At 42.8% G+C, this 280445-nt stretch overlaps 15 protein-coding genes and 3 long non-coding RNA genes across 43 annotated transcripts; 13 read left to right on the top strand and 5 right to left on the bottom strand.

The window, feature by feature from the left end:
- Positions 1 to 4527: 4527 nt before the first annotated feature.
- Positions 4528 to 10420, top strand: INHBC (inhibin subunit beta C). Its single transcript, XM_074220795.1, has 2 exons — positions 4528 to 5073; positions 7860 to 10420. Exons 1-2 carry the CDS (start codon positions 4737 to 4739, stop codon positions 8603 to 8605), a joined length of 1083 nt encoding a protein of 360 aa, XP_074076896.1. The 5' UTR covers positions 4528 to 4736; the 3' UTR covers positions 8606 to 10420.
- A 3015-nt stretch (positions 10421 to 13435) lies between these two features.
- Positions 13436 to 15174, top strand: INHBE (inhibin subunit beta E). Its single transcript, XM_074220793.1, has 2 exons — positions 13436 to 13926; positions 14202 to 15174. The coding sequence occupies exons 1-2, from the start codon at positions 13629 to 13631 to the stop codon at positions 14954 to 14956; spliced, it is 1053 nt and encodes a 350-aa protein (XP_074076894.1). The 5' UTR covers positions 13436 to 13628; the 3' UTR covers positions 14957 to 15174.
- A 6492-nt stretch (positions 15175 to 21666) lies between these two features.
- Positions 21667 to 29947, top strand: GLI1 (GLI family zinc finger 1). The gene is made up of 11 exons (XM_074220792.1): positions 21667 to 21804; positions 22280 to 22372; positions 22694 to 22889; positions 23145 to 23289; positions 23643 to 23732; positions 24091 to 24228; positions 24618 to 24767; positions 25193 to 25357; positions 26508 to 26738; positions 27630 to 27912; positions 28132 to 29947. The coding sequence occupies exons 1-11, from the start codon at positions 21711 to 21713 to the stop codon at positions 29808 to 29810; spliced, it is 3264 nt and encodes a 1087-aa protein (XP_074076893.1). The 5' UTR covers positions 21667 to 21710; the 3' UTR covers positions 29811 to 29947.
- Positions 29948 to 31139: 1192 nt separating this feature from the next.
- Positions 31140 to 46114, bottom strand: ARHGAP9 (Rho GTPase activating protein 9). 4 transcript variants are annotated; one of them, XM_074226306.1, is made up of 18 exons: positions 46001 to 46113; positions 44842 to 45566; positions 44240 to 44457; positions 43334 to 43555; positions 42779 to 42871; positions 42366 to 42437; positions 41778 to 41839; positions 41413 to 41500; positions 41016 to 41111; positions 40746 to 40844; positions 40139 to 40277; positions 39845 to 39946; positions 39558 to 39656; positions 38350 to 38427; positions 38134 to 38187; positions 37748 to 37882; positions 37258 to 37363; positions 31140 to 36838 (listed from the first exon to the last, which is right to left on the bottom strand). In XM_074226306.1, exons 2-18 carry the CDS (start codon positions 45155 to 45157, stop codon positions 36661 to 36663), a joined length of 2157 nt encoding a protein of 718 aa, XP_074082407.1. In that variant the 5' UTR covers positions 45158 to 45566; positions 46001 to 46113; the 3' UTR covers positions 31140 to 36660. The 4 variants fall into 4 exon arrangements, with proteins under 4 accessions (XP_074082407.1, XP_074082408.1, XP_074082409.1 ...); XM_074226307.1 differs by lacking the exon at positions 38350 to 38427 and having other exon boundaries at positions 46001 to 46114; XM_074226308.1 differs by lacking the exon at positions 42779 to 42871 and having other exon boundaries at positions 46001 to 46114.
- On the top strand, positions 43934 to 46691 carry LOC141515053 (uncharacterized). Its single transcript, XR_012476210.1, has 3 exons — positions 43934 to 44162; positions 44260 to 44434; positions 45518 to 46691. It is a non-coding gene; the product is annotated as an uncharacterized LOC141515053 (long non-coding RNA).
- Positions 46692 to 85029: 38338 nt separating this feature from the next.
- Positions 85030 to 96898, top strand: MARS1 (methionyl-tRNA synthetase 1). Of its 2 annotated transcripts, XM_074226302.1 has the most exons (22): positions 85030 to 85225; positions 86198 to 86288; positions 86468 to 86546; positions 86629 to 86763; positions 86850 to 86925; positions 87162 to 87334; positions 87529 to 87641; positions 87961 to 88077; positions 88438 to 88641; positions 89262 to 89463; positions 89755 to 89829; positions 89917 to 90087; positions 90342 to 90437; positions 90635 to 90752; positions 92894 to 93107; positions 94955 to 95086; positions 95192 to 95296; positions 95384 to 95570; positions 96125 to 96196; positions 96363 to 96386; positions 96498 to 96581; positions 96666 to 96898. In XM_074226302.1, exons 1-22 carry the CDS (start codon positions 85117 to 85119, stop codon positions 96810 to 96812), a joined length of 2724 nt encoding a protein of 907 aa, XP_074082403.1. In that variant the 5' UTR covers positions 85030 to 85116; the 3' UTR covers positions 96813 to 96898. The 2 variants fall into 2 exon arrangements, with proteins under 2 accessions (XP_074082403.1, XP_074082402.1); XM_074226301.1 differs by lacking the exon at positions 96363 to 96386 and having other exon boundaries at positions 85045 to 85225.
- Positions 96840 to 99349, bottom strand: DDIT3 (DNA damage inducible transcript 3). Of its 3 annotated transcripts, none has more exons than XM_074226303.1 (4): positions 99242 to 99349; positions 98102 to 98149; positions 97599 to 97756; positions 96840 to 97403 (listed from the first exon to the last, which is right to left on the bottom strand). In XM_074226303.1, the coding sequence occupies exons 3-4, from the start codon at positions 97734 to 97736 to the stop codon at positions 97026 to 97028; spliced, it is 516 nt and encodes a 171-aa protein (XP_074082404.1). In that variant the 5' UTR covers positions 97737 to 97756; positions 98102 to 98149; positions 99242 to 99349; the 3' UTR covers positions 96840 to 97025. The 3 variants fall into 3 exon arrangements, with proteins under 3 accessions (XP_074082404.1, XP_074082406.1, XP_074082405.1); XM_074226305.1 differs by lacking the exon at positions 99242 to 99349 and adding an exon at positions 98928 to 99228; XM_074226304.1 differs by lacking the exon at positions 99242 to 99349 and having other exon boundaries at positions 98102 to 98915.
- Positions 99350 to 101573: 2224 nt separating this feature from the next.
- On the top strand, positions 101574 to 108031 carry MBD6 (methyl-CpG binding domain protein 6). Its single transcript, XM_074226299.1, has 13 exons — positions 101574 to 101820; positions 102326 to 102388; positions 102505 to 102641; positions 102717 to 102819; positions 102916 to 103078; positions 103329 to 104411; positions 104622 to 105271; positions 105483 to 105636; positions 105819 to 105988; positions 106138 to 106548; positions 106640 to 106692; positions 106911 to 106971; positions 107089 to 108031. The coding sequence occupies exons 3-13, from the start codon at positions 102529 to 102531 to the stop codon at positions 107161 to 107163; spliced, it is 3036 nt and encodes a 1011-aa protein (XP_074082400.1). The 5' UTR covers positions 101574 to 101820; positions 102326 to 102388; positions 102505 to 102528; the 3' UTR covers positions 107164 to 108031.
- A 167-nt stretch (positions 108032 to 108198) lies between these two features.
- Positions 108199 to 122738, bottom strand: DCTN2 (dynactin subunit 2). The gene is made up of 14 exons (XM_074226300.1): positions 122558 to 122738; positions 120678 to 120746; positions 112072 to 112168; positions 111797 to 111858; positions 111484 to 111582; positions 111071 to 111231; positions 110790 to 110940; positions 110425 to 110490; positions 109947 to 109985; positions 109699 to 109776; positions 109537 to 109608; positions 109235 to 109337; positions 109050 to 109141; positions 108199 to 108629 (listed from the first exon to the last, which is right to left on the bottom strand). Exons 1-14 carry the CDS (start codon positions 122591 to 122593, stop codon positions 108543 to 108545), a joined length of 1212 nt encoding a protein of 403 aa, XP_074082401.1. The 5' UTR covers positions 122594 to 122738; the 3' UTR covers positions 108199 to 108542.
- Positions 110517 to 119801, top strand: LOC141515048 (uncharacterized). 2 transcript variants are annotated; one of them, XR_012476209.1, is made up of 4 exons: positions 110517 to 110986; positions 113498 to 113640; positions 118846 to 118977; positions 119497 to 119801. It is a non-coding gene; the product is annotated as an uncharacterized LOC141515048 (long non-coding RNA). The 2 variants fall into 2 exon arrangements; XR_012476208.1 differs by having other exon boundaries at positions 113498 to 118977.
- Positions 122739 to 128003: 5265 nt separating the features above from the next.
- Positions 128004 to 161997, top strand: KIF5A (kinesin family member 5A). 4 transcript variants are annotated; one of them, XM_074226296.1, is made up of 29 exons: positions 128004 to 128388; positions 134098 to 134185; positions 134293 to 134366; positions 134997 to 135101; positions 137190 to 137238; positions 137678 to 137733; positions 138035 to 138122; positions 138397 to 138521; positions 138693 to 138797; positions 138936 to 139084; positions 139214 to 139362; positions 140117 to 140292; positions 140561 to 140629; positions 149489 to 149695; positions 149998 to 150144; positions 150786 to 150974; positions 151483 to 151600; positions 152073 to 152137; positions 152258 to 152367; positions 152714 to 152815; positions 153023 to 153083; positions 153334 to 153405; positions 153557 to 153661; positions 155663 to 155879; positions 156291 to 156444; positions 156743 to 156825; positions 157407 to 157434; positions 158251 to 158366; positions 161079 to 161997. In XM_074226296.1, exons 1-28 carry the CDS (start codon positions 128260 to 128262, stop codon positions 158327 to 158329), a joined length of 3099 nt encoding a protein of 1032 aa, XP_074082397.1. In that variant the 5' UTR covers positions 128004 to 128259; the 3' UTR covers positions 158330 to 158366; positions 161079 to 161997. The 4 variants fall into 4 exon arrangements, with proteins under 4 accessions (XP_074082397.1, XP_074082396.1, XP_074082398.1 ...); XM_074226295.1 differs by having other exon boundaries at positions 159664 to 161997; XM_074226297.1 differs by having other exon boundaries at positions 152073 to 152131; positions 158251 to 161997.
- A 255-nt stretch (positions 161998 to 162252) lies between these two features.
- Positions 162253 to 171090, top strand: PIP4K2C (phosphatidylinositol-5-phosphate 4-kinase type 2 gamma). The gene is made up of 10 exons (XM_074226298.1): positions 162253 to 162469; positions 164296 to 164393; positions 164941 to 165037; positions 165267 to 165410; positions 166647 to 166793; positions 166990 to 167028; positions 167868 to 167981; positions 168352 to 168619; positions 168987 to 169090; positions 169313 to 171090. The coding sequence occupies exons 1-10, from the start codon at positions 162320 to 162322 to the stop codon at positions 169391 to 169393; spliced, it is 1242 nt and encodes a 413-aa protein (XP_074082399.1). The 5' UTR covers positions 162253 to 162319; the 3' UTR covers positions 169394 to 171090.
- Positions 171091 to 173924: 2834 nt separating this feature from the next.
- DTX3 (deltex E3 ubiquitin ligase 3) lies at positions 173925 to 179682 on the top strand. Of its 3 annotated transcripts, XM_074226293.1 has the most exons (6): positions 173925 to 174178; positions 174971 to 175026; positions 175469 to 175542; positions 176308 to 177056; positions 177994 to 178211; positions 178693 to 179679. In XM_074226293.1, the coding sequence occupies exons 3-6, from the start codon at positions 175530 to 175532 to the stop codon at positions 178766 to 178768; spliced, it is 1056 nt and encodes a 351-aa protein (XP_074082394.1). In that variant the 5' UTR covers positions 173925 to 174178; positions 174971 to 175026; positions 175469 to 175529; the 3' UTR covers positions 178769 to 179679. The 3 variants fall into 3 exon arrangements, with proteins under 3 accessions (XP_074082394.1, XP_074082393.1, XP_074082392.1); XM_074226292.1 differs by having other exon boundaries at positions 175469 to 177056; positions 177994 to 179682; XM_074226291.1 differs by lacking the exon at positions 173925 to 174178 and having other exon boundaries at positions 174462 to 175026; positions 177994 to 179682.
- Positions 179683 to 179780: 98 nt separating this feature from the next.
- Positions 179781 to 189569, top strand: ARHGEF25 (Rho guanine nucleotide exchange factor 25). Of its 5 annotated transcripts, XM_074226281.1 has the most exons (16): positions 181292 to 181920; positions 182954 to 183168; positions 183316 to 183411; positions 183497 to 183588; positions 183800 to 183866; positions 184112 to 184215; positions 184412 to 184481; positions 184592 to 184681; positions 184759 to 184851; positions 185052 to 185102; positions 185528 to 185605; positions 185856 to 186056; positions 186277 to 186457; positions 186798 to 187006; positions 187585 to 187672; positions 187779 to 189566. In XM_074226281.1, the coding sequence occupies exons 1-16, from the start codon at positions 181824 to 181826 to the stop codon at positions 187832 to 187834; spliced, it is 1788 nt and encodes a 595-aa protein (XP_074082382.1). In that variant the 5' UTR covers positions 181292 to 181823; the 3' UTR covers positions 187835 to 189566. The 5 variants fall into 5 exon arrangements, with proteins under 5 accessions (XP_074082384.1, XP_074082386.1, XP_074082385.1 ...); XM_074226283.1 differs by lacking the exons at positions 181292 to 181920; positions 182954 to 183168 and adding an exon at positions 179781 to 179989 and having other exon boundaries at positions 187779 to 189561; XM_074226282.1 differs by lacking the exon at positions 187585 to 187672 and having other exon boundaries at positions 181302 to 181920; positions 187779 to 189562.
- Positions 181848 to 185935, bottom strand: LOC141515042 (uncharacterized). The gene is made up of 3 exons (XR_012476207.1): positions 185486 to 185935; positions 185281 to 185334; positions 181848 to 182257 (listed from the first exon to the last, which is right to left on the bottom strand). It is a non-coding gene; the product is annotated as an uncharacterized LOC141515042 (long non-coding RNA).
- Positions 189570 to 189843: 274 nt separating the features above from the next.
- Positions 189844 to 200201, top strand: LOC141515037 (solute carrier family 26 member 10-like). Its single transcript, XM_074226280.1, has 18 exons — positions 189844 to 190578; positions 191689 to 191799; positions 192443 to 192600; positions 192983 to 193147; positions 193366 to 193518; positions 193669 to 193751; positions 193987 to 194134; positions 194216 to 194329; positions 194603 to 194680; positions 194759 to 194854; positions 195394 to 195500; positions 198091 to 198160; positions 198255 to 198371; positions 198501 to 198534; positions 198613 to 198695; positions 199142 to 199196; positions 199316 to 199428; positions 199859 to 200201. Exons 1-18 carry the CDS (start codon positions 190233 to 190235, stop codon positions 199895 to 199897), a joined length of 2070 nt encoding a protein of 689 aa, XP_074082381.1. The 5' UTR covers positions 189844 to 190232; the 3' UTR covers positions 199898 to 200201.
- Positions 200202 to 203982: 3781 nt separating this feature from the next.
- Positions 203983 to 215320, bottom strand: B4GALNT1 (beta-1,4-N-acetyl-galactosaminyltransferase 1). 5 transcript variants are annotated; one of them, XM_074226286.1, is made up of 13 exons: positions 215180 to 215320; positions 214797 to 214901; positions 214274 to 214388; positions 213659 to 213877; positions 212192 to 212362; positions 211951 to 212057; positions 211337 to 211374; positions 210997 to 211177; positions 210636 to 210734; positions 210344 to 210534; positions 210040 to 210180; positions 208632 to 208872; positions 203983 to 206354 (listed from the first exon to the last, which is right to left on the bottom strand). In XM_074226286.1, exons 4-13 carry the CDS (start codon positions 213874 to 213876, stop codon positions 206137 to 206139), a joined length of 1605 nt encoding a protein of 534 aa, XP_074082387.1. In that variant the 5' UTR covers position 213877; positions 214274 to 214388; positions 214797 to 214901; positions 215180 to 215320; the 3' UTR covers positions 203983 to 206136. The 5 variants fall into 5 exon arrangements, with proteins under 5 accessions (XP_074082387.1, XP_074082391.1, XP_074082388.1 ...); XM_074226290.1 differs by having other exon boundaries at positions 210636 to 210719; XM_074226287.1 differs by having other exon boundaries at positions 214274 to 214376.
- A 52575-nt stretch (positions 215321 to 267895) lies between these two features.
- On the top strand, positions 267896 to 277975 carry OS9 (OS9 endoplasmic reticulum lectin). Of its 6 annotated transcripts, none has more exons than XM_074226279.1 (16): positions 267904 to 268103; positions 268358 to 268534; positions 268938 to 269001; positions 269128 to 269204; positions 269434 to 269532; positions 269776 to 269986; positions 270108 to 270212; positions 270409 to 270509; positions 270706 to 270757; positions 272573 to 272661; positions 273031 to 273279; positions 273739 to 273928; positions 274454 to 274618; positions 274921 to 275036; positions 275169 to 275211; positions 275313 to 277975. In XM_074226279.1, exons 1-16 carry the CDS (start codon positions 267939 to 267941, stop codon positions 275342 to 275344), a joined length of 1935 nt encoding a protein of 644 aa, XP_074082380.1. In that variant the 5' UTR covers positions 267904 to 267938; the 3' UTR covers positions 275345 to 277975. The 6 variants fall into 6 exon arrangements, with proteins under 6 accessions (XP_074082379.1, XP_074082378.1, XP_074082376.1 ...); XM_074226276.1 differs by having other exon boundaries at positions 275169 to 275223; XM_074226278.1 differs by having other exon boundaries at positions 267896 to 268103; positions 270111 to 270173; positions 275169 to 277975.
- Positions 277976 to 280445: the final 2470 nt, after the last annotated feature.

The raw sequence follows: 280445 nt of genomic DNA, 5'->3' as shown, positions 1-280445 counted from the left end.
TAAGTAATTAGGAATTCTGAGTAGGAAAAAAAATTCAATTCAGAGAGAGAGAGAGAGAGAGAGAGAGAGAGAGAGAGAGAGAGAGAGAGAGAGTGTAAGAGAGTAGAATAAATCTCATTCCTGGGAGTCCTGTAACCCAAGCAGAACAATGTCTTAATTAGGAATTACTTGAAGAATGGGTCAAACAGTAAAACAATAGGGTTTAAGGAAGGGGGAATGGAGAAGTCTATGTGGTGAGAAAAGCAAAGATGAAAATAGATAAGGAGACATTTTAAAATAAGATTTTAAGAAATTTTAACTGTAAATTAATGGTATGAAGATAGCTGTCTTTTAACCTGTTACCATTATTTCCTAATTAACTTCCCTTTTTTCACTTTTCCTGTCTCCAATTCATCTTCCACTCAAATATTTAAAATATCCAAATGGATGAGGGACCCTAGCGATTTGGCCATTATAAAACATCCATGTTTACCCATCTTGCATAACCACTTCTCACAGATAACCACAGAGGTACACCCAACATTCTGGAAGCTTTATTCACTTTCTCCTAACATTGAGAGGATATTAAGCTTAGACTGCTTCCCCCTCACCCTTAACATATGACTAACCCAAATTCTTTTATTTCTCTAATAACAACTTGTATATCCTTTACTTCTTTGATGCCTTTTACTTCAATTCTCCAAATTTTTTCATTGATTATATGTAAAAGACAACTCATACCCTTTATGACTTCCATTGCCTTCTGTGTGATATTAATTTTTATACTTCAAGCCATACAACAGATTTGGTAGGATATTAGTATTTAAAAGTTGTTTCAGGTGGCTAGGCGGTGCAGTGAATAGAGCACCAGCCTTGGAATCAGGAGTACCTGGGTTCAAATCCAGTTTCAGACACTTAATCATTACCTAGCCATGTGGCCTTGGGCAAGCCACTTAACCCCACTGCCTTGAAAAAATCTAAAAAAAAAAGTTGCTTCTAGAAGTTTGGAATCTTTTAAGAGTTTTATTTTCCAAAGGTAACCCAGCCTGCTCTTTTCTTCCCTATTTAATTTTGGGTCCAATTTAATCAACTATTTGTTCTATCTATGCTAGAAATAAATACTAATAGACAGGCACTATAGATTGTCTATCCAACTTTTTGCCATAATCTGAGCAAAAAACATTACTCATCCACTTGGTCTTTGTGGTATGGATTGCCAGACCAGTGAGTACAAAACTCTTAAAGAAATCTCTTCAGTGATCTGAATCCTGAGGCAAATAGTACAATTTCATCTTCAAATAATAGTGATTATGTTAATTATAGTTATAATTAAGATAGCTAAAGTTTATTCAGCACTTATATTGTGCTAAGCACTTCACAATTGTCTTATTTGATATTCACAACAACTTCCAGGAAGCAGGTGCTATTTGTTATTCCTATTTTACAGATGAGGAAAGTTAGAATATAGAGGATTTTAACTATCCATCAAAAGCCCTCTTCAACATGGATTCTGCACTTCATCTTCTCAATCACAATACCAAATACTATACACATATATCTCCTGATTTTATATCTAGCTCTTGTTTATCCCAGCACACCACTGAACAAGATTATCTCTGTTGTTATACCTTTCAAAAGGCCTTTCCTTACATTGGTATAAGGATAGAAACCATCTTGTTAAAAGAGAGCCTTTAGGTCAGTGTTTCTCCATTGTATTCCAGAACAAAAGGATATTTTCATAATTAACAAATAATAAGCACAGTGGGATTATGTATTCTGCACATTTTTCAGTTACTTGTCTGAAAATAAAGATGAAATATCTTCATGAGGATGCCATTGGTACCTGTATGAATGATTCCTATAAACTGACCAAATAATCTTCCTAAGTCATAGATGTGACCCAATTATTCCTCCACTTAGGAAACTGTTGTTGATGATGTTTAGTGTCCAACTCTTTATGGTTTGCAGTTTTCTTCTCTAACTCATTTTACAGATGAGGAAATTGAGGCAAATAGGGTCAAGTCACTTGTCCACTGTCATGAAGCTATTAAGTTTCTGAGGACATATTTGAGTCCAGGCCTGGCCCTCTATCCACCATACCACAAATCAAGATAAAGATTTATTAATCACCTACTACACACCATTTTTTAGTTGTTTCATTGTATCTGACTCTGTGACCCCAGTTGGGGTTATCTCATCAAAGATCCTGGAGAGGTTTGCCATTTCCTTCTCCAGCTCATTTTACAAATGAGGAAACTGAGGCAAACAGGGTGAAGTGAGTAACCCAATGTCATACAGCTAGTGTCTGAGGCCAAATTTGAACCGACAAAGATGAGTTTTCCTGCTTCCCAGCCCCAAGCTCAATCCACTGTGCCACCAAGCGGCTTGTTAGCTCCCTATTACTTTTAGGATGAAATAGAAATTCCTCAGTTTGTCCATGTAAAGTTTTTACATAAAATGACTCTATCTTTCCTTATTTATTTTACTCCCTTTAACAATAAACTCATTAATCATTCAAAAAGTATTTATGAAGTGCCTACTATGGGCCAGGCACTAGAGATAGAAAGACAAAGATTAAATACTTCCCAGCCACAAGGATTTAGCAGGGTTGGCTTCCACCTGAAGGAACAGGTAAGAATGAGCAGGGATGGGGCAGCTAGGTGGCGCAGTGCCAGCCCTGGAGTCAGTACTTGAGTTCAAATCCAATCTGGCCTCAGACACTTAATAATTACCTAGTTGTATGGCCTTGGGCAAGCTACTTAACCCTATTTGCCTTGCAAAAACATAAAAAAAAAAAAAAAAAAAAAAGAATGAGCAGGGCACATCCTCCCTTGGACAGCTAGGTAGCACAGTGAATAGAGCAATGGACCTGGAATCAAACAGACCAGATTTCACATCCAGCTTCAGATACTTAACCAGCTCTGAATCACTGGGTAAATAACTGCTGTTTGCCTCAGTTTCCTCATCTGTAAAAAGGGGATAATACCAGCTCCTACCTCCCAGAGTTGTTGTAAGTAGCAAATAACTTAGCAGAGACCCTGGAATATAGTTATATGATATATAAAAGCTAGCAATTATTATTCAATAAGTTCTCCAGGCAACTTTCAGATTCATATGTGGCTCCATGGTAAAGAGCTTGATACATTGGAATGATGCAGCAAATCTTGATTGGGCTCCCCAATCTTCCCCTGATCCTCCCTCTACACTATTCCCTCTTGGTAACTAAAAGGATAGAACTCAAAAAGATTTCTCAGAAAGGATTGGCTGCTAAGCCAGTAAAAACTACAATTCAAGAAGGAACTTTGTACTTTGGTGTCTCCTGTCTCACTTTCCCTGCTCCATGAAGTATCTTGTTATACCTAGACAGGGTTAGTACACAGATTGACCCAGGTGAGCTTGAGACTGGATCTTAAAAGTCCTAGTTTCCTTTCCAGTTTTGTGTTTCTTTCATGAGCAAAAGCAACAGAATATCCATCCTGAGATGAACATTTCCAGCAATAAAGGCAGTCTTCTGAATCTGAGTAAAGAAAGTCAGTGGATTCACTAATGGCTGCACACTGGGAGGTATCCCTGCAATAAGAGATACTTTGCTATAAGAAATGAAGAGCAGTTGTTTTATTTTTTTCTTTCTCATGTTTTTTTCCCTCTTTAGTTCTAATTCTTCTTCCACAGCAACATGTTAAACATGAATAACATGTATAACCTACATCAGATTATTCACTGTCATGGGGAAAGGCAAAGGAAGGAGGGACATAGAAAAATATGGAACTCAAAAGTTTACAAAAAAGTTAAATGTTGAAAATTATCTTTGCATGTAATCAGAAAAAATAAAATAACATTAAAAAAAGAAAGAAATGATGAGTAGGTTGCTTTCAAAAAAAAACTGGGAAGACTTATATGATCTTATTCAAAATGCAGTGAGCAGATCCAAAAGAAGAGTGTATACAATAACAGAAATATTGAATGATGATCAACTGTGAATAACTTAGATAGTCTCAACAATACAATGATCCAAGATATGCTATCCACCTCCAGAGAAGTAATTGGTGGAGTCTTAAATGTAAATTGAAGCATATTTTTAAACTTTTAAAGTTTTTTATGTTTATTCATTGTTGGTCTATTTTTTTATTTTATAACCACTAATATGGAAATGTTTTGCATGTCTGTACACTATCATCTATATGAAATATAAAACTGCCTGGAGGAAGATGATTTGGAATTCAAAATAAAAAAATGTTAAAAAATTTGTACATGTAATTGAGAAAAAATTTTAATGCTTGTTAAACTGAATTAAATTGTGCAAAATAGAATTTCTCATTTGAGGGTCAGTCCTTAAAATATCTATCACTAGAGGACTTGGACCCATCCTCCCTTTCTCAATTCTTTGAGTACTTTGTGATAGAGGAGAATTTCACCTCTAACCTTTGCTCCCAGAGCAGGCAGCTAACATAAATGGAAATTGTCTGTCTTCCAAAATTGCCTGATGGAACTTTCATTCTTCCCAAACAAACCAACCCCCCTATCTCTAGTTCCTGCTTTGTACTTTAGTTACTTATCAGTTGGCAACTTCTGACAGGTCCTAGTGTTGGTCTTCTCAAGCCAGATGTGTGGCCACCATCTCCCCTGCAGCAAAGAATCATGACAGCTGGATGCATACCCTTTGGTGTGGACCCTAGCATCTAAAATTTAAGTCTTACAGTGGCTGAAGCCCTGAGCCCCAGATTTAAGGTGTTTCTTCTGGAAGATCCTAGCAGACAATGGCTTCTCCTCTGTTTCTGGGGCTCCTACTCCTGATTCCAACTGCAGGAGGCACAGAATGGGATGGTAATCAATGTCCAGCATGTGGAATATCCACTTCAGATCCTGAGGAGCAACGGGATCTGCTGCTCAGTCTGGCAAAGCAAAGTATCCTGGATAAACTGCACTTGACTCAGCGACCCACACTGATCCAGCCTGTGTCTAGAGCCACCCTGAGGACTGCACTCCGGCGTCTCCAAGGGCCCCGAGGAAGAATTCTGTCTGGTAGCAGTTTAGGGGGTTTGGGGATTGGTATTGAGGAACAAGAGTATGAGATCATCAGTTTTGCTGAGACAGGTAGGTGTGGGAACTGAGATATACAATCTCTTTTTATGTTAAAGACACATTTATTAAGAGTTCACTAAATCCCATATACAATCTCTTCTAAAAAGTAGTCTGCTCACCTCCTTCCCCAACCTTTTCCCTTTTCCTATGGGGAACTTTATGTAACACAACCTACCTGCCATTCCCAAATTTAGTTAAAAAAAAATGTAGAGGTCAATACCCAGAACTCTTTCTATTTTATCGGCTCCCTTCTAATTCTTCCCTCGCCATGTCCTATTCCCTGGGGCCCTAGACAGTCTTTAAGCTAGTTCCTAGGAAGACTTAAGCAAGCCAAGAGCCACGGATGTTAAATTGGTATATGCTAGGACCTTCTGAGGAGAAACAAAGAAACCAAAAGAGGATAAGATGAATAAGGTCATGCCCATACCTTAGTGATTTTTAGAAACCCATCCAGGAGCCAGGACACAGAGACCCCAATAATATCCTTTCTAGCTGCCTGCTGTTGAAGGAAAATATTGTGATTCCAGAGCAATTCTTAGGCTTGAGAATTGGAACCAACACCAAATTAATAAAAATAACTAGATTTGGAGTTAAAAGATCTAGGTGGAAATCCTAATTCTTTTTTTAAAATTTATTTGTCTATTTTGAATTTTCAATTTTTCCCCCTAATCTCGATTCCCTCCCCTCCCACCCCACCACAGAAGGCAGTCTGTTAGTCTTTACCTTGTGGAAATCCTAATTCTGATAGTATCTATCTAGGAAAAAGTATCTATCTTGGAAAAAGTCACAACTTTTCTGGATCTCAAATTCTAGGTCTTTAAAATTAGGAAATTGACTCTATTCTCTTTAAAGTGTTTTTATAGTTCTAAATTCTCTGAATTCCTATGAACTAGATCTGATCATTGGTGGATGGGTTCCCCTACTCTGTAGCCTAATGAATCTCAGTGATCCATTATTGGCTAAAAGGGTAGGTTTTAGGAGATTTTGGAATATAAGAATTGGGGGGAACTACTAGATTTAAAAGGAAGCATCCTTCCCTTTTCAGAAGCATGGTGTAGAGTGCTGAAACAGAAGAAAAAAAATACTAAGCAAGAAAAAGGGAGTAGGAGCCAGGGAAAAGAATTTTAGTCAAACCAAAGGACAGTCAATTGTCACATCCTTTCTAGAAGTGTTGGTGGCACTGATATGATTATCATTCCTAGAACAAGAGTATAATCACCACCAGGTGGCAAGGCAGGTTGAGTTGTCAATCAACATTGAGCCAAGAGAATTGTTTAGCAGCAGGGGAAACTCCTCCCCATCCCTCTGTATGGACAGGGTTTACAGGAAAACTCACTCCCCTTCTGGACCATGGTTTTCCTTTCAAACCCATTGTATCTTCTAGGGGAAGAAAAATTGCTGCCCATCTATCTGTTTCTCCCCTATCTTATCTCTGAGACTATACTAGCTTGAATTTGCCAGTGTTATCCTCCTGGTGAAGAAGGATAGCCTCCTTTCTTTCATTTCTGTCATTCATTAAAATATCCAAAGAAACCAAATAAATAAATCTCTATTAATCTTTGTTGCACTCAACTTTCAGTCATTTCTCACTAGCAAAGTCCAAATTGAGTTTACAGAATTCTCACTAATTTAGACAACTGTTAGAGGTCTACACGACCACTGGTTTTATGAGAAGAACATTTAAAAAAATCTAAATTGAAAGTAACAGACAAGGAACAAACTAGTTCGTCCTTGCCCAGATAACTTAAAAGGTAACTAGCAAAAATGAGCAGCTCTCTCCAGAAGTAGGAGGGCTTACCCACTCCCAGGACAGGATCAATCCTGTCCCTACTATCTGATCTGCACAACTTTTTTCCTCCTAACCAAGGGTCCCCTTCATTCTGGTCCAATTCTCCACAAGGTCTTTATGACTTATCTTTTAGCAACTGCTCCCCATCTGCTGGCATCTATAAGGGGAACTGACTTCCTACTTCCTATTCCTATTCCTTTCAGCTCCTTTTCAAAGTCAGGGTCAGAGGTAGAATATGAGAGCCTCGATCCAGCAGGTCAGTTCCTTTTACTGTGGCTATAGAAGCAAGAGTTGGAGGGGAGGTAAAGGGGAGATGGCAAGATACCCTTGGTAACCCAGATTTCCTAGTAGATAATTGGACAGGATCAGCTAGATATAGTAAGTGAAATAAAATTTCACTCATCCATCATTCTGAATAGTATAGACCAAAACTGAGTGACATTTTCCCAGAGTGGGAGACCATAATGAGAGAACCTTAGTGATGGCATTTAACACAGGAGTGATATCTATCCAACAAGGTGTTAGACAAAAGGTCGGGTCCTTACAACAAGATTTCTGTGTGAAATGATTGGTTGGACTGGATGAATTTGAAATGTTTTGCTTCTCCCCCCCCCAAAAAAAAGAATTGGGCACTAAAGAGTTTCCCCATCTTCCACAGAGAAGAAAATAAAAGTCTGATCCTATAGCAGAAAGACTTGGGTTAGACCTCAAAGGGAAATATCTTATGATTAGGGAGCTTGGAGGACAAAAAGGATTCATAGCATAAATGGAAGGGGAGATAGATCAAAACTACTGAAGAAAAGTCTGGGAAGAAATACTCTATTTTGAAATAGTTGACATTTATAGAAAACTTTAGTGTTTGTAAAGTACTTTACTATTATCTCATTTAGTCCTCATCTGGAATAAATGAAGGAGGGAAACATACAAAAAGCATGGTCAGAAAGGAAGGACTGATTCTTTAATGAGTCAGAATGACAGCCAGGATGACTGTTGTTCTTTATGTCTATAGGTCACTCAATTGCCAACAGGACAGTGCTGGATTTCCGACTCTCTCCTGATCAAACCAGTGCTAGCTTGGAGGTCCTCCAAGCCAGGCTGGGTTTCTTCTTGCAGATTCCTCCCAATGGCACATGGAATATGTATGTGAGGGTCCTAGTGCCTGGGCTGCAGGACACCAAACTCAATTTGACCACCCAGCATCAGTTGGAAGTGGATTCCAGTGGTTGGTACCAGTTCCTCCTTGGACCTGAGGCCCAGGCTGCTTACAGTAAGGGGCACCTAACCCTAGAATTGGAACCCAAAGGCTGGGGAGCCCAGAGCCCAGTTGTCTTAGACAAGGATGCCCACCAACCCTTTATAATAGCTCGGGTGAGACTAAGAGAAAAACATCGAATCCATCGTCGAGGCATTGAGTGCCAAGGTGAGTCTCAGATGTGTTGTCGACAAGAGTTCTTTGTAGATTTCCGGGAGATTGGCTGGCATGACTGGATTATTCAGCCTGAAGGTTATGCTATGAACTTCTGTACAGGGCAGTGCCCATTACATGTGGCAGGTATGCCAGGAATTGCTGCCTCTTTCCACACTGCTGTGCTCAACTTGCTCAAGGCGAACGGGGCCCCAGGAACAACTGGAGGAGGCTCCTGCTGTGTGCCCACTGCCCGTCGCCCTTTGTCCCTTCTCTACTATGACCGTGACAGCAACATTGTCAAGACTGACATCCCAGACATGGTAGTAGAGGCCTGTGGTTGCAGTTAAAATGTCTAAAGGGGCAGGAGATAAAGGGGATACTTACATAGAGATTCCCTTCCCATCTCAGGCAGGTTGCTTGAAAATTCCTGCCCCAATCGAAGATGGGCATGCATCCTTCCCAACACAATTCTGGAAATCCTTCTACTCTCATCCTGGGTACTCTTGTGAGGCAGCTGGTAGCATGGAACACTGGACTTGGAATCAGGAAGATCAAGCTCAAATCTGCCTCAAATACTTATCTATATGGCACTCTGCTTCATCTATGTGGGTTTCCTCAACTATAAAATGAGTATATTAATAGCACCTCCCTCATAGAATTATTGTGAAGATCAAATGAGATAAGATTTGTAAAAAAGTGTTTAACATAGTACCTGATATATAGTAGGTACTAGAAAAATGATTATTCTCTTCTTTTCCTTTTCATATTCTCCCACAGTCTTCCCATTACTGTCTTCAGAAGATAGCTTAGAATACAGACTAAACTTTTCCTACAAATTTCTATTCTCCTCTAACCTCATGCTAACCCATCTTCAACTTGCAGACACCATCTATGCTCAAAATTTGCATTTAAGGGACTCTCTTCCCTCATGTACCCAGCCAAAAAGACCCCCTAATCTCTATGCATTTGTCTCCTTTATCAGATGGTTAGTCTGTTCTTCAGCCTACCTGGAAAAAAAGGAACTCCTGCACCCCACCTCAGGGACTCCCTTTTCACCCCCCCATCTCAGATAGAGATTGTTCTTCATAATTCACCAGTTGCAACTCAATAGAGAATCCCTACACACAAATGAGCTGATTCAATCCCTTCCCTCCTTTCTGAGAGTAGTAAGAGAGGTTCAGATGAGTCTAGCTAGGGTCTTGAAAAATATATCTTCTTGGAAACACACATACATCTATCTGATAGAAATATTGATCTGTCTATCTACTATATCCCGTTGGGATATCTAGATAGCTTCTATCTCCCCAAAATTCCTCCCAGTAGAGGTTCATCTCTTTTTCCTTGACCTTATATCCTTAGCCTCCTTCCTTTCCCTTTCCCTTTCCCTTTCTCTTCTCCCTGTGTTTCTACCAAGTTTTTGACATGCCTACTATCTAACTTATCGGTCCCTCTCCTGCCTCATATAAATCTTCTCTCCAGGGTTAAAGCTACTTGTGCTTTGTACTTTGTACAGGTACTTTCCTTTATTTTCTACTTACTCCCCAACAAATCTTGGGTCCTTCTTCCTACTCTATTCAAACATCACTGAATTTGTTGCTGGATATCAGTAAAAAAATAGAAACAATTAAAGCTTTGAGATTCTTTTACATGATGCTTCACTCTTCATTCTGAATTTATATCCCTAAAATGAACTGTCTTTCTGTGATCTGGAACACCATTGAGCTGGGAGGAGTAAAGGTAAGAGACATGTGAGACCTTCTAAATAGACAGGCCATAATAGAAATATCAAATAGACAAGTACCTGCTGCTTCCTCTTCTCTTTATGATTTTACTCTAACATATGGAAGTTTGCAGGCTAATCAATTGCTTGATCAATGGATGGATGATGACCAATAGTGTGTTTAACTACTGATGCTCAAAAAGTGGGCTGCAGATCCCTAGGGATCACTCACCTATTGAAAGTGGACTATTTCAGTAGATGACTTAATATAATAGATAAGCAAACATACCTCCTTGTGAAGATAGAATAATTTGCCTCTACACATATATATTGCTACTTTTCAAATGCATATAGCTGCTATTGTGATTAATAAAATGGACATTCATGTAAATACGTTGCTAAATCACAGTAGGTTTTTATCATGCATAGAATCACAATTACCATCAGATTGGAGTAGAGGATCTGAAAAATGTTTTGCTATTAAAAAGAAGTCCTCACACTCAAGAGAGGTTGGGAATCACTGACCTATAGCATAGGCCTGGGAAGAAGCAAATAGTTTGAGTCTTCTGCTCCTCTCTTATCTATAATCTTGGAGACCTGATAGGAGGCAGGAGCAAGGTGAGTAGAGCTGAGTGAGAAGAAAAAGAAAAGGAGACCTGAAATGAAGCACAAGTCAAGACATCACCCCATGATGTCAGTGGTTCTTTTGGAAATGAAGGACAAAAAGCAAGGTGGATCCTTTTATCTGGTGACAATCCTCTCTGGACCCTTGCCCTCCTTCCCCCACTGACTCCTCCCCCTGGCTGCATAGCTCTGTACTAAGAGGTCGATATAGTCTGGTGCCCAAGGTCGAGTTTGCGCAAAATTGGATGTTGCCATTTGGGAAATGAATTGTCTGTATTTGCTTGACCAATAATCATTTCCTGGGCAAGTGGGGGTGTAGGGGGGAATTGGAGGGATCCCCAGAAGAAATAGAAAGGGGCCCCTCTAGGGTGTGGTATGTTTGGGGAAATGAAAACTCATGCTGGAACATCCAGATAATCTAGTGTCTTTTCCTATCTGAAAGTCCCCCTTGTGTTTTAATTTTTCTCCTTCCTGTTATAGAATCTGCCCTTTCCCTTTTTGGCTGGGTTCTTCCCTGGGATGTGAAGCATGGGTTCTTCTCTGTACAGTTCTTCAGTTTTCTAACCCCAGGCCCCATACCTGCCTCCCCACTGCCCAACAACCTTCTTTTCTAGTAGCTAGATTATAGCTCCTCCAGCTCCTTCTCCCCTTCTCCTCAGTCTAACCCATCCCTCAGTTGGTGAAGGGGCAGGCAGCAAGGCAGATGGCTAGGGTATTTATAAACCGGGAGCTCTTCTTGGGAAAAGTGACTAAGATGCTGGGAAAGTATTTTTAACTGAGCTCTGACGTAAGTGTCAATGGGGAGGTAGGACCAGACCAGGCACAGGAGAGATGGGGCGGGCAGAGCTGGCAACTGGGGGCATTTGCTGGGGGTGGGGAGGGGATATGGGTCAGAGGCTACCCCCAGCTGCTACTCATTACTCTCTCTGGCCCCTCTCCCAGTTTGGGGAACCAATATATGCCTTTGGGCACCAACAAAGACAGATGTCACAGCCCTGTAGCAACATTGTGGCAAATGCAGGTCCCTGATTCTTTTATCACTTCCAGGGAGCATTATGGGGGAGGGGTTAGGAAGGAAGAGATTAGTCTCACCTTCTTTCCGAATTCGGGAGACCGAGCATTTGGGTGAAGGAGCCCAGTCCTGGCTAACAAAGGAGGACCAAAAAAGTCTTCCTCAAAGCAATTCCCATTCTGTCTTCTTCCCCCACAGAAGTCACTTCCTTGGGGGAAACTGGTCATCTCTGGACCAGATGTTGTCCAGTGGCCTTGTACTGCCACATGGTGGTGGTCAGGAGTATTGTGGCTTGGCTATGTGTGTGAGGAGCGTGGAGTAGGGTTATTGGTTGGAGGCAGCAATGCCCATATGGTATCCCAGGGCCGAGTCTAATCAGGAGAGGGTTAAGGTGGGACATGGAGACCAACAAAAATCCTTTATACACTGCCAAAAAGTCCCAGTTAACTTAACAGTTCTTTCTATTCTCTACCACCATACCATCATTTATTGGGGAACAAAGGTATAGAGAGCTGAATTCATCAGGATGATATTCAAATCTTTCTTCTAGACTAATTAGTTCTTACTGCAATCCTTGCTCAACCACTTAACTTTCCTTAGCTTTGGTTCAATTTGTAAAATGGGTAACAATAAAACGTACTTTACAGGATTATGAGATTCAAATCAGATAATACACGTTGCACTTTACATATCTTAAAGCATTCAATAGTCTATAGCTAGTATTTTAGGTTGCAAAGTTGGGGTTCTCTGGTTCAGAAATGCCTCTATTCTAGAGGCCCAAGTTGTGGGGAGGGTTATAGTAGAGTGGGGGAGACTGGGGCCAAATGCTCCCACTAAACCCATCCTGTCCAAAACCAGGAGAAAAGTGATTGGAGGAGCTGGGCCTGGGAATCAGTTATTATCGCATTCTCCCAGTCTCCCTGCCTCAAACCACGACCTAAAAACAGAGAGGTATTAGCAAAGAGGGCTGCTTTTAGTACACTGACACATCTAGGCTCTTCCCATCACCTTAAAAGAGATTAGATCAAGTTGCAGCACCCAATTCAAGGCTGGGCACCAGGCCCTCCTAAGAGATGGACTCTGCCCCTGCTCCATAGTTGCATCACCCTCCTCCCCCCTCCCTCTGGGTTTCCCCATTCATCCCAGTAACACACCTCTACTTCACCATCAGTTCTCTCCCTCCCCCACAACATATTCATGTCCAACTGGACTCTGGGCTGCCAGCACACGTAGGGGACAAGGGGTGACTTGTAGGTACCCCGTGGCATCTGCCACCTGGGTTTGGCCTTGGGAATACTGTTGTTGCTGCACTTTCAGCCACCCTGTTCACTGTTTGGGGGATGGAGTGCTGGATCCCCTTTTTGGTCTGATCCCCTAAAGTCCCCACAGTCTTCTTTCTGAAATCAAACTGCTGGGAAGGAAACTAGGAAAGTTGAAAGCAGGGAAGGTGTTGGGGAGAGCTATATTTCTGGGGACTTTACTTCTTGACCTGGCTCACATGGTGTCCCTTCCCCCTCCTCTGGACCCTGGGATCTGAGTCTGTGAAATCATCCTCTTTCTTGCATCATTCCTGTCCACGTCTCCCCACCACCCCCCACCTCCACATACCCCTTCCCCAAGCCTGTCACCACAGCTACATTGATGAAACATGAGCTCTGGGAGGGGTGGGGGATCTTGCACCCCCCCACACCAGGGACCTGATTGAGAGAATAACTGACCAATCCTGGTGCTCAGGAGGTGGGTTTGCTTATTGACCGCTAGGTGGGGGAGCCCCAGGCTGCCAGCTCAAAAGAGGCCCCGGGGCAGTAAGCTGAGTGAATCCACCAGGCAGACAACTCCGAATACCCCACTTTGCATCGGACAGATTTTTTTTTGTTTTTTTGTTTTTCTTTGTTTCCAGAGTGCAAGAATAGGAGACATCTGACTCTTCCCTTCTGCAGGGAGTAAGCATATCACCTGTACCTGATAGCCTCTCTTCTCTCCCTGCTCTGGACCTAGGATAGCCACAGGGAGAATGGAGTACCCAGATGTCTGGCTCCTACTGGTACTTCTGTGGGCACAAGCAGGGGCTCAGAGAGCAACACCTCGATGCCCATCATGTGGATTACCCACACTAGGACCCCAGGAAGAGAGGGCCCTAGTCCTGGAACTGGCCAAGCAACAGATCTTGGAGGCATTACAGTTGACCAGTCGTCCAAGCATACTCCATCCTCCCCATCCTGCAGTCCTGGCCAGAGCCTTAAGGAGATTGAAGTCTAAGAAGGTGGCTCAGATGAACCAGGTGGAGACCATCAGCTTTGCAGAAGAAACAGGTGGGTGAAAGAGAAGTGCAGAAAGCAGAGCAGGGAAAAGCCCCAAAGAGAGGCAGAGACAGGAGAGAATCAGTCAAAAGAGGGATGTGTTGCAGAAGGAGAAGGTGGGAAAGGCAGGGTTGGGAGCTGATGTTCAGAAGTCCTTATCTCTGGTTAGGATAGAAAGCAAGGAGATCTCCCAGATTTAAAAAGAGGATAGGAGAATAGTGTAACTCTTCCACCAAAAGATCAGGCCTTTCACATTATTCATGAGCCACCACTATTTTTTTCCACAGATTTCTCCTCCACTCCAGCCTGTGGATCTATCCTCAGCTTCCATCTCTCCACTCCCTTGCACCTACCTCCATATCACATCCGTCTTTGGCTGCATCTGCATCCTACCCTAGCTGGTAGCCCCTCCATTCAAATCTTCCAATGGGATTTGGAAAGTGGGGTCCAGGGAAGCCAAACCCTGCTGGCTGAGCATCGAATGACCACTCCAGGATGGAATGCTCTGACTCTGCCTTCTCGTGCATTGGAGGACACTGGCTCTGGGGTTCTGAAATTCAAGTTGGTCTGCAGACCTCACGTAGGCAATACCACAGCTGCCAGACACTTACTTATGGATACAGCTGGACACTATCAGCCATTCCTGGTGATTAGAACCCAAGCCAGAGTACCTGGGGGGGATCGGGCCAAGAGGAGGACCCCAACATGTGAACCTGGGAGTCTTCTATGCTGCAAGCGGGACCACTATGTAGATTTTCAGGAACTGGGCTGGCAAGATTGGATCTTACAGCCTGAGGGGTACCAGCTAAATTATTGTAGTGGACAGTGCCCGCCCCACCTGGCTGGCAGCCCAGGCATTACTGCCTCTTTCCATTCTGCTGTCTTCAACCTTCTCAAAGCCAATAGTCCTTGGCCATCGGGTCCCTCTTGCTGTGTTCCCACAGCCCGCCGGCCACTTTCCCTCCTCTATCTTGACCAAAGTGGCAATGTAGTCAAGACTGATGTACCTGATATGGTAGTGGAAGCCTGTGGTTGCAGCTAGCAAGGGGGTTCAAAGGATTCAGAATGAGATAGTGTGAATAGTGTTGGTCCACAGAAGAAAGGAGTCAACAGGTCAATGGTTGAGGCTGTCTGCTGACATCCCCTCCAGGTGACCTGGTAATCAGACCCCGTGGGCTAATCTTGATGAATTCAAGCTGGGATTTTATTGTCCAGTCAGTTTCAGACTGGTTGGAGAATGGGAAGATGGGTAGGACATTCCTCTAAATAGTTCTTACTACAAGAGAATTCCTACCTTGAACACTCCATAGAAGAGATGGTTAAGGGGTGGGGAGGGAGGGGTCAGAAAAGTTGTTTGGTTGCCTTCTAAGAGAGAGAACTGGGGCAGCTAGGTGGTGCAGTGGATAGAGCACTGGTCTTGGAGTCAGGAGGACCTGAGTTCAATTCTGGCCTCAGACACTTATTAATTACCTAGCTGTGTGGCCTTGGGCAAGCCACTTAACCCCATTGCCTTGCAAAAAAAAACACAAAACAAAACAACAACAACAAAACCTAAAATCTAAGAGAGAGAACTTCCTGGCAAATAGAAGAGAGGGTGGGTAATTAGAGCATAGGAGAATATGGAAGGGGATATATATATATATATACATATGCACACACACACACACACACACACACACACACACACACACACACACACTAAGACACTAAGAAGGGGTTGGTGAGATGCTTTGTGGGAAATGCTGAAAGGGTGATGGACCCAGGGAAGACTACTGGGAGGGACATAGAGTTAGGAGGGAGGAGAAGCTGATGAGTCCCATAAAGAAGCACCCTCTGGTTTTGTCAGGAGTGAGACTCTGCTGGGAAGACAGAGACATATTTATATTTTCCTAATAAAAATGAGAAGAAAACATCACAGGTGTGTGTCTTGATCTAGGGTTTGGGGGGGGAGACTCAAGGACTGGGATGGGGAGGGAGAACATGTCCTAAAGGTAAAAATGCTCTGCAGGTCAAGGTCATGTGGGAAAGAACCACGTGTGGGGTTCCTTTGTACCAGGTGACTATCAGTCTGACCAGGCTGATCTATGTCCCTGACCCTCTGGAAGTGACTGAATATTTGGTCGTTGCCAAATGGGGGAGGGAGATGGAGGATCTTAACCCTGGCTCCTTATCTCCTCTTTTCCCCCCTAGTAAGTTAACATGTATACTGCCCCCAGTAGCTCACTAGCTCTTTTCTTTGTTCTTCTGTTCCTCCCCAAACCAGCAGTTGATCCACAGACCCTTTTCCTTCATTCTCCCCAAAATACTTCAAAGGATGTTCCGAGAAACAAGTAAGGGAGGGAAATTGGGGGCTTGAGGAGGAAGAGGTGAAAGGGAAGTTTGGAAGATCTTTAGAAAGGGGCAGTCTCCATGTTCCTGGTCATGACCTTGTTCCCCAACACCACCCCCGCACCCCTTCCACTTTCCTCCCTTCCCCCATTTCACGTCAGAGACTAAAATAGTTGACCCTTCCCCTGCATCCCGTCACCATGGCAACGAGAGCCAACAGGACATTGAGGGACAAGGGATAAGTCTTCCAATACACAGAATCCTTTACCTGTTTCTGACTGCATTCCCTGCCCTCCCCCCAGTCCGCGTATCCATATAGGTCTCCATCTCTCCCTTTCTGTTGGTATGTTCAAATTCTTGGCTCCCACAATACAGGCGTTTGGGGAGTAGAGAAACCTTTCATTGTCTCTCCCTCCCAAGGTCCCCACCACCACCACCACAATCGTACCATCTGTCTTTAGACAGGTTCAAGCTGAGAGAAGGTGATGTTCTTCAGGGGGGCCAGCAGAGGGAGTAAGGAGCAATGAAAAAGGGAGAGGGAAAAGGTACCTTCTCAGGATGGCTGACACCTCCAAAACCTACGGTCTATAGGAGAAGTCGGGCCGGAGGGTTGAAGGGTCTGAACAGTATTGGCGTTCTAGGGTTAAATATCCCCAAACCAAGATAACCCACTCCCCAAACTGCCAGCTTTTGTCTCTCCCTCGTTTACTGCTGCTTTCAGTCTCCCATCCCCAGGGACCCACAGATTCTCTCTGCTTCTCTTCTTCCTAATTTTTAACACCCCGCCCCCAGTCCTTGCCTTGCTTTTTTGTTACCCCAATTCCCTGGGGTCATTTAGCTCTTGTTTGGCCAGGTAAGGAAGGTATCCACACCAAAGGGCAGAGAACTGGTTTTGCTTAAGATGCCCCTTCTCCCCCCAACCCAAGTTTTCTCCACTTGGGACTTTATTGTCTTTCTTCTAACTCAGTTTCTAGGTTTTTCGGTCACTGACAGAGATCCCGGGATATCCAGGCCGGGATTTTCCGCTAGCCCAGAGCAGCGTGCTCAGTCGGAGAGCTGTAGTTGAGGGTTGGAAGATAGGGTCCCTCCTGAAAGGGGGAGGATTCCAGCGGTCCAGGGGTACAACAAGTCTGACATCCCCCTCTTTCCTTCCTTTAGCCCCCCAAGTCAAGTTCAGCAGAACAGCACGAGGGAGCGGAATGGGAGGGGAAAGGAGGCGTGGGGGGGAGGACAGCGCGCCAACAGCGCTAGGAGAAAAAAGTTTTTGCAAAAAGGAAAAAAAAAAGTTTGCGCGTCTTGCGGGTGGTCCAGGCTCCCGGCCCGGCAGGCGGGGCGGGGGGGCCGGGTTGGGGGGGCGGGGGCGGCACTGAGGCTGCGCCGCTGTGGCCCTGCCCGTCCCCCCTCCTCCCCCCCCCAGCTCCCCACTGCACACCCCCCAGCCCCGGCTCCAGCCCTGGACTGCGCATCCCGCGTCCCGAGCCCCGATGGAGGTGAGAAGGGGGCCAGGTCAGGGACCACCTGGGAGACATGGGGGGGAGGGGGTTGAGGAGGGGGGCACTGGTTTAGAGGGATTCCCCGCCACTCTCACCTCAAACCACCCACGCCGTGCTAGAAATCTCGGGAGCTGGGCAAAGTGTTGGGGGGGAGCAAAGTGTCTGTGTGGAGAGATGAGAAAGTTTGAAGCTCTCCTGTCTGGGTCGGTTTCTGGCCCTTTCTTTTGCAATGCTCACTGTCTCTTTGTCTCTCTTGTCCCTCTGCAATTCTTAGAAATTATTTCCTATCATTCATTGGATAGGGATGGAGGGGTTAGGTGAAAGGTCTCTAGATGGTGGAAAGTAGTCTCAGGTGTCTTGGTATCCTGAAACCCCTGGCAGTGCCCTGCAGGCGTTGGGGATGTGTGAAAAGCGGGGGGTGTTGTCTGAATTTGTACCCCAGTTAGTGGATAAGACGGGAATTTCCCTGCTTGCTTGGGGGGGGGGGGTCATGTCTCCTGATTTGGACAGGTAGGACTTTTGATTTAGGGCCTAGAACTCTGGTGACCTTGTCCCCTCGTTACTCCCCTAAGAACTCCTGGGTTCCAAAGGGTGTGGAGGTGGGGAGGGGTCTCTCCAGGGAGACTTTCCCTCTCTGACCTCGGGACCACCAGGGCGCTGAAGATAAACCGGGGGGACCCCTGTGGAGCTGGGCTTGGACCTATTCCTCATCCCTTCCGTCCAGTTCCCCGCCCAAAGAGCGCCCGGGGACGATAAAGCCCCCTCCTCCTGCCCAGACCACCCTGCCTGCCCTGCAGCCTCTTTCAGGTCCTATGACCCCGAAACAATCTTTCAGCCCGCAGCTGGCTCCTTGGTCGGGATTAGGGGAGGGGGGGGACAGAGGGCCCCGTAGGGGGCTGGAAAGAAGAGGGCCTGGGATTTTGGGGGGCGGGAGGACTGGGGTCTCTACAATGGAATATGGAGCCTAGGGTCCAGCGTCAGGAGTCTCTAGCTGATGGACGGGACCGGGGGGCAATTTTCCCGGTGTGGGTGGGGAGAGGCGGTGGGTGGTTTTCTCCAAGAGGTGGGACTCGGCGCCCCCCACCAAAGCTACCTTAAGGTCCGGCATCCCCGCCAGGATGCCAAGCCCCGCCCCTTACGTCACTTGGGGGTTCCCGGGGGGGTGGGGGTGGAAGGGTTTAACCCTTAGGGCACCAAACGGGGAGACCGGGGAGCTTAGGATTTCCGGCTCCCCCACATTTGATCCCACTCCTCCCTCCTAGAACTCAGGCCTTCCCAGTTCCCTCTCCTTTCTGACTGAGCTTCCCCCAGCACCCCCTCCAGCTGACGCGATTTCCCCCTCGCCATAGGACCCCCGGCTTCTATGTGTAGACACCCCCAGTGCAACTAGGGGCTCTGCCGCCTGATTTCGGGCCGAGGAGCAGTGAGGAGGGTGGAATGCGCCCCGCCCCTCGACGCCCTCCCTTTCCTACTTACTCCCCAACCCCCTCCTAGCTCGCTTGGCTGGGATCTCTGGGAGGGGGGGGCGGGAGGGAGAGGAGCCGTCTGCAGCCAGAGCCGGGCGGCCTCAACTTGGGTGGGCCGAGGAGGGACTGAAGCCCTGGGAAGGCGGGTCCGAGGGAGGGGCGGGGTTTACTCCCCAGGGCTGAGGGAAGGGGGTGGGACATTTAGGAATATCCAGGGAGTGGGGATCCGAAGTTCAGGAACCACCAAGTGGCCCGACCTTTCTTCGCCGAGGCAAACTTTGCTGAAGTTTAAAAAGTTGGGGAACTTTCCCTACCCCCCAAGTGAAGAGGGAACAGGGGAACCCCAAGCATGGGGGGATGGCTTCCAGGTCCCAGACAGAGAGCACCGAAAGAGGAATGACAACAGAATGGATGGGATGCAGTTTTGGCAGGGAGGGTTGCTGTCTGCAGTCTGGAGGGATGGGGTGCCGGGGGAGGGAGGAGCTGTGAGACTGCTTCCTTCAACCGGGTGAGTCACAGAGGGAGGAGTCAGGAAAAGAGCCCCCCTACCCCACCCCAGCCAGCTGCCAGCCAGCTGTGCCCACCACCCACCTCGACTGAATGCCAGGGTCAAGTGGGGGGTCTTTTAAGCAGAACTGGGACTGGTAAGGGAGGGGTCATGAGCCCTAATCGATGGGGGGGCTAGGGTTGAGTTGTGGGGTTCCTGTTCCCCGCCTCGTCTTCCCCCTCCCTCATCCTAAATCCCAGCATCCCAGGATCACCCACCGCGACGCCTCTAGCTCCCCTTCCCACCCTACCACACCCCACCCTCATTCCCCGGGAGTCTGAGAAACGTGGAGTGGATTCCAAACTGAACCGAATCCGGTGTGAATGGAGTAAACCAGGGAAATCGGTTCTCAGAATCTCTCTGTCCCGGAGTCTTTCTCCCTTCCCGCATTCCTCCCTCTCCCCATCCCTGTCTCCTCTCTCCTCCCTTCCTCCCTCTCTTTTCCTCTCTCCTGTCTCTGTCTCTCTGTCTCTCCTTCTCCTCCTTTTCTTTTATCTCTGTATCTCTCTCATCCCTTCTCTTTTCCTCTACCGACTCCAAGATCCAGGGGTGAGGATGGGTGGGAGAGGGGGGTAAAAGGGATCTTCTCCATTTCTCCCAGGCAGACAGCACTCCACCTAAGCAAACTCCTGGGGCTCCGCCCCTTCTTCCTCCGCTCCTGCCTGCGGGCAGTGTCTGACTCCCCTGGGATTGTCTTCTCCGTTCCCCTCCCTCACGCTGCCCCAGAGCCAGGCGGTGGCTGGGGGGTGGGGGGGCGGCAGCTTCACCTCCCACTGTGGTCCCACAAACAGCCAGTCCTCCCGGACTGTTGCGAGGGCTCCCTCTGCTGACCACCCGCGCTAATGCAATCTGCTCAGGAGGGGAGAAGGGGAGAATTTGGGAGAGAGAATCAGAGAAATCTCTAGAGCCCATTATATGAGGGGAAATCATTCCGTTTCATACCCCTCTAGTTACCCTATCGCTGCTAGTGTGTGAGAAAACAGGCAAATATTTGAAGAAGGAATTCCATGACTTTTATGTGAGGTGCTGAGAACAATGTTATTATGTGTATATGAATATATACGTATTTATATATATGTATGGGTATGTTTATATGTATACCCACACAAAATAATACCAATTATATAGCAACATATTTTTTTCATCTTATTTGAACCTCACAACAGCTCTGTGAAGTGGGTACTATTATTATTATTATTATTATTCATATTTTCAAATGAGGAAACTGAGGCTGAGATTTGCCCAAGAGTATAGAGCTAGCAAGTTCATGAGATAGAATTTGCTTTCGAATCTTCCAGACTGAGAATTAGGCCTATATCCACTATATCACCCAGATTCTCCTGACCTAATCACCTTGGAGAAGTGAGTGGGACTGAGAATCAGGATTCTATCCACTACACCACCAGATGCTCCTCACCTAATCACCTTGGCAAAGAGGCTGAGATGTCACAAAGAGTAGGACATGACTGGAACTGGACACAACTAAGGCTTTTTAAGCACTCATGCATGTTTCTCTTCATTCCTGTGTTCCTAGTTGGAGGCAATGTGGGATAGAGGAAAGTGTGCTTGGGGGGGCAACCTAGATTTTAATAATGTCTCTAACACTTACTGTGTGACCATGGGCAAGTCTCCTAACTTTTCTGTATCTCAATTTTCTTAACAGTAAAATAGTTCTAATAATACCAACCATATAGAATCTTTAGTGTCAAATGAAATCATTTGGAAAAATACTGTATAAATATCAGTTGCATCTTTCTTATACATCCTCAGTTTTGATTTTAATTTTTTTTTTTTTTATTGGCATTATTTTTACTGGCAAAGATTCTCTTTTGCAAAGTGGTCACATTGTAGTTTGCCCAGAGCCCTTTATTTACTAGGGACATCTGGTTACTTTTCCTTCTTTCTGTCTTTCAGGTTTCCCTCCCCTCAGCTTTACTTCACCTGATCTTCACCTGAGGCACCATGTTCAACTCCCCTTCTGCCATCGGTAGCTATGGAGAGTCTTGCTGTCTACCATCCTTCCCTAATCAAGGTGTCCAAGGCATGGGCACTGAAGGTCAGTTCAAACCACTTTAGATCAGTAACTAGTTGGAAAACATACCCAATTCAGACCCAGAGCTCAGGGTTGAAACCACTCCCATCCCAGGTCTCTCTTTGCTTATATGTAAGAGTTCTCAGTGGGACAACCTTGGTCTTAGAGTCTACATTTTGGTGGTAGGGACTCTAGCTCTGTATCCTGGGCTCCCCTCTTTGCTTCTTTCAACTTCAGTCTCTTCATCTATAAAATAGGAATGCCTCACAAGGTTGTTGTGATGATGAAATAAGACATTGTGAAAGCTAGCTGAAAACTGCTCATGTTCAAATATATCAATGAATGAATGAAAACATTTACACTTAATAAATATAAAGTCTTATATGGTATCAAAGGGAGGGTTTTTTTTACCCTGGGGGGATAAAGATTTTTGGGGTGTGGTTCTCCCATTATGGGCTAGTTCACCACCTCTATCCTCTCACCTGGTATTCTTCTCCAGGATTGACTGGCCTCTCCTTCTGTCGTCAAACCAACTTCATGTCCAGTTCTCACAGCTATGGGCCAACTCGAGAGATCACCAGTAGTACTGAGGGTGAGGCCCTAGGCATGTTCTTCCTTCAAGGACAAAACTCCCCTACCCCAGCCCCAGGAAAGAGCAAGAGAGCTAAATTCTTGATCTGATGAGGGTGGTGAGAGGGGTCAGAGATGGGGTCAGAAAAATCACAGTTGGGATGCTTGGGTTAAAAATGGATTCAGGAAGTCAAAAGTAAGGGGCTGGAGGGTCAGAGTAGGATCAATGGGTGATTTTTCTAGAGAGTTGGGACCCTTGGGTTGGGGACAGGGGAAGATACCCCAAACCCCACCTCACCCCGCTCTGCTATACCCACCCCCACCTCGATGTCCCCTGCCCCAGCCCCGATCTTTCCCCCAACCCGGAATGCAGTCAAGCTGACCAAGAAGAGGGCACTGTCCATCTCACCACTGTCAGATGCCAGCCTGGACCTGCAGACCGTCATTCGAACTTCACCCAGCTCCCTTGTTGCCTTCATCAACTCAAGCTGTGCCCCCCAAGGGGGGTCCTATGGGCACCTCTCCATCGGCACCATCAGGTGCAGGCAGCTCTGGGGCGAGGGGCCCCTCAAAATATTCACTAAGATTCCCACCAAAAATTGCCAACCCTCCCCTTCCAAGATCCTGATTCTAACCATTCCAAAGGCATTCTACAACTCCCTCGACACTTTTACAAATATCCTTCCAACTTTCCTATCCTTCCCTAAGACTCCCCCAAACCCCTCCAAACAGTCCCTCAGAACTCCCTAGGGATGTCCTGAGATCTTAACCCTAACCCCCTCCCCCTTCCACAGCCCATCTCTGGGATTCCCATCCCCGATGAATCACCAAAAAAGGGCTACTCCATCCTTCATGGCCCCACCCTGTGGCCCTCATGACCCCACCCAGGGCAGGCTGAGGCCACCTCTCCAATCCCGGGGGCCCCTCCAGAACTACCAGGTAAGAGTCTTCATCTCATTCTTTTGTCTCCAACTCACCTTTCTACATCCTACACACCGCCTTCAAAGCAAAATGAGAAGGTGAAAGGGAAGAGGATGTAAAATGGTTTTAGTCCATAAGGGGAGAAGTGAAGTTCTTTAGGAAGTGAATAAGGCACCCTTGGTTGAGTCTATGAATCCTTACTTCACCCTAACCTCTTCTCTCATTACAACTATGAGAGAAGGAGGATGACCTCCACATGGATAACTTCAAGTTGGTTTGGGGGGGAAGAGTTCAACAGGCTCTGGGAAACAGAGAGGAGCCTATTTCCATGGACTGGTCTCATTCTTGTTATTCTTTCCTCAACTGGGAAGCTGAAATCTGAACTAAACATGCTGGTCAGCAAGCGTATCGAGGAGCCATCTGAAGGCAATGTGTCTAGTCCCAACTCCACTGGCACACAGGTAAAAGGAGAAGTGGTAGTGTCATTAGACCCTCATAACCTTTGCCCTTCATCTGGTTAAGTGAGGTTGATGATTTAGTAGAAAGAACCCTGGACTTGGAGTCAGACGACCTGGGTTCTAGTACCCAGCTCTATTCCTGGCTGTGTGACCTGGGACAAATCACATCTCTCTGGGACTCCATTTCTTCGTTTGTCAAATAAAGGCTTTGGACTAGATGATTATGAAGGTGCCTTTCCATGTCAAAGTTCTGTGATTCCTATTGTTCCTCAGTTTAAGGGGGAAAGAATGGAGAGAAGGGCTGGGGAGTCAAGTAAGAGGGTTTAGGAATGCTAAACTTGCTCCTAATCCCTTGCTCCAGGATGCTCTCTTGGGATTGTTGGATGGGAGGGAAGAACTGGAGAAAGAGGAAAAGCCAGAACCTGAATGTGTGTATGAGACTGATTGTCGTTGGAATGGCTGCAACCTTGAATTTGAATCACAAGAGCAGCTGGTGCATGTGAGTAATGGGGAGACAGTGTTCTGGAGCCTATGGAGACTCATGGGAAAGGGAGAGGGGCAAATAGTAGAAGATGTTAGGGAGGAGTTATTTCTGTTTCAGGACAAGGGATTAACAGAGGGATAAGGACAGATAAGAGAAGCAAGACCTAAATATTGATGAGAATAATAAGGGAGTGGAATCTGAGAAGTATATGATTTCCCTCCAGCTCCCAACTTCTCCTACCTCACCCTTCACCACGAGAAGTGGGAGTGGTGCCTCTGAGGGTGGGGGGTGGGGGTTCTAGGAAAGGGAGTTTTAGAGAAGTAAGATCTAAGCTTGGTTCTCTGAAGGAGAGGAAGTTCCTATTCCTCCTATTTCTCCCTTGAAACTCCTGCTTCCATCCTTAGCACATCAACAGTGAGCACATCCATGGTGAGAGAAAGGAGTTTGTCTGTCACTGGGGAGGATGCTCTCGAGAACAGAGGCCATTTAAGGCTCAGTATATGCTGGTGGTTCACATGCGAAGACATACAGGAGAAAAACCCCATAAATGCACGGTGAGATGCTTCTCCTACCCATACCCATTTAGCACACCCCAACTGGGGATTATAGTCTATCCAAGACTTTCAAGTCCCACACATGGAGATAAAGTGAAAGAAGTAGAGGATAAGAGTTCTGACCCCCTTCAACAACCCCAAACCAGTCTAGGAATCCCTAGAGCTTCCCTCTGAAAGACTTGAGTGAGAAGTATTCTCTTCTTGATAACCATGTCTACCCCTAAACCCCTTTTTTATTCCCTAATCCTTGCCATCATATATGTTCAATTTTAGCAACTTTCAATTCTCCCTTTATCTTCTCTTATTTTAAGAAATGTTCCCTGATCCATGCTCCCCTTGCAAGGGCTTTCATATGTGTCCTTAATTTAAAAACCTCTTTAACCTTTCAATCTGACAGTACCCTCTAACTTATTGTGTCTCCTTAGTTTGAGGGCTGCCGGAAGTCCTACTCAAGGCTTGAGAACTTGAAGACCCACCTTCGCTCACACACGGGTGAGAAGCCATATATGTGTGAACATGAAGGCTGCAGTAAGGCCTTCAGCAATGCCAGTGACCGGGCTAAACATCAGAATCGGACCCATTCTAGTGAGGTGAGACCCTGCTAATTCTCAGCCCAGGAAAAGCTCTTCCAACACAAACACACTTAACTTAGAGAATTTTCTAAATTAGGTAACTCACTGGGGCTATGGTATCCTTCATCCCAATCCTCCAATTTAGAAGACCTTTCCCTATGACATACAAACACAGTCACGCCCAACCCAGAGAGACCCTACAATCCTCCTCCTTATCAAAGCAAATATACTTGACAAAATCACTGAAGGTATCAGCTCTTTTCCCCAAGGAAGAGCTAAGCATTCACACAAGACCCTCCCCAAAAGCCCCCCTAATCTGGGGAAATTTCATGTTCTTCCTCACTTTCCTCAACTCCTCCCATGGGTCAGAGATATCCACCTTCATCTTGGCAGCAAAGGTTATTGTGCCATCCCAACCACCATCCCCTGGACATAGTGGGTGGATAACTTTGAGCAGGGATTAAAATGGGACAGGCCCAGAAATCAAGATCTATACTTCTCTTTTTTCCTCCTCTTACCTCTCATATGCCTCTTCTATATTTTGTATCCCCTTACCTCAGGATCCGTATTTCCTTATGGCCCTTATTTATTCTGACCAAACCATGCCACTCTGTGGTTGTTCTGGACAGCTAGGTAGTTCAGTGGATAGAATATTAGGCCTAGAATCAGAAAGACTCATCTTCCAGAGTTCAAACACGGCCTCAGATACTTAATAACTGTGTGACTCTGGTCAAGTCACTAACCCTAGTTTGCCTCAGTTTCTTCATCTGTAAAATGAGCTGGAGAAGAAAGTGGCCAGGAGTCACAAAGAGCTGGTTATGACTGAAACTAGACATGACTGAATAAAAACAAATGACTTTTCTGCCCTCCAAATCCCTGTCTTCCTCTTGTTTGACTGAAAATTCACATCACTCCTATTACTCTCTTACCTCCCCTTTCATTCCTATGAACTTCTGTCTTCTCCCTATGATCTTTCACATTGACCTATTTATTTCTTCTATATTTTCTCATGCCTGTGTGTTTCCCAACTTGATTCCTAATTAGTACTGTATTCTTCCAAGTTTTCTTCATTCCCTTTTATATTTCCCACCTCTTCCCCCACCAATCTTTTCCTCTACCAAATTTTCCCTCCACTCTTGTGACTCTTCTTTATTCTCCAACCCACCAGAAGCCATACGTTTGTAAACTACCTGGCTGTACCAAGCGTTACACGGATCCCAGCTCCCTCCGCAAACACGTCAAGACAGTGCATGGGCCAGATGCACATGTGACCAAGAGGCACCGAGGAGATGGGCCCCCACCCCGGGTGCTGGCCCTTCCAAGTTTAGATCTCAAAAGGGAGAGAGAAGGGGGCCTCAGCCAGGATGAGGGCAAATTGACAGTACCTGATGCTGCCCTGGTGAGCCATATTGTTCCTTTGCTTCTGTAGCCAGAATCCTGTGATAGGAATCATAACTAGCATCCCTTTTCTTCCATTCTACCCAACCACATGAGTATTATGCAAATCATCTCTCCTCATTCTTTTTATATATAATTGCCATTCCATCCATACACAAGCCCTAATATTAAGAAATGAAAATATCCAAGAGAGAGATGAGATTCCCCTTTTCGAAATCCAGACAATCACCATTTTTATTTGTTTAAACCAAGTCATGTGGGACAGCTAGGTGGTATGGTGGATAAAGCTCCTGTCCTGGAGACAGGAAGACCAGAGTTGAAATGAGACCTCAGATACTAGTGGTGTGACCTTGGGCAAATCACTTAATCCTGTTTGTTTCAGTTTCATTGGAAAAATGGGCTGGAGACAGAAATAGTAAACTGCTCTAGTAGCTTTGCTAAGAACACCCCAAATGGGGTTATGAAGAATTGGACACAACTGGACAACATCAGTAGTCACTAGAAAGATTTCTGGATGTTTTCCTTCTCCCCTTCTGATGAATTTTCAGTCTTTTTCTTCTTTCTTGACACCCCCCCCCCCAGATAGGAATGGGTTTTCGAGTTTAGAGATTTTTTTTTCCCCTTCAGATTCTCCCTTTCAGACTCACCTTTACCTCCCATCCCAGCATCTAGGAGTTCTGATTAGAATAAATTTTTCTTCTCTGACATTTTCCCCAGTTCTTCCAGCTATCCCAGTATTCTTTGCATCCCTAGGTCTTCACTCAACACATCCTCAAGATTCCTAGGTGCTGAAGTGGAAACACAGTTTCTTAGATGAGGGGAACCATTCTGTATAGATAAGGGGAGGGAGAGGGAATATACAGTGACGCTCTGCCTTTTATGTTTTCTTCAGAAGTCACAGCCAAGTCCAGGAGCACAGTCATCTTGTAGCAGTGATCATTCCCCATTAGGTAGTGTGACCAACACAGATAGTGGTGTGGATATGGCTGGCACTCTGGGGGGCAGCACTGAAGACCTGTATAGCCTGGATGAAGGCCCAGGGGCCAGTGGGGCTGGTGGGGTTGGAGGTTTGGAACCTGGACCTCCCAACCTATCGACCCTTCGACGACTAGAGAATCTGAGGTTGGATCAACTCCGGTCAGCATCTCGTGGCCTTAAACTGCCCAGCCTGACAGGTACTGGTGAGACTCTTGATGTGAAGGAGGATTTGGATGGGGAGAGTTTCCTTCTGATCCTTGGGGAAGAGATTGTTTGGGGTGGACCAGGTGACTTTTCCCAGAATTCAGGACAAGGTTTCTGGTTAAGATTAGCAAGGGCAGTCTTTGGGGCTAATGGGTAAAGGGAGGTATAGGAGAGCCCTTTATTGTCCCCTTCTTTTTTCTCCTCTACTCTAGGTCCTGCCATGGCTAGTCACCTGGGGCCACTATGCTCTACTGACTATAGAGGCAGTAACTCTGGCAGCATCACCACTGCCTACACTGTCAGCCGTCGAACCTCTCCTTTTCCTCCTGCATCACCTCCAGAGCATCCTGTGCCCCGGCAAGGCTTTCCTTCTGCCCAGCAATACCTACTCCATGCTCGCTATGGCACATCCAGAGTGGGCAGCGCACCACTGTCCTCAGCACCCAGTTTGGAAAGGGTAGAGGGTCCCCCAGGTCCCTCCTGGAGGATTGGTGCTGAATATCCTGGTTATGGTCCTGGTGCAGGGATTACTCGGAGAGCCAGTGACCCAGCTAGATCTGCTGGGCCACCCCCTCCTGCCAGAGTGCAACGGTTCAAGAGCTTGGGCTGTGTTCACACCCTAACCTCTGGGGTTGGAGTGGGACGTAACTTTGAATCCCACCAGTCCTCCTCCGTCTACTCCCCTAGACCTCCTAGCATCACTGAAAATGTTGTCATGGAAACTCTAGGGATCAATGAGGAACCAGAGAATGGGGACACTCTGATGAGCAGTGGCTTAGATCCCTATGTGGACTTCTCCCCCGTTGATCCCCTAGGCTATGAGGGAATGACATCCGAGTCTTATGGGCCCAGAGGTCTGGGCCCCCCTGATGATTATGGTTCTAACTCTTGTCCTCAATCAATGCCCTACTCCAATCCTCCCCCCGGAACATGGGATGAGTTTACTTCCCCGACAAGGCTCTACCCAGCCTCCAAAGCCACAGTAGGTAGTGGAGGGGAGTACAATCAGTGCCCTCAGCTCAGACCTTTTGGACAGGTTCATGTCAAGCCAGAGCAGGAGTGCCTCATGGACACTGTCCCCCCAGGATTGGCATCTTGTCTCAATGTTCATTCTGCTCGAAGTCCCTCACTCCCACATTCCTCATTCCCCCAGCTTCCACTCTCAAACTACACCCAATCAGCTTCCTATCCACAGGCACCCCCTAATAATTCTTCTGAGTCCCAGGCTGGTCCTGATTTTCAGGCTTCCCCCAGCTCCACAGGGCAACTCAAGACTCAGTTTGTTTGTAGCTATGTGCAATCTCAGCAGGCACTTCTGTGGGAAAGTGGAAGGAGAGAAGATGCCTCAGACCAGGACCTTCCTTATTGGAGCCCCAAATTCCTTGGGAGGTCCCAAGTTAGTTCAGAACATGCCAAGAACTCAGCGACCACATATACTTCTGGTTTAACTCCTACTTTGCTCCCTCACAAATCAGGAGCATATTCTACCTTCCCTCCATGCCAGGGGAATTTTGGGGTGACAGGAGAGAGAAGTCCCCAGAAGGCAGTACCAACTCGATTTCTGCCTCCTCTCTCCACTTGCTATGGGTCCCTGAAGGCAGGAAGCAGCAATCCCAGCTGTGGTCACCCAGAGGTAGGAGGATTAGATGGGGGGCCCACCTTATGCCCTCCCCCAGAGGGACAGCTGTGCAACCCTCTGGACTCCCTTGACCTGGATAACACACAACTGGACTTTGTGGCCATTCTGGATGAGACTGAAAGTCTAAACCATCCTGATAGTAGTACCCCCCATTCCCCACCTTCTTCACTCCCTAACATGACTGTGGGTAACATGAGTGTCTTATTGGGGTCCTTGCCTGGAGAGACCCAGTTCCTCAATTCTACTGCCTAAGAGGCCTCAATGTATAAAAGGGACTCTGTTATAGGGTACCTGGAAGCTGCATTCCTTTTCTATTAGAAGATCTCAGCACAGGGAACTTGGCTGAAAGACTGTACAAAGTCTGTATATATATATATACATATATATATATATATTAAGGAGGATTCTCCTTACAATTTTCTGATAATAAAGAAATTGCTTACAAAGGATCTTTGTCCTTCAGTGTTGATGTAGGGCAGAGAAAGGGTAGAGTGAGATAGAGAATTGAATTTAGCAAGCATTTATTATGCACTTGTTATATACCAGATGCTGTGCTAAGTCTTGGGGTTACAAAGAAAAAGAGGAAGACTACTTCCTCTGAAGGAGCTTCCAACCTATAGGGGAGAAACAATGTTTACACAAATAAATATTAAATTTATGCAAGTTTAACACAAGATAACATGGTTTCCAGAAAGGAAGAGCATGATGGGAATAGACTGGGGGGAGAGGTAGAAAGATTTCCTCTAGGAGATATTTGAACTAGGATTGGAAGGAAATCAGGAATTCTGGGAGGCAGTGAGGAAGAAGATGGGGTAGGGGGGTGACAGCATGTGTAAAGAGGCAGACATAAAAGGTAGACTATAGGGGCAGCTAGGTGGCACAGTGGATAGAGCATCAGTCCTGGGGTGAGGAGAACCAGAGTTCAAATCTAGCCTCAGACACTTAATAATTGCATAGCTGTGTGACCTTGGGCAAGTCATTTAACCCCATTGCCTTAAAAAATTAAATTTTTTTTAAAAAAGATGGAATATGGGGAATAGTTAAAAAAAGGATCAATTTGACTGGAATGTGGAAGGAATTAGATCAGTCTAGAAAGATAGATTGGAAGAAGATTGCAAAGGACATCAAATGCCAAATGGAAGAGTTTCATCTTAGAGGTAACAAGGAATCATTGATACCTGAGTGGGAAAGTGACAGAGTGATACCTATGGGAGGCAAAAGATGGAGAGAGGAATGGCATCTTCCTTGTATTTTTTCCCCCTTTCTTGTTTATTTATTTATTTATTTATTTATTTTTTTAACTTGAATTCCAAATTCTCTCTCTTCTCTTCCTCCCCAACTCACTAAAAAGGCAAGCAATATGACATATCAGTTATATACTTGAAATCATGCAAAGCATTTATAATAAGCATATCATAAAAAGCAAGAAAATAGAGAAAAATTATACTTCAATTTGCAGTTAAAGTTTATCAGTTCTTTTTCTGGAAGTGGATAGCATTTATTTTTTATTTTTTTATATATTTTTTTAAATTTTACAGTTTTTCCCCAATCTTGCTTCCCTCCCTCTACCCCCCCCCACAGAAGGCAGTCTGATAGTCTTTAGATTGTTTCCATGCTATACATTGATCAAAATTGAATGTGTTAAGAAAGAAATCATAGAGGATAGCATTTTTCAACTTGAATTCTTTGAAATTCTATCACTGTAATGATTAGGGTATCTGAGTCTTTCACAGTTAATCATTGTTATCATATTGCTATAACTGTATATAATGTTCTCCTGGTTTTGTTCACTTCACTCAGCAACAGTTCATGTAATTCTTTCTAGGTTTTTCTGAGACCATCCCTCTTGTCATTTCTTATAGCACAATAATACTTCTTCACAATCATATATCACAGTTTGTTCAATCATTCCCAAATTGATGGGTATCCCCTCAATTTCCAATTCCTTGAAATCACAAAAAAGAGCTGCTATAAATATTTTTATACACATTAATCCTTTTCCTTTTTCTTTCATCTCTTTGAGGTACAGACCTAATAGTGGTGTTGCTGGGTCAAAAGGTATACACAATTTTATAGTCCTTTGGCCACCATTTCAAATTGTTCTCTGGAATGGTTGGATTAGTTGTCAGCTCTACCAATAGTTCCTTAGTGGGGTAACTAGGTGGAACAGTGAATAGAGCACTGGCCCTGGAGTCAGGAGAACATGAGTTCAAATGTGATCTCAGACACTTAGTAATTACCTAGCTGTGTGGCCTTGGGCAAGTCACTTATCCCCATTGCCTTGCAAAAAAAAGAAGCCCGATAGTTCATTAATAGATCTATTTCCCCTCATCCCCTCTAGCATTTGTTACTTCTGATAAGTGTGAGGTGGTACCTCAGAGTTTTTTTAATTTGCCTTTCTCTAATCAATAGTGACCAAAGATAGTTTTTCATATGACCAAAGATAGTTTTAATTTCTTTTTATGTAAAATACATATTCATATTCTTTGACCATTTATTAATGGGTAATGACTTTTATTTTTTATAAATTTAACCCAGTTACCTATATATCAGAAGAAGCAACTATAAAAAAATTGATACTATTCATTGATTTGTATCTTTTAGTAAAATGTTTCCCTGTTTAACCTCTTTTAATGTAGTGTATTTTTGTTTTTGCTTTGTCTCAGATCATGATTGTTCTTCCTGACTTTTTTACTTCAACTGAAGATTCTGCTCCAGTTCCTTATTTTTAATTCTCTGTCTTTCCAAGTGTGTCTCTTGTAAACAACGTATTGATAGATTCTAATCCAACAAGTTTCTAATCCATTCTGCTATTTCCATTTCATGGGTGAGCTCATTCTATTCACATTCAGTTATAATTATTGTGCATTTTCCTCTATCCTATTTTCTTCCCTTTATCCTCCCCATTTTCTCTTTTTAACCCATTTCTTCAAAAGTCTGTTTTGCTTCTGACCACTGCCTCCTTTAATCCACTCTCCCTTTACCATTCTTCCCTTTCTTTTATTCTCTTTCCCTTCTATTTCTTAGTTGGGTAAGATAGATTTCTCTCTGAGCATGTGTGTGTGTGTGTGTGTGTGTGTGTGTGTATTCTTCCCTCTTTGAACCCATTCCAATGAAAGCGAGGTTCAAACACTGCCCACCACCTTCATTTCCTCCTTTTCTATAAAATCTTTTCCTTGAGTACCTCTTTTTTTGTGAGATAGTTTCCCCATTCCACCTCTTTTTTCACCCTCCTCCACTGCATCCCTTTTTTTACCCTTTCATTTTTTTTTAGATAATCCCAACATAATTGATTCATGCCTGTGCCCTCTGTTTTGTAGACTCCTTCTAATTACCCTAATAATGATAAAGTTCTTAGGAATTACAGGAATCATCTTCACATATAGGAATATAAGCAGTTTAACTTTATTGAATCTCATGATGACTCATGTTTACTTTTTAATGCTTCTCTTAAGCATGTTTACATGTCAAATTTTGTATTCAGTTCTGTTCTTTCACAAGGAATACTTGAAAGTCCTCTATTTTCATGTCCCCCCATAGAATTATACTCAGTTTTGCTGGGTAGTTTATTCTTGGTTGTAATCCTAGCTCTTTTGCCTTCCAGAACACATTCTAAGCCCTGTGCTCCTTTATTGCAGAAGCTGCTAAATCTTGTGTGATACTGACTGTGTCTCCACAACATTTAAATAGTTTCTTTCTGATTGCTTGCAATATTTTTTCCTTGACCTAAGAGTCCTGGAATTTGGCTTTCATATACCTGGAAGTTTTCATTTGGGGGATCTCTTTCAGGAGGAGACTGATGAATTCTTTCAATTTCAATTTTTTTCTCTGGTTCTAGAATATCAGGGCAGTTTTCCCTGATAATTTCTTGAAATGTGATGCCTGAGCTCTTTTTTTTGATCATGGATTTCAGGCAACCCAATAATTCTTAAAATTATTTTTCCTCAATCTATTTTCCAGGTTTTTCCATTGAGATAGTTCACATTTACTTCTATTTTTTTCATAAGTTCACATTTACTTCCATTTTTTTCATTATCTTCTACTTGCCCAATTCTAAGTGGCTTGCCCAAGGCCACACAGTTAGGTAATTATTAAGTGTCTGAGGCTGGATTTGAACTTAGGTACTCCTGAATCCAGGGCTGATGCTCTATCCACTGCGCCACCTAGCTGCCCCCCAATTCTTATTTTTAATGAATTTGTTGTTGTTGTTGTTGTTGAGCATTTGTACTTTTTTCCCCAATTTGGCCAATTCTCCTTTTTCAGGAGTTCTTTCCTTCAATGAATTTTTGTACCTCTTTTACTATTAGGCTAATTTTGTTTTTTAAGGTGTTATTCTCTTTTACTAAGCTGTCAATTGTCTTTGCATAATTTTCTTGCATCACTCTCAATTTTCTCCTATTTTTCCTTCTCCCCTTCTTATCTCTTTAAGTCTTCCAGCCTTGGACTTCTGCTAATTAGCATTTTTCTTTGAAGTTTTGGTTGTTGCTGTTTTCTTATTGTTGTCTTTTTCTGACTTTGTGTCTTAGTCTACTCTGACACTATAGTAGTTTTTTTATGGTCAACTTCTCTTTTTTATTGTTGTATCTCATTTTCCCAGTCTATTTCTTGACCTTGAACTTTATGTTAAAGTTAGACTCTGCTCACCCTGGGGTTGGATACTACGAGCCTAAGCTTCAGACTTTTTTTAAATGATATTTCTCTAGCTATTTTTGGGTTTTGGGGGCGTTTACAAGTTTTTTGGGATTTCAGAGTGGTGTGATCTGGGGAGAGGTGTGTCACTGCTCTGAGCTCTGACCTTTCTCCAGGAAGGGCTTATGCTCCCCTACAGCCCCAAGGACTATCATTCCTCTTGGCCCTGGAACAGTGACCGGGTTCTTTACTCTCCTGTGGTCACAAGTAATAATGTTCCTCTCTGCCTTGGAACTGTAACCAGGGTTCCTTCTCCCTTGTGACCAAACTTTTCTACCCTGGAACTGTGACTCAGAATTGCATAGGGTCAATAGAGATGCCAGTCAGTACTAGTTGCACCCAGGGTCAGAAAAGGGTCCTCTGTCATCACTTTCTGACCCTCTGGACTGAGAGCTGCTGCTGAAACTGTTGTACCAGTCTCCAAGGTCAACTGCTATTTCTGGTGTTATTGTTGAGTATGATCCAGATTGACCCCCACCCCAATGTAACAGACTTCCTGATGAACTCTTAAGTTGTCTTAGGCTGGGAAAATGTCTCTTCCTGAACATTGTTGTTCTGCCATTCTAGGATTTAATTTGAGATATGATTTTAAAGAAGGGGAATATTGGGAAAGTTGAACAGTGTTGCTGCTTCTACTCCACTATCTAGGACCCTGTCCTATTCAACCTTTCAATCCATAATCATGAAAATGAAATAAAGGGGATAAATAAGGAAACCCACAAATCTTCTAGACCAGAGCATATTTTTCTGGAGCATATTCTCATACCCTCTCCCTTACTAAAGGGCATGCCCAACCCAGCAGTTCCTAATTGGTCCCTTAGTTTTCCTGACTGGAATGTTGTTGAAGATGACTGACAGCTAAGTCAGCAGGAATATCCCCTCAGCAGGTGCTAGAAAGGTTTCACTTTGCTTTAGGACTTTGCCAGCTCTATTCTAGACTTTCAGTAAGGAGGGAAAGGGATTCCATTCTGCAGTGGCAATGGAACTACAAAAATATGGCAGCAGGAACACGTGCTTGCTAGCTGAACCTAAGACTAAACTTTAAATTCCTGACTGGATTTACTGCTTTGTCTTTATATCCTTATCACAGGTTTGCTACCCACAACCATAGATCCTGAGATGACTCCTTTCCAACTTTGGTGGCTACCTCACAAATTTGGAAGTTTTTGAGTTGATGATGGCTGCCCAACTCAAAGTGCTTCCATCATCTACACTACTTCTCCAGGAAAAAAAAAAAGGGATGGGGGCAGCTAGGTGGCATAGTGGATAAAGCACCGGCCCTGGAGTCAGGAGTACCTGGGTTCAAATTTGGTCTCAGACACTTCATAATTACCTAGCTGTGTGGCCTTGGGCAAGCCACTTAACCCCATTGCCTTGCAAAAACCTAAAAACAAAAAAAAGATGATGACATAATTCCTTCTGAAACTAGAAATAAAGAATTATGCCTGATTGGACCAGAAGATCTGAACCTTTTTTAGTTGCTTGGACAGTACAAATCCAAGTCCAATGTGAAATATTTGCTCAGCAGCAGTCCCATAAAATATCTTTACCTCTTGGGGATTTTATAATAACTATGATATATTATTATTATTATTTTATTTTTAAGTATTTGTTAATACACAGATGAGTCCTTTGTATTTTAAATGTAACAGCAGCTTTAGTAGCTCCTCAAGTTTAAGGAAATAGCTATCCTATACCTGATACCTATTTTGTAAATTAAGTACTTTTTCTGGAAGAGACTCTTTTATCCACCTTTGGGGAGAGACAGTAAACAGAAGCCACATCTAAACTCAGTTTAATAGATTTCACCAGAGTTCACCAGATTGCCCCCAGATGGGGGCACAATGAGTCAGAGTGATGAGGGAAATCTAATTCCCTTGCTTTGGGGTCAGATTGCTCCCAGGATGAATCTGGGATCTCTGTGAGACCTTCCTTATTGAAAGTGTTCCTGATAACCCTCCCCAAAATATGAAGATAAAATTAGGTGATACAGAATTTAAAGAGTGAGACATCTCAAATGGACTCTCCCAACAAAGAACTTCCACTGCTTAAAAAAAGCACAGGCTCCTCTAATAGGGAAATCCTTGAAATGGAAAGCACCCATTGAAATAATATTCTCTTGGGGCAGCTAGGTGGCGCAATGGATAAAGCACCAGCCCTGGAGTCAGGGGTACCTGGGTTCAAATCCGACCTCAGAAACTTAATAATTACCTAGCTATGTGGCCTTGGGCAGGCCACTTAACCCCATGTGCTTTGCGAAAACCTAAAAAAAAAAAATAACATTCTCTCTAAAATGTGTCTATGGCTAGTCAAATGCTAGGGCTAACAAACAGAGGTCTTATCCCCCCCCCCCCGCCCCCATTTTCAGAATTGAGGTCAGCTCAAAAACCTTGATTAGGGCAGAGTCCAGGATTCATGGGCTAGGGAAGAGACTGGTGAAGTCGTTTAGCAACAGTTGAACCAATTGTCCAGGATAGAAGACATGGGCAGCTGGGTCAGAGGCCTCTTGCTCTGGTCGTAGTAATGTTGGTCCAAACACAATACCCAAGTTATGTGGGGTCATTCGGTTCTTGTCTGCATGTGCTATCACCCTGGGGATCAAAGTCAGAGGGATAGTGTGTATCACTCTCCAATTTCATGAACACAAGCCACTTAGGGGTGGGAGAGCTAAAGGAAGGAAGGAAGGAGGAGGAGGGAAGAAAAAGGGAAGTTGCTACCTTTCCTTATGTCTCTAGCTCTGCCTTCCCTTTGCCCCATTTCCCTCTTGTCCTGCACCTCTAATGACTCTTGCTAATGAGATAAATTCAAAAGCATATAGTAGGTGCTTAATAATTACTAATTCTCTTTCCTGCCAATCAGAACCTAAGTATAGCTCTACTAGCCATGTTTACCCTTTTCCACAAATAAAAATGCTAACTCAAGTCCACCTACACAGATATCCTTACCCTAGGTTAGCTTCTCCCTGGACCTTTCCATTTTGCAAGGACTTTTCCCCTTTCCTCATCATTACCTGCACAGATGTTCCAGGAGGCACCGAAGTGTATCTTGGTTGGGCTTTGGCATTGAGCCTATGAGCTCCTGTACTCGGGATAATCGTTGCTCTGATTCAGGAAGTCCTAGAGAGAGGGCAATAGAAGTAGAGATGGATAATATTAGAGCCTGTTTAGGGTGAGGCAGATTTAGGGAAAGACTTTATAGAGCTTTCTGCTACTGACACGCCTATGCTTACACTAAAGGACATGTGACCTTCTCCTATCCAGGAGATGAGGATTCCTGTTTCTTAATTCCAATTACCCTCATATCAAAAGTCCTTCTATGGGGCAGCTAGGTGGCACAGTGGATAAAGCATCAGCCCTGGAGTCAGGAGTACCTGGATTCAAATCTGGCCTCAGACACTTAATAATGACCTAGCTGTGTGGCCTTGGGCAAGCCACTTAATCCCATTTGCCTTGCAAAAACCTAAAAAAAAAAAAAAGTCCTTCTAAATTCCCATCCCCTACCAAGGGCTTCTCGAAGGGGAGACAACAGTGATGGAAGAACCAAGGGCTGGGGAAGCTCCCGAAGAAAAAGTTTCAAGGCTCCAGTCACAACATGGATGTCATCCCACTCTGCACTGTCCAGATCCAGGTGGCCCTCTGTGGGGAGAAGGATATGGGAATGTAGAGAAAGGCATAGGACAGGTTAGAGAGAGACACAGAAGGGCTGAAGAGTTAGGAATTAGGAGGAAGGCACAAGCATAGGCTATCACTATCCTGGAGCTTAATCCAGGGAGTTGAGAGGTTGGGGACAACCCATCAAGGTTTAGATTGCTTTTGGGGGGAGGAATGAACATGGCACATTCAAAAGATGTGAAAAGTTTGGGGGAATGGAAGTTCTATGCAAGTACCTTGTCCTGGCTGCTCAGGGAACAGGTATCTTCCATCAGAGGTGACTGCTCGTTCTGCCAAACAGGGAGAGAGAGGTCAGTGTCATCATCCAAGTCCCAAACAATCTAGTCAATGTCAGAATATTTCTCCATCCCTCAAACTCTCCAAGTGGGTCCTCCTATCCTTTCCCAATATCCCATATACCAACACTAATACTTAAGTTCCATTGCTCCTACCTCTGTCCACCAGGAACCGAAGTTTCTGAATTGTAGCCAAATTCCCACTGACTCTGTAAATACCATCTACATCCAGACCTACAATTGGGATAAGATGAAGCAAAGGAGTGAACCTGTCTCCAATTCACTCTTCACACAACTGCATCTACTGCTCCAATCACAGGATTCCAGTATGCAAAAACTTTCAGAGATTCCCAATATCTATTCTCAAAAAGTACAAATTTCTGATCCTAGCATCTAAATTCTTCTAAAGTCTGGGTCTTGCTCCTTTTCTAATATTATGTTACTCCCTGCTCCTCGATGTCCCTTTCACATAGCTATGTTCCAGTCAATTTAAAATATTGCCCATTCTATTTTGTTCTGCCTTCTGTCTTGGGTCTGGTTCATAATTAGAATATATCTCAAGGTCTCTCTTAAGAATTTTGGAACTGATTGTATGACATGGGAGACACTGGCATAGGACTGTCTCATTTGTCATGCCCACATTAGAGAAGGTGCTATGCTCTATGAGCAAAACAGAATTGAAATTGTTCAAAAGAATTGAGAGATGTGCAAATTCAGAGAATTCATCTCAAATTATCACATAGATTAATTATGCCCAATTTGTGGTAGAGCATTCCAAGCTCATATGGTCTGATCAGCCACAGTAGAATACACTGTAACTTGACTCTAACATAGTGATATCATTTTGTTCAACCACAAAGAATACATGAATCCATTCCATCACTCTCAGTTGAACTTGCTTTTTTCTTTTAAGGCCCAACTCAAGTGTCACTTTCCAATCAAAAAAGTGTTATTTGATTTTCCCCCTTCACCACCTAGAAAAAAATGATCTATCCCTCTTTAGAATTCTTACCTGGACCTAACAACTGCACTAATCTCACAGGCATTTATGATCTTTTCCCCCTTCAATAACATTGGATGCAAATTGTGAACAGGGTGTGAGTTTAGCCCTAGTCCAATCTCTAACCCAGCAGATGTTTACTACACCTTTGCTAAATGAAGATCTTGAGGTAATTAGAAACGTTTAAAAAGGAATCTAGAAAATGTGTCTAGAAGGTAAACAGAGGCCCTGGAGTAGGTGGAGCAGAAGGCTGGAAAGTGTAGGCAGTCTAGAACAGAGACCGCAGAAAGGATCTGGGAAAGAGTTGGGAATAAAATCTGTGAGTGTGATGGGATGGAGAAAGGAATGGGAGCCTACGACTCACCTCTCTTGTCCACAGTATCTATGCAGAGCCTGAAAAAATTTGGCACAGTACTTCCTTCTCTCTTGCACAGAGACTCCAAGTGGCAGCCAAACACCTGATCTGGGAGGGGCAGGAAAAAAGAAGATTCCCATTAGCCTGGGAAATTTATCCAAACAGAAATTCCCCTCTCCTCTTGTCCACCTCTCCCCCAACTTGAAGTGAGCAGACCCCTCCAAACCACCCAGATCTTGGAGAAGCCTTTACCCACTGAAATTCAGATCTATTTTTCCTTTTGTCCCACTCCATACCTCGGAGCAGTCCTCGCTCCTGTAAACTCTGCAAGGGAGGTCTCTTTGCTATCAATCTTTTCAACTTGTTCCTCACTCGATTTTGCTCTTCGGGGCCTCGACCTGAGGAAGTTAAGTATAAGGTTGGGGTACAAAGCTAGGAGAGGAAGCTGAAAACAGTCCCAGACCCCCTTGAGCATCCTGGGATCCATTCCCTGAGGGTTAATCACAGTGGTTCTGGCCCAACTTATTCCCTGACAATGTGTCCTTGCTCTGCCTCCTGGCTCAGGTTGTCCCCGAAGTTCAGTTTCTTACAAGAGCTCCTATAGCTTGCTCCTCGATGTCCTAGCAGAGATTTTGGTTCTGGCTCTTCATCTTCTTCACCTTGGCTCAGTTCCTCAAGTTCAGTTGGCCCAGACCCAGATAATCGAAGTTCCAGAGGGTTCTCACGCTCCTGGAATCAGACAGAGCTTGTTGAGGGAGGTAGGGGGTGCAATCTACTGCTTTGGGGGAAGGAGTGAAGAGCTAGGGAGAGATTGACTGTTTCCCTATGTTCCATTTTTTTTTTTTTAGGTTTTTGTAAGGCAAATCGGGCTAAGTGGTTTGCCCAAGGCCACACAGCTAAGTAAATTATTAAGTGTCTGAGACCGGATTTGAACCCAGGTACTTCTGACTCCAGGGCCAGTGCTTTATCCACTGCACCACCTAGATGCCCCAAAAGTTCCCATTTCTGATACAGAGATTCCTGACTTTTAAAATCTTTGCATCTTTGCAGTAAACCCTTGAATTCAAAGTTAGTTTCACACACCTTGCTCCAGACTCCCACTCCTCTAATCCTGTTTGTTTTGACCAACCCCCCTGCCCAACTTTATCCTTGGATTTCACTCCCAGACCCTACACCCTGAGCTCTTGGCCCCCTGACCAGGCGGTTGATGATCTCACGAAGTGCCCGATGCCAGGCTCGGAATTCTGTCTCATCATCAGACTGCAGCAGGAATTCATGTCCAGGGACAGTGCGTACCTGAGGGTCAGGCCCAGGGGAAAGGTTGAGTGCTGGGAGAATGAGACTTGGAAGAAGGCAGATATTTGGGAAATATGTGGGGCCTGGTTTCTGGAAGTGGAGAATGTTGAGTAGAGACTGGGGCAATATTGCATGTTGTCTGAGAGGGTAGTAGAATGAACTGTCACTCACATGTAGGACATTCTGGCGACTGGACAGATGTTTACCATGGGCTAGAGCTGCCCCTCTTAAGTCCACACTGCTCTCTGGCCGACTGCTAGCTGGACCCTGTGTGGGGAAATAAAACTGAGACCATTACTATCTCCCTCTCAAAGGCCCTAGCTCACTGGGGTGTCATTCTCCCACCCAAGGGTGTGGGAAAGGTGAAATGGTGGTAAGCTCCTCCCATCTCACTTTATACTTGCTCCCTGACCTCCTCACTATCTTCACCAATCTCACCTCTCAGTTCTCCAATCCAGTGGGCAAATGGGGACAAAAATGTCATCCTCACTTGTCCTCTCCTCCCTTCCTCACTATGCAGACCCTCTACTTTAACACCCCTTTCCCCAGCATACAGAAGAACTCTCACCCATCCAGCAGGAATTGAAGTTGGAGGAACTTTGTAGAACACCAAGCTATTTCCTGCCAACACCACCCAGGATGAACCCCAGTTCTTCCTGTAGGGAGCATATGGAAGATCATCATACCCCAGGGAAATCATTCTCCTTACCAACAACCTACCTCCTAGAGAAGGGTATTATTATGGATTTGGGGAATCCATGACCTTGCATGGGGAAAACATCCTTTCTATTTTCACTAACCTTCAGTTCCTTTTGTTAAACAAGATTGTGAGAAGGGGTCCATAGACTTCACCAGGCTATCAAGGGCTCAATATCCACAAGAGAGTCTCCCATTTCAGTTCCCATCCCCTAAGACCACCTCCACAATGCCCACCTGAGCTTCCGGCCCCCCTCAGCAATCTTTGTCTTGTTGAGCATGCCTGCCTTCTCCACCTCCTATGTGAGGGAATATAGAAAAGTTCTCATTAGACCCCAAAGAGGTGTGTTCCAGGGGCTCAGGAATTATTCCAGGGGAGGTTCCATTTATTTGCTTAAACATTCCTGAAGCTCAGGAACCGTCTCCAAAAGGTTGGGTGGATATTTTGGGAGAAGGGGAGGATTGGTCTGAATTCAACTAAGTAAACATTTATTATGCTTGGAAGGGGTGTGTGTGTGTGTGTGTGTGTGTGTGTGTGTGTGTGTGTGTGTGTTGGGGTGGGGGTTGTGGGAACCAGCAGATAATATGGTCTTCAGCTTATTTTCTTCTAAGAGAAAGGGGAGTAGATGAGTATGACAAGTAGATAGACTGATAAGTATCACTTGAAGTTGTGAGTGAAACCAAATAAAGTTCCCTATGAATATTCGAATATTCAAGGGGGGAGGGAGGAATACTTTCTGATGTGGAAGTGGACTTTCAGAGACATAATTGGACAGGATCCTGGAGACCCTTAGGACACAAGATAGTTAAGGTGGACAGACTCACGTGAGGGTCATCCAAGAGTTGAGGCTGGGCTCTGGGGGCCAGAGAATCTCGGGAGTTGTCCGAAATGGAGGTCTGGGAGGAGGAGAAGGTGAGGCAGAATGAGGACTAGGAGAGGAGATGGGAAGGGTGGACGAGGCAGAAGTCAGGGCTTCCACCTCACCTCCGGAATCCGGCACAAGGGGGAAGGAAAGAGGACCTCTGAGAAGCAGGGGATGGGCGGGGAACAAAGGAAACCGCGAAAGAGAAAGGAGAGATCAACTCTGGGGCAACCGAGGTGGGGGTGTTTCTTGGGGGGGGAGGGGGAGGGTGATGGGTGGGGCAGGCTCCCAGAGCAAATGGAGCACTAAGCATCTGCCCTGATAGGTAGATGAGGGAGTCAAAGATAGCTCACTGGAATGCTGAGTCTCTGATACCTGACTGTAGGGTCTAACACCTTTCTTCTCCTCAGCCTGCTGGGCTTGGGCATCTCTCCCCAGGTGCGGGGTTTCTTCCATGGAGTCAGGAGTCTGTTCGTGTGGAGTGAAGGGGAACAACCGAAACTAAATGTCTTTGCAAAGTAGACTTCCCAATCTCTCCACTTTAAAGAATGCTCTAGAAACTTTTAAAACTTTTGATAACTTTTTTGCTATATGATTCATAATATACTTTGATTCCCTTGGAAGTTTATGTATTTTACCTTATGCATTCGGAAACATGATTTTGAAAGGGGGTCCAGAGGTTTTTCTCCAGACTGCTGAAGGGGACAATGACACAATAAATCTTAAGAAGCCCGCAGATCTAAGAGGTCTTCCCCCAGACCCTCAGGTCTCCAGCGGGCAATTGGGAAGGATGAGGGAATCCCTCGGGGAGAAAGTTTTCTCTCTAGAAGGGGGAGGGGCAGAGAAGAGTGAGGTACCAGGAAAGAGAGAAGGGGTAGCAATACCCCCCAAAGAGGAAGGCCTTTCGTTTTCACAGATGGAAGATCTCACCTTTTCCCGAGCTCTTCGGGGAGGCTTCCAGGATGCCTGTCCAGTCAGTGAGTGGACATAGAAACAGCGGCCAGAGTCGAAGTCCAGATGCTGTTCCCAGCAGTCCAGTCGCTGTAGTGGGGGCCGAGTGGGGCCTGGGGGTGGGGTCTGGGAGCTTCGGCGCAGGTCCACCAGGTTACAATACAGAGGGGTCTCGGACATGGGGGACCAGAGTCCCGATTGCTGGGAAGGTGGGGGCAAACTATAATAGGATGCTAATCCAAACTCCTCCCTAATTTTGTTTCCTCTTCTCCAGGGCCCCACAACCCCTTTCCTCCTTGCCAAGGCCACTCAGATCGTTTCCCAACTTCAATTCCCAACTCCCTATATTCTTACCACCAGCTCCTGGTTGCGGTTCCCCAGGTGCTGGTAGAATTGTCCCCAGTCGTTTCTAACTCCCCTGTTCCCCCCTTAACTTTACTCCTACTGGCTTCCTGTTGCCAACTTCCCCCCAACACACAACTCTAACCCCAAGGCTGAAGGAAAGGGGAACATGCTGCCTGCTTGGGGGTGGGGTGGGGTGGGGAGGAGCTTCGGGCCCCACCTACACACACTGCCTCCTCTCACAGAAAAGTAACTTAAACAGAGCCCCCTAACTTCGGGATCTAAAGAGAGGACACTTTTCCATTCTTAAGAAAGACGTAAGGAGCGAGGAGTGACTGAGACTGTAATGGGAGGCGAGAGGTGTAGACCTCAGAGAAGAAGGGTTTTCCAATGGCCTGAGGCTTTGGGGTGGGTGGACACTGCAAGGGAGTCGGGCTTTTTGTTCTTTTCCATGTGCCCAGAAAAGGTAAGGAACTGTTCGTGGCAAGGACTCAAGAGTTCAGTGGAATGATACTTTGGAGGGTGGGAAAGGGAATTTCTCACTGTGTTGGTATTGGTCCTAGATCTCAGGTCTTCTTGAGAGTGCAACTGGCCAGTCAGTCCATCTGAGAGGGATGGTGGTGGGTTCGGATTCAGCCCAGCTGCGCTAAGACTTCTTCGTATTCTTGGTGGAAGTGGAGGCTGACATGATGGACTGGGAGGTTTACCCTGGGATGACTGAGGCACCGATTCTCCCAGGTTAGAGTGAAACCGATTTGGTTCTAGTGACAGAGAATGGGGGGGAAGGAAAATAGATATGTAACCTCCCAAATTTCAGGTGACCTCATTTTGGAGGAAGGATTCAATTAACTTGAGATGGGCAATGCAAAGACAGAAGACAGAAGAGGTAACATAACGGAACTGAAATGAGGCAAGATGGGACTTAAAATGCTAGAGGCCTAGGAAGAGAGATTGGAGGGAAAAGTTGGAACTGTTTATCAGAGATATTGGGGAAAGGTATTGCTGAAAAACCCATGAAAAGTCAGTTGATGTAAGAATTAATCCTTGATGATTAGGGGCAGGGATAAGAAACCAGGGAATTGGGCATGGGTGGGTACTTATTGAGGGGTAGTTGGGCTGGGTGAGAAGAAAAGGGTTTCACTTACTAGGGGCACAGAGGGGTTGGCTAATAGCAGTGGCAGAAGCCCTCCGAGGTTGTGTAGATTCCTCAGCCACATATGCAGCAGGGACAAAAAGGGGTTGGGTGTTTCGAGGTGTTCCCAGAGGCCTCACCAACCACCAGTCTGGGTTGGTCTTTCGAAGTAGGAGGAATCGATCTCCTTCAGTCAGAGACACTTGCTGGCCATCTGCTCTCACGTAGGTGAAGCTATATAAGATGTAGAGGTGGGCTCCCCGAGATGGGCCCTGGGTGTCCTCCTCCAAGGTATCCCTGGTCCCTGGCCACCATTTGCTAGAGAACATGGCAATTAAAAACCCCTGATCATCTGTGGAGGGGAGGAGGCATCAGATATCTCCAGTGAGGTAGAGCCCAAATGCAGTAAGACAGAAGATCATGGAATCAGTCGAAGAGTTATTATGTTCTCTAATAGTGGAGTCCAAGTACAGTACATTAATTCTTAGAGGACAAAAGGTTGAGGGGATTTAATGAGAGGTTCCTGGTAGAGACCTAAACCCAAAACCAGGTGGGTGGTGTATATGTCTGAGAAGCATAAGCCTGAGAGGATGTGGTCAGAGGGCTGGGTTAAGGACTGAGTGATCGAGAGGGACAGGAAATCATAGTAGCAACCTGAGCTGCTATTTCTTCCTTTATGTATCTTTCAGGCCCCATTGTATCCAGTATTGAAGAATCATTGATCCTGTTTCCCACAGCCTGGGTTGGAAAGAGAGGGAGAAAAAGTCTGCATAAGGCAGAGGTCAAACACAGGAAGATGTAAAACAGATAACCGGAAGTAAAGAAAATGAATGAGCTAAAGACACACAGACATTGAAGATTTTTTTCAGACTTAAAGCTGTGTTTCCTGTGCTGCTTTTGAATTTCAGAGACAGAGAAAAGGGGAGGGGGGGGGAAGCTAGAGAGATGAAAGAAGGACTTCCAGCTTCTCTCAAAACATTATTTCTTGAGCTGAGAGATCTGTAGTTCTAAACTCTCAGTTCCAAGTAGATTATGAAGGAACCAGTATCTGATTTATGAAAAATAAAAGAAGGCATTCCTCAAAATCCCACAAAGGAGAAGGGTAGGTAACTTTCCCTCTGGCAGGATTCACACAACCCAAATCTAGTCTACTTTTTCTTCCCCCTCCTTACCTGGCCTACTCCTTTTTTCCCCTTTTTTTGTTTCAGCTTCTTTTACGCCGTCTTAGTTTCACAGCCTGGTTGTTTGAGGAGGTGATCAAGTTCCCCACCGGCTATGACATCAAACAATCCACTCCCTTCCCCCAACATGTGACAAGAGGGCTGGGCTAGGTCTCCAGGGTTTGACATCAGCTGGTTGAATCATGATTGACCCTTAGCTATTTCCACTTATAAAATGGGACAAAGTTTTCCCCTCAATCCTGTCTCCTTTGGGAATCTGCTTGGAATTCAAAGGAGAAAGGTTATATTGCATAATATATTTGCATAATATTAATTTAATTCCCAATTCATTCCCTTTTCAAATGCCCCTTATCTTTGTGCCTCTTTTTTCTCCATCTCTCGTTCCTACCTTGTGTTTGGTTAAGCTGTTTCAGCAAAGAAACAGCTTATTATTAAATACAATAAGATCTCTTCCTACACCCCCCATTCTAGTATGAGATTAATGTTCTGTTTATTAATTAAATTATTTTAACCAATTAAAGAAAACTGATTAGTTACCTTCCACCTAATATTACTTCTTACTATACCTAATTTCTCACTGCATTTTTTTTGCAGTGATAAAAGACTAGAATTGAACTTTGGTTGGAATTCTGGCTATGCTTCTCACAAACTGTGATTTGGGGCCTCTTTTATGGGATCATAGAATAGAAAGCTGAGGGTTTAAAGCTCACCCTTCACAAATGAGATGAAGAAGCTGAGACATATTTAAATCTGCTTCAATGGCAGAACAGTCTGAATCCCTATCACCATCTCTTAAGTTCTAGACAAGCTGGCCTACTAATTGTTCAAATTCATACCATTTCAAGTCCATTATGTCTCCTTCAAGGCTCATCCCAAGGGTCAACAAATTACAGATTGAACACTAAAGGAAAAGGGGACAGCAGAAGATGAGAGGGTTAGATAGTGTCATGAAAACAGTGAACATGAAGTAAGATGAGCATACACAAAACCCTGTTATATTTTTGTAATGACAAAGAACTAGTAACTAAAAAGGGTGTGTCCATCATTTGGGGAATGGTTGAACAAATTCAAGGAATAGGAATATAATGGAATACTACTGGGCTGTAAGAAATGACAAAGGGAACAGTTTCAGAGAAATCTGGGAAGATGGATGAATTGATGCATAGTGAAGTGAGCAGAATCAGGAGAATAATTAAATAACTTTGTCATTTGTCCTTCATGCTTAGAAGAGACCAAAATGACATCACAATGTCAGGGTCAATGTATAGCAGGAATGGATAACTTTTTTCTGTCAAGGGCCATTTGGATATTTATAACATCATTCCCAGTCCTTACAAAATAATCAACAAAAATTATCTGTATTTGGTCAAATATTTAATTAATTCACACCTAAAAAGCATCTAGATTTATTGAATTTCATGTCCCACCTGCAGTTGCCATGGCAGCACCAGGTCAAATGATTTTTGTGGGTCTTGGGCTAAACATTCCCAGCCTGGATGATACAGCATGTCTGTCTAACTGTGACTGATCAGACTAATGTGAGCTCAAAAGGGTCTACCACAGGTTGAGAACAAATAGTTCATATGCCCATTTAGAGTGGAGATGTCTCTAAATTTGTGCAATTCATTTTTCTTTTGAACTACTGAAATTCCGCTTTGCTCTTAGAGCACAATGATTTCTTTGATGTGGGCACACCATGCTGGGATGATCCTGTGCCAGTGTTCCATGTCTCACAATTGATTCCAAAATTCTTCAGAGTGACATTGAGAGTGTCTTTGTATCAGTTTTTCAGACCACCATGTAAGTGCCTACCTTGTATGAATTCTCCATAAAATTATCTTTTAAGCAAATGTAGGTTTGGCATTTGAACAACTGGGCAAGTCCATCAGAATCGAGTACATTGCAGTAGTCTTGAAAACTTGGTAATTCAGTTTGAGAAAGGACCTTGTCAAGTGATCTTCAGGATCTTTCTAGGATAATTCAAATGGAAGCAGTTCAATTTCCTAGAGAGTTCAAGTTTCACAAGCATACAACAGTGAGATTCTGGTAGACTGTCCAGGTTTCACAGGCAAACAACAATGTGGCTCTGTAGACCTAAAGTTTACTTTTCTCAATTATGCTCTCCTTTGGAGCCTCCCAAACACTGAGTTAGCTCTGACAATGTCAGTATCAATCTCTTCATCTATGTGTACATCTCTGGAAAGTATACTGCCAATCTAAGCGAACTTATTCATGGCATTCAATATTTCTCCATTTACTGTAACAATGGTTACATGTATGGTAATAATACTTGGAGCTAATTTATACACCTTTTGAGGAAGAGGAGGAATTTGTCAAGAAAATAGAGGCCTTACTGAGAAAAGAAGGCCCAATAGCAAAGGAAGTTGAAGAAAGATGTCAGAAATGGACAACTCAGTTAAAGGAGAACAGAAAAAACAAAAAAAAGGTCATTTACCTGGGAGTGAGACAAGGGTTAGAACATCAAAATAGGAAAGAAAAGTGCTACTTCAGGAAGAAACTAACTATAAGTTTATCCCTGAAAATGATTACCAAAGACCATTATTTTTTTTCTTTTATTAAAGATTTTATTTGCATTTTACAATTTTTCCCCCAATCTTACTTCCCCCCCTCCAAGGAAAGCAATCTGTCAGTCTTTACTTTACCAAAGACAATTCTAAAAGACCTGTGAAGGAAAATGCTATCCATAACCAAAGAAAGAATGACGGCATTTGAATGCAGATTACAACATAGTATTTTCTTTTTTTTTTTCTTTTTAGATTTATTTTGCCAGGCAAATTGGGTTAAGTGGCTTGCCCAAGGCTATACAGCTAGGTAATTGTTAAGTGTCTGAGACCAGATTTGAACCCAAGTACTCCTGACTCCAGGGCTGATGCTTTATCCACTGCCCCACCTAGCCGCCCCTAAGCATACTATTTTCACTTTTTAAAATTTATTTTTGATCTTTTTCCTTCTTGTGATTTTTCCCCTTTTACTGATCTTTTTTTCAAAGTATAACTAATATGAAGTGTAGCATGCTTGTACACGTATAATCTATATTCAATTACTTGCTATTCTGAGTTGCGGTGGGGGAAGTAAGGGTGGGAAAGAGAAAACTTTACAAAGATGAATGTTAAAAACTATCTTTATTTTTTTTTTGATTAAAGATTTTATTTATTTTGAGTTTTATAATTTTCCCCCAATCTCAATTCCCTCCCCCCACATCCTCCACAGAAAGCAATTTGACAGTCTTTACATTGTTTCCATGTTGTACATTGATCCAAATTGAGTGTGATGAGAGAGAAATCATATCCTTAAAGAAGAAACAAAAAGTATAAGAGATAACAAGATCAGACAATAAGATGTCAGGGTTTTTTCCCTAAATTAAAGGGAATGGGGTGGCTAGGTGGTGACAGAACACCAGCCTTGGAATCAGGAGTACCTGGGTTCAAATCCAACCTTAGACACTTAATAATTACCTAGCCATGTGGCCTTGGGCAAGCCACTTAACCCCATTGCCTTAAAAAATCTAAAAAAAAAAAAAACCCAAATAAATTAAAGGGAATAATCTTTGAATTTTGTTCAAACTCCACATTTCTTTATCCGGATACAGATGGTATTCTCTATTGCAGGCAGCCCCAAATTGTCCCTGATTATTGCACTGATGAAATAAGCGTGTCCATCAAGGTTGATCATCGCTCCCATGTTTCTGTTAGGGTGTACAGTGTTTTTCTGGTTCTATTTCATCTCACTCAGCATCAGTTCATGCAAATCCCTCCAGGCTTCCATGAATTCCCATCCCTCTTGGTTTCTAATAGAACAATAGTGTTCCATGACATACATATACTACAGTTTGCTAAGCCATTCCCCAATTGAAGGACATTTACTTGATTTCCAATTCTTTGACACCACAAACAGGGCTGCTATGAATATTTTTGTACAAGTGATGTTTTTACCCTTTTCCATAATCTCTTCAGGGTATAGACCCAGTAGTGGCATTGCTGGATCAAAGGGTATGCACATCTTTGTTGCCCTTTGGGCGTAGTTCCAAGTTACTTTCCAGAAGGGTTGGATGTGTTCACAGCTCCACCGACAATGTAATGGTGTCCCGGATTTCCAAAACCCTTCCAACAATGATCATTATCCTTTCTGGTCATATTGGCCAGTCTGAGAGGTGTGAGATGGCACCTCAGAGAAACTTTAATTTGCATTTCTCTAATAAGTAATGATTTAGAGCAATTTTTCATATGACTATGGATTGCTTTGATCTCTTCATCTGTAAATTGCCTTTCCATATCCTTTGACCATTTGTCAACTGGGGAATGGCTTTTTGTTTTAAAAAAATATGTTGGGGTGGCTAGGTGGCACAGTGGATAGAGCACTGGCCTCAGACACTTAATAATCAACTAGCTGTGTGGCCTTGGGCAAGCCACTTAACCCCCATTGCCTTCCAAAAACTAAAAAAAAATATATATATATATGACTCAGTTTTCTGTATATTTTAGAAATGAGTCCTTTGTCAGAAACATTAGTTGCAAAGATTGTTTCCCAGTTTACTACATTTCTTTTGATCTTGGTTGCAGTGGGAAAACTATCTTTAAATAGAATTGAAAAAATAAATGAAATTTAAGATTTTTATGCTCTAAATCATTAATTATTAGAGAAATGCAAATTAAATCTTCTCTGAGGTACCACCTCACACCTCTCAGATTGGCCAATATGACCAGGAAGGATAATGATCATTGTTGGAAGGGTTGTGGGAAATCTGGGACACCATTACACTGTCGGTGGAGCTGTGAACTCATCCAACCCTTCTGGAAAGCTATTTGGAACTACGCCCAAAGGGCAACAAAGATGTGCATACCCTTTGACCCAGCAATACCATTACTGGGTCTATACCCTGAAGAGATTATGAAAAAGGGTAAAAACATTACTTGTACAAAAACATTCATAGCAGCCCTGTTTGTGGTGGCAAAGAATTGGAAATCAAGTAAATGTCCTTCAATTGGGGAATGGCTTAGCAAACTGTGGTGTATGTATGTCATGGAACACTATTGTTCTAGTAGAAACTAGGAGGGATGGGATTTCAGGGAAGCCTGGAGGGGATTTGCATGAACTGATGCTGAGTGAGATGAGCAGAACCAGAAAAACACTGTACACCCTTAACAGCAACATGGGAGTAACGTTCAACTTTGAGGGACTCCCTCATTCCATCAGTGCAACAACCAGGAACAATTTTCGGCTATCTGCAAAGGAGAGTGCCATCTGTATCCAGATAAGGAGCTGTGGAGTTTGAACAAAGTTCAAGGACTATTCCCTTTAATTTAGAAAAAAACAGATATCTTATTGTCTCATCTTGTTACTCTTAGACTTCTCCTCTCTTCTTTAAGGATAGGATCTCTCTCTCATCACACCCAATTTGGATCAAGGTAAAACATGGAAACAAAGTAAAGACTGACAGATTGCTTTCTGGGGGGGGGGGGGGAGGGAAGTAAGATTGGGGGGAAAATTGTAAAACAAATAATATCTTCAATAAAAATAAATTTAAAAAAATTTAAGATTTTTTAAAAAAAGATTACCAATAAGAAGACCCTTCCAGAGATGGGGTTCTTAACCTTTTTTTCTGTCTTAGATGCCATTGTCAACCTGATAAAGCCTATAAACCCTTCTCAGACAACTGTTTTAAATGCATAAAATAAAATACAAAGGGGGTGGCTAGGTGGCATAGTGTATAAAGCACTGGCCCTGGAGTCAGGAGTACCTGGGTTCAAATCTGGTCTCAGACACTTAATAATTACCTAGCTGTGTGGCTTTGGGCAAGCCACTTAACCCCATTTGCCTTGCAAAAACCTAAAAAAAAAAATTAAATAAATAAAAATAAAATACAAAGGATTGTTGAAGAAACGAATCACATTGAAATAAAGATGTAATTTTTTTTTCTGATCCAAATTCATAGACTGATATTTCAGGCTGTCCATGGACCCTAGGTTAAGAACCCCTATTCTAGTGCATCATTTCCTATATGTCAATCAGTCAGTCAAAAATTATATCAAGTACTTAATATGCCAGGAATATAAAGAAAGAAAAACACAACACACCATGTTACCTTTCTTCAAAGTATCCATTTTCTAGTGGAGAAGACAACATGAAAATATCTATGTACCTATGAGACAGCTATTACATAAATGGAAGGTAATCTCAGAAGAAAGGCACTTACTGGGAGGGGAAGATGGAGGATGAAGAGGAAGAAAGCAAGAAAGGAAAGGTCTACTGCAGAAGTGATATTAAAACTGAGTCCTGAAGAAGGTTAGATAAGCCAGGAGGTGAGCAAGGAGAGCATTCTAGACAGCCACCCAAAAATGGAATGTATCAATAGTAAATAGGTCAGGGCAACTAGATTGTAGAATATTTGGACATTAAATAGCAAGAATCACACTGATAATACAAATTGCTAGATAACAGTTCATAAAGAATCTATGAAAAGATGAAATCATAAAAATTTTTCTATTCGTGAAAATGCAAAAGCAAGAATATTAATGCCATAACAGTTTGAGGCAAGCCCCAGCATATGGCACAAGTGAAGAAGAATTATTTTCTTTTTAAAAATAAGTTTTTATTGATATTTTCTGTTTCTTACATCACCATAATATCCTATGTATCTTTACCTTTTCCCTCCCAGAGAGCCATCCTATATGATACATAGTATTTTTCTTGGGGGGGGAGTCAGCATAACTGATAGGTACTTTGAAAAAGTCTGAAAAATTGCAATTCCCATTTGGGATTAGGGATGTTTTTTCATCTCCCTTCATTTGAATCATGTTTCAGCTTTATCATTTTTGTTTCATTTATTTTTGATTTTTTGATGTGTTGCTGTTCTTTCCATTTATGTTGTTGTAGTTACTACATATACTGCTCTGCTTACTTCACTCCATATGAGTTCATATAGATCTTTCCATACTTCTCTGTATTCATGATGTATATCAGTTCTTACATCATAGTAATTTGTTTAGCTATTCTCTAACTAATGATTTTCTACTTTTGTTTCCAATCCTTTCTTATTCAGTTTTGTCCCATTCAGTTTGTGAACCCATTTGGAATTTTCTTATCAAGGATACTAAGATTTGTTATTTCCTTTTCCAGCACATTTTAAGATGGGGAAACTGAGACAGTTAAATGACTTGACTAGTGTCTCACAGCTAGTTAAGTGTCTGAGTCCAAATTTGAACTCAGGAAAATGAGTCTTCTTGATTCCAGGCCTGGTAACTTATCCTTTGTACCACCTAGCTGATCTTCCATTTCTTGGCTATCACAAAGCACTTCATAGGAACACTTTTTTTTTTAGGTTTTTGCAAGGCAATGGGGTTAAGTGGCTTTGCCCAAGGCCACACACCTAGGTAATTATTAAGTGTCTGAGATCGAATTTGAACTCAGGTCCTCCTGACTCCAGGGCCAGTGCTCTATCCACTGCGCCACCTAGCTGCCCCTGGAACACTTTTGTGATAGCTACAATTCTTTACTAAATTTATAAATATTTTGGAGTATTTAGGGTTTTTTTCCTTGTCTATGTCTTCCTTGATGTATAAACTTAGTAAAGGAATCTAGGGTTCAAAGAATATGGACACTTTAGTCACTTTATTTGCATTATTCCTAATTGCTTTCCAAAATGCAGCATTTCACAACTCCACCTTCATAACTACACCAAAAATAATGTGCCTATTTTTCCACAACCCCTTTCCACACTGATTGTTGCAATTGAGGGGGGGGGTCATTTTTGTCAATTTGCAGGATGTGAGGTAAACCTCAGAATTTGCATTTCTCTTATTATTTGGAACATTTTTTCATGTGGTGTCAGAATTATTTTCTTTTACAAATGTGACCTAGATCAGCACATATGTAATAAATGCACTCAAAAGAGGAATGCCAAATTGGTGTCTAAGAAACCAAATTCCAAAGAATCATCTTCAAAAAGCGATGATGGAGCCAAACATGGAAATTGTCTTCCATCCCCAAAACATTAAGAATGTTCTCATTTTCAGTGGGTTCCATCAATCTGATTCAATAATATCACCACAGGATAAAATAGAGATGTGGGATTCTTTTCCATTAAATTAACGATGACCATAAATATTCCAAGTACATTTGAAAAGAGAATTTTTGTTTTGTTCAGAATAAACTGATATTCAAAGAACCAGTATAAAGAAACAAATGATGTATCAACATGATTTAGATATAAAGGGTGATACCATAAGCAAATCAGGAGAGCCAGGAATAATTTGCCTGTCAGATCTATACAGAAGGGAAGAATTTATGATTATACAAGAGTTAGAGAACACTGTGATATATACAAAATGGATAATTTTGATTTCATTAAGTTAAAAAGGTTTACATGAACAAAACTAATGGAAACAAGATTAGAAGGAAAGCTGAAAGTTGAGAAATAATTTTTTAAACAAATCTTTCTGATAAAGGTCTCATTTCTCAAATATGTAGAGAACTGAGACAAATTTATAAGAATACAAGTCATTTTCCAGTTGACAATAGGCAGTTTTCAGGTGAAGAAATTAAAGCTATAGTTATATGAAAAATACTCTAAATCACTATTGATTAGAGAAATTCAAATTAAAACAACTATGAGGCATTACCTTATACTTATCAGATTGGCTAAAATGATTAAAAAAAGAAAATAACTGTTGGAGAAGTTGAGGGAAAATTGGGACACTAGTGCATTATTGATAGAATTCTGAACTGATCCAACCATTGTGGAGAAAGCAACTAAGAACTATGTTTAAAGAAGAATAAAACTCTGCATACCCTTTGATCTAGCAATATCACTACTAGGACTATCCCAAAGGGGTCATTAAAAAAAAGGGTAAAGGAGGGGCGGCTAGGTGGCACAGTGGATAGAGCACTGGCCCTGGAGTCAGGAGTATCTGAGTTTGAATATGACCTCAGACACTTAATAATTACCTAGCTGTGTGGCCTTGGGCAAGCCACTTAACCCCACTGCCTTGCAAAATAAAAAAAAAAACAACTAATAAAAAGGGGAGGGAAGGCCCTTCGTACAAAAAAAAATATTTATAGCAGCAAAGAATTCGAAATTGAGGGTATGCCCATCAATTGGGGAATGGCTTCACAAATTGTGGCATAAGAATGTAATGAAATTCTATTGGGCTATAAGACATGGTAAAAAAAATTAAAAAAATAAGAAATCATAAACACATGAATGTAATGTAATACTATTGTACTATAAAAATAATAAAATGATGCTGAGTGAAGTGAGTAGAACCAGGAGAATATTGTACACACTAAAAGAAACATTGTGAGATGTTCAACTATGAAAAATTTAGTTCTCAGCAATTCCAAAAGATTCATGATTGAAAAATACTATCTAGGGCAGCTGGGTGGTGTAGTGGATAAAGCACGGGCCTTGGAGTCAGGAGTTCCTGGGTTCAAATCTGGTCTCAGATGCTTAATAATTACCTAGCCGTGTGGCCTTGGGCAAGTCACTTAACCCCATTCGCCTTGCAAAAAAAACCTTAAAAAAAGAAAAATGCTATCCACATCTAGAGAAAGAATTATGGAGACTGAATCCAAATTGAAGCATACACTTCATTTTGTGTTTTTTTCTTTCTTGTGGTTTTTCCCTTCTGTTCTGATTCTTCTTTCGTAACATGACTAAATGTAGAAGTATGTTTAACATGATAGCACATGTATAATATATATCAGATTACTTGCTATCTTGGGGGAGGGAAAAAGGAAGAAGAGGGGTAGAAAAGTTTAGAATTCAAAATCTTATGAAAAACAAATATTGAAAACTTTTACAGGTAATTGGAAAAAATGAACTACTATTAAAAAAACCCCAAGAAATGCTTTTAGACTGGAGGCCTGAATTTGTGATCAAGAATTGAAGCAAGGTGAAGACAGAACTCTGCCTAACTCTTTCCTATGACATCAATATGGTGCTGATACCTAAACCAGGAAGAGTTAAAACAGAAAAAGAAAATTATAGGGTTATCTTCCTGATGAATATAGATGCAAGAATCTTAAATGAAATCTTAGCAAAACAATTATAAGGAGTTATTACTACGATAATATACTATGACCAAGTAGGATTTATCCCAGGAATACAGGGTTGGTTCAATATTAAGAAAACTGTTACTATAATTAATTATATCAATAACAAACCTATCAGAATGCTAAATGCTGAAAAAGCTTTAGACAAAATACAGCACCCATTCCTACTGGAAATGCTAGAGAGTGTAGGAATAAGTGGATTGATCCTTAGATTAATAAGCAGTATCTGTCTGAAACCATCAACAATCATTATATGCAATGGGGATAGGCTAGAGGCATTCCCAATAAAATCAGGGTGAAACAAGGATCCCCATTATCACCACTTCCATTCAATATTTTATTAGAAATGTTAGTTTCAGCAATAAGAGAAGAAAAAGAAATTGAAGCAATTAGATTTGGGAAGGAAGAGGCAAAACACTCACTCTTTGCAGATGACATTATGGTATACTCAAGAGAATCCCAAAAAATCATCTAAAAACTACTAGAAATAATTAATAACTCCAGTAAAATAGCAGGACATAAAATAAACCCTCATAAATCCTCAACACTTCTATATATGACTAGCAAGATACAGCAGAAAGAGTTAGAAAGAGAAATCCCATTGAAAGTAACCACAGGTGGCGGCTAGGTGGCAGTGGATAAAGCACTGGCCCTGGAGTCAGGAGTACCTGGGTTCAAATCTGATCTCAGACACTTAATGATTACCTAGCTGTGTGGCTTTGGGCAAGCCACTTAACCCCATTTGCCTGGCAAAAAAAAAAACCCTAAAAAAACACACAAAAAAACCCAAAGTAACCTCAGACAATATAAAATACCTGGGAGTCTATCTGCCAAGGCAGATTCAAAAACTTTTTTAAAACAATGAACACTTCTCACACAAATAAAATCAGATTTAAATAACTGGGCAAACAGCAACTGCTCATGGATAGGTCCAGCTAATATAATAAAAATGACAATTTTACCAAAACTAAACAAACTGCTTAGTGCCCTACCAATCACAATTCCAAAAAATTACTTTGAGTTAGAAAAAGTTGTAAGTAAATTCATATGGAGAAATAAAAAGTCAAGAATTTCCAGGGATTCAATGAAAAAAGTGTAAAAGAAAGTGGCTTAGCCCTACCTGATCTAAAATTATATTATATACTATAAGCAAACCAGAAGATCAAGGACTAGTTTACCTGTCAGATCTATGGAAATGGAAGCAGTTTATGACTAAGGAAGAGATGGAGGACATCGTTAAAAACAAACTAGATGATTTTGATTACATTAAATTAAAAAGCTTTTGCACAGGGGTGCCTAGGTAGCGCAGTGGATAAAACACTGGCCCTGGAGTCAGGAGTACCTGGGTTCAAATCTGATCTCAGACACTTAATAATTACTTATCTGTGTAGCCTTAGACAAGCCACTTAACCCCATTTGCCTTGCAAAAAAAACTAAAGAAAAAAAAGCTTTTGCACAGACAAAAACAATGTAACCAAGATCAAAAGAAATGTAGTAAACTGGGAAACAATCTTTACAACTGTTTCTGACAAAGGACTCATTTCTAAAATATACAGAGAAATGAGTCAAATTAAAAAAAAGAAACCATTCCCCAATTGACAGATGGTCAAAGGATATGCAAATGCAATTTATAGATGAGATCAAAGTAATCCATAATTATATGAAAAATCGCTCTAAGTCATTACTTATTAGAGAAATGCAAATTAAAGCTTCTCTGAGGTACCACCTCAAGCTTCTCAGACTGGCCAATATGACCAGAAAGGATAATGATCAATGTTGGAAGGGTTGTGGGAAATCTGGGACACTATTACACTGTTGGTGAAGCTGTGAACTCATCCAGCCTAAAGGCAACAAAAATGTGCATACCCTTTGATCCAGCAATACCACCACTGAGCCTATACCTTGAAGAGATGATGAAAAAGGGTAAAAATATCACTTGTATAAAACGATTCATAGCAGCCCTGTTTGTGGTAGCAAAGAATTGGAAATTAAGTAAATGTTCTTCAATTGGGGAATGGCTTAACAAACTGTGGCATATGTATGTCATGGAACACTATTGTTCTATTAGAAAACAGGAGGGATGGGAATTCAGGGAAGCCTGGAGGGATTTGCATGAACTGAAGCTGAGTGAGATGAGTGGAACCAGAAGAACACTGTACATCCAAACAGCAACATGGGGGTGATGATTAACCTTGATGGACTCACTCATTCCATCAGTGCAACAATCAGGGACAATGTTGGGCTATTTCGATGGAGAATACTATCTGTATGCTGAGAAAGAATTGTGGAGTTTAAACAAAGACCTTTAACCTTGGGGGGGGGGGGGAACTGTTGTCTTATTATGTAATTTTGTTATCTCTTATACTATATTTTTCTTCCTTAAGGATATGATTTCTCTCTCATCACGTTCAACTTAGGTCAATGTATACCATGGAAACAATGTAACCACGAACAGACTGCCTTCTGGGGGGTGGGGGGAGGAAAGCAAGAGTAGGAGAAAAATTGTAAAACAAATAAAATTTTTCTTAAAAAAAGAACTAAAGCAAGGATGACAAAGTTTTGCTTAAAGGCTTTGGTGTACCTAGAATATTGAAAAGATCTGAAATAGACATTCAACAAATTTGATAACCAGACAGAAAAGCTTGAATTTGATATAGCTTAACTGAAGTAGGAATTGAGAAAGTGAGGTTGATCAAATGCCTACAATTTATAAGAAAAGAAACAATGTATCAGTTTATTATAAAATTGCTACTGAAAGATGTTCCAAGGAAACTGCTACATTGAAAAAGTCATTCAAATTCAGTTTTCTTCCCGTTTCCTTTGGCACAAAGACAAGTCAAGTTTAGAATAACATCAACCAATTTAGATATATGATAGCATTGTGTTTGGTGCTAGGGATACAAAGACAAAAGTGAAACATTCTCTTTGTTCTGGTAAGTGTGCTGGAACCAGCTCAACCTGGCCCATACGAGCTGTTTGTAAAAGTTTCTATGTGATCAGCTATACTTTGAAAATCACCAAACCTACAAATCAGGGTTTGATTTATCGCTTTGAGTATTGTCTAGACCCAAAAAAGTGATGGAGAAAATGCTATTTACACAGATTAAAGTTGGGTTTGGTTTTTTTTTAGGTTTTTGTAAGGCAAATGGGGTTAAGTGGCTTGCCCAAGGCCACACAGCTAGGTAATTATTAAGTGTCTGAGACACAGAACTTGAACCCAGGTACTCCTGACTCCAGGACAGGTGCTTTATCCACTGCGCCACCTAGCCTTCCCCCACAGATTAAACTTAAAAGTGTATCTGGTATATTCTCTCTTCCTCTCCTCCACCTGTTCTTCAATCTTTACCAATACAAGCTTGTATATATAAGAGTAAGGAGGACATTAAACCTATCTCTCTCTCCTCATGGGGTAACTAGGTGGCTCAATGGCTAGAGTACCAGCCTTTGAGTTAGGAAGACAGGATTTCAAATCTGGTCTCAGACACTTGACTACCTGTATTACACTGAGCAAATCACTTAATCTCAATTGCCTTCAAAAAAAATAATTCAGGGCGGCTAGGTGGTGCAGTGGATAGAGCACCGGCCCTGGAATCAGGAGCACCAGAGTTCAAATCTGGCCTCAGAAACTTAATAATTACCTAGCTGTGTGGCCTTGGGCAAGCCATTTAACCCCATTTGCCTTGCAAAAAAACCTAAAAAAAATAATAATTTGATGACCATATTCCATTATAAGTAAGTCATAGGATTCTTTGTCACAATACTTCACTTTAGGTAAGTGACAAAATAGCTTTATCAGGTAGGAACAGTCTCACTCAGACTACACTGAGAACAAAATGCTTCTAAAAACCACTGGAGGAAGTAGAGTGGTGTTGTTTAAGAAGTATATTTTGATTGGTTGAATAAATGGAGTCATATTTATCTGACTTTCTGGACTGGAGATTCAAACACATAGAAGCTTAAAGTGGAGCTGTGCCAGCAAGACCCAGAGAAGGAATCTAGGGAAGGAGAGGAGAGTAAAGAATTTTGTTTGGACCACAGCTTCTGCCCACCCCAGGCCTACTTTTGCCATAGGAGGGCCCTCTGAACTTCAAATGTCGACTTCACATCTTCCCATCAGACATTGACCCCAAAACAGTAGAGGAGATGGCAACTGTCTGCTTTGCGAGCTGAGAACTGACTGGACATTATGAGAACCAGCCAATTCAAGGTTCAGCAAGCAGCCCAAAAGAAAAGTCACTTTGTAGAAATTAAGACATCCAGTGAAGGGGCTTCCAGAATTTTTCTTATATTGCCCCTAAGCATGAGCCTACTTTCTCCTGGACTTTCTATGTATTGGTGGAAGAACATGGTACACACTTTAGGGGGATATTGGTACCAAGAGTTCTTTTTTTAACTTAAAAACATTTTTTAATGACTAAACATTTCACCCTCTAATTACATATAACATTAGTTGTCAACATTTATCCTTTCTCGAGTTTTTAAATTCCACATCTTTCTACCACCTTCCTTTCCAACCCCCCTCCCCACAGTGGCATATAATCTGATAGGTCCTAGCTGTACAATTGTATAATTTAACATATTTCCATATTAGTCATGTTGTGAAAAAAAAATTAGAACCAAAAAGTAACAATAAAATATGAGAAAGAAAAAAACATAAAAGAAGTTTTAAAAAGTGAATGCTTTGCATTCAGAATTCATAGTTTTTCTTTGGATGTGGATGGCATTTTCCTTAACAAGTTTTTCAGGGGGGCAGAGCCAAGATGGTGACAAGAGAGGATCCTCTCTTAGGCGCTCTCTCATAAAACTTCTAAACTAGGGGCGGCTAGGTGGTATAGTGGATAAAGCACTGGCCTTGGAGTCAGGAGTACCTGGGTTCAAATCTAGTCTCAGACACTTAATAATTACCTAGCTGTGTGGCCTTGGGCAAGCCACTTAACCCCATTTGCCTTGCAAAAACCTAAAACAAAAACAAAAACAAAAAAAACCTTCTAAACTAAGGACTCTAAATAAATTTTTGAGAGAAAGAACCCACAGAGGGACCCAGTGAGGCAGTTCTCCTACTCAAGGTGACCTGGAAAAGAGCAGAAAGGCTCTGTTCCCTGAGCTTGGAGGGGTGGCCTGCCAGAGTGGTGGCCTGCCAGAGCGAAAGAACTTCAGCCTCCCGGAGGTAGTCCCAGGGTGCTGGGAACCATGGCTCACAGCTGCAGGTGAGTTTCCTGACCTATGCCCCTGGGAGCACTGGGCACAAATTGGGGGAACAGAGGGGGACCTCTGCCAGAGCTAGCATGTGAAGCCCAGCCTTCAGGGCACAAGGGGCCAAGGCAGTCCAGATCCAGGAAACAGAAGCAGGCAGAGCAGGTAAGCAGAAGCCCCCAGGGCATGAGCCCATTGAACCTAGGGAGGGGAGTGAAGAGAGAGACTGATGAGCTCTGTCCTCTGTCCCTGGAACATGACTCTTGGGTTCTGACCACATTCAGATCCTGATTGCAGTCTAGGGCCCCCATAGAACAGCAGGGCCCCCTGCAACTCAGCCCTGTGGCAGAGGGAGGTGCTTATGGTTATTCACAGACTAGGAGGGAGGACAGAGCCTCACACACTGAGACCCTTATGGGAGTGTCCCAAAAGCTCAGGAAGCTGAGGGCTTAGGCTGGGAAAATGAGCAAGCAGAGGAACAAGAGGAATACCACTGAGAAATATTTTGCCTGTGAGCCCAAGAAGGATCAAAGCACTCAGTCTGAAGACAAGGAAGCATGAGCTCCTGCATCTAAAGACTCCAAGAAAAACAGAAATTGGGCTCAGGGTATGACAGAGATCAAAAAAGACTGAAAATCAAATGAGGGAGTTAGAAGAAAAACTGGGGAAAGAAATGAGAGAGAGATGCAGGAAAAACATGAAAATGAAGTCAGCAGCTTAGTCAAGGAAATCCAAGAAAATGCTGAAGAAAATAGCATGCTAAAAACCGGCTTAGGTCAAATGGATAAAACAGTTCAAAAAGTTATTGAGGAGAAGAATGCTTTAAAAAGCAGAATTGGCCAGATGGAAAAAGAGATAAGAAAGCTCTCTGAGGAAAACAAATCCTTCAGACAAAGAATAGAATAGAACTCAGGGAGATTGATGAATTTATGAGAAATCAGGACTCAATACTTCAAAACCAAAAGAATGAAAAATAAGAAGAAAATGTGAAACATCTCATTGAAAAAACAACTGCTCCCCCGCCCCTTCCGGAGCTGCCTGCCCCCTGCCCCGGCCCGGAGGTCCGCCTGCGTGTGTGGTTCTGCAGCGCCCCCCCCATCACCACCACACCCCCGTGCCCTGGGGCCCCGCTGCAGCTGCAGATGTCCCTGAGACCAGCCTTGGCAGGATGCCAGCCAGCAGTGCTAGCTAACCATTCCCTGGACCTTGCCTCAATGGAGTTCTCACTGCAATGCATTCATCTCAAAGTAGATTCTGAAAGGCCCAGAAGAATCTGGATTCCCAATAATTTTGAGGGGGAAAATGAAATATAGAATTGTGAATGTGGCAGAAACAAAATCTGTTACATGGGTGGAGGTTTATTCCCATGCCAGAGAATGCTTCCTGATGGTTTCCATGAGATCCAACTTATCATTTGAAGCAAAACTGTATTTATTCCTCTGATTTCTAGTGTTTTTAATAGGAATGTTTGCCTTTTGTCATAGGCTTTTTCAGTATTTTTTGAGATGATTGTTTAATTTCTGTTAATTTTGTTATTGACAGAGTTTTCCTCATATTAAGTCATCCCTCCCTACTGGCCTGAATCCTACCTGGGCCTGCTGTATTATCCTAGCAATTACTTGTAATTTCTTCTCTAAAATGTGGTTCAGAATTTCGCATCATTGGTCCATAATTTATTTACCTCTTTTGGCTCTTGTTTAGCTATCAGTACCATATGGTATTTAAAAAAAAGCATCTGGAAAGAACTCATTCTCCTTTATTTAATAATAGGTTAAACAACTTATTTTTTGTACATTTTAATTTTTTTGCAAGGCAATGGGGTTAAGTGACTAGCCAAAGGCCACACAGCTAGGTACTTGTTATGTGTCTGAGGCCGGATTTGAATTCAGGTACTCTTGACTCCAGGGCCGGTGCTCTATCCACTGAGCCACCTAGCTGCCCCCAACAATTTATTTTTTAAAAATACTTTCCTGGCTACTTTCCATCCACAAATTCCTACTCATTCTGCAATCAATATTCTAGCCCCATAAACAGGATCCTGGGGACCACAATGTCCCTCTTCATTCTTTCTTTTTTTTTTTTTTTTAAGGTTTTTGCAAGGCAATGGGGTTGAGTGGCTTGCCCAAGGCCACACAGCTAGGTAATTATTGTCTGAGGTCTGATTTGAACTCAGGTACTCCTGACTCCAGGGTCAGTGCTCTATCCACTGCACCACCTAGCCCCCCCCCTCTTCTTTTTTAGAAAGTACCACCCATGAGACTTTCCCAAAGAACTGAGCCTAGATGTTTGCTCACTTTAGGGTAAACTGTTGTAACAAGTACTCAAGGACCTCAACACCATTTACTCAGGGATGAGTTATGTCCTTCATAGCGCTCTGCTCCAGACTTGAACAATTAAGACTTAGGGTGAAGGGTTTTCCTTGACCTGCAGTTGCTACAAGACAGAGCTTGGGCACAAGAAGACACATGGGGGGGGGGAAGTTATGTGTATGTGTTTGTGTGTGTGGGAGGGGACTAGGCAGGTTTAAAGAGAGCCTGAGATGGTATGCACAGAATAGAAAAAAAAAGTGCAATGGGATTTTTGTTAGTCTCCTACACTGAGAGACTACCAAGAATATCAACATGGGAGGGCAACAATTGGGATGGAGGTGAAGAGTTAAGCTTGAGATGCCAAATTGCCAGTCAGTCCAAAACACAGTAGAAGAGAGCAGGGCAGTGTTGTTACTGCTGTATTCAATATCAGGCCTATTTTTATACAGAAACAGTCTATAGGTAAGAGATGATGCCAACTCCATAGACTACCCTCCATGTCTATGGAAATGACCACATTGGCTGATGTCGATCTGTAGTTCGGTAAAACATTTGGTATGATTTCTGGTATGATTTTGTATCAGTTATTTTGTATTTTATAATATACTTTAAAATACTTAAAAAATTTTGCAAGATAATATAATAAAAGTGACAATAACATCCAAAAAAAAACAACTGCTATGGAAAACAGATTTAGGAAATGTAATTTAAAAATTATTGGAATACCTGAAAGTCATGATCAGGAAAAGAGCCTTGACATCATTTTCAAAGAATTACCACAGGAAAATTGCCCTGACATCCTAGAAGCAGAGGGCAAAATAGAAATGGAGAGAATCCACAGATCCCCTCAGAAAGAGGTCCCAAAAAAATCAACCCCCAAGAATATTATAGCCAAGTTCCAGAACTCCCAAGTCAAAGAGAAAATATTACAAGCAGCCAGAAGGACATAATTCAAATACCATGGAGCTGCAATCAGGATCTCACAGGACTTAGCAGCAACTACATTAAAAGCTCGTAGGGCTTGGAATATAATATACCAGAAGGCAAAAGAGCTTAGAATGCAACCAGAATCACTACCCAGCAAAACTGAATGTCCTCTTCCAGGGAAAAAAGATGGACTTTCAATGAACCAGGGGAATTTCAAATGTTCCTGTTGGAATGGACAGAACTGAACAGAAGGTTTGATCTTCAGATACAGGACTCAGGTGAAGCATAGAGATTGGAGGAGAAGGGGAAAATATGAGGGACTTAATGATGATGAACTGCATGTATTCCTGTATAGAAAAATGACACTGATAATACTCATACGAACCTTCTCAATTAACAGAGCAGGTAGAAGGAGCTTTTATAGATGAACCACAGGAGAAAGCTGAATTTGAAGATAAAATATGGTGTAAAAATGGAGTCAATAGAAAAAAGGGAAATGTAATGGGAGAAAGAAAAAGGAGAGGGGGAATAGGCCAAGATATTTCATATAATAAGATTTTTCTTTATTACAATGAGCTATTGCAATGATATGGAAGGGGGGAAGGCAAGGGGGAATGAGGGAAACTTTGCTCTCATCAGAAGTGGCAAGGAGAGGAAACAGCATATATACTCAATAGGGTATAGACATCTGGAGTAAGAAGGAGTGGGGGGGACAGGGTGAAGGGGTGGGGATGTGAATGAAGGAGGAGAGGATGGACCATGCCGGGGGAGGGTCAGATATAACGCATTTTCTTTTTTATTTCTTGTAAGGGGCTGGGATTGGATGGCCTGCCCAGGACCATAGGGTCAGGTGGATGCTAGACCTAAGGAGTGGTATGGGGGCTCGGGGCCTCTTGGCCGCAGGGCCAGGGATCTGTCTGCTTCACCACTCAGCTACCCTACAGCAGAGTCAGTGAAAGGAGGGAGTTGCAATCAGCAATGGCAACAGTGGAAAAATATGGAAGTAACTTTTGTGATGGACTTATCATAAAGAATGTGATCCACCCACGACAGAGTTGGTGGCATTGGAACATAGACTGAAGCACATTTTTTATTATTATTATTTGGGGGGGTGTGCAGGACAAATGGGGCTGGGTGACCTGCCTGGGGCTGCATAGCAGGGTGATGGTTGGATGTCTGAGGTTGGATTTGGACCCGGGTGCTCCTGGCTCAAGGGCCAGTGCTCTGTCTGCCACCCAGCTGCCCCTACTATTATTACTATTTTATTTTAGGTCTTTTTTTTCTTTTTTTTTGGTTTTTGCAGGGCAGTGGGTTTGGGCTGGCTTGCATGACACACAGCTGCGTGATTGTTGGGTTATGGGGCCAGATATGGGCTTGGTTGCTCCTGGCTCCAGGGCTGGTGCTCCAACCACTGTGCCACCTGGGCATACCCACAATTATTACTATTATTTTTTTATTTTAATTTTAATTTTTTTATCTCCCCTGTACTTTATCGCTCAAGCGAGTCTATATTTTTTGGGGGAAGGGGGTATTTTGTTTACTCTTAAATAAGAATATTTTATTAATGTATAAAAACATTATTTGTACAAAATAAGAATAAATAAATATTCAATTAAAAAAACCAACCCCCCCAAAACCCAAGTTTTTCAGGGTTGTCCTGGATCAGTGACCTATAGAGAAGAATTTGGGGTTTCATAGTTGATCATCTCACAATGTTGCTGTTAGTGTTTACAATGTTCTACTCCACTCAGCATCAGTTCATGTAAGTCATTCCATGCTTTTTTGTAAAGTCAGGTCACTTATGATTTCTTCTAGAGAAATAATACTCTTTAACATTCATATAGCATAATGTTCAACCATTCCTCAATTGATGGTCATCCTCACAATTTCCAATTCTTTTTTTTTTTTTTAACAAGGCAATGGGATTAAGTGACTTGCTCATGGTCACACAGCTAGATAATTATTAAGTGTCTGAGGCCGGATATGAACTTAGAACCTCCTGACTTCAGGGCCAGTGCTCTATCCACTGTACTACCTAGCTGCTTCAATTTCCAATTCTTTTTTGTACATGTGAATCTTTCCCCCTTTTTGGAATAGAGACCTAGTAGTGTTATTGTTGGATCAAAGGTTATGTACAATTTTATTGCCCTTTGGGCATGGTTCCAAATTGCTCTCCGAAATAGTTGGATAAGTTCAGAATTCCACTAACAGTATATTAGGGTTCCAGTTTTCCCACATCCTCTCCAATATTGATAATTTTCCTTTTTTTGCCATTTTATTCAATTTGATAGGTGTGAAATGGTACCTAAGAGTTGTTTTTTATACATTACTAAAATATTCTTGTTGAGGAGTAAACATAATACCCCTCCTCCAAAAAATACAGACCCTCATGAGTAATAAAGTAAAGAGAAAAAATAAAAATAAAAAATAATTTTAAAAATGTGCTTTAGGGGGCAACTAGGTGGAGCAGTTGATAGAGCACTGGCCCAGAGTCAGGAGTACCTGAGTTCAAATCTGGCCTTAGACAGTTAATAATTACCAACTGTGTGGCCTTGGGCAAGCCACTTAACCCCATTTGCCTTGCAAAAAAAAAAAAACGTGCTTCAGTCTGTGTTCCAATACCATCAACTCTGTTGCAGGTAGATCATGTTCTTTATGATGAGTCCATCACAAAAGCTACTTCCATATTTTTCCACTGTTGCCATTGTTGATTGCAACTCCCTCCATTTGTACTTCCCCACTACCATATACTATATTTTCTCTCTCCTTTCATTCTGTCCCTCCTTTCATGTGCTGTAGGGTAGCTGAGTAGCAAAGCAGACTGATCACTGGCCCTGGGGCCAAGAGGTCCTGAGCCCATATACCACCCTTAAAGCCCAGCAACCACCTGGTCCTGTGGTCCCAGACAGGCCATCCAATCCCAGTCCCTTGCAAGAAGTAAAAAAGAAAATGTGTTATATCTGACCACTCTTTCCCACGATCCACTCTCTCCTCCATCACTCACATCCCTCCCTTCTCCCTGTCCCTCTCCTCTCTTTCTTATTCTAGATGTCTATACCCCATTGAGTATATATATATATATGCTGTTTCCTCTCTGAGCCACCTCATAGCTTATTGCAATTAAAAAAATCTTATTATATGAAATATATTAGCCTATTCCACCTCTCCTTTCTCTTACTCCCATTACATTTCCCTTTCAGTCAATGACTCCATTTTTACAGTATACTATATCTTCAAATTCAGTTCTCTTGTGCTTCATCTATAAAAGCTCCTTCTATCTGCTCTATTAAATGAGAAGTTTCATGTGAGTATTATCGGTATCATTTTTCTATTCAGGAATACATGCAGTTCATCCTCATTAAGTCCCTCACATTTTATCCTTCTCCTCCACCCTCTGTGCTCCACCTGAGTCCTGTATTTGAAGATCAAACTTTCTGTTCAGCTCTGGTTGTTTCAACAGGAATAATTGAAATTCCCCTGGTTCATTGAAAGTCTATCTTTTCCCCTGGAAGAGGAACAAAGGATTCTTGGTTGTATTCCAAGCTCTTTTGCCTTCCAGAATATTTTATTCCAAGCCCTACAAGCCCTTAATGTTGTTGTTTGCTAAGTCCTGTGTGATCCTGACTGCAGCTTCATGGTATTTGAATTGTGTCCTTCTGGCTGCTTGTAATATTTTCTCTTTGACTTGGGAGTTCTGGAACTTGGCTATAATATTCCTGGGGGGGTTGTTTTCTTAGATCTCTTTCTGGGGGAGATTAATGAATTCTCTCAATTTCTATTTTTCCCTCTTTTTCTAGTATATCTGGGCAATTTTACTGTAGGTATTCTTTATAAATGAGATCAAGGCCCTTTTCCTGATCATGACTTTCAGGTATCCCAATAATTTTTTAAAAATTTTTTTAGGTTTTTTGCAAGGCAAATGGGGTTAAGTGGCTTGCCCAAGGCCACACAGCTAGGTAATTATTAAGTGTCTGAGACCAGATTTGAACCCAGGTATTCCTGACTCCAGGGCTGGTGCTTTATCCACTGCACCACCTAGTGGCCCCCATCCCAATAATTTTTAAATTACATTTCCTGAATCTGTTTTCCAGATTAGTTGTTTTTCCAATGAGATGTTTTACATTTTCTTCTAAAACATTTTCTTCTAATTTTTCATTCTTTTGGTGTTGGAAGTATTGTGTCTTGACTTCTCATAAAGTCAACATCTTCCTTTAGCTCCATTCTACATCTGAAGGATTTGTTTTCCTCAGAGAGTTTTCTTATCTCTTTTTTCATCTGGCCAATTCTGTTCTTTTTTTTTTAGGGTTTTTTTTTTTTTGCAAGGCAAATGGGGTTAAGTGGCTTGCCCAAGACCACACAGCTAAGTAATTATTAAGTGTCTGAGACCAGATTTGAACCTAGGTGCTCCTGACTCCAAGGCCAGTGCTTTATCCACTACGCCACCTAGCCGCCCCCAATTCTGTTTTTTAAAGCATTCTTCTCCTCAATAACTTTTTGAACTGCTTTGTCCATTTGACTTATGCTGGTTTTTAACATGTTATTTTCTTCAGCAATTTTTTGGATCTCCTTGACTAAACTTCTTACTTCTTTTTCATGTTTTTCCTGTTATCTCTCATTTCTTTCCCCAGTTTTTCTTCTATTTCCCTTACTTGATTTTCAAAATCTTTTTTTGAGCTCTGTCATAGCCTGAGCCCAATTTCTGTTTTTCTTGGAGTCTTTAGATGCAGAAGTTTGTATTTCCTCATCTTCTGAATGAGTATTTTGATCCTTCTTGGGATCATAGACAATGTATTTCTTAATGGTATTCCTCTTTTTTCTCTGTTTACTCATTTCTCCAGCCTGTGCCTGGTTTTGGAGTGCTTCCTGAGCTTTTCAGTATTATTGGGACACCGCCCCCCCCACAAGGATCTCAGTGTGTGAAGCTCTATCTTTCCTCCTGGTCTGTGAATGACCGCAAGTGCACCCCACTGCATGGGGCTGAGGTAGGGGGACCTGTTCTATTGGGGGGGGGGGCTAGACTATGATCAAGATCTGAATGTGGTCAGAGCCCCAGAGTCCTGTTCTAGGTACAGAGGACAGACCTCAAAAGTCTCTCTCCACACCTCTACCAAAGGTAGGTTGAGCAATCAAGGCTCAGTTGCCTGGGGGCTTCTGCTTATGGGCTCTGCCTGCTTCCATTTCCTGGATCTGGGCTGTCTTGGCCACTGCTACTAGCTGAGTGCCCTGAGGCCTGGGCTTCAATGCTTGCTCTGGACGAGCCCCCCCCACCTGCTGTTCTTCCAAGTTGTGCCCAGTGCTCCCCCCCTACCCCCTCCCAGTAGGTCAGGAAACTGTCCCTGCTGCCATGAGCCTGGCTCCCAGGCACCCTGGGGCTGCCTCTGGGAGGCTGAAGTTTTTTCACTTTGGTGGGCCACCCCTCTAAACCCTTGGAGTGGAGCCTTTCCACTATTTTCCAGGTTATCTTGGTCTGGAGAACTGCTTCACTGGATCTTTCTGTGGGTTCTGTCTCTTGAAAATTTAGTTAGAGTTATAATTTTATGACTTTTTAAATATTATAGAGAGAGAACCTAAGAGAGGCTCCTGTTGCCATCTTGGCTCTGCCACCCCAAAAACAATCCCCTAAGAGTTGTTTTAATTAGTCTCTCATCAATAGTGATTTGGAATATTTTTTCATATTGCTATAGATAGATTTAATTTCTTCACCTCTAAACTGTCTCTTCATCTCCTTTGACTATATATCAGTTGGAGAATGACTTGTATTCTTATAAATTTGACTTAGTTCTTTATGTATTTTAGAAATATATTTTACATAGTTCTTTTATCAGAAACACTAGCTGTTTTTTCCCCATCTTTCTGCATTCCTTCTAATTTTTGTTGCTTTGGTTTTATTTGTGCAAAACCTTTTTAATTTAGCATAGTTAAAATAATTTTCTTTGCAATTTATTATGTTCTTTATCTCTTCTTTGGTTGCAAACTTTTCCCCATTTCATAGACCTGACTATTCCTTGTTCTCTTAATTCGCTTATGGTATCACCCTTTATGTCCAAATCCTGTACCCATTTTGACCTTATCTTGTAGTATAGGGTGTGAGATATGGGTCTTTACCTAGTTTCTCTATACTATTTTCCAGTTGACAGTTCTTGTCAGATATGGAATTCTTTGCCCAGAAGCTTAAGTCTTTGGGTTTATTGAACAGTTTCTTTTGTACCTAATCCATTCCACTGATCCACACCTGTGTTTCTTAACTTTATGACTCATGTTTTATAATATAGTTTTAGATCTGGTACTAAGTGTTCTTACTGCTTGACTTTAGTAAAGAATCCTTCCTAGGGGCAGCTAGGTGGCGTAGCGGACAAAGCACCAGCCCTGGAGTCAGGAGTACTTGGGTTCAAATCCGATCTCAGACACTTAATAATTCCCTAGCTGTTTGGCCTTGGGCAAGCCACTTAACTCCGTTTGCCTTGCAAAAACCTAAAAAAAAAAAATCCTTCCTAAAAGCTAAGTCTGGATGGCTAATTAATATCAACTAGTAAACAACTAATCAAAAGGGTTTTGTGAATTATGGTATTAGAAATATACTCCTGAGGGGCGGCTAGGTGGCGTAGTGGATAAAGCACCGGCCTTGGAGTCAGGAGTACCTGGGTTCAAATCCGGTCTCACACACTTAATAATTACCTAGCTGTGTGGACTTGGGCAAGTCACTTAACCCCATTTGCCTTGCAAAAACCTAAAAAAAATATATATACTCCCTCCTCAGTCACTCAGAGACAGTTAAACGTCAAGTGTCTGAGACCAAATTTGAATTCAGCTCCTCCTGACTTCAAGACTGCTATTCTGTTAGGTGCCTGCCGGCTAAATTATACTTTATTCCTTATTTTTATTTTATTTTAGTATTTCTATTCTATTATTATTCTAGATATTATTTTATTCAGGCGAACACTAAAGATTGGAGAGCCAAAAGGGCAAGTCTTAAATACCCCTCCTTGTCCCTGGTTTTAGCCAATCAAGCAGGTGTTTACTCCTTCAGGCTAGTACTCCCATACAATGTTGCTAATCAACAGTCTCTTATAATCAAGCAGGGGTATACTCCCTCAGGCTAGTACTGCCATACAAAGTGGTAAGAGTCTCTTACAAATTCCCCTTTTTGGGGTTTTTGAGGGGAATTCTCCCCCTCCAAATTATTCAGGACAAGATTCTTCTGGGCTTTCAGAGTCCATTTAGAGATGAATGTATTACAGCGAGGGTGTCATTGAAGCAGGGTCCAGGGAATGATTGACTGGCATAGTTGGTTGGCATCCTGCAGAAGCTGGTCTTGGAGATATACAGCTAAGAGAAGAAAAACTCGAGGGAAAAATTGAGTAAGCAAAAACCAGAGACATTGTAACAGAGGCTATTTAACAAAGGTCCAATAATTAGAAAAAAAACTAGAAGGTCTATAGCCAAGAATTATACTTTATGATCCTGTTTGAAAAAGGTATTTTAAAACTGCCAAAAAGTAATTTACAACAAAATGAACAAAAATTCTAGTAGAAGAATGGATCTCTCCTTTAAAACTATCAAATATGCCAATAGGCATTACCTTGATCCATTGACTCACTAATTATGATGCACCTGGAATGATCATGGCAATGTGCTATTACAGAGCTTCAATTATCCAGGTGAGGGAATCCTACCCTAGTTTGAGACTAGGGTCGTTCTTTCAAAGGTTTGAACATCAAACCCCATAGGGCTAAATGGCTTCATTGGCATATTGTCTTTCTATCATACTTGATGTCAGGCAGATCAACATGTTGTAATATAGCAATGATATAACCAGAGCTTCAGGTGGCTTGAGCACTGAGAACCAAGAATGTACCAGGCTGTAACTTGGTATCAAGAGTTTCAGGGTAAAAAAAATTATAATTCAATTTGTTGCTCACATAGCTAAGGACAGAACCCATTTAGTTATCATTTAGTTATTAACTGATTAAAATAACTAAACATCTCCTTCTGGCTAGGAGGTTGCCCATTATCTCCATACTTCTCACATAACAATTGGCTATAAATATCTATAAATAAACTTTTTTTTTTTTAGGTTTTTGCAAGGCAAATGGGGTTAAGTGGCTTGCCCAAGGCCACACAGCTAGGTAATTATTAAGTGTCTGAGACTGGATTTGAACCCAGGTACTCCTGACTCCAGGGCCGATACCAGCCACTTAACCCCATTGCCTTGCCAAAAAAACCCAAAACAAACAAACCAAGCATTCAAGTCAATGAACATGAGTTATTAAATTTTACAATAATTTCCATTACATTATGCATGAATCCACAGATTCATCCCAGAAGGGGTCACAATATGTGGTATTTCCGTTACCACCCCTTCAAAGCAATTACATATTAATTTCTATGTTTTAACATTTATAGTATTCAAATAGCTTACATGTTCACAAGAGAACCACTGTTAGAATTTCTTTGAAGTTACAACAGAACACATAACTGATAAATACATACATATATATATATTCCCTTCCATAAACATATGATGATAGATGAGATAAATATTATAAACTTCTTCCTTTACCAACAAAAGACCTTGTGATATTGTGACAGTTATAAATATTGATTTAACACCAAAACAAATCAGCTCACAAAATTTAATACAATATTTACTAAACCTTTTCTAAAGTCTCTTTTTCCTTTTTCTTTTTTTTGGCAAGGCAATGGGTTAAGTATCTTGCCCAAGTCCACACAGCTAAGTAATTACTAAGTGTCTGAGGCCAGTTTTGAACTCAGGTACTCCTGACTCCAGGACTGGTACTCTATGTACTATGCTACCTAGCTGCCCCTACTAACGTCTCAATTAACTTCAGTTGAACACATCCCTTAACACTAGGCCAACAAAAACCTAGCTCACAACTGAAATCATTTCAAACTTTGCCACTTATAAAGCTTCAAATGGTATAAGCTGATAGGTTCATATCTCAACTTCATTAATTATTTAATTTTAAATTGGACCTTTTTAAGCAATTAAATTCAAAACCGAAACCAAAAGGAACAATATTAACTCAGGTAACTGTAACTACATCAGATCTTAATTACACACACACACACACACACACACACACACACACACACACACACAGTCAGAAAGACAGAGTTTAGTCACAGACACAACTCTTTTGTATCAGATTTCAAATTAACCAAGGTGAGATTATTACTGGATACCCTGGCCAGTACCAGATCTCAGAATAGAGGAACATTTTCCCACCTCTCCAGGCTAGTAAAGAGATGTAAAATGTCCTATAGATGATGAAATACACATGTACACACACATACATACACACATATATTTATATTTTGACAGGTCAAGAAAAATAACTTGGAATCAATCAGGATTTCTTTTTCTTTTCTTTTCTTTAGAGGTTTTTGCAAGGCAATGGGGTTAAGTGGCTTGCCTAAGGCTACACAACTAGTTAATTATTATTAAGTGTCTGAGGCTACATTTGAACTCAGGCACTCCTGACTCCAGGGTTGGTGAGCTATCCATTGTGTCACCTAGCTGCCCCCCAATCAAGATTTCTTGAGGAACCTCTTAAGATTTTTGAAATAGTCAATCAAAAAAAAAATTGAATGCATTCTTAAGCAACTTCACAAAATTCAAAGTTAACTACTCTATTACAGAGATATTCTTCTTCCTGATGTTGATTCTCTCCTTTAGTGATCCAGGTTTTCCACAAACAAAGCAAGTCCATTTATCTTTATTTCCCATGTGCATATTGGTAAATGCTTGTGTCATCAATTCTGCATGATACACCTGATACCCTACTCTGTCAAATCTTTGAATCATTTCCTCAAATTCCTTCTTAAGTCAATCATTGCCTTCTGACAATCAGCATTTGCATTAGCCCATGCTAATTGTTTTATTGATATGTCTATTCCTGCTACATCTTCAAAAGTCTCATCATTTCTTTGTCGGATAAGTGCAAATGGTTCTCTTTTCATTTTGTATTGGAATATGTCCCCCAAGCATTCTTTACACAGGTAGCAATTCTTTAAATGTTTCTAACCCATAACACATTTGGTCTGCATTGTTGAAAAATTGACCTGTGCCACTTAATTGTTCATACTATGTGGTGGCATTGGGACCTTGTGCATGCCTCAAAGCCATCTGTCTACCCTGTTCTGCAAACTCCATCATCCAAAAGACATTGTCCGGGTGATAAACAAGCCCTATCTGCTTCCAGTCATTAGGTGTTAATATGGAGTATGCAAGAGTATCCAATTGTAACTAGACAAAGGGTGATCTTGCCCCTTATTCCCCTACTGTCTTCTTTAAATCTCTGACTGCCTTTATAGCTACTGGCTCATGTCTCCACCTAAGGTTTCCTGGATTAAAAGGATCTTGGCTCCTCAATAACAGGATATGACTGAAATTCATCTCCTAAATCTACCAAACTCTCACCCTCATTTCTGGCTGTTTTTTTTTTTTATGTAGAAGCCCTTTATTAGCAGGATTGCATCTTCAGAAAATTATGAAGCCATTCACCTGGACCAGGTCTAGCTCCTAACAGAAAGGTTGGGCTTTCCCAAACACACAAATAACCGACAACTTTTAAGAAAGTTGCCAACACTTAATTTACCAACTCCCAACAAGAAGAGAAGAGGATTTATTGTGTGAAATAAGCAGGGGGTCAAACAGGCTACTTCTCTGACTGTGAGTTAGAGAAATGAACAGTCAGCCGTGGGTAATCTGGTTGAGACAGCTCTGGATTATTAGCAGCACTGGAGGCTTCCGCTGAAGGCTTGCAAGTTTTAGATCCCCACAACAACCCTGTGAGGTAGGTGCTCTCTTCTAACTCCTTAGAACACAAAACAAAACATAGAGAGGTTATTGTGAAGGCTTGTTTGAGGCAGGGCTTGAGCTTGGTTCTTCTTGACAGGAATAACTTGTTTCGGTATGATCTCTGCCTCTTAAGCATAACCTCAAACATACAAATGCCACACAGAGATGGAGAGAACAGTAATTTAAACTATATCACAATACACATTTTATCGAATGAATGGATGCAAGAGATGAAGACATTCAAGGGCAAGACAACTCGAATACTTTGCAGGGGGTTTTCTTTGATGTTTGTACTTTGGCAGACAGGTTTCCAAAATGGGAGGGGCAGCAGTAGTAGTTATTTCTTATTGGGGGCAATGAGGCGATTTAAGTGATAGATGGATGGATGGATGGATGGATGGATGGATGGATGGATGGATGGATGGATGAATTTGTGAATGGATGGATGGATGGATGCAATGGTAGGGAGGGGGAGGTGGTCTTGGTGTAGAATGTCTTTCATTTCCCTGGCCATTCTTTATAACCTGAGCTTGGTCCTTCTCCAGTGTCTCCTCTTTGAGTTGTACCTGATCTTATTGCCAGTTCTCATCCGAATCCACTGGGGAATGGGACTATTCTGCTTCTGTTTCTTGGCCAGGAACCTCTTGATTCTGAATGTTTTATGAGAGGACATGATGATGAGATGACAGCCAAGCTTCCACCACGATGGCTGGACGGGCAAAAAAGCTTTTCTGGCCCTTTCAATGGCTTTTTGTAATGCTGAAGGTGGTGCTGCAGGACTAATCCTAGGCCTTTCTTGATAACATTTATTTCTTTTTCCTTGGTATTTTCCGTTTCCTCCATACCTTCTTGCTCCTGCTCCCTTTTAAATATCCTTAATATCTACCCTATGGTAACAATTACCGTTACCTTCACAGAAGCCTTCGGCTCTGGGATGGTACCTGGAAGTTTTTTCCTCACTTGTATGACAGCCCAAAATCTAAGTCCTTTGATACAGTTCTGTTTGGTCCTTCGCCTGGACTCTAATAAGAAGGCCCCAAACATGCTTGTTTCATGCCTTTGTGCCCCACGCTTGAGCGCCATATGTTTGGTGCCTGCTGGCTAAATTATACTTTATTCCTTACTTATTATTTTATGCAGGTGAACACTGAAGAGCCGAGGGACAAAGATGGCAAATTCTCTATTTCACAGAAAACAAGTGCTTAAATACCCCTCCTTGTCCCTGGTTTCCCCCCAACTCTTTAAGTAGCCAATCAAGCAGGTGTTTACTCCCTCAGGCTAGGACTCCCATACAGTGTTGCTAATCAACAGTGTCTTATTTTCAAGTTGGTGTTTATGCCCTCAGGCTAGTACTGCCAAACTACCTTGCAACAGTCTCTAATGCTACTCCACCCACTTCACCATCTACCTCCCACTAACTGTGTGATCTTGGGCAAGTCACTTAGCCCTGATTGCCTCTCATCCAGGGTCATCTCCAGTCATCCTGATTTACATCTGGCTATTGGACCCTGATAACTCCTGTTGAGAAAATGAGGCTGATGATTGAGTGATGCTAACATAGCACCACTTCACTCAAATTCAATTCATGGCATCACCTCCCTGAAGTTATGGTCTTTTTTTGAGAATGGAGGATAAATATCATCATCATCATCTTGCCAGTGAGAAGGTAGGTATGAGGGGAGATCCTGAGCTTACAGGTAGTTAGAGGGCATTAAGTAAGGTTTCTTCTTGGAAGTAGAATTTGAGATGAGCCTTGAAGGAAATTAGGGTTTATGAGAGGGGGGGTGAGGAAAGAGTTAATTTAAACCAAGGGAGACAATCTCCAAAGTCATGGAGATGAAAGAAGGAGTCGTGTATGTTTGGCTGGTCTGTAATATATATGGGAGAGAATAATATGTAAAAAAGTCTAGAAAGCTAGATTGGAGTCAAATTGTGAAAGACTTTAAATGCAGAGGAATTTTACATTTGATCTTTGAAGTAATGTGGAGCGCTGGAATTTATTGCTCAGAAGTGATGTAGTCAGATATACACTTTAGGAAAATCACATTCTTTTTTTAGAGTTTTGCAGTTGAGTTAAATTTTTTATGTTAGCATTATTTTATTTTATTTTTATTCAATTACATGTAATTTTCAACATTTGATATTTTAATTAATTTATTTATTGTGAATTTTACCATTTTCTCCCTAATCTCGCTTCCCCCCCACTCTCTTTACATTGGCATACATTGATCTAAATTGAATGTGATGAGAGAGAAATACTATCCTTAAAGAAAAAAATAAAGTATAAGAGATAGTAAAATTACATATAAGATAATTTTTTTTAAGATAAAGGGCTTTGTTTAAACTCCACAATTCTTTCTCTGGATACAGATGATATTCTCCATCACAGATACCCCCAATTTGTGCCCAATTATCAAACTAATGGAATGAGCAGGTCCATTAAGGTTGATCATCACCTCCATGTTGTTGTTAGGGTGTACAGTGTTCTTCTGGTTCTTCTCATTTTGCTCAGCATCAGTTCATGCAAATCCTTCCAGGCTTCCCTGAATTCATATCCTATCCTCCTATAGAACAATAGCCCAACATTTGATTTTTATAAGATTTTGAGTTCCGTATTTTTTCCTTCCCTCCTTTCCCTTACCTTCCCCTTGACAGTGAATAATCTGATAGAGATTACATATATAGGACTATGTTAAACATTTCCATATTATTTATGCTGTGAAAGAAGAATCAGAAGAAAAGGGGAAAAGAACCATGAGAAAAAACATAAAACAAATTTTAAAAAGTGAAAATTGTTTGCTTTGGTCTGCATTCAGATTCCATAGTTCTATCTCTGGACATGGATAGTATTTCCATCATGAGTCTTTTTTTTTTTTTTTTTTTTTAGGTTTTTGCAAGGCAGATGAGGTTAAGTGGCTTACCCAAGGCCACACAGCTAGGCAATTATTAAGTGTCTGAGGGCAGATTTGAACTCAGGTACTCCTGACTCTGGGGCCAGTGCTCCATCCACTGTGCCACCTAACTGCTCTGTAAGAGACTGGAGGTTAGGAAAGAGACTAGGGCTGGACAATTAGTTCTGGGAGTTATCATCATAGAGATGATCATTGAACTCATGAGACCCATTAAAGAAAGAGAGAGAGGCAGATTGGTAGAGAGAGAGAGGAAGAGAGGCAGAGAGAGACAGAAAGACAGTCAAAAAGGAAGAGAGAAAGAGACACAGAGAGAGATTCACAGGAAAATAGAGGAACAGAGACAGGGACAGAGAATGAGGAATAGAGAGAGGCTTAGAGAGAGAGATAAAGAGACAGAGATAGAAATGGAGACAGAGAGAGCCATGGACAGAGAGCTAGAGTCAGAGCTAGAGAAATAGAGAGACAGACACACAGAAGCAGAGAAAGAGGAAGAGAACATGAGACAGGGAGAGACAGACACAGAACACAGAGAAAGTAAAAGAGAGACAATGACAGCTAAAGGGAGAGAGAGAGAGAGGAGGAGGAGGAGGAAGAGGAGAAGGGGAAGGAGAAGGGAAAGAAAGAAAGAAAGAAAGAAAGAAAGAAAGAAAGAAAGAAAGAAAGAAAAGAAAAGAGACTGCTCAGGATAGATCTTTAGGTCTTTGTAATGTAATATAGTACTAATTTTAAAAAATCGCAACAATTAGAATTATCTAAAGACAGAATACGCTGCTTAGGGTATTAGTGGATTTCTCTTCACTGGAGCTCATAATTTTTATTGATTTTTTTATTGATATTTTTTAAACACATCTAAAACATCTGTTACACTTCTAAATGAATTCAACAAAATACGCATTCCCTGAAAATAAATAAGATATATACATATATATATATATATACATATATAGACACACATATATGTATTCATGATTGTGATTGATAGGTTGTTATGAAACCTTACACAAGTAATTTCCTGTTTGTTAAAAGAAAGGATGATTTGTCTGCTTTGTATGTTAGTACAAACATTGTAATTTTTTTATTTAAGGCAATGAGGTTAAATGACTTGACCAGGATCACATGGATAGGCAATTATTTAGTGTCTGAGGCTGGATTTGAACTCAGGTCCTTGACTCCAGGACCGGTGCTCTGTCCACTGTACCACCTAGCTGGCCCCAAACATTGTAATTTTTTAAAAAAAATTTTCTTTATTTTTCAAATTGTCTTTCTTTTAGTAGTTGGAATGATTGTACATATTATAGTGTATATTCTTCATTGATTACATTACTTCATACAAATCTCCCTGTATTTCTTTGAATTCTTCATATTTCTTGCTTTTTATTATATAATATTATTCTACCATGTTCATATAAGCTTAGTTTTTGCAGTCATTATTCAATTGTTGGGTACATCATTTGTGGGTTTGTTAGTTTTGGTCTTACAAATAGTATTGGTATGAATATTTGTATTTTTTCTTACTATGAAGTAAGAAAGCCTTTTTCTTTCTAAGAAGGTCAATAATCTTTTTAGGACTTAAACCCTTTGGAGTCTAGCATTCTCTTTGGGGATACTCTCCCAGTTTCCACTCAACAATGGTAAGTTAAATTCCTAGATGACAACTGTTTACTCCTTCCTTCAAAATTCTAGGAATAGGAGGCAGCTAGGTGGTGCAGTGGACAGAGCACCGGCCCTGGAGTCAGGAGTACCTGAGTTCAAATCCGGCCTCGGCTTCACTTAACCCCATTGCCTTGCAAAAAATCTAAAAAAAAAAAAATTCTAGGAATAATCCTGAGAGGTCTTGGTTTCCAATTCTATACTTAGAAAGCCTCTGTTCAGGATGTTCCCCAATACCAATTATCTTGAAAACATCAATTGCTTCTTTAAAAAGGAATTTTTTTTAGGTTTTGGCAAGGCAGTGAGGTTAAGTGACTTATCCATGGTCACACCACTAGGTAATTATTAAGTGTCTAAGTTCGAATTTGAACTCAGGTCCTATACTCTATTCACTGAGCCATCTAGCTACCCCTAAAAAGGAATATTTACTGAAAAGGTGTAACAAGGATAATAGCTGCAAAAAATATACCCCCTTACTAAGAGGCCCACTCTCCTCTTAAACAGGTCTTAAATAGGTCTTATATAAACTAAGAACTGCTCCCTAACCTCCCTTTATTCCCTCTCTTCCAATCTATGGCACGGAGTATCATTGTATGCCTTAGCCAAGAAAAGTCTTGAAATGTCTAGCCTACCTCCAGGAAATTTTAACCAATCAATTAATTAATTAGATTTACTTTCAGAAGGAGGAGTAGGAAGTTGGGGATGTAGGTCACTCTGCTCTCTTTAGAAAGAAAGGGTATTAGGTTAGATAACTACTCCCTTAAATATTATTAGTTTGGTGATGTGATCAGGTTCAATTTAGCTTCTGATTGCTGTTTTTCCATTACTGGTGGGGAAGGGAAATCCCAAACTCCACATCCAAGGTTTACCTCTTTCCCACTTTAAAACCAGTTCTGTAGCAAAGAGATCTATTTATCCTAAATGTAGCAAAACAGAAATTGTGGAAAGTATACATAGAAGAATATATATCAGACAGTAGAGAATGAATAACTTTCCTATTTGGATGAAGATAATAACTCAGTTCAACCAACAGAATATCCTAAGTCTCAGCCAAGGGAAATTCCCATAAGTTTCTAGTGTAGCAAATAGAATAGAGATATAATAAAGATTGCATATCATCCTAGAATCTTTTCCTTCAGCAACCTGAAGGGGGTTGGCTTCTTCCATCTTCCCTCTCTAAACTGGAAGCCAGAAGCCACCTGAAGCTTGAAGAATCCTAAAGACTGAAATAGGTTAGAGCTCTCCTGCTCTGCAATTCTATCCCACCTCTTACAAAGAGTAGGAAATATCTCCACCAATGAGGACTGAGGATCACATTTAGAGAAGCTGCAGTGATGGAACACAATTAGTAGCCTTAGGTGTTCTTTTTCCCTTTCTTGCAGTCCTGGGGTGGCTAGGTGACATAGTGGATAGAGCACGGGCCCTGGAATCAGGAGCACCAGAGTTCAAATCTGGCCTCAGACACTTAATTACCTAACCGTGTGGCCTTGGGCAAGCCACTGAACCCCATGGCCTTGCAAAAAAACCTAAAAAAACCCCCCAAAAACCCTTTCTTGCAGTTGCTACTAAGTTTGCTTCAGGGTGATATCAGCTATGAATAAATTGTTCCATTGTTTTGGGCTTCAGGGTGATATCAGCTATGAATAAATTGTTCCATTGCTTTGGAAACAGACTTCCTTTGATTAAGTAGCCAATCCACTGTTGGGTTGGGTCAAGAAGTATCAACCACTTGTGGCATTGGTTTTTGGCCAGGGGAGTTTGGTTGCCTTAGCTACTCAATCTCGTGATGTCATTTGCTGAGGAAACTCCTGATGTCTCCTCTGTCCTTTTGAAGCCCCAGGAAGAAAAAAACACACAAAAAGTGAAAGGGGGGGGGCATATAGATCCTATAATAATCAAATTCTTATAGCCAAAATTTTAGATATGCTGAGTCCTTCTGACTTCAAAACCAAGGAAAGTCTATTTTTTTTTAAATCACTGCACAGTACAAACTCCCAAATTATTTAAAACAGGCTTCCAGAATTCCAGACTTCCACTCCATATATTGGCGTGGGCATAGGCAGATGATGCTTGAGCTGGCTTCAAGGACTGGACCCTCACTATCAATCCCTCACTTTTCAGTCTCCTCCCCAACCCACCTCACAACAGTAGGGATAAGTGAATTAAAACAATGAAAGGTTTTGTCACGTTTCATGGGTGATTACAAATAATTTTCTAAAGTGAATGAATTAATTCACAACTCCACTAAATGAATTAGTATATCTATTTTTCCATATTCCTTCTAATATTGAATTTCTCTACAATTTATCATCTTTGTCATTTTGATAGGAATGAATTAATGTTATTTTAATTTGTCTTTTTATAACTATAGATTTTCAGTACTTTTTTGCATATCTCTTTTTGCAAATTATTTTATCTGATAAGTTTTAATCTTTTAGATTTTTGTCAATTTCCTGTTGATTTTGCATGGCTTTTTAAGATGTTTTGTACAACCTATATCAGATTGTTTGCTGCCATAGGGAGGGATATGTGAAGGGTGTGTGGTGGAAAAATGCAATTCAAAAGTTTGCCAAAAGATGAATGTTGAAGACTATCTTTGAATGTAATTGGAAAATAAATAATTAAAGGGGAAAAGTTTTTTTTTTACAAATGCTTTCCCAGCTTCTTTTTTTCTTTTTTTATATTTGCATCTACCATGTTTTTACAAAGTTTCTTATGACAGTATAACCAATGTAGACTATTTGACTTTTATGATATCCTTTATGTAACAGCTGTTATAGATTCATGCTGTCTCCATGCTTGTGAGAGATATAACAATATTTTCTTTTATCTTTTAGCAGTGAAATATTTTGCACTGAGCTAGTTTATTTATCAGTTTGTAACTTGTATTTTATGGATGGTAGTCTAAAGAAATTTTCTTTTTTAAAAAATTTAAATATTTTATTTATTTGTTCTTCCAACTACATACAACAAGATTTTTTTTGGGGGGGTTGCAAGGCAATGGGGTTAAGTGTCTTACCCAAGGCCACACAGCTAGGTAATTATTAAGTGTCTGAGGCTAGATTTGAACTCAGGTACTCCTGACTCCAGGGCTGGTGCTCTATCCACTGTGCCATCTAGCCTCCCTTCCCTCCTCCCCCCTCCTCCGACAGAAAGCAACCTAATTAGTCTCTACATTTATAACCATACTAAACATAGATTCCTATTAATCATGTTGTGAAAAACAGAATCAAGTCCAGATGGAAGAAAAAACATTAAAGAAAAAAATGACATAATACAAAAGATACCTTTTAAAAACTGAAGATAGTAAGCTTTAGTCTTCCATTTAAAATCCAGTTCCTTTTCAGCATATGGATGGTATTTTCCATCACAAGTCTTTTAGAATTATTTTTGATTATTGCACTGTTGAAATGAACAAATCCATCATAGTGGTCATCAACCTATGTAGTTCTTGGTGTATATAAAGATTTTCTGTTGCAGGATTTACTACTTCTTCAGATACATGTAATTCACTGGTGAATTGTATATAAGAATTTTCATATGTTTTATATATGCTATTATTCCATTTAGTTATTATTATTATTATTATTACTAATATTGTATTGGTTCTTTCCTACTTAAAGCAACCTTATTTAAAGTGTTGCTTTGCATTATATTGTGTACTATATTTGATATTAGCACGGATCTGATATGCATTCCCAGGTGATTTTCAGAGAACCAAAATTTTTTGACTTCAGGGAGCAATATAACATCTGTTTTAAAAGCCTCTCTGGTAGAGGCTATCTTTATCGTTATGAAGCTTGGAAAGTAATAATTTTCAACTGTCATCCTATGAAAATTTTGTTTTGACAGGTTTTGGGGGAGACTAAGAAAAGAGAAATCATGGAGGTGGTTTCAAAGAAACTCAAAAAGAAGGGTGGAAAGAATCCTTGAGAAGACACTTTGTTTGGTATCCTGAGTGAACCTGTGTGCTCAGAAGTCAATTTTTGTTTCATTTATGGTTAAAGGCGATTGTTCTTTTTCACCCCCAAATACAGAATAAATAGCATATATATATATATATATATATTATATAGTATATATATAAAACATAAAATATATAGCATATATATATCTATCTAAAATATATAGTATATATATTTAGTATATACATAGTATATAATATATATACTATAAAAATATAGTATATATCTTTTATATAGTATATATAATATAGTATATATAAGACATAAAATATATTTTACTAAAATATAGTAATTAGATATGTATTATTATTGAATTTATTATTAGAAAAGTATAGACAGCAATATTTTTTTAAAGGAAGTTTGCTTATGGAGATATAAAGCCTTGCTTAAGAGGCTTCTTCAGGTTATTAAGTGAATAAACGCTGGAGTGGTAAATTTTTTAAAAATACTTAATTTGGGGGCAGCTAGGTGAGCAGTGGATAAAGCACCGGCCCTGGAGTCAGGAGCACCTGGGTTCTCAGACACTTAATAATTACCTAGCTGTGTGGCCTTGGGCAAGCCACCTAACCGCATTGCCTAGCAAAAACCTAAAAAAAAAAAAAAATTTGAGTTTTACAATTTTTTCCCCTGATCTTACTTCCCTCTCCCCACCCCCCACAGAAGGCAGTTTGCCAGTCTTTACATTGTTTCCATGGTATACATTGATCCAAATTGAATGTGATGAGAGAGAAATCATATGGCTTAGCAAATTAATAGATGAATCAATGAGAAAAGTTGCAATTTTATTGATGAATGAGAAAAGCTCTACACATAGCCCTGGATTGTCCTAGAATTCTGGGTGATAAAAATGAACAATCTAACAGGTCAGTCTAAACGAATGGGGCTTCTATAAGAACCTTCTTATACAAGCCTTTGGGTGAGGGGGATTAAGTGGCTACAATGGCGCGCCCCGGAAGCGTGCAAAGGTTCTTTCTTGGCTGCTTGAGAGTAGAGGCTCAGAAGTAGGGAAAAACAGGCCAAGCCGGGCGAGAAACGAGCTGCTCTGGCATCAGCCCTGGTCTCTATGGTTTCGGAGAAGCAACTTCCGCTTCCTCTTGAGATGCATTGTGGGTGATAACGTCTCGGTTTTCATTGGCCGACCCGAGGCGCTGGCGGATTGGAGACTACACTTCCCAGCGTCCACCTCGGCGGCGGCGGGCAGCAGTGCCAGAGGCGCGGAAGCCGGTTCCGGTTGCATCAGCGGCTGCGCGGAGGCAGAATGCGGCTTTTCGTGAGCGAGGGTGCCCCGGGAAACCTGCCCGTTCTGGCCGCGGCCGGGCGGGCGGGGGCCAGGGCCGACCTGCTCGTCAGCACCGTGGGCCCCGAAGGTACCGGGGTTGGGGTGTCAGAGCCCGGATCCTTCCCCGCCCCTCTCCCCGGCTCGCCTTGTGCCCCCAGCCGGTGACCTCTCCCTAACCTCCCGTTTCTCCTCCCCCCCCCGGCTTCCAGGACCTTCCTTTAGCTGGGATCCCCCCCCCAGCCTCCCCTCCATCCCCCCCTTCCATCCCTCCCCCTTCCATCCCCCTGCTGGGGAGCCCCTCCGATAGCTCTTCCTCCTGGTCTCTCCCATGGACCATTAAAAAAAGAAGAAAAAAAGTTTTATTAACCTTAAAAAAGCAAGCAAACCCACCCAAAGCCTGTCCCCTTCCCGCTCGCAGGCAGCCAGGTGATGTAGAGTCAGGAAACCTGCATTTGAACCAGGCCTCGACCATTTACTAGCTAGGTGACTCAGGTCAAAGTCAACTTCTCATTAAAATGAAGAATTTGGATCGCATGGGACCCCGAAGTCCCCTTCACCATTAACTAATGATTCCTGGCAGTTATACCTGGTTCTACCCCGTTATTCCTCCTAGTTCATCGTAGTTACCACTCCTTATTTTTCCAAGTGTGCTCATTAATGCCACAAGCATACATTTTTATTCTGTGCAGGTTTCTTTTCCAGATTCAGGGGGGGGAGGCAAAGTGTAGATAAGTCAAATTCCTCCCTTCCTGGAATGGGTAAGGGGTTAAGATGCAAAAGCAGATGACCATAAGAGTATAGGAAAGGCGTTAACTTAGTAAAACAGTGTCATTAGTGTTTGAGGGGATCAGAGAAGATTCTTCTCAGTAGTCCCCATTTCTTCTCTTGGCTACATTTGAAATCCATTCTTGTTTCCTGCCAGTCACCTTTCTCCACACAAATCCTGCCTTAGCTGAGATTGTTCTTTTGTCCTTTTCCTTCCTCTAGACTTCATATGTTTTAAGTGAGTCCTCATAGTGGACCTATTCTTACTCCTGTTTTCCTTTTTCCTTCTTATCAGAGCGTGTGGTCCCATTCTTGACTCGACCTAAACTTCCAGTCCTGCAACTAGATAATGGCTGTTACCTCTTTTCTACTAGTGCAATTTGCAGGTCAGTTTTGGTTGGTGCGGTAGTGGAGAAGGGATAGGAGTGAGAGAGGAGGAGACTGGGTGAAGATCAAGTAAAAAGTCTCCTTCTGTTCTCCTTACACTGGTGTAATCTGTGCATCCATCACTGGCATAGGCAGATGGGATTACCCCTAAATTCGTACCCCATCTCTTTTCTCATAGGTACTTCTTTTTGTTATCTGGTTGGGAACAAGATGATCTCACCAACCAGTGGCTGGAATGGGAAACAACAGAACTACAGGTAGGAACCATGACCTGATAGGTGAGGAGGGCTAGGATCTTTTTGTTCATATGACTCCATGTTCTTCCCCATCTCCCCATAGCCTGTTCTTTCTGTTGCCCTCTACAACTTGGTGGTCCAGGGAAAGAAGGGAGAGGATGTCCTTTCTCCTGTCCGAAGGGCACTGACCCACATTGACCACAGCCTGAGTCGGCGAAGCTGCTCTTTCCTGGCAGGGGTGAGTAGGGGCTGGGTGTGAAGGGAGGAAGGAGTTTTTTATGAACAGCTAAGTTGTCAAACTTGTTCTTTCTTTTCCTGCTAAAGGATTCAGAGTCTTTGGCTGATATTGTTCTGTGGGGTGCACTGTACCCTTTACTCCAGGATCCCACTTACCTTCCTGGTGAGAACTGTACTTATTACTTAACCTTGCAGATCCTGGGATTTGAGTATGGGAGGTAGGATGTTGAATGCCTACCATGGAGTTTTACTGGAGGAACCTTGGGAGTGGGAAAGAGCAGGTGAGGGGGGGAAGGGAAGGAGAAGAAGTGAGGATGTGGCTTGGGAAATAAGCATTCTTTTTGCCCATTCTAAGCTTCTGACTTCTTTTCCCCATTTCTTTCTTACCCTGGTGCTCAGATGAACTTGCTGCCTTGCAGACCTGGTTTCGGACTCTGAGTGTCCAGGAACCATGTCAGCAGGCAGTTGAATCTGTGCTGAAGAAACAGGGGGTCTCGGCTCTCCGGACATATCTGCAAAAACAGCCACAACCCAGTGTTCCCTTAGAGAGGCCTATTAGTAATGAGCCTGAGGTATGAGGGGGAAGGTTGGAGATTTGTGGGGGATGCCCACATTTTATTGGGGAGCCTAAGGAATATGGTGGTAGTTGGAAGATGAATTTTGCTTATGTTACTTACTCAGGGGCTTTGTTGGGAGGAAAGAGGAAGGTTTCCCTTACTCTGGCAATAGCTCTTGGTGGGGCATGGGTGGGCTTTCCTGTCCACAGGAGGATGAGCTGTCTGCTCACATGCTTTCAGAGGAGGAGATTGCCTTGGCTATAGCAGCTTGGGAGCAAGGACTGGAGGCTCTGCCTCCAGTTAAACCACGGCAGAACCCAGTGTGAGTATTTCTTTTGTTCCTTCCACCTTGTAGAGAAACTTTTGGGTAAGATAGTCACTTAACCTCATTGCCTCCAAAAAACCAAAAATAAAACAAAAACTGCATTGAAAGCTTTTGGGACACCTTGCTAAAGGTGGTAGAAAGCATACATAGATAAAAATGTTATAAGTGTTAAGTATTGTAAGTATAAGTATTAAGCAATGTTTAGGTCAAAGTTAACATACTACAATCTGAGTACCTGGGGACTTTGTCTTTTCACTTGACTCCAAATCCCTTTGTCTGGAATCTAAGTGCCTTTTTCTCTCCCATTTCTCATCAGTTTACCTTTGGCTGGAGAAAGGAATGTGCTTATCACCAGCGCCCTTCCCTATGTCAACAACGTTCCTCATCTTGGCAACATCATTGGTTGTGTCCTTAGTGCTGATGTATTTGCCAGGTGGATCAGGGTCCTGGGGACAACTAACAAGGGGAACTGAAAGGGGACTCCTGGGGGAAAAAAAAGAGGGATTGTTGGAAAGAGGGGTGGGCTCTGAGGAAAAGGCATGTGTCCTGGTGGATGGGGTGAGGGAAAGACCTCATGAATGACAGAGGATGGAAGGCAAAACCCACCCACAAAGAACAGGGGCATAGGAAAAAGGATGGAGAACATAAGTTTATGAGGACTTTTTGTGATTGTATTCCTAATGCCTAGAACCATTCCACGTACTCAGTTCTTACTAAATGAGATTGGGGTCCATGGGGGCCAGGATTGCTGTGAGCATAGATTGTCCCTTTTGACCTCCCTGTTGCCGTCAAGGTACTCTCGACTACGCCAGTGGAATACATTATACTTGTGTGGGACGGATGAGTATGGGACAGCAACGGAAACCAAAGCCATGGAGGAAGGTCTAACACCCCAGCAGATCTGCGACAAGTACCACGCCATCCATGCCAGTATCTACCGTTGGTTTAACATTTCCTTTGACTTCTTTGGTCGGACCACCACTCCACTTCAGACCAAGTAGGCTCATATGGAGGGGGACATGGAGAGGGTGGGATGATTGGAAAAATAAAAGGGGTAATTTAATTTGATAGAATTAAGGCTGGGAGTCAGACATATTCTTGGATACTTACCTAAGTTGGGTAGAAGCATATTACTTTCTTTTTTAAAATATATTTATATTTGTTTCATTAAGTATGTAAAAACTTTTTAAAAATTATTTTAAAAAATATTTTGAGTTCCAAATTCCTTCCCTCATCTTCCCTCATTCCTGAGAAGGCAAGCCATACAATATTGATTCTACATATGAAACAATTCCATGTTAACATATGTGCAAAAGAAAACACATTCGGAAAATAAAGTCCAAAAAGTATACCCTGTATTTTCCCATGTACAGTTGTCTATATTAAAGATAGGGGGAGAAGAAAAGACAAAGATAAAAAGCATGATTTACTCTAGTGGGATTTTCCTTCTCTGAAATGCAGAAATTACCCTTTTACTGTCCTTAGAACTCCAGCATATAAATTTTGGGATGTAGTTCTCTTTCTCTTAGATATTTAGAATCATATTAAGAAACAGATATTGTCCCTGATCTCAGCGATCTTCCCTATGTCTCCCTTCTTCCCCTTGTACCCTGCCAGGATCACTCAAGACATTTTTCAGAGGCTGCTGTCTCGGGGCTTCTTACTCAAGGACACTGTAGAGCAGCTTCGGTGTGAGCGATGTGCTCGCTTCCTTGCTGACCGATTTGTGGAGGGTGTGTGCCCTTTCTGTGGCTATGAGGAGGCCCGTGGTGACCAGTGTGACAAATGTGGCAAACTCATCAATGCCATTGAGCTAAAGGTCAGAAAAAGTCAAATACATAAATGGGATTGTTGTTGTTCTTGAGCTCCTAGTCTGCTAACTTGCCTCGTTTTCACTCTCCAACCTCCAACCATGGCTCAGAGCTTCCCCTCTTCCCATCTCCACTTTAGCCTTGTTCTTGTTATGTACCTGATGAACCTTGCTCCCCGCCCCCTCAAGATCCCTTTGCCTTCCCTTTCAAGGGTTGTTTGCTTGGGACCAGCTCCGGTGGATAAAGCCCCTCAATTTTTGTAACTTTATGGTTTTCTCCATATCTTTTTCTCCCTACAGAGGCCTCAGTGTAAGATCTGCCGGGAATCCCCTGTGGTGAAATCTTCCCAGCACTTGTTCCTGGATCTGCCCAAGGTAAATTCTCTCATTTTTCCTGTTACCCCTTTGATCTCTATGTTCTCTGTTTGACTGACACTGCATGCTTCTTCATTCCTACTCCAGTTAGAGAAACGCCTGGAGGAGTGGTTGGGGAGAACTCTAGCTGGCAGTGATTGGACGCCCAATGCTCGATTCATCACACGTTCATGGCTCCGAGACGGACTCAAACCACGCTGTATAACTCGAGACCTTAAGTGGGGTACCCCTGTTCCCCTAGAGGGCTTCCAGGACAAGGTCAAAAGCTTGATAAAGTTTCCTACTCTTCACTCCCCCCTCCAAAAAAAAAAGCAGAAACAAACTGGCTCTGAAGACCTGGGCCCTGGGATTAGCTCTGGCCCAATTCTTTGAGTTTGTTGGAGATTACATTGTTTCAGTACAGGGAGACTGGGAATCTTGACTTGTTTGTCACTTGCTTTTCTTCTCCTGCTCTCTCTCCTCCTTCCACTCCATTCTCATCCTAACAAATGTCCTTTCTTCTGATTCTGCAGGTGTTTTATGTTTGGTTTGATGCCACAATTGGCTATCTATCTATCACAGCCAACTATACTGACCAATGGGAACAATGGTGGAAGAATCCAGAACAGGTAAGCTGTACTTGAGCCTACTGTTTTTGGGGTGGGTGGGTTGAGAAGAAAGAGAGATGTATATTTCTGTGTAGTCTGTGTGTATCTGTGTATGTGTATGAGTAGAGTCTGTGTGTCTGTAGTGGGGGAAGTGTCTTTGCTCTCCTCTTGAATATCTGATCTCATTGAGAATTCTCTCTTTACACAAAACTACTCAGGTGGAGCTCTATCAGTTCATGGCCAAAGACAATGTCCCTTTCCACAGTGTTGTCTTCCCTTGTTCAGCCCTTGGAGCCGAAGACAACTATACCTTGGTCAGCCACCTCATTGCCACAGGTGCCCTGAGTGATGGGGTAGGGGTAGGAGAGTAAGAGGGGGATATTGAAAGAAATTGGGAGGATGAAATCAGTGACCATGGCAACCTAGGTGATGTTTTTGGAGAGGGGGGTTGAAATGGATTAGTAAGATCTATGACAAGGAGAAAAGAAAGAAGAAATTCCAGAGAATTGAAGGAAATGGGCTTGGGGGCAGCAGCAGGTAGGAGAGCAAAGATAACCTTTTCCTAATGGGAAGGTTTGGTCAGCAGAATTGGGGCAGGTTTTGCTTGACTTGCTTATTAGTTTGTTAAAATGTAGTTTAAAGAATTATCCCTTTTCTTTTTTGCTTTATTTTATTTTTTTTAATTTTTGCAAGGCAAATGGGGTTAAGTGGCTTGCCCAAGGCCACACAGCTAGGTAATTATTAAGTGTCTGAGGCCGCATTTGAACTCAGGTACTCCTGACTCCAGGGCCGGTGCTCTATCCACTGCGCCAACCTAGCTGCCCCAATTATCCCGTTTCTTACCATGGCTAGAAGTAGTATATAGAAAAATATATTCATAAAATTTTTTTCTACAAAATTATTTTTTACTTTTAAAACAGTAAATTTTTCCTCCAAACCCCTCATATTTTAAAAATTAATCTGTCTTCTACTATCTTTGCTCACCTCCCCACCCCAAGCAAGTTTTTTTAATATCCAGAACAAATCCCTTAATACATATTTACACGTACATCTGAAAATCTATGATGCTTTTATTAGTTGTAGAGTTTTATTTTTATTCTTTTGTTTGCCTATCATTGTTTTCATCAGTTTCAAAAGTCTTGCAAAGTTGTTTTTCCCTTTAATATTGTTACAATTGTATAAATTGTTCTCCTAGTTTATAAGCTCACTTTGCTCAAATAACTTAGATTTCATTCTTTGAAAACTACCTTTGATCATTTATCTTTTGGGTTTCTTAGTTTTAAAAATTTGAATGAGTTCCATATATTGTTATGCGTATTGTGTCTTGAAACTGAGACCTATAATTAGAAAAAATTCTTGTAGAGATTTTTTCCCGTGGTTACCATTTTCATTCTAGTTTTTATATAGATTTGTTTGTGCAAAACTTTCAAAATTTTATATAGTTAATCAAAATCGTACATTTTATTTTCTGTGACTGATCCTCTATTCCATTTGTTTGCCATGAACTTTTTTTTGGTTTTTTCAAGGCAATGGAGTTGTGACTTGCCCAAGGTCACACAGCTAGGTAATTATTAAGTGTCTGAGGTTCGGGTTTGAACTAAAGTCCTCCTGACTCCAAGGCTGGTGCTCTATCCATTGCACTACCTAGCTGCCCCCTTGTCACCAACTCTTACCCATTCATAGACTTCTTCCTTGCTCTTCCAGCTTGGTTATGATGAGACTAAGTCATGTATTATTCTTTTGGAAAATTTCTTGGTATATGGTGTGAAGTATATCATATTGTTTTTTAGTTTTCCTAGAAGTTTTTGTCAGAGTAAGTTCTTCCCCCGCTCCATAACAGGGGTCTCGGGTTTATCAAACTCTATGCTACTGTCTCTTATCTTCTCTATGTTTTGTACATAATCTGTTCTAGTGATCAGCCTCTTTTTGTGTTTAAACCAATACTACTTGGTAGTACAGTTTGAGATCTGCTACTGAAGAGCTACCTTCCTTCCCACTTCTTTTTCCTCATTATTACCCTTGAGATTGTTGGCCTTTCTCTCCTCCATTTGAATTTTGTTATTTTTTTAGCTTTATAGACTGTTCTTTTAGGAGTTTTTTGCAGCCCTGAATAAAGTAAGTTAATATAGGTCATATTGTCATTTTTGTTATATTGGCTCAACCAACCCATGAGCAATTCATGTTTCTCCAACTTTTTAGGTCTGACTTTATCTGCAAAGAGTGTTTTGTAGTTAGATTCTAATAGTCCCTGGGTGAATCTCGGAAGACAAGATTTGTATATAATGTACGTGTGTTATGTCTAATCAGTTAGATTTTCCCTGGTATGGGAGAGGGGGGAACTGAAATCTAGTATATTGGGGAAAGGGGTGGAATTTTGCTAATATGGGAATATCATGACTGGTGGATATAAGGGATTGCTGAGAACGTGTGGGAAAGAGAAGAAAGAGACTCATCCTGATCTTTCCCTTCCTATCTAGAATACCTGAATTATGAGGATGGGAAGTTCTCTAAGAGCCGAGGTGTGGGGGTTTTTGGGGACATGGCCCAAAACACAGGAATCCCTTCTGACATCTGGCGCTTCTACCTGCTGTATGTTCGACCTGAAAGCCAGGATAGTTCATTCTCCTGGACTGACCTGATGATCAAGAATAATTCTGAATTGCTTAACAACCTGGGCAACTTTATCAATAGGTGAGACTTAATGGTGGGAAAATATAGTCTGGGGGGTGGGGGTGGTTGAGGGCAGAACTTTGTTCTATGGCCTTCTTGTTTTCTGGAACTGGTGGGAAGAGAGGTATGGTGGGAGAAATTTGGCTTCCTTCTTTTGGGAAGGGTTGGAGTCCAAAGAACACTTAAGGAGGCCATGAGATGTAGTAGAAAGAAAGGAATATGTAGGTTGGGAATATAGTTAGAAAATTGTATGTGGTTAGAAGATGGGGATGTGCTGGGAGGGAGGAGCCAGAGTGGAGAGAATCATCAACCACAAGCTCTTCCACCTTTCAATGAAGGATGTCTAAATTAAAAGTTGGAAAATAGACTTCTGTAAAATAAGTCCTCTTTTAACTATAAAGGAAATCAGCTATATTGAAATAGTTATCAAAATATTTTTTGAAAACAAGTTTGCAGACCCTTGGTTAAGAAATTCTGAGTTAGTTGATCTAGCTCAAATAGCTTTAAATCCTAAAATCTTCTGACCATTTAGAAAGAAGGGGTAGGGGGACAAGGGATTGCTTGTTTTGATTGTCATGTCTTTATGCAAAAAGTTGTTCATTTTAGTAAAACTTTAAAAGAATCGGTTTTCAGGAGTTTTTTTTCTCTAAGTGAAAATATGTTGTTTAATAGGTGAACTTTTTCATAGTGTTCTTAAAATATCAGAAGTGTAAATCATAAATTTTCAGCTTAAATGTCCTTGTTTTCTAGTCTGTTGAATGGGGCAGTCATATTTGCCATTTACCTACTTGAGATAATATTGTTATTCGTTAAGCAAAAAAGTCCTTTATCTTCTCAATTTTCCTAGTCCAATTTGTCTGTATCTCTCCTTTCTCCCCCTCCCTTTTGTAAATGTATTAGTGTATGTGCCATATCTTGCTTCCACTCACCCCAGCTCCCTCTAAAATGTAACATCCCTGAGAACAGGGACTATCGTTTTTTATCTTTGTATCCTTAGTACAAGTATATTTAGTATTAGCTATGTAATAAATGTTGCATTCAAAATAAAAAAAAAGTGAAACTGAATATCTTTACAAATAATTTTCCTCCACAGGGAAAAGATATATATATATATATATATATATATATATATATTAGAGATAACTTTCTTGGAGTAAGTTTTATGAAGGGGGCTGTGAATAGGAGGAGGGTGTGTCTAAAATTTTAATTACTTTGTAGCCATTTTGGTACCTTGTGATCACTCCTTAGTCTTATGTTATACTCCTCCCTCTCCCTTGCCCAGGTCATAGGAATGTTTTCCATGGATGAGAATCCTCTTACTACTTGGGTATAAACTGGAAAACTAGCAGTCTTGGATAGGAAACTGGTTTATTCCCTATTCCTTTTTTCTGCAATTTCTTCAATGTCCGATAAGAATATATCTTAAGTCGATAATTCCAAACTTAGTTGTGTCTATAAAAATTAGCACATAATCTACTATTTTCAATTAAGTGATGAAATTTTGTAAAGATAAGTGGAAATGATCACTGCATGTAATTTGAATGCCCATTATGTGGAGCAGAGGCTTACACTGGGGGAGATAGTTGGAAAAGCAAAGCCTCTACCTTGGGAGCTGAATCTCCCATAGGAGGGATGGGAGAAAAATAGAAGAAACATAGTAGGCCCCTTAGCTAGAATACTTGTTGGTCTAGATAACCTCTGAGATTCCATGACGCAGAACTTGAAGTTTCAATGACATGAATGCTGGGGCAATGTGGGGAAAAGGAAATGATCTTGGGGATCTCGGGGCTTTTGTTGGCCGAACTTGGGTAGGTAGGTCTGGACTTAACTTGCTTCCACTACCTTCTCCCCCCCCCCCCCCCCCCCAGAGCTGGCATGTTTGTATGCAAGTTTTTTGGGGGCTGTGTGCCTAAGATGACACTGACTCCAGATGACCAACGCCTGCTTGCTCATGTTACCTTGGAGTTACGGCAGTACCACCAGCTACTGGAGAAGGTCCGGTGAGTACTCTGATGTCACCATTGTCTGGAATGGGGAAGGCCTCTTCCTTATTCCTCCAAGGTCTAACCTTTGGTTATTCTTGTGTTCTACCTGTGCCCACACAGCATTAGAGATGCCCTTCGCTGTATCCTTACCATCTCACGGCATGGCAACCAGTATATTCAAGTGAATGAACCCTGGAAACGGATCAAGGGCAATGATGCCGATAAGTAAGGAGCTATGGGTGGATCTTCATGTTTAGAAGAGACTTTCAATGCCTATAGACCCCTGACTGACGTCTTCTCCATCCTCTACAGACTCCGGGCTAGCACAGTGACAGGGGTGGCAGTGAATATGGCTGCCCTGCTCTCCATCATGATGCAGCCATACATGCCAACAGTCAGTACAACTATCCAGACCCAGCTGCAGCTCCCATCTGCAGCTTGTGCTGCCTTACCTACTGACTTTCCGTGCTTCCTGCCTGATGGGCATCAGATTGGTATAGTAGGTTGTCTTCCGATTCTACAAACCATTTCAGAAATTCTATGTTCTCTTGGAAGCTTTTACTAAGAAGAGCTAACATTGCCCTTTCTTTCCACCCATACTCTTATCTTAGGCATGGAGTTCCAAGGTTTCTGATTTTCATTCTCAATTTTGCATTTAAGGTTGTTGTGTTTCATTCAGCAATCTACCTTTCACTTGTGTCATCCTTAAAATGTAACAAAAAGAATGCTGTTTATTAGATTCATCCAAACCTGATTTGGTCTGGCTCTAGTCCTATGATATTTGTTTATTTGAAAGAGCATGGGAGTAGTTCTTTATATTATTAGTGTTGTCAGCACTATCTCTTTGCTTTTCTGAGGCCTATTTATACTTTGACCTCTACAGTCTCTTAGGTCAGAGTTCTATATATTATCTTTTCTAAAAGGTATTGGTCTTTTTTTCCCTATTTGAGGTTTATTTCTTTTAAAATTCATTCAGAATTTCCTTTCAAGGATGGCCGGAATCTAAAGCTGTTGATCCTTTTAGGCAGCTGTGTTTCACCTCTTTCCTCACAGGTTAGTCCCTTGTTCCAGAAGCTAGAAAATGACCAAATTGAAAGCCTGAGAAAGCGCTTTGGAGGGGGCCAGGTAAGGAAAGAGGAAGGGCAGCTGTGCTTACTTTCCTTTCTGGTAGTTGAGTAGCCCTTGTCATTCCTTTCTACCATTCAGTCTCTAAGTAGTCATCCCACTCTTACCTCTGTTCCTTTCTTTCCTATTAGTACCTCACCTGTAGTTTCTCTTTTTCCTGTCTTAGCTAGAAGATTCTTTGGAGTTGAAGGTAATCACTGTCCCTATTGAGCTGTTAAAGGAATTATTACAAGCATGTTTTTGTTTGGGGAGGGACAAGTTCTGTACATTGGGTAAAAATGATCCTTTTATTTCTTCTGAGGCCAAAGTTTCCAATGGAGAAATCCCTATCAAACTAGGAGATACTGAGAAGATCAAGCACCTAACAGACGCAGTGACAAAGCAGGTGAGTTTGGGGAGAAGGGTGGGGGGGCTGGTCTTGGGTTGTACCCAGTTCTCATACTCCCCCTCCCCCTTGGTAAACTCTCAGGGCAACATTGTTCGAGAACTGAAGGCCCAGAAGGCAGACAAAGCTCAGGTGGCTGCAGAGGTGGCTAAATTGCTGGAACTAAAGCAGCAACTGGCATTGGCTGAAGGGAAACCTCTGGATCCTTCAAAGGGCAAGAAGAAGAAATGAAAAGGAAAGCCAGAGACAGCACTTGAGTGGGATTGAATAGAAATCATTTTAATGCAGTGAGTCAGATACAATAAATATAAAACCTATATACATGGTGTGGGACCTTCCCTTTGGAGTGATTGTGGTTGCTGATTGGCACCTGGGAGAGCTGCTGCTGTCCTAGGAAGAGGACAGACTAGAGAGAAGAGGTCAAGGCCTCTAAGTCCCAGCTGCTCATGACCTGGGCAAGCTGACCATGCGGTCAATTAGGGCCTGTCGGGTCACATCCACCTCCTTAGTCAGTCGTTCAATCTCTTGCTTCAGTCGCTCATTTTCGGCAGCCAGATGGGCCACCTTTCGTTCGTTCTCCTGTTCCTTTTCTTTCACGCTTTGCTTCCGACCTCGAGCTGGAGACTGTTCACTCTGCCTTCGTTTTCTTTTTCTTCCATGGTCCCCCTGCTCCTCCTCCTCTTCTTCCTGGGCCAGTGAGCTCTGACTGGACTCAGGAGAGCAAGGGCTTTGGCCTTTGCTTGCGATTCCCCCTGGTCCAGGCTCCTCGGCTAGCCAGACCAGGGAGGCTGGGTCAAGAGTAGTAAAAGTTTTCAGTTCTTCCTAGGAGGAAACAAAAGATGGGGTGACAACTTTTTAGACAGCAGAAAGAACCCTCATCTTAGGTTGCAGCACCTAGTTGCTGTGTGACCTTTTTTCTCATTTGCAGAATGGTGACAATAGGTATACTCCCTACATTGGTTTTTGTAAAATCCCTACATTGGTTTTAGCAAGAAAAAGTGCTTATGCAAATTTTACCTGTTCTGTTTCAGGGGGGTGGACATAGACGCCTCCATTCTCTTCAGAGGATAGCACCTCTTGCAGGTCCTCGTACCAGGCCTCTAGCTCCCAGCTAGACAGTGGCCCAAGGGAGAAGGGCAGTGGTTCGGCTGCCATCTCTGGTTAGAGATCAGACTCTGGGGAAAGAGTTGGCAATGATGATGCTTCACAAAGCAAGCTGGAAAATTCTCATTCCTGATAATACATTATTGACATTTGTAAAGTATCTTATGGACAACTTTACTTGCCATTACTTGTCATACTCTTGAAAGCTGGGTCCCAAGTTATAATCATGAGGAGAAGTTTCTCAGCTGCTCCCCCCAATAAATGCCAGCAAAAGGTCATCAAAAAGAATAGCAAATTGGGACTGAGGTAGGGAAAATGAACCTATATTAAACCGTTATAAGATGCTGTGGCATCTTTTAGGATCACCATAGGTATTCCCAAAGATTAGGGCAGGGGGAAGGCCTGGTCAAATTTACCTGCTCTCAGGTATGGTGATGTATGAAGATAGACTTTCTTCTGGAACACTGTAGGAGGTAGAAAAAGAGATTAAGTATTCACTGCAGATTGTTCCTATACTTTCCTTCCTTCTCAGTCTGGGAGTTGTCAGAGAGCTATGCTGGCCAGTTGGGAGTCTATCCATTCTCCAAGGTGTGTGTGGGTATTGGTCAACGATGAACCCAATTCCTTTTATTTTTAGTTCATCATCCTGACTACATAATGGAAAAAGTCCCAGGCAAGCCACAGCCTTCATAACATGCAGATGAGGCCATAGTTAATTGCTGGAGAAAGGACTGGACTTGCACTTTCCTGACTCTGTGCCCCTTTGCCAGGGCAGGGACAGCCGCAGCCCAGAGGTGGCAGGCGGCAGAGGCAGCAGCTTCCTGGCTCCCAGGAGGCTGGAGATGCAATACCGCCCCCGGTATTTCTCTGCCGGGCTGTCAAGCCCCCATGGGGCTCTGCCTTGCCTTCCTGTATACAGGACCTAGCTTTCATCAGCTGCGAGGCCCAGGCCAGAGGGCTCCAGAGTCAGGAAGGGGGCCGGCCTGATGCAATGGTTACATAGAGCTGCTTGGAGAGGGCACCGAGATGGGGGTGCAAGCCAAATCCGAGCTGCTGGAGGTGCAGGAAAGTGCTATCTCGTTCAGGTGCCCCAGCCCCGAGCACTTGGGGCTGCATTAACAGCTCCTGGGTGACGGCAGGAGGAAACCGGCTTCCTGACCTCAGGCCCTTGCTGAAGGACACGGGAAGTCGGGGCCCAGGAACACAAGGCCCGGGGGAAGGGGTGAGCCGACCGAGTCCTACCTTCTCCAGGCTTGGCCCCCCGCCGAGGGGAGGCTCCGACACTTCTCCCTGGCACCGGCGCCGGCCTCCTCCCCTGCCCGTCCTCCCGAGCCATCACCCTGGTACCCGAAGGCAGCAGCGCCCCACACCCTCCAGGGACGCGGCCCCCTCCTATACTGGACAAGGGGAGCCCACGCCTCTGGGGAGGGGGAGGGATGATGCGCTCCGCGGGGCCCCCAACTGGATCTGAGGCTTTAAGGCTCGAAAGGCCCCGGGAGGGAAGCTGACGCTTCGGGGCGCGGGGCCCCTACTCGGGGGCGGGGGCGGACACTCGCCTCTCTCCTCGGGTCCCGGCGCTGGTTCTGGCTTGGCCGTTGCCACCGGCTCATCTTCATCATCATCTACTGTGTCTGCAGCTCGAGCGTCTGACCCCGGCGCGGCCGCGGGGCCTGCCTTTTAAAGCGGCCCAGCCCTCCTCCGGGGGCGGGGCCGAGGCGGCGCCCAATGGGCGAGGGGCACGCCAGCTTCGGCCCCGCCCCGCCCCCTGGCCTCCGCCATTCAGGAACGCCGGCCCCCCGCCCCGCTCCGTGAAGGGGTAGAAGTCGCGCTGTACCCGGAAGTGGCTTCGGGTCACGAGGCTCTGGGGAGCTGGGTGAGTCATGGCAGTGCGCGCGCCCGCGTGCCTGCGCGCCCGCGCGCGAGAGCGGGGAGGAGGAGGAGGGGGAGGGAGCGGGAGGGAGCGGAGGCAGAGGGAGGAGGGGCGGGGAGGGAGTAGCGAGGAAAGGAGGGCGGAGATGATGCAATGTTTGGCAAGCGGGGCCTCCGCGCACGCGCACGAGCAGTGCAGGGCGGTGAGGCGCAGGGGCCCGGGCGGCCTGCGGAGCCGCGGGCTCCCAACTGCCTGCAGCCGCCAAGCGCCCCACCCTGGGCCCCGCCACGGCCCCGGCCTGGCAGGGCCGCGCCAGCCTCCGCCGCCTCCTCCAGCCCGGGCCACTTCGGGCAGACAGAGGCCTGGCCGTGCCTCGGCCCCAAATCCAACTCTTCTCTCGGCCAACTTGGCTCATGTGTAGAAAGGGTTATGGTGGGGCTGGGAGGACTTGGTGGTGTCAAAAGTGCCAGCCCCTATCCCCGGGGCTGCCTGGGTGTTCCATCTCCAGCCCCCGAGGGCCACCCGCCCCCCCAACCATAGCAAAAGGTCATCCTTGGGGCCGTTCCTCCAAGAAGGGTGCAGCACCGCAACATTTCTGTCTCTCACCCGGAGGCTCGGGATCGCCTGTCCTTACGGACTCCCCCCATCGAGGCGATTATAAACAAACGAACACAATGTATGTATAGAGGCTTCGTTGAAACCAAAGTTTATTGTTTTATTTTAGAAACCTTCTTTCATGTTTTGCTGTGCACATGACAGCGGGGTTTTAATTTTGCAAATAAAAAATATTAGAAAAAATGAAGCAAATTCCGCAGATTATTAAACGTGCTTATTCTGAAGGCTCTGGAAGTAGTAAGGCACGCCACTAACTGGGGCACCTAGAATAAAGGCTAATTGAAAGGAATTTTTGAGATGCTTTACTTCAACACCAAATGCCCGCTGGGGAGGGGAGGGAGATGAGACCTGGTCCCTTTGCTCCCGGTGCTGGGGATCCCAACAGATACAAAGATGATACGAGATACAATGTAGCGATACAGTGTTGCGCGCAAGAAAGGACACATCAACGCTGAAGCTCGTCCTTCACCAGGAAGAGGGTTCAAACGGGCAAAGCTTTCCAGCAGCTCGGACTTCAGAGGGTGGGCTGGGAGGGCAGCAAGTGCATGGGAGAGGGAACCCTCTGTGGTCCGGGTTCTGCGGAGGGAGGGAGCGGTAATGAAGTCTAAGAGGACTTCATTACCGTGATTGATGCCCCTTGGAGGGAGAAGGGCGCCAGATTGCGGGGTGCCTTTCATGCCAGGATCTTTGGGGAGGAAGGATGTTTGATAAAAAAAAACAAGCCGCCGGTTGTATGCACGAGGGACAGCAGTTTGGTCCGGCGGCCACTGGCGAGTTTTCTCATCTGCAGAACGGGGAAAGAGGCTGCGGGCAGCGGAGGGACAGGGCACATCTGGCTCGCGCCCTCCTTGGAGCAGAGGCCGCGCGTCCCCGGGGTGACGGGGCCGAAGTGGTCACGAGGGTCAGTGACAGGTGTGCGGGGGGGGGGGTGCTCCGGGCCGGCCCAGGAGGCGGCCTGGGGTGACATGCCCCGGGGGCCGGCCGCCCGCGGTGGGGGGAGGGCTGGCGGACTAAGTGCCGCCCCACCCCCGCCTCCCGGGGATCCCGGAGGCCGCGGGACGAGCCTCCTCCGAGGAGAAAGGAGTCAAAATGGGATTCGCACTCAGGTCCCGGCCTCTTCGGGGAGGCGCCGGGGTTTCCTGCCCGCTGGCCCTTCCCGGCCGGCCCGGGCCCGGGTTCGCAGAGATCACTGGCGGACCGGGGCTTAGCTCAGATCCCTGCGGGGAGGAGGAGGAGGAGGGACGGGGTTTGTTCCCCCGGGGATAGATGGGGGGAGGGGTGCGCAGGCGTTGTGTCCGCATGCGCACTTGAGTCCCTCCCGTTGGTTCGTCGCGGTCCGCGGGGTGGGGGGGGCCTGACCCCGCCCCTCTCCCCGTCCGGGCGGCGGCGGCGGCGGCGGCGGTGGCGGCGGCGGCGGCGGCGGCGGAGCGGCGACCCGCGCGGGGCCTTCTGGGAACGGAATCCCCAGGGCTGCCCCTGGCCCCTATGGCGCATGCGCGGGAGGCCGCTCGGTGATCCGCGGCAGCGGCGGTGCTTCCTGCTAGGACTGGCCGGAGGCTCGGGCTCCACCGACCCCCTACCCCCACCCCCTCACACGCAGCACCGGGCCGCGACTGCGCAGGGCGGGGCCGGCCGGCACGATGGGCCGCGGTGAGTGCGGGGGCCCGGCCCCCCGCCCCTCCCCCGCCCCCTCCCTCCTCGGCGGCTTCCTCCCCCTCCCCTCCCCCTCCCTGTGTCCGCTCCCTCCCTCCCTCCCCGCGCCCCTTTCTCCCCTCGGCCCGCTCTGGGCCCCGGGCCCCGCCGCCTGCTCTCACCTGCTCCCTCCCTCCTCCCCTCCTCCCCTCCCCCCGCCGCCCACCTCTGGGTCGCTCCCCTGCCGCCCGCGCCGCCTCCTTCCTCCTCCTCCTCCTCCTCCTCCCCCCCGACGCGGCGCTCGCCCCGCCGCCCTCCCCCAGTTCCTTCCTCCTCGCCGCCCTCGCGTCCCCAGGCCCAGGCGGGCTGACAGGGCGGCCCGGCCGGCCGGCGGGGTGGCGCGGGAGGCTGGCGGGGCCCCGGGGCCGTCCCCGCGGGCCCGGGGCGGGGGCGGCCCCCGAGGCCCGGCCCGGGCGGGCGGCGCTGTCAGCCCGCGCTGACGGCGCGCTCCCCCGCCTTGCAGGTGTGGGCTAAGCCGGAGGCCGCGGCTCGGACTGGACGCCACCATGTTCGCCGAGATGCTCAGGTAGCCCGCGCCGCGGGGACCCCCGCCCTCCCCCGCGCCGGGGGCTCCGCCCGGGGCGGCATGCGCCTCCCGGCCCGGCCCTGCCCCGGCGCCCACCCGAGTGTCTGTGTTGCCAGGCGGAGGGGAGCTGAGCGCGCACAATGAATGGGGGCAATGAGAGCCGCGAAGCAGACAGAGCTGGGGGCCCCGGGGCCTCCCCTGTCCCCGTCGGCTGGCAGCGCCGCGTGCGGGAGGGCGCCGTCCTCTACGTCAGGTAGGCGCCCCGCCCCCGCCCCCGCCGCCCCGCCGGCCCGCCGGCCCGCGCCGCTAACCCGCCCTCCCCCCGCAGCCCCAGCGGCACGGAGCTGGCCTCCCTGGAGCAGACCCGGAGCTACCTCCTCAGCGACGGGACCTGCAAGTGCGGCCTGGAGTGCCCGCTCAACGTCCCGAAGGTCAGCGGCGGCGGGGGGCGCGGGGCGGGGGGGGGGGGCGCTGCAGCCCGGCCCGGGCCCCGCTGCAGCCCGGCCTCCGCTCCGCTCCGCCCGCAGGTGTTCAACTTTGACCCCTCGGCCCCGGTGACCCCGGGCGGGGCGGGGGTGGGGCCGGCCGCCGAGGAGGACATGACCAAGCTGTGCAACCACCGGCGGAAAGCTGTCGCCATGGCAACGCTCTACAGAAGCATGGAGACCACCTGTTCGCACCCCTCCCCCGGTGAGAGCGGGCAGGGGTGCCGGGGCACCTGGGCGTGGGGGGGGGGGCCGCGCCGGGAGGGCGGGCGCTTCCCGGGCCGGGGTCGGGGGTGGGGGCAGACCCGCAAGGAGCTGGGGTGCTGCGGCCGGGGCCGGGGCCGGGGCGGGGGCCAGGCCGGCTGGGAGCCCCGCTGGAGGAGGAGCTGAGGAATGAGAAGTTCTGGGCCGCAGAGGATCCTGCCTTTGACCCTCTTATTTCTGATCTGTTGCAGGAGGGGGAGCAAGCCCCCAACTGTTCCACACTGTGTCCCCAGGTCCCCCGACTGCCCATCCCCCTGGCCGAGCCCCTCCCGTGGCCCCACTTAACGGGGGACCCTGTACTCTACCCCCAGAGCCACCCTCTGCATCTCCTCAGCCCTTTCCCCCTTTGTCAGGCCCCGGGGGTGTCTTTCCACCCCCGAGGCCCCCCGACCCAGGTACCCCAGGGGGCAGCAGCAGCCCTTGTTTCCTCCCGAGGGGCAATGCCCCCTCCCCGGCCCCACCCCCACCCCCTGCCGTCAGTCTCAATGCCTCCCCCTATATCTGGGGGACCACCCACCGACCCAGCTTGGTCCCTCCAGACCTGGGTTCCCCTCCCGCGCCCCTTATTTCTTCTTCGCCGCCCACGGGGAGCGGCGAGCACCCTCTGGATCCCCCTTTCCACTGCAGTGATGCCTTAACGCCCTCTCCCCTGCCTCCAAGCAATAATCTCCCTGGCTCTTGTGGACCCCCCACTCAGCCACCAGTGTCTTCAGCCTCTATGCACCTGCCCTTGCCCCTGGTCCTGGGGCCTCTGGGAGGGGGTCCCATGGTAGAGGGGACTGGGGCACCCCCGTTCCTTGCCAGCAGCCTACTCTCTGCAGCAGCCAAGGCACAGCGCCCCTCACTGCCTCCCCCCAGCACTTTACAGGGCCGAAGGCTCCGAGCCCAGGCGCCTCCTCCTCCTCCTCCTCCTCCTCCCCCCCCTCCCCCCCGCCAGCCCTCACCCCGGTCCCAACGCCGCCCCCGAAGGCCTCCGACTGTTCTCCGATTGCTAGAAGGGGGTGGGCCTTTGATACCCCGGCGGAGCCGCCCTCGAGCCCCTGCGCCCCCTTCTTTTCCTCACTCTGAACCATCTAACCCCATCCTCCCCTCTGTGCTGTCCCTGCTGGGGCTCTCTCCCCCTCCCCACTCCGATGGAAGCTTTAACCTTTCGGGGTCCGATGTGCCCCTTCCCCCACCCCTTCCCCTCTCCTCAGGGAGTCCCCCCCAACCCATGCACCCCATCCAGCCCTCCTTACCTGGGACTAGCAGTGGCAGCCTCAGCAGCATGCCAGGTACATGGATGTTATGAAGCAGCTCTCCCTCTCCCCATGAGTGACTGGGTTGGGGTAGATCACTCACCCCAAGGTGTTGGGTTGAAGGTTAGAGGGGGAACTCCTTCCTCGTTATTGGGTTGAAAGTGGACAGAGAGTGTTTTCCCTGGGTAATAGGGTGGGGTTTTCCATTCCTTTTTCTGACTCTCATCTTTTTTTTTCCCCCCCCAGGTGCCCCTGCCCCTCCAGCCGCCACCAAAGCCCCCCCGGTCCCCAGCCCTGTCCTTCGAAGCACCCCTGAAGGGATGGGTCCAACCTGCCCTCTTCCCTCCCTTGGTGGGGGGGAGGCCTTCCCCTTTCCCAGTCCAGAGCAGGGCTTGGCATTGGGTGGGGCAGGCTTTCCAGGACTGCTTGGGGCCCTGCCTCTTCCCTTGAGTTTGGGGCAGCCTCCTCCCCCTCCACTGCTTAGCCACAGCTTGTTGGGTGTGTTGGCTGGGGGTGGGGGACAGCCTCCCCCTGAGCCCTTCCTGCCTCCTCCTGGGGGTCCAGGCCCCCCCCTGACCCCAGGTGATCCTGAGGGACCATCACTTCTGGTGGCTTCCCTGCTTCCACCACCCTCCTCAGAACTACTCCCACCTGCTCCAACCCCTCCCAGCAATCTCCTTGCCTCACTTCTACCCCTACTGGCTTTGGGTCCCCCGTCAGGGGATGGGGAAGGACCCGGGGAGGTGGCTGGGGGTCCAAGTGGGGAGTCATTTCCAGGTTTGGGAGACCTGCCCCCCCTGCTGTTTCCCCCCCTCTCAGCCCCGCCTGCCCTCATAGCTTTAAATTCTGCGCTGCTGGCTGCCAGCCTGGACTCCCCCGCAGGGAACCCCTCCCAGGTGAGGATGGAGACAGAGAAGTAGTAGGTGCTAGGAGGGAAGGAAGTTCCAGGGAGGAAAGAGGTGTCCCATCTTTCTAGATTCTTCCTGAGGGGATGGTAGAGGCTTGAATCATTGGCTGGGGGGTAGAGTTGGGGGGGGGCAGTGCTGCTGCTGCTGCTGGAGTATGTGGGATCTTGACCATTCATGGCCTATGTCTCTTTGGTCTCAGCCCTGTGTTCTGAGCAACCCCCAACCTGGACCACCTACCTCCAGCGTCACCACGGCAACTACTGACCCCGGGGCCTCCTCTCTGGGCAAGGCCCCTTCCACCTCAGGGAGAACCCCCCCACTCCTCAGCCCTCTGCTGAGTGCCAGCCTGCTGGGTAAGTGCAACGAGATTGTACACGTGCCGTTGAGTGTAGGGGGCTGCAGAGTGACCACTGGGAGGACCGTCTGGTAAAGCTTAAGAGTTAATGCCTGGGTCTCCTCTGAGTCCTCACTGGGACAGTCTGAGTTTGCCTTGGTTTGCATCAGGGGCCTCCTAACTTCCTTGCTTCCTTTTCAGGTGACTTGTCTTCAATGACCAGTAGCCCTGGGACCCTTCCCAGCCTGCTTACCCCCCCAGGCCCTCTTTTCCCTGGCCAGCTTGGACTCCAGCTCCTCCCTGGGGGAGGTGCCCCCCCACCTCTCTCTGGGGCTTCCAGCCCCCTGACCTGCTTGCTGCAGAGTCTCCAGGTGAGTTTTGGACATTTGCTGCCATTTTCTTCTGTGGAAGAAGCAGGCAAAACACTTGGTTTCCTGGGTTTCCCACAATAGGGTTATGTGAGGAAAGGAATGTCAGTGCTGTGGTTTGGGCTGACTGGACTTTTTCTTTTGCTCTGCAGCTCCCCACTGAGCAACCAGAAGCTCCCAGCTTGCCCCCTGAGAGTCCCAGCCCAACTGTTGAACCGGAGCCTGCCCGGCCCCCCCTCAGTGCCTTAGCCCCACCCCAGGGTTTCCCTGACCCCCCAGCTCCTGAGTTGTTGACTGGGAGGGGGTCAGGAAAGCGGGGACGGCGGGGAGGTGGGGGATCAAGGGGCATCAATGGGGAAACTAGACCAGGCCGGGGCCGAAAGCCTGGTAGCCGGAGAGAGCCTGGTCGACTGGCCCTTAGGTGGGGAGGACGAGGTGGTTTCAATGGACAGATGGAACGGTCCCCCCGAGGTCCCCACTGGCAGCATAATGGGGAATTGGCTGAAGGGGGGACTGAGCCCAAAGACCTACCCACTACCATGCCCCAGCCGGATGAACTCAAGGTGAGTATAGAGGATTTCAAGGTATTTCAGAAAGGATCATGGTTGGATCCTTTATCCTAATACTCCCCCCTCCCCCCCACAATTGTTTCAGGTGCCCCCTGGGGGAGTTAGAAAATCACGCAGGGGCCGAAGGAGAAAGAGCAAGTAAGTGCTTGAACCCCAACAGTGCCCTTGCCTGTTTGTATTTGTGTTTGGAGTTGCATAGGTGTCTGTCTTCAAAATGAATTGATGGTGACTGGAATCCCATAGTCTAATGCGCCGATGGTGCAATAATGCGGTTCCCCTGCCCCATTGTCCCGGTTCACCAGCCTCACCTCTTTTGCTGGGAGAGTGAACTTATCTCCTTATCCTCCTTGTTGCAGCCCCTCCCGAACCAGCAGCAGCTCCCGACAGATTACCCTGGAGCCTAGCCACATGGCCGGGGTAAGGGGGGGGGGGTGTTGGGGGGGAGAAGAAAAAAAATGGGGGCTGGGGGAATTGATGGGAGGAAGAAAGATTGCCTTGTTAGCAGCTGCTAGTGACATTTTTGTACTTGTCCAGGTGGCCGTTCCCTTGCCGCCCCGGCCCCGTCCTGGTCGTCCTGCCAAGAACAAGAGGAGGAAATTGGCCCCATAGCAGCCATACCTGGAGCTGGACCTGATCCCCACTCTGGGGGGAGTTGAGCCTTGGGAGTCCCTGCCAACCATCTGTACCTGTGGACAGAAGTGGGTAGGGGGCTGTGTATCCCCCCCCCCCCTCCAGCCCCCAAGCACAAATGCATTTCCCTCCCCCCATAATCTTGTCCTGAGCCATTCCAGGGGATAGAGAAGCTCACCTCACCCCAAAGCCATGTCACTGATAAGGTCTGGGGGGGTATTTGGCACCTCCCCCCCAGGTACTAAGGGGAGCATACCCTTCTCCAGGTCTTATTTGCTTAAGTTATTTTTGCACAAATGACTCTTTATATTTAATTCGACTTCATTGTCCCTCTTCCCCAAGCCAGCAGGCTCAGTTTACAAACCTGTGAGCCACTGTTGGCTGCTGCCCTCCTTCCCAGCGAAAGGCACAAAGCAATAAGCATCACTCCTTATGCCCCCCAGCCCCCTTCCCTCTGGCTCAGGTGCCTCAAAGCACAGATCCTACCCCTCCCCCACCCCCACGGTTTGAAACACATGGAAGCCTCATTTCAGGGTGTAAGCCAGGTTCCCCGGGGTTAAGGGGGGAAAGAGGCCTCCCTTCCCACACACACACTACAGTGCCCCCTTTCCCCCATCAAAAATGCTCAGAGACGTTGTCATGACGCTGACGCAAGGATTATGCAACGCAGTCCAACCGGAGTGGCCAGCATGCCCAGCCGTCCAGGGGCTGCCTCATGCCTTTTCTTTTGTAAAGACAAGACCCTTCGGGAGTTTTAATTCTGTTTTGTACTTGCCCTGTGGGGCCTCCACCGCTTTTCTATGGGAGACACTCTTAATTTAACAGATAAGAATATTTTGAAACTCTGGCTTTGGGTCCATGCTCATTTCTTTTGTGGGAACAGCTTATATTTAAAATCCTTCCTCCTCGTTTTGTTCTGGGAAAGATAATCCAGATTGGTTTTCCTGGACAAGGGGTAGACATGGCTAACCCTGGGTGAGGTTAGCTTGCCAGGAAACAGCACAAGCTACATACGGCACAACAGCATTTAATGATGAGAAATTTGTACAGTTAGCCATAGAACAGCTGTGTACCCCTACTCCCACCACATCACGGGAAAGCAGTGTTATACATGGGTTAGGAAAATGGCTGGTTTCCATGCCCCCCATCTCCAGGGGCCAACAGGAAATGCTTCCCCCTTGACCACACAGTTTAATGTATCGAAGGGGTATACACTCCACATGCAGGAGGTACTCTCCTTGGAAAGGGGGGGGGGGGCCTGGGATTTTAATAATTGAGGAAAGAGGGAGCACAGCCATACTCAAGCTGATAAGTACAGGATACACAGAACAGGTCAGAGACTGCCCCTCCACTTCTGCTCACTTTCCTAGTTTCTTCATTCGTGTGTTGATGCTCGCAAAGTTTCCCTCCACCGTGACCAGGTTCTCACGCATGGTGGCCTGCACCTAGAAATGGATGACAAGAGGCTCAGTAACTTCAGGCCGTAGCCTGTGAGGAGGGAGTACCTTAAGGAGTTGGAAACATCTGACTGGAAAAGGCCAATTAGAGATGGAATGTAATCCACCATATAATTCTGGAATTGGAAGATCATCTGGTCTAACCTCACTTTACAGGTGAAGAAGTTAACCTGAAGAAATGATAGGACTTGCTCAAAGTCAAGGAGCTAATTAATGGCAGACAGAAAACTAACACCATGGTCTCCTCATGTTATGGAAAATAAAATTGGCTACAATTTGTTCAAACTCTACTAAGCAAAGTTCTGAAGAGCAGAGGGAGAGAGGTACAAAGGGCCTTTCCTTGAAGGATGGACAAGAGTCTCATCTATATGTGAAGGGATGGAGAAGTACAAACTGTAGAAGACAAACCTGAGTCAATAGGGCAGCATTGTCCTTGAGAGAACCGGCGATCATCTGCTGGGTGGTATCCAGATGTGTCAGTAGCTGACCAAACTGCATTGCTACAACAGGAGGGAAAGGCAGGTATTGGGATGTGGTAGAGCAGTATGGGAGGGCAACCACCGCTCACTTCCCAAATCCCACCGGTGCCTCACCTTGCTCATGCAGCTGCTTGATGGTAACAAGTCGCTGTACTAGCTCAGGAAGTGTAGCTGCGATGGGACTCCAGCGCTGAACCATCTCGTACAACTGATGTACCTGGGAAAGGAGAAAGGAAAGGCAAGGGAACCTGAGGGTCAGCCAGTGGCTCCACTCTACCTGGGGATACACTAATCAAATCAGCAGGCCTGGCTCAGCAGATAAGCCTGAGGCTGAAGGCAGCAGCAGAAGGGCTAGGGGGTGTGGTGGTATTTCTAGAGTGGGACACTGCAGGGAATGTGGGACGGGGGGTTCTGACCTTACTTTGGGTGTCTGCATCCTCCACGGCAGTTTTGTGCTTAGCAATCTCATTCACTTTCCCCAGGACACTCTGGAAGCACAAATGGTGAGATAGGCAATGAAGACAAAAAGGATTCTTACCATCATTGCTTAGATCGCTGCCACCTCTCCCGATGTATACCTGTAGTCGTGCTTCTACCTGATCCAAAGCAGCAAGGTCCAGGGTGCTCACCTTTGCCTGCAACAACTCCACCGTTTCCTGGGGAAGCAAGGGGAAGGCCAGAGATTACACATATCATGCTCTGGCCATCAATCACTTATCAGTCAACTTGCAGCCAGAAATTTGACCAGCCCATCCTCAGAGAAAATTCAACTCTTTGACACCTCCTCCAAAATTCTGATACTGCATGTAGCTCCCTTCCTGCTTACCATCAGGCAGGATCCCTGCAGACCCGCAGACAGGGGATTCTGGAGGGAGAGATGAGAAGAAAGAGTGATCCCTCCATTCCTGTCATCCCTACCACCTTCTACTTTGGCATCCCCACCTTGGCTTGACTTGGAGAAGCAGGTTTCTTATCCCCCTAGAGGCAGATGGTGGTACAGTGGATAGAGTACTGGGCTGGGGTTAGGAAGACCTGAACTCAAAGTTAGCCTCAGATGCTTACCAGCTGTGCCAATGAGACAAAATTGACCTGTTTCCTCAACTGGCAGAGAGGTCATTAGTGGTGCCTACCTCCCAGGGTTGTTGGGAGGATTCTTTGTTAAAAGTGTTTCAGTGCACAGGGCACTCTGTTCCCTCCCCTGCTCCCCCCCCCCCCCCCCCCCCCCCCCCACTTCTTGGTTCCCAGAGTAGAGGCTCCTGACCTTCCAGTACTGGTTATGTGAACAGGGCCTGAAAGTGTCTGACCTGAGGGTCCTGGTCACAGCGCACTGTTGCCTCCAGCTCTGACAGCCGTTTCTCAAGTTCTGCAACCTGTAGTGAAAGCAAGGGTAAGAGACTTCCCTAAACGTTCTAAATTAGAAGGGGTAGCTCCCTTTGCCCTGTAAAACAGGAGGAATGGAACATACTTCTCCTCACCATTGACTGAATCTATGATCCAGAGAGAGAGCTTCCCTGCCCCCCCCCCAGATATTGCTGCCCCACCCCAATACAGTTTGTATCCCTGGTCAATCAAATTCTAAATGAGTGGTCATATTGGCTGAGCCAGAAATATAAGGTTAGCCATAGCTTCTCTGACTGTTAAGGAGCAGAACACCAATATTGCCACTCACCTTGGCGGCCTGGGAGAACTTGTCTTGCTCAGGTCGAGAATGAAGTTCATAAGTGACCAGGCTGCTGTCAAGGGGGGGTCCAGCAGAGTCTTTGCTCCCAACCCCAGTCCCTTTGCTGCTCCTTGCAGCCTCCAGTTGCACCAGTAGTCGGCTAGGCCAAGGAAAGAAGATCAACAAGAAGTCACTTCATATGTGGGGTAGGAGCACTTCCTTTCAGTTCCCTGTTCCTTTCCCTAACTGCAGCCTAGCTTTGTAGAGGGTTTTGGGCCCAGGGTACCCACTTGGCCAGGGCTCCGTCAGGGTCAGTGAGGTTGATGGCAGCATCAGGTCCCAGCAGCTTCTCCAAGTGGGAAGCAACAAGCTGCTGCTTCAGGACGGCCAATTGTTTGGCCAACACCACAGGGGTCAGCTTCTCCTCAGCAGCTGACTCTTTTACTGTTGCCTGAAAGGGGAAGAGGTAAGAAAAACCATGGGAAACTCAGAGCTGGGCCATACTGAGCTGAGTGTCAGTCACTGGGAGTAGACTAGAGGATCAGTCATAGACAGAAAATTGGTCAGCATCTATTTACCAAGTCTTGAATATGGTTTCAGACACCTTCTCCCTTCCTCCCAAGATCAAATGGACAAGGACTGGAGGGGAGGGTAGAGAGTGGAAAGGATCTGAGCACTAAGAGGAAGCAGAATTCTGGGTTACCTTTATCTTCTCCACCTCAGTCATTAATTCTTGAACCTCATGCAGCAGTCGCTGGTACTTCTGTTGGGGGGTCTCCTTTAACCCCAGTCCGTCTCCCAGCTGGAGGGCAAGGACAAAAGGGGGTGTCACATCCTTTAGGATAGAAATCTCAGAATCCAATCACAAAGTGTATTCTGCTCAATCACTGATCCACAACATCCCCTACACCAGCTTAATCAACTGTAGGGCCCCTCAGTCCCAATAGCCAGAGGAACATGCAAAATTCTCCCTTTTAATGGCTTCCCAAGATAAAAATTTCCCTTCCATAACAAACCATTTCAAACTCTCCTGATTCATATCCTGTCCTTTTGGTTTTCCCAATACGATCTGAAAAGTCTGCATGGGAAGAGAAGAAAGGAGAAAGGCAAGGGAGGAGATTTAGAGTTAATTGTTTCCACCAGTCTCCTTGGCAAGGTCCTTCCCCAGGGGTAAACCCTCTACAAAAAAGCAGAAGGTTGCTTTTTAGGTCCTCCTCGCACACCCATCTCATTCTTGGTTTTGTCCTTATTAACCCTCCTACCTGATCCCACACACAACTCTGGACCTTACCAAGTCCCTTGGTCCCCACTCTTTTGTCTTTGAACTTGTCATAGGCAGCATTTGGGTTAACAATGATGTGCTCCACACTTGTACTTGTCAGCTCCTCCTGTAAAGATAGGTGTTTTAGACCAAGAAAAATCTTAAGTACAATACCCAAAGTCCTACCCTCACCCAAACCATCAATGAATGCCTCCCTTGTGTTTACTTCATTGGAGGAAAGGGGGGAAAAGTTCTTCGATGTTCCTTCTGACTCAGTCCACAGAGAGGAAATGAATTTCCCTTTCCTGTCCCAGACTGAATAAGATTTATATGGAAACAAGGGATCCAGCACCAAAGCTACAACTTTGGCTCTCTGTAAAAATCAACCCCTTGCTTCAGCTGAGGACACATGACAATAGTATCTCCTCTACTTTCAACAACAAACTCCAGGACCTGGCAGTGTTATCCAAACCATCCCATGTACTCTAGTGCCCCTCCTCCCCATTCCAGATTTGCTGAGACCATTCTCTTTTAGCCAAACCCCAAACCTGCCTGTCATAAAGGGCAAGATGGAAGGGATATAACAAAGCTACTTGGCTACTAATTTTTGGAATAGGCTTTAGAATATTGTATCACCCAACATAACTTGGAGCTAGGCACCCTAAAATTTGTGGAGTCAGAAGCTATTCCCTAACCGGTCAGGCTGAGGTTGAGAAATTTAGATGGGACTGTTTTCTGAAGGGCAACACAAAAGCAGGAACCCATCTATTTAACAAACATTGAGATAGGGATTATATGCCTGTCCTGTAAAAGAGACGTCTCAGGTTTAATCCAGAGAAAAACTACAGCAACTGTCCTGCCTTGCCCACTTCCACCAGCACAGATCATGGACTGAAGCCAGTTTGAGAATAGTCTTACTTACACAGACTCTTCCAGGAAAGGGGACTCTGGTAGGGATAGGATGTGTAACAAGGAAAGGGACTCCATTTGAACCCCAAATATGGAAGCACAGTTAACCCACTGTAATACAAACATCTACATCCTCCATATCTAACCTCAGATTCTAATGCTGTCTCATGGGATGGTGTTCCCTCCCCAGTTACTTAAGAGGTCTGACACCTTAACCTTATAGAACAGACTTCAGTCTATATATTAAGATACTATATATTAGGATACTAGTCTTATTGTAGAAGAGAGTGAAGAGGTTTTTGTTTTGTTTCCCCCTTCTTTATCCCAGTCTAGGGATGGGATATAGAGAAAAGGGCAAAGGTTGGGGGAAAGCAGCCCTACTCTTTAGAGCTCCATCCTTGACCATGTATCCTATCATACCTTAGGGTTAGAAGGGGATCCAGAATATTAGTGGCAGCTTTATAAGGAAAAAAAAAAGTGTATGTGTGGGGGGGTAGTACGTTAGAAGAGAGAAACACTTAACCTTTTGTCTATACCTCTTCTCTAGGGGAAGCCATGGACTGTTAATGATGGGCAGAAAACAGGTCAAGAGCCCAGGATCAGAAGAAAAACAAAGGAGCTTTTGAGATCAAAAGCATCCTTAACCCAGTCCCCTCGAAGGTGCTATGCCCGAAGCACCATATATTCCAGGTATCTGATATCTAACCTGTGACTGGGAAAGGACTCAAATTAAGGGAACAGAAGCCCCTGAAACATCTAGGAGAAAGTTAAGCATGGTGGTAACTATCTTCTCTCTGCCTTTGCCAGGGCAGTGAAGTTAAAACTTAATTAAAAAAAATTAAGTTCGAGGGGTGACAATCCAAGGAGAAATAATTCCCTAGGCAGGGGAGAATTTCCTCAATACCAAACTATCACAAGGCCTCAGACCTCTCTGTGAGAATGAGACAGAAAGTCTCCCTGCAGTCTTTGACTGACCTTCACCTAGGAGCACTGATGATGACACTAGAACCCAAGTGTTAGGTGACTCTGGCATCAGGCGTCTCTATGTGTCACCCTGGAAGGGGAAGAGTGCTGAGACTCTGCTTCATATACCACTAGGTCTATGCTTACATTTGACCCATGTCCAAGAGGCATTTGAGAGGGGCAGAGTGTCTCAGGTCAAGGTCAAGCCAGCTCTGTGGACAGGGAGTGGAAGGGTGAGAAGTTTGATAGAGACAAAAGGGCAGAAGAACACCCATCCCAGGACAGCACACCCGTTAAAAAAGCAGACAAAAGGTCGGGCTTCTTACCAGCTCCTTGCGGTTTCCCCAGAGGTGAGAAAGTCAAAAGAGGTTAAGAGGAAAAGGAGTGGAAAATTGGGGGGGAAAAAAAGACAAAATTGTTATTAGCACATTGTCACATGCACTACACAACACTCTTAAAACAACTGTACCACAGGGCCCCAGGGGAGCTTAGCAAAAGTTGGTATCAGTTAATTTATGGATGAGATCCCCACATATTCAAAAAGGGTGGGAAAGTGTAAGACCCTCCCCTCCCCCAAGGTAACTAGGCTACAGAGAAGCTTAGGTAAAAGGATAATAACTAAAAAGTGAACAACACCAGCAGTTAGAGGTGATCAGTCAGTGACAAGGATAAAGGAAATGATGATGAGGGGAAAAAAAAGAGGAATCCAAGCACTTAGGAACTAAAGGGGGCTTTTCCTCACTTAAAAATGAGGAAACAGTGGCCCAAAAGAGATGGCAGGGGGTGAAGGTGACGCTGTAGTAACTCCAAAGGCCTCTGGTTGAGTGGTTAGTCCCTGGCCTGAGGTTCCCTACTATCCTGGTTACTGAGGCCTGGGGAGACCACAAGGCAATTAAGATGGCAGAATGAGCCCTAGTAAAGGAAGGGAAGAGCAAGTGTTCAGAGTAGGCAGGATGGCTAATGCCAGCTGCTGACAAAGGAGCAGGAAGAACATGTCAAATATTTTTTTCTGTTGCTGTCACAATAGGGTAAAACAGTCCCTTACTTTTAAAGCTTTTCTCATTCCCCTAGCCTTGTGAGCACCTAATTTTGGTTATTGTTAAATAACATTGTTTTCCAAATAATTTTACCATAATGAGCTAAGAGCGGGAGACCAAAGTTTAAAGAACTTCAATATCTAGTTCCCAAACCCATGTAGGGAATCTGATTTTTTAATTTCTGTGTTAACAGGATCTCAATGGGGGTGGGTAGGAGGATGACAAAGACAGTTTTTGTAAACCCAGGCCACCCCAGATAGTTCCTATCCCCAGGCAGTGCTCATTTAGGAAATTCCAGAAGAGGGAAATTCCAAAAGATGCTCTAAAGGGGCAAATACAATTGGAAGGCCTGAGTACCAGCATATACATTAGGGATAGGTATAAAGGGTCTCAATCTTCAAGCAGAGCTGTATCTTGACTCATTCCCATCTTTTCATTCCTCAGCCCATAGTCACTTCCTCTAATGCCTGTTTCTGGCCCAGACAAGGTTCCTCCTTTAGCCTGAACTGGAGTTCTATCTTCTTCTGTTTGGCTGTCTGAGCTGTAGAGGGCAGAGGAGATTTCAATAGTAAAGCCAAGGTGGAAAACCTACGTAAATGCTTGCATACAAACACAGAGACCAAGCATTTCTCTTCCTTGTCCCTGTGAAATAAAGCTAGCTCAGGGAGAGAAGCAAATGGTCATCAGGGAGTAGGCTCCCAAATTCAAATCCAAATCATGGAAAAAACATAAGGCCATATAAAAACTTGCCAGTGGAAATAACCGTATGATGGATTAGTTCTCAAATCATGATCTCCAGGATGTTTCATGAGAGAGAAAGAAATCTTATACATATTCCCATTACCTGGAGTTGTATTGATCACCAAGACACCAAAAACAACATAGTCACCCTGACTGAAAAGTCTCAGATGTCCTAAAAATGGGGGTCAGCCAGGACAGTTGATGTAGCATTTTTCATATGACTGTTCCTTACTCTATTCAGTCTCCTCAACTCACCAAGGGTATTGGCCAGATGACTACACAAATCTTGGGGGGTGGGTGGGGGATGGGATGGATATGAGGCAATGAATCAAGGAAGGAGGCCAAGAGCTTTTACTTTGCTCTGACTTAGGTATAATACCAAAGAAATAGCTAGAGAAACTATAGATGTATGGTAGTTAGAGAAAAGGATAGTGCTGGAGAACAGAACCTAGAATTTAAAATATAAATATATATAAAATTCATATAAATTTATATAAAATTCACATAAAATCAAAGCAAACTATCCATTCTAAAGGAGGGGTACAATAGAATAGTTAATTCTAAATCACTGTTTCTTAGACTATTTTTGGAACAAGTAATATAGGAAGATATGTAAAGAATAAAAAAGATAAGTTTTATTCGACTTTAAAATATGATTCTTCCCCACTTTTATCCTCTAACTGCCAATATTTAACTTCCTGTTTTGCTTATGTTGATATTAAAATTATTTACAATTCTGAGCTCATACCAACTGTTCCTCCATTCAGAAGAGGTAGTACAAAAAAAATGTTCTGGGTCAAAAGTGGGAAACAGAAATTTTTATGGCTATCACACATAAAATTTTAAAATTCTAGTAGCTATTACCCAGAGATGTTCCTTCAATGCAGGAAGAAGCACTGGTCTCTTATTACATAGTCACCTGAAGTGATTTGACCTTGATCCAATATAGTTCAAAACTATTCTTCTATTTCTATTTGATCTTGTTCCAAGCTGGGAAAAGGATGTGTGATATTTTCCCATTTTCTGTCCCTCAAAATCAATGGAATCCTCATGCCCAAATGCCTTTACAGTCTTTAACTCCTTGTCTCACCCTCCACCTGATAATTTGACACTTAAGATGCTCAAAGGGAAAAGGTAGTAGTAATCCAATTAGTTAAATATTCAAACTTGACTAACCATCTTTAAACAGGAGGCCGGCAGGCATCAAAATCACCCAAATCAAGAGTTTATTGGCTTTTGAAATGATTAGTGACAACAAAAGGACAAGGGACAGTTCACTGGCATGCAGGATGGAAAACAAGAAAACATGCAAAGTAGAAGCACTGAATGGTCTTACTTGTGCAAACTAGTGTCCAGGCAGGGTGGTGAGGAGGGAGGGGGAAAGCATTAGGAAAAACTCAGATAAGTTCATGTACATCAACAATTAATAAATACAATTAAGCATAATCTATGATATCCCCAAACCAAAGAGAGGGAAACAACCCGATATTTTTGGGGGGGCTAAACAGTGAATCCTACTTAACCTCCTCAGGGACTGAACAAAACTGCATAAGTAGGAGACTGGTGGCTGCGCCTTAGCCTTCTCAAGGCACCAGAGTTTACAATGGGACAGTGGGTTTTCTCATTACCTGGTGCTGAGATATGTTATGGTTCATGTGCTTAGTTGAGAATGTTTCTCTTGATTCCCTGCTCTGGTAGTTTCAAAAACCATGAACAGAATAATTCAAAGACTGAAGTTGAGTACTGACAAGTCAAACATGGAAGATGGGGTTCAACTTTAGGAATTAACTTCTGTTTGATTTTTTTTTTTGTCAATCTTATAAAAAAAATGAGTTCATCTCCCAATTATCCTGGAATTTGTCCTGGGGAAACTAAACTTGTGTTTAGAGAGCAGTGACGAGTAAATTATGGTATGAAAGGGGTCCTATGGCTAGGTCAGCCAGGCCCTTTTACTTGGCCCAACACTCCAGTTTTGGAATATCATTTCTAGTTGCTTTAAAGCACAGTAAGAAACCTCAGAGTCATAAGCAAATCTTTTTCCTATCAGCCTTCTGAGGATGGCAACATTTCCAAGTATACTATGAAGTAGCATTTATAAAATTCTGGATACATTTTATTTCTTTAAGTTATCATCTCCATCCGTGGCTTAATTTAAGATTACTGGGCCAGACAATGTTTCTCTCACAATAAAGAAATAATAGAGGTTACCATATTGGTATTACAAATGCTAAAGCTACTTTGCTGTTCTTTTAAACAAAAAAGTCTGGAGATCAAATTAGAGAATCTCATCACTGGGGAAATGGGAACTTTGTATGATTTTGTGTGAGAGACTCCACATGACTGAATAATAATAGTGTTGTATGCCTCCTCCCCCAGGCTAGAGCTTCAGGAAAATAGGCATGCTGGGAGAAATGTGGATATCAAAGAAACCAAGATTCTGAAGTTTTAATTCATACACATCTCAAGTTGCAAATTTAAATCTGAATTAAGAACAGCAGTTATTCAGCTTCTTCTCGAATTGTCTCTCTAGGGCCCAAAGGGACAAGCTGTAGCCAGACGTATTAGCTTTTTGTCGGAAAACATCCAAAGCCTTAGGTACTCCTAAACAGCTTAAGTCATAATCATTTCTCTACTTTGAGTACTAGAGAGTCACTAAAAGAAATGTTGAGAGAAAGCAATTAAACTTAGGTCATCATTTCTCCAGTTTCCTAGCAGTTTTACTGGTAGATATTAAACAAAGGATCCAGGGCCATTAAGTACTGTTACTTATCCTATTTGCCATGAGAGATTACTGGAGTCTGGGGGAAAAAAAATCATTCCGTCTTAGAAATAATTAGCTGCTTAGCTTCTAGCTGGGGGAGAATCAACTGACCTAGAATGGCCACCCTTTTTGGTTTTTCTCTCCCAAGTAGTTAACATCCCATTAAGTCTATTCCATGGCTAGCTTCCATAGTTAGTGAGGCTTAGCCAGAGATGTTACATGTACGATGGCTCTGTTCAATAAAGAGAACCTTTCTTGGACACAAGAAATATTTCAAAAGAACAATCCCTATTTTTTCATCCAGCTAGGGTTCCTTTGAAATGAATTTGTTTGGCTTGGTCAACAATAGAGTCCTATTCAATATCTCTCTATGAAAACCTGACATTTCCACAGGTCAAGGTTGAAACTGAGCAGAATTCCTGAATTGTGGTATTAAGGAAATTGCTCAGCACCTCTCATTGTCTAAATTGGAGAGAAAAGACTGATATGGAGAAGGACCTTTAAGAATAGCCCTTACAGCAACAGGTAAGAATAGCTCATGAGCAATAAACGATACCTCAGCCACACTCACACATTATTCTTTGGACAACTGTACCACACCACATCCATTTCCATATGACTGCAGCTTTGGGACATGACATGCGAGCAGCTAGAGAAAGAGATGCCACAAGAGACACACACCACAGAAGGTGGGGTGGGGTGGAAGATAAGGTCCATTTGCAAATCAGGGGCTACTGCTAATATGGAGAGTCAAACAAGGAAAAAAATGAGTACGCCAAGCCACACAATATCAGCCAGCATCCAGCAACCCCCCACAACTGACCAGAAAAATTTCAAACACAGCCAAAAGATTCATACATTTATACATGGCGCCCGCCTCCTCAGATGGTCAGTCATTCTGTCTTTTGTTAAGACATCACCCAAACCCAGGTCATTGTGGGAATACCAGAAATACATAATATATGTGTTAATAAACACAATTAAGAATATTCTATGATATCCCTAAATCAAAAGAAGGGAAACAACCTGCTGTTTCTTTTTCAGGGATATAGAAGAGCCAATCCTACCTGTCCTCCTCAGAGGCTGAAGAAGTTGCATAAGTGGCCAGAAGATAGTTGGCTGTGCCACAACCCTCTCAGGGTACCAGGGTTTGCCTTGGGGCAGTTGTCTTGCCCTGGCAAGACATACTAATCAGACAGCATTCAGTGTCCTCAAGACCTCACAGCTTGCACTATTTATGTTTGTTATGTCTTATATACTTTTGGGAATATCTTATTTCTTCCATTAGTTTGGGTTTTGGGACTGCATTCCTTGAAGGGAAGATTCTATAAATCTCTCTCTCTCTCTCTCTCTCTCTCTGTGTATATATCTATATCTATATCTATATCTATATCTATATCTATATATATATATATCTTCCTTCTAATAATAAACAACCCTCTCTCTTTTCTTTTTTTAAGGTTTTTGCTAGGCAATGGGGTTAAGTGGCTTGCCCAAGGCCACACAGCTAGGGAATTATTTTCTGAGGTTGGATTTGAACTCAGGTACTCCTGACTCCAGGGCTGGTGCTCTATCCACTACACCACCAAGCTGCCCCCAAACAACCCTCTCTTAACAAGGAAGACCTGGATGGATGAAATACTAAGTCTTCTTTTCCTTGCCTGAGACTGTGTTCACAGTCTCCCCCCCCCCCACAATCTTCTCTGAACATCTACCTACATCTAAAAAGTCCCTCAAAGCACCTTTTCTTTGTTAAGAAAGTAAATCAATTCCTCTACAGAATTTCTCTGCATGAACTTTCCCCAATCTTTGTAAAACTCCCTTTCTCTGTCCCATGAAGCTCTGCACCAGTCCTCAGTAATTAGGAATATTGAATAAAAATACTGTCTGAAGAAGACAAATCTTAACCTCGGAGAGTTTATAACATCTCAGATTTCAAGATTGTTTTTAAACAATAACCATGCCCCAGGAGTCTGAGTTTTTCCTAACCTCAGTTATTTTGCTCAGATCTTACCAGCTGAATTCAAGATCAGAGCTTTGTAGGGCATTGTCTTGGCATTTCTCCTTCATGTTCAATGTTGAATTTAAATTCTTTGTATGATCAACAACTCAAAATGTACTAGAAATAAGGTTGGTGTACCAGCTCTTTGTGATGGCTTATTAGAGTATGGGATAAGATGGGGGGGAGGGCACCAGGGGTGGAGTAGGGCAGTATGTGGTCTTACCGAGTCGAATTCTGCTTGGTCGTCTTCAGGGAGGTCGCTGGTCTCATAAACATCTGGCTCATTTCTGGCCTGCAGACAGAAGAAGTGACCAACCCACCTCATGACAAAATACCCACCAACTCCCTACCCAACTAACAGAGAGGACAGGATAATTCTCAGATCACCTGCCCGCTCACCTGTCCCTTTATCCTTCACCTAGCCCAGGGAACCATCACAGGGCTGGTAGTTGAAGCAACTGAAATCTGATGGTAAAAGCTGAATCTAAATTATGACAAAGATATCACATTCATCTGCACTTTTTACTAATCTGAGAAGACAGGGTTGAGAGGGAGAGGGATTATTTTTTAAGTCTTTTTACTTCACTAGTGGGGAAAAAGGTAAATGTAACATAAGTAGGAGATATAAATGTATTTAAATGGGAGGGCAGGTTTTTGAGCTTTAGACTGAGTTCTAAACCTAATCTGAGAATGGTTCTGTTGCTTCAACCTCAAAACCATCAGACAAGCCTAAATCTCTGGCAAAAAGGAAAAGCATGGGGCACAGATCATAGGAGTGTCAAAGGTTGAATAGTCAGTATGTTTCATTTTGGTGAGTTAGAAGAGGACGGGTGTGTGTGTGTGTGTGTTGGTGGTGGAGAGGAAATATGAAAATGTAGGGATAGCCTAGGAGAGGTAGAATGTAATGGAATGAGAGTGGGAAGATAGGGGAGAGGAGGAAACATTCTTGGATGTTAGAAGCAACTAAGTTTTGTCATGTGAGAGAAAGACAAGCTTCTGAGGTATAGGCTGGGAGTGGGTGTGTTGTCAGGTTGGTTTAAGAAAACTACAGTTTTGGGGTGGCTAGGTGGTACAGTGGATAGAATACCGGCCCTGGATTCAGGAGTTCCTGAGTTCGAATCCATTCTCAGACAATAATAACCTAGCTGTGTGGCCTTGGGCAAGCCACTTAACCCCATTTGCCTTGCAAAAACCTAAAAAAAGGAAAACTACAGTTTTATAGAATTAGTGGCAATCTGGAAGAGCACACAACAGAAAAGAAAAACGCAAAAGGAAAGTGAAAGTTTTCATAGAGAAGGTGGAGAACAATTTTTAAGAGAACAATACTGTAAAGACAAACCATCTGGAAAGCTTTAAAAACTGTGATCGATACAATGACCAACCAAGATTCCAGGGGTTAAAGTCTATGCCATTCAAGGGCTAAAAGAGAGGTGTGGACTCAGGAGGAAGAATGGGATATGATTTTTTTGGAGATTACTGTGTAAATGTTTTGTTTGACTATAAATATTTATTTTTTCTGTTCCATTATTCCATTAAAAAGATATCAAGCATCTATTTTCTCTCCCTTCAGGCTCTCCTAGCTCCTCCCGGGAAAAGGAAAAAACCACTTGTAGCAAATACAAACAATGCATATTTGTTATAAGGGTTTTATCTTTTTTTTTTTTCTAAAGGGAAAGAATAAAAAAGAAGAGGTGAAGGGATGGAAGCGGGTGGCTACAATGCAGCGGGGATGGGCGGAGACGGAGGGGAAGAAGTGACAGCAGAAAGGGGGAGGGTGGGGGGCTTAAGGGAGGGATTCCTTCATCTTTCTGGCATCCCGGCAACTTTGGTGGAATCCGGGAATCCATACTCATCCCGTGTCTAAAGGCGCACATAGCGAGGACATCAGCGCTGCAGGGACTCAGTTATGGAGACTGGGGAAAGGATGAAGTTGCGGGGGGCCCGGGGTTAGGAGTGGGGGCCGGGGCGGCGCCGACGGGGTGGGGGTGGGGCGCCGGGGCCCGGCGGGGCCGGGCCGGGGGGGGGGGGGGCGCGGCGAGCTCGAGCCGGCGGCCGAAGCCGCGCCGGGCCGCGGGGCGGGGACCCTCCGGGCCCTCTACTCACAATGCCGGGGAGGTCGGCGTATTTGGGGTCCGCCATGACAGCGGCAGAGGAGGGCAGGGAAGACGGGGCGGGGGGGGTCCGGGGCCTAGGCGGGGCCGGAGCCGAAGCTCGAGCTCTGGCCGAGGAAGAAGCCGGTCGAGGTCCCGGTCCAGGGCTTAGTCGGAGGCGGCGGCAGGGGCGGCCGGGGGGGGGGGGGGGGGGGGGCACGAAGTCTCGCGAAAGGACGGCCGGGAGTCGGCGGAGCCGAGAGAGGGGAAGCCGACCTCGCGAGAACTGAGAGCTCCTAGCCACGCCCCCCGCCCCCGCCCAACCGGGAGAGAGGTGAGGTAATGGGAAAAGAGTGCCGACTAGGATTGTGGGATATGTAGTCGGACGAAGACATTGAAGAAGGGGATCTTGTTAGGGGACCGTGGAGATCATTGAAGCCGGCAGTTCTTTTATTTTTAGGTTTCTTTTTCTTTGAAAGGCACATTATTAAGTGTCTGAGACCGGATTTGAACGCCGGTGCTCTATTCACCGCCCATCCCCGCTGCATTGTAGCCACCCAGCTAGCATCCGGCTTCCATCCCTTCACCTTTCCCTTTCCCTTCACCTCTTCTTTTTTATTCTTTCCTTTTAGGAAAAAAAAAAGATAAAACCCTTATAACAAATATGCATTGTTTGTATTTGCTACAAGTGTTTTTTTTTTCTTTTTCCAGGGAGGGGCTAGTGGCCCCTCCACTTCCTTTTGATTATGATATTTGTCATTCATTTTTTTTTTAGGTTTTTGCAAGGCAAATGGGGGACCCTCAACTTCATTTGTTTTAGGTTTTTGCAAGGCAAATGGGGGACCCTCAACTTCATTTTTTAAAATTTTTTTAGGTTTTTTTAGTTTTGCAAGGCAATGGGGTTAAGTGGCTTGCCCCAAGGCCACACAGCCAGGTAATTATGAAGTGTCTGAGGCTGGATTTGAACTCAGGTACTCCTGACTCCAGGGCCGGTAGCCACCCCGAAGCCAGAAGTTCTTAACCAAAAAGTAGACTTTTTTTTATGTCCTTTGTTGGCAGTCTGTGCCAGTTAAGGGGCATTTATTTAGTTACCGTTTATTCTGTGCCCAGGAGTCACTAGATGGCGCAGTGGATAGAGTACTGGCCTTGGAACTGGAGTTGGAATCCACTCATACATTTACTAGCTGTGTGACCTTGGACAAGTCACTTAACCCCGATTGCCTTGCATCCAGCATCTCCAGTCGTCCTGATTCATATCTGGCCACTGGACCCAGATGGCTCTAGAAGGGAAAGTGAGGCTGGTGACTTAGTACAGCATCCCCCCTCACTCAAATCTAATTCATGTGCTTGTCATGGCATCACCTCCCTGATGGTGTAGTCTTCAGATGTGCCCAGCTAGGTGGTGCAGTGGATAAAGCCCTGAGCCTGGAGTGGTTAAGAACTGAATTCAAATCCAACCTCAGACATTTACTAGAAGTGTAACCCTGGGCAAGTAATTTAACTCAGACTGCCTCAGTTTCCTCATCTGTAAAACAAGCTGTAGAAAGAAATGGCAAACCACTAAAGTATTTCTGCCGAGAAAACCCCAGATGGAATCACAAAGAGTCAAACCAGACTGAACAATAAAAAACATGTGTCAGCAAAAGAAAGACAAAAACAGGCTTTACTTTCCAGTAACTGCTCACAATCAATGTGGGACACACACACATACACACACACATCAGGATAAAGAGAAGATAATTTCTGACATCTATGTAATTCAGAATAATGTTATTAAATGAATAAAAAACCCAACATTATAAAGGAAGTCATTATACTGAAATACAATTTTTTTAATTGCTTCCAATTTTAAACTTCTGAGCTAGCAAACACCTCTAACAAACTCCTGACAGAGAGGTGATAGGCTCATAGTACAGACTGAGCCTTTTTTTTTTAGACATATCCAATGCTGGAATTTGTTTCACTTGACTATATATATATATATATATATATATATATATATATATATATAATCTGTTAAAAGGATTTGGTCTTAGCCCTTCCTGTTACAAGGAGAAAACTAGCCCAGATAGGTTAAGTGAATTACCCAGTGACACATAAAGTGTTTTTTTGTGGTGGCAAAGAACTGGAAACTAAGGGAGTGTGTTTCAAATGGGAAATGGCTAAACAAATTAAGGGATATGAGTATGACCATACTGTTATGCTGAAAGAAATGATGAAAGAGGTTTCCAGAGAAATCTGGGAAAACTTAGATGAACTGATGTAAAGTGAGCAGAATTAGAATACTGTATACAGCAACAATATTCTGAGAACAAACATCTCTGACTTAAGAATTCTAAGCAGTGAAATGAGCAATCATGACTCCAGAGGAATATTTCTTCTGCCTTCAAACAGAAAGATGATAGAATCAGAGTGTAATGCTGGAATTTATTTTGCTTGACTATACAGATATGTTATAAAGGTTTTTGTTTTCATTTTTTTCACTATGTGCATATTTGGGAAGTGGTTGTGGGAGGGAGAAAAAGTGGATTTTCATTATTTAATTTTTAAAAACTATATTTGCACAATGATCAACTGTGCTTTCAGAGTTCTGATGAAGAAATATCTCACTCACCTCCTGTCAGAGAGGTGACTCAATGTTAGAGTGTGAGATACACATTTGTGGACGTGACCAATATGGGAATTTATTTTCCTTAACTATTCATAGTTATTGCAAAGAGTTTTCTCCTCTTCCTAATATGGGGGGAAATGGGAAGGAGGAAAAATGCAAGCTTAATTTAAAAAATAAATTTAAAAAAGTGATAGAGCTGAGATTTGAACTGGTCAGTCTTCTCAATCCATATCCAGCATTCTTTCCACTTTATAGGTATCTAATAATATGATCACACTAACACTATGATCTACAGGAAGCCTCCAATCCATCTTAATTCTATTTCTTCCCTTGGTTTATTGTTTCCTATTTATCCTGTATATGGCTTTCTTTGTATATGATTCTATGTTGTCTTCCCTATTAGATTTTAAGCTCCTTGAAGTCAAAGACTATCTTTGTCTCTTTTTGTCTCTTCAGGCTTAGCACAAAGCTTATCACATAGTAGGTGATTACTAAATGTTTATTGATTGATAGTCAGGTAGCTAATTTGTGCATTATTACTTCCCATTTAACAATGAGTGAGGCTGTATGCTCATCATTTTATCATGCAGAAGCCTTAAGAAAAAGTGCCTCGGTGGCTAGGTGGCATAGTGGATAGACCACCGGCCCTGGAGTCAGGAGTACCTGAGTTTAAATCTGGCCTCAGACACTTAATAATTACCTAGCTGTGTGGCTTTGGGCAAGCCACTTAACCCCTTGCCTTGCAAAAAAGAAAAAAAAAGTGCCTCAACTAGACTATGAATGGAAAAGTATGATATAGTAGAAAGAAAATTGGTCTTGGAGCCAAAAGATATGGGTTTGAGTCTCAGATGCATTTACCGTAAGTCACTTTACTTTTTTCAGTATAAGGAGGACAATAATGCTATTGCTGCCTACCTCACAGAATTGTGATGAATAAAGCAAGTATAATTAAGAGTTGTTTATTAACATTCATCTTCCTATAAGGCTTCCATTTCTTTTTAATCTTTGTCCTTTATCCTTTGCCTAGTGGCATTTGGTGTCTTATAACCCAAGTTGGGTGGGTTGGTATTGACACTCAATCTAAAAAACATTCTTAGTTGTGCCCAACTTGGATAACTCTGGTTTGGCTTCTTACCTTGGTGCACAGGCTCATCATGAACTGAATTCAATCGTTCCTTTCACCCTAGAGAATTTCTAAGTGTCCAGATAGCCTGTTCCAGCTCCTGCAGCCTGACTCTGCTTCCCAACTACCTCTCCTGCCTGCCAAGGCTAATGACGTCTAGAAAAATCAATCTGACTTGCCTCTTTATAGCTCTGCTCAGGGGTTGCAGCAGGAGTCAAACCTGGGGGAGGGGATTTGAGGGATGATGACTGGAGGGTCTCAGAAAGGGAAGGGATAACTGAGCTGGGAAACTCCAGACATTCAATAACATATAAACGACCATTTTCACAGCCAATCATTTCATAAGGCTCTCTCTCTCTCTCCCAAGCTTTCTTGCTTTTCTTCCTGACATTTGCATTCCAGTGCCTCCCCCAGCCCAGAGAGCAGAAATGAGGACACCAAAGAATCAGACCCTATAGTGGACCTTCAAGATGATCCAGTCCAACACTATCATTTTACAAATGGGGAAAGGGAGGCTCAGAAAAAGAGTAATGATTTGCTCAAGGTCACAGGCTCAGAGGCTTAACTAGAAATTTATTCACCTGGGGTAAATTAAACTGAGGGTGGAAGGAGACTGGAAGAGTAGTAATCGCAGAGAATACAGCCCTCATCCTGAGGAATTTAGGATGGTCCACATCCTAGGGTGGTCCGCAAGGACTGGATGGGGCCTCAGGACCGTGTCTACTGTCTAATGGCTCCGGAGGGTCAAGAATCACAAGACCAGATCTGGAGGGTTGACTGTGTTTTCCAGGAGATGGCAGTTGAATTTACAAGAAGATGCCATTTGCACAGCAACTGCGGTTGCTGTGGGGAGGAAGCAAGATCCTCGACCACCATGTTGATGTCCTTGAACAAAACTCCAGTCACTGTAGTTACTGAAGTGGGTTTTACACCCGTCTTTGGCTTCAGTAATTCACTTAAGGAGGAAGAAAGAGATCCTGAACAACCCTTTCCTCAGTCCTTTATTTACACACACACACACACACACACACACACACAAACACGCGTGCAGGAGCTTAGGATGCTTTCTCTCCTCTGAATCCCTCAACAAGATACATGATCTTTGCTCTTCCAGAGAAAGTCTAAGGTAGGGAAGAGGAGAACATGCCGACAGCTCATAGTTTCTCTCCCTGCTCCAATCAGCACCCAAGAGTCGGATGTTGGAATGCACCTGCTAGGGGAAGTGCTGTTCGCTCTCTTTCAAGGACTAGTCTGTTGTTGAAAGGGTCCTCATCACCCTGCCCCAGTCTATACTGGGGAAGAGGGTCATCTGACTGGGAAGGAAGAGAACCTGAATCTTGGTCATCACGCCTTCCTTTCCTGGGATGGGGAGCTGTACCTCCCTGCGCCCCTCCTCCACTCTTAGAGGGTGGAGCGGGGTGGGAGGCGGGGATGTTGTTCTTCTGCAGCCAATTCTTAGCCAACTGTCAAACTGGTTATCTGAGAAGACAAGGGTATCCAGGATTCAGGATTATTCGGGAAATGGGGAGTATTTGGGGGGGGACCTAGGTTCGCTCTGGTGAGGAAGGGTGGGAAGGGATGATTTGTTTATCTAGAAAATTAAAGAAGGGGCGGGGGGGGGCCGGATTCCTTCCCATCAACAGCCCAACCCCTTCCACCTTAAGAGAAGCCCCGCCTCCTGCTCCCTTCCAACCCCCCCCCGCCCCAACTTCAGCAACCCCGCAGACTAGAGCTGCAGCGGGAGGGGCTGAGGCAGAGAGGAAAAAGAGAACCAGAGACGAAGCTGAGGGGCTTTTCTCTAAAAATCTCCAGGCACCAGAAAGAGCTTCCCTAGCTCCTCTCCCTTCATCAGCTTCCTGTTCCTTCTCCAAACAGCATCAGTCCAAGAGATTGAGTCCCTTCTGTTCCTCTCTCGTCTGTCTTTGCTGCGCTCCCCCCAGCCTCTCTCCAAAGCGCCCCCACACCACCGCCGGTCATCAGCATGGCGGAGACCAACAATGAATGCAGCATCAAGGTGCTCTGTCGATTCAGACCCTTGAACCAGTCGGAGATTCTGCGGGGTGACAAATTTATCCCCCTTTTTCAAGGGGACGACAGCGTCATTATTGGGGTGAGTGCCCACCAGATGAGGACATGGGGTGCAGGGGATGTGCATCCCTATAGGATATGTCCCAGATGTCAGGGCTTGTTTTGTTCCCCCACTCATCCAACTACTTCTTTCTCCATCTCCCTTTTCTTTCCATTCCCCTTCTCCCTCCATCATCCCTCCATTCCTCCCCTTCTTTCTCCACCCCCCCCCCCCACTTCCGCAGCCCCTCCCTTACATTTAGTCCTTAGATGGGTGTGGCTTGGGCTAGGATCTGAACTCTTGGTTCTCTGCAGAGGTGCAGCAGGTTCCATTTTTATCCAATACCTCAATCTAATCAATGATTTTGAATTCCCCCCACCCCAAGAGTAGGATAACCCAATTGCTATACACTTATTCTACCATTTTCTCATGCAGAGGTCAAGATTCCATTCCTAATTTCATTCCTACTCCCAGGTTTCACCTGCTGCCTTCCAGGATGTGAGTACAGGATGGAGGCTTTGTAAACCAACCACACCCCAGCTGAGATTCTTGATCTGCTAGGGAGAGGATCCAGGCTCTCTTGTTGTGCTTAGTTTTTCTCCTCACCCCAGGGAGGCCTAGTATATGGCCAGAGGATACCATTCTTTGGCTCTGGGGACTCCTAGACTGGAGGGCTATTTTCAGCTCTAAGCCCTCTTGCCATTGCCTTAACTTGTCCCAGTCATGGTTCTGGAGGTCATTGCTGTAGCTTCTATCAAATCAATCTGGTTTGATAGAAAAAAAAGCCTCCGAGGTAAAAAGAAAAGAAATACTATCTATAGTCCCTTATGCCCAAACTTAGTATGGAAAGGGATTCATTATAGGGCTTATTTTAGGCCCAGGTCCCTTCATCTCCTCCAAAAATAGCCATCATGTTCATTTTCCCTAACTAACCACATCTTTTTTGTAGTAACCAGATGAAACCACTTCAGTTTCATCACAACAGTCCCCACCCAGGGAGGAGGGAATCAAGAGTGCACGTCATTCTCCTGCATCGTGGCCTAGACTTGATTACTAGGCCCAGGCTCTAGTCCAAGCCTCCGGTAGTGTCCTAGACTTCCCAAGCCTTCATAATTCACGTTTGTAACAACTGGGATAATAAGGACTGTGTGACTATGGGATCCAGGAGGCCCTTGAAGTTGGAGCAGACTGTAAAGGTGGTAAAACCTGATAGCTGAAAAGTCCAAAGTGGGGATTTGGGTGGGGGAAATATCAGAGCACAGATATATTTGGTGGAGAGGGATGGATCACTGATGGTCAAGGAGGACTAAAGGCAGGAGGAATGGAGCTTTAGATGAAAGAGAAATGGTAAGAGAGAGAGAGTCTCATTCTTCTTTGCCTCAGTCCTCAAGGACAATCATCTGTCCTCCCCCCAACTAGAGCCCTTACTATTGACTCAAAAAGATGGATGCTTCCTTGCCTATCATTTTAGGTGTTTATTTGGTGCTGGGCTTTTACTTCTTCATTTCCCACTCTTTCCTCCATTTCCTCCAATTTTTATTGAACCCATCCATAAAAAAATCCCTGCTTAGAATCTGGAAATAAAGCAGTACTAGATTTGGAATCTGAGGAACTGAGTTCAAATCCCAAGTCTGCCACTTATCACCTGTATGACTCAAATTTAACAGGCTTCAATTTGCTCTTCTCTAAAATGGAGGGTTGAATCCTGATCTTCAAGAGGGGGATGACTTGGGAACTTCAAATCGGATTCTTCCTAGAACTGTGATTGATCTTTAGGGTCTGCTCAAATTTCAGATTAATTATGGGCCTGAAGGCATAAGGGAAAAGGAGTCTGTGGGAATATGAGTGGTTAATGAGAGTGAGAACATTAGTTAGACTTTATATACTCTAATTACTCTACCCCTGAGTTTAGTTGTTACAGATGAGTTTTTCAGATAATGTTGAACTAAACTTTTCTTGATTTCTTTCATAATATTTTTGTGCTTTACTCAAATTTAATTAAAAGGTAAGAGATGGGTCATGTCTCCCAACTTCCCCCAGTTAAGACAGAAGGTGATATACATCAAAAGTGAGAAAGAAGTCAGAAGAGGACTTTACTGAGACCAATCTATCTTTTCCCTCATTGTTTTGGTTTCAAATTTTTCCATTTCTTTCCTTGTCTGTCTCATTCTACAAGCTTGGTCAGAGGGGCCATTTTGTCTCAGAATCCTGGGAATTCCATTTTCCTATTTTACATCCATGTCTCTTCCCTAAGGTTATTAGACCTGAGAAAAGAGACATTTTGGGGGCTATTAGATATTTTGAAGAAGATTCCCAGTTTTTTTCAGTAGGGAAGAGGGAATCACTATTCCTCTATCCTTATGCTGGAAAAGATTGAATGAATAATGTGGAAATATGTTCAACATAATTGTACATGTATAACCTATATTAGATTGCTCACTGTCTTGGAGAGGGAAAGGGGAGAGAGGAAGAAAATTTTAGAACTAAAATATTATAAATATTATATAAATAAATATTACGAATATTGAAAAATACATAAAAAGAAAATATGGAGAGGAATGACATAAGAGATGGAGCTGTTTTAAGATTTGCTGAAATATAAGGGAAGATTATAGGAGGTATGTTTGTAGAGGAAAAAGAAGGATCATTTCTCTTGGTCCCAATTCCTTGCCATCTTCTCTTTTTTCTCTTTGTAGTCAGCATAACCTAATCACAGTAGACTTTTTGTTTAAAAAACAAAAAGGCAATCCTGTCAGATGACTAAGTTTTGGGTTAGGGGTTAAGGGACAACATTGTAAACTCTTTCTTCCCTCTACCCTCACTCCTATAACTTTTGCCATGGATCTGGGGGAAGAGACATGGACAATATTCACAGCTTGTTTTATTTTAAAATGGTGTCTGGGTTACAGTGTGGTGTGCACTCACTCTCCGTCATTCATTGTTTCTCTGTGTGCAAGAATCTCTCTGACAGCTCTGGTAGAGAAAGACCTGGTGTCTGGGGCGCCAGGCTGTCTAGGATGCCTCTCTCTACCAGGATAGAGGTGGAGCAAACACAGGGAGGAATGATAATTAGTCCCACATTCTAACCTCCCTCCACACATATGTTCCTTTATTCTGACACCTACTAGCTGCTTCTTTCATAGCCCTAAAAACTATCCATTCCCCTTTCTAAGAAGCTGTGGGGTATTTAAGATATAGTTGTATGGGGAAAGGGAAGAACACTTCAGGATAGCTTCACAGTGTTACTAGAGATGGGACTGATAGTAGAAAACAGCTTGAGGGTCATCCCGAATTACTTTAACATCTACAGGATGGTTCCCAGTGCTTCCTTTTCAGATGGTTCCTTGGGGCAACCAGAGGATCAAGACCCAGTGAGAGAAAGGACAAGAAAGTGAGCTCTATAGTCTGTGTCTCTGAAATTACTATGGTGACAATCCCCCAAGAGCATCACCATGGAGACAAGGCTTGGTGTTCTCAGTTCAGACATTACTAGGTATCTTAGGTTAAGGTGCCTGAAAGGGACTATTTTACCTCTAAATCTTTTATAACATTGAGACTCCATGGAGAATGGTGGAAAGGAACTAGGAGAGACAAATGCATTAGGAGGGGAATAAAGAGACTAGGCAAAGAAAAAGATTTAGCTTAAAATAGAGAGGCTATGGACAGAACAGATCTCTAGGCTGGGATTTCCAGGATCTCTAAATGAGAACTCTCCAGTGTTTTTCCACTCTTTATTTCTATAGACTACTGTGGGTGGGAGAGAAATTAGATATTGAAGATTAGAGGCTAAAAAGGAGAAATGTGTGTGCATTTCTGATTTATTTGACTTCACTGAAGTTTTAGCACCTAGTCCCACTTCCCAGTCAGGATGGAAACTCACTGGAAGTGACTGCAGTATCTATGGCAGTAGCGGGCAGGGAGCAAAGGAGGCATCTACATCTCCCTTATGAGGTTGGAAGATAGTATAGGGACTGCATATATTCATTCTTTAAATGAGATTTGGTATCTTGAAGACCATTGTTTAACATTTCTGCCCTCAGTTCTTTGTGGTAATATTTACTGAATATCAAATGATTTGTTGGGAGAAGACTAGAAGCATAATTGATATTTAATTGGTCAGTTTCTATGATGAAGTTACTCTGTCTGCATTCCACCCCAGGGAAAAATTGTGAAGAATTTCAATTCTGCCCATAGCCATCTCATTCCTTAACCATCTTTACTTACAATGTCTCCTTGATCTCTCCCTCTCCAATCAAAATTTCCTCTAAGAAAAAATGTGATAAATTCATTTATATTAAGGCATAAGACTTTTTTTTAAAGCATGTTCTAAAGAACATTTCAATTTTAATCAAAATCAAAGCTTCAAGTTCTAGCAGTGGAATTTTAGGCATTAGTAGAATGGGACAGTAAATATACTTTTTTTTAAAAGTTTTTTTGCAAGGCAATGAGGTTAAGTGGCTTGCCCAAGGCCACACAGCTAGGTAATTATTAAGTGTCTGAGGTTGGATTTGAACTCAGGTACTCCTGACTCCAGGGCCGGTGCTCTATCCACTGTGCCACCTAGCCGCCCTGTAAGTATACTTTTAAGCATTCTTCAAATTCTTAAAATTACATAAGGTAAAATCACAGTAGTAATAATCATATTTTATGTACTGCTTAAAGTTTACAAAATACTATCCACACAGCAATCCTGTGGGATCTACATGTCACAAGTACCATCAACCCCATTTTACAAGTGATGAAACTAAAGCTCCAATTACACAAGTCCCAAGTGTTAGAACGGGAATCTGAACCCAGGTCTCCTTACCCCCAATTAGTGTTTTTTTAACCATCTCACTGTACTTAAGTTAATCTAATGTTTCTATCCATAAATATATTACTACCACAGGTCTAAGAATTTTTTCCTGGAATTATTTTGTATCTTTGTTTCCCCCCTTTACCTCCAATCCAGGTAAAAGAATAGGGGCTCAAAGTTTGGGGGGGAGGGCACAGATGAGACATCTGAATATTTCAGGACTTGGAGAGCTCCCCCAGTTCCAGTGTAGCTATGGCGCCCTCTGGAGAGCTCAGAGCCCTCTGGAATCCTTCTAATGCCAGGGTGTCTGAGTGACCATTTAACATCTTTGCTGAGACTCAGGAAGAGGAATTGTGAGGGCAAGATTGGATTAGAGGTGTGTGTGTGTGTGATCAATCTCTTCTGGCTTCATGAAACATGGATAGAGATTACAGTTGAGAGGAGGCTAGAATCATTGACCAAAGAGCAGATGTGTTTTGGTTTTCTCTATTTCTCAGTCTTTGGCCAGAGAGATGAAGACAATGTTGAAGAAAGATAAAGGTTTGCATTTCAAAGGACTGAGATGGAATTTTAATATTAATGTATTGGTTCTGTTTCCGTCTTTGATGTCTTTTCTTATTTTTCTCTCCCTGGGAGATGGGATACTGACCTAGTCATCAGGTTCAAAGATGTAATTTTTTTCTAACTCTATCTCATTTCTCCCTTTAAATTCTTTTTGTTAATTCTTTATCTCTTTCTCTTATACCACAAATAGACACAGTTCCATTGATTTTCCCCTCCCCCTTCCCCTCACTTTGGTTCTTCTGCATTTTGCCTTCTCAGCAACCCTCTAGGGACTGGACCTTAATTTATGGAGTAATAGGGGAAAAGCTAAGAGTGTTGTCCCATCTTGGTGGCTTGAAAAAAAGGAGGCACTCATCCCTCCTCATATCTGATCCCATCTCTCTCTACTCCAGGGAAAGCCGTATGTGTTTGACCGAGTATTCCCACCAAACACAACACAGGAACAAGTTTATCATGCATGTGCCATGCAAATTGTCAAAGGTAATTGATATATTTTGGGTTGGGGAAGGAATAGTTCCCACCTTTCAGCTCTCTTCTAAACCTTATTCTCTTTCAATACCCCTTACCCTGTCCTTTTCTTTTTTCAGATGTTCTTGCTGGTTACAATGGCACTATTTTTGCTTATGGACAGACATCATCAGGAAAGACACACACTATGGAGGTGAGAATTCTGATATCTTTGAAGGAGCAAATAAAGGGCCTAGAAGTTTTGAGGGGGAAGCCCCTTAAAATAGTTTTCTGTCTTTGTTGAGAGGAATAGAGACCTAGATATATTGCACAATGCCTTGAGAGGTAAATTGAGAATAATCATCTATGAACCTGCTGAAGACTCTTGGAATGGACAATCTTTTATTTCCAGTCTGATTTAATTTCTTCCTCCCCACATCCTCCAGTTTTCTTCTTTTGATCAAGAAAAGCAACAAAGTCTATTCCTATGTCTTGCCATGGTAATTGACTATGTCACTCCATTTTCTTTATGAAAACCTTTTTGTGAAACTCCATATTTCCTTTCTTCATTCCTTCTCTACTAAGATGTTAGTGTCACTCACTAACAGACCCTCAAGACCTGATATGACAAACTTCTAACTACAAAATGAGCCAGCCACTTTATTTACTTTATAAATTTATATTTATTTTTTATATCTCTTATTATTCAATCTGTGTTATCTTTCTCTGTCTTCTGGATTGATACATTTGATGTAAATAATCTGCATATAGGGGATACTTTTATCCCTATATCTCCATTCTTCCCATGGCTCAATCTGACTTGAAGATGCTCCTGTTATTCCAGGGAAAGTTGCACGACCCTCAATTGATGGGAATCATTCCTCGAATTGCCCGTGACATTTTCAATCACATCTACTCCATGGATGAAAACCTTGAGTTCCACATCAAGGTAAGTATGACAGAATAGTTACATATCTTTGGCAAGTGGAAAGGATGGTGAAGTCAGATATATAATGAAAACAGAGGGCAAATCAGATTGCAAGCTTATATTTCTCTCCTCTGGTGAGCCCCAGCTCAGTTTTCCTTCCAACAAGTTGCCTTCTCTTACTACTTCCCCCTCTAATCACATACACTATAATCTCTTTCTCCCAAATCCTCATTATCTGAACAGGAAATTTAGCATAGCCAAGATCAAATCCCAATTGGATGGTTGTCCCTTTTCTATTTAATCATTGCTATTAATCTTTTGTTTGACCTCTAGAGATTCTCAATTATCTTCTATCTACTCACAAAACCCTTATAATTAAAAAAATTATTAGAAATTTTGTGTGGAAATATAAATTTGAATAGACACATAATATAAATTTATTAAATTGTAGACTATAGATTAACAGTTAACATTTAGATTGTTATAGAATATAGATTAACAGTTAATAAAATTAACAACATGGAAATCTCATTCTAAAGTATTCTTATTCTAGTCATAAATATAAACAGATTTCTATAATAACTAGATCAGCTGCCATGCTGCCGTCAAAGATGTCCATAAATATCCTTCTCTCAAGATTCCCTCAACCTAACTTCTGACTGCTTTTCACTTCAGAGTTAGTGCTCCTTCTGATCCTTCACCATTTGCAAAGTTTACCAGATAGATATCAGCTTGATCTACTTAAAAATATTATGTGTGTTACAACTTTCTGCAGCTCCATCTATTTTTCTAGTTTTGGGAAAATGAGTCATAGTTGTCTTCTTCCCACTCCCCCTCCAAGGAAATATTCATGCAAAGTCTTATGTAGATACAGTTTGTAACCCATGCATTCACCTCTGTCCTTACTCCAGACTGTGGCCTTGCACAGACCTAATAAGATCTTACCAGTTGACCTGACTCCATGATGATCACATTCTCTCCCTGACTCATTGCTTCCAACTAGAGTTACTTGAGAAAAATTTAATACAAATGAGATAGCTTGTGCCTATAGTGCAGGTTTACCCACAAATGAGTAAAAGGACATTCAAGTATAAGGAAGCCTATGGATTATAGTGCAATAAAAGGGCATTGAGAATACGGCAACCTTTTCTTCATTCTAAAACATGCATGACAAAAAATTCACAGAAGTACATAAGTGAACACACACACACTCTGCACTTAAAAAGTCAATCAGCTCCCCCTGCTGAATTTGGAGTTGTTTACTAGGGCAACTATTTGATTATCCCTAAGTAGAGTGATCCTCCAATTTCACTTTCTAGATAGAAAAGGGAGGTTTCTTGAGTAGCACCAGTTTTGAGGTTATTTCATTCCCTTCTTGTTCAGAGAATCTTACTGAGTCTCTAGACTCCCTCTAGACATACTTTAGGGGGCACTTAATAAAAACTTCACTTCCCATTGAACTTATGTTGTTTGGGGTAAGAGAATAGTAGAAAGCAGCAAGGTAGACTCCTCATGCCCCCTCCCATCACACACTATATTCTCAGACTCCAAGAAAGAGAAATGAAGCTGCTATTATCCCTTAATTTCATAGACCATAGAAAGAGGGTAATTCCTACAAAGAAAACCCCCGAATCCAAATTGCTGTGCCTCAGTCAGCCAATTATTGGAATTCTGTATCTTCTTATGAAGTCTTTGAAAAGGGGCCTGCCAGATACCTCCAAACAAAATCCTATACCTTGTAATTTCATCAGCTTCATTGGGGAATTTATCAATTTGATGTATTCCCTTGATGCAGCTAAAGTTCATAAGTGTTGGAGTTAGAGCGAATCTTAACAACCATTTTACATCATAATATATAAAGCAATGGCTATATTGTAGGTCACATTTTATCATACCATTTCTATGAGGATAGCTGAGGCAAATATTATTAACCTCTCTATACAAATAAAGAAACTGAGGTTCAGAGAAATTAAGTGACTTGTATATGTCAAAATTGGATTTCAAACCAGTCATTACTAGGAGTTCAGTATTATTTTTTACTACACTGATCCCTCAGGGTCATTTAATCATGAGCCATTCCCTTGTATTCCCATCTTTTTGTCTACCCAGGTATCTTACTTTGAGATTTATCTGGATAAAATTCGTGACCTGCTGGATGGTGAGTATTAGTCAATCTTTGGGAAGTGGTGAGAAGAAATTTTCCTATTGCTATCCCATTTCAGTACAGATTGGGAAGAGATACAAAGTATAACAGCTCTCCCTTGTTCTATAATCTCTAGGCATTTCTAAGAATTAAAAGGCTATAGAAGATAGTGATAAGAACTTATTTTTAAAACAAAGATCTATAGATTTGGGAGAGGAGCTTAAGGAGGTTCCAACTTGGAGAAAAATGACTGAGGATATTCATAATTCTTGTGTCAGAGATCTAGGGGTGGGGCAGAAGAGTAAACCTTCTGGGGCACTTCATGACATCCAGAGAAGTTTCCTTTACTATAAAGAACAAAAAAAAAATACTTCTGTGGGTTGGAGATGGTGGGAAATAGAAGCAGAGCAGGAACCTTGGATAAGAGGTTTCACTTTTGTTCATCCCAATTCAGTGACCAAAACAAACCTATCTGTGCATGAAGATAAGAACCGAGTGCCATTTGTCAAGGTGAGAGTGGGGTTGGAGGAAGAATGGTAATTTGGAGGTCAGTGTCTAAAGATTCAGAATATCAATGTCCCATGTATTAGAAGAACATATTTTAATATGTGTGTATGTGGGGTGGGGGTTGGGATGGGGAAATATATACTGAAAAGATCAAATCTCTAGATAGGTCAGAATTTGAAAAGTTTTACAATGGACTGAATGATATAGAACTTATTCTAGAGAATTGAGAAATTATATAGTCAACCTTCCATCTAGCATTAGAAATATTGTAGCCAATGTATTTATGTCTATATTCACCCTGTAGGGTTGCACTGAGCGTTTTGTGTCTAGTCCAGAAGAAATTTTGGATGTTATTGATGAGGGGAAATCAAACCGCCATGTGGCAGTCACTAGTGAGTAGGAAAATGAAAATGTATGTGTGTATGTGTGTTTTTCTGCTTCTGTCTCTGTGCCTCTCTCTGAAATTAAGAAGTTAAGGGGCAGAAAAGAATGAGGAGCATCTTTGAAGTTCAGGAGAGTCCCTTGTCTATATGGAACCCTGAACCAGAGGGAAGATGATTAAGACCTCCCTCTGAGCAGGCATAGGGGACTGTTTTGTTGGGTGAGAAGTAGCCTAACTCTTCTGATTGTCTATCACTCCACCCTTTTCTCCCTTGCTCCTTTCAGATATGAATGAACATAGTTCCCGAAGCCACAGTATTTTCCTTATCAATATCAAGCAAGAAAATGTGGAAACTGAGCAAAAACTGAGTGGAAAACTCTATCTAGTGGACCTGGCAGGAAGTGAAAAGGTTAGAGGGAGGACTAAGGTTGGGGATGGGGAAGCTCAGAGAGAGAATCTTTCTTGTCAAAGTCTTTTAAAGTCTGTATAAAGGAAAAACCCCCCTCTATTCCTGCCCAACTGTCTCTGGGGAGTAAAAGTTTGAAACTTCTGACACATTCGCCCTCCCTTTCCTGAACAGGTTAGCAAAACAGGGGCAGAGGGAGCTGTGTTGGATGAAGCAAAGAATATCAATAAGTCTTTGTCGGCACTGGGGAATGTGATCTCTGCCCTGGCTGAAGGCACAGTGAGTGTTCCTTTTACCCCTCTCCTGATTTCCCCCACAAGCCTTTCAATCTTTTCATCCCTTCACTCCATAGGTTTTCTGATCCCAATGCCCTTCATACAAGATTTCTTTTTCTCACTCAGTCTCACTTTTCCCCAGAAAAGCTACGTTCCATATCGTGACAGCAAAATGACTAGGATCCTTCAGGATTCTTTGGGTGGCAACTGCCGGACAACCATGTTTATTTGCTGCTCACCATCCAGTTATAATGATGCTGAGACTAAATCTACTCTTATGTTTGGACAGAGGTCTGTGGCAAGCCTATTCTTTCTCCCTCAACAATCCCCTCAGAACTCTCCTAGCTCAGTTCATTCTTCTCATCCAGTCTCTTCAACCTCCAGGTCTTCTAATTTTCTCCTCCTCCTTCCTTCTCCCAGGGCAAAGACTATTAAGAACACTGCTTCAGTGAATCTGGAACTGACTGCTGAGCAATGGAAGAAGAAATATGAGAAAGAGAAAGAGAAGACAAAGGCACAAAAAGAGACAATTGCCAAGCTGGAAGCTGAGCTCAGCCGGTGGCGAAATGGTTAGAGCAGATTAGGACCCTGAGGGAAAGAATCCTTTTAGATGGGGGTGGTGAGAAAGTAACTTTCATTTAGAGGGGAGGAGAGAAGAACCATGGACCCAGAGCAGCCCTCTTTGAGGAGACATGCAAGGCCAAGGAGGCTCTTTTCTTAAAGAGAGCATACTAGGGGTGGCTAGAGCACTGGCCTTGGAGTCAGGAGTTACCTGAGTTCAAATCTGACCTCAGACACTTAATAATTACCTAGCTGTGTGGCCTTGGGCAAGCCACTTAACCCCATTACCTTGAAAAATCTTAAAAAAAAAAAAAAGAAAGAAAGCATACTTAAGGAAAATAGGGTAATCCCTAGTTAACAGTGAAGGATTTGGGGCAGTTAGGTGGTGCAAGTGGGTAAAAGCACTGGTCCTAGAGTCAGGAGGACCTGAGTTCAAATGTAGTCTCAGACACATAATAATTACCTAGCTGTGTGACCTTGGGCAAGTCACTTAACCCCACTGCCTTGTAAAAACTAAAAAATAAAAACGAGAAAAAAAAAAAAAAGAAATAAGGATTTCCTTGTGAGGAAAAAGGGTCTTTCTCTCTAGGGCAAAAAAAAAATTGGTAAATTTTTGACAGTAAAGAAAGATTTTTGTGGCAGAAAGTAAAGGCGTCCAAGGTGGAGTATTTCTCATTGGGAAGGATTCTCTTCTTTTTTATGGAATAGGTACCTCAGACTCACTTGTGCCTCCCAATCTCTTTTCCTATACCGCCTCTTTAGGGGAGAATGTACCTGAGACAGAGCGTCTGGGTGGGGAGGAATCAACCCCTGGAGTGGAGACCTGTGAGGAGACACCTGTGAATGACAACTCATCCATTGTGGTTCGAATTGCACCTGAAGAAAGACAGAAATATGAAGAGGAGATAAGGCGTCTCTATAAACAACTAGATGACAAGGTGACTAGGAAGGGGATTGGAAAGGTAGACATCATGGGAAGAGAAATGACAGATTTAAGAAATGAGGCACAAAGTACAGTTTAAAAAAATGTGACTTCTCTTGTAGGATGGGAAAGATTGCTCCTAATTAATTCACATTTCCCTCAGAAGCTTTCCCTAACCTAATGCTACATTCCACTTTTAATAATTCTAAAACAGATTCCAAACTATTGAGAGAGAAATATTAAAATCTCATTCTCTGCCTGTTTTTCCCCCTTGCCTCTACCAGGATGATGAGATTAATCAGCAGAGTCAACTGATGGAAAAACTTAAGCAACAAATGTTGGACCAGGAAGAGGTAATTATATTTGTAGAATTAAGAATGATGATTAGAACTCAGGATTTCCCAGTAGTTAGGAGAGAGAGAGGATCAGGGGAAGTTGAATGTTTCTTTTCTTCCCAAAGCATGAGAATCCTTATTTGTATTAGGAAGTAAAAAATAGCATTTTATGCAGGTAGAATAACCATGAGAACTTATTAAATTATTGGGGCTTCTCTTATTCACATTGAAAAGTCTAAGAACCTCATCCTTATTGACTTAAAACATCCAAGCTACATTTTTCCATCCATCAAAAATCCTTCTTCCTCTTAGTTTTTTTACTCAGTAGTATTAGAACTAGAACTAGATTGAGAATCATAGAATCTTGAACTGGAAAGGACCCCAATAAGTATATCTTCTAAAATATATCTGAGTAGTTATCTAATTCTCATCAAGGACTTCCAGTGATAGGGAACTTACTACCTCCCTCCCTACCCCACCAACATAGCACATTCTATTTAATTTTATTTATTAATATTTTATGCTATTTTCCAATTAAATGCAATGACAGCTTTTCAACGTTCATCCATTTGCAAATTTATTAGTTCTACATTTTTCTACCACCCTACCTTCCCTCCCCCCCTCTCATGGCAGCGAACAGTCTGGTAAAAGTTATACATGTATTTTCATGTTTAATATATTTACATATTAGTCATTTTGTGAAAGAGAAATTAGAACTAAGGGGAAAGAAAAAAACCACGAGAAAAGAAAAGCAAAATATGTTTTTTAAAAGTGAACTTAGTATACTTTACTCTGTATTCAGACTGTAATTTTTTCCTCTGGATGTGAATGGTATTGTCCATAGCAGATTTCTCAGGATTGTCTGAGCTGCTGAGAGGAGCTATATCCATCATAGTTGATCATCTTATAATGTTGTTGTTAAAGTGTATATTTCTCTTGGTTTTGCTCACTTTATTCAGCACAAATTCTACTCGAGAAAAAATTTACTAATACAAATTTAACAGAAATAAGTGGAACGTCTGAAATTTGGGTGAAAGAATTGCCAGAAGTACAAAATGGAAGAGTCCATTTTGACAGCAGTTTTCATTAAAAAAAAATCTCAAAATTCAATGTTTTAGTGAACTAAATATTAGTCCACAGTGTGATATGACAGTCAAAAAAGAGATCTTGGTGGACAGATAGTAAAGTGAGTAGAGTACTGGCCCTGGAGTCAAGAAGACCTGGAGTCAAATCACCAAAGTCACCATATGGTTTAGTAGTTGTTATTTTCTTGGTCACTTTTTTTTGGGGGGGGGGAATAAGGTTCACAATTTTTCCCTCTCTTTCAGAGGGCTTAGAACAGTCTGTGAATATCACCAAAAGTCTTTGAGACACACCTTGGATTTTTCTATATAGTTTTTTGAAGTCTTGGAAGGTGCTTTCCTGGTAGCCATGGACTGTGCCTACAGGAAGGGGCAGAGAGAAGGTTGTAGGTTGAAGAGCAAGAGTCAGTAGAAGGAAGGCTGCCCATTCTACCTTTGAATAACTGGAGGAGTTAGGAAATTTTTCTTTTATAAAAATGAAATCTGCAATTTTTACCTATTTCTCTTGAGTTCTCTTTCTTGGGGGTCAAAACTCTAATCCCTTTTTTACATAATAATTCTTGAAATACTTGAAAATAATTAAGCCTTATTTTCTCAAGGTTTAACATCTCCCACAATATCTTCAATTGCTCTTCAAATGGCCTGATTTATAGAACATTATAGAACATGGAGTTTGTACTCCAACTTGTCAAAATCTTTTCTAAAAATGAGACCCAGAACTGATTTCAGTACTCCAGATGTACTAACAAGGACAGAATATGTCAGACTGTCATAAGTCTCATTGGGGATTCTATGCAAATATTACTGTATTATAAGATTGAATTTTCATTTTTGACCTAATGTGAACTTTCTGCTAAAACCCTATTGCTTTTTTTTTTTCACATGGGATACTTTTCTATACAATATTCCAACCTGGAATTGTTGGATTGATTTTTTTGAATCCAAATTGTTGTGTGCCAGTCCTGTCTCAGAGTAGCTAAGTGCTTTAGGTTTAGGATTGAGAGTATTATGGACCATCTGACAGTTAACGAAAGATATACTAAGCCATAACATGGAAAGGAGATTCAGCAAGATATTTATGGTGTTGGTTAAGGAAGATACAGCTTCTCTTGCCTATGTACAGAAATGCCTATGGTCAGAAGGGTGTGTGGACTCATTTGCATGGTAATTTAAAAACTATCAAGGTTGACAGCCACCAACTCCTCATGGGTCTTTTTATACTCTTAAATTATCAAAAAGATTCTTTAAGATTTAGCTACTTGCCCAAATGAGTCTCAGGGACAGTTTCCCTGACTTTTAGGGGGACAAAGGGAGAATTATCCTAACTTTTGTGGCAGTGCTTTAGTAGAGATTGCTCCTGCTACATCCCACTCCTTGGTGGCAAAATCTTTCTAGAGAACAGATATCAAACAAAGCTTTCAGGTTACAACACTCCTCAGTATGATCTCAAAAGAAACAAACAAAAAATGTAATTGGAAAATAATTAATAAACAAAAATAAAATAAAGCTTAGATAACATTCCATTTAAAAACTAAGGCAATATACTGCCTGAAGAGATCCTTATATAAAGTTTAGTGACCTCCATTTCTATATGAGTCTGAAACTACTGTTGTATAGAATTCTTTACCATTTAAGTGGTCTTGAGAGCATTACTTTGAGAAGTACAAGTATTGCTAAAGGTAATTAGTCATGGTAAAAGAAAAATCAAAATAGAAATATAGTACAAAAAAGGCAAGTAATGCAATAGTTTCCTAAAGGAACTAGTTCTCTAAAGGAGCATTGTGTCAAAGTTATTAAGGAATATTAAGGGAAATAAATGCTTTTAATTCAGTGATTTAGAGGATCAAGTCCCAGATCTGTCATGTTGCAGGTGATATCTTGGTCTTTTGATGTAAAGCAACAGTTCTGAGCAGGAGCAGTACCAGAAACATGAGTGCCACCAGGCAGATAACTCCAATATATTCACTAATCCTTATCCAATATATATCACTAATCCCAAGGTCATCTATAGTAAGGTAGCTAAGAGTTCATTACATGCTCACATGACTTGCTCTGTCCCACCCACCAGTCCTTCATTGTTCTCTGCCTTATCCACAAGGACATCCTCCTCTCTAGCAGTGCCAGATGGGAGGGCTCTCCCTCTTATTGATCCAGGAATTCAGGATTGTTCAAAGTCCTCCCTAATACAGGTAAACAGAAATTCAATGTAGTAATATAGAGTTTTAATCTCTCTGATGTTGTTAGAAAGCAAGACACTGCAATGTACCACCATTTGGTTTTCTAAGCCTTTTTGGGAAAGGTAAAGTCTGAACTATACTAGGAAATTGAAATCTAATTGAGGAAGATCTGAGCCATTTCCCTCAAGGTGAATAGATTCTGAGAGGCAGAAACCTTTAAGCCAGCGTGAGGAACTAGGGATGGAATAAAGAAGGACTGGCCAGAGAGGGTCAATCAGAACAAAGTCAAAAAGTAATCTTTCCTTATTGGGAAAACCTTTCTGTAAGGTTAAATCTTAGAGACTTCCAAACCAGAGAAACTTCCCTCTTTCTCCCTTCTTCCCATGATATTTCAGCAAAGGACATGGCTTATTTGAAGTAGGACATGTCATCTCAGTGGTATGATGACAAAGCTGATGTTTAGCAGGAACAAACTTCAAGGACTGTGAATGGTTAGCTGGCATTCTGATTTGTATGAGGGGCTCCAATAAGCAGGAAAGCAATGCCTTGTTCTTAGAAGGATTATCTGGTCCCTTGCTCAGGACAACAGTGCTCACAGCCCCCAACTCCTTATTGGTAATGGGTTCACTTTCTAACCTCTGCCTTTCTCATAATGGCATCAAACTTGTTGGTTCAGGTCTATGTCTCTCCAGTGAGTGCTGAAATGCCCCATAAACAATATGTAATTGGCAGCAAGACAAAAATTCCTCCAGCTGTTCTGGTCTCTAAAGGTAGAGTTTTTGATTGTCAAATTCTCTTCTCTCCAGCCTCTAAACCAATAGGACTTACACATGGCCACTGCCTGACAATCAGTACAAATGAAGATCAACTTATCCCCCAAGATTCTTATACATTAGTCTTACAGCTTGAAGCTCAGTTCACTGAGAGGATTTTCTAGAACCCCTTCCTCAGGATATTACCTGTCACTATATTAATGATCTCTGAATGTTCCCTTTGTAGAGAGCAAAGCTGGTAAATTAGGCAGAATGATGTCTTCAAAAATGCGTTCTTCATGGGTAGAGTCATTTGGCTAGCAAAGGAAAAAGGGTATTGGGTGAGACTAGAAGAGCTTCTACCTTTTCACAGCCCTAACATCTTAGATAACTGAGAGAGCAAAATCTTCCATTTAATAATAGAGGCCTTCCCCCATTGCCCTACCCATCGTGTTAGAGAAACTATTTTTCATCACTGACTCTGGACAAAGAATAATTAATGGTAACAACTGGGACTCCAAATAGTAAAAAAATTGCTTTTCAAAAGTGGCACAGTTAGTGGCAACTTTAGAGATCTTATGGTTTCAGAAGCCTAATGGTTGTTTGGTTTAGCCACTCCAAGATATCTGCCAAAGGCTACCATATAATCAGCCTGCTCTTTATGGTCAGAGAACCTATAACATGGGCCACAAAGTGTCATAACGCCATACTTGAAAGAGGCAGATTTGTAGGTGACTTGGTAAATGGAGGCTATTAAGATATCTGGGTGAAGAATGTGGGTTCTCCAAAAACCAGAGTGTAATAAGCCTCTGGGATTTCTTTTTGAATTGTAAGGGGAAAAATGTTAGTTCTGGAATGTGCTTGGAATCATCTAGGTTCTCCCCACACACACCAAAACATGACTGAATGGGTTGGACCCTGGATTTTCTTAGGGTTGATCTTTCACCCTTTGACCCTTATGTGGTCAGCAATCTAACCTAGAACCTTTGTCTCTGTGGTCTCATCTAGTCTAGCCAACATTATGTGATCACTATGATGACAATGCTTCAGAAGTAAGGACTTTTTCAGGTCTCTACATATCATATAGTAATAGTTTGAGGAAAGAGTTCAAGTAGCCTTGGGAAGTAATGGTGAATATCTGCTGGATTCCTCCCCAGGAAAAATCGAATTGCTCCTGACTAGTTTTAGCCTGATCAGTTTATTCCATAAGAATAGAGAAAAAAGACATTTTCAATCTCAGGAATCCTGCCCTACTCATCGGTGGGAGACTAGAAAAGATGGTGGAGTAGGAGGAAGCAGTAAAACCCAGCTCCAACCTCCCCCACTCTCTACCCAAACAATTACTTCAATAAAGATCTAGAAAGAACTCCGGATTGACTCAGGAAATTCAAGGAAAAACCACAGTGAGTCACTTTTCCAGTCCAGGTCACCAGAAGGAGACAAAAGACATCTGTTGGCTCAGAGATAGGGATCTAGCCAGGAAGAAACTGCCCAGAGTTTTTAAATGAAAGGACTGAGTTGGGCCCTGCTGCACGAGAAAGTGGTGATTTAGATGCCACAGGGATGGGTCTGACTCTATGCAGGAATCAGGAACAGGAGCTTAGCTCCTAGTCCTTTCACACTAACTCCAGATATGTCAGAGTTTTATTACAGACTGAGGAAGAGACCTATGACTAAAAGTGGTGGATCAAGGCAAGGAATGGTCCGGGGTTGTATACTAAGCAAAGAACAGGAGTGGAAATGAACAGCTTTGTGGTTCTAACTTCTGAATAAGGTCTTTGATTCATCCCCCAGGCCAGTCTGAGGCCTGCAGCTAAATAAAGGGGTCAGAGAGTTCAAAGCAACAGGGAGCCTGACTTCAGTTCTGTTGCTATGGACCCATAAATCTTCTCCCTGAAAGACTGGGGCCAGTAGCAATCTTCAACTAGGGGCAAGGTTAGTGTTGTGTCACCCAGTCCCAAACTGGAGAAGGACCTAAGATAGTAGTGATCAGACTTAATCCTAGACTGGACCACTCTTGGCTATATTGAAAGTTTATAGTTCCTGGCCTGAGGTGCTGGGATGTTCCTTGAAGAACACAGAATTCAATATTTGGAGAAAGCAACATCAGGACCTAGAGAATAGAAAGTAGGACCAAACAAGGCCAAGCACATAGTCAGGCCATAACAGTTTCAATTTAGGAGGTAAGGCTGGAAGAAAAAAATAAGCAATATCACAATAAATAGCTATTATAGAGAGAGATGCTGAAGAGACAAACCTAGAAGAGAATGATACCAAAAGATGAACAAGCAAAACATCAAAGCAAACAAGTTAGTTTGACTACCTGACCAGGGAAGGAATTGGCATGACAACTTACTCAACTCACTGTAGTTGTAGAGTGAAAGCTGCCAGGTGCTACTTGTCTTTTTTTTTTTAATCAACCATCCAGGATAATTAAAAGGGAACTGGTGAAGTAAAATACTTGGGTTTCCTTCAGCTTCATCACAAGGAAGGAAATAGCTCTCACCCCTTCTGGGACCTGGAATTATTTGGTGTTAACTCCACAGCATGGTTTAGGCATCTCCAAGGATTTCCATTTAACTCTATCTACTATGCCTGGCATAGAGGTTTGTAAGAGAAGATTTTGTCTAGTGGTCTTAGGGTGTGGCAGGCTTTGGCAGTTGGCATAGCTCTAGCTTATCAAACACATTTTTTTCTTATATTTTTCAAGGCAATGGGGTTAAGTGGCTTGCCCAAGGCCACACCCCTAGGTAATTATTGAGTGTCTGAGGCCAGAATTGCTCAGGTACTCCTGACTCTAAGGCCAGTGCTCTATCCACTGTGCCACCTAGCTACCCCCAAACACATTTCTTTTAGGAATTTCATTCCCTCCTTTGCAGTTCCCCAAAGGATTGGTGTTAGGAATTCATCTTTATGGGGCCAAGTAAGCACAACATCCTAGGTATCTAAAAAGGGGATAAAGGATGATTTGCATCTAGAGCCTCTAACATGCAAAAATAAATCTTTTAGAAGCTTTCCAAGTGGATGGAATTCTGCTGCTGAAAGTATTTCCAAATTGCCTAGATTAAATTGTGACTATTATGAATCATCAGGTTTTGTTATTATTATTGTGTTTTTTTTTTTTTTTTAGGTTTTTGCAAGGCAAATGGGGTTAAATAGCTTGCCCAAGGCCACACAGCTAGGTAATTATTAAGTGTCTGAGGCCAGATTTGAACTCAGGTACTCCTGACTCCAGGGCCAGTGCTTTATCCACTGGGCCACCTAGCTGCCACATGTTATTATTGTTTTAAAACCTTTCAAGTTCTTTTGTGGGAAAGCCCACTCGACCCTCTGCCCCTTCTGTGAAGATCATTTGAAGAGAACAGAAGGGAAATGGTATTAGGATAAAGCTTTCCAACCACTTGGGATGGTTCCAATTCTTATGATTCAGCTCTTGTTCTCTTGTTATAGCCTTGTTCTTAAAAGGATTTAATACACCTCTTGGTCCTTATTCCCTTCAGCATTGCTCCTTTTACTTGTGCTAATATTAACTTAAGTCCACGATGCTTCTTAAAAATCAAGAGCTTTTTCTATAGTTGCTGAATGTACTGGAATAGTTTCATTTTCCCTATGCTGCAATCTGACTGACTGTTAATTCCTTGTTAGGGAATGATCTTCCAGGTGCTATCTTTATTTTCCATAACAACAACCTTTAGCATCCACTGGGCTTATCTTTCCAGGTCAATGGGAGCTCCCACTTTGTCCTATGAGGAGGATTTGCCCATGACATTCATAGGGTACTATGTTGCTGTATTGGGTCATCTTTTTTCTTCTCCATATCTTTCCCTTTCTCCACAACATCATTCTGATATAATCCTATTAACTATCACCAATTATTGTGGAGCAGACCTAACTCTGACCAGCCTGGTGGTTCAGGATTGTAGAGTGTTTTACCTAACCAAACACGGAAAGGATACATAGAAAAGATTCCATACTGCTTTAGGTAGACCAAGCTCCCTTTGTCTCCATAAGGAAACATCTCTAGTCAGAAAGGTGTTTTTGTCTGACAAAATAGAAGAACATCCATAAAGTCTATAGGACATTTATAGGATGACTGTTTTAGGCTGAAAGTGACCAAGAAGGTTCATGTCCTAGTACCCTGTGGACTAATCCATCATCAGGGATTGCTCTTCTTGCCTTTTAGAGAAAACTCATTCAGACAATGAGGCAAGGCCTTAGGGGAAACTTGCCTCAACTACATGGAAGGCCCTTAATAGTTCTTTATATTTATCCCATATAATTTTGTTGTTTTTGCTTTTTTTAACAAGGCAATGAGGTTAAGTGACTTGCCCAAGGTCATACAGCTAAGTGTCCGAGGCTGGATTTGAACTCAGGTCCTCCTGAATCCAGGGCTGGTGCTCTATCCACTGCGCCATCTAGCCACTCCTATCCCATATAAGTTTATCTCATGAAATCTGTCAAAACTTTTTTGATTCCTAGGTCTGTCATCCATTGAGTTTACAATTTCTTCTGGCCTTGTCATCTTTAAATCCTGGTAACTTCTCCATATTTATCTAAGATATTGATCAATGCATTGAACAAAAATATCCCAAGGCCTGGGATATTGCATTAGAGATTTCCCTTCTGATTGATTCATTAATCTTGTCTAAGTTTGTTCATACAAACAAATCTACCTAATATACTTTCTGTCATTTAGACCACATCTTTCCATCCACAGCTCTGCTTTCTCAAACACATTACTGAAATCTATGTATATTCCATCTCAGTTTAATAACCCTAAGATTTAGACCTCCACCTCTCCAAGCCAGGAAGTCATGGAAATGGTAATAGAGATGACCACTAACACTTGAATTCCCATTATCTTAGCTGTTGGTGTCCACAAGAGGTGACAATGAGAAGGTTCAGCAGGAGCTGAGTCATCTGCAATCAGAGAATGATGCAGCCAAGGATGAAGTGAAAGAAGTGTTGCAGGCATTAGAGGAATTGGCAGTCAATTATGATCAAAAATCACAGGAAGTTGAGGAAAAGAGTCAGCAGAACCAGCTGCTGATGGATGAACTGTCACAAAAGGTGGTAAGTGACCGTAAAGTCATGAGTTCTGCCCACCCTTAAACTAAAGCCTTTTTCCCTTTCCTTCAAAGGGATCATTGTACATTATTTAATTTCATGCTTTCATATGTGGACTCTAGCACTGCTTCAATTACATGACTTTAACCTTTCCTATAGCTCCCTTCCTTTATCTCTTTCTAATGCTATTCAGATCACAGGATCTACCTCCATAAAAATCTCACTATATAGGGAAGGAGATATCCCTTGGGGAGGAAGCATAAGGGGATATTGGCAATAACTATGAGGATGGTGGTGACTATTTTTAGGCTACCATGCTGTCCCTGGAGTCTGAGTTGCAGAGACTACAAGAAGTCAGTGGTCACCAGAGAAAGAGAATTGCTGAAGTCTTGAATGGATTAATGAAGGACCTGAGTGAATTCAGTGTCATTGTGGGCAATGGAGAGATCAAGCTGGTAAGTAGGAAGCTGGTAAGATCTCTCCTTTTCTAAGTCTCTGCTTAAAGGTGTGAAAGAAATGGGGGAAATGGAATTCATCTATTAGTTCCTTTGATTTGAATACATTTGGTACTGGACACTGGAGAATGTAATTCCTACCTTTAAGGGATGCTAGTCTAAAAGAAACAAATAGCTCATACATCTAGGAAACAAAAATTGTTTAAAAATTAGACAAATGTAAGGCTAATTTTATAGCAACTAAATAATTGCTTGATGAAAGAATAAAGAATAAAGAAGTATTTGGGGTAGGATAAAAAGAGGTAAGCTTTGAGTCAGGTTTTAAAAGGTAGTAGCAGAAATAGAGGAAAACAGCACATTCACAGATGGAAGTAGGTTAGACCATGTTTGTGAGAAATATTAACTCCATAGAAAAATTATGTCTTATTGAAAGATTAACAAGGTAAATAGAAGGAAGGGGAGGTTGGCAGAAGATCCTTGAGGGCTGAGTTCAGTACTTTTGATTTCACAATCTAGGAAAAACAGAATTGCTGTCATCTGAGAAAATGGCAGACACTAAAACAGAAGGGAGGAAGAAATGACTTTAAGGAGAAAGCCACAGGTAAAGACAGAATATGGTCTTTTTTCCTTCCTTGATCTAGCCAGTGGAAATAAGTGGAGCAATTGAGGAGGAATTCACAGTGGCTCGACTCTACATCAGTAAAATCAAGTCAGAAGTTAAGTCTGTGGTTAAGCGGTGCCGGCAATTGGAAAATCTACAGGTTGAATGTCATCGAAAAATGGAGGTGACTGGACGAGAACTCTCTTCCTGTCAACTACTCATCTCCCAGGTGAAGGATCAAGGATTTGAGGTCTTTTGGGGTTTTGCAAGGCAATGGGGTTAAGTGGCTTGCCCAAAGCCACACAGCTAGGTAATTATTAAGTGTCTGAGGCCAGAATTGAACTCAGGTACTCCTGACTCCAGGGCCAGTGCTCTATTCACTGTGCCACCTAGGCACCCCATTTGAGGTCTTTTGTATGGAATAGAAATCTTCCCCTGCTACCAATGTGGCTATTAGAAAAATGTACTATTTTCTACCTCTAGTCAAAATCTTCTGGTAACCTGAGGTCAGAGAAATAGTAGCAGAGGGAAGTGATAGGGATTCAGGGTGATAAACCAAAAGTTCATATAGAGTATGGATGTCTAGTCTGATAGCTTCTTAAAAAAGATAGTGTCTCTGGAGTACCATTTTCACATGAAAAGGACTGAGGCCTTGGTTGGGAAAAATTTTGGAACTCTTAGAGCATGTCCTTTTATCCATATTTTGTTTTCAATTCACCATCTCTCCCCTTCACCAGCATGAAGCTAAAATTCGATCCCTGACTGAGTACATGCAGAGTGTAGAACTGAAGAAGAGGCATCTTGAAGAGTCCTATGATTCCTTGAGTGATGAGCTTGCTAAGTTACAGGCTCAGGGTGAGACCATCTTCTTGTCTTCCTCACTTCATACTTCATCTTGGGTGAATTTGTGTGTGTGTGTGTGTGTGTGTGTGTGTGTGTGTGTGAACTTCCAGAGAAGAAACCTCTTCCTCAAGCAGATCTACTACTATTCTGATCTGCCACTTAATGTCTTAGAATTGCCTGGTGTGAAGAGGGATAATTCTCAAGAAGTTCTGAAACAAACAGCCCTTAGTCTTTTAAGTTCTGATCAGAAACTATAGATGCTAATTGTCATGCTAATCCAGTATAAATAAATCTTATATTTATTTATCAACCTAAGACCTTCCCCAGCCCCCGTTGTATTGTTTGACACTCCTAGGCTGGTGAAACCTATTTTGGGGCCCATTGAATTGGTACCCCAACCTTGACAGCAGCTCTTATCAAAAAGAAATGTTATTTCCCTGAAAGAGGCATGTTCTGTGTTAATTACTTCTTTACTCCTCCTCAGAAACTGTGAATGAAGTAGCTTTGAAGGACAAGGAACCAGACACACAGGACGCTGATGAGGTGAAGGTGAGGGAGAGGGGAGGGGGGGAAAAGTTGGAGAAGCTGCCAGGTTTCGGCAGAGTGAAGGCTGGGGTGAAGTGTAGGGGATATTCTCTCTTTTTAAATGGAGGGGATTACTGGTTTCAGAAGGCACTGGAACTTCAGATGGAGAACCATCGGGAGGCCCATCACCGGCAGCTGGCCCGGCTTCGGGATGAGATCAACGAGAAGCAGAAAATCATTGATGAGCTTAAGGAGTAAGGGAGTCTAACTCACTAGCTGATCCTTTATAAACCCTCTGGTCATCTTGTCTTCCTTAATCAAATCCAAAGATTCTGAAGCCCTGGAATAAATCCTTTCATTATTCTCTCATTCATTCAACAAACATTTGAATTTGAGGACTATGCCAGGTTCTATGGAAGAAACAGAATATATCTGAACCAATTTTCAATTTGTACCTGGGGATATTGACCCTAATTAGGCTTTAATAGCTAAAGTTAGATGGATCAGTTCTGAACTGCTTCTTCTGGAAGCATGGCAAAGGATAAAAGATAAAAATCTTTTTTTCTTCCTTTATCCTTGATGCATCTTTCATCTTTACAGTCTAAATCAGAAACTGCAGCTAGAGTTAGAAAAACTGCAGGCTGACTATGAAAAGCTCAAGAATGAGGAGCATGAGAAAAGCATTAAACTACAGGAGCTGACGTGAGTATGCATGCAAATCTCTAGATGCATGAACACAGGAACTGGCATCTTTGTCTTTGTTTATGAATGTGTCCATACCCAAGACATACTTGCCCACAAATGGCTGGATAATTTGGTGGGGAGAAAGGAAGAGGGAAAACGGGGCAGTGTCATAAACAAATTGTAACTATGTTTTCCAAATATCTCATGATGTTTATCTGGCTGAAGATTTCTCTATGAGCGACAGGAGCAGTCCAAGCAGGACCTCAAGGGGCTGGAGGAGACTGTTGTGAGTAATTTTGTATAGGGCTTTGGTAAATCAATATTTGATTAGTAATCTTTATTTAAACACCTGCACTTCTCAAAGGGAGAAACCTCTGGCCTTTGCTCTCAGAATTTTCATGTCCCTTTTACAAACCCTAGTGTTAAATGGATGTCTCTCATCAGAAGACATCAATTAAAGATCAGTGTGTCACTTTGGACCTTAAAAATGATGCATCCTGTTTTCTAGCTCTCTTAGACTTTTTTCTCCTTTTTAGGCCCGGGAACTCCAGACCCTCCACAACCTTCGCAAGCTGTTCGTTCAAGACGTCACGACTCGAGTCAAGAAAGTAAGTGCCATTTTCAGTGTTTTCCTATCCCTGATCTCTCTCTCCTCTCCCTTGTTCTACTCAAGACTCCATGATGTCAAGCTGGGCTGACTAAATCTGGACAAACTTTTGATAAGGTTTTGTCCTGATATTATGTTCCTTTCTACCCAAGAGTGCAGAAATGGAACCCGAGGACAGTGGGGGGATTCATTCCCAGAAACAGAAGATTTCCTTTCTTGAGAACAACTTGGAACAGCTTACAAAAGTTCACAAACAGGTAAGATTGGAGGAAAGAGGATGATAGGGTTTTCTGAGGGGGTTTTTTTTTGGCCTCTCACCCCTTACCTGAGTGCTATTGGGTCAAAGAGAAATCTAGTTTGAATGCTTTTTCTCCTGTGTCCTTAGAAAATATCATCTTTATAATTGACCTTATTTTTCCTTTCTTCCTTCCAAGATTACTGTTTACCTTTCTAAACACTCTAATCCCAGTCCTATTAAGTATAGAATTCCCCAGCTCCATCAAAGGGAGAGGAGTTGGGGTGACCTGGAACAAAGAGAAATGGGTTGGAACTATAAAGAAGAATTTCAGTTGCAGAATTTTCAATTCAATTAGGAAGAACATCTTAACAGATGGAAGATAAAACTACAAAACAGAGGAAGTTATGTATCCTCCTGGGGTTGGTCTAGAGAGAGGGAGTCAGGGGAAAGATCAACATGACCACTGGATTGCTCAGGGAGTCTGAGATTGAGGGCTAGTCCAAGATCTTGTATATTAAGTTGCTACCTTTCTGTCCCCCCTCCTTTCTGCTGCGGCTTCTTAGCTGGAAGACTGGGTGTCCAAGGTATTGAGGGGGGGGAGAAAAAGGGGATGGTCCGGAGGAATCAGGACAGGAAATGTTTGGTATATTCAAAAGAGGGCTACTCTCCTCTTACTTCTAAGATATTTCAGCTTTCCTGGCAAGTTGACCAATGGGCATTTTTTACTCCAAGCAGTGTCCTTTGACTTCCCCCTCTCCAGTGGGGTGAAGGCAGATTTCATTCCCCACTCCAGGCCAGGAGGCTATTGTTATAGATTAGTGTTCTTCTACAGAGTTAACCTATTCATTTTGCTTTCTCTTTCCAAGAGACTCAACATTTCCTGGAAGAGGATGTTCTCTTCCCTTGCAGTTGTCATTGTATTCCTCCCTCCTCCCTCTCTTGCCTAGGTCAACAGAAGGGTGTGTCCCAATCAAAAAATAAAATCTACCTGGAATGGGTAGATTGATGTCTAACAAACAAGATATTCCCTACAGGAAGAGAATAGGAAAGAACTGGCAACGTTTCTCCAGGCAGGGCTACAGTGTTACAAAATATACCCAAACTGGCAAATGAGTGAGACAATGTTGCTTGTAGTCCAAGGCGTATAGAAATCTTTCCCGTTTCAATTACCTTTCTCCACCCCACTTCCCTTGCAATTCTGCTGTTTTAATTCCCCTAGAGCCCCACTAATCCTGTACCTTTGCCTCCTTGTACATTTTTTGAAGTTTTTTAAATAGAATATAGTAAAAAAAAATTAGGGCTGTCTTTTTAGTCTGAGGGGGGATGGTTTGGTTTTGTCTGTTCCACTGTCCCCTAGTCTTATCAACAAGGGGACCCTCTAATATGGGAGCAAGGACCCTCTAATATGGGGACAAGGTGCACAAGGCTCTAAGAATTCAAACATTTTCTTTCCTCCCTATGGGGTTCTATTTGTGTGAGTGTGTGTGTACGGAATGGGGTGGGGTGCTTGTGGCTTCTGCTCTGCATTGCATTTCACCTTGTATCTGACTCTTCTTGCCATCTTACAACTCACCTCCTCCCCTAATCATCCACCTCTCCAACAGTTGCTGTGTTTTGCTATCTTATCCTCGGCATGCCCACACTTATCTCTGTTTGTGGGTATTTTGCCTGTTGTCCTCAACCCTGAAGCACTGGTTTCCCATTCCTTACTGTAGCTGTGGGACTGGAGAGACAGGAGCCTGACGGAAAGGGCTGGGACAATGTAACTAATGGGATGCCAGGCAGTGAGTTGTGGCTATTTCATGACAGAACCACCTTTTATTCTTAACCTCCGGTTGACAGCAGTGTTTGAGGAAGGGACTAAGGCTTAGGTTGGTTGAAATCATGCAGCATTATTTCTTCTCCATTTCCTGACTCCCTTTTTTCTATCTTTCCATTGACTTCTCTGTCTCTGGTGTTTCTCTGTCTCTCTTCTGGTTTCTTTTTGCCTCTTTTCCCCTCTCCTCTGCCCACACCTCAGTTGGTTCGTGACAATGCAGATTTGCGCTGTGAGCTTCCTAAGCTGGAGAAACGACTTAGGGCTACGGCTGAGAGAGTTAAGGCCCTGGAGGGCGCACTGAAGGAAGCAAAGGAAGGTGCCATGAAAGATAAGCGCAGATACCAGCAAGAGGTGGACAGAATCAAGGAAGCTGTTCGATACAAGAATGCCGGCAAGAGAAATCACTCTGCTCAGATTGGTGAGTGGGTGGATAGGAAGGAGAAGGCAGAGTTAAGGAGTGGGCTAAGGCTGATAGGAAGACCTCTGCATCCTTGGGAGCCAGGATAAGCAGGGCTCACAACAGCCTTCCTGAATAGCTCTAGCTCTTCAGAAACTAAGATGTTTCCTGCTGCTGGGTGGTATCCTGAGGGCCTCCTGTATCCCTTTCCTTGTGAGACCAGATAAATCCCCAGGATGTCAGGTTGCTAGTCACTTTTCACAGTGGAAGGATGTTACTGTTTTTTCCCTCAATGGAACATACAGAAAGAAAAAAAATGGACTTCTTCAAAGGCCATTTAGACCAAATAGAATAACTTCAAGAGATTAAAAAGTAAGGGTTAAGAGGCAGCATGCTTAGTATTTGGGTCCTCCATCTTTTATTTAACCACAGCCAAACCAGTCCGGCCTGGCCACTACCCAGTGTCTTCACCCACCAATCCCTATGGCACCAGGAGCCCTGAATGCATCAGCTACACAAACAATCTCTTCCAGAACTACCAGAATTTGTACCTGCAGGCTGCACCAAGTGCCACCTCAGATATGTAGTGAGTAACCACAGTGGGGCTGGGGTCACTATCCATCTTTCAGGAGGCCTTGGACCCTATAAGACAATGATCAGGCAGAATACTCAAGACTCATTTTATTTTGCATAACTTGTTCTCTCCCCCCTCCCCCCAACTATCACAATAACAAATTGGATTAGAAATAAGTACCCCCCCAAATGTTAATTGTTTCTTAATTTCTGTTTTGAGAAGCCTCCACCACTTTTATATTAGGTCATGATTTTATTTTTGGAGATGGGGAAGATAATGGTCTTAAAGCTTGGATACCCTTTCTATCCAGCTTTGGTAACTCCTTTGCCAGCGGTGGAACCTCCTCTTCCAGTGGGAATCTGGCTTCCTACCAGAAGCTTAACATGGATAATGGTAAGAGAGCATATTTGTTGTTCAAAATACCTAAGAATCAAAGATTCCATGTAGGAGGGGAGGTAGTTTGGAAGACTCAATAAGAACAAATATTCTTGGAGTCCTTATCTCTCCAATACTATCTCAAATTTCTTGTCACCTCTCCTCTTGTCTTTCCTTACTATTCATCCTAATCCCTTCTTTTCTTATGGAGAAAACAGAACAGCTTAAAGCTTCTTCTTCCTCAGATACTGCCCCCACCACACACACACACACACACACACACACACACACACACAACCAAAAAAAAATACACACACACACACACTCTCTTTGGAAACTAAGACATTTCCTGCTGCTGGGTGGTATCTTGAGGGCCCCCTGTATCCCTAGTGCTATTTCAACAATGTAGTGAGTAACTACAATTACTCTATTCCCAAGGAAATTTGGTGGAGCTCAGTTATAATTGGAAGGTAGCTACATCTTAAGGTCCCCAAGGGTTTCTTAAGGGTTGGGGAGAAAAGAAATCTTAGGAAATTGTTACTTCCTTGGTTGTTTATTCCCCTTTAATCTTCTCTACTCACAATGACTGTTTTCTCCAGGAAATGCCACAGACATCAATGACAACAGGTAAAGATGTTTCCCTATCTTGGTGGGTGAATGGGATAAATCAGGGGTGTGCTGAAGCTAACTTCAAACCAAGTCAGTTCTCAAATTTTTCATTTGAGCATTTATATCTCTGAAAATTGGAAAATGCTACAACTCAGTGATTGATTTATTGTTTGACTAGATTTAAGAAAGAAATGAAGAAAATTTTAATTTTTCCTGAGACCTAGTTATTAAACACTCACCAGCATACTCCTGAGGGAAGTCCTTAAATTTCCCTAATTCTCTCATGAAGGTTCCCTGGATTATGCTATGTAAAAGGTGGAAGGTGCATATTGGGTGGGGCCAACTAAGATCATTCTTTTAAGTATTCTGACTAATAAAGTTATCCCAAGTCTATGCCTACATTAATTGCAGAACCATTCTCTTGACACATCTACAAATCCAGAGAGGATTCTTCCAGTATTTAAGCCAGAATTGAACCTATCTCAACAATGTTGTCGATGGTGAAATTTATGTTCTCATTTAACCATCTATTGTGAAATGCAACTTTGGGCAAGTCTTTTATATGGAGTCAGAGACCTGGATTTGAATCATGGTTCTCCTAATTACTACCCATATAATGTAAATTCCCAGTTTCCTCATCTGTAAAAGGAGGAGCAACTGGAATAATTTTCAAAGTTCCTTCCAATTCTAAATCTATGATCCTAAGAATAGTCCTTGTCTTTTTTTTTTACTTCAACACAAATGTACAGTAAAAGAAAAATGGGAATGTTAAAAAAAATGTTTATAATTGCAAAGTAGTGGGGGTTGGTATTATATAGCTATTCTCTTCTTTAGGAGTGACCTGCCTTGTGGCTGTGAAGCCGATGAACAGGCTAAACTTTTCCCCCTTCATCAAGAGACAGCAGCCAGCTAATCCTTCCCCATGAACTGATGAATACCTGCACTTTGAGGTAATTTTAGGTGTCTAACAGAGGCTTTGCTTCCCTATACTTCTTCAATACTTCTCTTAAAGTTCCAAATAGTTTACTATTCATAGATAGATTTCTTCCTTCCTTGCTCACGTTACACATATGCTATCTTGCCTCGATTCATTCCCTTAACTTATATATGTTCTTGACTGCTCTAGCCAAAGTGCCACTAGGGGTCACTGGTACATGGCCAAAGAATGAATCTGGGAAGCTGGGAAGAGAGGATGGATACACACATACACATACATACATGCACACACACACACACACACACACACACACACCCACCCCACACGTATATATGTGTATATATATATGTATACATATATGTACACACATATATATGAATGAACAGAATTAAGAGTTCAAAGATTGGAAAAGACTTTAAGAGATCATATAATTCCTACACCTAAATTATTTTAGATAGACTTTATGTATCCTGAACTAAAAAAATCTTCAGGAAAAGTTTTCCCCAATACCTTGCTTCCCAATCTCCTCATTTTTCCCCCCTACCATTGACCAGCTGGAAATTCCCTATTTGATCTAGCTTTCCCTTCAGAAAGGCTGAAGCTCTTTTTTTTCACTTTCTGATGGGTGGTGATGGTGTTGGTGGAAGGGATGGGGACAAGAAACACTATTTCACCTTTTATAGAGCCTGCCTGTTCAGAGCTTTCTGATTCATGGCCATGTCTTTATATGTTTTCTACATTACTCTCCTAGGTCTCTGGGCCTAGGTTCTTTTCTTTTCACCTAGATTTTCTACAAGGTCTCCCTCAGATTTAGAATTTGACAAAAACCTTTTCTCAGGCTCATTACTTTAGATTCTAGGAGACCATTAACAGAGAAGACATTAGAAGTATCACTTAAATTCAATAAACATTTTACATGCCTAATACATGTAAGGCACTGTGCTATGTGCTGGATAAAGATCAAAGTAAATTAATCCATTAGCTGAAGGAAATTTATATCCTTGCTTCAGCAATCCAGGTCAAGTATCCCCAGAAAGTGCTCAACCAGAAATTTACCCAGGATGGACAAGCCCAATCTTATATAAAATATCAGAATGACAAAAGGAAAACCATGTACTAAAAAGGTGTTGGGGGGATTTAGGGGTGAAGAAAAGTAGGGAGCAATAAGAGAAAAAGAGACTCAAGATTGATGCATTATGCCAAAAAACTGTGAAATTAGTGTACCTATCCCTTTTTTGATTCAAAAAACTCAAGTGCTTTTTTATAGCTGGGGGCTGCAGAGTGATCTGGCTTTCTTTTTCCTTCCCCAGTTTCTAAGAGGGATTGAGGCCTCTCCTCTCAGCATGCTGCAAACCTGTGGTCTCTGATACTAACCCTTTCCCCAATCCTCGTTGTTCATCTGTATCATGTTTGATGTCTTTCTCTTGTTCTCTGTATATCTCTGTGTACTGTATATCAAAACTGCTGCTATGTCTTTTTTTTCCACTGTCTTACTCTTGAAGGTATCTAATGATATATCTAGCTACTTTTGATGCATAGTGTACCCCACTTACTTGGGGTAAAAAGGAAGGTGAAGGTTTCTTCTCTCTCATATATTTGTCTTTCACAATGAGTGGTATTAATCACTGAGTTGGGATAGCTGGTAAAGGGGTCAAATGGTAAAGAAGGAAAAAGGGAAATTAGAGACCCATGGCCTTTCTTTAAAAACAAGAACAAAGCCTTAAGTTAAAGAATGTTTTGGCTTTATAACAAGTTACAGAAACCCACTTTTTTTTTTCCCATGGATTTATTGAGTATGGATGGCTAGAATTTCTACCCAGAGGATTCCAGATAATTACCCCAAGGTCTGTCTGTCTTTCCCTCTTATTGTTCTCTGGGCTCTAAAAACATGGGTGACTGAAATAATTATCTCCTCTTTTATTTTTGCCCTTTATACATGTCACTCCATGGTTTCTGCCCAGAATTCCCAGAATACTCCTACTATAGTGATGGAGAAGCAGGGAACTTGATCCCTTCAACCTCTCTTCACAGAGCTTGGCAAATAACTGCTTGTCTCTCTTTTTTTTAAACCACAGTGGATAGAGAATAGGCAAATGGTACTTGGCACATTGTCTTCTTGAATTTCTCCCATCCTAATGGAGTATATGGGCAGGGGAATTTTTTTTAATATTTCATTTATTTATTTTTCCAATGAAATGAAAAGCAGGCAGGGAAATTTCTTACATCTATTTGTAACACCAACCTCAAGGTGTGGAGGAGGTGAGCTTGAATTCCTTTCTCTTTGTTCCATATTATGCTGCCTTAAGCTCTCACCTCTCTGCTCCAACCCCTTTCTTGGTTTGGGGTTTTCTAGTTGTCAGAAGAATGACTTGTTTCTAGATTTATTCCTTCCAAGCTTGGGGCAACAATCTCTCCAAATTTCTATTTTCTGTTTCTTCAATAAGAATCCTTTTCAAAGAGTGCACTTTAAGGAAGAAGGGAGAGAAAGTTAAGGAAGTAGAGCTTGAAGACTTAATATCTAAGAGCTCCAATTATACCTTTCCTTAGCCCAAATAGCAACTGCCACTGGCTAGAAGAAAGGGTCAGAAATTTGGCCTGGTTTTGGTGTAACTCTTCTTCTGACCAACTTCTGCCAATGTGCAAGTGGTTTTGTAGATAAGTGCAAAACTGGAGGGCTTGGCCACTGACTAGAAAGAAAACCAGATCTCCCTTTTTTTCTCTTAAGGATCAACAGAATATTTAGATTAAGCTTGTAATACATGGCTGTTCTACAGCCTAAAGTCCCTTCTTCCAATTCTTGAGGAAGGCTTGGGGAGGAATCCAAGGAAGAAAACAGGTATGTTTGCCCTATAGATAGAATAAAGAAACCACTTAAGATTTCTTTCTAAAGCTACTCTTAAGGCATAAGTCCAGGATAAAAAGGAGAACTAACCTTTCTCAAACTAAAGAGCCACATCCTCAGAACTCTTTCTCAAAAAGAAAACAAAAAACAAACATATCTCCATCTCTATCAATCACTAGGAGATTGTAGAACTAAATATTCTCCATATCCTTGAGGCAAAAGGGGAAAATGGGGGGGGGGGTTGAAGAGACTAATCCACAGCTATACCTCTGAAGATTATAGATTTTTCCTAGACTTTAATTAGAGCGTGGGGCAGATAAGACAGAATCTGCAAGTATGTGAGAGGTAAAGTGAAAGGACATCATATACTGCTACATAAGGGTAAGGGTCCCTGACCAAATGAAAGGGACGTCATGCCAATATTGGCTACCAGGGCACCTGAGTCCAGTATGTCGTCTGTAATAGTGCCATTTAATTATTCATTTAAAGGAGCAGATGAGTTGTGAAGGCCTGGTGTGTATGGGGGAAGACAGGTGTGCAAGTAGGGTTGGTGGGAGAATGTATCACTCACTCGCACGCAACAGAAGAAAAATAAAAAACCCAAAACCTTCCATGAAGGCCTCATCCTGCATCCTCCTCGCGTCATCCTCCCCCTCCCCCCCGAGCCTGGGTCCCAGCCTCTGACTGGCCCCCCCACACCTGCCAAACGTTGCATGTCGGAGTGGAAGAAAAACACAACACAACCCCCCCGTGTCTATTAAAGTGCGAACGGATATCTTTAAAAATAAAACCGTTAACCTTTTTCTTGCCTGCTGGTGTGTTTTCGGGGGTGGGGGTGGGGGTGGGGGTGGGGGTGGCGGAGGGAGCAGGGCCCTCCTCTCCTCGGGCCTCCAGGTGAGCGGATGACGCGCCGCGTCACGGGGTAGAGCGCGCGGGGACGCCGGGAGGGAGGAGGCGCAGAAGCCGGCTCCGCGCGCCTGCGCGTCGGCGTCCTCGCGGGCCCCCGCCTCCCGGGCCGGGGGGGGGATCACGTGACGGCGGCGCAGGTGAGCGGCACTTCCGGGGGCGGGCGCTAGCTTGGCGGTTCTCAGCTCCGGCTCCGGCGGGTCCGCAGGGGTCAGGCCATGGCGTCCTCCCCCGCCTCGTCGGCTCCCGGCCCGGGTTTCGGCTTCGCCTCCAAGACCAAGAAGAAGCATTTCGTGCAGCAGAAGGTGAAGGTGTTCCGCGCCACCGACCCGCTCGTGGGCGTGTTCCTGTGGGGCGTCGCCCACTCGGTGAGACTGCCCCCCGCACTCCTCCCCTCCCCCTTCCGGCCCTGCCCCGCGCCGAGGGGTCGCCCGGACTCGCGCCCGCTGTCCTGCTGTCCAGCCCCGTCCAGGGCCCCGAAGCTTGGCCTGGGGGGGGGCGTGCTTCTCGGGGTCCCCTGTCCCCCTGGGTGCTCCCCACGGGGGGGTGGAGGTGCGGCTGTCAGAGTGCAATCCCTCCCCTTTCCAGCCTGCTTTCCAGCTTTGCCCCATCTGGGCTGCAGTGATGGAACTTGGGGTCTCGGGGAGCGGGGGGGGGGTTGTCAGCTTTCGGGGGAACCGGACCAGCGTTTATTTAGTCACTGCATGACATCATCTTTCCACATCTTGAGGGGAAGGATGTTCTCTTTAGGGGAGGAGGGGGTCATGGCATTCCTTTAGTCAGGGAAGGAATTAAAATTTCAGTAAGAAATGGGAAAGAGAATTAAGTTTTCCTCAAGCACCCCCATTCCTTTATTCCCTAATATCACAGACTACGGTGGAAGAAGAGAGTAACGGGTCTAGACAGCTTGGCTTAACTGCCTTCCTTTCTTGTGGCCTTGGGGAGAGAGATTTCAACGTTTGCTTTGCCCTTCTGAAGGGTGGAACTAATCTCACCCCCCCCTCCCAATATCAAACGGGTTTATGACTCTGGTCTCCATCAGTTTCCTAGTTGCTCAGTCTTGGGTTGTTGTAATTAATCTGCAGTCCCTAGTTAGGAGGAAAACCCCTCTTTATAGTGCTCTCTCTTGCCCTTCCACTCTACCCTAACACCCCAACCCGTCACAAGATAAGCTTTAACGGAAGATTTTTCTTTTAAATGTTTGGGGTTGGAAAAAGTCAACAAAGCACATGCTACAGGGCCTATAGGCTCCCTCCAGGATGTTCAGATTCCAGCTTAGTTTTCCTTTCAGGGCTCTGATGAATTGTCTCTTGAACATATGGCTTAATGATGATTCAGCTTATTGCACAGCAGGTGGAAGGGATGGCTTAAGTTATTTTTCTAGAAGAGGATGTGTCTTTTCCAATTAAGTGAGTTGCCACTGCAGTATAAAGGATTTAGATTAGACTTCATTTTCTTGGATGATGTTTGGGAGGGGATGGATGACTGCCTGGGGGGAGGAAGGCGGGGGAAGAGAAAAGTAAAATCAAAAGCATCTGTTCTTTTGGAGAGCCTTAGCCTATGAGGTTGCCCCTCACAGTCCCTTCCATCTGGTAGAACTAAGTAATACATAGATTTTTAACACATTATTTGGGGCAGAGATAAGAATAATAGGATGGGAGGGGTAAACCACTTTGTCCTTAATGAATGCGCTCCTAATGAGCTTGTACTTTTTGGCTGCCTGGATTTCTCTGGAAATCAGCTGCTTTTTTTTTTTTTTTTTTGCTTATATCTTCCAAGATTGAGGGATCTTCTACAGAGAATTAGGTCAGAGCAGGTAGGACTAAGAAAAGAAATGTGCAAATGTCTATTTTCATTATTTATAATCTTCCCCTAACCCATTCTACCCCATGCTTTTATTTACTGCCTCTCTGTTCTGGACCCAAGTTTTGTTGGACAGACAATTATCATTGCCATTAGGAATTGTTTATGGTTACTAGAGCCTTCTCCCTTCCCTCTGCTCTTTCCTCGAGGGCCTCCTTAACTCCATTATACTGAAATGACTACATTTTAAAAACTGGAACACTTATCTATTTGCCTTCAGTGTCTTGAGTCTGCTGAGTGTTTTCTTTTTATTTACAACTTTTTACAGCTTTTAAAGTAAACATGAGAAGTATTATCACTTTTCATATTTCCTTATTTGATTTTTCATTAGATCAATGAGCTTAGCCAGGTCCCACCCCCTGTAATGCTGCTTCCAGATGACTTTAAAGCTAGCTCCAAGATCAAGGTCAGCAATCACCTATTCCACAGGTAAGGTCTCTTCTTTCCTCTTTCCTCTTTCCTCTTTTTTTTTTTAGGTTTTTTTGCAAGGCAAACTTGGGGTTAAGTGGCTTGCCCAAGGCCACACAGCTAGGTAATTAAGTGTCTGAGACCGGATTTGAACCCAGGTACTCCTGACTCCAAGGCCAGTGCTTTATCCACTATGCCACCTAGCTGCCCCTTTCCTCTTTACTCTTATGTAAGTGGAGGGGGGTCTGTCTTTACCTCTCCCATAAGTCAGAAATATTTAAAACTTGAGAAGTGAGCCCTAAGGTTAAAATTTTAGGCTAATAGAATCAACATTGGAAGAGATTTACCCTGTAAGAGGTTACCTGGAGGAAAAGTTTAGTGAAATTCCTTCTTTACTTGGGCAAGATCACAAATAGCAAATACCACAGATCTTCAGTCTGGTCCTTAGAATCCTTATGTTAACTCAGTTAACAGTGGACTCATTGCTGATCTCAGAGTGACTAACTTAGCTGGTCTGTAGTATATGCTACTGTTAAGATGAGTGTTCACCCCTCAACCCACACTCCAGGGAGAACCTGCCTAGTCACTTCAAGTTCAAGGAGTATTGTCCTCAGGTCTTCAGGAATCTTCGAGATCGATTTGGTATTGATGACCAAGATTACCAGGTAAGTAATCCCTAGAAGGGGAAGTTTATTTCTCCTACCCAGCAAATGAAAGGAGGGAGCATGGGTCTTGGAAACCAAATTTGGTTCCAAATGTTATATGTTAGCTTCTATTCTCTCCCTTGGGCTGGGTGTTTCTTCTCCTCCTCCTACATGGATTTAATTGATCATTTTATTTTCTTTTTGTAAAGAAAGAGGGATCCCCTTCTTTGACCCCTGTAATATTTCTCAGATTTCTCTTACCCGAAGTCCCCCAAGTGAGAGTGAAGGCAGTGATGGTCGGTTCCTTGTTTCGTATGATCGGACTCTGGTCATCAAAGAGGTTTCTAGTGAGGACATTGCCGATATGCATAGCAACCTCTCCAACTACCACCAGGTTAGACCTTCATATTTCATTCCAGCATTCTTCCCCACAAATAGCAGCATTGCTATGACCCCAAAAGGTTACCCTATGCCTTTCCCCTTCTAGACCACCTTTTTTTTTTTTTTAAAACAGACAGATGTAGACTGTTTGGGTAGCTAAGTGGCAATGTGGATAGAGAGCTCCAGACCTGGAATCAGGAAGACTCATCTTCCTAAGTTCAAATCTGGCCTCAGACACTTGCTTGTTATGTAATCTTGGGCAAGTCATTTCCCCAAAATGAGTTGAAGAACCAAATGGAAAACCACTCCAATATCTTTGCAAAGGAAATCCCAAATTGGGTCACAAAGAGTTGGACATGACCGAAAAATAACTCAACAATAACTCATCAGAAAGTATATATTAGTGCCTGGTGATATAGAAAAAGAGTTGTGGCCATATATCTTTCCCTCTTGGAGCTTTCAACTTAAGATATGCTGTTTTGGACATAGCCTTTGTCTAGTATATGCAGTAGATTAAAATATTAACATTCAATACTTGTCAGGGGTAAGAATATAGCCATGGTACAGGATGAGTCAGGGAAGCAATCTACTCTCCTAAGATCAATTGAGGTTATCAGTCAGTGATTATTACATTTTTTTGGTCCATGGAGCATATTCTAGAGGTTTCAGAAACACTTTACCTACTCATCTTGGTTCTTTTTGTCACTAATTAAAAATCTTGGAAAAAGGCAGAATGAAAAAGTGTTACTTTTAAAGTGCACAAATGCCTTAATTCTAGGATCAAAAGCAAAGGTTCTGTCCTATGTGAATATTATTTTTTGCCCTAAAACAATCCATTGAGGCCTTTCATCCAGCTTTAGGCTGGATTAGGAGATCCGAATTCTAGCTCTCACTGTCACCAGATGGGAAAATCTAGCAAATCTCTTATCACCAAAAATTTTCATTTATAAGAATAATATTTCTGATTGCCCTATAATACAGAATCTGATAAGTTTAATTAATTTATATAAAAACTGTTGTACAAATAGAAAGATTGAATTTCAATTCAAGTAGAAATGACTGGTGGCATTTCTAGGGGGCTTGGTTCCTATTCTCTCTTCTCCTCTTAAGGATATCCCAGTTTCAGATTAGATTTTTCTCTCCCCAGCCTAGAACCACAGTGTCTGTCGCAACTTTGTTGTGTGTTTCCCATGTGGATCTGACTGTTCCTCTCTTCTGATTTTTTTTCCTATATCCTTATCCATCCTAGTATATAGTCAAGTGCCATGGCAATACCCTGCTCCCCCAATTCCTAGGGATGTATCGGGTGAGCGTTGACAATGAAGACAGCTACATGCTTGTGATGCGCAACATGTTCAGTCACCGACTCCCTGTGCACAGGAAGTATGACCTCAAGGTGAGGGAGGGGGCAAGGAGAATGAAGAGAGTCAGGAAGGGGGTCGGAAGAAGGGCTAGAAGATTTATCCTGTAGAGAAAGCCAATGCTGATGAAGTGCTGAGGTTCACAAGGAAGCCACAAAGAAGGGGACTGGTGTGAAGAGCAGTGTCCTCAACACTACTTTAGCCACTCTTTCTGGATCTTTCTTTTTGCAGGGTTCCTTGGTATCCCGGGAAGCCAGTGATAAGGAAAAGGTGACATTATTTTTTTGTGTTTTGGGGGGTGGGGAGGGGAAGTCTTGGTGATGAAAGAATATCCATTTCTCTAATGAGGGAAGAAAATGTCTTTGATTGAAGGATTCACAAAAGCTATTCTCTGCTATAAACCAAGGAAAGAAAGAAAATTCTCTGGAAAGACTATGTTCAATTAAAAAATTACAGCTTTTTAATCAGAACTCAGGTAGTTGGGGCTTCTCTGCATGGGAAATGTTGGAATTGGTATAAGAGTAGAGAATGACTCTCCTTTCCTCATCCAATGAATTTTCTTTGTCTAAGAAATGGGTTGTTGTTAAAAGAAGTGAGAAGGAAGATTGGGGATATGAGCAAAGATTGGAAGCTGTGGGTGTGAGAATAAACAAGATGTGATTTCAGGGTCAACAGAAGCCCCAGAATCAAATTGGGTGGCAGTCTGAACCAGGGACAAACTCTGAATGAAGGAGGATTCATATTGTGAATTGATGAAGCAGAAGTAGTATAGATTTTAAACCCCTAGAAGCCAGAACTTTTTTTCATTTTGTGTTTTGTCAGTGTCTGGCAATAGTAGGTAATCAATAAATGCTTCTTGTATTTAATTATGAAGGTATTCTTAGGCTTCGGTCAGGTTTGTGTCTAGTTCAAGACTTTGTGGTACCTTTGGGACAAAGGCCCAAGAGGAGGGGTGAGGACCTGGGAGAGCATCCCAGAGCCGGTGAGAAGGTGAAGCCCAAGACTTGGGAGTATATGAGAACGTAGGGGAGGGAGAAGGGAGGGGTGCTTCTCTGAGGCTGCATTGAAAAAGATTTTTCATAAAACATTGTTCTCTCCATTCCTCTCAGGTTAAAGAATTGCCCACACTGAAGGATATGGACTTTCTCAACAAGAATCAGAAAGTTTATATTGGTGAGGAAGAGAAGAGAGTTTTTTTGGAAAAGCTAAAAAGAGATGTGGAGGTGAGATTTGGTGCGATTGACCCTAAAATAGACCCTAGGCATTGCTTAATTGGGCAACCATGTTTTCTGGTCCTAATGTAAAGGAGCCTCTCTTATTTGTTCCTGTCTATTTAGTTGGGGTTAGATTCAGAGGGTTAGGGACTTCCAGATTCTTATTTGAGGGGAATGAGATAATATATTTAAGTTGTGAAAATAGGACATTTATCTTAGACTCTAAATTAAAGACTCTGACTAGATAGAAGACTTCCCTTTGCCATTCACCTTTTTAACTTCTAACTCTTTCCCCTGGAGATAGCCAGAATCATATGGGATAGAGAGGGTGGAAGGGAAGGAGTGGTCTGTTACATCTGACATAATGGTTGGACTTCAGTTTCTGGTACAGCTGAAGATTATGGACTACAGCCTTCTACTGGGTATCCATGACATTGTTCGGGGGACAGAAACAGAGGAAGAAGGACTTGGGAGAGAGGAGGAACAAGAAGAGGAAGGAGACTGTGGTATGGTGGGACCTCCAGTTCTGGTTGGTTCCTGCGGTACCTCTCCTGAGGGAATTGGGGGCTATATCCATGCTCATCGACCCTTTGGCCCTGGTGAATTTGAGTCCTTCATTGATGTCTATGCCATCCGAAGTGCTGAAGGTGAGTAGGATGTTGGTGAAAAGGACTTTGAAGCTGTTCATAATGGTCAGAAAAAAAAAATTTGAGGCCTTCCCCTCAAGGGGAAGAAAAATTAGGAGAGAGTGGTTATACTAGAGAATAATAACCCTGAGTTGGGTTGAATGTTGTCTTTGAAGGATAGTTTTATAGACTCGGGATTGAAAAGGATTGCAGGGATTATCCAGTTAACAGGAAGTCCTTCTACAATATATGAATCCAGTAGAAATAAGGTACCTGTTTAGATTACTGTGAATAAAGTGATAAATGAGTGTATGATGTTTGGGAGTGAGTCTGGGGAATGAAAATTGGAATTATACTTTGCCATTTGCCATGATTCTTCCTCTTTCAGGGGCCCCCCAGAAAGAGGTCTATTTCATGGGTCTCATTGACATCTTGACCCAGTATGATGCCAAGAAGAAGGCAGCTCACGCAGCAAAGACTGTGAAGCATGGTGTACGTATTCTCCTTGGACTTATATACTCTTCTGGTTCTCCTTCCCACTTTAGGACTCAGAAACCATTGTTTGGGGAAGGTTTTCATTTACTTTGGGTGAAAGGGGGGGGAGAAGGGATTAAAGAACTGAATTTGAAAATCAGATATTTGGGGTGAACGAGCAATCCATTCCCAGAACCACCCTCAACCCCTTTTTTGTTTCTCATTTTTCTCTTTCCACAGGCTGGTGCAGAGATTTCTACTGTCCATCCTGATCAATATGCCAAACGGTTCCTAGATTTCATCACCAACATCTTTGCCTAGGCGATTACCTGGCCCTCTGTGATGCTTCCTTAGACTTGGGTGGGGGAAGAGGGAGGGACAGGGCTACAGTGGGAAGACTGGAGGAGTTAGGGTGTCCTCTTCCTTAGCTAAATCCAGGTTGCCTCTCCCATCTCCCAAAGTGATGTCCTTCCCTGCTTCTTGTCCCAACCACACCACCCCCAAAGTCAGCTGCATTAGGGTTTTACTGAGGGCTTTTTTTTCTCTCTCTCCCAAGTGCCTTGATCTTTGTAAAATGTCATGTTATTTTTATAAAATAGGAGGAGCTGGATTGGTTAGGGGGAGGGGTATGGGTATCTTCTTGACCCTGGCAGGACCAGTGACTCTGGCTCTGGAAGTTGCTCTAACCTGGAAAGCTTGAGCCAGGCATGGCTTAAACTTGGCTGAGTAACTTTATTGGAGGCACAGAAGCTTGCTCTTCTCTCTTCCAGCATCCCCCATATACTTGGGACAGATGTGGATACAGCAATGTGCCTAAGGTGGTACTGCCAGTCTTTCTCGCTGAAGTAGAGGGCTGTGTGGAAGAGAAAGTCAGCAGGCTGACTTCTGACATGGACATGGACATGGACATGGCCTTGTCAGGGACTTTGAATGGTTCTCTAGCCCCTTTCCCAGTGTCTGTGTTCCTAAGTCTTGAATAGCCCTTATGGGGTAGGCCTGAATTGGGGTTGTTGTTTGATTCCTGCTGCTGGATACCAGAGCCCCTGTCCTACCTGGGACTGGGACCATTTCATTAAGTATTTAGGTGGCTTGACTGAGAGGTGGGGGTGAAGTAAGTTTCTAGATCTAAGAGCTCACTACACTTAATATTTCTCTTTGTCTAGTTCTCCCTGGATCTTGTTCCAGGGGCAGGGAAATACTTCAATCTGGACCAAACCTGGTTATCTTTAGGGTGAATTGAACCCAGCACCATTCCTTCTTTCTCTCTCCCATTAGCTTTCCCATCATTTGTCTTGTGCTGCTGTTATATCTCCCAGAAATAGGTGACATTGTCATCCTTATTCCCTACCTCCTGAGAAGAATCAGCCATAAATTAATTGCTCCTCCCTAAATCATATGGGAGTAGTAACCTGAGATTTGAGGGGTGTCAAAGAAGTATGAACCTAGGAGATGGGGGTATAAACTGACTTTGAAGTTGAGACAATCTCTCCTTAGGTTTCTCCAGTGTTGTCCAAGGTTATGTATGATTCAGTTCAGTAATCCCTGTGTGGCTGGACTGTTCTGTCAACAAGAGGTAGCCCTGTGAATATTAACTCCACCTACTCCCTTATTCTCACCTTTATTCTTCAAGAGGAGGAAATTGGACGAGTGTGGGGTGTGTGTAGATTGGTTACCTGATTGTGTGTGTGTGTGTGTGTGTGTGTGAGAGAGAGAGAGAGAGAGAGAGAGAGAGAGAGAGAGATGTCATATCCACCTCCCTCCTTCCAGGGGCCTGGTTGAACTTAGTCCTTCTCCCTATCTTTCCCCTGTCTAAATGCAATAAAACTTAGGACACCAGCAACTGCCTTTCTTTAGAAATTGATTTTCTGACCATATAGCTGATGCAACAGGGGCAGTGTGGGTGTCTTTATTTGTTGCAACTTTTTTTTTGTAAGAAAGAAAAATAATAATCTTGCATATTCCTATTCTTGCCGTCTCAATATAGAAGTAAATTATTAAACCTGAACTGGTCCCTCTTAGTGCTCTATTTTTGAAATTCAATGTGACGTGAGTAGTAGACTTGGAGTGATTAGACACAAATTAGAAATGTACTGGGGTAAATATTTAGCCTCTCAACTTATTTCCTCTTCTGTGAAATGGGTATAATGCCTTTAATATTTCAAAAGGTTGTTAAAAGGAATCAAAGATTCAACAGTTCTTTGAGAACCTTAAAATGCTATAAAGAGCTGTTATTGAATGATGGGGTGCAGAATAAGAAAGAGCAGGGAGCTGTAATGTCCCAAACCTGGGGCCTAGCTCTTGATGGTGGGTTCTGATGATCCATAAAGGAAAAGAGAAAGTCACTGGGGCACAGACAGCAGGGTGTGGGAGAGGAAGGGAGGGGAAGAAAAGACCTCTAGTATGGGGTTTCTTTTGTTTTTGCTTTAAGAATATAATTGGAAAGGGGAAAAGTTGAAGTATTTTTCAACTCAGAATTTTGAGGTCCCAGATACTGAATGTGGAGTTTAACTTCCTCTGGGATCTGGGTTTCTCAGAACACAGCCCTTCAGTAAAATGCTTGTGTTCTTTTCAGCAGAGAAGCAGAGTAAGAATGTCAATATTCCTTCCTTAAACTTCTTGGGAAGAAAACTGGCTACAAGGGAAAGAGTGGGTGAGGGGAAGGGACAGGGCTGGGTCCTGGGAAACATGCTGGAGAAAGATCAGTCATCCAGTCCCTGGGGTGGAAAGAGTGGATTGACAGTGCTCCCCAACAAACCCCAGGGATTTCCAAAATCATCCTTATTAAATTCCTCTTTGGCCACTGGGGGAAAAAGTTAAAAAAAAATTACAGATGAGGCCCTAGGGTGAACAAAAGGGTACAAGTTTTTCATCTGGAAAGCAGCAGATTAGGGTTAAATCCGGGTGATCTGGAAGTTTTGGAAGGGTTGAGCAGTAAATGGACTTTGAATCCTCTTTCGCAGAGTTTCCCCATTTTTCCTCTCTGTTAAAAAATATTTGTCAAAAGAATTTGTAGGTAAAATTGGACTCTAACTTTGACTTCTGGAAATGGATGGGGGTTATTATTTTTGGAGGGAACCTCAATTTGAAAATAATACAGGGCTATTTTAAGAGTCCAGTATAGTGGGAAAAGTGCTGAACTCAGCATCTGGAGACCTGGCCTTGAAATCTCAGATATGTCTACTAGCTGAATGATCATGAAACATCTCTTCCTTGAGCAGAACCAGGAGAAAAATTTATATAATAACATAAAGATGATCCAGATCTTTGAAAGACCTAGCATTCTGATCTAAACAGTGATCCACCAGGATTACAAAAGATCATGATAAAATAGGCTACCCACCTCCTTGCAGAGGTGATACTTAAAAGAGTGCAAATTGAGACAATATTTTTTGAATATGTCTAGTATGGGAATTTGTTTTGGTTGATTATATATATATATATATATATATATATATATATATATATATATATATATATATATATATATATATATTAGATTTTTGCAAGGCAAATGGGGTTAAGTAGCTTGCCCAAGGCCACACAGCTAGGTAATTATTAAGTGTCTGAGGCCGAATTTGAAATAAGGTACTCCTGACTCCAGGGTGGTGCTCTATCCACTATACCACCTAGCTTCCCTTGGTTGACCATAGTTTTAACAGGTTTTTTTTTTACTTTCTCAATTGGGGGGGGAGAGCTCATAACTTGAAAAAAAGTAAAAATTTCTTACAATTAAAAAATATTTAAATAAAAATTGAAAACTCTGAAATGAAAAGTTCTAAGCCTTAGACTTTTCAAATGTAAAAAAAAATGGAATCAATTTACCATTTACCTTGAATAATGGATACGAGCAAAGCTCTATATAATCTTGCAAGTGTTATAGAAATGGGGCTGAGGGTGGCTAGGTGGCGTAGTGGATAAAGCACCGGCCTTGAGGAGTCAGGAGTACCTGGGTTCAAATCCGATCTCAGACACTTGGTAATTACCTAGCTGTGTGGCCTTGGGCAAGCCACTTAAGCCCATTTGCCTTGCAAAAACTTAAAAAAAAAAAGAAATGGGGCTGAAAGGTGAATTATTCAAAGGATTACTTGATAAGCATGTTCCCTCAATCAACCTCAGGATCATACACTTAAAATTGAAAGGGACTGGTCATCTAGTCCAACCCATTCACTTTACCCATAAAAAAAATGAGCCTCCCAGGTCATGCAGATAGTAACGGCATATTTTTAATATACTTTCATCATTTCATTTTTCTGCCTGTAGCTCCATCTGCAATGAATACTCTAAAATAGAGAGCAAATGGCAGCAAAGGTGGCTCCTTCCACCCAACCTCATAGGCTTCAGAACCGGCAGGTGACTTTGAGATCTAGTTCAATCCCCTCATTTTACCAATGAAGAACCGAAGCAGATTAGTCAAAGTGTCTAATTAGGGTCGCCTAGGAAGTGTCTTCGGGAGGCATTTCTGGTCCAGAGTGACTTGCCCTTGAGTCACATAGCTTGGGACAATCTCGGTTGGGATTTGGATTTGAACCCAGGTCATCCTGTTTGCAAGTTGAACCAGTTCGGCCACACTGACTGACTGACTCCACAAAAGCCGAGCTTGCCCAGTCCCGGCGAGCCCTGTGGAGCAGCGGCGCACTTGATTGGGGAAGAGAAAGATGATTGTAGAGGGCGGAGTAAGGTGACGAAGGTGATGGGAAGAGGGACAGGTGAATGGGGGTGGGGGGCTTCTTCCTCTCTGCCGGGTCCGTGGCTGCCGCTCCTCTTCCCCCCCCCCCCCCAGCCCTACCCTCTCTCTGTCTCTCTCCCTCCCTCCATCCCTCTCCCCCGCCCCCAGGAGCATCCTCACCGAAGGAGGCCTGGGGAGGTGCAGGAAGGACTGGGGATTGGAGGTGGGGCCCGAGAGGCGGTGACAGTCGCCTCCGATTCGGGGGAGGGGGCCGCTGCGGTCGGCCCCGCCTCCCCTCCTCCAGGCCCCCCCTCCCCGGTACCCCTCCCCTCTTCTTCATCCCTCTCCCTCCTCTTCCCCCCACCCCGTTGCTAAGGTCCGGACCGTCATCCCAGCAACAGCCTCAGTCATGTGATCGGCGATGGCGGCGCTGACGGGAGGTAGGTGAGCCCGGCGCCCCCCCCGAACCCCCCGGCGCGAGCTCGCGCCCCCCCGGACCGGGCTCGCTGGAGCCCGGGGACCCCGGCCCTTGCCCACCCTCCGCGCCCGCTCCCCAGCCGGGCGTTTTCCCTTGTGTCGCGGGGTTCGGGGGAGGAGGATGCTGGGGAGGGTGCTCCTGGGCCTCCACGGGGCCTGCCTGCTGCGGGGCCGGGGAGGGGGGCCCCGGGCGTGTGTGGGTGTCGGCGTGTACCCGCGTGTGTGCCGGCCTAGCGTGGGGTGAGGGGCACGGGCAGTGGTCGCTCCAGACACCTCCACTGGCCCCGCCCCGGTCCCCGGTGTAGGTCACCCACCACCAGGCCCCCGCCTCCCCCCATCCTCCGACAACTTCCTTAGCTAACCGAGGGTCCCGAGTTGCCCTCTATTGTCAAAGGGGTCCCAGCCTGGAGCTGCCCTCCCCCAGGGTTTGGGCCAAGAGCCCCCAGGGTACACAGCCTTCGGATGGGGGGGGGGAGACATAGGATGAAGACACAGGCAAGGGCAGCCTTTCCCTCCCGAGAGAGAGAGAGGATCATGGACCCAGCCAGAATCTAACCCTCCCGGAGCTCAGAGCAGAGGTTCCCTTCCTCAGTGGATGAGTGATGGAGACCTGAAGAAGTAAATATGTGGGCACTACCGAGGGGATGCCCCAGTTTCTAGGCACTAGACCCATGTATGAACATTCCCCATGCATGCCGGTGAGATTCCTGGTCTTCAATGAGGAAAAGTGAACTCTGGATATTTTTTTGTTATAGAGTCTGCTGCTACTTTGTCCACATCTTCAACAGTCAGCAAGCAGGAGTGATTTAAGGTTAGACCTTAGGGAGGATTTGCAGGCCATGAGGGTAAACTATTTGGGAATCATGGGGAATAGTGGGGAGACTGAAAGTCTGAGAGAGTTCTGCCTTTATGGACCAAAGGCAAGGGGGCAGGGTTCAGGGGGCTCAACTGGCTCAGATCAATTTTTTGAGGCTTTTCCATCTTAATCAGTTACCCCTTCCTCTTTTCTGTAAACTGTAGGGAAGTTTTCACAGAATATGTAGACAGAAGAAAAGGCCCCTCAAGGGCTTATTATTATTAGGGATGAAAAGATCCAATCTCCACAAAGCCTCTTTTGGAAAGGGGATGGAATACCAAGATTGGGGAAGAGGAAGGGAAATATCCTGTGCATTTGGCTAGTAGCAGGCAGTCAGGAGAAGGGGAGAGGCAGGTAAAGCAATAATTTCTATTATAACCCTATTGCCCTCACCCAGTGTTGGTGTCAGAGTTCAGCTGAGTGTGGAACTTCCGGGATTTCTCCTGCCACCATCGTCCATGGGCTCTCCAGGTACTATCCCTCACAATTCCAGGGATCTTATTTTCAGAGATTTTAGTAATTTTTGACTCTAGAAATCCCAATCTTTCCTCTCTCAGGACTGCTCAGAGGCATAGGGCCTCTGAGTTAGGATGAATCCAGAAAGTTTTTTCTCATTTTCTCCCCATCTCTGGTCAAAGAGATTCACTAACCATCACCACTGGGTCAGATATTTCTAGTAGGGACACAGAAGGAGAAAAGGAAAGCCAAGACTGGGAGCCTTCCTGCTAGGGCACATGACTTCACTCTGGACTGGGAGGGAAGTAATCAGTATAAAGCTCTGAAAAAAGTTCAGTGGGTCCCAGATTCAGATGTTTGGTTTCAATGGTAATAAATCAATTGAGCCTCCCATTCTTAAAGAGTGTGACCCTGATGTGAGTTGTGAGAGAGGAAACTAGGAAGAGATGATACACTTTGGGGGTGGGGGTGGGTATTGAACTAAAACGAGAAGACCATTCTAACTTGAAGCGATTTGCCCTACATTCCAATATAATCTTTCATCTAGGGGAATTATCCTTGTCTTTATTGGGAGTTCTTTGGGTAGAAAACAGTAGAGGGGAAGGGTTGCTGGACTGTCAAATGAGTAAAGGACTGGACGATTCTTTGGTGAGAGGTGGGGGTGGGTTGGGCTTCGGAATAGGACTGATACTGAGCTCAGATGGGTAGTGGGGATTGAGAGTGAAGGCACTGGTATTTGGCAAGTAGATCCTATCCTGAAGCCCCTTCATCCGGGGGCAGTGTCGTTCGTCCTGTCCAGGATGGCGGCCTGTGGGGGCAGCTGTAAGAACAAGGTGACAGTCTCAAAGCCAGTGTGGGACTTCCTGAGCAAGGAAACACCAGGGCGACTGGCCCGGCTTCGGGATGAACACCGAATATCCATCCTCATCGATGGAGAGACTTCGGACATCTATGTTCTCCAGCTTGCTCCCCAGGGCCCTCACCCAGCCCCTCCCAATAGCCTTTACCTTGCCAGAAAAGCTCTCAAGGGGCTGCTGAAGGAGGCAGAGAAGGAGCTGAAGAAGGCACAAAGGCAGGGGGAGTTGATGGGCTGCCTGTCATTGGGGGGTGGGGGGGAGCATCCAGAGCTGCACCGCCCAGGGCCCCCTCCTCTCCGGGCTGCTCCACTGCTGCCCCCAGGGGCCAGAGCCCCCCTACCTCCTCCACCTCCTCTGCCCCCACCTCCTCCGCCCCGCCTACGAGAGGAGGCGGAAGAGCAGGAGAGCACTTGTCCCATTTGCTTGGGGGAGATCCAGAATGCCAAGACACTGGAAAAGTGCCGACACTCATTCTGTGAAGGCTGCATTACCCGGGCACTGCAGGTGAAGAAGGCTTGCCCCATGTGTGGTCGTTTCTATGGGCAGCTGGTGGGCAACCAACCCCAGAATGGGCGAATGCTGGTTTCCAAGGATGCCAGCCTCCTGTTGCCTAGCTATGAGAAATACGGAACCATTGTCATCCAGTATGTCTTCCCACCTGGTGTCCAAGGGGTAAGAAGATCACACTCTTTTCTTCCCTTTTGGCCTCTCCCAAGTTAATTCACTGCTTTGATTCCCTACTTCCAACATAAGAATAGGGAAAAGAACTGGTCAATGAGTTCAGATTTTGACTATGTTTGACTCTACTATTTTCATACTTTCTGATCATTGTCCAAGGGTGGGGGGATGTCCTACAAAGCCAACTCCCCCCTCTTCCTTCCCCCCATCTCCAACATACATAAAAATCCATTAAGAATAAGGAAAAGACATTCAGAGTAAGGAAATTGACATGATGAATCTAGAAGTGTTCACTGGTGCAGAATTGCTATAGAAGTATATTATTGGTAAGGAATTGGAGTCAGGTGAAGGCTCCTCAGAAAGGGATCCCTATATCTTGGAGGGTTACAAGCAGAGAGGGATAATTACTTTGCCATACTTATTTGAAAGAGGGAAACAGTGGGATACTATCAGTTAGGAACAGGAGTGATGGGTGAGAGTCAAGAAGTCATCCCAGGAACTCATTGTTAAAGTTTTGGTTTTCATAAGAATGTGAACAGTCTGGTTAAGAGTTATAGAAATGTCAATCCTTGGTAGAGGGTTGAAGATATTAGGAAGAGAAGGCTGAGAGTTGACTCATGCTTAGTCCTTACCTCTCTGGAGGATTAACTCCTTAATCCAACTAAGAATCAATCAAAAGGAAAAGTGTCTAGTTGAAATATGGGTGGTTAGAGTTAGATATAGGAAAAACTTTTCAAATATAAGAATTGTTGTTTGGGCCAACCTTCTGATGGGTGACCAAGCTATCTGCTTCCCTAGAAATCTTTCAGCACATTCCCCTATGTGTACTGGGAGCACACCAACAGAGGGATGATCAGGATGACTTAGTCATTAGCGTAGGCCTCTAGGGTATCCATCCACTGACTGCCCCACCACTCCCCCATCCTCCCAGGCCGAGCACCCAAACCCTGGCGTTCGGTATCCTGGCACCACACGGGTGGCCTACCTCCCAGACTGCCCCGAGGGCAACAAGGTGCTGACTCTGTTCCGAAAGGCTTTTGACCAGCGTCTCACCTTCACCATTGGCACTTCCATGACCACGGGGAGACCAAATGTCATCACTTGGAACGACATCCACCACAAGACCAGCTGCACTGGGGGACCCCAGCTGTGCGACTCCCTTCCAATACCCCCTCCTCCTGACTCCCACTGTCATTGTGTGACCCTCAAAGCTTGCCCTGGGAAACTTCCCAAATATATAGTCTTCCCATACCTGCCCCTTGGCCCTCTCTCCAAGCTATTATTAATCGGGGCCTTTAGCTTCACAATATATTTCTCTTCCCTAATCCCAGATTCCCACTCTTCCCTGCATTGTACAATTCTCCCTTCCCTTTTTAAAGCTTCTCCTTTTCTCTTCCACACACATACATACACACACACACACACAGAGCCTAGTCCCGGGGTACTCGTCTTAGTCTACAAAACTAAGCAGAATTGGACCAATCCTTCCCTGGGAGATGAGACAACCTGTCCAGAGGGAGGGGGAGGAGGCATGGACTGGTATTTCAAGAGGGTCAACAGGAAGGGGAGGGCATGGGGATTAAAGGAACAGCACATTTAACCTTCTTCCTCCCTCTCAATTTGTCTCTAGGTTTGGGTACCCGGATCCCACCTACCTGACCAGGGTGCAAGAGGAACTGAGAGCCAAGGGAATAACGGATGATTAAAGGAGATTCCCTTCCTTTGTCCCCTCTCCCCAGACGCCCTCCCCTGTGTAGGATTCATTACCTCCTCCAATCTGTCAACTGGTGTCTCTAGTCACTTCTCTCCATTTTATCTCCAATTCGTAGGAGGTTTTTCTGTTTTGTAGGGAGCTTTGGATAGGAGGGTATGGCCTCCTGACTCTTCTGTCCCCCACTTCCATCATGTACTTCAGTGTGATGTGACTCCCCCATCCCCTCCCCACCCCAGATTTCATCATCTGTTTGGGGTTAACCTGCAGGGTTCTATCCATGCTGCTCCCTCTCTCTTCCCTCTTTCCCTCCCATGTACATATCCTGCCCCACGTCCCCATGGACCCCTACCCCATCCCATCCACTTTGGATCTTTCTGAAATATGCTCCTTAAGAGGCCTCCTTGGAAAAGGGCTGGAGGGGGTTTCTCTTTACCTTCCAGCCCCATACACACACACACACACACACACACACACACACACACACACACACACAGTACTTGGCAATGAACTCTGTGTGCGTGTGTTAACAGAGGGAGGGACTGGGGGCTGATACTACACCCCCACACCAAATGGAGCCTGCTCTTTGTACTCATCAAAACCCTACATACTCATCTTGTCCCTTCTTTGTCTCTGTCTTCTGTCTGTCTTTCTACCCCTTTCCTCTACCCTAACCCAGTTTGGAACTGCCACCAGACTAGCTTTTGATTTAATAAAAATAAAATATGCAACACAACTCTGGATGGGCAATGGAGAGGAGGGTCCCTGAACCGGGGTGTGTCTGGGGGGGGATGGAGGAAGTCAGGAACCCCCGGATTCTTTTCCCACCCTCTACACTTTTGAAGAATTGAGGGAATAAGGTTGACTTACTGATCCTAACCTTGTGGAGTACTTCGGTCTGTATTTTTACTTTAAGTTGCATTGGGTGGGGGTGGGATTATAGGGAACCAGGCAATCCTCCCAGTCCGACTGGGGTTTGAGTTGGGGTTGGAGTGGGGCGGAGCTCGAGGACCGGGGGAGGATTCAAGCGGCAGCAGCTTCACGGACACAGAGCCTCAGCCCCCCTAGGCTCGGTGGCCCCTTTCGTCCTGAGCTACGAACAAGGTCTAGAGCCAGCATGAAGCCCCCAGACCGCCCCACCTCGGGCCGCACTGACCGGATGCTGGGGGCTATGGGGGGCATGCTGCGCGCATGCGCTCTGCCTGATCCTGAGGGGGTAAGGAAGAGGGACCACGGTGGTCTGGGATAGGGGAAAGGGGACCTAATGCTGCACCCCGCGTCTCGCCCTCAGCTGACAATGGCAGGAACTTGGGAAGCCTCGCGGTAGAAATAAGGTCCAAAGCAACTCTGCTACCACTCTAGCCTAGCCAGCGTATTATTGATGGCTCCTCGGGGACATGTCACAATCAGGGAAAGGGGGCGTCAATGCTGATTGTAGCCGCGGTGGGGCTCCCCATCGATCCTCTATCCTTGCAGCCCCCCCCCCCGGAACCTCTTGAGGCTGGGGGAAGGGAAACTGAGTCTAAAAGTATGAAGTGGGTTAAGGGAGGGGGAGGTAGAAGCTGCGGCCTCCGCTCCGACTCGGGAGCTTGGTTAAGAAGCTGGGTTTAGGCGGGGATAAAAGGACCTCGAGAGCCCCCCAACCCCCCGCCCCGCGCCAAGCGGTGGAGTCAAGCAATGGTCCTTGCTTATTTACATAGTGTTCTGCATCTTATTTGCATGAGATTCACTTAATTGCTCTGACTAGCCCACATTTTCCTGTCTTCTTGTCCGATCTCTGTCCTCCTCTCCAGACTCTGAGCCCCCTCGCCTGGAGTAGTAGCCGCCCCTACGCCCCACCCCTGGTCCCCAGCCAGCCCAGGGCTCCAGAACTTCTCCTTAATTGGTGATTAGCCGCTGCTGGAGGCCTGGGTATTGAAGGGAAGAAGGGAGGGGGAGATTTAGAGGCAGAGGGGCGGGCACCTGAACGGGACACACACACACACACACACACACACACACACACACACACACACACACACACACACACGCAGGCACGCACGCACGTCTGAGACTCCTGGGACAGAGATCTGGGGAGAGGATGACATCTCTTTCCATCCCCATCTCTGCCTCCACTTCCCCCCACCCCCACCCCATCATCCCTCCCTCCGCATCCCACCCACACACAGTTTGAAGCTGTATCTATCTACGGGACTCTCCTCTGAGTTCTGGGGGTGGGGTGGGGGAGAGTAGAGGGCCCTGGCCCCGGCACCAAAATCCCCTAACTCGGTCCTTTAAAGACGGAGAGGACGGAGGGGGGAAATCGAGAGAGAAGATCAGGAGGCGAGGCTGTGCCGGGAGGGAGGGAGGGAGGGAGGGAGGGAGGGATGGATGGATGGAGAAGCTGGGGACATAGAGTTCCAACTTGGGGGAGTCAGTGCGGGAGAGAGGAATCGGGGGGCGGGAATTGGCGACTAACTAGAGGTGGGGACGGAGCGGGAGAGGGCGGAGCTAGGGCCAGACGGACTCCTCCCGCCGGCTGCATAGAGGCTTGGCCTGCAATTCAGCTCGCCGCTCGGCCCAGACCCGGCGCAGCGCCAGTATCTCCCCAACGCTGCCACCCCCGCCACCTATCTTCGCCCCAACCCCGGCCCAGGGACTTCCCCTCACCCCATCTTTCACGAACCCAGCCTACTCTCCCACCCCGCCTCCTCCCCCAAGCGACCCCAGAGACAGAGCTGGAGCTGCAGCCGCATCCCGGCCCAGGCCCCACCCGGACTGGACTACTGGACGCACGGACCCCGGGACGGATAGGGCTCCGGGTCCCCTCCTTACCCGGCTCCGCATTCCAGCCTTGTGCTGCCCCTTCCCCAGACCCCCTATCCCTCTTTCAGATAAGACTTCCATCCACCCCTAGACATCCCCGCCGCTATCCCTTCCCTCCCCCCTCTCCCAGCCCAGACCTGGGTGGGAGGGAGGGGGGTGTGCTCCTGGAGCCGTTCCCGCCCCGCCCCCCGTGATTCCCTCTGCATGGCCGGCCCGGGTGGGGGGTCTGGGGGGGCCCCGGAGCCATGCGGGAGGATCACCGGGGGGGTCGTTGTGCCTGTCCCCACGTGATCCGTAAAGTGCTGGCAAAATGCGGCTGCTGTTTCTCCCGGGGGGGTCGCGGTGAGTGTGGGACTCAGTATTTGGGGGGTGGGAGCCTGGAAAGAGAGGAAGATTCCTGTGTGTGGGAGGGGAACCTGGGAGCCAGGATCCTTTTCTCCCCTAACCCCCTTACTAGAGGCTGTCAGTACATCTCTCAGAAAAGTGTAATTGGAAGATGATCCCAAGCTATAAATATTTTTATTACAAATTCAAAAAACTGGGGAAAGGGGCAAATGGGAGGTGGTGTCGGAGTCAGTTTTTCTATGTCTCAGAGATGCAGTGGATATGAGAGAAACACCCTGCTTAGGTTTCTTCCAGGGCCTTGTACCGTTCCCATCTTCTCACTATTCCTTCCTCCCTGGAAAAAGCATTCAATCAAACTCAAAGCCCTGTTGTCCCAAATGTGACTCAGGTTTGGGGACAGATGGGGGGGGAGGCAATGAAAAATCGAGTTTATATCTGATCATGTAAACTGATTCACTAGTGATAGATCTCCCACCATATTTAGCTTCCTTTCCTTGCCCTCCTCTGAATATTGTAGCAAACTGCTTTTTTTTGGGGGGGGGCTTGAGGGGGTATAGAAATTATTTCATTTTATAGTGATTGAAGCAATGGGGGAGCCATTCCAGGGGCAGCAGATGGTTCCTAGCTCTGTTCCCACCCTTGCTTCCCAAGGAATGGTCTGTACCCATCATGGAGGGGAGGGCAGATGGCCACCCCCGGATCCTAGTTCCAGTGGATGGTTCATCCCCTTACACCCACAAACTGTGCCAAACTGAAAATGTGCGGGAACCCCACATATTCCAGGGGTTCCAGGAGTGGGGAACAAAGTCTCTCCTGGATCTTTCAGTCCTTTGAGGTGGGGGAGGGGAAGACACTATACTTACCTCCCCCTTGTGAAGACCAAAAAGATTTTGTTTATCCCCAGTTAACTCAAAATGGAGACAGTGGGTCTTGGGGTACTAGGGAAAAGAACTGGCTATAGTGAGAAAGATGCTCTGTGGTTTCTCCTAGAAGTCCTAACTATGTATTATCTCCACCTCCATTGTCCCAGAGTCCTATTCCATTGCTGGCAGTGAAGGCAGTGTCTCTGCTTCTGTTGCCTCTGTCCTGGGTCCCACTTCTGTCCCTAGCTCTGGACTCAGCTCTGGTCCCTGCTCCCCTGGACCCCCAGGGCCTGTCAGTGGCTTGAGGCGGTGGTTGGACCACTCTAGACACTGCCTCAGTGTGGAAACCGAGACAGACAGTGACCAGGCAGGATCATGTCAGGTGAGCAAGAAGGAGCCAGATGGAACATCAAATGAGAGACGACATTAAATATTGAGCAGAGGGCAAGAGCTTTTGGCCCCCCTGTTAGGAAGGGGAACACCGTTAGGGAAGGGTGTAGCTCACTCATGTCTGACCTCTGATCCCCAGAGATGGATTCGGGAGTCAACTCTAGCCTCAGGGGAAGAACTACCAGAACTGACCCTACTGACCACTTTATTGGAGGGACCTGGAGAGAGGACCCAGGTATCAGGAAAAGGGTGTCAAGGTAGATGCTGAAGCAGCATCTTGGCCATTCTGCTGAGGGAAATTCCTTTTGCTACTTTTCCAGGAAAGCGAAACTTCCCAGCCCCTTGAGGAGACTGGCTCTCAGACTACAGAAAGTGAGGAAGAAAAAAGGAAGAGGGCTTTGGACAGGAGTATGTGAGTGCCATTTTTGTGCTTCAAATGATGACCAAATGGATCCTCTTCAAGCATTTAGAGAGAACTTCCCATAGATATTTTCTTGGACTTACCCCCACCCTCAATAGAACTCTCAGGGAAGAGGGGGTCACTAAGTCCCAGAAAGGAGTGATTGCTGAATGAAGAGAGTTCATTGATCCTAAGGAGGGGTGCTGTCCTCCTGCCTTCCCAGGTATGTCCTGAGTGAACTGGTGGAAACAGAGAAAATGTACGTGGAGGACTTGGGGCAGATTGTGGAGGTAGCTTCCTCTATCCCACCCTTAGCCCCACTCCTGCCATCCTACCCCCTGCACAGCTGCCATTCCTTCTGTCTACAGCTGGAAATCTCTAAACTAGCTTCCCAAAGTTGCATGGGTCCTTTCCCTGGGATTAGGTTTCTTCCTGCTTCCACTTCTTCCACTTCTACTTCTAATCCCTCCAGTGGTATCCCTTCCAATAGCATTTTCTTGTCTTACTCATACCTCCCTTTCTGCCCTCCTACCAGGGCTACATGGCAACCATGACAGCCCAGGGCATCCCTGAAAATTTACGAGGTCGGGACAGGATTGTGTTTGGGAATATCCAGCAAATCTACGAATGGCACAGAGAGTAAGAATGCTGGCATCAGTGGTGTGGGGGATTGAGGAAAACAGAAGGGTGAAAAGGAAAGAGGAGGTGATAAAAAGGGGTACAAAATTTATGAAGGAGGGGGAAACTAGATTTAGATTTAGATACAATTTAGATTGGGCGAATCAAGCAGACCCTGTTCTGACTTTTCTTCCCCTTTCCTTGCCCACAACTCCAGTTACTTCCTTCAAGAACTACAGAAATGTCTTCAAGATCCTGATTGGTTGGCCCAGCTCTTCATTAAGCATGTGAGATGATTAGGGTATCTATAGGACCTCAGTTTGGGGATGGATTAAACTTCTGTAAATATTAAGGTAAAAGGGCTGCTCTCATCCATGATTTCCCCAAACTTCTTCAGGAGAGGAGGCTACATATGTATGTTATTTACTGCCAGAACAAACCCAAGTCAGAGCACGTCATGTCTGAATTTGGAGATAGCTACTTTGAGGTCAGTGTTCAGAGTTCCTGGTGGGTCAGGATCCAAAATCAAAGCCCAACTAAATCCTTATTTCTCTTCCTTCTCAGGAACTCCGTCAGCAGCTTGGTCACCGTCTTCAGCTTAATGACCTTCTCATCAAACCTGTACAACGAATCATGAAGTACCAACTGCTCCTCAAGGTCAGAGCCTTTTGCCCACTCCCTCTACTTCTCCTATAGTCCTACTCTCCCTTCACACTACCTGCCAGGCTTTCCTTCTAGAGCTCCTCACATGCTGCCCAGGTTGTCCTCCTTTCAGGCTTAGTCACAGGGTGTCTGGGAAATCTGGAAATCAGATTCCCAGCATCAGAACTTTTTTTTATTTCTTCTACCTTTCTCAGGATTTCCTCAAATATTATAGCAAAGCCAAGAAAAATACTGAAGAGCTTGAGGTAAGGAGACCTCTTCTCACTATAACCAGTCTTCTCTCCTTTCCAAACCTCAGTGGACCAATTCCTCACCCCTTTGGGTGAGGACTCATCTGAGGGTCAGTTTGGGAAGAAAACATTTTAGGGAAATTAGTTAAAGAAGGAAGCAAGAGAGGAAGGGAGCTGGAAGAATTTGTCTTACCCGGGCGGCTAGGTGCCGAAGTCGATAGAGCACCAATCTTGGAGTCAGGAGTACCTGAGTTCAAATCCAAACACAGACACTTAATAATCACTTAGATGTATGGCCTTGGGCAAGCCACTTAACCTGTTTGCCTTGTAAAATAATAATAACAATAATAATAATGATAACCCTCCTTAAAAATAATGATAAAAAGAATTTGTCTTACCCTCCACTTCTAAGTATATCTCTCCAATTCTTCCTGTCCCAGAGGGCAGTAGAGGTCATGTGCTTTGTACCCAAACGCTGTGATGACATGATGAGCCTGGGGCGACTTCGAGGCTTTGAGGTATTGGAGGGAATTGGAAATGTAGAGTAACTTTGCATGTAGTTGGATCCTCTGATGTGGAACCTTTACATTTGGGTGATCCCTAAACCTGACCCCCAAAAGAGGTGTATGAGGGAGTGGGAAGGAGAGCAGGCAGTCCCTGCAGGAATTCCTATTCTACTCCCAATCTCCTTCTTACACTATTCTGACCAGATTGCCCATTTTCTAATCTTCTAATTATGATCATGACTGTTTTCCATTCTGACTTTAGGGCAAGCTGACTACCCAGGGGAAGCTCCTGGGTCAGGACACATTCTGGGTCACTGAACCAGAAGCAGGGGGGCTTCTCCCTGCCCGGGGTCGAGAGAGACGAGTTTTCCTCTTTGAACAAATCATCATCTTCAGCGAAGCCCTAGGGGGAGGGGTCAGGGGTGGGGCACAACCTGCCTATGTCTATAAGAACAGCATCAAGGTGAGGAGGGCTGCGTGGCCTAGAGGTGGGAGGGACAGTGGAATGACTTGAGGGGACTGGTAAAGAGTGGGAGGGACTCTTAAAGAGGATCTCTGGAGCTTGGGTTTATTGTAGAGTTTTGGGGAGGATAGGGTCAGTTTTAAAAACCAAAACCTGGGAGACTGGGAAAGTCTAGAAACATTTGAGTTGTTTTCCTTTCTATCTGCATGCTCTACTTCAGGTGAGCTGTCTGGGCCTAGAGAAGAACACTCAGGGGGATCCCTGCCGGTTCACCTTGACTTCAAAAGGGCCAGAGGGTGGTGTCCAGAGATACATTCTACAGGCTGCAGATCCAACTATCAGTGAGACCTGGACTCAGCATATAACTCAGATTCTGGAAAGTCAGAGGAACTTCCTCAATGGTAAGAGTCCACCACAACAACCTTGGCTGTCCTTAGGTTCTCCAACTACGAATTCCTCTGACCTCTAGCTACTGAGCCTGATGACTGACTTCTGACTTCTGTGCACTTCCAATTTCTGATCTTCTAATGCAAATTACAAAGACAAATTGACTTTGTAAAATTCAGACTCCCACTTGAAACTTCCATAATTCCTAGAGGAGCCAGTATCACTGATGAATAGGGTTTTGCAAACCTTAAAGCACTATATAAATGTGAATTCTTATTTTGGACAGCAGAGATCCCAGGGAAGGGGCCCAGTATGACTGCCATTCCATCTTCCTTGTTCCTCTCCCTATCCCAGCACTGCAGTCACCGATTGAATACCAGCGTCGGGAAAGCCAGACTAACAGCTTGGGAAGGATAGGAGGGTCTATGGGGGGAAGCCCTGGACGATCCCGGCTTGGGGACCGAGCCCCAGTCAGCACACATACACCCATCAATGGCTCCCTCCCTTCCCTGTTGCTGCCCCCCGTGGGGGTGGCTGAAAACCCCCTGCCTCAGAATGAACAGGTATGGGGAGGGATTGTCATCCCTAGTGATGGGATATGGGGAAAATTGAGAAGTTGATGTGAGGAGAGGAATAATTGGGAAGGGAAACAAAACAAGAGGCAGCAGAGCATAGTGGGAAACAAACTGGACCTAGAATCCTAGCTTTGAGTTTTTTTAATTTGTAAAATGAGAATAATAATTTAGGATTATTAACCTTAGGCAGTTGTGTTAGGGTTATAACACTTAGACTCATCTATTTAAGAGTGGGGACTGTTTTGACTTTGTATCCCCTTAGATGACTGGACTGACCAATCTTGCCAACCTCAAAAGGCTGTTGTAAGCAACAAAAGAAACAATGGGGGTGAATTTTTTAACCATAAAGAGCTATATAGCTATATAGCTCCTGTCTGTTGTTATATAAGAAGTAATTTATTCTTTGTTTATATAAATACCTTCTCCCCCCCCCCCCCCCCCATTCACTTCCAGTATCTTTCTCTTCACACCTGGCCCTTCCCTTTCTATTCTTTTCCCCTCCAAATCAAGTCAATGAGCATTTGACTTAATTTTAAGTCCCTCTCCCTTAATTTTCTGGTTGGTAGGGATTAGGGATTGATATTCATGGGGCTACTTGTTCTGGAGTATCTAACAGAAGTCATCTGTGGGGCCAGAGAAGTTCAGAATCAGGAGGTGAGGATAAGGGTCAGAGATTTCTGATAAACTTTTGAGTGTCAGTTTCTGAATTTTTTACCTTTTGATTCTCATTTCTCTCCCGGAATTTGTTAATCCTGCTCAGGCCCCTCCTGCATGCGAAGACGCTATCTGCCAGGCCCGACTGGCCAAGCTGGATGAAGATGAGCTATGACTAGTGGCCTCCTCACCTCTTTGGGGTGGGTAGGTTGCCATTGGGTTTGTAATGGAAGAGCCCCTCTCCTGGGCACTGTTTTTGAACTAATTCCTCCCCCAGTCTTCAACTGAATGGAAAGGGCTAGGCTGGGGGTGGTGGGGTGGAACCTGATGGAGATAATGTGAAGTTTTAGAAAGATTTCTAGTACTTAAAGATGGTTTCTCTACTCTGGGGGATATAGATTCTCTCCACTTTCCTCCATATATAATGTATCACTCAAGCTCCAAGAAAGGAAGAAATACTTGTGGGTAGATAAAGGGACTAGGGATAGATTATATTGATTTATTTTGATTTGTCTGTTTCCTGAAAAATAAAGGTTTTGCTCTATCATTAAGGATGGAGGGAGTGAGGAAAAGGTACAGGAGTGAAATCACTAGAATCATTTGGGGTGGATCTGGAGATGGGGAAGGGAAAAAGGGTTTGGAAGCAATGGGTTTTCATGTGAACTTCTCACCCCAGACATGGGAACTAAATGGTCATTAGGAATCCTAATGATATAATCCTAAAGTCTTGTTATATAATTCCTTGACCTTCTCCTTTGCTCCTCTTTACCTGCTACATTTCCCATATGGTCTTCCCCATCTCACCTTTTCCTTTCCCTCCCTTTTAATAAAAGAACAAACCGAAACCCAACAACCCACCATCCAGAGGCTAAAGAGGCAAAATCCTAAATATACCTTTTTTTGGACTGAGTTTTTTTTTCCACCACCATCATAGGAGAATTCTGGGGGAAAGCCCTCTTCCCCTTCCTCTGAAGTCCTCATTAAGTGATCCCTCAACTCCCACCGTTGGAGGGAGGAAACCAGGACAGGGTTGTTATTTTTGGTGCTGTAATTCCTGGAGCTTCATCTTCCAGTCCTGGGGTCCAAAGAGAAGTTCTGAGAAGGTCAGAAGGAGCCTCTACTCCCTATCCCATATCCCAAGGACTAGGGACACAGAGAGATTCAGAACTGTCCAGCTGACGGGTCCTGGGTCTATATTCATCTATGTGTCCACTGTGTCCATCTGTCCCCTGGGGGCTCCATCACATGGGGCTGTGCTTCCTCACCAGACAATGGAACTCTTTGTAGGAGGGTCTGTGGGGTTAGAGTGGCAAGGGGCCAGAGCCTCCCTTTGGGCCTGGACCTTCTGTCCCCCCCTCCTGCTGACAATGGGAGGAGGGGTCTTAAGGAGGGTGGACAGGACGCAGAACCCGATAAGAAGTAAGGGAAACAATAGGAGGAATTAATGCCAAGAGAGGCCGCCCTAGCTCCACCCGAGCCCCAGGGTTTTGAGACCAGGGACTTGGAGGGGGACACGGAGGGTAGGTAGTGGGGTTCTTAAAAGTTTTTGAGATTTGGACTTTCAGAGGCTGTTATGGAGTGGAGCAGAAATCAGATTATGAACCTAGATTTTAGGGTTCAGGAAGACCAAAATGTTTTATCAGGGACCAAGAAAGAAGGGAGTCAGAGTCCAGAGTTCAGCTCTGGGGAAGGTGGGGGTAATCTTCAGGGCTGTTCTTGTGCCCTACAACAACTAGCCCCCACCATCACCTCCACCATTTCCCCAAAGCAAAATACAAACAGGGAGAAATTAGAATCAGAATCAGATGATATGAGGGGCAGCATCTTCCTTACATTCACATTTAAATTTCAATAAAATAAATACTACCCAAACTGGTGAGTCAGAGTCCATAAAAACAAATCCATGTCATATTATCTATACTTTCAGCAACTGTTCCCAGCATATTGAACTAAGTGTCCAACTTCCTCCACCACTTCAACTATGTAGCACTGATAGAGAGAGGGCTTTTGAACTCTACTCTCTGTCTCTTTGTCTCTAAATTTGTGGGCGGATTAATCGTTCTCCCTTCATTTTCCTCTCGGGAATATTGTGACTGTGTGGGGATAGGGGAGAGGGGCAAATATCTGAAGTGCTCCCTTCCCAGAGTTTCTGATCATAAACTTACAAGGAAAAGAGAGAAAATAAGAAGGAGAATAGTTAATGCTCGGAACCCCCTATTCTTGGGAAGTGATGAGACTTTTCCCTTGGCATCATTCTCTTGTCCTTCCAGTCTCTGCTTCCCCATCCATTATGACTGCAGTTTTAGGGAAAGATGGGGAGAATCTGACCAGACGTGCACCATTCTCCCTCCCCCTATATCCCGAGTGTTTCTCCAGGATCTCTCTCCCGCCCCTAGATAGGATTCCCGGGGGAGATGTACCCCTCCCTAGTCCTTGATTGTATGGTGCTCCAAGAAGGCGGAGCTAGGGGTCCCCCCTCCACACTGGGCGGGATTCTTCGGAATGGGGTGGAGGGGTACAAAAGCCTGGGCTGAAGGAGGGGAGGGGAGACTAGGGCAGAATGAGTGAGTCGCCTAGCACCGCGTCCTGTCCGGTGTTGGGAGAGGAGTCGGACCCAGTGGCCAGTCCTGGGTCCGAAGCAGTATCTGGGGTTCTAAGTCCTCTTACCGAGGCGCTGTTCCAGAGGCACTTTGGGGACGCCGAGCAAAGTCTGGCTCCTTTACCTGATCAACTGCTGCGGGGCTTTCGGGACAAACTGATCCGGACCTGCTCCCGAAGGGAGGCGTGGAGGCTGCTCCGGGCCCGGTTGCCTCCCCTGACCTGGCTGCCTCAGTACCCCTGGAGGACCTGGTTGCTCGGAGACGCGGTAGCCGGAGTCACCGTGGGCGTAGTGCATGTACCGCAGGGTGAGAGGACAGTCAGAATGAGAAGGATCCTCTTGGGGAGAGGGTCAGGGGTGAGCCCTCGAGTGGATTGAAGAGCTTCTGGAGCCTGGAGCTGTATCAAGGAGGGTGAGGCGTGGGGAGCCTAGATTAGGGTGAAGTCCCCTTGACCGCCCCACGCCTCTGGGCTTGGAAGTCATGAGTTTTATGGGTCATCTGCCCCCTGTCAGATACCTTTAGCTTTCTCTTTCCCTCCTCCATATCTTGGGGAAGAAGTCATTGACCTGTTCTGACTGAGGGAGTTATCAAGAAACCCAGGGAATGCCTCCCAGGGCTCCTTCAGGACACGGATCCATAAGCCTGTTCCACACTTTGGGCCCCTAAGAGCAGGTTGGCTCTCCTCAGTACCTATTTAAGTAAACTTACGATCAGGGCCAAATTTCTCCTTTTGTTGGGAGTCTAGAATAAGCAGCCGCTGAGGCTGGATGTGATTGGCTATTGTAGAACCCAAAGAAGCGAGATGGAGACTAAGCTATGAATTTTGGGGAGCACATTTTATTAGCAATGACTGTGTGGAGATACCTCCTCAAAGCACATAGCACCCAGTGTCTAGAGAACAAGGTTTTTTATAGTATTTTGAGGGGGAGGGGTAATTGCAGAGATAGCAGTTAGATATATTCCCCTGTCGGACTATTACAAACATATGGCCTAGTATAGATCTTGCTTTATGTCTTAACATGTTTCTCAAGACAGAGGGAGTCACATATTCACGGGCTTCCCACAGGTTCAAGGCGAGTGGAATTTACTATCTTATGGTTCCAGCTGCATCTGGGGAAGGGGAGGCAGTCTTAGGAGAAAGCAGGAATTTTACAAATACAGCAAAATGATTAAGCTAACAAGGGTGCTTTGTGAGTCTTAGACAAATTTAGGGTATATCTCATGATCCCAGTGTCAAGCGTTTGGGTCCTGTCAACTTATTCTCAGACCCAAAGGCGCCTAGCCAAGTTTCTATTTCTGAGGAGTTTCTCAGGGCCCAGAAAGGTGTCAAGAACCCCTTTTATACAGGGATTACACAAATATTAATACTGTACTTCACTATCCCAGAGTGACCTTTCCATGTCTCCCCCCCGACAGGCATGGCCTTTGCCCTCCTAACCTCCGTGCCCCCCGTATTTGGACTCTATACCTCCTTTTTTCCTGTCCTCATCTACACCTTCCTGGGTACAGGAAGACACCTGTCCACCGGTGAGTGATCTGGACATTCCCCCATGTTATGTCCCCAGCCCTACTTGCATTCCATTGCAGTTCCTAGGGGGAGTGGAAATGGGTGGAAATTCCATCCCATCTTGCAGAGTTCCTTATGACCTTTGCCACTCAATCTCATCTCCTTATGGTCTCTGGATATAGCAAACCTAGGAATTGTAGATGCCAAACAATTTCCAAAGTTATGCTTTCTTTCCTTGAGATTTCCATACACGTTAAAATGAACATCAACCTTTAAGGGTCTCAGAAAGGTAGGAAATAGTCTGTGTGGGGCGGGTGGTGGAATAAGAGGGGGATGCCCTTACTAGATTCCTTCTTCCCCTCTCTCCCCCCATCTCAATCCTTTAAGTGCAGGTACTCCGATCTTCCCCCGACTCTTTGCCAGCTGGTGGCGCCACTTCCAGCCCTTTTGAGTGTTGCTCCTCTGCGACTTCTGCCAAGTCCCTCCAGCAGTTGGGGGCGGGGGGGGGGGGAGGAGGAGGAGGGAAGGTGTCCGGATGATGCAGGAGCGGGGTGGCTGGGAGAAAAGGTGGAAGGAGGAGGTTCCCAGATTTTCTATACTCTAGGGTTGGGTTTCCCTGTGATCTTTTACATCTCCCTCTGAGCTCCCCACTCCTTCTTGCAGGAACCTTTGCAGTCCTCAGCCTCATGACAGGTTCAGCTGTAGAGAACCTGGTCCCGGAGCCCCCCGGGGGCAACCTGAGCTCGGCAGAGAAAATGCAGCTGGAGCTGCAGAGGGTTGGGGCGGCGGCAGCGGTCGCCTTCTGGAGCGGGGCGCTGATGGTGAGGGAGGCCGGGGGGAGGTCAGCAGGAAACTGAAGGCTGGGAAGGGGTCCCCAGGGACCTGCTTTAGGTGAGAAGGTGGGAAGAGATTCGTGTTCAGGGAAAAGAAGGAGGGAGGAGAGAGGGAGTTGGGAAATCTGGAACTACCATGCGTGTGCGTTGCGGGATTTCGGCAGGAGGGAGGGTCGAGGTGGGGCGGCAGCCCCTTAAAGATCTGAGCCAGGTTTTCGCCTCTCCACCCCCAACCACATTTTCGTAGAGGACCACAATTGAAAAGCTAGTGCTGAAATGAGATGCGAATGACCTTCTTTGTGCATTTCCTTGGCCCTCTCGTTTTGCCACCCCAGCGATTCTCTGACTTTATTCTTCCGGCCCCTGGCAGCTAGGGATGTTCGCGCTGCAGCTGGGTTTCCTGTCCACCTTCCTGTCGGAGCCCGTGGTCAAGGCTCTCACCAGTGGGGCGGCGGTGCACGTGCTTGTATCCCAACTGCAGAGTCTCCTGGGACTGGCCTTTCCCCGACAGATCGGCTACTTTGCCCTCTTCAAGGTGGAGAAGAAGGAAGGGGCTTCAGGGGTCCTGAGGAAGGAGACACCACGGCGTATTTGGGAGGTTCTCCGATGGGGTTGGGGGGTGGTGGGGCGAAGCTGTGGTAAAGGTCGAGGTGACTCAGGAGAGATGGAAGATTCGAGAGAGCGAGGGTGCTGGGCGGTGAGAACTGCGTCAGGAGTGAAGGGAGGGCCTGCTAATAGGTCCCTCAATCGCAGACGCTGGCCGCGGTGCTTACTGCGCTGCCCCAGAGCAGTCCGGCTGAATTGACCATCTCAGCCCTTAGCCTGGCACTACTGGTGCCGGTCAAAGAACTGAACGTGAGATTCCGAGAAAGACTGCCTACCCCGATCCCAGGAGAGGTTTTCATGGTGAGAGGGCTACCCTTTTCGGGTCCCCCACCCCCACCCCAGGGTCTCCTGTCTCAAATGAAACCTTGTGCTGCTCCCTACCCCCCCCCCCCATTTAACTTCTACCTCCCTGCAGAAGAGGTTTCACTCCCTTTTGTCTTTTTTCCTTAGGTGCTCTTGGCCTCTCTTCTCTGCTTTACCTCTTCTCTGGACACCAGATACAATGTGCAAATCGTTGGGTCACTGCCAGTTGGGTGAGACAGAATAGAGGAAGCCCTAGTTCATGTCCTTCCTAGTACTGCCTTTAGATTCAACCTTTCTCCCACACAAGAACACACCCCTTTCCAATTTCTGAGACTTCAAGACTGTCTGCCCTCTAATTCAGCCTGCCATCTCCTCAAGCCAATTCTTGTCCCTCAGACTATCCAAAGGAGTCCCCATTCTTATTATGAAAACAATTAGTTCTGCCACTAATCTCTTCTTCTCCAGGTTCCCCCAGCCCTTGATACCATCTCTGTCTACATTGCCCATGGTTCTTGCCTACTCCCTTCCAATTGCGCTGGTTACATTTGCTGTATCAGTGTCTCTGGCTTCAATCTATGCAGACAAGCACAGATATACCATCAACCCTAACCAGGTGTGACTCAGACCTCTGACCCCTGATCCTAGCCTAATTACAAGTCACTCATCCTAATCCTAATATTCCCCTTACTTCCAGGAGCTCCTGGCTCATGGTGTCTCCAATCTGGTCTCCTCACTCTTCTCCTGCTTCCCCAGCTCAGCCACATTAGCTACAACCAGTTTGCTAGCAGATGCAGGGGGACACACACAGGTAAAGTGGAGAGTGCCAAAGACTGTAGAGGTCCTGTAGGGACATTTAAGTAAGGAGGATGGAGGACATTTTGATCAAATAATGAAGAATCTGAAGGGGCTGAGATATCCAGGTAGGAAGAAATGAGAAAGAAGGAACAGTGTAAAGGTTGTGGGGAGACAAAGGGGAAACAGCTGGTGCTAGAAGCATACAAGTTTTAGGAAGGTTAGTCATAGGAGAAAGTCAGTTCTCTCTCCCACATACCAACTCTTTACATCCTTCCTTCCTTTTCAGCTTGCAGGCCTCTTCTCTTGTGCAGTTGTGTTAGCAGTGCTACTGTGGTTGGGACCTCTTTTCTACTATCTACCCAAGGTAGTGAATCGTGGGAAAGATTGGGGAAAGACATATTGAGATGTTACAGGGATACTGAGCTCTCTTTTCCAATCCCAGGCTGTCCTTGCCTGCATCAACATTTCCAGCATGCGCCAGATGTTCTTCCAGATGCAGGAATTACCCCAATTGTGGCATATCAGCAAGATGGATTTTGTGAGAGACTGCACCAGGGTCCCTCAGTTTTCCTACCTCAACTCAATTCACCAACTCAACTGAATTTAATTCAGTTCAATTCAATTCAGTGAAACATTTTACTTCCAATCTCCTTATTTCCCCTAGCTAATTGTGATTGATACTGCCTCCTGTTTTACTGTCCCCTTCTTAGACTAAATCCTACACTAGCAACCTACATAAAATTTTGGTTAACCAAAAGAGAAGATGGTGGGGTTAGAAACCTTTCCCAGGTGCCATGACACTCCAAGAGTTAATAAAGGAATGAGGAATTGCCTCATTCCAAGTTGTTACCTGATCTCTTGTCCCTGTAATTACTGTATCCCTTCATGAGTAAACTGTGTCCTCATCCCACTCCACATATCCCATTTCATCTATTCCTTTCCTTCCCTACTCTCCCAAGTCTTATCTTACCCAAGGCCCTGACCTAACAGTTACTACCCTTTAATTCTTTAACTAGATGTCGCTAGTCACCCATATTTTTTCCTTGTGTTTATTTTCTTCCCACCCATGCTTGACAGGCAGTGTGGCTGGTCACATGGGTAGCTGTAGTGGCTTTGAGTGTGGACTTGGGCCTCGCCATAGGTGTAATCTTCTCCATGATGACTGTAGTCTGCCGGACACAGAGGTAGGGCAAGGAGGGTGAATTTAAAACTTGCCAAAGGGAATCAGATCTGAAAATATACTTTTCTAAAGAAACTTCTCTGTATATCCTCTTTTCTTTTTAAATAACATTTTATTGATAACTTTTTATCTTTGTATCCAGTTGTTCCATTTCCTCTAGTGAACCCTCTCCTTTGACAAATAAAAACTATTAAGCAAAAATATCTGATAGAAACTTCTCCTGGAAAGGCATACCATAGCCTGCCCTAGTATTCCCCCACCTCTCTATTGGTGAAGGAGGAGTACTATGTCCTTATCTCTTCTCTAGAACTTCAGTTATTTATGGTTCGACTTTCTTTTACTTCACTTACCTTCTTGTGGTCATTAAGTATATTGTTTCTGCTTGTTTCCTTCTGTATCAGTTCATGCAGATTTCTAAATATTTCTCTGAAATTCTTATAATCATCATTTCTTGCTATACAATAATATTCCCTTACATTCATATGTCTTGGGTTTTTCAGTCCCTCTACAAATTATTTCTAGTTCTTGATGCACTCAAATAAATACTATTACAAATATTTTGGTATATATCAATTTAGCAGACATTTGTCAGGATTCTAGAATTTTGTAAGCATTATGTGTAGTAGGCTTTGTGCTAAGTGCTATAGGATGCAAAAAGAGAAAAAACAAGTCCCTGTTCTCAAGGTGATCAGTCTATGAGGGGAGATACTATATGTGTATGTGTGCGCGTGTGCGCGTGTGCGTGTGTGTGTGTGTGTGTGTGTATAAAGCAAGATATATGCAAAATAAATTGAAGGTAGTGTCATAGAGAAGGCACTAAAATTAGGAGGACTTAGGCTTCTTTTAGAAAGTGGGACTTTTTTCTTTTTTTTTTTTTGCAAGGCAATGGGGTTAAGTGACTTGCTGAAGGTCACACAGCTAGGTAATTATTAAGTGTCTGAGGCTATATTTGAACTCAGGACCTCCTGACTCCAGGGTCAGTGTTCTAATCACCATGCCACCTAGCTTCCACTTAGCTGCCCCCTAAAGTATGACTTTAATCGAGACTTGAAGGAAGACAGAAAGTGGATATGAGAAGGGAGAAAATTCTAAGTCAATGGAAACCAATCAGTAAAATCACTCACAGCTAGAAAATGGAGGTTCATCTGTAATGAACAGCAAGGAGGCTGGTGTTACCAGATCAAAGAGTATTGGGAAGAGAGTAGAGTATAATAAGAAAAGAGTTTAAGCAACATGACTAATATGGAAATAATTAAATATGATTGGACATGTAATTTTTTACCACTTTGTTCACTACCATGGGGAGGAGGGAGGGAAGGGAGAGTGAAACTCCTAAACTTGCAGATGGATGTCTATTGTGAACTACCTTTGCATAGTTTTTTTTTTTTGGCAAGGCAATAAGGATAAGGTGACTTGCCCAAGGTCACACAGCTAGGCAATTACTGTGTCCAAGGTCAGACTTGAACTCAGGTCCTCTTGACTCCAGGTCTGGTGCTCTATCCAGGGCACCATCTAGCTGCCCCTTACCTTTGCATGTAATTGAAAAAATAAAATTAAAAAAGTGTAAGATGGGAGGGACCAGTTATAAAAGGTTTTATAATGAAACTGAAATATTTATCTCTGATCCTCAAGATGAAAAGAAATCATTAGTATTTATTTAATTGGGAGGGTGATATACTCAGATTTTTCCTTTAGGAAGATCAGTTTGACAGTTGAATGGCAAATGGATTGGAAGAGGAGACACTTAAGTCTGGGAGACCATCCTGAAGGTTATTATAATAGTCAGGGTATGGGGTGTTGAGGGTCTCTACCAGGGTAAAAGCAGTAACAGAGGAGAGAAGGGAATCTATTCTAGAGATGTTACAAAGGTCAAAACTGCAGGATTTGTTAGTTCATTGGATGGGAGGGTTTTAGGTAAGAAATAATGAGATGAGAATGACATCTAGGTTTTTAGTCCAGATTACTGGGAGGATGGTGATGACCTTGACAGTATTAAGGAGGTTGGGAAGGGGGTGACAGGAGGTTCAAATGATATAATAGATGTAAAGCACTTTGAAAATCTTAAAGTGTTCTATAAATTCCTATTCTCCTATCAATCCCCAGTCACTAGGTCTCTTGCCTTATGATGAATTCATTCCCTGAGACTTTTACCACTTCTGCTTAGCTCAAACATTTAAAGAGCAATACATAGGGTTGATGGTAAATGTTTAGCAATTGGGCTCTTGAGAGTGGAGGGAAGGGGATGTTATACATATCCTCTCATGTTTAATCTGAATAACACTTTAGTCCTAGAAAATCAGCAAAACAATAAATCAAGACCTGATTTGTAACTGTTGTCCATTTTTGAGGTGTAAATGCTCACACTGAACAGTGAACTATCTCTTGTGCTGGTCAGAGCTGGTTCCAGCAAATTCCTACTAATATGGAAGTTCGGAAGAAGAGGGGATTTTTGGAGGAAAGATAATGAATTTTATTTTTGACAACTTGAGATTCTATGATTTCCTTTGTGTATATGCCCAATAGTAGAATATCTGCTTTAAGGATATGAATGATCCTACTTCTTTTTATTACTCTCCTCTCCATGTGATCCCCAGGATACAGTGTCTGGTGCTTGGACAAGTAAAGGGAAGAGAACTATTCTGTCCAGTCAAAGAAAATTCTAAGGTGGGCAAGAAGAGGTAGGAGAAAAGAGATATAGATAATCCTCCTTAGGAAGTATATTTTATTTACTTTTTGTTCCTGTAAATCCCTTCTCCAGCTCTGTCAGGTTCCTGGACTACGAATCTTCAGATATCCTGCCCCTCTCTATTTTGGAACCAGAGGCAGGTTTCGTCAAACCATGGGGCAGCTGCTGGGGTTAGAGAGACAAGATGAGGTGAGAAAGCAGCAGGAGGTGAAAGTTTAAAGAGTAGATTTGATGTCAAATGAGGGTTGAGCGGACAGATGAATAGAGAACTAATATTTACCAATTGGGGTTATAACTCTCCCCCTTTTCATCCATTAGGACTCTGCAAAGACACATATGTCAGTTGAGACAGGTAAGCTGGGAAAGGGAACTTGGGGGAAATTTGAGTGACATGAGGGAGATCACTAAAAAATACCACTTCCTCTTCCAGGAGAGGAACTTGTTCAAGTTGTCATCCTAGACTGCAGTGCTATCATCTTTGTGGATGTGGCTGGAGCACGGGAGTTGGTGCAGGTGTGTGTGTGTATGCATGTTGGGGTGAGGCATTTAGGAGGATGATTTAAAAAATTTATTAAGCACTTACCATGTTCCAAGCATTGTGCTAAGCACTGAGGGTACAAATACAAAATCAAAGAGCATCTGCTCTCAAGGAGCTTCCATTCTAATGTGGAGATAAAACAAATAGGGAAACTGGTCAGGGAAGCATCTTTTGATTTGGAAAGTTAAAGGACTGCTGAGAGAAGCAGCAGGGGAGTAGATTGGCATTCTCTTGTGTGGAGTAATGACAGAGTTGAGTCAACATGGTCCCAAAGTTGGAAGCAAGAGACTGAAGTATCTGAGGAAGGATGTTGTAGCAGGGGAGGGGAAAGGAATCAAAGCTGGTGTTGGTCCTGAAAGTAGTGGGAAACTGAGGCAACTCTTCTTCTGTTAACCAGTTTTGAAATTCTTCCTTTCCCCAGCTGGCTAGTCAGTGCAGTGCAGCCAGGATTCACCTCCTCTTGGCTCAGTGTAATGGTAAGATGCATGAAACTGGGGAGGCTTGGAAATGCTTTAAATTATTTTTCTGTGGTATAGGAAGAGGGATGAAGTAAAGAACAGAGATGAAATTTTGATCATTCTTTCTGTTGGCACAGCCCCTGTGATAGGGACACTAACCAGAGCTGGGCTCCTGGACATATTAACCCCAGAGCAACTTTTTGTGAGTGTCCAAGATGCTGCTGCCCATGCACTGGAGAGGTTGCTGAAGGTCTGAGAAATAATGGTTTGGTGGAGGGCAGATAGTGAGAAGTCAGGGTTATCTTAGGGATAACAGAAGGATAGGAAAAGGAAACTAGACAATGAAAGAGTGGCCAAGGAGAAGGGACATGTTTGAAGAAGGAGGGAACATGGTAAAAGGGTGGCCAGGATGCAAACCTGATGAGGTAGATGTTGGGGTGGGGGGAAGGGGAGGGGGGAAGAGCGGAGATTGAGGGAATGAGCAAAGGAGTATAGTAACACTTCTTAAAAGGTTCAAAGGGGGAGGAGTTGGCCTGAAGTATGAGGGAGGGTCTTCCAAAACATAGTTTCTCAGCTCATTCCCTCCACCCAATCTCCTTAGGGATGATGGGGGAGGTAGGAGGTATGTTCCCAGAATGCTTTCCCTCACTCTCCCCTGATGTTCCCTTTCCCCTTTCCAGGAGCCTCTGACCTCAAAGACTTGCATGGTCTGGGTGTGAACCTGACAGATCTGCTTATTAGAAATCCCAGTATCACTGGTTGGATACACTGGGGAGAGAGTATGGCCACTGAGGGGAAAACCGGGTCTCCTTCATTATTTATGTTATCAATAAAATGAAGTTAGTTTTTGTGATCAGCATGATAAATACCAGCCCTTTCTAGCTTGCTTTGGGGTCTGAACATTCCAACAGATGCCCCTTAGAGACCCTTTTATGTCATCTTACCTCTGAAGAGATAAGACTGACCCTGATTACAGAATGGTTGACTTGTTCATTAACCCCCTCTGGAGAACTGTATTCAGAAACCTGCTTAATCTATGAGGTTGAAATTCTCCTAGGGTGTGTGGTGGGATTGGGAGGGATGGTGAGGATAACTGAATATGATGCAGAGTTCTGGTTCAGAGACACAAGAGTGCAGCCCAAAGGGTGTGCCGATCTAGGGCCTCTGCTCCTAAGGAGATAGGCAAAAGTGTCTCCACATGAAGAGTGGGTGCAGTTTGGCTTTTCGAAACCATCAGACTCCTTGGCACTAGAAGGGTATCCTTATTACTCTAACTAAAAGAATAGGGAACGGAATCGGGGTGGGAGTGGGGAGGGTTGTCTGGTAAGCTGCCACCAAATTGGTGAAGGTGGGTCATAGATCCAGTGGTACTTTGGGGCATTGAGGAAGTCAGTTCTCATCTTGGGATTGGATCAAAGTCAAAGAATTTGAAGGCTTGGATAACCTTTGAACAGTCCTTGGGTGATCAGCCACAAACTTGATCAGCAGGGTAATTGAAGTGACCACAATAGTGCATACAAGGGCAATCAGGCAGTCACTATGTCTTTCATATCAGCCATTCTATTATTACTGGACAAATCAATCTAAGGTCATGCAGAAGAGCAGTTTGTGTTTGGACACCTGGCTCTCATCTGTGACCCCATGATATGGGAATTTGGCATAAATCTCTGCCTCACTTCCCCAAGGTGCCATGGGTAATTTCAGCTTTGATGCATGATCCACCAAGACATCAGAGCAGGAGTCCACCTGAAAGGGCCAAGTCCAGCTAAGAAAAAATTTGGAGGGAATTAAAAGGGGAAAAAAAGAGGGAGATATTAAGAGAGAAGAATCCAACCAAAGTTTTTACCCCAGGCCTGTCTCTGAGGGTATTTCTTTCACTATAAATTTGGGATAAGCATCTGTCAAATAAAATGGAAACAAAAGCAAGGTAACAAGTTGAAAGAACTTTGTAAATTTAGAACCTTGATAGACCATGTGCCCATCAATTGGGGAATGGCCAAACAAATTATTCATATTAATATAATGTCATTGTTCTACTATAACAAATGAGGAATTCAGAGAAATATAAAAAGCATTATATGAATTTATGTAGAACAGAATAAGTAGAACAAGGAAAGTAATATATACATATATAGATAGATATTTTTATATAAATATATATATATATATTTATATAAATATATATATATATACACATATATGTCAGTCATATCAATAACTAGAACAAAATAAAGGAAATAAAGGAAAAGAACAATCAAACGAAACAACATTAGTCACAATGAGCAACATGGTCCCAAGAGAGGAGATGAGGAAATGCATGCTGCTCCTTTTTGGAAAGAAAGGAACATTTTTTTGGAAAGACTGGGATGTTGTGCAATCTGTAAGAAGGGCTATTGGGCTTGGGCACCTTTCCAGAAGTTATTTTTTTCTCTGCTACAAGGAAAGACTCACTTGGGGTGAAATCTATCTGGAAATGACCGTCATATTAAAAACAAACCAAGAGGCATTGTTGAAATTTAAAAAAAAATGCAAGACTTTCTCCTGACTGGGATAGTTATTCAACTGATGCTTGATTATTCTTGCCTGAACATTGGATAGAAAAGGGCAAGATTGGTGGAGGAAGAAAGCAAAACTTCAGGTTAGAAGGGATCCATTAAATCCCTAGATCTTCCTAATTTTCATCTTTCCCTTTTTGGAAATGGAGTGTCCACCACCTTGATGAAGAAGAGTTTTTTCATGTGCAACATATTCAAATATATAATGTGTTAGAATGTGCAGATGAGTTTAGAGGATTCTCAGTGACTCCAGGCAACTTTCTAAGGTTGTGCAATAGACACCAATTTGCATTGGTTCCACAATGGGAGCTCCTATACAAAAGAAAATAGAGTTTGGTTTAAAAAATGGTGCAGGGTGTCTGTGAACTTTTGTGGTTATTAAATATAAAGAAACTCTTCAGTTGCAAGTCTACATTGCACATGGTTCTTGCCTACTCCTTTCCAATTGGGCTGGTTACATTTGCTGTATCAGTGTCTCTGGCTTCAATCTATGCAGACAAGCACAGACATACCATCAACCCTAACCAGGTGTGACTTAGACCTCTGACCCCTGATCCTAGCCTAATTATAAGTCACTCATCCTAATCCTAATATTCCCCTTACTTCCAGGAGCTCCTGGCTCATGGTGTCTCCAATCTAGTCTCCTCACTCTTCTCCTGCTTCCCCAGCTCAGCCACATTAGCTACAACCAGTTTGCTAGCAGATGCAGGGGGGCACACACAGGTAAAGTGGAGAGTGCCAAAGACTGTAGAGGTCCTGTAGGGACATTTAAGTAAGGAGGATGGAGGACATTTTGATCAAATAATGAAGAATCTGAAGGGGCTGAGATATCCATGTAGGATGAAATGAGAAAGAAGGAACAGTGTAAAGGTTGTGGGGAGACAAAGGGGAAACAGCTGGTGCTAGAAGCATACAAGTTTTAGGAAGGTTAGTCATAAGGAGAAAGTCAGTTCTCTATTCCACATCCCAACTCTTTACATCCTTCCTTCCCTTTCTGCTTGCAGGCCTCTTGTACAGTTGTGTCATCAGTGCTATTATGGTTGGGACCTCTTGTCTACTATCTACCCAAGGTAGTGAATTGTGGGAAAGAGTAGGGATTTGTAGAAATTGCCCATTTTTGAGGTGTAAATGTTCACACTGAAAAGTGAACAGTCTCTTGTGCTGGTCAGGGCTGGTTCCAGCAAATTCCTACTAATATGGAATTTAGGAAGAAGAAGGGATTTTGGAGGAAAGATAATGAATTCCATTTCTGACAAGTTGAGTTTCTATGATTTCCTTTGTGTATATGCTCAATAGTAGACTATCTACTCTAAGGATATGGATGATCCTACTTCTTTTACTCTCCTCTCCATGTGATCCCCAGGATACAGTGTCTGGTGCTTGGTCAAGCAAAGGGAAGAGAACTAGTCTGTCTAATCAAAGAAAATTCTAAGGTGGGCAAGAGGAGGTTGGGGAATGGAGATGGAGATGATCCTACTTAGAAAGAATGTTTTGTTCGTGTTTTGGTACTGCAAATACCTTCTCCAGCTATGTCAGGTTCCTGGACTACAAATCTTCAGACATTCCTGTCCTGCTGTATTTTAGGACCAGAGGCAGATTTCTTCAAACTATGGGGCAGCTGCTGGGGTAAGAGAGGCAAGATGAGGTGAGAAAACAACAGGAGGTGAAGGTTTAAAGGACAGATGTTATAAGTCAAATGGAGGTTGGATGGACAGATGAATAGAGAACTAATATTTACTAATTGGGGTGGTAACTCCTTCCCTCCTCCTTATCCACTAGGACTCTGCAAAGTCACATATATCAGTTGAGTCAGGTAAGCTGGGAAAGGGAACTTGGGAAGATTTGGGTGACAGCTGGGAGATCATAAAAAAAAAAAAAGCACAAAAAAACCAGCACACAAGATTGTTCACTTTTTAAGTGTGAGTATTTACACCTCAAAAATGGACAATTGGTACAAATCCCCAATCTTTCCCACAATTCACTACCTTGGGCAGATAGTAGAAAAGAGGTTCCAACCACAGTAGTACTGATACAACAACTGCGCAGTTCCAGGAGAGGAACTTGTTCAAGTTGTCATTCCTTAGCTTTTCTGTGATCAACATGATAAATGCCAGCCCTTTTTAGCTTGTTTTGGGGTCAGAACATTCCAACTTGGCTGCAGTGCTATCATTTTTGTGGATGTGGCTGGAGCACAGGAGTTGGTGTAGGTATGTGTATGCATGTTGGAGTGACGTAGTTAGAAGGATGAATTAATTTAAAAAATTTATTAAGCGCTTACTATGTTCCAAGCATTGTGCTAAGCGCTGAGGATACAAATACAAAATCAAAGAACATCTGCCCTCAAGGAGCTTCCATTCTAATGTGGAGACAAAACAAATAGGGAAACTGGTCAGGGAAGCATCTTCTGATCCGGAGTTAAAGAACTACTGAGAGGAGTAGTAGGGGAGGAGATTGGCATACTCTTGTGTGGAGCAATGACAGAGTTGAGTTCATCTTGGTTCCAGAGTTGAAAGCGAGAGACTGAAGTATCTGTGAAAGGATGATGTGGCAGGGGAGGGGAAAAGAATCAAAACTGGTGCTGGTCCTGAAAGTAGTGGGCAACTGAGGCAACTCTTCTTCTGTTAACCAGCCTTGAAATTCTTCCTTTCCCCAGTTGGTTAGTCAGTGCAGTGCAGCCAGGATTCACCTCTTGGCTCAGTGTAATGGGAAGATGCATGAAATTAGGCAGGCTTGGAAATGCTTTAAATTATTTGGTGGGGTATAGGAAAAGGGATGAAATGGAGACCAGAGTTGAGATTTTGATCATTCTTACTGTTGGCACAGCTCCCATAATGGGGACACTACCAGGACTGGGCTCCTGGACATATTGACCCCCAGAGCAATTTTTTGTGAGTGTCCAAGATGCAGCTGCCTATGCACTGGAGAGGCTGCTAAAGGTCTGGGAACAATGGGTTGGTGGAGGGAAGATAGTGAGAAGTCAGGGGTGATCTTAGGGATAATAAGAGGATAGGAAAAGGAAACTAGACAATGGGAGGAGTGGCCAAGGAGAAAGGACATGTATGAGGAAGGAGGGAACATGGTATAGGGGGGCCAGGATGCAAAGCTGATAAGGTAGATGTTAGGGGTGGGGGAAGAGTGGAGAGATAGAATGGAGGTTGAGGGAATGAGCAAGGGAGTATAGTAACACTTTTTTTTTTAAGTTTTTTGCAAGGCAATGGGGTTGAGTGGCTTGCCCAAGGCCACACAGCTAGGTAATTATTAAGTGTCTGAGGCCAAATTTGAACTCAGGTACTCCTGACTCCAGGGCCAGTGCTCTATCCATTGCGCAACCTAGCCACCCCACAGTAATACTTCTTAAAAGACTCAAAGGAAGAATTGGCCTGAAGTATGAGGAAGGGTCTTACAGAACATAATTTCCCATCCTATTCCCCCACCCAGTCTCCTTAGGGATGATGGGGGAGGTAGGAGGTATGTTCCCAGAATTCTTTCCATCACTCTCCCTTTTCCCTTTTTAGGGGCTTCTGACCTCAAAGACTTGCATGATCTGGGTGTGAACCTAACATCTCTGCTTATTAGGAATCCCTGGTTGGATACTCTAGGGGAGAGATTATGACCACTGAGGGGAAAACCAGAGACTCCCTCATTATTTATGTTATCAATAAAATGAAGTTAGATTTTTCTGTGATCAACATGATAAATGCCAGCCCTTTCTAGCTTGCTTTGGGGTCTGAACATTCCAACAGATATCCATTAGAGACCCCTTTATGTCGCCTTGACTCTGAAGAGATACGACTGACCCTGATTACAGAATGGTTGACTAGTTCATTAACCCCCTCTGGAGAACTCTATTCAGAAACCTGCTTAATTTATGAGGTTGAAATTCTCCTAGGGGGTGTGGTGGGATTGGGGGGGGTGGTGGTGAGGATAACTGAATATGATGCATAGAGACACAAGGGTGCACCCCAAAGGGTGTGCCTATCTAGAGCCTCTGCTCTTAAGGAGATAGGCAAAAGTGTCTCCACATGAGGGGTGGGTGCAGTTTGGCTCTTTGAAACCATCAGGCTCCTTGGCACTAGAAGGGTATCCTTATTACTCTTAATTAAAAGAATAGGGAGTGGAATGGGGGTGGGAGTGGGGAGGGTTGTCTGGTAAGCTGCCACCAAATTGGTGAAGGTGGGTCATAGATCCAGTGGTACTTTGGGCATTGAGGAAGATCAGTTCTCATCTTAGGATTGGGTCAAGATCAAAGAATTTGAAGGCTTGGATAACCTTTGAACAGTCCTTGGGTGATCAGCCACAAACTTGATCAGCAGGGTAATTGAAGTGACCACAATAGTGCATACAAGGGCAATCAGGCAGTCACTATGTCCTTCATATCAGCCATTCTATTATTACTGGACCAATCAATCTGAGGTCATGCACTGGAGGCGATGTTTGAAGAAGAGCAGTTTGTGTTTGGACACCTGGCTCTCATCCGTGACCCCAGGATATCGGTATTTGGCATAAATCTCTGCCTCAGTCCCCCAAGGTGCCATTGGTAATTTCAGCTTTGATGCATGATCCACTAAGACATCAGAGCAGGAGCCCACCCGAAGGGAGCCAAGTCCATCCAAGAAAAATTCTGGAGGGAATTGAAAGGGAAAGAAAAAGAGGGAGACATTGAGAGAAAGGCCATGAAGGATAGAAGCCCACCCAAAGAACAAATCTCAACAGGACAAGAGAATTTGGAATTTTTGTGTTTGAGGAAAGTTTTGCCCTCAGGCCCGTCTCCAAGGCTATTTCTTTGACTATAAATTTGGGATAAGCATCTGTCAAATAAAATGGAAACAAAAGCAAGGTAACAAGTTGAAAGAACTTTGTAAATTTAGAACCTGATAGACCATGTGCCCATTAATTGGGGAATGGCCAAACAAATTATAGCATATTAATATAATGTTGCTATTTTACTATAACAAATGAGGAATTCAGATAAAAATGAGAAGCATTATATGAATTTATGTAGAATAGAGTAAGAAGAACTAGGAAAACAATATATAATGTATATATATATATATATATATATATATATATATATACACACACACATATATATCAATGACTACAACAAAATAAGGGAAATAAAGGGAAAGAACAATCAAATGAAACAACATTAGTCACAATGAACAACATGGTCCCAAGAGAAGAAATGAGGAAATGCATACTGCTCCTTTTTGGGAAAGAAAGGAACTTTTTTTGGGAAGACTGGGATGTTGTTCAATCTGGAAGAAGAGTGGTTGGGCTTGGGCACCTTTCCAGAAGTTATGTTTTTTTTCTCTGCTACAAGGAAAGATTCACTTGGGGTGAAACCTATCTGGAAATGACCATTATATTAAAAACAAAACAAGAGGCATTGTTGAAATTAAAAAAACAAAACAAAACAAGACTTTCTCCTGACTGGGATAGTTATTCAACTGATGCTGGATTATTCTTGCCTGAACTTTGGATAGAAAAGGGCAGGACTGGTAGAGAAAGAAAGCAAAACTTCAGGTTAGAAGGAATCCATTAAATCCCTAGGTCTTCCTAATTTTCATCTTTCCCTTTTTGGGAATGGAGTGTTCACTACCTTGGTGAAGAAGAGTTCTTTCATGTGCACATATTCAAATATATAATGTGTTAAAATGTGCAGATGAATTTAGAAGATACAAAAGTAGCCTTTAGAGTCAAAAGGATTTGGATTCAAGCCCCACCTTTGACATAGCCTGGCTATTGGACCCTAGGCAATTAATATTAACAGTGACTCCAGGCAATTTTCCAAGGTTATAAATTGTGGAATAGACACCAATTTGCATTCATTCCTCACTGGGAGCTTCTAGATTAAAGAAAACAGAGTTTGGTTAAAAAAAATGGTACAGGGTGCCTGAGAACCTTTGTGGTTATTAAGTATAAAGAAAATTTTCAGTTTCAAGTCTAGTGAAGTATTGTAGAATAGGTGGTGGTGGAGGTCACTCACCATTCATACTCTAAGAATATAAAGATAAAGTTGAGCTCTTAGGAAGTAAATAGAGCAAATAAAGAAGAGGAGGGGAAAAGCCTTTGATCAGAGCAAGGAAGTATGTGCTGTGCTCAGGACAAGATTTGAAAACAGGTCCTTTGGACATGTGACAATTGAACCTTCACCCTACCACACTGAACAAACAAAAATCAATACCTACACGCAACCTTTTTCCCCGCATTATAATTAATATGTATATCCCATTGATTGATTGAGCAATAGCTCAACAAGTTGTGATAAAATAAAATATAACATATTTTGGTACTTTAAAAAAATACAATGAATACAGAGAAACATGGGAAGATGTGAACTGATGTGAAGTAGAACCAGGAAAGCTATATACCTGAGAATAACATTGTAAAAGGAAAGAAAAGCAACAAAACCAATTCTATTAAATTACAACCAAGTCTTGCTCTAAAGAAGAGATAAGAGAAGGCTCCTTCCTCATTTTCTTGCAACTTAGGGAACTAAGGGGGTGGAACACCATAGATAATGTAAACTACATGGATGACTAGGTTGGTTCTTCTGAACTTTTCTTTCCTTTAAAGAGAGTCTTTGTTAATAAATGTAGGGTGGGGCAAGGCAGTAGGGCTACGTTGATAAATATAGGTGATATAAAAACAAGGTACCAATAAAAATTTACTATAAAAAAGGAAAAAATATATTAACCTGTTTTAATTTTTTTCCAGCATTGTCTTATTGCGCCCTTTTGAACTTTTCACCTTAGGTGCTCACTGGACTAGAAGTCCCAGCTCTGCTTTGGAGTTACTTTTCCTCACTAAGGCTCAGGAACCCAGTTGTATCTTTAGTTTAGTGAATCCCAGTGAAGGTGGGGGCTTGCAGAAATATGGAGGGAATGTCACATACCCAAATGGGCCACCCGGCTGAGTCGAGGGTCAAAGCCTATCTCTCGAACCTTATCCACTCGAGCCAAAAAGAAGTTGACAACACCATCAGTGACCACACAATCTGGGAAACCTGGGAGCTCATGGTGGAAGCCTCGCCTTTGAATGAGGCAGTCTCCCCAGCCAGGGCCACCAGGTTCTATGCTCAACAATTGTCGATAAGTAGTGGAGAAGCCTGTGATCTCCCGAACTGCTCCCCCAACCTGAAAAAGGCAGAAGGGAGACAGAGGACATGAATAGGAGGTACAGTTACAAACCAGGAAATGGCAGATAAATGGACTTTATGAATTATTGTGGAGGAAAGATAAGAAAGGCAAGGAAGATAAGATGAAAGAATGAGAGTGGGTGGGGTAGAAAGGGACTGAACCATTTCTGGTTTCTAAGGGCATCAGACCACAGCTCCTTCCACACATTCTTTCCCCACTCATGTACTCTCTTCACAAAATTAGATGCTTCTGCCTCTGCCTTCTCCCTTTTCATACCTATCCCACACCCATACACAGACCTGGGACAATGGAAAAGTTAGGCATGTAAGGTTTCTGTGATAGGCCCTTTTCAGTCACATCCATTAATTCTTAAATCTCTAAAAATCTCTCTTTTTCTCCTTTCCTCTACTCCCTTAGGAGATGAGGAAAGTTTCATTATTAAGTTCTCAGCCTAGAGAAAGACAACTGGTGGCACTGAGGATAACCAGGTTTAGGATCAGGAAGAAGTTGTTCATTCATTTCAGTGAAATCCAACTCTTTGTGATCCCATTTGGGATTTTTTTTTATAAGGCAAATGGGGTTAAGTGGCTTGCCCAAAGCCACACAGCTAGGTAATTATTAAGTGTCTGAGACCGGATTTGAACCCAGGTACTCCTGACTCCAGGGCCAGTGCTTTATCCACTACGCCACCTAGCCACCCCTCCCATTTGGGATTTTCTTGGCAAAGATACTGGAATGGTTTGCCATTTCCTTTTCCAGCTTATTTTATAGATAAGGAAATTGAGACAGACAGGGTTAGGTAACTTTCTCAGGGTCACACACAGCTAGCAAGTCTCTGAGATCAACTTTGAACTCAGGTCTTCCTCTAGGCCTAGAACATTATCCATTGTGCCACTCACCTGTCCCCAGGATCAGAAAGATCTGAGTTAAAATCCAGCTTCAGATACTTCCTAACCATTTGAACCTGAGTAAGTCACTTAAGCAAATTAGATAAAGCATTTAGTTAACGAAGTGCTAGACATGTAGGCCTTATATAATTGACTTCTTCCCTCACACACCTCCCAGGTGCCCTCCTTCCATCCCCTCCAAACTCATCCTTTCCCCAGTCTTCTTTTCCTTTACCTACTACCTTCCCTCTCCCTATCCTAATCTCTTTTTTTCTACCAAGTCCAGAGATGTCCTCTCCAACACATCCACAAGCTTCTCCAGCTTCGTCCGTCCAGTGAAGATGAAGTCGTCATCCACCCACAGCACATACTTTGTGGTTACTTGGGAAACAGCTAGATTCCGACCTGCAAACCATCCCTAGGGGAAATGAGAGTTGCTAGGGGAGGAGAGGAAAGTGATTAAACCTATTCCTCCATCCTCCCACTATTTCTTAGTCACCAGTGTCCACTGTCTTCTTTAGATAAACACGGCACCTCTCCCCCTATTGTTGTGGGACTGTCTCCCACCCATTCTCACCCACCTTGCCGAAGGGCATGAGGTAGTGCTCGATATGAGGACCATTGACTGTCTCGGGTTGCTCACTGTCATCAGCGATGATCACTGTGACCGTTGGGTAGAAACGACGGATGCTATTGATGAGGTTTCGGAGACGGTCATAGCGAAGGAAGGTCTTAGTTGCGATGGTGACCAGAGCACTGATATTATATTTGGCTGGTGTCAGAATGGAAAAAGAACCAGGCTACCAGTGAGATTTCAAGCAGAACAAATCCTTCTCACCATCCCCAAAGCCACCTCTCTAGTTCTGGCCTTACCTCCTTCAGGGGGTGACCCAGGTGGGTACAGTCGAGGTCTGGGTGGATGCTTGATTCGGATAGTGAAGACAGCTTCATGGCCATCTGTGGAGAACCGGACTGGAGAGGGTGAGAATGAAATGTGTGTAATGTTGGGGGGGGGGAGGATGACTACAGATTGGGTTTCCTTTCCTCTCCCTCTTTCTTGCTCTCTGCCCAAGCCAGACAATGGTCCTTTCATGACTCTCCCCTCCCAAAGGCTGAGCTCAGTGGGTCTATTGTCTAGATGGCCTGCTCTGTACTGTGTCTTAGCACCTCCCCCAACTCCAGGCATTTTAGTCTCCCACCTCATTCACCCCTTGAGCTTGGACTGCCTTTTCACCTGTGTCTTCAGTGTCTGGTTGGTAGCTCTGGCTACTGTAGGTGACCAGTTGAAGCTGTTTGTTGAGCCGGTCTAACTCTGGGCTTGAGAGAGTGAGTTCCAGCTGGCCCTCCCCTCGAAGTATCACTCCTTCCACTTCCCCAGCCACATCCCAGGTGCCAAGAGAAGCCGAGAGGTTTACCTGAGTATGTGTGGGAGAGACAAAGTCAGAGCCTGGCAGGGTTAGACCCATGTGCTTTCCTATGCTTCTCCTCTCACTACTTTATCTTCTGGCCCCCTAAATCTACTACCTCACCCAGTATTTCATCTCATGCTGTCTTCCTATGTCCAGCTCTCTTACCTGGTACACTTCTTGCTCAGATGCTTGCAGGCTGAGACCTGGAGACAGAGGAGGGAGTCAGGGAAAATATCACATTATGCTCAAGAAGCATCTTGCCAGGTTGATTAGACCCTCTGAAATTCATTCTTTTGCCTTCTCTATTCCTCCACATTCTTGTCTTCATTCTGTCCATGAAACTGTCCCTTTGTATTCTGGTGCCAATTCCTATCCCTGTCATGCCAGGGACTTTGGGTATCATATGACCACCTCAAGCTGGACATTCTCTCTTATCTTTAAACTTATTTTCATTCAAATATTTATTTGCTAGTGATCTTAATTCTCCTTACCTAATTTCATATCTCATTCAGACACCTTCTTTATTCCTCCCTCCAGAGGAATAATTATCCTTCCTAACTACTGAAGTTTTATAAACCTTTCTCCCTAGACCCTTGAGTATCTTCCCTACCATGGCTTTCCACTATTCCTACCCCCAAATGACCTTATATCTCTTGTGGATGCCTCAGATCACTCAATTCCCCCTCCCATTCCTATGCCACTTCCCTCCTAGGTGTATACAATGACCACAATCCTCCATTGCAATGCCCTGTTGTTTTCCCTGCCCCCACCTACTGTACCTGGCACCAAGATGGTCTTTAGGGGTTGAACCACCACACCCTTCAGGGGATACTGAAGTGGGGAGTTAGCTGGAGCGATGAGTATCTGGTCAGCTGGAGACTGGACCCTGGAGGTGGTCAGATTGGATAGATGAAGGCTAAGAGGGAGTTGGTGCCTCTATCCTTTCCCATCCTCAGAATTCTCACACACATCTCCTCCCCCTTCTCAGAAATTATCCTCTCCCCTTCAATCCCCTGACACCTGGCCTGGAAAGCTTGGTATTCCCGATCTCTTGCAATAGTGGCTGCCAGCAGCTCCTCAGGTCTATAAGCTGATGTGAAGTCAAATGCGTGTACTTGATGTTGAAATGGGAGAGAGAAGCCAAGTCCTCCTCTGCTGGTCACACAACTACAGGTGTTTTGGGCCAGTAACCTGGGGAGTTGGAAGGAATGCTATTTCCATACTTTGCCTTAAACCCAGCCATGTATTAATTATTACCAAACCTACCCAATCAAAATCTTCTTCCCCAAAACTCTTGTTAACTCTGCTTTTAAACACTCATGTCTTCCACTATTCTTCTAAAATGTTAGTCTCATTTAAGAGTTTAGAATTTTTCTTTCCACAAAGTCTAATTTTAACTAGTAAATCTTGGAAAAGGGTGCAGTGGATAGAGCATGGGCCTTGTAGTCAGGAAGACCTGAGTTCAAATTCACCCACAGACACTTAGTAGTTGTGCCACCTTGGCAAGTCTCTATACCCCATTGCTTCTCCCCAGAATGGATAGTAAATCACTACAAGAACTGTTGCTACCTCTTATCACAAACAAATTTAATGCAGTTCAAATATTGATTCAGTTCAACTTTTCCTTCTCCTACTCCAGGAGAGTTTCAGGAAAGTGTAAAGCTATGATAATATTCCAGTTGCCCTAAGATATAGGGGTATCTCTCATCAAGGAGGAAATACCTCTAGATTGAAGAAGAATAGCACTGGAAGCTGGACCCCAGCTCACCATCTTTGAGGTTTTTCTCAATCATTCATAGATCTCTAGCACCCTAGAACCACTTCAAATAGCATTTAATAAATAACTCCCATAAATGCCAAATGAATCCTTGTCTTCTCCCGTCCACAATAAATATAAAGCCATAACAGGAAACGCTTTCAGGATATAAGGGAGAGGTTTGTAACAATACAATCTTCCACTGCAACTCCTACCATGCTGATGATTTACATGCCTTTGGATCACAGTTAGAGGAGAACTGGAAAAGAGGTCAACTAGTCCCATTGTCAGTTTTTGCAGTTAAGTAAACTGGAGCCCAGAGAGGAGAATGGCTCCTGAGATAGTAAGTAGCAGAGTTGGGATCCGAACCTTGGTTCTCTAATTCTAAATGCACTGGTTCTGGAAGCCACTCACTTATAGTCAATATTTGACGGCTGGATCTTGGGCAAAGTATATTTTATTTCTCGGTGCCTCAGTTTTCTTATTTACAAGTGAAATGAACTTGATACACTCAAAGATTCCTTTTCCAACTGAAATCACTTATGATTTCATTTACACTCTCTGTGGCTCTAGTACTCTGCCCACTTAATTTACAGCTTTTAAAAATAATAAGCCCTAAGTGAAATGGGCTCAGGAAAAATCAAAAGGAATTGAAAGTTAAATGTTAAACTGCCTTTTTTTAAAAACTGGAATCCCCCACTCAACCAGGTCCTGGTTGCTGTCTAACTTACCCAACAACCTGCTCTTTGAGCTTAAAGGGAATGTGTGCATATCGAGGATCTGGAGCCAGGTTAGGGTATTTGAGCTTGGAGGACTCGAGAGGAGGCGACCACAACCCAGAAGGAGTTTTAGGGATTGGGTATTTCCAGTTGTAAAAGTAAAGGAGACCCAAAGCAGCAGTGAAGAACAGTAGCAAGAAGCTACAAATCGACCTTCGGCCTAGCTTCATTCTAGAATTAGAGAAAAGAGGAGGTCCATTAAGTAAGTGGAGCCCTGGATCTGCTTCTCTACCATGGAAAAGGACTCACTAGAAGAGCTCTACACCTATAATGTTGAAAACTAAGACCTTGGGTCATAACCTTTTACTTCCTTACCTCAGGACTTGCCTCTAAACCTTGTCTTCCTCATATGATTTTTTTGGTGCCATTTTTTCCTGCCCAGACCCTGCTCCTAATCTGTTTCACACATTACTATTTGAATATCCCAACACAATCTTATCCTTCCCACTCACACACTTAAGTATGGCAAATGAATTTAAAAAAGAATTTAAGATTAAATATTAACCTGCTTTTTTGGGGGGGGAGGAGTTCCCCACTCTTCCAGGTTCTGGTAGCTTTCTAACTTACCCGACAACCTGCTCCTTGATCAAAATGGAATGTGTGCATATTGAGGCTCTGGAGCCAGGGTAGGGTATTTGAACTTGGCGGATGCCGGAGAAGTGACCACAGCCTAGAGGAAGCTCTAGAGATTGGTTGTTTGCAGTTGTGTAAGTAGAGGAGACCCAGAGGCGCAGAGAGGCTCTCTCTCACACTTCCCTCTCCCTTAGTAACATAGCTCAAATGGTTTGGCTGGGGATGGGGGGGTGGGGGTGGGGAAGAAGCAGATTCGAACATATGGAACAGGGGGAGAGGGAGCAGACAGGGACAGAGTGGGCTGATGGGGATAGGAGTGAGGCAGTGGAGAAATGAGTGGGGGAGAATGGTTCTCCCTCTAGGCCCATGATACTGCACCCCCCTCATTCCCCGACCCCGAACACACACACACACACACACACACACACACGATAGAACGAGATGCGAAGAAGGGTTCAGAACCGCACCGTCCCCCACCCCCAGGTCCTTTCAGCCCCACTCAGATCCCGGCAATGACCTGTCAGGCGGTCTCAGGACTCGGCCGTATCTCGATTTCTTCTCCGTAGGGCAGCCAAGACAGGTCCAAAAGTCCGCATGGGGATGTTATTGGAGTAGGTCCGGTCTGAGATTGGGAGGAGTCTCAGAGCCGCGAATGCGTGCGGGAGAATTCTGCCCCGCAGAAGCCCCCCTCTCGCCCCACCTCCCCCACACATAACCTCCTTTCAATCTGTCAGTAGCCTGGAGAACTGAGGCGCAGGGGAGAACACTTCCTCGCTAGGAGAAAGGGAGATGGGGAAAAAATGGGAATCCACCCCTCCGCCTCGGGCCTTTCCCCAGTCCTCTAGACCCCGGTCCCTGCGAACAAAGGCATTGGAGATTAAGGTCCTCCCCGGTCTTTACCTGCTTTTCCAAGGGCTCAGACTGACAACCGCCTTGCAGCCTGGGCTGGCTCAGTCTCAGCCTCCGGCTCCTAGGGAAGGGCCTCCCACCGCTTACTTGTTCAGCCTGGAGCTCAGTCTCTGGCCCCGTCTCGGTCTTGGGCTCTGGCTCGTGACACAATGAATGCGGGAGGAGCTGCCCTCTCGTGGGAGTGGGGAGAACCACAGCTGGAGCATAAGGGAGCCTGTGCAAGAGTGAGAGCAGTCGTGGGTACCAAAACCCAGAGCACCAGTCTACCCACCCTGGAGATGCTCTGGGGTGTGTGCATATCGAGGACCTGGAGCCAGGTCAGGGTATTTGAGCTTGGAGGACTCGAGAGGAGGCGACCACAACCCAGAAGGAGTTTTAGGGATTGGGTATTTCCAGTTGGAAAAATAAAGGAGACCCAAAGCAGCAGTGAAGGACAGCCTTTGTCTCTTTTTTCTCCCCTCCCTTTGTTTTTTGTTGTTGCTGTTGTTGATTTGCTTTGTTTGTTTTAACTAGATTTTTGATTTCAAGGGTAAGAACATTCTCTTTATAAGTTAATTACCAAATGATTTGTAATTTTAACTAACTCTCACCTAAAAAAAAGTAAAAAATAAAAAAATAAGTAACTCTCCAATAACTCCTACCTCCTCCTGTTTCCAGTCTTAAGAGATTTCAAGAGCCCCTCAAAGTCACTCTTCTCAATCTTAGAATTTGTGTGGGGATAAAGAAGTGGGATTTTTTTTGTGGGGAGAGGAGGAGGGAAAGATGCCTTATAATGGAAATCAGGAGCCATAGAATGCTAGGTTAGAAAGTAACTTAGTCTGGGATATCTAGTCTAGGGATTTTTCACTTGAGGTCATGGACCAGTTCACCCTGAAAGTCCTCAGTCTATGGATAAATCAAGGGAGCGACAACTTGGATGAGAAAAAAAGTCAATTTTTATTTAAAAAAATAGCTAACATTAAATGCTATTATCATTGTTATTAATGATAATTAAAGTAATAAGTACCCACTATGTGCCAGGCAATCTTTGCATTTAAAGAACCCATGTTGCTATGGAATATAAGAATCCATAATGTGCTTCCTATATTTATACTGATACAATTTCTTTAACTTCATATGGATGGATGAATTAATGAATATACTTTTCTCATAAAATAGCTATATCTTATGGTTTGCAGAAGACTTTACAAATTTCATCTAATTTTATCCTTCTAACAACCCTGTGAGGTAGGTGCTATTATTAGCTTCTTATTATCAGGGAGGAAATAGGGACAGACAAGAAGTTCAGTTCAATTTACATGCAAAGATGGATGTTCTTGACATTTATCCTTTTGCAAGCTTCTGATACATTTTTCTGTCACCCTCCCTTTCCTTCCCTCTTCTCTATGGCAGCACACAATCAGATATGGGTTGTACATGTACAATTGTGTTTAGCATATTTACATATTAGTCATGTTGTGAAAGAGGAGTTAGAACTAAGAGTAAAAAACAACCATGAGAAATAAAGGAAAAACCTAAAAGAAGATTGAAAAAGTGAATAGAATGTGTGCTTTGTTCTGCATTCAGACTCCATAGTTTTTTTCTGGATTTGAATGGTATTTTTTGTAGCAGGTCATTTAGGATTGTTCTTGATCACTGAACTGCATTTAGTTGCATCTTTTATAGCTGATCATCTCACAATGTTCTCCTGGTTCTGCTCACTTCACTCGGCATTACTTTCATGCAAAGTCTTTCCAGGCTTTTTTTTTTAAACAAATTTATTTATTTTACCAACTACATGTGAAGGTGGTTCTCAACAATCTTTTCTTTGGAAAATCTTGAGGTTACATCTCTCTCTCCCCCTCTCTCCCCCTCCCCTGACAGAACAATCTAAAATAGGCTATGTACGTACAACCATGTTGAACATATTTCCATATTAATCGTGCTGTGAAGGAAGAATCAGAACAAAAAAGGAAAATAAAACATGAGAGGTATGAAACCCAAAAAACATAAAACAAATTTTAAAAATTGAAAATTGTGAGTTTTAGCTTGCACAGACTCCACAGTTCCCTCTCCAAATGTGGGTGGCACTCTTCATCAAAAGTCCCCTAGAACTGTCTTTGATTATTGTACTGCTGAGATGAGCAAGTCCATCATAGGTGATCATTATACAATCTTGCTGTCAATGTGTATAATGTTCCTCTGGTTCCACTTATCCCACTCAACATGAGTTCATATAAGACCTTTCAGGCTTTTCTGAAGTCCATCCATTCATGATTTCTTACTGAAAAAATAGTACGCTATCACATTCATATGCCATAATTTGTTCAACCATTCTCCAATTGATGGGTATCCCCTCAAAGTCCAACTTTTTGTCTGAATGTCTTTGATAGGTTAGCAATAGGTCCCAGACCAATTCCTACTTGAGTCCTCATTGGCTCAGAGTGAATTTAAAGAGCTATTGTTTCTGTTTTGGTCTTTCCCTCCCAGATTGATTTTTTTTTTCATTTTTCAAAAGAGACCACTCTTTGCATCATTTCTTTCTTACCAACCTTAATCACTGAATTCTGGGACTTTGTCTTAGTCAAACTGAGACTTGCTAAAATCCTTAGCTTAAAAAGTCCAAGGTCTCTTACTACATCCAGGCCCATCTCTAGTCATCATGATCCATATCTGGCCACTGGACTCAGATAGCTCCAGAAGAGAAAGTGATTTTCCACAGCGCCCCCTCACTTAATCTAATTCACTTGCATGTCACGGCATTACATCCCTGATGTCATGGTCCTCTTTGAGAACAAAGGAAAAACAACAATGTATTTGTATTTTTACTCTTGCTTAGATTGAACTGAACCACATTGGGATCTTAGATCTCAGCTCCTGATGTCCTTATTCACTGAGATTCATGACAAGTTAGATCAAAAAGGGTAAATTAACTAGAAAAAAACTAATATTTTATTTGTTTTTCAATTATATCCAATAGTAGTTTCTACCTATAATTTTTTGTAAGGTTTTTGAATTTTACAGTTTATCCTCTACCCTTTCTTCCCTCCCCTCATTCCCCCCACAGAAGACAGTCTGATATTCTTTTTAAATTTATTTTTATTAAAGATATTATTTGAGTTTTACAATTTTCCCCGTCTTGCTTCCCTCCTCCCCCCCCCCCCCCGCCCAGAAAGCACTCTGTCAGTCTTTACTTTGTTTCCATCTTGTACCTTGATCCAAATTGGGTGAAAATGAGAGAGAAATCATATCCTTAAAGAGAAGTCTAAGAAGTAACAAGATCAGTCTGATAGTCTTTACACTGTTTCCATGCTATACATTGATCAAAATTGAATGTGTTGAGAGAGAAATCATATCCTTAAAGAGAAGTCTAAGAAGTAACAAGATCAGTCTGATAGTCTTTACACTGTTTCCATGCTATACATTGATCAAAATTGAATGTGTTGAGAGAGAAATCATATCATTGAGGGAGATATTGGAGATAGCAAAATTATGTTGTACATAAGACACCTTTAAAAAAAATGAAGGTAATTTGGTCTTTGTTTAAACTCCATAGTTCTTTCTCTGAATACAGGTGGTATTTTCCGTTGCAGTTATGAGTGAGTATTTCTGGCTCAGATTGGTGGACCAGTTAAGTCTTCCATGCTGTGTGAGTCTAAACCCTTTACCCTTGTAACTTCTCCTTTGACCTAAATCACTAGAGATTTGGCATCTCATTACCAGGTCTTGCTACCTAAATTGACCTCTTCACCCTTTCTTCTAAAAATATAAGAACCTTTCCTGTAGGTCTCCTGATGGTACATCCCCCAGGGTGGCAGGTTTGCTACCTAATTATCTCAAATAAAGACACTTTCTCTACTTATGAGTTTGTTATTTGAAGATCTGTCTGTCTCTGTCTCTCTGTCTCTCTGTCTCTCTGTCTCTCTGTCTGTCTGTCTGTCTGTCTCTCTCTCTCTCTCACTCACTCTCATTCTCACTCACTCTCTCTCGATGGCTCTTTCTCACACATACCCACACACCCACACATCTACACACACACACACACACACACATACACACACATCAGGGTAATTAAGAGGGGAGAGCACTAGTAACTGGAAAGACCTCCTGGAGAAAGTGATGCTCACAATGAATTTTGAAGTAAACAAGGACTTCTTTTTCTTTTTATTAAAGATTTTATTTATTTTGAGTTTTACAATTTTTTCCCCTAATCTTACTTCCCTCCCCCCACCCCCCATAGAAAGCAATTTGTCAGTCTTTACATTGTTTCCATGTACATTGATCCAAATTGAATGTGATGAGAGAGAAATCATATCCTTAAGGAAGAAACATAAAGTATAAGAGATAACAAGATCAGACAATAAGATGTCAGGTTTTTTTTCTAAATTAAAGGAAATAGTCCTTGGTCTTTGTTCAAACTCCACAGTTCTTTCTCATTGCAGACAGCCCCAAATTGTCCCTGATTGTTGTAATGACGGAATGAGCAAGTCCATCAAGTAAACAAGGACTTCTAAGTGATTAGAAATGAAGAGGAAATATATTTCAGGCATGGGAGTCATCTTGTGCAAAGGCAGGAGAGGATAAGAGAAATGAAATTGCCTATGAAGAAGAATAGGAAGGTTAGTTTAACTCAAAGTTAGATGGTGGAAAGAAGAGTGATATATAACAAGGCTAGAAAGGTAGGCTGGAACCAGATTGTGAGGGGTTTTAAAAGAGAAATAGAAGAATTTATTTCCATGAAAGCAATAGGGAGATACTGGACCATGGGAGTGACATGGTTAAAACTATGCTTTAGTAGAATCATGTTTTCTGTACTTATTTAATGATCTTATCAGTTCTCAGAGCACTTATCATTTCTATACAGATAATACCCTCTTCTGTATTATCTTGCCTACTGGTTTTACATATTTTTGTGTTCCCTTTTAGAGGCCCAAGTGTCACATGATATTCTATAAAGTATAGTATGATGAGTCCTTGAAGAAATGCTTTTGTTGTTCATTTTCAGTTGTTTTTCTCCTTTTAGAATATAATCTTCTTAAGGGTGTAAAGTTGAAAAATTATTTTATTTCTATTTTTAAGACTTAGTCTGTATCTTAGTTAAGTCTTCCATGCTGTGTGAGTCTAAACCCTTTACCCTTGTAACTTCTCCTTTGACCTAAATCACTAGAGAAATTTGCCAAATTGGTTAGCTAATCCAACCTTTGTTTCAGTAGTCTCTGATTATTTGAGTCTCAGTTATATTATTTTAGTCTCTATCTCTGCCCACCTTCCAATGCACCCAGTACCCACACAACTAAAATTCAAGTTGATTAAATCAAAACCTTGAAGACTAGACCCACATTTGGCAGAATAATTCTATCATACTGCAATGGATAAAATACTGGCCCTGAAGTCAGGAGAACCTGAGTTCAATTCTAACTTCAGACACTTGACCCTAACTAATTGTGTGACCTTGGGCAAGTTATTTAGCCCTGTTTTCCTTGCATGTAGGGTCACCTCCAGTTGTCCTGATTCAAATTTGGTCACTAGACCCAGATGGCTCCAGAGGAGAAAGTGAGGTTAGTGATTTAGCACAGCATCCCCACACTCAAATTCAGTCTCCTTCCTGATGTCACCATCTTCTTCAAGAACTAAGGGCAGACTGCCTTCTGTGGAGGTGGGGGTGGGGGGAGGGAAGCAAGATTAGAGGAAAAATTGTAAAATTGTAAAATCAATCAATTAATTAATTATTTAAAAAAAATGAAGGACAGTGGAGCCAAGATGGTACTGTGGAGCTATCATGATCCCTGAGCTTTTCCCTACACAACACTAAATGACATTAAAGCTACAGATCCCACCAAAAAAAAAGACAAGATCCAAAGTTTTCAAGGTAGACATAGTGGAGGATCTTTAGTGAAGGACTGTCTCTTTGGGGGAAAAGGGGAAGTAAAGCCAAGCTTGATAGGAGTTCCAGAAAGCCAGGGGGAGGCTTTTAGCCACAGTGCAGTCCAGGTCCTGACAGCTTGACAATGGCATAGATCCTAGCAGCTATATAGCAAGCCAGCAGGTCCCAGCCCCAAACAGAGTCTGAACCCTGGGAACACTGGGGCAAAAGACAGGACTGGGTTGGGAACAAACCACTGCATTGATGAACCCGGACATAAAGGAGGAAACAGACCTCCACAAAGACAAGGTCTGGACTGCACAGGCAACATCTTGGCCTTGGATAAACCAGGGATAAGATCCCAGCCCAACATAAAAAGCTTGGGTCTAGGGGCAGCTAGGTGGTGCAGTGGATAGCACCAGCCCTGGAGTCAGGAGTACCTGAGTTCAAATCTGACCTCAGACACTTAATAATTACCTAGCTGTGTAGCCTTGGGCAAGCCACTTAACCCCATTGCCTTGCAAAAACCTAAAAAATAAAAAAGCTCGGGTCTATACTATACTCCAGGATCAGAGCTCAGACAAAGCTAAGAGTGCTCACTCTAGAAAGCTACTGTGCAGATAAAGATGATAATGCCACCTTGGAAGGAGAAAAGAGTGAAAAATTATGGGGAAGTCTCAAAAGAGTATGAATTGAAGTCAAATCCAAATGATCATAGAAAAACTTAAAAATAATTTAAAAAATGAAAAAGAGAGGAAGAAGAAAAATGGAAAAAAGAAGTGTAAATCATGCAGGAAAATTATGAAAAATTGGTCAAAGAAATCAGCTCCTTTAAAGTAAAAATAGGGGCGGCTAGGTGGCTCAGTGGATAAAGCACCGGCCCTGGAGTCAGTAGTACCTGGGTTCAAATCCGGTCTCAGACACTTAATAATTACCTAGCTGTGTGGCCTTGGGCAAGCCACTTAACCCCATTTGCCTTGCAAAAAAAAAAAACCTAAAAAAAATAAAGTAAAAATAACTAACTGGAAAAAGAATGTAACTCTTCAAAAAATAAAACTAACCAACCGGAAAAGGAATGCAACTCTACAAAGAGTAAAATTAATCAACTGGATAAGGAGACACAAAAGCTAACTGAAAAAATAAAACTCTAAAAATTAGAATTGGACAAATTGAAACTAATGAATCTACAAGACTACAAGATTCTATCAAAGTAACAAGGCTAAAAAAAATTGAAGAAAATATAAAGTACCTTTTAGAAAAAAAAACCCTGGAAAATAGATCCAGGAGAGAATAATGTACAAATTATTGAATACCAGAAATCCTAGATCAAAAAAAGAACCTGGAAAACATCTTGTAGGAAATTATCAGGGAAAACTGTCCAAATCTGTTAGAGCAAGAAGACAAAATAGCCATTGAAAGAATACACAGAAAGAGATTCCAGGGCTATCATAGTCAAATTCCAGAATTCTCAAATAAAAGAGAAAATACTGCAAGCAGCAAAAAAAGAAGCAACTTAAATACAAACTTACAGAGGACTTATCAGTTTCAACACTGAAGGTCCAGAAGACCTGGAATGCCATATATTGGAGGGCAGAGGATCCTGCAAAATTCAGCTTATTATGTTAGGGGGAAAAGATGAATGTTCAACAAAATAGAGGACTTCCAAAATTTCCTGATCAAAAAACCAAGAACTGAACAGAGAATTCAATCTCTAAATGCCAGACTCAAGAGAGTCATAAAAAGGTAAATGAAAAGGGGAAGACAACAAAACAAAACAAATGTTAGTCAAGAACATCAAATTGTATACAACCACATAAGGGAAGCTATAACACTTGTAACTCTTGAGAATTGTATTTCTCTTAGGATAGTTCAAGAGTTGATTTTAATTCAATGTTGGAAGGGATGTGGGAAATCTGGGACGCTAATACATTGTTGGTGGAGCTGTGAATTCATTCACCCTTTCTGGAGAGCAATTTGGAATTACACCCAAAGGGCCACAAAAATGTGCATACCCATTTGATCCAATTATACCATTACTGGGTCTATACCCTGAAGAGAACAAGAAAAAGGGTAAAAGCATCACTTGTACAAAAATATTCATAACAGCTCTGTTTGTGGTGGCAAAGAATTGGAAATCGAGGAGAATGTCCATCAATTGGGGAATGGCTTGATAAACTGTGGTATATGTATGTGATGGAACACTATTGTTCTATTAGAAACCAGGAGGGATGGGAATTCAGAGAAGCCTGAAAGGATTTGCATGAACTGATGCTGAGTGAGATGAGCAGAACCAGAACATTGTACACCCTAACAGCAACATGGGAGTGATGGTCAACCTTAATGGATTTGCTCATTCCATCAGCGCAACAATCGGGAACAATTTTGGGGTATCTGCTATGAAGAATACCATCTGTATTTGGAGAAAGAATTGTAGAGTTTGAACAAAGACCAAAGACTATTATCTTTAATTAAAAAAACCTGTTATCTTGTTATATAATTTTGCTATCTCTTATACCTTACTTTTCTTCCTTAAGGATATGATTTCTCTCTTATCACATTCAGCTTAGAACATTGTATACTATGGACACAATATAAAGACTATCAGACTGCCTTCTATGGAGGAGTGGGGGGGGAGAGAAGTGAGATTAGAAGAAAAATTGTAAAATTCAAAATAAATAAATAACTTTAAAAAAAAGAGTTGAGGGGGCGGTTGGGTAGAGCAGTGGATAGAGCACTGACCCTGGAGTCAGGAGTACCTGAATTAAAATACGGCCTCAGACACTTAATAATTACCTAGCTGTGTGGCCTTGGGCAAGCCACTTAACCCCATTGCCTTGCAAAAACTACAAAAAAAAGAGTTGATTATAATTGCAAAGATTGGATTTAAAGGATATGGGTATGGTTGGTTCTTTTCATTGAAGAGGACCAAGATGACATCACTACATTTGAGACAAAAATGTCCACATGAAAAGCAGGGGTGCTTACTCTAAACTTATGTGTCTTAGTTTCCTTTGACTTATTTTAAATTCTGCTTTGCTCAAAAAAAATTAGTATCCTTTCCAATGAGGACATACTGTACTGGGCTGTCTGGAATCAGTGTCTTCCATACCTTACAATCAAGAGTAAAGTTCTTAAGAGGGGGTGAAACCTACTTAGAAGGGCTGGACTTAATCCATACTTCAGTTAACAAGGGTTTTAAGTACACTGGGGAGCTAAATGTGGGTGGGTGGGAGAGAGTATACTTGGGGTGGGGTATAAATGGTTCATGAAATGATTTGGCTTTGGATGATAACTTTGACTCATGAGAATTGTGTGTCCTTGGAGGGTTCTTGAAAAGGGGTAAAGGTATAGTATGTTTATAATTTGATGTGATATATGAGCAAAAGAATGAAGAGCAAACAACAACCCATCATTGAAGATAACTTTTCTTCCAATGAGTAAATAATAGGGAGGATCTAAGATAATTCAGCACATCTTCTCATTAAAATGCCTACCAATCAGGACTGTTTTACCTTTGCCAAGGGAGGTCTAAATGATTAACAGTCAGATCAATTAGAAGAAGACATAACTAAGTTTAAAAGTCCCTATAGACCTTTATTCAGGATCTTTGTTTATTGAGAGAGGCCATTGTCTTATTTTATTATTTATTATTTTATTATTTAAATCAATAATGCTCAGGTTGCTCATACAACTTGGGGGGGCGACAGTTTGAGTCATTTTATAAACAGCTATATGAGTTACTGTCAATAAGCTGATATCTTGCACTGAAGAAAATGTTGCCTCAGTTTGCCTCAGTTAATTTTACTAGCCACAAGAACAGATTATTTTATTTTTCTTTGTATTCTTATCTATTAGTTCAGTGTTTATATACTGTAAAACTTTATACTTGATTACTGATTGATAGGATTAAAGAGTGGAGAAAATTATTGGAACTCATTAGGAGGCTTCTTCAGTTCTTCAACTGAGAAGTTATGTGGGCTTAAACTAGAATGGTGGTTTTGTAAATGAAGAGAAAAATATGAATAGGAGAGATATTATAAATCTAGAAACAAGATTTGGTACTGAATGGGTATGTGAAATGAGTGAGAGTATGACACTGAGGTGGCAAACTTGAGTGACTGGAAAGATGGTGGTATTCTCAATAGAAACAGAAAATTTGGAAAAGATATTGTTTTAGGGGAAAAGATAATGAATTCTGTTTCAGAAATGTAAAGTTTGAAGTACCTGCTGAACATGTATTTTGAAAGATATAAAGAGCAGTTGGAGATACATGATTGATAAGACTGTAGATTGGTGAAAACATTTTATAAATAAGGTGCCAACTTAAATCATAAAATGTAATTATATTGATTAAACTATTCTAAAAAATCATAAGTTGGAAATGGAGGTGGGGAAACACAATTATATTTCTATTAAGAAAAGAAAAAGAGGTGGAAAACAAGGTCAAGTGTGGCAGAATTCTGAACAGATTTGAAAGAGGACATGGTATAAATCTGTTTATTTGCTTATTGTTTGATAATTATTTCAGGTTTTTGCCTAGTTAAAAGCTAGAGTTTGGAGGCATGATTTTTGCTACCTCATTTTTAAAATATTTATCTTTGTTGAAAATTATTTTTTATAATGATATTAAAAAACATGCAGTGTTGTCTGTTAGATGAAAGTCAGAGGCCTTTAATTAGGATTTTTAACTTACTATTTACTATATCCCCTCTGGGCCTTAGTTTTCTTATCCACATGTGGCACATATTGGGCTTCTTGGTAATGCTTCAGCTTCCTGGCATGGGACTAGTATACTATCCAGATTTCATAGGCATACAACAATGAGGTCAGTACAATGGCTCTATAGATTTTCATTTTGGCATAGCCTAATACCTCTTTTTTCCCCATACTTACAACATTGAACTAGCTCTGTCAATATGTATACCAACCTTATCATCTATGTGTGTACATCCCTGGAAAGTATACTGCCAAGGTAAGTGAACTCATCCACAGCCTTTAAACTTCTCCATTTTTTGTAACCCAACAACAGAGAATTGATCTATACTTTGCTGTATTTCAACTTCAGAGTGAAGTCATCTGCAAATAAAAAAATTATGCACTAATACCCACTCTATTTTGGTTTTGGCTTGTAAACTTTTCAAGTTGAAGAATTTACATTCTGACTTTGATGGCATGTTTATCCTCATTGAAGATATTTGACAACATGGTTGAAATCATCATGCTGAGAAAACAGAAGCAAGCAGACTTGTTTCACTCCTTTGGTGTCTGGGAAAGCATCAGTACATTGCAGGTAAATCTTCGTTAACATTTGACAGTCTTTGTTAGACAACCAGATGCACTAGAGATCTAATTCCTTCATAATTAAAAAAAATCCACAGAGAATTAAACTTCATCATTTGAGGTAAATAGCAATTATTCCCTCTTACACCCTAGCTAGAACATAGAGTGCTGATTCTAAACCCTAGTCATTTCTAGGGAAATATGGCTCACAGCTGAAAGGACTTAGTTATTTGGTATGATATACCAATGCATTTCCCCAATATCAATCAATATAGGTGGAGGCAAAGTGTTATATCAGTTAAAAATGATACAGCCAGCTTATGTCTTGTCTTGACTGTGCATGTGACCAAAATGAGAGAAAGGTGGTGAGTCATCTTTGGAGGCCATTACAATAGTTTGAGAGAGAAGTAATTAGACAACTAATTGATTCAAAACTAATTGGGGGTGGTGGCTAGGTGGCACAGTGGATAGAGCACCAGACCTGGAGTCAGGAGTGCCTGGGTTCAAATCCAACCTCAGACACTTAATAATTACCTAGCTGTGTGGCCTTGGGCAAGCCACTTAACCCCCTTTGCCTTGCAAAAACTAAAAAAAACCCAACAACAACAAACAAACAAAAACCCAAAAAACTAATTGGGAATAGTTAGGAGAGTATAGATGTAAAAGATAGCCTAAATACATATATATATATATATATATATATATATATATATATATATATATATATATATATATATTATGCAGAAGCTGGAAGCTGGGAAACAATTTTCACAGCTGGTGTTTCTGATAAAAGACTCACTTCTTTTCTTTTTTCTTTTTTTTCTTTTGGTTTTTGCAAGGTAATGGGGTTAAGTGGCTTGCCCAAGGCCACACAGCTAGGTAATTATTAAGTGTCTGAGACTGGATTTGAACCCAGGTACTCCTGACTCCAAGGCCGGTGCTCTATCCACTGTGCCACCTAGCCACCCCTCATTTCTAAAATATATAGAGAACTGAGTCAAATTCATAAGAATAAAAGTCATTCCCCAATTGATTAATGGTCAAAGGATATGAACAGGAAGTTTTCAGATGAAGAAATTTAAGTTATCTATAATCATATAAAAAATCATCTAAATCACTATTGTTTAGAGAAATGCAAACTAAAACAACTTTGAGATACCTCTTCACACCTATCAGATATGCCAAAATAACAAAAAAGGAAAATGATCAATGTTGGCGGGGATGTGGGAAAACTGGAATATTAATATGCTGTTGGTGGAGTTGTGAACTTATCCAACCATTCTGGAGAACAACTTTAAACTATGTCCAAAGGACAACAAAATTGTGCATACTTTTTGATCTAGCAATACCGCTATTAGGTCTGTACCCCAAAGAGATCATTTAAAAAAGGGGTAAAGATCCACATATTTATCCACATATTTTTATAGCAGCTCTTTTTGTGGTGGAATGCCTATCAGTTTGTGAAAGGTTGAACAAATTATGGTATATGAATGTGATGGGAAAATATAGTTCTGTAACAAATCACGATGGGGACATCTAGGTGGTGAATAGAGCATTGGCCCTTGAGTCAGGAGAATCTGAGTTCAAATCCGACCTCAGATACTTAATAATTACCTAGCTGTGTGACCTTGGGCAAGTCACTTAACCCCATCGCCTTGCCAAAAAAAAAAAAGAAAAGAAATCATGAGGGAATGAACATCAGAAAAGCCTAGAAAAATATGCATGAACTGATGTTGAATGAAGTGAGCAGAATCAGGAGGACACTGCACACAGTAACAGTAACACTGCAGATGATCAGCTATGCTGAAAATTGGTTTTACATTTAATTGGAAAAAATATATATATATATTTAAAAATCTATTATCTTTTTAAAGAGGATATTTACTGAAACAGTATAGCAAGATCCAAAGAACAACTTTCAAAATCTCTAATTCACTTTCCCCTCTGCTCACAACTCAGTACCAAAGGAGAGTAGATTCAAATTTAAAGGACTGGAGGAGGAGACAGGTGTGAGGTGGTTATTTCTTGGCCCTTGATCCTCACTAAGTTCATTTCTTGAGAGACAAAGCTAAGGGTTGTGGCTTTTCTACTAGGTCAATTCACTTGTGCACTTAACAAAGCAGTCCATCATCAGGGCTGGTTTGTCATGGAGCTCATCTAGAATAGCTTTTGGAAGACTTAAGAACCTCTAGTGACAAAAGGTAGTTCTAATTTTTTGAAGCTCACAAGGCTATAATTTGCTCTGTTGTCTTTTATTCAGACAACTTAATAATTATATTTATTGTTTCTCTGAACAACAATGCTCAAACCTTATTAGAATAGGTTTTTTTTTTTAGGTGTTTTTTTTTTCAAGGCAAACAGGGTTACCTGACTCCAGGGCCAGTGCTTTATCCACTGCGCCACCTAGCCGCCCCACCTTATTAGAATAGAAAGCATATAGCTAACAAATAGATATTCCTTATTTTTACCTTGATTTTACACTCTCTATACAATTTTCATTATATATCTTCAGGAAAACTGAGTCAGTCCTAGGCTTTTCTTTTTGATAGCTGTCTTTTCTAAGTACACTGGAATAGTTGCTACCAATTCTCTTGCTTCTAGTCAGGTCCAGTCAAAAGCTAGGATTTTTGGACCAATTATATATGTCACCTCCAAATTTAGACGTATCTATCTCAGGATAGGTATTGATACACTTAAGATTAGGAAAGAATAAAACCAAAAGAGAAATCCAAAACCAAGTTTAATTTAGATAGGAAATTTACTTTAATTATTTTCTCAAAATATAAACTTTAAAAAATGAGTATCTCTATATATCCCAGCACAATATACAAAAAAAGATTGTATAGGAAACCATGATGCTGTCTTTATATGCCTATATGTCTGTTATATATGTCTATATATATATATACAAATTACTTTTCAAACTAGCTTATCTGTGCTTCTTTCATCTGTTCTAAACAATTTAAGGAAAAGAATTTCAGTGATTAATTTTTTTGCTTCATTATTGCAAACCAAAACTCTACCCAACTCTTCAGCCCCACCCTAATCAAAACCTAAAAAAAAACTTTTAAGAAATAAGTATAGTACATGTATAACTAAATCAGATTGCTTTCCATCTCAGGGATGAGGGAAGGAAGGGAAGAGGGAGAAGAGGGATACATTTTCGAACTCAAAACTTTTTTAAAAAATGTTAAAAATTGATTTAACATGTAGTTGGGGGAAAAACAAAATATTACTAAAAATCAAGGTAAAAAGGAAGTGAGCAGAGTTAAACAAAGCAAAGCAACATAGTGACTATGTGTAAAAATCATGTCACTATCTGTACTTTATGTCCATCATTTCTCTGTCAGGGAGTGGATAGTATTTTTCAGCAGAACTCCTCTGGAAGTCTTCTGATCACTGATTTTATCAAGTTCTTAAGTCTTTCAAAGAGTTTTCTTTACAATGTTGACTTTATATAAATTATTCTTTTAATTGTTCTCATTTCATTAAGGATTAGTTCATACCAGAATACTCTGAAATGAATTCTCATAATTCCAATTCATTTCTATATCACAATTTGTTTAGTTATTCCCCATTTTGATGGACATCCTCTTTATTTCCAAATATTTCTTTTTTCTTTTTCTCCTATTTAATTTTTCCTTTGGGATTGGGAAATCTATTTTGCTTGTGATTATCATCTCCCTATTATCATCTTTCTTAACTCCCTCTCTTACCATCTCTCCATTTTTTTCCTTATTTAGTCTGCTATGTTTCTTATTTTTTAACAAATTAATTTTTTTATTCCACTGATCCACCACTATTTCTTAGCCAATATCAAATAGTTTTGATGACCGATGCTTTATAATATAATTTTAGATCTTGTAGGGCTAAGCCACTTTCTTTTGCACCTTTTTTTCATTAAATCCCTGGAGATTCTTGACTTTTTATTTCTCCATATGAATTTACTTACATTTTTTCTAACTCGTTAAAGTAATTTATTGATTGGTAGGGCACTAAACAAGCAGTTTAATTTTGGTAGAATTGTCATTTTTGTTATATTATCTCGGCGTATCTATGAACAGTTGACATTTGCCCAGTTATTTAAATCTGATTTTATTTATGTGAGAAGTGTTTTGTAATTGTTTTCAAAAAGTTTCTGAGTGTGTCCTTGGCAGGCATTTCAGATATTTTCTGGGGCATTCTCTAGGTATGCCATCATGTCATCTGCAAAGAGTGAGAGTTTTTGTCTCTTCCTTCCCAATCCTAATTCCTTCAGTTTCTTTTTCTTCTCTTACTGCAGAAGTTAACATTTCTAATACAATATTGAATGGTACTGGTGATAATGGGGATCCTTGTTTCACCCCTGATCTTATTGGGGGTGCCTCTAGCCTATCCTCATTGCATGTAATGCTTCTTGATGGTTTCAGAGAGATACTGCTTATTATTCTAAGGAACAATCCATTTATTCTTACACTCTCTAGTGTTTTTAGTAGGAATGGGTGCTGTAGCAGGAATTGATTATAGTAATCTTCTGTTTGATAAACCCAAAGAGACCAGCTATTGGGATAAAAGCTCTCTCTTTGATAAAAACTGTTGGGGAAAATTGGAAGTTAGTATGGCAGAAACTTGGATTAGACCAACACCTCACACCCTATACCAAGATAAGATCCAAATGGATACAGGATTTAGACATAAAAAAATATTATAAGCAAACTAGAAGATCAAGGAGTAGTTTACCTGTCAGATCTATGGAAAGGGAAATAGTTTATGACCAAGGAAGAGATAGAGAACATCATTCAAAACAAACTAGATAATTTTGACTACATTAAATTAAAAAGCTTTTGCACAGACAAAGCCACTGTAACCAAGATCAAAAGAAATGTAGTAAATTGGGAAACAAGTTTTGCAACTTACGTATTTCTGACAAAGGACTCATTTCTAAAATATACAGAGAACTGAGTAAAATTTTCAAAAAAACAAGCCATTCCCCAATTGACAAATGGTTAAAGGATATGCAAAGGCAATTTACAGCTGAGAAAATCAAAGCAATCCGTAGTCATATGAAAAATTGTTCCAAATCATTACTTATTAGAGAAATGCAAATTAAAGCATGTCTGAGGCACCACCTCACACCTCTCAGACTGGTCAAGATGACCAGAAAGAACAATGATCCATGTTGGAAAGGATGTGGGTAATCTGTGACACTAATACATTGTTGATGGAGCTGTGAACTCATCCAACCTTTCTGGAGAGCAATTTGGGATTATGCCCAAAGGGCAACAAAATTTTGCATACCCTTTGACCCAGCAATACCACTACTGGGTCTATATCCTGAAGAGATGATAAAAAAAGGGTAAAAACATCAATTGTACAAAAATATTTATAGCAGCCCTGTTTGTGGTGGCAAACAATTGGAAATTAAGTGAATGTCCTTCAATTGGGAAATGACTTAACAAACTGTGGTATATGTATGTGACAGAACATTATTGCTATATTAGAAACCAGGAAGGATGAGAATTCAGGGAAGCCTAGAAAGATTTGCATGAACTGATGCTGAGAGAGATGAGAATAACCAGAAAACACTGTATACCCTAACAGCAACATGGGGGTGATTATCAATCCTGATGGATTTACTCATCCCTTCAGTGCAATAACCAGGGACAATTTTGAGCTATCTGCAATGGAGAATACCATCTATATCCAGAGAAAGAATTATGGAATTTGAACAAAGACCAAAGACTATTACCAACAAATTAGAAAAAAAGCATTATATTATTATGTAATTTTACTATCTCATACTTTATTTTTCTTCCTTAAGGATATGATTTCTCTGTCATCACATTCAACTGAGATCAATGTATACCATAGAACCAATGTAAACACTAACAGAATGCCTTATGTGGGGAGTGGGGGGGGAGCAAGACTGGGGAAAAATTGTAAAACTCAAAATAAATAAAATCTTTCTTTAAAGAAAAAAAAAAGAAATGTAGTGAATTGGGAAATAGTTTTTACAGCTATTATTCCTGAGAAAGCACTCATTTCTTTCTTCCTTCCTTCCTTCCTTCCTTCCTTCCTTCCTTCCTTCCTTCCTTCCTTCCTTTCTTCCTTCCTTCCTTTCTTCCTTTCTTTCTTCCTTCCTTCCTTCCTTTCTTTCTTTCTTTCTTTCTTTCTTTCTTTCTTTCTTCCTTCCTTCTTTCTTTCTTTCCTTCCTTCCTTCCTTCCTTTTTTTCTTTTTCCTTTGTTTTTGCTAGACAATGGGGTAAAGTGGCTTGCCCAAGGTCCCACACCTAAGTAATTATTAAGTATCCAAGGCTGGATTTGAACTCAGGTACTCCTGACTCCAGGTCCAGTGCTCTATCTACTGCGCCAATTAGCTGCTCCAAAAGTACTCATTTCTGAAATATACAGAGAATTGAGTCAAATTTTTAAAAAAGACAAGCCATGCCATTCCCCAATTGACAAATGGTCAAATGATAGGCAAAGGAAATTTACAGATGAGGAAATCGTGATCCATAGTTATCTGAAAAATTGCTCTAAATCACTAATTATTAGATAAATGCAAATTAAAGCATCTCTGAGGTACCACCTCACACCTCTCAGAGTGGCCAATATGACAATAAAGGACAATGATCAATGCTGGAAGGGATGTGGGAAATCTAGGACTCTAATACATTGTTGGTGGAGCTATGAACTGATCCAACCTTTCTGGAGAGCAATTTGTAATTATACCCAAAAGGCAATAAAAATGTGCATACCCTTTGATCCAGCAATACCACTACTAGTTCTATACCCTGAAGAAATTATGAAAAAGGGTAAAAATATCACTTGTACAAAAATATTCATAGCAACCCTGTTTGTGTTGGCAAAGAAAATTAAGTCAATGCCCTTCAATTGAGGAATGGCTTAATAAACTGTGGTATATGTATGTGATGGAACAATATTGTTCTATTAGAAACCAGGAAGGATGGGAATTCAGGGAAGCCTGGAAGGATTTGCATGAACTGATGCTGAGTGAGATGAGCAGAACCAGAAGAACACTGTACACCCTAACAGCAACATGGGAATGATGGTCAACCTTAATGGACTTGCTCATTCCTTCAGTGCAACAATCAGGGACAATTTTGGAGTATCTGCAATGGAGAATACCATCTGTATCCAGAGAAAGAATTGTGGCATTTGAACAAAGACTAAAGACTATTACCTTTAATTTAAAAAAAAACAACAAAAGAACTGTTATCTTATTACATAATTTTGTTATCTCTTATACTTTATGTTTCTTCCTTAAAGATCTGATTTCTCTCTCATCACATTCAACTTAGATCAATGTATACCATGGAAACAATATAAAGACCAACAGACTGCCTTCTGTGTGTGTGTGGGGGAGAAGCAAGATTAGGGGAAAAATTGTAAAATTCAAAATAAATAAAATCTCTCTAAAAAAAGAATAAAGGGACAGGTAGGTGGTGCAGTAGATAGAGCACTGGACCTAGAGTCAGGAGTACCTGAGTTCAAATCTGGCCTTGGACACTTAATGATTACCTAGCTGTGTGGCCTTGGTCAAGCCACTTAGCCCCATTTGACTTGCAAAAAAAAACCTAAAAAATTTTTTAAAAAAGAATAAAGGTTCTAAAGTCAGAAAAAATTATTTTTTAACATTATTTTCTTTTAAAATCTTGAGTTCCAAATTCTCCCCTTCTCTTCCACACTCTTCCCACACATGTAAAATCTTGCAAAACACATATCCTTATTAGCCATATTTCAAACAAAATGAAAAAGAAATTCTTTGCCACCATAAAAAGAGCTGCTATAAATATTTTGTACAAATAGGTTCTCCTCACCCTTTCCATTTTAAAAATCTCTTTGTGATACAGACCCAATAATGCTATTGTTAGATCAAATAATATGCACAATTTTATATACCTTTGGGTCAAGTTCCAAATTATTCTCCAGAATGGTTAGATTGGTTCACTTCTCCACCAACAGTGAAGTAGTGTCCCATTTTTCACATTCTTCCAATATTTGTTCTTTTCTTTTTTGTCATATTAGCCAATCTAATAAGTACTACTCATTAGTGATTCAGAGAATTTTTCATAAGAATATAAATAGCTAATGTATATGCCCTTTAATCCAGCAATACCACTACTTGATCTATACCCTGAAAAGATCATAAAAAAGGGTAAAAACATCAATTGTACAAAAATGTTCACAGAAGCTCTGTTTGTGGTGGCAAAGACTTGGAAATTGAGTGAATGTCCATCAACTGGGGAATGACTGAACAAATTGTGGTATATGTACATTATGGAACACTATTGTTCTATTAGAAACCAGAAGGAATAGGAATTCAGAGAAGCCTGAAAGGATTTGCATGAACTGATGCTGAGTGAGATAAGCAGAACCAGAACATTGTACACCATAACAGCAACATGGGGGTGATGATCAATCTTAATGGACTTGTTCATTTTATCAGTGCAACAATCAGGGACAATTTTAGGGTATCTGAGATAGAGAATACCATCTGTATCCAAAGAAATAAATGTGGAGTTTAAACAAAGACCAAAGACTATTACCTTTAATTTTTTTTTTTTAGTTTTTGCAAGGCAATGCGGTTAAGTGGCTTGCCCAAGGCCACACAGCTAGGTAATCATTAAGTGTCTGAGACCACACTTGAACTCAGGTACTCCTGACTCCAGGGCCAGCGCTCTATCCACTGTGCCACCTAGCTGCCCTTATTACCTTTAATTTTTTAAAAAAGTTATCTCATGTGATTTTGTTGTCTCTTATATTTTTTCTCATATCTTAAGGATATGATTTCTCTCTTGACACATTCAATTTTCCTCAATGTACAGCATGGAAAGAATGTAAAGACCATCGGACTGTCTTCTGTGGGGAGTGAAAGGAGGGAAGTAAGATTAGGTGAAAAATTATAAAATTCAAAACTAAAAAATAAATTTAAAAAGAATCTAAATAACTTTGATTTCTTCTCCTAAAAACTACCTATAAATATCCTTTGAACATTTGTCAATTGGGGAATGACTAATATTCTTATAAATTTGACTCAGTCCTCTATATATTTGATAAATGAGGCCAACAGAGAAACCTGCTTTTAAAATTTCCTTCCAGATTCCTGCTTCCTATCTAATCTTGGCTATATTATGTAAAACCTTTTCAATTTGTTGTAACCAAAGTTTTCCTTTTATATCCTGTGATGCTCTGCATCTGTTCTTTGGTCATAAATTCTTCCATGCTCCTCTAATTTGCTTGTAGCTCTTTATGTCTAAGTCACTTACCCATTTTGAACTTATCTTGGTACATGTTATAAGATTTTAATCTATACTTAAGTTTTTGACAAATTGCTTTCCAGTTTTCCCAGCAATTTTTGTCAAGTAGTGACTTATTATCCTAAAATCTTGGATATTTGAACTTCTCAAACACTAGTTTATTAATATGTATGGTGTGTATCTAATCCATTCCACTGATCTGCCAGTCTACTTTATGTCTTCTAGACTATCATAATCTGGTACTGCCAAACCACCTTCCTTCACATTTTTTTAAAAATTGATTTTTTTCATTGATTCTCTTGATATTTTTCCTTCCTTCCTTCCTTCTTTCCTTCCTTCTTTCTTCCTTTCCTCCCTCTTCCCACTCCTCCTTTGTTCTTTCTTTCTTTAATTAACAGGGGGATAGAAAAAGTGTATTTGAAGGAAGAACCCATACCTGCAAGATTATTCCTCTATTTTTGTAGAATTCCCAATAGTTAGCTTCCTGAAGTCATGAAGAACTCAAAAGTAACCAAATTTGGTACAGTAGGAAGAATCTTCAAGAGGAGGAGAATGTTTGTTAATTCAGGAATGAAAATTCTAGGGGAAGCTAGGTGGCACGGTGGATAGAGCGCTGGCCCTGGAAACAGGAAGACCTGAGTCCAAATCCGGACTCAGACACTTAATCACCTAGTTGTGTGACCTTAACTCCATTGCCTTGCACAAAACAAAAACAAAAAAATTCTAAGGGAATTTTCATTACAAGAAGAAAGCTTCCTGTTTCCATTTCCCAAATGCTGGAATGATACAGTTTAAAAAAGGTCTATGTTTCCTGTTCTTTAAATCTCTGGGAGAGATCATCAAAGTCAATATCCTCATATGCTAAGATGTTGGCACCAACAGATGGGGTTGGTAGCGTATTTGGGACTAATGGTAATTCAGGCAACACAAAGTTGTCAAAGGTATGTGTAGTTTTCAAGGTGGCTTGGGGCCAGGACCAACAACCTGTGCAGAAAGAACATTCTTATCAGCATTAATATCATTAACAGATCCATACCTTAGGGGACTTTTATTATTTCAGGTGGATGGATATTGGGAAAGGGTGGATAAGTCTCAATTGTCAATCTACTAAAATCCCATGGACTCTTTGGAAGTGGATATGAGAAAGGAAAACCTGGTGATGATATGGACACTGTTCCATCAGGACCAACTGGTGCTGTGAATCCACTACTACCTCTTCTTCCTTTAACTTTAACTTCCTTTAACTTTTCCTTTAAGAATTTATATGCTATGCCCTTTGGTGCTTTTGTATTTAGATTGATATTACTTGCTTTGCCCAAGCAATTTCCCTTCTTATCTCATTTAATAAGATATATTTTAGCTTTTGCTTTGACTGAAACCATGATTGCTACCCATGATTTTTTTAACCTCAATTGAAACATATCAGATTCTACTCCAACCCCTTATTTTTACTCTCTGTTTTGAGTGTTTCTTGAAAACAGCATATAGTTGGATTCTGGTTTTAAATATTTTGATATCAACTTCAGTTTTATTGATGTATTCATTACATTCATATTCACAGTTATGATTATTTTGTTCTATTTTTTCCTGTGTATCCTTCTATCTTTCTCTTGCTGTCCTGCCCAGCCTCAAAAATCTGTTTTCCTTCTGATCCCTACCTCCCTTAATCTACCCCCTCTTCCATATGCCCCCCCTCCTTTTCATTATCTCCTCCTCCTAATTCCTTGTAGGATTAGATAGATTTCTTTACTCAACTAAGTGTGTAAATTATTTCCTCTTTGAACTAATTCTAATGAGAATATGGTTCACCCACCCCTTTCATTGTAAAAACTCTTCCCTATATGCCTTTTTATGTGAGAAAATCTTCCCCATTCTACCTCTCCTTTCTCCCAATGCATCCCTCTTTTTTTTCCACTCTATCTCTTTTTTTGGAAACCATTCCAATATAATAGATTCACACCCATGCCCTCTGTCAGTGTAAACTCCTTTTAATTGCCCTAATAATGATAAAAATTCTTAAAAGTTACATGTATCATCTTCCCATATAAGAATGTAAACAATTGATTGAGTTCCTTTATATTTTCCTTATCATGCTTCTCTCTCTCTGTCAGGCAGTTGGGGTTAAGTGACTTGCTCAAGATCACATAGCTAGTAAGTGTCTGAGTACAGATTTGATTTTTATGATTCTCTTGAATCTTCATTTTGAATGTCAAATTGTCTATTAATCTTTGATCTTTTCATCAGAAATGCTTGAAAGTTCTCTATTTCATCCAATATCCATTTTTCCATAGAAGAATTATACTCAATATTGCAGGGTAGGTGATTCTTGGTTGCCTTCTAGACTATCATACTCTTTATGTCTTCTAGACTATCATAATCCAAGCCCTCTAGTCCTTTAACACAGAAAACTCTGAATCTTATGTGATCTTGAATGTAGTCCCAAGATATCTGAATTGTTTCTTTCTGTATGCTTGAAGTATTTTCTCTTTGACTTCAGTGCTCTGAAATTTTCATCTTGGAATCTCTTTTAGGATTTATTGGGTTCTTTCAATTTTTATTTTACCCTCTGGATCTAAGATAAAAGTTCATAATCAGATACTTTATTTGATTGTGGCTTTCAGGTTGTCCAATAATTCTTAAATGATCTCTCCACAATCTTTTCTCCAAGTCAATTGTTCTTAAAAAAAGAAATAAACTATGTAAAAATATTCCAGGTCAGTTGTTCTTCTGATGAGATATTTCACATTTTCTTTCATTTTTTCATTCTTTTTTATTTATTTATTGTTTAATATTTATTTGATTATTTTTTGATGTCTTATAGAGTCATTAACTCCCAATTTTCCAATTCTAATTTTTTTAAGAGGTGGAAAGAAACTAATTTACTAAAGAAGTTGAATTGACATTTAATGCATTTTATCTCATTACACTATGGGAATCTTAACTTCCATACTTTCCACATTCAAACTTCTGTTTTGTTTTGTTTTTTAATAGTATTAAGGTACTTTATTCCTTTTTTTTGTTGAATTCTTTTTTTTTTTTTTTTTTTTTTTTTGCAAGGCAAATGGGGTTAAGTGGCTTGCCCAAGACCACACAGCTAGGTAATTATTAAGTGTCTGAGGTCACATTTGAACTCAGGTCCTCCTGACTCCAGGGCTGGTGCTCTATCCAATGTGCCACCTAGCCACCCCCCTTTTTTCCTTTTTTAAAAAATTTATTGGGGGCAGAGCAAAGATGGCGACAAGAGAGGATGGTGTCTTAGGCGCTTTCTCATAAAATTTATAAACTAGGGAGTCTAACTAAATTTTCGAGAGGAAGAACCCACAGAGGGACCCAGTGAGGCAGTTCTCCTACTCAAGGTAACCTGGAAAAGAACAGAAAGGCTCTGCTCCCAAGGGTTGGAGGGGTGGCCCACCAGAGGGGTGGCCTGCCAGAGTGAAAGAACTTCACCCTCCCGGAGGCAGCCCCAGGGTGCTGGGAGCCAGGACTCACAGAAGTGGGGGAGTTTTCTGACCTATGCCCTGGGGAGCACCGGGCACAACTTGAGGGATCAGCAGGGGGACCTCTGCCAGAGCAAGCACATGAAGCCCAACCCTCAGAGCACACAGCAAGCAGCTTGGCCAGGGCAGTCCAGATCCAGGAAACAGAAGCAGGCAGAGCCGGTAAGCAGGAGCCCCCAGAGCATGAGCACATTGATTCTATGGAGGGGAGTGAAGAAAGAGAGACTGCCGAGCTCTGTCATCTGCCCCTGGAACAGAGCGCTGGGGTTCTGACTACATTCAGATCCTGATCGCAGTCTAGGCCCCCTTCATAGAACAGCAGGGCCCCCCCCCCACCTCAGCCCCGTGGTAGAGGGTGGTGCTTATGGTCATTCACAGACCAGGAGGGAGGACAGAGCCACACACACTGAGATCCTTATGGGAGTGTCCCAAAAGCTCAGGAAGCACCCCAAAACCAGGCTTAGGCTGGGAAAATGAGCAAGCAGAGGAAAAAAGAGGAACACTATTGAGAAATATTTTGCCTATGAGCCCAAGAAGGATCAAAATACTCAGTCTGAAGATGAGGAAGCACAAGCTCCTGCATCTAAAGACTCCAAGAAAAACAGAAATTGGACTCAGGCTATGACAGAACTCAAAAAAAGACTTTGAAAATCAAATGAGGGAGTTAGAAGAAAAACTGGGAAAAGAAATGAGAGAGATGCAGGAAAAACATGAAAATGAAGTCAGCAGCTTAGTCAAGGAAATCCAAAAAAAATGCTGAAGAAAATAGCATGCTAGGGGCGGAGCCAAGATGGCAACAAGAAAGAATGGAGTCTCAGGCGCTCTCTCATAAAACTCATAAGCTAAGGACTCTAACTACACTTTCGAGAGGCAGAACCCACAGAAGGACCCAGGGAGGCAACCTGGAAAAGAGCAGAAAGGCTCTGCTCCCTGGGGTCAGAGGGTCGACCTGCCAGAGGGGTGGCCCACCAGAGCGAAAGCACTTCAGCCTCCCGGAGGCAGCCCCAGAGTGCTGGGAGCTGTGGCTCACAGCAGTGGGGGAGTCTCCTGAGCTACACCCCAGGGAGCACCGGGCACAAAGTGGGGGAACAGAGGGGGGACCTCTGCCAGAGGTGAAATATATAAGAAAAAGATCTGTTGTGTGGAATCCAGCAAATGTCCCATGACATCCAGTTGAATAGTTGGATATTTGAAAAAAACATACTTTTTTTTACCCATTCATTTCAAAGGCTACAGTTTATTAGAGTTTATTTGCAATGGCTAGCATCCCTGTGTAGGAGCATGTGGAGCCCAGCCCTCAGGGCACACAGCAAGGAACTTAGTCTTTCTGCAGCCCAGATCCAGGAACAGAAGCAGGCAGAGCAGGTAAGCAGGAGCCCCCAGGGCATGAGCCCAGTGAGCTGAGAGGGGGAGTGACGAGAGAGACTGCAGAGCTCTGTCCTCTGCCCCTGGAACAGGACTTTGGGGCTCCGACCACATTCAGATCCTGATCGCAGTCTAGGCCCCCCCATAGAACAGCAGGGCCCCCCCCCCATCTCAGCCCTGTGACAGAGAGGAGCTCTTATGGTCATTCACAGACAAGGAGGGAGGACACAGCCTCACATACTGAGACCCTTGTGGGAGTGTCCCAAAAGCTCAGGAAGCACCCCAAAACCAGGCTCAGGCTGGGAAAATGAGCAAGCAGAGAAAAAAAAGGAACACCATTGAGAAATATTTTTCAAATGAGCCCAAGAAGGATCAAAATGCTCAGTCTGAAGATGAGGAAGCACAAGCTCCTGCATCTAAAGACTCCAAGAAAAACAGAAATTTGGCTCAGGCTATGACAGAGCTCAAAAAAGACTGAAAATCAAATGAGGGAGTTAGAAGAAAAACTGGGAAAAGAAATGAGATGCAGGAAAAACATGAAAATGAAGTCAGCAGCCTAGTCAAGGAAATCCAAAAAAATGCTGAAGAAAATAGCATGCTAAAAACCAGCTTAAGTCAAATGGATAAAACAGTTCAAAAAGTTATGGAGGAGAAGAATGCTTTAAAAAGCAAAATTAGCCAAATGGAAAAAGAGATAAGAGAACTCTCTGAGGAGAACAAATCCTTCAGACAAAGAATAGAATTCAGGAAGATTGATGAATTTACCAGAAATCAGGACTCAATATTTCAAAACCAAAAAAAAAATGAAAAATTAGAAGAAAATGTGAAATATCTCATTGAAAAAACAACTGATATGGAAAACAGACTTAGGAAAGATAATTTAAAAATTATTGGAATACCTGAAAGTCATGATCAGGAAAAGAGACTTGACATCATTTTCAAAGAATTACTACAGAAAAATTACCCTGATATTCTAGAAGCAGAGGGCAAAATAGAAATGGAGAGAATCCACCAATCCCCCTGAGAAAGAGATCCCAAAAAAGCAACCCCTAGAAATATTATAGCCGAGTTCCAGAACTCTCAAGTCAAAGAGAAAATATTACAAGCAGCCAGAAGGACACAGTTCAAATATTGTGGAGCTGCAGTCAGGATCACACAGGACTTAGCAGCAACTACATTGGAAGCTCGTAGGGAAGGCAAAAGAGCTTAGAATGCAACCAAGAATCAACTACCCAGCAAGGCTGAATGTCCTCTTCCAGGGAAAAAGATGGACTTTCAATGAACCAGGGGAATTTCAAATGTTCCTGTTGGAATGGCCAGAGCTGAACAGAAGGTTTGATCTTCAGATACAGGACTCAGGTGAAGCATAGAGATTGGAGGAGAAGGGGAAAATATGAGGGACTTAATGATGATGAACTGCATGTATTACTGTATAGAAAAATGACATTGATAATACTCATAGTTAATAGAGAAGGTAGAGGGAGCTTTTATAGTTGAAGCACAGGAGAAAGCTGAATTTGAAGATAAAATATGGTGTAAAAATGGAGTCAATAGAGAAAAAGGGAAATGTAATGGGAGAAAGAAAAAGGAGAGGGGGGGAATAGGCCAAGATATTTCATATAACAAGATTTTTCTTTATTACAATGAGCTATTGCAATGATATAGAAGGGGGAAAGGCAAGGGGGAATGAAGGAATCTTCGCTCTCATCAGAGATGGCTAGGAGAGGAAACAGCATATATACTCAATGGGGTATAGACATCTGGAGTAAGAAGGGGGGGGCAGGAGGAAGGGGGAGTACATGAGTGATGGAAGAGAGGATGGACCATGGGGGGACAGTGGTCAGATATAACACATTTTCTTTTTTACTTCTTGCAAGGGGCTGGGATTGGATGGCCTGTCCGGGACCATAGGGCCAGGTGGATGCTGGGCCTAACGGGTGGTAGGGGGGCTCAGATCCTCTTGGCCCTAGAGCCAGGGATCTGTCTGCTGTACCACTCAGCTACCCTACAGTAGAGTCAGAGTGAAAGGAGAGAGAAAGTACATGGTAGTGGAGAAATACGAAAGGAGGGAGTTGCAATCAGCAATGGCAGCAGTGGAAAAATATGGAAGTAACTGTTGTGATGGTCTTATCATAAAGAACGTGATACATCCGTGACAGAGCTGGTGGTGTTGGAACACAGACTGAAGCACATTTTTTATTATTATTATTTTGGGGGGGGTGCAGGGCAAATGGGGCTGGGTAGCCTGCCTGTGGCCACATAGCAGGGTGATTGTTGGGTGTCTGAGGCAGGATTTAGCCCCGGGTGCTCCTGGCTCAAGGGCCAGTGCTCTGTCTGCCACTCAGCTGCCCCTACTTTTATTACTATTTTATTTCATTTTGGATCTTTTTTTCTTTTTTTTGGTTTTTGCGGGGCAGTCGGGTTGGGGTGGCTTGCATGTCACAAAGTTGGTTGATTGTTGGGTTTATGGGGCCGGATATGGGCTCAGGTGCTCCTGGCTCCAGGGCTGGTGCTCTGTCCACTGCGACATCTAGCCATACCTACAATTATTACTATTATTTTTTTTAATTTTAATTTTAATTTTTTTCTCTCCCCTTTATCGCTAAAGTGAGTCTATATTTTTGGGAGGAGGGGGTATTTTGTTTACTCTTAAACAAGAATATTTTATTAATGTATAAAAAATTATTTGAACAAAATAAAAAAATAAAAAAAGAGAGACAGAGGAAAAAAGGAAAGGAGGATAACAAAATGTGTGGAAATTAGACCTTTGGAGCAATGCCTGAAAGAATAGGGGGTATTTAGTTGGTGAAAGGGAAGATGTAAGAAGGGTCTGTGCTCTGTCCAACATTTGAAGGCTCTTGTACAGAAGGGTCATTAGACTTACTCTATATAAATTTCAGGAGGCAGAATAATGGCCAATTACTAGGATGGACCAAAACTTAAAGGAAATAGATTTTGGCTTAATATAAAGAAATTTTAATAATTACAGGTAATCCAAAACAAAATGAGTTGCTTTTCCTAGTGTTTCCTGGAAATATTCAAATAAAGGTTGGATAATTAAAAAAATTTATTTAATTTGAATTTTATAATTTTTCCCCCTATTTTCACTACCCTCCCCCCACCCCCCACAGAAGGCAGTCTGATAGTCTTTACATTGTTTCCATGGTATACATTGAATTAAGTTGAATGTGATGAGAGATCATATCCTTAAAGAAAAAAAATAAGGTATAAGCAATAGCAAAGTTACATAATAAGATAATGGTTGGTTTGTTTTTTTTTAATTAAAGGTAACAGTCTTTAGTGTTTGTTCAAACTCCATAGTTCTTTCTCTGGATACAGATGGTATTCTCCGTCACAGATATCCCAAAATTGTGCCCCATTGTTGCACTGATGGAATGAGCAAGTCCATTAAGGTTGATCATCAGTCCTATGTTACTGTTAGGGTGTACAATGTTCCATCTCACTCACCATCAGTTCATGCAAATCCTTCCAGGTTTCTCTGAATTCCCATCCCTCCTGGCTTCTAATAGAACAGTAGTGTTCCATGACATACATATACTATAGTTTATTAAGCCATTCCCCAATTGATGGACATTCCCTCAATTTCTAATTCTTTGCCACCACAAACAAGGCTGCTATGAATATTTTTGTGCAAGTGATGTTTTTACCCTTTTTCATCATCTCTTCAGGGTATAGACCCAGTAGTGGTATTGCTGGATCAAAGGGTATGCACATTTTTGTTGCCCTCTGGGCATAATTCCAAATTGTTCTCCAGAAAGGTCTGATGAGTTCACAGCTCCACCAACAATGTATTAGTGTCCCAGATTTCCCACATCCCTTCCAACATTGATCATTGTCCTTTCTGGTCATATCCAATTCTAATTTTTAAGGAATTATTTTCTTCAGTGAGCTTTTGTATTTTTTTTATCACTTGGTCAATTCTTTTCCAGGAGTTCTTTTCATCAGTGAATTTTTGTGCCTCTCAATTTTGCTCTTTAAAGTTTCATCTTCTTCAGCATATTTTGAGCCTCTTTTCCTAATTTTCTTGCATCATTCTCATTTATTTTTCTAATTTTTCCCTCTACTACTTTTATCTTTTTTATAACTCTTCTAGAAATTCTTGTTGCGTTTGTGTTCAATTTTTTGTCCTTTGCTAATTTTCCCAGCCTATTTCTTGACTTTAAAGTGTATGTTACTTTTAGCCTCTGCTCACTTTGAGGTGAAATAGCACTGTTCCAACCTTCAGGCTTTGTCATACTGTTTTCAGAGCTAGTTCTGTGTTGAGTCCCTTTCTGGACTCGCTCAATCTTCCCCAGGTGAGCACTGAAGGGGCAGGGGACAAGGATGACAAGGGAGACAAGTACTCCAGCAAGATCTCCAAATGCTCTGTTTATTCACCAGAATATGAGTGCTTAAATATCCTTCCCAGACCCTAATCTACTCTCACTCCCATGGCACTTAGTAAAACAAGGTTCTGATGCTCAAAGGCACCAGGTGATAATAATTTACAGCATACCTACACAGAACAGTCCCTAACAGTTCTGGGTGTCTTTAAGTTCATGGTATTTCTAAATACATCTGAGAGATGTGGTCCTGGCTCTCCTGGTATCTTCCCTTGTTTTTACTCTGGAAGGGCCCCTGGTCCCCTGTGAGATAGTGCTCCTTTTTTGTTTGGAAATCTGATGAGGGCCCCTGCTCCCTTGTGACCAATTACCAGTCCTTCTCTCCATGCTGGAACCCAGAGTTACATTTGGGAAATAGAGTTGCCAATCAGTATCAGTTGTACCAATTCCAGCAAAATGTTCTTTATAATCTCTTTCTGACCAGTTGTCTGATTCCCTTACTATATGTGGTCTGAAAACTCCTGAAACTGCTGCTGCTATAGTCGCTATTGCTGTGACTTTGTATGTAGGCTCTGGACAGGTCTGGTGTCACAAACTTCTCCTGCTATCATAATAAAGTTTTCTTAGACCAGAAAAATGTCTCACTCTAGACCACCTATTTGTTCTTACTTATGATACTCCACAATTTGATTTGAGGCATTATTTTAAAAAAATTTAGAGGGATTTGCATGAACTGATGCTGAGTGAGATGAGCAGAACCAGAAAAACACTGTATGCTCTAGTAACAACATGGGCACTATGATCAACTTTGATGGACTCTCATTCCAAAAGTGCAGCAGTCAGGGACAATTTCTGGCTGTCTGCAATGGAGAATACCATCTGTATCCAGAGAAAGAACTGTGGAATTTGAACAAAGACCAAGGATTATTACCTTTAATTTAGAAAAAAACAACCTGATATCTTATTGTCTGATCTTGCTATCTCTTATACTTTATGTTTCCTCCTTAAGGATATGATTTCTCTCTCATTACATTCAATTTGGATCAATGTATACCATGGAAACAATGTAAAGACTGACAAATTGCCTTCTGTGGGGGGTTGGGGGGGAGGAAAGTAAGATTAGGGGGAATAATTGTAAAACTCAATATAAATAAAATCTTTTTTAAAAAATTGTTTAGAGGGATGTGTTGGGAGAGTTCAGCTGCGTGGCTTCCCCAAATCTGCTATCTTGCTACTGTCTTATCTGTTACATTTCTATACTAACATCTTGGTGCAAATGTATGTTATATACACATATGTGCATGCATGACTGTATCTGTGTTTGTGTGTATGTTTCAACCCTTCTTTGTCTGTTTCAGATAAAAATTAGGTTCTTCTGAAATTCATTCCTCTCATTCCTTTTGCCATGTTTCTTCTCTTTTCGTGTACCCCTTCATCCTATTTTTCTACATTAGCATATTTTTATTTCTTCTTCTCTTTCACTTTTTAAAATGCTCAGAACAAAACTAATTCCCCCCTGCAGATTCTTTGTTTTTCTTATTTAATTTTCTTATTTAATTCAATGTCTTTGAAGGCATTAAAGTTCCAGAGGTATACCTTTTTTTCTCCTCCTAGAATATTAAGATTACAGTTCTGTAATTGTAATTGCTCAAATTAATTTATCTTTCTAGGTTTCTTTTGACACTTGTGTTCATATTTCAAGATATCAATCTAATTATATTCTTTTCATCAGGAATGCTTTGAAAGCTCACTATTCTTATTAAAAGTTTTCTCAGTCCTCCCACCCTGGTAGAATTATAGTCAACATTTACCTTCAGAGTATTATATTCCAAGATTTAATTTTTAATTTAATCTTTTTTTTTCTGGTTGCTTGCTCTTTCTTTCTGCTTGTTATTTTTTTGGATGTGAAAGCTCTGGACTTTGGATGTCACATTTTGAGAATTTTCCTTTTGGAGTTTCTTTCAGGAGACGATTTCTGGATTCTTTCTATCTTCACTTTGACCTCTGGTTCTAAGAGATTCGGAAAGTTTTCATTGATCATTTCTTGAAATATTGAAATACCAGGGTTTTTAAAATTGGTTTTTGTGGAATAGTGTCTCTTCTTGACCTGTTTTCTATGTTAATTGTTTTACTTCCAGATACTTTATATTTTCTTCTATTTTTTCTGATCTTTAGATTTTGTTTTAAAATTTTTTTTGTTCTCTTATGAAGACATTGAATTAATCTAATTCTAATTTTTAGGGAGCCTAAATTCTAATTTTCCTTCTTGGAGAAGGAAAAGTCAATGACTCACTGGATATTTAAAAGTGAGTGATTCCATCCATATCTGTGGGACAGATACCTCACTTTGTTGGTTCTCTTCTTTTCCTAGAAATGAATAGTTGCAAGAAGTAATTTGTTACTGGACACCAATTTAGTAACCAGAGAACTCTTGGAGTCATGAGCCATCTCTGTCAAGGCTAATCAAAGAGGGGGGGAAAAAAAGTACAAAGTCAACCAGGGACTCTGTCATGAGCCTAAAGGTCGTGTCTGATGGTACTTCAGTCCCCATGATTGTAGTGGTATCAAAGATGATTAACAACTGAGAAAGAAAAAAATCAGTAGATCATAAGTCAATCAGTAGATTACAAGAACTATGTGAAAATGCCATCCTTTTTAGAGCATGTCACTTTGGGACTGCTCAGTCCCCTTGCACTTAAAGCAAGGGTGGGGAGGATGATTTTCTGTTTTTCTTCTCAAAGAGACAATTGTAACCCATAATTTAAACTCATGGCAATGAAAACATGTTCTTGTTTTAAGTGAGCCAGAATCTCTGGTTGCCTTATTCTGCGTATGTATTATTTTTTCTGTGACCAGCCTTGACAGCTACCTCATGAGCCCAAGAGTCCTTAGGTTCTTTAATTGGTGCCATGAGCCCTTAGCAGCTTCTTGCAACTTTTCATTTCTAGGAACAGAAACTAAAGAAACATACCTAGGTGATCTGAAGATTTCCGTCTTGGCGATTTGCTCAGATATTGTAGATCTGAGGTAAAGTAAAACATCTATTCAGTAGTTCCAAAAAATTCCTTTACTTTTGAAAAAATAATCTTGATACTGATGGATTATCACTTCATATTTTTGATATTTGTTAATGCATGTTTATTACTCTTTTATATTTTAAATAATTCTTTTGTGAAGACTTTACTCTTCTCAACAATACAGTGATCAAAGACAATTTTAAAAGACTTGTGATGGAAAATGCCCTCCATATACAGAGAAAGAACTATGGAGTCTGAATGCAAACAAGAGCACACTATTTTCACATAAAATTTTTTCTTTCTTGTGGTTTTCTCTTTTGATCTGATTCTTCATTAACAACCTGATTAATATGGAGAAATATTTGTTTATTACTCTTTTATATTTTAAATAATTCTTTTGTGAAGACTTTACTCTTCTCAACAATACAGTGATCAAAGACAATTTTAAAAGACTTGTGATGGAAAATGCCCTCCATATACAGAGAAAGAACTATGGAGTCTGAATGCAAACAAGAGCACACTATTTTCACATAAAATTTTTTCTTTCTTGTGGTTTTCTCTTTTGATCTGATTCTTCATTAACAACCTGATTAATATGGAGAAATATTTGACAAAGTTTTACATGTATAACCTTTATCAGATTGCTACTGTCTTGAGAAAGAGGAGGGGAGGGAGAAAACTTTGGGACTCAAAATCTTAGAAAAATGAATGTTGAAATTTATCTTTACATGTAACTGAAAAATACTATTAAGACACAAAAAAAACACATTTCTTATGTTGAGTAGGAAATAAATAGTTGTTCTATACCTATGATTTTTTTTTTTATATAGTGACACCGTTTTCTGAGAAGAGAACGTAGTAATCCCTCCTGGGGAGACCCTTAAAAATGAGACATGTTAAACCTTTGTCTTATGGATTTTCCCTGGAGTCCCATTCCATGGTGGGGGATATAACAAGTCAGAAGCAAGATAAATATCTCCCCTCCTCTCTTCCCCCAAGTTGAACTCAGTTTTTTCGAGTTTAGATTTACAGCCCCTTGTGGATGCAACATTTCCACCCTGAGATTCAGGTGATGTAAGAAAAGACAGTAAGAAAAATAAACTAAATGAAAAAAAGGATATGGAATTGTTAATGATTATTTAATTGTTGAAAACATCTCAAAAGGCATGCTCTTGTTATGTTTGTTGTTAAAAGTCTCCTTGACATATAGGATATGTATTTGTCCCAGGGTTATAATGCTTTTTTTTTCCATCTGGGGGGTGAACAATTAACTAGAAAACCACCTTTATGTTGGCTTTTTCTGTGGCATATGTAATTGAACTGAGAGAGGGAATATTTCTGTTCTACCCCATGGGTAAATGAACTGCCATGGGAAATTCTAGAGGAAAAGCCACTATGAAGTATAGAGATGCTGGATTTCTTGGGGAAGAAATTTGTTGCCCTATCTTCTTCACTTCACTCCCAATGTCATTGCTTTGTTACAAAATGGTTAGATCAATACACAAATCTCCAGTAATAATATTTCTGTGATAACAGTTCAACCATCGTTGGATTATGTGTTTTTAGTGTATTTGCCACTTTGATAAACATGGTGTGAAGCTTAGCATTTTTAAATTTGTATTTCTTTGAGATTTGCAACCTTTTTTTCTTTATGTGGTTGTTGACAATCTATGGAGACTAGTAAGATTTGTACTGGCAAAAATATAGCATAAAAATCAGGGATTTCTTGGCTGGAAAGTATGCATAATACAGTCATGAATATAGAAGAGGCTGACAGCCCGACCAGTTTCCATTAGTCCTTTTGTTCCTGCCCTTTGCTTCATCTGTATGCCAATCATGCAGTTTCTTCACCCCAGCCTCCACCCAGTTCCTGCAGGGTTTTGTTGCAGTCTTTAGAACAGGTTTTTGGAATCCTGACTGAAAAATAAGATTTAGAAGATTTCTAAGGTGTTTTTTTTAAAGAACATTTTATTGATTTATTTTGCTTCTACACCAACCACATTTTCAATGCGCAGAGGGGTTTTGCCAGTGAAGGGCTAGTCCTGGAAGCATGCACAATAGGTTCTGCCTGCTGACAACAAATATGAGGAGGTGGGGTTGGGGAACCTGCTTCTAGAAGTGAGTGATGCTAAGTAACGAAGGGATCATTTCAGAGAATTAACAGGAATTCTGTGACTGTTTTCTGTTGTCCTTACTTCTTACTGTATGCTAAAGCCTTTTTGATTGGTGGCTGAACTGGAATTAGAGAACACTTACAAAAGACTAATTGACCAAATGATACCAACTGCTCTGAGTACATGATATTGTTGGTTTTCTGTCATGGTTGTGCCTTATTTTTTCCTACTTCCAGGTAAATTAATGCAGGAGATGGTACAGACTCTGCTATGACCTTTGAGCTTTGAAAGGTCAGAAGAACTATTGGAGGAAGTGGAATCTATACTAGAGTTTGTCACTTTTCTGGGGAGGAGTAATGTGTGAGTGATCTTTGGGATCCAGCCTAGCAACAGATTGACCAGCCAGGTCCTGTAGCAAGGCAACAAGTTGTGGATTGGTTATATCACACCTGAAAGGAACTTAATGGACAGAGTTTTAGTAGCAACTATGTTAAATTTGAATCCACTTTTCCTAGGGACTGAGATAACAGAGAGGAAAGTGTGTCCCTGGGAAAAGTAGATTCAAATTTAATCTGGTTGTTGCTAACATTGTTGGAGTAGAGATGGGGAAAGCAATGTGTTTATATGTCTTACTTCTGAAGCTAATTGCCTTTTGGTGATAGGGAGGAGATATCAGTGCATTAAATTATATTGACATTATTAGGAGTAATACTCTAGAATGGGGGCTATAAAACTTTAGAACCTGGAATCCAAAAGGGGAAGTTGTAGCCAGCTATGCCCTGAGGACCTACTAGTAGTGTACATGTGGGTTAAAAGAATAAATTTACAGTCTTTTCATTTTTTTTTTTAGATTTTTCAAGGCAATGGGGTTAAGTGACTTGCCCAAGGCCACATGGCTAGGTAATTATTAAGTGTCTGAAGCTGGATTTGAACTCAGGTACTCTTGACTCCAAGGCCAGTGCTCTATCCACTGTACCACCTAGCTGCCCCAAATTTATAGTCTTGATATGTTATATATCCTGGCACAGTTCCAGAGAGCCACCCTTTATGATAGAGAATACAAAAAGGAAGAAAAAATCATAAAAACTAATCAACACATTTTAAAAGTCTGATATTAAGTAAAGTGTTACACATCCCTAGTCCTCTACAAAGAAGCAAGGGAAGAACATTTTCTTATTTCTTCTTTGGGTTCAAGTCCACCCAATGCAACAGTTTCTTTAAAAAAAAATTATTAGTATCTTTTGTTGTTATACATCTCCTATTAATCAATTTATCCTTCTTCATCCCCTCCCAAGGAACCATGCCTTATAATAAAGAACAACAAAAAGAAAAAAGAAAAAAGTTTCAGTAAAATGAAACAATATATTTAAAAATATTTGATATTAGATCCTAAGTAACCCATGGCCCCTAAATAAGGGGTATATCTTTTTATATCTCTTCTTTTGAGTCAAGGATCTTTATATTTTCCCAGCATTCACTTTCAATTGTTATTTCCATTTCCATTGTTATAGTTAGTATGTGTGTGTGTGACTTTAAAATTTTCACTTTGAAGTATTTCATGTACTTTATTTCCCCATGTATAAGACACACTTTAATTTTGGGGCCTGGGATTTGAAAAAAAATGTATTACATAAAGTTATTGAACTCAAGTTTTATTCATCATTAAATTCAAGGACCTTCTACGTGTAGTTTTCAGGCATCTTTTGGGCAAGTCTGGTGCATGGATTCATGCTTAGTCCATTCCATTTCATAAACGTGAAGCACCAATTATGTCCTCCCTTGAAATCAATCACTTCTTTGTCTTCAGCAGTTCTTCTTGCCTCATGCTGAACCATCTTTGTGGACACAGCAATTCCAGTTGCCTTTTGCTCTTTAATCCATCTCTTCAGTTCCCTCTCTAACTCAGGCCATTTGGCTGACTTGCCTCTCATGGTCTTTTTCTGCTGTGGTGTTTTCAGTAGGGTTTCTTCTTCCTGTAGCAAGTCTTGGATTGTTTTTGTTTTGTTTTTGTTTTTGTTTTTTTAGCTGGAGGACGATCAAATTGACATTTACCAGCACAATTTCCATTCACTTTTAAAAAATTATTTAAGGCAATGGGATTAAGTGACTTGTCCAAGGCCACACAGCTAGGCAATTATTAAGTGTCCGAGGTTGAATTTGAACTTGGGTCCTCCTGACTCAGGGTCGGTGCTCCATGCACTGTGTCACCTAGCTACCCCTACATTCACTTTTGCAACCTGGATCACTTTGAACTTGAATTCAACACTGTAGGAAAATCTTTTCTGACCATTTCTGGGCAAAAACGTGGCAAAATGTAACCTAATTACCTAATAAAATAATAATGTGAAATAATGAACACAAAGACAAGCAGCTCAGAAAAAAAACCCCAGGAAATGCAAGTAAAAAAAAAATCTACAACCAATGTATAAGATGCTCCCAGTTTTTTTTTTTTTTTTACTTTAGGTTTTTGCAAGGCAAATGGGGTTAAGTGGCTTGCCCAAGGCCACACAGCTAGGTAGTTATTAAGTGTCTGAGACCTGATTTGAACCCAGGTACTTTTGACTCCAAGGCCAGTGCTTTATCTGCTCCCAGTTTTTAAACCCCAAATTTTTCAGAAATGGGTATGTCTTTCCATGCCTCTTTACAGTCATCATATTCATTGTTTCTTATAGAAAAGCAATATTCAATTATATTTGTGTTCCACAAGCTAACCATCAAAGGGCATCCATTTTGCTTCCAGTTCTTTGCCTCCTCTTAAATTGTTGCCATATGTCCTTTTTTCTTTTTCTTCTTTTAAAATCATTGATCTCCAGGGGGCTTATGTTTAATAATGGAACCTCTTGGTCAAATGGTATGGACATTTTGGTGACTTTAATTGTAGAATTTCAAATTTTTTCCAGAATGGTTATTACAATTTATATCTCTATCAACCATGGGGAATTAGTGTGCCCCTTTTTTCACAACCTTTCTAACTGGACTACTCCTATCTTTATCATTTTTTTTACCAATTTGTATGAGAGAGTCTTCCTCTGAGTTTTCTTTGCATTTTTATTATAATAAGTGATTTGGTGAATTGTTCAATGTGGTTGTTAATAATGAGCAATTCCTCTATTGAGAACTATTTGTTTATATCTCTTGACCTTATTGGGGAATGGGATTGATTTTATATATTTCAATGGGATTGATTTTATATATTTTTATTGACTACTGATGCAAATACACACACAAATATATGTATATATATATATATATATATATGTATAATCTGTTTTGTCTTTTGTAGCCTCCATCCCTTGTTTGACTAGAAATTTGCTTCCTTGTCATAGCAATGAAAGGTATCTGATCTGTTTCTCTTCTACTTTTTTAATGATATAACCTTTACTATTCAGATAAAATGAGTAACTTCAGACTGACATCTTATACTGTATTCCACAACAAATTAAAAATGATCATGTGAGCTGAATATAAAGCATTTTAACATTAAAAAATTAAAAGGAAAAGAGATCATATACTTAAAAGGTATATGTATGTTTATATGAATACATGTATGTAAAACTGTGGGTAGGGCATGAATTAACAAACATTACATTAGGGCAATTAAGTTGGGATAATTACAAAAGATAAAATAGATAATTTTAATTATATGAAATCAGAAAGTTCTTGAATGAATGAAATTGATCTAGAAAAAAAGGGAAGTAGTTGACTAGGGAAAATCCTTGTACCAATTATCTCTAATAATAGTTTGATATCAAAGATAAATAGACACCCAACATAAAAATATGACCAAAAACCATTCCCCAATATACAAGTGGTCAAGGGACGTAAGCAAGAATCTTTCAAATGAAGAATTGCAAACATCATAAACCATATGAAATAATACTCCAAATCAATAATTATAAAAGAAGTTTTTTTTTTAAAAGTCAACTCTGTGATTTCAATACACATCCAGAAAAAAGATGGCAAAAGATGAGAATAGTTATAGTTGGAGATGTTATGGGTAGATATGTACAATTATGGTAAATTTTTGGTGGAGTTGTGAATTGATACAACCATTCAATTTTGAAATATGTAAATTAAAGTGACTGAAATTCACACTATTTGATCCAGAGATACTTATTATTAGGCATATACCTCAAGACAATCAATAATTAAAAAAAAGAAAAACTCCATATGTACCAAAATATTTATAGCAGTATTTTTAGAGGTAGTAAAGAACTGGAAACAATATGGATACCCCTTGATGGTCAATAGATAAATAATGAAACAAATTGTGGTACATGAAGCTAATGAAATATTATTTTGCTATAAGAAAAACAAATGTGATGAACAAAGAAAAATAAGGAAAGACTTACTTGAAATGATGTAAAGTGAAGCAAGTGGAGCCAGGAAAACAATATACACAAAGGCCTCAACAATAGACAGAACAACCAAAACCAATCACAACTGTTAGGAAAATAAGCTTTGCTTCAAAGAAGACATATTGAAAAGTCACTTCCCCCAATTTCTTTGAAGAAGTGGGGATCCACAAGTGTGAAATATTGTATATATCAGAATTTTCTGATACTTTGATTTTGCTGACTTCCCCCCTTTTTCTTCATCCTTTTTAAAAAATATTATCAGGAATAGTTCTTTGGGGAGCCAAGATGGCGACAAGAAGGGGTCGATCTTTAGGCGCTCTCTGATAAAACTCATAAGCTAAGGACTCTAACTACACTTTCGAGAGACAGAACCCACAAAGGGACCCAGTGAGGCAGTTCTCCTACTCTAGGTAACCTGGAAAAGAGCAGAAAGGCTCTACTCCCCGGGGACGGAGGGGCAGCCCACCAGAGGGGTGGCCAGCCAGAGCAAAGAACTTCAGCCTCCCAGAGGCAGCCCCAGGGTGCTGGGAGCCATGGCTCACAGCGGCAGGGGAGTCTCCTGAGCTGCACCCCGAGGAGCACTGGGCACAAAGTGGGGGAATAGCAGGGGACCTCTGCCAGAGTGGGCACGTGGAGCCCAGCCCTCAGGGCACACAACTAGCAGCTTGGTCTTTCAGCTGCCCAGATCCAGGAAACAGAAGCAGGCAGAGCCGGTAAGTAGGAGCCTCCAGGGCATGAGCCCATTGAGCTGAGGGAGGGGAGTGAAGAGAGATTGCAGAGCTCTGTCCTCTGCCTCTGGAACAGTATTTTGGGGCTCTTACCACATTCAGATCCTGATCGCAGTCTAGGCATCCCCATAGAACAGCAGGGACCCTCCCCACCTCAGCTCTGTGACAGAGGGAGGGCACTTATGGTCATTCACAGACCAGGAGGGAGGACAGAGCCTCACACACTGAGACCCTTGTGGAAGTGTCCCAAAAGCTCAGGAAGCACCCCAAAACTAGGCCCAGGCTGGGAAAATGAGCAAGCAGAGAAGCAAGAGGAAGACCATTGAGAAATATTTTGCATATGAGCCCAAGAAGGATCAAAATACTCAGCCTGAAGATGAGGAAGCACAAGTTCCTGCATCTAAAGATTCCAAGAAAAACAGAAATTGGGCTCAGGCTATGACAGAGCTCAGAAAAGACTTTGAAAATCAAATGAGGGAGTTGGGAAAAAAACTGGGAAAAGAAAGGAGAGAGATGCAGGAAAAACATGAAAATGAAGTCAGCAGCTTAGGAAATCCAAAAAAATGCTGAAGAAAATAGCATGCTAAAAACCAGCTTAGTTCAAATGGATAAAATAGTTCAAAACGTTATTGAGGAGAAGAATGCTTTAAAATGCAAAATTGGCCAGATGTAAAAAGAGATAAGAAAACTCTCTGAGGAGAACAAATCCTTCAGACAAAGAATAGAATTCAGGGAGCTTAATGAATTTACCAGAAATCAGGAATCAATACTTCAAAACCAAAAAAATGAAAAATTAGAAGAAAATGTGAAATATCTCATTGAAAAAACAACTGATATGGAAAGCAGACTTAGGAAAGATAATTTAAAAATTATTGGAATACCTGAAAGTTATGATCAGGAAAAGAGCCTTGACATCATTTTCAAAGAATTACTACAGGAAAATTGCCCTGATATCCTGGAAGCAGAGGGCAAAATAGAAATGGAGAGAATCCACAGATCCTCCCTGAGGAAGAGATCCCAAAAAAACCAACCCCCAGGAATATTATAGCCAAGTTCCAAAACTCCCAAGTCAAAGAGAAAATATTACAACCAGCCAGAAGGACACAATTCAAATACTGTGGAGCTGCAGTCAGGATCTCACAGGACTTAGCAGCAACTACATTAAAAGCTCATAGGGCTTGGAATATAATATACCAGAAGGCAAAAGAGCTTAGAATGTAACCGAGAATCAACTACCCAGCAAAACTGAATGTCCTCTTCCAGGGAAAAAAGATGGACTTTCAGTGAACCAGGGGAATTTCAAATGTTCCTGTTGGAATGGCCAGAGCTGAACAGAAAGTTTGATCTTCAAAAACAGGACTCAGGTGAAGCAAAGAGATTGGAGGAGAAGGGGAAAATATGAGGGACTTAATGATGATGAACTGCATGTATTCCTGTATAGAAAAATGACACTGATAATACTCATATGAACCTTCTCAATTAACAGAGCAGGTAGAAGGAGCTTTTATAGTTGAAGCACAGGAGAAAGCTGAATTTGAAGATAAAATATGGTGTAAAAATGGAGACAATAGAAAAAAGGGAAATGTAATGGGAGAAAGAAAAAGGAGAGGGGGAATAGTCCAAGATATTTCATATAATAAGATTTTTCTTTATTACAATGAGCTATTGTAATGATATGGAAGGGGGGAAGGCAAGGGGTAATGAGGGAATCTTCGCTCTCATCAGAGGTGGCTAGGAGAGGAAACAGCATATATACTCAATGGAGTATAGACATCTGGAGTAAGAAGGAGAGAAGGGGGACAGGGGGAAGGGGGGGGAATGTGAATGAAGGAGGAGAGGATGGACCATCGTGGGGAGAGTGGTCAGATATAACACATTTTCTTTTTTACTTCTTGCAAGGGGCTGGGATTGGAAGGCCTGCCCAGGACCATAGGGCCAGGTGGATTCTGGGCCTAACGTGTGGTATGGGGGCTCAGGGCTTCTTGGCCCCAGGAACAGGGATCTGTCTGCTGCACCACTCAGCAGCCCTACAGCAGAGTCAGAGTGAAAGGAGAGAGATAATATAGTACATGGTAGTGGAGAAATACAAAAGGAGGGAGTTGCGATCAGCAATGGCAACAGTGAAAAAATATGGAAGTAACTTTTACGATGGACTTACCATAAAGAATGCAATCCACCCATGACAGAGTTGTTGGTGTTGGAACAAAGACTGAAGCACATTTTTTGTTATTATTATTATTATTTGGGGGAGGCGCAGGGCAAATGGGGCTGGGTGGCCTGCCTAGGGCCACATAGCAGGGTGATCTTTGGGTGTCTGAGGCCAGATTTGGACCCGGGTGCTACTCTGTCTGCCACCCAGCCACCCCTACTATTATTACTATTTTATTTTATTTTGGGTCTTTTTTTCCCCCCCTTCTTTTTGGTTTTTTTACAGGGCAGTGTGGATTGGGTAGCTTGCATGTCACACAGCTGGGTGATTGTTGGGTTTACAAGGCTGGATGTGGGCTCGAGTGCTCGTGGCTCCAGGGCTGGTGCTTCGTTCATTGAGCCACCTGGCCATACCTACAATTATTACTATTATTTTTATTAATTTTAATTTTTTTCTCTCCCCTTTACTTTTTTGCCCAAGCAAGTCTGTATTCATGGGGGGAGGGGTATTTTGTTTACTCTTAAACAAGAACATTTTATTAATGTAAAAAAAATTTGTACAAAATGAGAATAAAACAAACAAACAAACAAATAAATAAATAAAAAGAATATTGAAAAAATAGGAATGGTTCTTTGTTGGGTAGAGAGAAATGTGGATGATATAGAATATAGAATGAAGGGTATCAATAAAACTCTTGTTTAAAAAAATTCTTCAGGTAAAATGAAATAATCTAACCCTAAATAAAATAGTTTCTGGAGCCCAAGACATATTTTACACTGGGAGAAAACTGGTCAGAAAAATAGACTAAATCTTGGCCTGGAGGCATCTACTAGCTTTTGCTGTTTTATAACTAGTGGCACACAGCCCTGGACTGTACTGTGTCAGTTTGCCTTTGGCAAATAGGCTCCTACTAGCCACTAGACTAGACTTTAACAGATGGTAGTAAAAAGTAGCAGATGGCCCTTAAGATGCTAAGTAGCTAAATTCTGGCAGATAGTAAATAGCTGACACCCAGCGGCTAGTAGCAGATTACAGCTCTGAAACCCCCATGCCTACAGAGAGGCACAGCCCCAATACTAGAAAAGCAGAAATGATGCATGACTAATGATGTCCACTAGAGAGCAGCAGAGAGCAGTTAAAAAAGGACATTTCTATAGGGCAGTTTCTCAAACTTTGGGGTCCCAGGACCTCTTAAGCTCCCCCTCCCAAGAGCTCTTGCTTATGTAGATTATGCACATCCATATGTCATTAGATATTAAAAATTCTGGGTATTTTATTGAAATAATTCCACCAAGAATCAATGATATAGGGAATCATGTGGATTGTTCTAGCTATCCACACAAGTCATATTTTTGCTCTTTCATATTGTACTTTGGCATCATGTGTCCCTTTCATGTTTGGTTCATGATCACATATGTTTTGTGCATGAGACTCCATGAGGACGTGGAGAATTTGTTTTCTTTTTCTTTGCTGTGAGGTAAAACTAAATATTTTTGCTGGATGCTACTAAGCTATGATTTTGATCCATATACAGTGACCCAAACTTGTGAATATATGTGAGCAGGATCAGATAATTTATCTATGATTTTTTTTTTTCCCTTTGAGAATGGGAGAATGAGGGGTGGTTAGGTGGCTCAGTGGATAAAGCACCGGCCCTGGAGTCAGAAGTACCTGAGTTCAAATCTGGTCTCAGACACTTAATAATTACCTAGCTGTGTGGCCTTGGGCAAGCCACTTAACCCTGTTTGCCTTGCAAAAACTAAAAAAAAAAGTCATACATTATAAAATTACTACATTTCTTTTACAAGCTTCTCTATCATGTTTAGTAGCCACACCACAGAAACAGTAGTGCAAGATGTACCCAGCAAAATAATTGCCTGCTCCCTGCCATAGAGTATATTCTTTGTGATCTTTTGGAACATCTATGCAGATCTAGGGACTCATAATGCCCCACCCTCCCCTCAAGCTAATTAATTAGAAAATACTCTCTCAGTTAGTTATTAGTATTTTAGATGGAAACTGAAGAAAACAATCAAACTCTCCTTTTCTCCTAAGATTCCACTCTCCTAATCCCATCCTCATCCCATTTGGTATATCCATTAGTAGTCAAGATAGATGGTTATCTGGTTTCTTTAATAAAGATTTAAATAATATAGAAACTGAAAGCAAGAGAAGTCCTGGACTTCAACATAGACTGCTTTAGCTATAACTGCCTATAAAATCAGTTCCTACACCTTCTTTCCACTCATTCTCTAGCTTTTTTTTTTGTTTTTTTTACAAGGCAATGGGCTTAAGTGACTTGTCCAAGGTCACACAGCTAGGTAATTATTAAGGGTCTGAGACCAGATTTGAACTCAGGTTCTCCTGATTCTAAGACCCATGCTCTATCCACTGTGACACCTAGCTTCCCCTCTCATTCTCTCTCTTAGTAGTATTTTATTTTTACATGTAATTGTTTACATGTAATGATAGTTTTTATCATCCATTTTCGATAAGATTTTGAGTTCCACATTTTTCTTACTCTCTTCTTTCCCTCCCATCTCCCTTTAACAGCAAGCAATCTAATATGTTATACATTTACAATCACGTTAAATATATTTCCATATTAGTTGTGAGAGAAGAGTCAGACCAAAAAGGGAAAATCATGAGAAGGAAAAAAAAACTAATTTTAAAAAGTGAAAATATATACTTTGATCTGTATCCAAACTCCATGTTCTTTCTCTGGACTTGGGTGGTATCTTTTAGAATTGTCTTTGATCACTGTACTAATAAGAAGAACTAAGTCTATCATAGTTGCTAATCACACAAATGTTGCTGTTACTTGCTCAGCCATTCCCCAATTGATGGTCATCTCTTCAATTTCCAATTTCTTACCACTACAAAAAGACCTGTTATATTTTTGTACATAAAGCTCTTTACCCCTTTTTTTTTTTGGTAATCTCATTAGCATACAGATCTAGTAGTGGTATTATTGGATCAAGAGCTCTTTGGGCCTAGTTCCAAATTACTCTCCAGAATGATTGATTAGATCAGTTTTCAATTCTATCAATAGTGCATTAATGTCCCAGTTTTCCCTCATGTTCTCCAATATTAATCATTTTCATTTCCTGTCATACTAGCCAATATGGTAGGTCTGAGGTTGTATCTCAGAATTTTTTTTTAAGATTTTATTTATTTTGAGTTTTACAATTATCCCCCTGATCTTACTTCCCTCCCCCCACCCCCACAGAAGTCAATTTGTCAGACTTTGCATTGCTTCCATAGTATACATTGATCCAAATTGAATGTGAGGAGAGAGAAATCATATCCTTAAAGAAGAAACATAAAGTATAAGAGATAGCAAGATCAGACAAGTTTTTTTTCCTAAATTAAAGGTAATAGTACTTGGTCTTTGTTCAAACTCCATGTTTGTTTATCTGGATACAGATGGTATTCTCCATTGAAGAGAGCCCCAAATTGTCCCTGATTGTTGTACTGATGGAATGAGTGAGTCCATCAAGGTTGATCATCACCCCCATGTTGCTGTTAGGGTGTACAGTGTTTTTCTGGTTCTGCTCATCTCACTCAGCATCAGTTCAGAATTTTTTAATTTGTACTTTTCTAATCATAGTGATTTAGAGCATTTTTTCCCCATATAGATACATTTCATTTCCTCTGAAAACTGCCTGTTCATATCCTTTGAACTGTTTATTTATTGGGGAATGACTTGTATTCTTGTAAATTTGTTTTTGTTTTGTTGGGGTTTTTTTTAGGTTTTTGCAAGGCAAATGGAGTTAAGTGACTTGCCCAAGGCCATACAGCTAGGTAATTATTAAGTGTCTGAGGTCATATTTGAACTAGGGTACTCCTGACTGCAGGGCTGGTGCTCTATCCACTGCACTGCCTAGCCGCCCCTATACTTGTAAATTTGGCTTAGTTCTCTATATATTTGAGAAATAAGGGCTTCATCAGAAACATGGGCTATAAAAATTGTTTTCCAGATTTCTGTGTTTCTTCTAATCTTGATTGCATGGGTTTTGTTTGTATAAAGCCTTTTAAATTTAATGTAATTAAAATTATCCATTTTGAATTTCATAACTCTATCTCTTGTTTGGTCATAAATTCTTCCTATTTCTATAGTTCTGACAGGTAAAATATTCCTTGCTCTCCTAATTGGCTTATGGTATCACCTTTTATGTCTGAACCATGTTCCCATTTCAACTTTATCTTGGTATAAGGTGTTTCCTTTTGTTCTCCTAACTCTCTGCAGTCTGGCTTCCCATTATATCATTAAACTGAAACTGCTTTCTCCAGAGTTACCTGTGGTCTTCTTTTGCCCCCCTTCTCCCATTTTAGTGTTTTTATTTTAAATATTTTAATTAACATTTTTAAATGTAAAAATAGTTTAAAATGTTTTATGCATATATATATTTAACACTATCCCAGTATTGCTTCTCCTCCCCTTCCTTCAGAGCTATTCTTTCTAACAAATAATATATTTTAAATACAAAAAAAGAGAAGGAAAAAAAACTCAACATAGTTGATCATAACTTTGAAAAAAATCTGAAAATATGCAACGTGCAGCACTTTGCAAAGGGGAAAAGTGAGGGGCTTCTTCAAATTTCTTCTCTAAAGACATGCTTACTTTTTTGCAACATTTTCTTTTGATTTATTTTACTAGTTGTTTTTTTTCTATTTCCATTGTTATAGTTATTGTAATTATTGTTTTCTTGGCCCTACTTATTTCACTCTGAATTATTTTATGTAGATCTTTTCATGCTTCCCTCTATTCATCATATTAATTATATCAAACAGCATAGTAATATTCTGTTACATTCATGTACCACAATTTGTTTAGCTATTCTTAGACATCTACTTTGTTTCCAATTCTTTGCTATCACAAAAAGTGTTACTATAAATATTTATGGGGCCACTATGATAATATTTGTCCTTCATCCTCAAAGCAGACCACAACATCAGGGAGGTGATGCCATGACAAGCACATGAACTGAATTTGAGTGTGGGGGTGTTGTGCTCACTCACCAGGCTTACTTTCTCTCCCAGAGCCATCTAGATCCAATGACCAGATATGAATCAGGAGGACTGGAAATGGCCCTGGCTTTGAGGCAGTCAGGGTTAAGTGGCATGCCCAAGGTCACAAAATTAGTAAGTGTCAAGTGTCTGAGGCTGAACTTGAACTCCCATTCTCTACTCCAAGGCCAGAACTCTAACCACTACGTAACTAAGTGGTGAAATGAATAGGGGTGGAGGCAGGAAATTCACCTTCATGAGTTCAAATCTGGTCTGACACTTAATTATTTAATCCTAGGCAAACACTGTTTGCCAAGAAAACCCCAAATGGGGTCACAAAGAATCAGACCCATCTGAAATGACAGAAAACACCATAAATATTTTGTTCTTTAAGAGGGAATTGCTTCTTTATCAATGACCTCCTTTGGGATGTAAACCTAGTTATGGATTCTCTGGGTCAAAATATATGGTCATTTTAGTCTTTATTTGCCTAATTTGGAATTGCTTTCCAAAATAGTAGTATTCACAGCTCCACAAACAATGCACCAATGTCTTGATCTTCCCACGGCCCTTTCAATATTGATAATTTCCATCTTGTGACCTTTTTTATCAATTTTGAGGGTATAAGAAAAAAGGTTAGAGCTGTTTTGATTTGCATTTCTCTCTTTGATTTATTAATTGTGATATAAATAGATAGATAATATATACACACACACACACACACACACACACACACACACACACACGTGTATTTTTATTACCAAATCCTTATCAGAGAGATTTGATACAAAGATTTTTTTCCCTATTCAGTCACTTCCCTTTTTATTCTGTTGCATTAATTTTGTTTATGCATAAATAATTTATTTGCTGACCTCATCATTTAACTGAGACTAAGGGTAGCTAGGTGGCAAAGTAGATAGAGCACTAGTCCTGGAGTCAGGAGGACCTGAGTTCAAATGTGACCTCAGACAATAATTACCTATATGTGTGACCTTGGTTAAGACACTTAACCACCTCCCCCCATTGCCTTGCAAAACCACAAAGTTACCAGTGACCTTATTTGCTCAATCTAATGGCCTTTTCTCAATCCTTATCCTTTGTGACTTTTCTGCAGCCTTTAGCATTGTCAATCTCCCTCTTTTCCTGGATAATTTCTTCTGTCTAGGTTTTCATGACATTACAGTATGCTGGTTTTCTTTCTACCTGTCTAGTTACTTCTGCTCAGTCTCTTTTATTGGATATTTATCCAAGTCATACTCATTAAATTTGACATGTCCAAATTCAATTCATCTTTCCCCATAGGCCTCCCCTCTTCCCATCTTTCCCTTTATGTGGAGGACACCACCATTATCTCATTCATGCAAGCTCAGACCCTAGGTGTCATCCTTCACTTCTCACTTTGCCTTAACCCTCCTCACACAGCCAATCTGTTGCCAAATTCTGTTTATTTTACTTTTATAACATATACCTTTCCTTCTGTCCTCTGTTACTGCTACCATACCTAGTGTGGGTCCTCATCACCTTAAGCCTAGACAAATGCAATAATAACCCTATGCTGAACTCTCTGCCTCAAATATTTCCCTATTCCAGGCCATGGTCTACTCAAGTGCAGATCTACCTGCATTATACCCCCAAGCCCCAAACATTCAATAAACTCCAAGATTACTTCCAGAATAAAGTATAAAATCATATGACATTCAAAGCCCTTTATAACCTGTTCTCCTACTCTCCAGTCTTCTTACAGTTTACTCTAGTAACATAAATATCCTTGCTGTTTTTTGAAGAAGACAATCCATCTCCTGACTCTGGGCATTTTTTTCTGGCTGTCCATGAATAAAATACTCTTCTTTCTCATTACTATCTCCCGCCTTCCTTCAAATCCTGACTAAAATCCCACTTTCTACAAGAAGCTTTTCCCAATCCCCCTTAATGTTAATGTGTCCTCTCTCTTGGTTATCTCCAGTTTATCATCTATATAACTTGCTTGTACAACCTTGTTTGCAAGTTTTCTTCCCTATTGCTGTGAGCTCCTGAGAGTTATTTTTGTTTCTGTTATTTTTATCTTTCTTTGTATTCCCTGAACTTAACACAGGACCTAAATGCTTTTTGACTTGATTTGACTTGAGAAGGAATAATGCAAAAGAATTTATCTCCCATTCTCCTTCCCCATTGGGGGCTAAATAGAAAATGAGTGGCTGTTGAAGGGGTCCAGATTGCCTTGGAAAATTATTTTCATTGCCTTAGCTTGAAACATTTCCTTTGATTTGCATCTGGCCAATCACTGCCCTCAGGTAATTACATAGTTTTTCCTTCATTACTCACTTCTTCAGTTCAAAACAATCTGCAAGACCAAGTTGTAGTTTAGGCCATGATTCCTTAAGTCAGTACCTTAAGGTAACTCCTCCAGCACAGAAAAAAAGGTTTGTTTTTGGGCAATATGTATATATCTCCACTTTCTTCCATGGCCAGACTTGCTTCTTGAAGGCAAGGGTGTGCTGGAACCAACTTGAACTGGAATTGATTATTAAATTTTCAGTTTGAGTATAGATATCTCAGAAATTGTCAATTGCCAAGTGGTCAAAGGATATGCAAAGGCAATTTACAGCTGAGGAAATCAAAGAGATCCACAGTCATATGAAAAATTGCTCCAAATCATTACTTATTAGAAAAATGAAAATTAAAGCATCTCTGAGGTACCACCTCATCTCAGACTGGCCAATATGTCAGAAAGGACAATGATCCATGTTGGAAGGGATGCTGGAAATCTGGGACACTAATACATTGTTGGTAGAGCTGTGAACTCAACCAACCTTTCTGGAGAGCAATTTGGAATTATGCCCAAAGGGTAACAAAAATATGCATACCCTTTGAACCCAGCAATACCACTACTGGGGCTATAACCTGAAGAGATTGTGGAAAAGGGTAAAAACACCACTTGTATAAAAATATTTATAGCAGCCCTGTTTGTGGTGGCAAAGAATTAGAAGTTAAGTGAATGTCCTTCAATTGAGGAATGGCTTAATAAACTGTGACATTTGCATGTGATGGAACATTATTGTTCTGTTAGAAACCAGGAAGGATGGAAATTCAGGGAAGCCTGGAAGGATTTGCAAGAACTGATGCTGAGCCAGATGAGCAGAGCCAGAAGAACATTGTACACCCTAACAGCAACATGGCGATGATGACCAACCTTGATGGACTTGCTCATTCCATCAATGCAGCAACCAGGGACATTTTGGGGCTGTCTGTGATGGAGAATGCCATCTGTATCCAGAGAAAGAATTACAAACTTTGAACAAAGACCAAATAATATTACCTTCAAATTAGAAAAAAAAGACCCATTATCTTATCATGTAATTTTACTATCTCATACTTTATTTTTCTTCCTTAAGGATATGATTTCTCTGTCATCACATTCAACTGAGATCAATGGAAACAATGTAAAGACTAACAGAATGCCTTCTGTGGGTGGTGGGGGTAGGGAATCAAGAATGGGGGAAAAATTGTAAAACTCAAAATAAATAAAATCTTTCTAAAAAAAAAGAAATTGAGGCAGCTAGGTGGTGCAGTGGACAGAGCACCGGCCTGGAGTCAGGAGTATCTGAGTTTAAATCTGGCCTCAGACACTTAATAATTGGGCAAGCCACTTAACCCCATTGGCTTGCCAAAAAACCCAACAACCTTGTAAAAAAAAGAAATTGTCATTTGCTACAAATCAAAACTGCATTTTTATTTGTGGACTTTAAAAAGTTTTAATAATGCAGATTAATCTTTTTTTTTTTTTTTAGGTTTTTTTGCTAGGCAAACAGGGTTAAGTGGCTTGCCCAAGGCCACACAGTTAGGTAATTATTAAGTGTCTGAGACCGGATTTGAACCCAGGTATTCATGACTCCAGGGCGGGTACTTTATCCACTACTCCACCTAGCCACCCCAATGCAGATTAATCTTAAAAGTATGTACACATACATTTTTTTAACCCTTAGAGAACACAGCTATTTACCATTTATGAGCACACTTGTATTGCTTTATAAGCATTGTTTGAACTAAGTGGGAGTGAGATAGAAGGCTCGAAGGTAGAATGAAGTTAGCACCAGACTAGAGGCCTGGAAACTGTGGTTAATAATAATGATGGTGATAATAATCATTATATAATGATTTGAAGTTTGTAGAATGTTTTGTATATAGTGTCTCATAATACCCGTGGTTCGGGGTAATCAAAATACCATGGTAACTCGATGTGGATATGTAGGTGATGTCTGACTAATAGGAGAAACTTTGGAGCAACAAGCCTCTGTCATTGCTCCTCTTCCAAAAAGGAAGAGGAACAATGACAGCACAATGAGATGGATATTTTGCTCATAAACTGGATTTTAGTGAGGCACAGTTTGAAAAAGTCATCAAGCTCATCCTGACTTCCAGAATCATAGAAGTCCAGTGGCAGGACATGAAAGGAAAGGAAAGGAAAGGAAAGGAAAGGAAAGGAAAGGAAAGGAAAGGGGAAAGGAAAGGAAAGGAAAGGAAAGGAAAGGGGAGTAGAGGAAAGGAGAGCGGAGGGGAGGGGAGGGGAGGGGAGGAGAGGAGGGGAGGGGAGGGGAGGGGAGGGGAGGGGAGGGGAGGGGAGGGGAGGGGAGGGGAGGGGAGGGGAGGGGAGGGGAGGGGAGGGGAGAGGAGAGGAGAGGAGAGGAGAGGAGAGGAGAGGAGAGGAGAGGAGAGGAGAGGAGAGGAGAGGAGAGGAGAGGAGAGGAGAGGAGAGGAGAGGAGAAGAGAGGAGAGGAAAGATGACTGATGTTGGCTGAGGATGCAGTGGATGCCTCCCCCAGCCTTTTTTTAATGTCATCGCTTTATTGGCTATATGAACTGAGTCAGTGAGTCCAGGGATGGCCTTTTTGAAGTGCATTTAGGTTTTGCAAAGCACTTGACGTGTGTTCTCTCATTTTCACCCATCTGCGAAGCAGGTGCGATTATTATCTCCATCTTGCAAATGAGGAAAGCGGATGAAAGAGGTTGAGCGACCCTCGCAGCGCCGTAAAGCACTTTGCAGCCATTAGGGGACCGGCTGGTGCTCCGCGTCCTTCTATCGCGGCAGCAGCGCGGTCTGCTTTAGCTTCACCGCTCCTGGCCCAGGCACGCGCCTCCGACGCGCTTATTCGCTGCCTTTCTTCGGATGGGTCGGAGGGCCCGGCCCTTGGCCCTGGCAGCCGGTGGCCGGCTCCTCCTCCTCCTCCTCCTCCTCCTCCTCCTCCTCCTCCTCCTCCTCCTCCTCCTCCTCGCCCGGCCCGGCCGGCCGCGGCGGGGACCCAGACAGGCTGGGTTTGACAGCTGGCCGCAGCCCGGGGTCCGCCTCGGCCGCGGACCTGGCCGCCCGGGCACGCCCCCTCTAGAGGAGAGCTCCTGACCTAGCCGCCGATTGGCTGATTCAGCCCGACGGCGGCCAATCGTCTCGCGGCAGGTAAGAGGTCTTCGCCATCCCAGAGCCGAAGCCCCTCCTCCCACTTCCTCCCGTCCCTCCCCCTCCCTCCCGCACACCGCCGCCCCCGCGCTCTCTCGTCCGTCAGCCCGTCTTTCTGTCCCTCCCTCCGTCCATCTTTCGGTCGTTCCTCCCGGCTGTCCGTCAGTCCGTCGTTCTCATCCTTACTCCCCGACATCGCTCGGACCAATAGGAGCCCGAGGCGGTGTGACGGGCGGGTGGGAGAGCCAGTGAAACCCGGCGGCGTCGGGGGGAGGGAGAGGCGACTGCCCGGTTCAGGGCGGAAGCGGCCGCTCTCCGTTTAGGCCGAGGGACGGAAGATGGCGGCGGCGGCGGCGCTGCTCTCCCGGCTGCTGTGGCCGCTGCTCCTGGGGCCGCTCTTGTCCGACTCGCCGGCCCGGGTCGGCGGGAGCTTGAACCTGGAGGAGCTGAACGAGATGCGATACGGCATCGAGATCCTGCCGCGGCCTGTCATGGGAGGGCAGGTGAGCGGGGGGAGGGGCGGGGGAGGACCGGGCCCCTCCGCGCAGCGGGGCTGGGGGGGCAGCTTCTCCCTGTTACAGACGGGGAAACTGAGCCCCGAAAGGGGAGCTGCCTCCCTCTGCGACACTGCAGGCCCGACCCCCCCCCCCACCGTGGCGCAGCGTTGGGGGGCAACGCGGCCCGCCCTCCCCCGGGCATCCTCCGGGCCCAGGCTGGGCCACCCGCGGACCCCCATCCCCCTCCTCTCCTCTTTCAGAGCCAGGCTTCGGAGGTGGTGGTCGTCTCCTCCAAGTACAAGCAGCGATACGAATGCCGGCTGCCCGCCGGAGCCATCCACTTCCAGCGAGAGCATGAGGAGGAGGCCCCTCCTTATAAGGGGCCCGGGGTCCCCGAGCTGCTGAGCCCCATGAGAGAGGCGCCCTGCCTAGTGAAAGTGAATGGGGCTGGGGGGAGAGCCTGGGGGGTCCCAGGGGTCCAGACCCCACGCACAGCCTGATAGAATGCAGGGGCATGAGGAGTGGTGATTAGAGTTGGACAAGGAAAGAGATGGCGATAAAATTAAAAGCTGAGGGGAGATGTGGACAGATATATTGTTTCCCCCCCTTTCTCGCTGAAAGGCAGAATGCTAGAGGCAATTTAGATGTCAAGGAAGCTTTGAAGGAAGAACTAGAGACAGGGAGGTCAAGGGGCAGCAAGGGATCTTCCTTCTGTAGAGAACATGACAGATTTCCTTCAGAGAAAGGTATAAAGATGGACAAGAGAATCTTAAGAACTGGATAGACGCCAAGCTCCCCCTCTCCCCTAGCCCCACTGACTATTAACTTTGTCATTGTTAGACCAAGGACTGGTGGACGTATGAATTTTGTTATGGACGCCACATCCAACAATATCACATGGAAGGTGATTCTTCTAATTCCTTAACTCTCTCACTGACTTCTCTGAAATTCTGTATGACGGTGGCCCATCTTATTCTGATCTCTACCCTTAAAGAAGAGTAACAGTTCTACCCTTTGGTATTTCTTATAGATTCAGAGATCAAAGGTTCTGTTCTCTATCTTGGATATTACCAATCTTCCTTCAACTGGGATGATGAGTCTGCCAAGGTAGTTGTGGTTGGAGGGTTGGGAGGGAAAGGATCCTGGTTAGAGTCTTGAGAATTCTGGGCAGCAGGGAATAGTGGATCTGTGTTAGTCAAACTAGTTTCTCAGTGTCGAATGACCATTTGATTCCTAGGCCCTTGTTCAAAAATCTTGGCATTTTCAGGGCTGCCCCTCCTAGTTTACCATATTTCTCCCCCTCCTTTTAGTCTCTCTTGTCTCCTCTATACATTAGGCCTCCAAGCAACACCGCCTGAAACGTTACCACAGTCAGAACTATGGAAATGGCTCCAAGTGTGACCTGAATGGTCGACCTAGAGAGACTGAAGTCCGGGTGAGTTTGGGGAAATGGAAGTTATCTCTTCTCATGACAAACCAGTTAAACCTTGAGGTGAGAGAGCAGAATGGTCTCTTAGGGCCCGGAACCCATAGACTTAATGATCTGGCTTGACTAGTTAGTTCTTTGCATAATGAATTTATTCCCATTTTCAAATCTCACCCTTCCCGTCCCTAATAGCAACAATAAATCCCACATTATCTCAATCCCTCCTGAATTAACCTCATCTTTCCTGTTCAGTTTCTGTGTGATGAAGGTTCAGATGCTTCAGGTGACTACATTGATCGTGTAGATGAACCTCAGTCATGTTCTTATGTGCTGACTATTCGGACCCCTCGACTTTGTTCCCATCCTCTTCTTCGGCCTCCTCCAAGTGCTGCTCCCCAGGCCATCCGATGCCATCCTACCTTACAGCCAGAGCAGTATGGAGCATATATCCAGGGACAAATGTGTGAGTCTGGGGGCAGGGGACTGGAATATATTTGAGGGAGAGAAGTGGGGGAGAGAGGTAATATTTCAAATGCCTAGTCTCTTGTGCTTTCCAGTTAATGTCCCTTCTTATTTTTCTCCAGTAGATGCAAAGCAGAAAATTGAAGAAATCTCTGAGAAGCTTCACAACCCAGACCTTGAAATGTGGAGTGAGACAAAGTTTGGGGTCCTCGATACAAAGGGAACAGGTCATATTTCCTCTCAGTTATGCTGGGAGGTGGCTCTTCCCTGCCAGTGATAGCAGCCCCTGGGAAGGGAAAGGGGTGCCACATATCTTGACACCTTTATTCCATCTGTTGAGATCTGTTCAGAGGAGGTGCAGGTGTAGTTCCCTCTGTTTCCTTTTTTTCTTCAGACCTTGCCTTGTCCCATCCCTACTCCCAGGTGTGAACCAACCCAAAGGTGACCCCGGAGAATCAGATAACTGGAATAAACCCCCTCAGACTGAAGAACAGGCCCCTCCAAAGCAAGAGGCTCAGACTGAGGTAAGAGCAAACTTCTTCTTGATCATCCCTTCTGAATTGAAGAGAGAAATTAAATAGGAAGAGTCATTTGTGATGGAAGCATCATGAGATGGCCAAAGTGTACCTGAAATGGAGGGATACACTTGGGTGGTGGGGTGGTTATGGCAGCAGGAAGCAAAGAGCCATTGGAACTTAACCTTTCTTCCCCCCTAATTAGGAGCAGGACCTCAACCTGGAGAAGGAAAGTCTAGCCCCAGGTCATGTAGATGGTAAGTTAGCTGCTCTGCTCACAGTGTGGGTAGAAACGAGGGAAACCAGAAGAAGAGGGTTGTGGGCAGCTTCATGACAGACTGGGGCTTTTGCACAAATTCCCACTTCAATAGGAATGATTCTGGACAATCATTTAATTCCTTGGGTGCAATGGGAGACATAGGCCCTAGAAAAATCCAACCTTTAGCCCTAAGAACTCTCTTTCTAGTCCTTCCAAAGACTACAGAGTTTGAGTACAGTACAAGCAGAGGCCTTGTAACTTAGTAGCCTAGCCTCTGAGATATTTTCCACTGCTATCTGTTGTGTCTACCTCCCTTTCCTTGGTTTCTTCCTCACCTACACATCCAATCAGTTGCTAGATATTGCAGTTTCTATCCCTGTGTTCCTCACACTTTTCCTTTTTAATCACTGATACATTGAGTTCAGGCCCTCAGCACCTTTCTTCTAGTAGATTGAATTGTCCTACCAAGTCTCTCAGCACCACATAGCTGCCTACAGGATGTTTCCTAAGCCCAGGTCTGATCATGCTACTTGCCTATTCATCGATCACCAGTGGCTCCCTTTCACCTCTAGATAAAATATATATTCTTCCTTTTGACTTCTAAAACACTTCACGATTTGGTTCTTTCCAGATTCATTATTTTTCCAGGTTCATTATTCCTCTTCCAGAACTCTCTGGTCCAGTCCACTTGGCTGTCTTTGTTCTTTTCCCTTCTGGGCTCTGAACTGCCAATCAGTCCCCCTTGCTTAGATTGCTTTCATTCCCCACTTGTACCTTAGAGAATCCTTCAATTCCTTTAAGAAGCAGCTCGAGGGGCAGCTAGGTGGCACAGTGGATAGAGCACTGGTCATGGAGTCAGAAGGACCTGAGTTCAAATCCAACTTCAGTCACTTAATAATTGCCTAGCTGGGTGACCTTGGGCAGTCACTTAACCCCATTGCCTTAAATAAATTTAAAAAAAAAAGCCTCTCAAGAATCATTTTCTACATAAATCCTTTCCTAATTATCTCCCTACCCCCCCCATGACCGAATCCCATTCCTCCTTCCCTTCTATGTTATATTTAAATACCTTGCACTTATTTTGTATTTATTTTTTAGGCACCTAAATATGTTCACTTTGTCTTATCTGATAGAATGTAAGCTTTTTGAAGGTAGAGATTCTTTTATTCTTTGCTTTTCCCAGTGCTTTGCACAGTATCTTGCAGATGGCACAATCAAGTCTTGGTCATTTAATTTTGCATTATCAAAATAAGTGCCTTACATTGGTGTAGAGCTTTTCAATTTGCTTTCATGTTATGTAATGGATCTTTACAAGTGTCTGAGGTAGACAGTTCAAGTATTATTATTCCCATTTAGTAGTTGATAAAACTGAGGCTTAGAGACCTGAGTTGGCACCTATTTATATTTAGTATGTGGCCATGCTGGGTTTGGAATCCAGGGCTTTTTAGCACTCATTGATCTTAAGTACTTTTCAGCACTAGCTACCTTATGTTCTGTATGTAAGTCTTTGTTTCACCCATTAGATTGGTAACTGGGAGGGCATAGACATGTCTCCTGTATTTCTATTTTTTTTTTTTAGTTTTTGCAAGGCAATAGGGTTAAGTGACTTACCCAAGGTCACACAGCTAGGTAATTACTGAATTTCTGAGACTGGATTTGAATTCAGGTCCTCCTGACTCTAGGGCTGGTGCTCTATCCTCTGAACCACCTAACTACCCCCTCTTCTCTCTTTTTTTTATTCCTATTTCTTTTTACCTCATCTCAAAGAATCTGGGAGGGATTTTGTACACAGTGTTCTTCTCCTGTCCTCCAGGTTTCCATGACAATGTACAGGTCAAGGTCATTCGGAATCCAGGGGACTTGGTTCGATTCATAGAGGAACTGAAAGGTGGGGCAAAAAAGGTATGGACTCCTCTGGTACCTTAATTTATTTATTCTGGATTTCTCATGTATTTTCCCTGTCTTGAGTCTTTTTCTTCTAGGTAATTGTCCTCTCCCCTCCCCCATACCCATAAAGCCCTCCTCCTTCCTTTCATTTCTTTCTATTTTTAAAAAATATTTTAATTTTTCATTTATATGCAAAGATAGTTTTTTCAATAATCATTTTTTTGTAAGGTTTTGAGTTTCACTTTTTTCCCCTTTCTTTCATTTCTCTTGTGACCTCACATCCACTCTGACAGACAGCTGGCTCTTGTATAGCTTCTTCAGGATCTTTTTTCCTCATCTTCACCCTTTAGCTTTTCTTTTTCTTCAATCCTTCTCCCATATCAGGGGAAACTAAACCCAGTCCAGGAAGGAGATGTAGAGACTGCTACAGAAGTCACCCAAGAGGAACCAGAAGTCAAAGTTGATGGTGGTGAAGAAGAGAGGAGTGAGGAGGAAGAAGAGGATGAGGAAGAACGACTCTTGGGGGAATTTGAAAAGGAACTAGAAGGAATGCTGCTACCTTCAGACAGAGGCAGACTTCGGTTTGAGGTGAAGACTGGAATGGAGAAGGAGCTGGATAACATTATCCAGGAGGTGAGACATGTCACTAGTCTGATTTTCTCTGAGGAGACAGAGGAGAGGAGGAAATCTGGGAAAGGAGCAGAAGGGATAAATGTTAATGATACCTGATGGTTTCACACTATTTTGGTGGTTTACTAAGTACATTTCATTCTCATTTGATCCTCCCAAAAGCCCTGTGGGAGAGAATAAATATTATTAGCCCCATTTTACAGATCAGGAGATTGAGGCCTAGGGATTAAAGACACACAACTGGTGATTGAGATGAGACTCAAACTCAGGTTCTCTGGGCCCAAATCTGGTAATCTTTATTTTATAGCCCAGCCACCTTCTTCAGTTATGAAAGGAGGGTTATTAGTGTTGGAAGAAAAAGGAGTTGGAGTCTTTATTAGACTCCCAACCAAGAGGCAGAGAGTCTGGATTCCCTAACTCTGATTTCTTCCCCTTTCCCCCATCTTCCTTGGGTATTTCTAGGCAGAATCAGAGCTGGACGCAGAGGAGCCAAGGAGTGCAACAGAACGCAGCCAAGCCTCCCAGGCCTTAGCATCCACTCTCAACAAGCTCATTCAGAGGATGGATGGAAGACAGGGACCTGACCAGGGGGAGGGGCCCATGGAAAGGGGTACTACCCCTCCAACCAGCCCTCCCCCGCCTCAGTCCACAGGTAAGAGCAGTCATTCAGATGCAGGAAATTTAGTGATTGCCACCCCTCTCTACCAATCTTGTTGTGGGGGTTTTATGTCTAAACCCACCAGTTTCAAATAAACCTGCTCATTTTTGCTTAGTTTCCAGATCATCCAGCAGTGGGATTCTACACTTGGTTTTTTCCATTTTGCAAAAATGATTAAATTCATTTCTTCAATTTATAGTTATTTTTCTCTTATACTCCTCAGTGTTCATTCTCCAGGATCCCATGTCTTATGAACAATATAAAAGATGACTTACATGGAGAATGGGGAATGACTCTGGGAAAGGAACCCATGGGGTTTGGTGGAGAGCTTACCGGCCTAATTTATTCTGAAATCATTATAGGTTGTTGTGACAAAGTTGAAGAGTAACTTGAGTTTGGCAATAAGGAAGGCTCTTTTATCCCTGACTTAATGACTTATGACTCTGTCTTCTCTGTTCCCCTGTATGTCCTTGTATGACATTCTTCTTCTCTGCCTACCACCGCTGTGTCCTCCAAAAGATGAGGAAACTGAGCGCCGGGTCAGAGTTCGGGTCACCAGACTCCGTGCTGGAGGCCCGAATCAGGATCTGTCTGTCTTTGAGATGAAGCGGGAAAATCCACAAGTGAAACATATAGAGGGACTGGTGAAGGACCTGCTTGAGAGGGAGGGGCTCACAGCTGAAGGTGGGAAAGAGAGACTTGGGGACCTGGGAGGGCTGGGAGGTGGGGAGGGCTGACCAAGGAGTGGGTGGAACACCTGCCAGAACATTTATTAAGCACTTGCAGGGCCCAGTGCTAAGCTCCTAGAAAGCCAAGAAAGGCCCTGCTGTTAAGGAACAATCACTCCAACTGGGAGAGACAACCCTAAGTGGAGGCTCATGGTTGAAAGTTGAGGTGGTGGGTGGACCTTTGGAGAAGGGATCCATCTCATGGAAAACCCTACTGAGGTTTCTAACTCTTGTCTCTCCCTCTGACCCCTCTTGTAGGTAAAGTTGAAATCAAGATTGTTCGACCAGGAGCTGGAGAGACTGAAGAAGAGGATGGACATTGGCTGTCTGATGAGGACACCAAGAACCTGAAGGAGATTTTCTTCAACATCCTGGTGAGACACGTGTCTTCTAATCAGATACTTCATCCTCTTGTCAAATGTTTACTTCCATTAAGGGCCCCGGTGCTTCCTCTGACTCTTCAGTTGATATTTCCCATCTCATCCACTCTTCATTTTGTCTTTCAGATCCAGGGAGCAGAGGAGGCGCAGAAAGAACGACAAAGACAGCGTCAGTTGGAGAGTAATTACCGACGAGTATGGGGGCCCCAAGGGGAGGAGGGAACTGGGGACCACGAGGAGTTTGACTTCTGAGATGCCTTCTCCCCACAGTCACTCTGAAGAGTCCTTCTGAACCTCTCTAACCTGTCACCTGCACCGAACCCCCATTTTAGTGTCCCCAGAAATGGAACAACAGACTGGAGCCAAGCTGTGGAGTCCAGGGGACTTGGGAGGGGTTCTTTCATCAGGGGTATTGGGGCTGGGTGGGATTTAGCATGCTATTGCTACAAGATGTTTGTAACAATATAGGGTTCCCCTCAAGGTTAATCTAGCCTTCTCCCTCTCCTATAATTTCCCAACTTTAGCTCTCTCCCCTAGATCTCCACTTATCCTTTCCCAGCTCTTTATCTCACTCTCTACCCTGAGGTACTGTGGCCTATTTAAAAAAAAAAATAGAGGGGATATTAAGGGGATGGGAGATGGCCATTAATAGGGCTTGAACTGCCCTGATTGCTCTATCTGGGAGTTAGGGGTGTTATTCAGTTGAAAATATTCCCAGTAGTATGTCTGCCCCACTCCTCCTTCCCTTAGAAAGATTCCCAGCTCCTACTATTTGAAGTTATTTTGCTCCCTTACTTAGGATGGGATGATGTCTAATTGGAATTCTCCCAGTAATTTCCCTTGCTTATGATTTGGAGGGTGGGGGTGAGAGGCAACTTCCTCCTCTGGTTGTGATGCCATAGGAGATGGGAGAGGCCTTCACCACTAGGAGCTGGGTTTTCCCTGTCCCCTCCTTTTGAATAAATCAGGTTTCTTAATAAAGTGAACTGGACCCTGAAACTGTCTGTCTGTTAGAGGTAGGCTTTCTTATTCTCATCACACTTTGCCTAGAGAAGGGAGTTTCCTGTCCAGAGGAAAGGAAGGAACCCTTATCTCACCTCTACCTTGCTGAATTTCTTGCTTGGGGTTTTATTCTTCAGGTTCTGCTCTCATTCAGCCTTAACTACTACATTTGTTCAGGGTGGGGGGACATGGATATAACTATCTATTCATAGCAGAAAGCAGTCATGCCTAAGCAAAGCTCAGACAATTTCTGCTTTGTCTTCTCTTTCCTACCTTTCCCTATTGTGGCTGTTCTCAACTGCTTCCTTGGCACTGTTTTTTTCCTCTCCTTCCAATTTATGTCTAAAATCTGAAGCTTTGGTGGTTTAGTGCTTGCAGTGTAGATAGCCAACCTTAGAAAGAGACTTCCCTCCCATTCCCCATTTCTAATTTTTTTAGTCTTTATCTTCCCCTCTCCCCATACAACCTAAGGCCACCAAGGGAATCTGTGTTCCTATCCTCATCTCCATCCTTTTGTCTTCCTTGCACACTTGATGTTTTCTTCTTGTGGGTGGAAATTAGGTTATTACTCTTCATGTAAAGCATTGGAATATTTTTAAATTTTGGAATATATGATTTTCGGGTTAGAAATTACTCAGGTTGGAAGGTAGGGAAGGAAGAGTCAATCTTCAGTGATAGAGCTATTAGCTTTTGCTCAGAGATTGATATGAAATGTTTATTGGATCCATCTGCTGTCAGTTTTTCCAGCCAGCTGGAACTTGGTGGGAGGTACCAGAAAGAACCAACTGTGATGCTTGAAAAGATAGTTCTGAACACTTTGGGAGAGAGCTATGATAAGGGCTAGCTTTGAAAGCTTAAAAAAGGTGAAGGAAGGGGAAAAAAAAAGGTGAAGGTCATGTGAGACGGGCCTCTGTTAGACTGAGATAGTAACTAGAGGAAAAATGAACTATTTCACCTAAGGGGACGAGGAAGTCTTTAAGGAAGTCTAGGAGAATATTTTTGGTTGATTGAAGGACAACACGTAAAGAGGTAGAAGGTGAGAATAAAACTAGAGTTGGAAAGGGTTAAAATGAAAAGTGTCCCTATGACTTTGGGAAGTGATGGTCTAATATCTGACATGCTGCTTTAATTTATTTCTTGCCTTAATTATCTTGTAAAGCTTTTTTTAACACTGACTTTGTACTGGTTGAACAGAAATCATACTTGCAAACAGCTGACCTCAAGGTTAGGAGAAACCTTCAGATTTCCTTGGGAGAGCAGGTTGTGGCAGCAGGAGAAAGAGAGAAAGGAAGAAACCCTGGGGAAGGGGCTTTGGGATTCAGCTGCAGAAATCATACTCATCCTCCCAGGAGCCAGTGGTGGAATACAAAACCTCTGAGCCTGCATCACATGAGTGAGTCTGAAGGGCACATCTTGGACAGACCACTGGGACTGGTGATACAAGCTGAGATTCACCCCACAAAGAAGTAAAAGCTCATGAAGAGCTGGTGTGTTATCCCAGAGAGTCTCCGAGCTTGAAGGAGAATGCTACTGTAACAGATATATTAGATACCTGTGAATTATTGGGCTATTTACCATTTTTTCCAAACAAAAATTACAAACTGCTTTAGAGTTTTTTTTCTTTTGAAAGGAATGTCACTCCCCGCCCCTCCCAGGAGCTGTTTGCAGAAAGTAGGGACCTTTTAAATCTTGCTTCTTTTAGTTCATTGAACTACACCTTCATTTAAGGAATTATGAAGAAAGAGAAGACAGACTAGCCATATTAACAAAAACCACTTCTACATTTGGAAAATAGCTGTAAATGGGAAAGAGTTGTTCTCTTTTTGTAAATTTTGGAAGGGGAAATTGGTAAAGAAAAATGCCCTTTTTGAATTGGAAATTGTGTTATTACTGTGCGTTGAAATATTAAAAAGATGACATTTTAGGAAAAACTCACTGTGGGGAAGAGCAAGGTGGGAACCAGCCTGAAAATGACTAGTGACCATCATCTTAAGGCACCAGTAAAAAAGGTAGAGCAAGTCCAGGCAGGTGTGCAATAAATATTAATTGTATGGCTATTGTCTTAATTCTGTGAAGAGAACAATAGCTACAAGCAAATGGAGCTTGGTAGAATGAGCCAGACAAACTACTTTCGGTGCTTGAGGTGTACGGAATCTCAGAAATCATCTAGTCCTACCCTCCCAGATTGAGATACATCATATTTAACAAGTATTTATCTAGACTTTGCTTGAAAACCTCCAGGAAAATGAGAATCACTCTAGCTTTGAGTTATCCATTCCATTTTTGGATATCTCTAATATTTACCAGGTTTTTCCTTAGCTTAAGTCTAAAGTTGCTTTTTGACAACTTTACCTCTTCCTCCTTGGGTTTAAGTAGAACAACCATAAAGGGAATTTCCCTCCTTCCACAAATCAGCCCTTCATATCTCTTAGCCAAACATCTTTAACTTCAATTGGTTTTAGTATGTTATGATATCCAAGTACTTCATTGTCCTAGTTCCTCTGGATGCTCTTTACTTAACTAGCAATCTTTCTAAAATATGGTATACTAGGCTTAACATAGTACTTCAGATATAGCCTCTGCAGAGTAGATGCCTTTGTTTTTCAGTTTCAGGATCTCCTATAATGACCTTCCTGGATTTAGTATTTTTTTTTTGGTTTGGTTTTGGATTTTTTTTTGGGTGGATTTAGTCTTACTCCATGTTTATATAAATGTAGCAACTATCCTTGTTGAGGTAGATGAGAAGAAAGAATATTGTGAAAACTGAGGTCTCGTTCCCCATATTTCTTCTACTAATGATATTCAGGTAAAGAGACATCCCAAAGAGTCAGTTTTGCCCTCCAGCTTATAGGGAGATTTGGGTTACCAATAAGAAATAGCTGGTATTATTCTGTCCTGGAGGAGGTTCACAGGACTGAGGGACTTGTGTGACTAAGGAAAACCTTATCTCTGCAGTAGTAGCAGAGAGTAGTATCTACCCTGCTTGATGCAGAGAAAATGAGAAAAGGAATAGTGGTAGGCAAGAGAACAAGTAAGTTAAAAATTAGAACAGTTACATAGAACTGTGTGGTGTGAAACTAGATTATAGTTGAGACAACTGGCTAGAGATAAGGGGGCATGCTTCTCCCCAAGAGAAATATAGCCTTATCAACTCCTAGGAATCATAGTTGCTACATGTTCCTTTAAGTGAAAGTCACAGCATTGTGAGATTGAGCTACCTGTATCCAGATGTAAAATAGTATATTTTGCCTAGCTTCTCATTTATCTAAACAGGTTACCTGTTGTGTTTGTCTCTCCATGTATAGATAGCAGATAGATGGGGCAGTAGATAGATTCCCATGACCTGCAGGTGACTTAGACAAGTTTTTTACCTCTATCTCTTCATTGGTAAAATGGGGATAATAGCACTTACTCCTCAGTGAGGTGATGAGGATAAAATGAAATGTTAGTATGACAATTTGCAGACCTTACAATGTTACAAAAATACCTGTTATTATTACAGTTATTTTCTATGTCAGTGGACCTATGGTCTCATCCATATCATTACTTCCTCCAGGTTGCAATCTATCTTCCCCTTTACCATGTAAAATTCTTATTCCTGCCCTCCCATTAAGCCTTCATAAAGGATACAGCTAATGTACCAGAGGCCCTTCTCTAAGTCTAGGTCTTGTTCTGGGGGTGCTCAAGTAAAACCCCTCCATGTTGCAGCTTAGCAGTCCATCTCTTTTTTTTTTTTTTTTTGGCAAGACATTGGGGTTAAGTGACTTGCTCAAGGTCACAGAGCTAGGTAATAAGTGTCTGAGGCTGCATTTGAACTCAGGACCTCATGACTCCAGGGCCAGTGCTCTATTCACTGCACCACCTAGCTGCCACTGTCCCACCCCCCTCAATCTTCTTAGACCCTACATTTCTTAGATATCATGATCAAGAAGATTTGAGTTCAAGTCCAGTGTCTGACACATGTTGAATGTATTAAATAGTAATGAAATCAAAGGTTAAGACAACTTTAATGACGTTTCTTGCACCCAAAGCTATCAATCCACTCTTTCTCAATTGTACTTTGCATTGAAATTTCAAAGATCATAGTCTTCCATGATTGGCAGCCATGTGGCAGAAAACTATTAGTAGCTTTTAGCAGAAAAAAAATTGAGTGGGAGAAAAAATCAGGACTTGAGTAAGAAAAGAACTGGTGAAGATTTTGAGGGTTTTAAGCCCTCAAAGATGAATATGGACGAGATTAATTTGAGAGAAGGGATATTGGGAGGACTTCAGAACTTGGAGAAAGACAAGGACTCAGACTAAAGGAAAACTTAAAAGAAACCCTGAGCAGAAGGAGGGAGAAAATGAATGACCTAAAGGAGAAATTTGAGTTGAAGGAAATGGGAAAAATCTAGAGGACAA

The sequence above is a fragment of the Macrotis lagotis genome, chromosome 2, assembly GCF_037893015.1.
Source record: "Macrotis lagotis isolate mMagLag1 chromosome 2, bilby.v1.9.chrom.fasta, whole genome shotgun sequence".
Classification (NCBI taxonomy): domain Eukaryota; kingdom Metazoa; phylum Chordata; class Mammalia; order Peramelemorphia; family Peramelidae; genus Macrotis; species Macrotis lagotis.
This window is presented reverse-complemented; position numbering and strand designations above follow the sequence as displayed.

Excerpts from the sequence above, each read along its gene's own strand:
- INHBC (XM_074220795.1), top strand. The coding sequence starts at position 4,737 with ATGGCTTCTCCTCTGTTTCTGGGGCTCCTACTCCTGATTCCAACTGCA. Across the intron at positions 5,074-7,859 it reads CATCAGTTTTGCTGAGACAG|GTCACTCAATTGCCAACAGG; the intron begins GTAGGTGTGGGA and ends TTATGTCTATAG.
- INHBE (XM_074220793.1), top strand. The coding sequence starts at position 13,629 with ATGGAGTACCCAGATGTCTGGCTCCTACTGGTACTTCTGTGGGCACAA. Across the intron at positions 13,927-14,201 it reads CAGCTTTGCAGAAGAAACAG|ATTTCTCCTCCACTCCAGCC; the intron begins GTGGGTGAAAGA and ends TTTTTTCCACAG.
- GLI1 (XM_074220792.1), top strand. The coding sequence starts at position 21,711 with ATGTTCAACTCCCCTTCTGCCATCGGTAGCTATGGAGAGTCTTGCTGT. Across the intron at positions 22,890-23,144 it reads CTCTCCATCGGCACCATCAG|CCCATCTCTGGGATTCCCAT; the intron begins GTGCAGGCAGCT and ends CCCCTTCCACAG. Across the intron at positions 26,739-27,629 it reads CAGTACCTGATGCTGCCCTG|AAGTCACAGCCAAGTCCAGG; the intron begins GTGAGCCATATT and ends TGTTTTCTTCAG.
- ARHGAP9 (XM_074226306.1), bottom strand. The coding sequence starts at position 45,157 with ATGTTCTCTAGCAAATGGTGGCCAGGGACCAGGGATACCTTGGAGGAG. Across the intron at positions 42,872-43,333 it reads CCCGAAGAGCTCGGGAAAAG|ACTCCTGACTCCATGGAAGA; the intron begins GTGAGATCTTCC and ends CCACACGAACAG. Across the intron at positions 41,112-41,412 it reads CTTCAATTCCTGCTGGATGG|GGTCCAGCTAGCAGTCGGCC; the intron begins GTGAGAGTTCTT and ends TTCCCCACACAG.
- MARS1 (XM_074226302.1), top strand. The coding sequence starts at position 85,117 with ATGCGGCTTTTCGTGAGCGAGGGTGCCCCGGGAAACCTGCCCGTTCTG. Across the intron at positions 87,642-87,960 it reads AAACCACGGCAGAACCCAGT|TTTACCTTTGGCTGGAGAAA; the intron begins GTGAGTATTTCT and ends ATTTCTCATCAG. Across the intron at positions 93,108-94,954 it reads CTGGGCAACTTTATCAATAG|AGCTGGCATGTTTGTATGCA; the intron begins GTGAGACTTAAT and ends CCCCCCCCCCAG.
- DDIT3 (XM_074226303.1), bottom strand. The coding sequence starts at position 97,736 with ATGGCAGCCGAACCACTGCCCTTCTCCCTTGGGCCACTGTCTAGCTGG. Across the intron at positions 97,404-97,598 it reads ACCCCCCTGAAACAGAACAG|GAAGAACTGAAAACTTTTAC; the intron begins GTAAAATTTGCA and ends GTTTCCTCCTAG.
- MBD6 (XM_074226299.1), top strand. The coding sequence starts at position 102,529 with ATGAATGGGGGCAATGAGAGCCGCGAAGCAGACAGAGCTGGGGGCCCC. Across the intron at positions 104,412-104,621 it reads CAGCCTCAGCAGCATGCCAG|GTGCCCCTGCCCCTCCAGCC; the intron begins GTACATGGATGT and ends TTCCCCCCCCAG. Across the intron at positions 105,989-106,137 it reads GCTTGCTGCAGAGTCTCCAG|CTCCCCACTGAGCAACCAGA; the intron begins GTGAGTTTTGGA and ends TTTGCTCTGCAG.
- DCTN2 (XM_074226300.1), bottom strand. The coding sequence starts at position 122,593 with ATGGCGGACCCCAAATACGCCGACCTCCCCGGCATT. Across the intron at positions 112,169-120,677 it reads ACCAAGCAGAATTCGACTCG|GAGGAGCTGACAAGTACAAG; the intron begins GTAAGACCACAT and ends CTATCTTTACAG. Across the intron at positions 111,859-112,071 it reads AGTGGGGACCAAGGGACTTG|ACTTTTCAGATCGTATTGGG; the intron begins GTAAGGTCCAGA and ends CTTCCCATGCAG.
- KIF5A (XM_074226296.1), top strand. The coding sequence starts at position 128,260 with ATGGCGGAGACCAACAATGAATGCAGCATCAAGGTGCTCTGTCGATTC. Across the intron at positions 135,102-137,189 it reads ACCTTGAGTTCCACATCAAG|GTATCTTACTTTGAGATTTA; the intron begins GTAAGTATGACA and ends TTGTCTACCCAG. Across the intron at positions 152,138-152,257 it reads AGGACGCTGATGAGGTGAAG|AAGGCACTGGAACTTCAGAT; the intron begins GTGAGGGAGAGG and ends TACTGGTTTCAG.
- PIP4K2C (XM_074226298.1), top strand. The coding sequence starts at position 162,320 with ATGGCGTCCTCCCCCGCCTCGTCGGCTCCCGGCCCGGGTTTCGGCTTC. Across the intron at positions 165,038-165,266 it reads TTGATGACCAAGATTACCAG|ATTTCTCTTACCCGAAGTCC; the intron begins GTAAGTAATCCC and ends AATATTTCTCAG. Across the intron at positions 165,411-166,646 it reads ACCTCTCCAACTACCACCAG|TATATAGTCAAGTGCCATGG; the intron begins GTTAGACCTTCA and ends TATCCATCCTAG.
- DTX3 (XM_074226291.1), top strand. Across the intron at positions 177,057-177,993 it reads TCCCACCTGGTGTCCAAGGG|GCCGAGCACCCAAACCCTGG; the intron begins GTAAGAAGATCA and ends CCATCCTCCCAG.
- ARHGEF25 (XM_074226281.1), top strand. The coding sequence starts at position 181,824 with ATGCGGGAGGATCACCGGGGGGGTCGTTGTGCCTGTCCCCACGTGATC. Across the intron at positions 183,412-183,496 it reads GACCTGGAGAGAGGACCCAG|GAAAGCGAAACTTCCCAGCC; the intron begins GTATCAGGAAAA and ends CTACTTTTCCAG. Across the intron at positions 187,673-187,778 it reads GAGAAGTTCAGAATCAGGAG|GCCCCTCCTGCATGCGAAGA; the intron begins GTGAGGATAAGG and ends AATCCTGCTCAG.
- LOC141515037 (XM_074226280.1), top strand. The coding sequence starts at position 190,233 with ATGAGTGAGTCGCCTAGCACCGCGTCCTGTCCGGTGTTGGGAGAGGAG. Across the intron at positions 198,372-198,500 it reads GGTTAGAGAGACAAGATGAG|GACTCTGCAAAGACACATAT; the intron begins GTGAGAAAGCAG and ends TTCATCCATTAG. Across the intron at positions 199,429-199,858 it reads CACTGGAGAGGTTGCTGAAG|GAGCCTCTGACCTCAAAGAC; the intron begins GTCTGAGAAATA and ends TCCCCTTTCCAG.
- B4GALNT1 (XM_074226286.1), bottom strand. The coding sequence starts at position 213,876 with ATGAAGCTAGGCCGAAGGTCGATTTGTAGCTTCTTGCTACTGTTCTTC. Across the intron at positions 211,178-211,336 it reads CTGAGCAAGAAGTGTACCAG|GTAAACCTCTCGGCTTCTCT; the intron begins GTAAGAGAGCTG and ends ACACATACTCAG. Across the intron at positions 210,535-210,635 it reads TGGGTCACCCCCTGAAGGAG|CCAAATATAATATCAGTGCT; the intron begins GTAAGGCCAGAA and ends TTCTGACACCAG.
- OS9 (XM_074226274.1), top strand. The coding sequence starts at position 267,939 with ATGGCGGCGGCGGCGGCGCTGCTCTCCCGGCTGCTGTGGCCGCTGCTC. Across the intron at positions 272,662-273,030 it reads TGAAAGGTGGGGCAAAAAAG|GGGAAACTAAACCCAGTCCA; the intron begins GTATGGACTCCT and ends CTCCCATATCAG. Across the intron at positions 273,929-274,453 it reads TCCCCCGCCTCAGTCCACAG|ATGAGGAAACTGAGCGCCGG; the intron begins GTAAGAGCAGTC and ends GTCCTCCAAAAG.